The sequence below is a fragment of the Dermacentor andersoni genome, chromosome 4, assembly GCF_023375885.2.
Source record: "Dermacentor andersoni chromosome 4, qqDerAnde1_hic_scaffold, whole genome shotgun sequence".
NCBI lineage: Eukaryota > Metazoa > Arthropoda > Arachnida > Ixodida > Ixodidae > Dermacentor > Dermacentor andersoni.
The window spans coordinates 93,317,428-93,561,220 of record NC_092817.1 but is presented as its reverse complement, the minus strand read 5'-3'; the positions used below and the strand labels follow the sequence as shown (position 1 = coordinate 93,561,220).

General features: G+C 45.0%; 4 protein-coding genes and 1 long non-coding RNA gene across 15 annotated transcripts; 2 read left to right on the top strand and 3 right to left on the bottom strand.

The window, feature by feature from the left end:
• Positions 1–538: 538 nt before the first annotated feature.
• On the bottom strand, positions 539–29,453 carry LOC126536477 (MFS-type transporter SLC18B1-like). Of its 2 annotated transcripts, none has more exons than XM_050183453.3 (14): positions 29,129–29,453; positions 22,888–23,826; positions 21,457–21,548; positions 19,917–19,990; positions 18,604–18,751; positions 17,277–17,345; positions 16,655–16,745; positions 11,604–11,743; positions 10,800–10,901; positions 9,888–9,979; positions 9,120–9,215; positions 8,414–8,488; positions 7,563–7,656; positions 539–4,344 (listed from the first exon to the last, which is right to left on the bottom strand). In XM_050183453.3, exons 2-14 carry the CDS (start codon positions 23,753–23,755, stop codon positions 4,159–4,161), a joined length of 2,127 nt encoding a protein of 708 aa, XP_050039410.1. In that variant the 5' UTR covers positions 23,756–23,826; positions 29,129–29,453; the 3' UTR covers positions 539–4,158. The 2 variants fall into 2 exon arrangements, with proteins under 2 accessions (XP_050039410.1, XP_050039411.1); XM_050183454.3 differs by lacking the exon at positions 29,129–29,453 and adding an exon at positions 26,137–26,629.
• A 156-nt stretch (positions 29,454–29,609) lies between these two features.
• LOC126536474 (uncharacterized) lies at positions 29,610–86,447 on the top strand. 8 transcript variants are annotated; one of them, XR_008613717.2, is made up of 16 exons: positions 29,610–29,732; positions 29,922–30,001; positions 30,162–30,242; positions 30,354–30,433; positions 38,016–38,178; positions 45,976–46,474; positions 49,003–50,056; positions 51,663–52,139; positions 53,934–54,093; positions 56,204–56,304; positions 61,080–61,184; positions 65,147–65,325; positions 65,930–65,998; positions 68,424–68,483; positions 73,699–73,753; positions 76,824–76,913. XR_008613717.2 is itself a non-coding variant. In XM_055074043.2 (16 exons), exons 2-15 carry the CDS (start codon positions 29,926–29,928, stop codon positions 83,382–83,384), a joined length of 3,564 nt encoding a protein of 1,187 aa, XP_054930018.1. In that variant the 5' UTR covers positions 29,627–29,732; positions 29,922–29,925; the 3' UTR covers positions 83,385–83,400; positions 86,329–86,447. The 8 variants fall into 8 exon arrangements, 3 of the variants coding, with proteins under 3 accessions (XP_054930020.1, XP_054930018.1, XP_054930019.1); XR_008613716.2 differs by having other exon boundaries at positions 73,699–74,053; positions 76,824–76,911; XR_008613718.2 differs by having other exon boundaries at positions 68,410–68,483; positions 73,699–74,053; positions 76,824–76,911.
• On the bottom strand, positions 86,370–90,926 carry LOC126536488 (meiotic recombination protein REC114-like). 2 transcript variants are annotated; one of them, XM_050183477.3, is made up of 5 exons: positions 90,647–90,926; positions 90,502–90,588; positions 88,773–88,856; positions 88,581–88,706; positions 86,370–86,783 (listed from the first exon to the last, which is right to left on the bottom strand). In XM_050183477.3, exons 1-5 carry the CDS (start codon positions 90,770–90,772, stop codon positions 86,616–86,618), a joined length of 591 nt encoding a protein of 196 aa, XP_050039434.1. In that variant the 5' UTR covers positions 90,773–90,926; the 3' UTR covers positions 86,370–86,615. The 2 variants fall into 2 exon arrangements, with proteins under 2 accessions (XP_050039434.1, XP_054930021.1); XM_055074046.2 differs by lacking the exon at positions 90,647–90,926 and adding an exon at positions 89,055–89,278 and having other exon boundaries at positions 90,502–90,590.
• Positions 90,927–106,633: 15,707 nt separating this feature from the next.
• LOC140217353 (uncharacterized) lies at positions 106,634–211,449 on the top strand. The gene is made up of 3 exons (XR_011893875.1): positions 106,634–107,024; positions 126,607–126,716; positions 211,332–211,449. It is a non-coding gene; the product is annotated as an uncharacterized lncRNA (long non-coding RNA).
• On the bottom strand, positions 112,933–210,295 carry LOC126536490 (uncharacterized). Of its 2 annotated transcripts, XM_050183481.3 has the most exons (6): positions 210,205–210,295; positions 174,371–174,512; positions 126,760–126,846; positions 115,729–115,848; positions 113,629–113,982; positions 112,933–113,157 (listed from the first exon to the last, which is right to left on the bottom strand). In XM_050183481.3, the coding sequence occupies exons 2-5, from the start codon at positions 174,466–174,468 to the stop codon at positions 113,892–113,894; spliced, it is 396 nt and encodes a 131-aa protein (XP_050039438.1). In that variant the 5' UTR covers positions 174,469–174,512; positions 210,205–210,295; the 3' UTR covers positions 112,933–113,157; positions 113,629–113,891. The 2 variants fall into 2 exon arrangements, with proteins under 2 accessions (XP_050039438.1, XP_050039440.1); XM_050183483.3 differs by lacking the exons at positions 112,933–113,157; positions 113,629–113,982; positions 115,729–115,848; positions 210,205–210,295 and adding exons at positions 119,535–119,663; positions 122,374–122,498 and having other exon boundaries at positions 174,371–174,643.
• Positions 211,450–243,793: the final 32,344 nt, after the last annotated feature.

Sequence of the window (243,793 nt, the reverse complement as noted above, 5' to 3'; positions counted from 1 at the left end):
GGACACATGGCGTGAGACTTCTGTGACCATACTATTTGTGTAGCTTGAGCAGCGTTGCCTGCCAAGTATGAAGTGGAATATAGTGCGCCTAGACTTATGCTAACATTGAATAGCCAAGGGTAGTGGAAAGTGTAATCCACAGTTGAACCCTCTGGCTTCCCTCTGGCGCTGGCGTGCCTCAGGAATGTCAAATTTATTCAATAAGTCTAGCTGAAGAGGTACGGAGCAGGATTAAATTGCCTTGCAAAGCTCCAACTCTAATTAGTTTGAGTAAAACTGAGGCACTGAAGACCATAGGCTGCAGTTTAAAGCTAAGGTACTGCAAAGAGCTTTTATTAATGAATATTACTTCACTGTCAAAATTCCCACCACAGCCATGATGAAGTTAATCTAGCATTTCTTTTATTACTTCGAATGGAATGTTAATGTGTATAATCTGTGGTTGCTAGCTCAGAAGCAGGCATATGCTGCTATCTTGTGTTGAAGCTCCTGGAAATATTGTGAGAATCATGGCTATTGCGTACAAACACACTTCAACGGCATGCATAGGTAATGCATTTGTAATCGGCTCACGTTTATAATGCCTGTGGCACCCACGTGTACATTACGAGCAGCTCTTGGCAGGGTGCGTGAACAAAAGTAGGCGGACCGATGGCAAGACAAAAAAAAACTAAATTTATTCCCAACTGAGATGCACAAACTTAAATTGACTGGTGTACTGGAAATTGTAATGGTAAGTTGTGCAAGTAGTGCAAACAGTGCAAGTAGTACTCGATCTGAAGTCGCATGCATAGGCAGCAAAGAAAATGCTTTATCACAGAGTAGTCCCCAATTAGTGTAGCTTTGCTCATGGGTGTACATGAGAATCCCTGCACATGAGATTTTTTAGTAAGGTGTAATCGGAGGACTACTTGGTGATGGATGCACACGCGATATACATTGATGTCACTCTGAAAATTGGCAAGAGAGGCATTTGCATGAACGCATGCTCTGCACAATATAGCTTTAGAGATGCCAGCAAATGGTCGTGAAATGAAAGTTTGCATCTGCCCGTACACTGACTGCTCTGCAATAATACAAAGCTAGTGCATGCAGTTAATGAAATGACATCATAGATTTTGTTCAAGGTTGATTTAGGATTGTGTCAAATGTCGCAACGCTTCACTCAGAAGTTAGTAAAGATTTGATACATTGTGGTTAGACATCACAAGTGGTGTAATGCTAGTTGTGGTTCTGAGAAACCTGGAGTAGCTTTTGTAGGCACTTGGTTTTAAATTTTTCTTCCATCGTGAAGTTGCATTATAAGCGACCTCTTCTAGGCTTAAAAAAAAAAAAAAGCGAATGCATTAAGAATGTTACTGTATCGCTTGGTTGACTGAAAAATAAAATTGGTAACAGATGGGCTGAAACAAGAGCACGCCTACATGGCACTATATCTGTGTGCTCGTCATCTCATCCAGTAGCGCTCTCTTCCATGTAATCATGAGCTTACTAGACCATCAGTCAGTGCTTGCATGCTTGAGTTGCAGTGTTCTCAGTTATTCAGAGAAGAGCCTAAGCATGCAAAAGAAGTGGACAAGAGTGTTTTGCCTGGCTTTTATTGCTCATTTACGGCTTATCAGTTAAGGCTGTGGTTTCTTTCCAACTTCATGTCAAAGTTGCCGACGAAGCTCTTCGACTTACTTTCCGTGCTGAGGCATATTATTTCCTTGTGGCAGGTAGCAGAGCTTCATAAATAGATAAAGGAATTGGCTACGATTTTGGTGCATAAGTGCACAGTGACGTCCTTATTCTTGTATTCGTTTTATTTATTTAAATACTATCGGAGCATATTCAACTCTACAGAGATGCGTTGTGTGTTCGCTTACACAATGTTAAAAATGGCTGTTTTGAATTAAGTATGGTCATGATTGCTGATAATGAAAGCGCACAGGTAGTTCTAGTCTGAAGCTGCCTCATGTAGGAAGAAAGTTGAGCGTATGTGTTGGTGTGGCAAGCTTGGTTCTTGAGTATATGATATATTATGCAAAAAGAGATGTACACAGTAGTGAAGTTGCCCACAACTTTGACTGTGGGTTACGAAAGCAGATTTTATGAAGAAAAAAAAAGGCCCAGAGAGGTTGTTCTTATTCCGTGTGATACTTCAGAAAGGCCATACTCCTGTCACATGTGCGTTTTCAACAACCATTAATACCAGTGACTGTAGCAATTTGCAAGCTCCACTAGTCCACTACCCGTAAGCTTGGGAAGAGTTGCCAACAATTTCATAAGCTTTCATCAGAGACTGCAAGAAACAATACAAAGGGTAACTTGACTAGAACAACTGCATTCGGTGTTTCTGAACACTCTACAGCTTTTTCAAATACAGATAGTTCCCTTTATAACGATTTAAAATATGTAGTTCACCTTATCAGAGTAACTAAATAAGCACACAAAATATTTTCTAATTTGCTAAATACAAATGCAAACAATATGCCCTTGGTCTCATTGACCTACGCACTTCCTCCTTTTTTTAATGTCTGGTTACATTTAACCAATACACATGACACATCACAATCTAGTTCTCTATAAAACGTATGAGGACATTGCTACCTGAGCAAAGGCTCGGCATTTGTTCTATTTATGGACCTCCCTCACAATATATCAGCTGTGGAAAACTGAAGAATCTAGGTGCTTTCATTCATTTCATTCAAGGCTTCACACAGCATATTTGCATGCAGCCATCTAAATGTAACCTTAGCCAAGTTGACACTGTACACTGTTAAAAATCTGAAAATTCTATGTTAGTAGAAACCTTAACATTGCAATTAGGTATTTAAATCTTAAAGCTTTAACAGTGCAATCGTACAGAAAAAGAAGAGTTGATACTAAGCACCTCATTGTAGCCATTGCCTTACTTTTGGGCTCTTGTCCAGCAAATATTGATGCGAAAGTGTCTGTAAATACATATCTTGTGCAATATGCACACGATTACAGTAAAACATACATTCTCAACAACAAAAGCACAACAGGGTTCCACAACAGCTGCATAGGAAGTTTCTTGTTCATGTATATCTTTTTGTTCACATATCATGAAATAAGCTTCTAACTATCCACTTTATTACTTTAAATTCCTAAAATTTCTTGGCAAAACATGCAATACATGCTTATACTGAGACAACACTACAACAATATTCTCTAAAATCCCAAAATTGAAACTTTCGCCAAATGAAAAATGGCAGACAGCAGTGACACAATATTTTGATACACATTGCACGTTTGGTTTCACACTATCGCACTTAAAAAAAGATGCATTGCTTTAGAAAACGACGACGTGGCAGAACTGCAAGTAATGCCAAAGACACTGGAAATCTTGTCACTAGTATACTGATACATGTACAAGTACACTTATCCACTTAGGCTCACATTGTCTGCTTGTTTGTATCATTTGCAGGTTGCCTATGAACTTCCTTTTTTAAGTACAACCCAAACTGTTCATGCAGGTTTGCCTTCCGGCAATAGTGTCTTTTCCTTTCTTTCCTTCCTTATGTAAGCTGCCGAACATTGTATTGATAAAGGAGCCATGATCGATGGATTTACTGACTAAACAACCGTCTTATTTGTGCTTAAACTTTACACAGAGGTGGCATACAATTGTGCATTTTGTTTCATAACATATTTTGATGCTGTACTTGCCATTTTGGTCTAGGGTATATAGAAATTGCACATTTTATGTGATGCTGCCATAAAAGATGTAGATCTTTTTCTCGGAATTTAGACCGATGCCACCATTAAGCAACTGGGTAAAGCAACTTCTCATTGTTTTTCCTCTGTGGCAGGTGGGTTGCCTTTCTAGGATGGAAAACATCTCGATTGCTTCCGCAGAAAGAACTGCTTTTTCACTCCAGCGTCGCCACGAATGTTCTTGTCTCACTTATTCAGAAGTAAACAAGCAGGTACTGCATTCAAAAATGGTGTTAAACAAAATGCACAATGAAATGCAACTTCTATGCTAGGTTTCAGTGCAAACCAGGCAGCACTGTAACTGGAAAAACCATCTATACATAGCTCCCTTATCAACAGTACATTCTGTATATAGGAATTAATCTTCTGTGACAAGCAGTCACTCAGCTTCGTTGTTCTTTATGCTGTTGCAGCTGACTTGTGCCTTGGAATAGGCTAAAGAGAATTGTAATGCAAATCTTTCTTCTTTTTCCCAAGAAGAGCTGTTGTCTCTCCGAGTGGTTCAGAAACAACACTGCTACTGTCTTCAGAACTGCCGTGTGATGAAGCTTGGCCGTCATACCAAAATGACTCTGGTTCATTACGAGATGCGCAACACCAGTAAAGGGTTGCTATGAAGGCCTGTAACAGAAGAATTAAGTCTGTAAGAGGGTCTTCAATGCCGCCAGCACTACTCCACTGCAGTTTGACAAAGCCCTTTCATAACCGTACACATATCCCAGTCCTACTCCAACAATACTACTTATTCTACATGTGATGATCTCCATATGACTCTATCTGATACTCTAACTTCCAGTTATGTTTCTATACCCGTCAACTCGGTGACTATGGCGTTGTGCTTGTGTGGTCTTCATTCTCAGCGAGGGCAACCTCATTCTGATCAAGGCAGAATGCATATGAAGGATGTCGAACGGAACTGAACTGAACCGGTATTTTTTCTGCCATCTTGGAATCAAGCCTAAACTTCTTGCAGGAACCATTCCGAGCTGGTTCGACCACAGACCCAGCCCAAGGTCAGGAGACATCGCTCCTTACGTCAGTTTGGTGCAGTGCGTGGTGTGTTGCCTAGGGAAATGTCATGGAGCTCGCCACAATGATCTCACTGGCTTGCTGAACAGTATGCGTGGTCAGCGTGCATTGTCTAGACAGACTTTTGCTGATGCTGCATCATCGTGGAGAACACTGCTTGTGCGCAGGTCATCAGCTGTATTCATAACAGTACTGAACTAGCTGTGCAGTCCGATACATGTGTTGCAGTTTGTACTGCGCCTTCAGTGACTGTCGTTACTTCTACAGCACGATTGTGGCGTCGTGGAAATTTTGCACAGCAAAGTGCAGACGGTGACAACTTAATGAAGTAAGAGGGAGAGAGGACTTTGTTTGGCAGTGCTTGTCTAAATTCGGGAATTTATGTAATTGTAAGCTCTCCCTTAGCATTTAGATGGCATTACCTTTAGTTTCTGAAGAAAGTCGGGATGGAACATGTATCGTAATGAAATGCTATAAAAGTTGCATTTGTCCGAGATCATCTACTTATGTCCCTAAAAATGTGATAGCCAAGAACTGAGCACGAAAACAAGGCTGGACAAGAGCAACAACTAGACAGGTGTTCAGCCTAATGAGCACCTGTCCAGTTGTCTCTCTTGTCCTGTCTTTTTTTCAGGCTCAGCTTCTAGCTATCAACATATACCAACTAGGCCAGCAGTCAGCTTTACTAAAAAATGTCACACAATGTGCTGAGTTCTGCTCACTGTCCGCACTACATATCTGCTTTTTATACTACAGTGAAGCTGTTAGATCGACTGAAGAAAAGCTCGGAAATGTTATGTGCATGTTTTCACAGTGTCCTGAAAGAACTACATCATGCATCAAGTTGTATTTAGAGGAAATGAGGGAGGGGCAATTAGGGGCTAAATGAAAATTGATATCCTTCATTTTTTTATGCCTCTTTAGAAGTGTTATACAAAACCCTTACAAAAGCTGCTTTGGGAGAACCAAATGGCAGCAATTCCATATTCAGAGAAAATAGGGGGCAACGTTTCAGTGAAATAGGGTCATATGGCAGCAACATTTTAAAGTGTGTGCTTGAATTACATGGTCAGCTGAAATTGTTAATGCAACTGCTCAAGAAACAAAACAACAAAAAACTGCTTTGCTGGAAATTAAGCTGCAATTCTGCAAAGTCGCACAAGTTTGCTGCTTTATTACTTTTTCTAATTTGTCAGCATTGAGAACATTAAATGATTTGTCATACATTATACAATTTTTTTTTTCGTCAGTTAAAGTATTACACTTTAGTACAGTGTTTTCACTAGGTTACTTATTTGACTCCTATAAATATTCTAGCTATTAAATTTATTGATTCAGAAAGTATTTGTAAAGTTTGATCGGTTGTGATTGCTCACTTTTGCAAAATGACATTATATGTTCTTTTCTAATCAGGTGCCTTCTTTCATTTTTACAAAAATAAATGCGTAATGCATGGTCAGTTAAACATTAGATAAGGTATATTCATTTCTTACAGGAAAATGTGAACAAGTGTGAGCAGCTTTAGTGGAGTACTGGCACAAAATGTTTGTGTATTGCTTATTTTTTCCTATTATATAACTGCTGACCCTGAAACTACACCATGGTACCTCAAATACAGAAGAAATCACTAATTATATCCTATTTTAAAGTGACCTGCTCAAAACTCACAATAAACGGAGTGTAGCTTTTTGGTCTAGGGTTTGTTTACAAGGGTTCCTCCACATGTCACGAAAATCGCATTGGAAAAATGCATTTGATGGCCTCACAGGGCGCCCTGTGAAGCCCTACGAACCTACAAATCTGACATGCCTATGTACAACAAAGCATGGCACCTCATTTTTGTGATTAATTTTTTTTAAGTTGATGCCCATACAAAAGAAAATGGTTCACAGTAGTTTTAGCCCAAGCGAACTTGTCTCTCCAAATAACTGTGCATTTTTGCAGAAAATGAGGCATGTGAATGTATTTCTTTCTTCAAACTCATTTTTGTACCCGAATGAACCGGTTTACAAAGTTTGAAACTGGTCCGAACCATCATAATTTTTGTCCTGGAGCTGAACCTGAACCAAACCGAAAAGTGTGAGCCTGAAACTGAACTGAACCTGAACTGAACCCGAAAAAGTTTCGGTTTGACACCCTGTGCATATGTATCAAGCTTTAGGTGCATGTTAAAAACTCTTTAACAGAGCAATTTATTTTTCACTCACAACTGATGATACATCTGCACCACATTAACTTAACTGTCAGTCTAGCTTGCAGGCCGACCAGCATGCATGTACCACCTACGTTATGTCACAGACTTGCTTGACCTCTAGATGTCTCCTTCGACAATATTTTGTGTACAACATATATTGCATGTGCTTGAAGCTTCAAGAGCAATAGCAAAATTGCAATGTGGAATGACAGCAAGCTGGGTGTGGCATTCATGTTTAGGAGTAGCACAAAAGATGAGACGGGATGATGCACTTCGTCTTGTCCCTGAAATACTCTTGCTTTGTAGCACAAAGTGTCACACACACACAGACTAGAAGAAGACGGGACGAGCATTTGTCCTGTCTTCTTCTTGTCTGTGTGTGTGTCATTTCGCGCTACGAACCAAGAATATGTTACCATACCAACTCGCCCAACTTTCTATCCCTTCTTAATATTATGCTAGTTTTGAAACATGAGTGTCAATGTAATAGTGTTGGACAGGTTGCCACTTAAGTAATGACCTCATGATTGCAGCTTGTGAAAACCGGAAACATCCCAATAAAAACAGCAGATGTCATTTAGCAGATGCAATCTTGCAGAAGCACAAGTAAACTTACAGTCAGCAGAGATCCTGCTGCTACAAGTGTGCTGGCCCAAGGAAAGCCAATCAAGTCCAACAGGACACCTCCAATTGATGGCCCAATAACTTCGCTGCAATGACAAACACCAAGCAGATGTGATCAGAACCTCAAATGTACTTGTAAGTTGGAAAATTACGCCTTCTTCTTGCATGCCTAATTGAACACTGGTACATGTCTGCCTTCCTGTTCTTAGACTCAAAAATGAGCCAACTACACACAGATTTTTCTCTGGGAGTATTGCTTGCAATGTTAAACAAAGATGTCAAACTAAATTTGCTCTATATATGCTGTTTGGGCAATAAGTATGTCTCAAGCATGACCATTCTTTACTGCCTTTGTTTCCATTACATATGACATGAATACTAGTTATTGTGGTAGCTGTATGGACGATTGTAAGTGGCCTGGGCAAAAGGCTGCTGAAGCGACTGCAAATTCCAGCTAGTCTTGGTCGAGAGTTGCAAACAATCAAGCAACTAAGTATGCTTAATCAGAGGCTCATTGTAGATTGTTTTAAGACGCCATGTTAATATTTTCTTATCTTATTAAAGTGCAAGTGCACTTAGCAACTGAGTTTTGACAATCGGTGCCTTCTGCTGTTTTGCACTTGGCTGTCAGTGTGACATTTTTCTTTCCCTTCATGTAAATGTGTGTGACAAAATGAATGACACCTACAGCCTGCCTTGCGACATAGTTACTGTGATATCTGCTGTCATGTTGAAGGATCATTGGAAGTACACTGTATTGACGTTTTCTAGCATTTGCTCAAATAGCTGATATGAGATGAGCTGTGTTGTAAAATGCCAGGGCCCTAAGTGCACAGAACATACCCCAAGGAGTACATGGAATTCCACCAGCCAGATACGAGGGCATATGTTCCAATGTCCTCTTCCATGCCACCAGAACTGCAACAGAACATGATAGCCATGGGACTTCAATTGAATGCAGAATGTTTGACATTTAAATTCGGGATACAATGCACATGATGCACAGTGCACAGTGATGTTGACATCACTGGAAAAAGAAAAAAAAAGAACTAGCGGTGAGAAATGGCATGCGCTGTTGACATAAAAGAAAATGAGGACAAATAAAAGTATTAACTGAAAACAGCTTTTTCCACTTTTGTATTTTGCTAATCTGTGTAACACTGAGCATAGTGAGTTTTGAGGCTGTATCATGTTCAGAAGATGGCATCACAGCTATACCACACCCCAGTTTCAAGTAAATCATGCATGTAAGGAGTTCTTATTCATTTCAGCCTATTTGCATTTCATTTTAATCTGGAAGTGCCTTTTCAAAACTACAATAAGCAAATTTGCTGGAGAAATGGAGAAACATTCAGGCAAATAGGCTAACATACCAGCACTTCCAGCCAGTAATTCACAGATAGTCGAGCCATGAGTGTTAGCATGTGTGTTAGCATAACATTTTGTCCTTACAGAGCTAGTTTAGTGTCTTCACTGTGAGACAAAAAGATGGGGCTTTAGAAGGGGTATCACATTTTCACTGAGACACAAATGCTCGTGTTGAACTTACGTTGCAGCTCGAATCATGCTCTCCATTGTGGGTACATAGGCAAAGGCAAAGGAGGCACCAAGGATTGAAACTGTGGCCAAAGTGGCCCAGAGGTTGCTGAAACAAATATGCACACTATATTGCAGCATTGGAGTCACCTCCAAAATGTTTTGCAGGTTACGCTCACGACTAACAGCCTATGGACGCCGCGGAGTTCTTGACTGTAACATTTTCTGGCAGTATGTCTGATGAATTTATTTAGATGAGAACCAAAGTGACCAGGTTGTGCATGCTGTAATATGTCATTACAGCTAGAACCAAAATGTCTTCAAAAATTATATAGCTTATTCTACCTTGCCCTTTTTAACTTAAAACCTGCTTACCAATCCACTCCCTTTTGTTTTGCAATCAAGGTGATGTTTATGTTTCGTTTACGGCTTATTCGGCTTCTAAAAATTTGCAACAGAATGTCCAAGTGGCTTGTAGGTTGTATGTCTACACATTCAAGCATATGTTAATAAAAAGATGTAGATGTACAGGGCGGACACACATGTGAGTGCACATGGGTGTCCACTCTCTGCATCTGCCAACACATATCTTGCCAACACAAGACACCACTGCTTGTAGAATACATTTGAACTTGCAACTTTCCAAAAAATTCCCACTGAGCCAGCAGCTTATAAAAAAAAAAAAAGGCATGGCATGCTATGTATGCTACTGAAAGGCACAGAAGCCTCATAGCTTCTTTGAGGGGCAGCACTAGGTCAGCTCTCCATGCTGTGGCTTTACCTTGGGATGCCCAAGAATGGTGCAGGCCCCATGAAGATCTGTGCTGCGGCCATTATGATCAAGCCGACAATCATAATTGGGATTCGTTGTTCCTGAACACAGGAAGCAGAGAAAAAAAAAGTAAGTTCTGTATCTCGATTTATTTTGCTACACATTATGGTATACCAAAATGCAGCAATAGAATGATTGTTTTAGTCTTTTACTAACGTAATAAAATTTAGAATTCTGAAAAGGCTGCTTCTAAAATGTTTTCTCAATGGTTATAGATAACCTTTTTTTCGTTTTTGTTTTCCAAATGGTTCATTTAATGGAAACGGCATACCTTGATAAAGAAGTTGCAGCAGGTGTTAACTCTCCAATTATGATTTCTCTCCTTAGCAAATGAAGTATGCGTATTCTCTTGCAATTGGCACTCAAGCACTGCAGCACAGCAAAGTGCCTCATACTAGTCTAAACATAACATAAAAGCTTTTGCACATCAACCAAAAGTTGGCACTTATGGCCTTCCTTGCTTTTTGCTTCCGCCAGACTACCGCCAAACATGTGCTTTCTTTTTTTGGCTTGGAAAGCTTGGCCACTGATGTTCACTCAGACAGTACTGCGGCTGGTTATAAATGGTGTGGCTGTATAACAAAAACATTTCATGGTGTGTGGTGTGCCAGTTACTATATCTGATGAGTCAGCTTTCAGCTTTACTGTGGCATCATGAATGATCACAGAAATTGACCAGCTGCATTTGTGCCTTGCTGCATCCAAGTACAATAGAATACTTACTACAGAGACTGCCCTTCACTGGCTTAATTCGAAAGGAAATCAGTTAGTATAAAGCAAATTTCACTTTTTATCAGAACAGATTTAAACTATCAATGCAGGGTTACAACCAAATGGCAAAGTTGTAAAAGTGCAACTTACTGTCTTCATACAGATGTAACCGACAAGAGGAGAGCATATGGAGAAAACAGCTGACATCACTAGAAAAAAGCTACCAACAATGCTGGTGTCTACATCGAATTCCTGAAAAAAAAGAATGAAAAACTACATTAAAAGAAGTGATACGAGTTAATAGGCATCTTGCATTTCGTTGCGCCTTATTTGTAGAATATATTTCTTTTGTGTGTGCATCAGCTTTTTCGTAGGGCCATATAATGCATCTTGTACCCCAGACAAAAAGTTGCTGCTTTAAAAGTTTGTCTGTTCCTATCACCTACAGTTGGTTTATGTGCCTATATAGCTTATTTAGAAAAATATAGCGTGATGCTACTCAGAGCTCATATTTTGCAATAATTTCTGATTTCTCTCTCTTTCTTTTTAATTTTTTTTTGCTGTTGCTGTTCTTCAAATCTGATTTCAACAGAAGCATGACACGCTGAGTATTGGGTTTGTGCTGCATGACCCTGTGCACTTAACGGAACAAGTGGTATACTGGGAGAAAAAAAGAACAGCTGTATTGGTTACAGGAGCCACATGGGCTCTTCAAAGTGCAAGTTACAATGATAATGGCTGCCTTTTCCAGGCTAGATATAGGTTTCAAATAACTTGAGTGATCTGCAGATGCTTTGATAGTTAGGTGTTACGTAGCTTCATTTGATTACCAAGCAATGCAAATTAAAGAAACAGTCAAAACACACATTAATTTTGACTTTAGTACTGGTTCATTAGTCCTATAATGTCATGCATTAGTTGCTTTATGCAGTTAGTGTTCTGAAAGTGTCTCACCCGTCGCATATGGGGCTCCAATGTTGGCTCTACAAAACCCTGCGATTGAGACCCGATGACCAAAATTATTGAGACAATGATCACTTGTGGTATTCTGAGGAGAGTAAAGTACGACTCTTTCCTTGTTTCTAGAGCTTGCACTGCAAGCAGAAGAGAGATGGGAAGAAAATTCACTTTATGCATGGCAAGATCACTATGTAGCATAATTATGGACACATTGGACAAGTTTTTGTTTGTGTGTGGTACGTTTAGGTGATTAAAACATTACAAAGAGAGGGCTTGAGCCTTAGTACAAACAGAAACTTGAAACAATCCTCCGAATGGGGAGAATAAATTGGTTGCTTCAGTATCCTCAGTGAATTGGACAAGGCACCTTGTTTATATTTCATTAAAGTAAGGGGCAGGTTAAGTAAGGTTAAGAGCTCACATTCTCCAGCCAAATTTTCTGGCAATTCAAGATTTTCATCTGTGATCTGCTGTGTTGCATCTGTTAGCACTGCACTCAGCTTAGCTGGCTGCCACAGTGACTGGCTAGTGAAATACACCATTGTAGGAAATATAGTGTTTTTTACTGTTCTTTATTCCTTATTGAAGAGGCACCAGAGGTAAACATTGGATCTATATAGACTGTTCGATTACCCCTCTTAGAACCTTGCAACATTTATTTCATGGAAAAGGCTGAATTAGTTTTGGAGAAAATTGCAAAGTGGCCACACAAGTCTTACGCAAATCTAACTCCCTGCAATCAATGGGGTCCCTTATGTAGGAAACATATGGTGCATCGGTGATCTCACAGTTGTGCACTGCTGTGTAGCCACACATGGGGGCGGAGTTCATTTATGATGTGTGATTAATGATTAAAGTTTATTGGATTTTTGGTTCAGAATATGTGAGAAAATAATGCGGTGTGTTCTATCGCTAAACTAGTAAAGCACTTGGTACCCACAAGTGGAAGCATTTCTTATCTTACACTGTCTTCCGCCTTACCTTCACTTTTATGTGCCATTGCAGCTTCATGTAAACATGACTTACTGCTTGTGCTCTACTTGTGCTACAACTAACCAACATTCTTTCCCCATTAATGGCTACGATATGAGGATATATAACTGACTACCTGCATGCATGTGCCGGCAGAAATTGCCTTTGCTGTATCATTATGAACAAATGAAACCTGAACAGGAAAATTCATATCAAAACAGCAAAATGACACTGAGCCTGAGGTCAAGAATATATTAGTGCGCCTAGCTAAATCTTTGACATGTGACAAACAATTCTTTGTAGGGGAACATATAATTCACCCCAAAACATTTTTGGATTTGTGCTTGCAATATCCTGTGTATGTGTAATTTGTTCATGATAATGCAACAGATCACTTTTATACTTGTTGTCTACAGACTGGTAAACACACGCATCATATCAACACTTGTATAGTAATCTTGAAGTCTCACACTAGGCACGTAATTTCTGTGCCTCCTGCACCACAATAAGGGCTTCATTATTGGTTATTATACTCATCACAGCAGGGATTCATATGTCCTCATTTAATCACTGTAGCACTTTCTATATTCACAAAGCTGTTGACTCTAAATTGCTGTAAACAGCTGCTTGTGTGGACATGCCACACTGAAAGTGTGTGATGGAGTGTTGCAGGGCTCGCAATGAAAGCCCAAGCTTTACGCAGGACAACTTGCTCTTTTGACACCGCTGTCAGGGTGTCTACCAATCGGGAAAACCAGGAATTCTCAGGGATTTTGAATAGTCAGGAAATACTCAGGGAAAACTCAGGGAATTTGTGCTTCTATCAGAGAAAATGAGCAGCAATTTTGTTGAAATGGGAATGAGAGTCGCGGTCATGCTGGCTCGAGTAACAGAGAGGAATAGTAAGGAAACCTCTTTGACACGGTGCAATCCTCTGGATGAGTTGCCAGTGTGCCGTCAACGACCAACTTTCGGACGCCCGATAATTCGGGCGGCTTCGCGGCGCCACCAAGTCCCCATAGAGTCAATGTATAAGAACGTCTGAAATTTCGGACCCTAGAACCCTTCGCCGTCCGAGTTTTCTTACTTTTTGCACAGCATTAATCAAAGCCACCACAATCGCTGCCATTTTAATGCGTAAGCCTTTAGTGGCTCATGAGCGTTCTTGCACAGTCCGTGGTGGACGTAGGAAAGCGGTGATCTATCAAAGTTGACAGGTGGCCTCGCCTCGCCTCTTTGTAATGGTTTCGGATCCCACCGGCGGCGCAAGGGAGAAAATAAAAACACTAAAGTAAAGAAATTTATATATATAAATATATATGTATATATATATATATATATATATATATATATATATATATATATATATATATATATATAGCCGAGTCAGTCGGATGTCTCCGAAGAGCGCGCGCACTGCGCTTGCATCCCATGCTCGGGGCCGCGCGCGGCGTCCGTTCGCAGAACACTCATGGAACAGTTCAGGCAGTCATAGATAGGCTTTCGCCTATCGCAGTTTAGCTCAGCAAAGTGCCCATAGTTTTTGATTACCTTGCCGCCTCGAACCGGCCATCCAAACGGCGCTCTCGCACGCAGATCTGTTGGCAGCCGTATCCACCACCGCGGCAACGCGAGGCCTAGCTGCTTCGACGTTATTAGGCTTCTTGCCGTTCCCTTTGTGGTCCTCGCGAATTGTTTCGAAGCTCGGAAAGCACTGCACGTTCCACAATGACGGTTTCAGAAAGTCAGCTTCGCCTCTGTACATCAGTGTTACGTGGTGAAGAATACGCTAAAGTATTGCGGTGAAGCATAACAAGCGTGGTGAGGGGGGCAATTGGTATGGAACACAGTATGTATTCCTTAACTATACACGCGTGCACCCGCCATCTCCTGTCGCAGTACGAGCACCGATATGCCTCATTAGTGCACTGGCAGGCCTTCCGAGCTTTTTCGGATGTGCCTGCGGCGATTTGAGCCCTTAAAGGGCCCCTCACCAAGTCTGGCGATTTTCAGCTGACAAGCGCCATGCATACTATGCGCGCTAACTATCGTGTCTACTAAGTGTTACATCGCTACGCGCCGCAGAAGGAGCTGAAATTTCAAACCGAATGCCGTTTGCCCTTCTCACGAGTGCCATGCTCCCAGTCGGAGAGCAGATGTAATTGCACAAGTACGCCTACGTACATCGCACTGCTGTGACGTCACTTGTAGTGACATGCGACTTCGAGAATTATTCAAGGCAACATCCGTTATTTGTGTAATCTGTTGCTTCAATAGACGAAATAAAGTTTAGAGGAATAATAAAACACACAAACTGAATGTCTTCATGTTCTTGTTTTACTTCGCACCGCTGCAAGAGAAATGTGCTTCTGTTTCGTCTGCACGTTCCCATGTCGTGCAGTTGCGCACGCAGACAACGAAAGTATGTCATTTTCTACAATGTTAGAGCATGCGATCATGCTCTATAATCCGCTTGTGTCTTCCTCAGTATTTCCGTAGCACTGGCTTATACCGCTAGTCAGATGTTCTCGTGCGCAGCACGCAAAATCACGTGTTGCGCGAAACTAGACAAGTGCAACAGCTCACATGCGACGCCCTCAGCTGAAGTGCACTGCACAGCAAAAAAGTGAAGGGAAAAAAAATGAAGGTGGGCCCGTGACGTATGCGTCACGCGATCTTCAAGCTCCAGTATAGGAGAACACAGGGAAAGAATTTCGCTTGCAGAGGATAGCTGGGGCAAGTGGAAAGAGTGTCTCTCTTGGAAGTGGCCCTCACCTCGTGAAATCATGGGTTCGTGGCACTGAAATATTTCTATCTCGGCTATTAATGAACCAGTTTGAAAAATTCTTTCAGCAGAACGCTCCCTAAAGGGCACATAACTTGCAGCATATAACCGAAATTTGCTATGCGGCCTGGTGAGGGGCCCTTTAAGGACGGTAAAAGACACACATCCATTTTTTACGACTGCCTGATTTTTCGTATGTTTTCGCGGCCCCTAGGGAGTCCGAAAAATCGGCCATTGACTGTACAACTGACTAAGAGGAAGCTTCAAATGTCCCGTGGGATGAACACGCAGCAGAAGGAGGATGAGAACAGGAACGACCTACGCATTGAGGAATGAATGGGAAAGGAAGTGTGCCGCGGCTTCTTCGAAGGAGCTTGAGCTCAAAAAACGAAGTGTTGGCTGATGCTGAGATGCAGGTGTCCCTCATTCAAACCAAAATAAACTTTTTAAAGCGGTGAAATGCAACACTGAGGTGTTGTGCGTGGGCTGAGAGTATGTTGGGACAGTTGAGGTTTACTTACCAACTGTTGAGAGAGAATCTCACTTGTGACAAAGTTCAGGCCTCATACCCATGAGCTTGCTATGAGTTGAAAGAAATTGCTCATATTTGAAAATATTTGCTTCTGTATGCATCTCCTTTTTATTCGTATTTGTGAATGTACGACTCAATTTGCGATGGTTTTTACCATTTTATTAAAGATATTTTATTTGCTGTGCATTTTACTAACTCCACCCTTCTGTTTTCTTTTTGAATAAAATAAACATTAGACCTTACTATTCAAACTGTATTAAGTATTTTTTTTTTTTTTTACATGCTTACTAGAGAGTAGCAGCATCGGGCAGCATGGTGTCAACCCGTCTTGACATAAAACGAAGTTCTGTGTCACTCAGGGAATATTGCAATGGCACTCAGGGAAAACCTGGAAAACTCGGGGAATTTGGAAATGTCAACTTGGTAGACACCCTGCACTGTGTTTCATGCAAGCTGCAAAATGATAAAAGTTTCAAGGGGATGCCACTCCATGTTACACTGGCAAGCTGAGCTCATTGACGCAGTTGCAAATTGACAGACAAACCTTCGGGCTGGGAATTCAATTGAAACAGGATACCACTAACAAAAGCTGTACCGAATTCCTTTTAGATGGAAAATGGATGGCTTGAGCTACAGATACTGTCAACACATGCACACACATGCATCAACACACACACAAGCATACTCCAGCATACCCACTGTTTAGCGCTAAATCTGTACAACTTGCATACATGTGAAGTATTTGTGAACTTATACCTTGAATATCCTTCATGATAAACCAGCATATTGGGAATGTTAACAGCACACAGCTGCCCAGTATGTAAAATGGAAGTCCAAATCCACCAACCTAAGAAGGAAGACAAAAGAAAAATTGCAGCGCTGCACTAACACAGCAAGTTTTGCAGAGGCAGCACCCCTATGCTTCATTTCTATGCTTGAGGTATCCACACAATGAATCATTCATTCAATTTTCTCAAATCAACACAGATATGTGTCGTACAACTTCTGTCTACCATTAACTTAGACTGTTGATGCATGTAAACTAACCTGAATATAGACCGCTCCAGATTTTATTAAGCGCCCACTGTCAACTTGAAAATGTTGAGCCGTTAGGTAGCCATTTTATACTAATGCAAGTGCTGGCACTCCAATTTTGAGTTACATAATGCTTAACAAGCCTGTGTGACTATTTTGATGCTAGCCCATTGGAATTGCATAGACAGATGGGTGGCACAGTTAAAATGCTTTAACAGTCCAGTACGGCACCATTTTATCACATGTTGCTCAAACACTTTATAGATTTTGAAAGTCTGTCCTTCAAAGCATGCTAAAGGATTGCCCTGATGCAGAGAAAAATATGATGCTGCAGATTACTTACACTGTAGAGAGCACCACCTATTGCAGGGCCAATACTCATTCCAACACCAACTGCTGTTTCAATAATACCCTGAAATGGCATATGAGAAAGGTGTATGTAATTTTAAGGTCCATACGATTCCTTGAATATTAAGTGACCTGTGCACATGAATGAGCAATCTGTAATTTGAAACCAAAAAAAGTTATTGTAATTGCACAAATACAATGTGACTGAATGTAACATGATTCTAATGCCATGCACCCACAACAGCCATGGTCTCAGAAAAATGGAAATGATTCAAGGAAATAATAATTCAAGCTGCCTGTAAGCTTTTCTTTCATAGTCTATCTCCTGCTTAGCTTGCTCATGCCATGTGCAGATGGTGTGACCTAATAAAGCAATTGGGTCCCAAGCCACTTTTGCCCTGCTACCATAAGCTAAGCTTTATGCTAAGCTAAGCTAAACTCAAGATGTTTAGCAGTTAAATCTGATGCACAGCGGAAAAATGGTGTTACATTCATATGTTGAATTCCAATGGCAGATTGTGAGCGCTCGGCCGGATCACGAACGGAGTGCGTCACTCCAACTGAGGTCGTTCTCGCCAAATCTCCAAATGGAATGCATGCGCTCCCACGTGGGCACTTAGTACAGGGAAATTAAGTGAGACGGCGCTAGACTAGTGGTGGATATGGAGGCTTCATCACCACCACCATCTGAATCATCGCAGTATTCCGTGCGTCAGTTTTTCTTCTGTGTCGGAAGATCCCTGGAGTTGGAACTTATAGTGTCTGAGCTGGAGCTCTCGTTATCCAGGAGCAGAAATAAAAACACAGCGTGATGTAGCATCCATGTTTTCCATGTCATCCATAGCTGCCCACAACTGGAAACAGGCAACCGTGACAGTAAGCAGAGGCGGGTGAAGGAAACATGTCACGCGGACTTCTGGTCAAATCTGCTGATTTTGGCAGAGCAAATATTTTTGTTCCACAGTGTGATTCGGAATCGGTGGCTGGTCCCAATCTGCCATTGGAACACACAACTTACACTCTCATTCTGCCATTGGAATAGGATTGCTCCATACAGAGCAGTAAAACTTGATATGGGTCTACTATTGGAATTAAACAATAGTGTGGTTCTGCATACAATTTGAGACAGGCTTACTTTTAGGCTGGGCATTGCATTAAAGAAATTGTGTTACATGGCAGCTTGAGTTATGTGAGGTGCAAAAGGCACCATTAGAGGAGGAACAGGTGGGTACAGCATGAACTCCCATAAGCCAATGCCATACAAAGAAACGATAGATTATGACAGACATCGCATAAGAGTTGTTCACCTCATGCTTACTTACAAAGACAGTACTGATGTGGTCAGGGTACACATGAAGGACTATTGAGTATGATGCCGTGGAGAAACCCGCAGCTCCAAGTGCTTCTAGAATCCGGACAAGAAATGACAGCACGGTGAACATGAGGGTGTCTTCAACCAAGTCAAGGAGACTGTAAAAATAGTGTGCAAATTAAACACATCAGTCTTGTTAATTTATAACTGCAGGTGCATCAATATATCAAGCAAACTTATTCCAAAACACTGACAGAGAAGTGTGCAGCTTTCAGCAGCTACGTGTTATAGGCTATAGACGGCAAACAGCTGCCAGCATCGCAAAGGTTTTCATTGTGGCACTAATTAATCCTGCACTGTAGCCTTGTGCTCTCAAGAGTGCTCACATTAACGAACAGTGCCTTTGCCCTTGTGTACTGCTACTGAGAAAGGAGCAGGGCAGCAATGATGTTAAGGTTATTACGTCTGCTTATCACTATCATGGACTGTTATGCCTGTTGATTTCAGCAGTGCAAGCAAGGCATATTGATGTAAACTTCACTGCCAATGGCTGTGTTACTGCCCTATCACTATCTCAGTAGCAGTGCACTGGGTGCAAACTCTGTTTATGTGTGGCACATTTTTGAAAGCACCGTAACTGTAGGGCACAAGTAGGTAGCCACGTGTGGTTTTTTTCTCTCATATTTTACACCCAGCATTAGCAGCAGCAGCATAAGTGCTGGGTTCTCACATGGAAAATATTGCAGAACTAGTTGGAAGTTAATTATTGCCAAATCGGATGTTTCTTGAACACTTAACAAATTTCTCCAAGGAGGTTTTCTTTTAAATTTAAGGTTTGCAAGGTTATTTAATTCATCTTGAATAATTATGTAATTAAGCTGAATAATAAAAAAGATGTTGCTTCATAGAGTGTCCAACATGGTTTTAGTTGCATCCACCTATAGCACGAGAAAATTATTAAAAATCCTGGCTAACATCTTCTGGGACACCGTGTACATATATATATATATATATATATATATATATATATATATATATATATATATATATATATATATATATATATATATATGTGTGTGTGTGTGTGTGTGTGTGTATGTATGTGTGTGTGTGTGTATGTATGTATGTATGTATGTATGTATGTATGTATGTATGCACGTACATGTTAATATGTATTTGTGCCAGAAGAAGATCCAGTTGGAAGATAAAACTTATGGATGTTATACACATACATAAATACATATGTGTGTTTATAACATTCGTGAGTTTTATCTTCCAACTGGATCTTTTTCTAAATAATTCATGCTTAATGAAAATTCTTACCCAAACAAGATATTTGCTCCTCCAGCGCATAAGATGCCAGAGAAGAATATGAGCTTTGCTCCTAAGATGGGAACCTGCAAAAGTAAGTTTTAATGTATTCAGTGGTCCTCAAAACAACACTGCACACCATCAAACCCTTACACAACCTCAAATTATGTGATAAAGTATGAAATAACAGAAGGCACTTGTTTTGTTTATTCCCAGCAAAAGTAACGATTTCCTGCACTTAAAACCAGTAAGTGTACAAATATAGTTATGCAAATAGAAATTTTTTCTTTTCATTTTCAGAATTTAAAAGAGCCCTGAAACGCTTTTCGAACATAGTAAGAAAACATTGCCAATCTGTTGTACAGGCTGCTCTGAACATGTGAGCCAAATATTACTGCATTGCATGCAGCAGGGAATTTACAAGCTTGTGTCAAACAGAGTGAAAAGTCACTTGCCCTCGCTTCTGGAATGCAGTCACATCGAAAGCATTTGGCTGACTAACGCTATTGGCTGATTTCGTGATCACAAGAGCATTCTCAATAATACATAGTTGATAATATTGAGTTAAACAAATGAAAAATGTATGTGTCCATGATCTCAAAGAGACATACAAATCACTTCATATTTGCATTGCACGTAGCTACGTCTGCCCTCAGATATGGCAGCTGCGTGCTACATAGTGTAGTCTACTGCGACCGCCTGTCGCAACAAGCCCTTTTGCTGCCGCGACACTCAACTTTTGGCGAGGGCTTTGCCCTCTTGGCTTCTCTGCTATGTAACTTTTAGAGTGCTAGTGGAAACGAAAAGAGAGAAAAAGCCAGGTATTGGTGCAGTAAACTCCACTTATGGTTACAGGATTTGAAAAAATTTTGCAGCAAGAGATTCAGGAGATGATGCCCTTCAATAGTGAGACTATTCTAGAGAAGCTTAAAAAACGTTTTAGGGCCCCTTTACTTGAATATGAGTACTTGGAAAAGCTGGCTGCAAGCTTCAAATTGAATATCCATTTCCTTAATTTCTGAAGTCCAGAAAAAAATAAAGATGAAAAAAGAAATGGCAGACAAAACATATAGCTCATCACTGTTTTTGAGGTCACATGCAGCGATTAAAAATGATGAAACAAATGTACACTTTAATGATGTGCATGCAGCATTGAAGGAAAAGACTTAGGTATAACTTTTCAGTTCCCCACATTTTTAAGAAGATGTGTTATGCAACTACAATACCGTGTGCTGCAGAAAATGTTGCTTTGTCAGAGATTGCTGGCATAGCTCAGTAATTCTGCCTGCAGAGTGCTGTCACTTGTGTAGGTCAATGTCCATTCATGGTAGAATGATTATAGAAGTGAGTATTTAAATATGAAATTTGAAACACAATGAATCCATATTCATACTTGGAACCTCCAATATTTGCACAATGCTACAGAATATGAATCCATAAGCTTTATGGAGAAATCGTAGAGAGAGCTATGATGCTAAGTGTGAACTTTGGTATCGAAACCTGTCGGGTATTTTCTGGCTATACTAATGCAAAAAATTTGTTGAGAGCTTACCAGTTTTCCAAAGATGGGTGAAAACACCATCATTGTTAATGCATAAACACTGAAGACGAATCCAGACACAGCTTCTCGCATTCCCTTGAAAGCTGCCTGCAATCACATTGTGCACGTATGATGATGTTATAACCCACATAATGACTCACTGCAAATTCAGGAACAATAATATACAGTCAAATGCCTTTATAACAAAGTGCTTGGGGCCGTCAAAGTTTTTCGTTGTACAGGTCACTTGGCTGTAAATATTGTGCACCGTACAGCTCACAGTGGAGCAGACTAAGCACATTCAACAAAAAAGAAAAAAAAGTTATTTAACATGAATTTAAGAGAGGCCTAGTAAAATAAGTAGGTAATTATTTTTCTGCAAACTTTGTCTGATGGAATGTGTGGTTGCAATGGACCTTACCACACGGAGGTTCACAGCACGGTCCGCAGCAAAACCCGGGAAAGATGCAAGGTAAAGCTGAAAATCATTTACTGCCGCGATGTCTCCTCCCTTGTTGTCAAAATGTTTGGTTTGTTTACAGGCTCTTCATCACTGTAGCCTTCATTGACATTTGCATCCTTTCTGCCCTAGATGGCTTTCAAGACGTCATTGGTTGCAAGTTATTATTATATCGTCATCATCAACTGCGAAGCATTCATGAGCTGTTGCACCTGCTAGTGTGTTACAACAAGCAGCGGACAAGCTGAGTGACTCCTGCAGCAAGACTGAGACACTCAATGGCGTTGGCATTCTCGTCAAGTATGTCGCTAGCGCAGACGTTGGCGCTAGCACAGAGCACAGCTCCGTGGCTTTTTCAAAGGACAGTGGTGGAACTGCTACATGTCATTCGGTGTAAAGCAGCAAATCAGCTGTCTGGGACACCTAAATTGCTTCGTGGTACAGGCAAATTCATTGTAGCTGTCTTCACTGTAGAGGCGTTCACAGTACATATGAAAGATAGGAATTAGGCCTGGACGTAATCAATCCTTCGTTATACAGGTAATTTCATTGTAGACGTGCACAATTTAACACCTGTGCACATGAGACAAACTGCTCTTAGCCTAAAACAAAGGGAGTCTTGGGCTCAAAAATGGAGCAACTGTAGGTGTAAAGGCGGGTGGCCATTCATAATTACACACACATTAAGCCAATATGTTCTGTGGCTGCAGTTAGCGTATGGCTATCCTTAATCTTATCATTATTTGTTTTAGAGACAAAATATCTTTTTCAATATAAGTGTGTGTGTGTGTGTGTGTGTGTGTGTGCGTGCGCGTGCGTGCTTGCACATGCACGCGCATGTTCATGGCCTTCTGACCACAAATGTCTGGCCACTGCTCTTGGATGTGATTTACAATTCCTTTGGCACATGTGTTTAGGAATGCTGCTAGGTGAAAGCCAACTGCTTTTCTAGCTAGACACAGAAAGGAAGAAAAAAGTGACACTTGCCTCTTGTGGGTAGAATGGCGCAATCACAGAATAGCTGATGTAGCTTGTAAAGTTTACTAAACAGAGGCAGAACAAAGTGAGCTTTTGGCTTCTTGAGAGGCGAAACTTTGCCGTGCCGCGAGTGGACAGCAGAGACACAACTGACAGTGTCCGAGACCGCATCATGGTTCCACGATGATGATGAGGCCGTTTGGAAAGGTCATTATCTAATGAATTCTGCCTGACAGGCACAGCAACACATTCGAGTGACTTTGAAAAAACAGCGTCAAGATCCATGCCCTTCACTGCCTTTGAAGAACTGCAAATTTCGGTATCGGATGCACTGCGCTCCAACATTCCCAACTGATTTGGGCTAGTATACTGACTCTCTGTTCCAACAACCTCTTGGACGTCATCTGTGGAACGCTGGGCGTTTTCTGGCAAAGATTTGTTTGAACCATCTTCTGCCGGGCTGCTTAATTTAACAGCTGTAGAATCTTGTGGCTGTGAAACTGCTTGCGTGTCATGTAGGCCAGGTAGTTGCCCTGAACTCATTTCATTTGGGCTTGGTTTGCCTTCTTGTTTGTTTATTGACGCTTGCTCTGAGTTGTTATTCCCAGCTTGTACTTGTTCTTTGTCTTGAAGGGGAGCTGACGTCGCCTCGTCTTGGCTGCCGCCTGCTGGTCCCTGAGGTGTAGCCTTAGATGTAGTTAAAATGTCTGAGGCATTTGATGGTGGTGCAGCATTTACTTCTGATGTACCAGGAATGCCAGCTGAATCACTGGTTGTATGTGGTTGCATTGTGTCTTCGTTATGTTCAATGCCTGATGGCATAGATATGCCATCATCCTTGACATCATCCTTGACATTTTGTGGCTCCTGCATGTCCTCAGCAGTGTGTCCTGTCGCTCTTTCCTCATGAAAAGGAGAACCATTAGCAGCTCTTCAGAATGTCACTGAAAATAGATAGAAAATATAGGTAATGTCAACGCTATCACAGTCAAACTCCCAGGGACCATACATGTTGCTTTGAATTATCACACCGGTTGAACTTGAGGCCAGAAGAAAATTATGGCTTACTATACAAACATGTGAAGCAATAACTGGTCATATTGTGATGACCAAATCAATGGTGACATTTTGTGCTGGCATTTGATGTACACAGCATCCTAACTATAAAAGAACAGGCCTGTTAAGGTGCTGGTTACATCCCCAAGAAAGCCTAAAATAATCTATTTTTGGCTGCACTTGTGCATCCTGGAAACCAAGAAAGTTAAAAATCTATGCTTGACTTATCTGAATTATGCGTATTTAAAGTGCACTGGAAACTTGACAGCCCCAACCAACATCCTAACATTATTAATTCAAGTGTAAATCATTGCAAGCCTACTGTATTTTGTGATTGGTGCTGCAAGGTTAATTGGTGATTGGATGATGAATGCATTCACTTGTGGTTAGGCTGCATTTAAGAAAGTGTTGCTACTGCTGCCATAACACAGCAGTACAAGCATCAGCAGAAACAGCAACACTTATTAAATACATTAACAAAAATGGTAAACTGCAATTTGGTAATCACTTAAAGTCTCAGTGGCACACACACACATCCTCAAACAAATAAGCAAACAAGAAGAAATGAAAATGAAAAAAGGCACAAGTACAAAAGGACTGAGTGATTGGTTCAGTCACATTTCTGTCTTTCTTTAACCTTTGTTTTTTTTTTATGTGTATGTGTGCTATTGTAATCATGCATTACTTGCAAACTTTCAAAAAGTAATATAGAGAACTTTTTTAATTGTAGCTGTTCAAAGGCATGTCCAAACACTGTTGCCGCAAGGCTGCAAATTCAATATGCTAAGCTAGATGTAATAACACGCAGAAATAACATGAAATACTACATGTGAATGAGTGTGCACAAATAAAATTTTAAGGAAGTAACTAGCCAAGTTTATGTCAATGCATTAACAAACAAAAAACTCATGAAGACACAAGTAAAAGGAAGGACTGCTTATGTAAGCTTTAACTAACAATCATGTATTCCACGCGATCAAAGCAATACAGAGCTGATGCAAAATGAATTGCAATCATGTGTGTTGCAAATTGCAAAAGCTCAAATAATCATATGCCCTAATAGGAAGAAAGTGCAAGTCATCCGGTACACATGATAAACTGACGTTAATCTGCTTTTAAGAAAAATAGTAACAAAATAGTTATATTTTCAGCCAGAATAAGTTTTCAAATGAGGTTCACTCTAGTCACAGGCATCTGCAGTGGTGGAAATTAGCCACTTATCTAACCTAACTATGCTAATTAGTAGGTGAGCTTCTTTTTAACATGACAGGCCTTCACAGTCTTGGCAAACCTAGCAGCTTAAACTGAACTTTGGTAGTTTGCAAAAAATAAATAAATAAATGAATAAATAAATAAATAAATCAGAGAGAGAGAAGCCATGCCACATGCGACATCTGCCATTGAGATTAGCTTACTTATTTTTAAAAGCAACAGAAAGAAAAGAAAAAGAAAGGTGACCCTGTCCATGTCGCAAGGGCTAGTCACCCACCGGAAAGCAAAACAATATACTTCATGTTGGGAAAGACAGAAATACCTAATACTATAAAACACCTGGCTGGGACTTTCTCATCCCTCCTGCATAGGATGTCTTGTCTGTATGCAAGCCCTCCAATCTCATGGTGAAATCAATATATAAAGCTCTGTCATATGTCCAAGCAGCTGTGTCTGGATTGGTACAAGCTTAGCTTATGCATTTTCTGCTGCATACATTTTTTCATCTTTTTCCTCTGCATATTACTGCTGGCCGTGCATGCATTTCCTCTGTGCATTACTGCAGCCAAATAGTTTTAATTGAAGCTCCTAAGCACTACGCATTAGCTTTAATTATTGAAAACTTAAGCCATCTGAAATTGAATAAGACATAGCATTTATTTAACAATGCCATTCATGTTTTCCTGTCACTAGCGCCTATGGTAACCTTCGCATATACAAACCAAGAAAAAAAAAAGACATTGAAAGAATATTATTTTTTTATTACAGATAGGTGCTTTCCTCTACAAAACATAGCACTCTAGACAGGTTACGCTGTAAAAATACATAACGCGAGGTCAGGCCACACAAGGTTCTTTTTTTCTTTTAACCTTTCTTAAATAACTATATTTCACTAATGCGTTGAAGTGTTGTAAACACAACACTCTTTTGCTTTCACGTGAAGCACGTAAAAACTATAGTTTGAATGCACCGGCCAAGCTACTCACTTGGCTTCGATCCGTGCGGCATTCGAAGGCTGCTCCTGCAAGCATTATTCCGTGCAGTTCCCTTATCACAGCTGCACTTACCCACTTGTGTCTTATCACTGGCCTATCAGAAATATCAGCTGCCAATCATTGGGCAGCGGCAGCCGTGTGTGTATGTGTGTACATAGTGCGGTTAAGAGAAGTTCCAAAGTGTGAGCCTCGCCTCGAGCTGATGCAAAAACCAAAACTGCAGTGAGGGCATTTCGTAAGTGGCTGGAAAGCAAATAACCAGGCTTTTTTTTGCTTGTTTCGTTAATGAATCTGTCAAGTTCTATTCATATTAGCCATGTGGTAACTTTTGTTGCATCTTATATGTGTGCCAAATTAATAATATACCTGTCGCATGTTTCTTTGAGCTATTGCAATGCCAATTTATTTATTTAGTACTTATATGTTTGTGCTTGCCTGTACTTTGAAAACATTTAACTTTTGGCACAGATTGTGCAGTCAAAAAATAAAAAATAAATGTGAATGTCAATGCAACATATGTATGGATGAATGTGCATGGAGCAGCAACACAGCTTGGGAACAAGCATGACATGAAAGACACAATGACTTGGACATTAACTAGTGCATATGTGCATAGCTTATTCCATCCCAAAATATTTTTAAAACACCAATTCATAGCACCAAGGCCTTGTGCGTGAACGGCTGATTGATGATGACTGATAAACTGAATTAGTAATGTACAAAATTTTGTTAAGGAATTTTCTCTAAACAGCATGCAAAAAACTCTGGAAGAACGTGCCATTGCATTGTGTATGGTTGTAACAGTGCAGACCTAGAACACTATGCCATACAGGAAGCCTCGCTGGTGCTGCCACAAATGAGATGCATGCCTCTTGAGTTGCAGCCTTCTTGTGGTGTTCAAAAACTTGCTTGTAGTGACAGCACCTCCATGAAAACTGGTCTACAACTTATTCGAATTTCATTCCTGTAGCATTATAAAATACTAAGAATTTGGATCAATACAACCAAAATATATCTGCTTTTGCAAGGTGGCTTTTGATGAAATGTTATAAAGTTTTCCTAGCAGAATAACAGGTATAAAATCATAGCTAGTTTGGGTAGTGCAACAACATGAAGACAAAGTAGTAGTGAGCAGACAGGACATGTGCCATTCTTATATACTTTTTTTATCAGTTAAAAAATGAGGCAGAACACATCCCTGATGTTTGTCCATGTAAGCGAAGCTTTCTTAGTTTTGGAGAATGGTAGAAAGCAAAAAGAGACAGCCAAAAGGTGGAAGAAAAGATGATAATGGTAGTAACTAGATAAAACACCTAGCAAACAAGAGCAGGAACTGTGTAAAAAGGTGTTTGTATGTGCAGTTTTACAAAGCTTGGCTCCATCGTACATGACATTAATTGTAGGAAGTTGATTAAAAATTTTTAATAATTGTTTATGTCTTCAACATGATTTGGAAGACGTTACAGGATGAACTATTACTAATTTCCACGTCATTCAAGTTAATGAGTATTCATGTGCTTTGGCAAGGAAACTAAACTTGGAAGAAGTCAGTCATATGTTTGGAATTTTCTCACTGTGACTTAAGTTGTGTCAGTAGAAATGTATAGAAAATCATTGTTGTCCTGCAGAGGCTCTGGTCATCAAGGACACAGTGATCCAAACAGTTTTAGTTCTTTTTTTTTTTCTTTTACAGAAAGCGTAAAGAAATAAATCGGGGCAACCTGTATATTTGCAGACAAACCACAACAATCACAGATGGCCATACGTTCGTTGAGAAATATCGCAAAATAAAGACCGCATTACTTCCGGCTTTGCAAATAGTCTGGAGGCACATTCAGTTGAGCACGCGCACACCACCGAGGTTTGCAGTCAAGATTATATAGCAGCCAGAATAATTCTTTTTTTTTCTTTTTAGAAACAGCAAACTCATAAATTCAGGTATAGGCACGAGGGATCTTGCTCAAGAAGAGAAAAACCAAGCTGTAGCAAATATAAACAAAAGATAAAGGTAAGAATGGCACTTCTGCCAAGTTGCTCTCTGCTTTTTCAACCTCCTTACATGGAGCTCCTCCTACACAAGAACAGTAGCTTATAGGGCTGGTCTGGCACCCAGGCTAACCACACAGTACACTTATCTGTGGTTGGCATGGACACTTTATCTAGCTATCGCAAGATACACAGAGCAAACTTCCTATGAGTAATGAAAAGATTGTAGGCACCTCGTCTTGTCACTGATAGCCAATCAGTTTCCCACAATGCCAATAATATAATAGATATAGCATAAAAACAACCATTTTATGGTTATCATTAGCTGACATAGGCTTGATGACTGTCTGAAAAGCCTATTTGTGCTATAGTAATGACAAGCACATATCAGCGCACTGCTCATGGTGCAAACTGCGCCAACGAGTGATATTATGATAGTCGTCGATCATTGTAATCACCTTAAGTTCAATTGCTATGAAAATTTATATAATGCACGCTGAAGATGATTTTTAATTTTTCTTCTTGCCATGCTCAGAGTTTCATTGTAGCATAACAGACGTATTTCATTAAAATGAAGCGTGACAATATTAACTGATTTTCAGCCTGTCAAGAAAGGCAGTTACGATGCAAATTAGCTAAAGCGTCTCACGTAAAAGTGGTCATTACAGAATAAGGACTTCAGCTTATGAAGAATAAGCAGATCGATGAAGTGTTGATTTCGCATATGCGCCTTTGGTATTGCAAAATTAAAATGCGCGCCGTTAAGTTTGTAAATAGGGTCCGCGGCAGGATTGCACTATCGCTTAAAAAAAAAAAAAAAAAAAAAAAAAATGTGCCGCAGAGGCTCACTGAAGTTTTCCGGTTAATTAGATGCTTTGAAATCACAACAATGTAGATTTGCTTTAACATGCGCTATTGAAGAGGCAAGTGGGGCGGCAACGCCATGCAAACTCCTTTCAAACTTCGCGATAGCTCCCTTTCCTCGACGCGCACTCACCGGAGTTGCGTAGTTTTGGGTGGCACTCCACGACCGAAACCGGGTATACTATTTCAGGTGTACAATCACAGCACAGGTCGGCGCGCCAGCCAGCTACAGGAGGTGGGTGATTCATCCACCGTGAACGAGGATGTTTTTCATCCAGCTTCGCGGCGGCGCTTGGGTCACTTAGCATCGTACGCTTTCCCGTGTGCTGTAGGAGAGTTTCCCAACGTTCAAGCACTGAAACCGTGGCTGTCGCGTGCATGAGATAACCGGACGCTTTTCCCAGCGCATGCTTTCGCGGCTTGCGCTTTCGCTCTTTCAGCAGCTTTCAGAGCTTTCAGTGCGCGCGCGCAGCTTAAACCACAACCGAAACTACGCATTTCATTGGACCTTCAAAATTTTTTCGCGTAAGGCCGCAAGAGTGCGCTGGTAATTTTTTTACTTCAACTTCATGGTGTACTTTCGTTGCTCTATCAGAAATCGTCATTGCAATTATTTCTCCACATTCCCTTCTCGCTTTGAGACTGGATATTATTCCGCAAGTGGGAAACGTTTGCTAGTAATTAGACGGATTAGACTTTCTGCTCCAGTTCCTTGAGCGAACTTTTTGTTTCGCGAGGTGAGTGATAGTTGCTGCATGTCGCTTATATCCGAAGTAAAATTAGTAATCGTTCGTAGAAAGCTTGGTCGTTGTGATTGCTGGTCTTAACTGGTCGCTACGAGTCGGTTGATGAAAACGATGCACGGTTGAACACTTGTTTACTGCGTTATGCCTGCGTGCGATGGTAAGAATCGTATTTTTGTCCAGAAAGATGGTGAAGAGGAAGGACAGGATGGCGCGGCGGCAGATCTTGCAGTTAAAGGAGGAGAAAAGCCGTGCGTATTCGCGTAAGTGTAGACACTCTGACGCATGCAACCCTTAAGTACGATGCCTGCTTGGCGGTCGTGCTGTTTGCCTGCCCTGAATGTTTTCATAACATTTATGCAGTGTATAATGATTATCAGCTGGTTCGCTCTTTTTCTGACCGGTTTGTGTTGTGTTCTGCAGCGCCAGCTAAGAATCCAGCGATTGGTCCTGCTGAGCCATCGTTAAGTCAAGGAGATAATGACGAAGGCGACGCAGTTGATGGTAAACTTTTCCAACATTGCCTTTATGTAACATCTTGCTTTAGCCATCTTTTTTTTTTTTTTGTATGAGAACATTCGTGACTTCAGTGACTGCTTCAATAATTCATTGCAGAAGCAAGCAAAAGCGAGCCGGCCTCGAAAAACGGGGTTCCGAGAGATGCCATAGACGACCAGTTGGAAGACTTCATGAAGGTAATATTGGAACATAATTTCAAGTGTTTGTTAGGTCCAGTCTTAGAGCCGAGCTGCAAGTTATGTAACATTGCTGCAAGCACTCATTCGACGGAGAGCAGACATACGGGGAGAGGGGGTAACCAAAAGTGATTGTTTTTCTTTACTTTGCCTATTTCTAAACTTTAATCACAAACTTTTATCACCTTCAAAGTGCTCTCACTGATATGCAATGGACGTGTTCCACTATTTAAGCATTGTTCAAAACTGTTCTAATTGTCTCGCAATGTGATGGCCATCAGGGCTTCCATCATTTTTTTCTTTGCCTCCTCCACATCTTGAAAGCACATTTTTGAAGCTCGTTTCAGTTTTGCAAATTAAAAAAAAATTTCAGCCGCACCCATCCCAAGATGACGGTTGACATTAATGTGATCAGTATTGAAGAAATGTAGCGACACACCGTATTTCTACCCCCGAAACAAGTCATGTATGAGGCATGTAGTGCAGCTGGACTCCTCTGGTGCTACCCTCTTGACACTCTTGAGCAACTAACCTGCCGTGGCAGCATAATGGCTTTGGTGTTGCGCTGCTAAGCCGAAGGTCGTGGTATCAAATCCTGGCTGCGGAGGGTGCATTTAGATGGGGAAAAAATGCAAAGACATGTTTGTATCATGCATCGGGTGCACATTAAAGAGCCCCATAGGGTCAAAATTAATCCGGAGTCCCCCACTACGGTGTGCATCATAATATTGGGGTTTGGCATGTAAAACCTCAAAATTAAATTTTTTATTGAGGAACCTCTGTGATGCAAGTTCGATTCTGTTCAGCATCAGATAAATTTTCGAGAGTTTCTTTTTCTTTTTTTCATTGAGGAGAGGCACATGCCCAGTGCATTTGTTGTGCAGCTCGCTAAAGCATCTGGCTGCTGTGCTTGAGTAAACTGTGTGACGTGGATTGGAAACTGTTTGACACGGGTTGGAAACTGTATGACACAGGTTTGATCGTGCCCAGCACTAAAGAAATTTCTAATGATTTTTTTTTTTTTCATTAAAGAGCTGCAGATACCCAGTGACTCAAGTTGGCATGAAAGTGGTTAAATATGAATGAACATACATACTGCAAACTGGGTAAAGTTCTCAAAGAATGTTAATCCCATTACAATTTGCAAGATGGGGAGTAGGAAGGGTGAGGTACCTTTGTCATCCCATATTCAGGAAGTGCCTCATTATCCTCATTATCAATGCTGCACGGGGGGGGGGGGGGGGGGGCGGGGAGTGTTGTCTTGGTGTACAAGCCACTTGCCAGAGTTCCACATAACCAGGCATTTTCGTCGAACTTATCACATAACCGCTTGGACAGCTTAATGTAAAATTGCTGGTTCATTGTCTAAACTTGTGGTGCAAATTTAAGATGAATGAGCTCTTCGATATGAAAATTATTCTGGGGAAACAGAACTTAATGCATGCACTTTGCTCATTGATGTCTGCAGCTGCAAAACTGACATGGATGGCAGCTGAAGCAAAAAAAAAAAAAAAATCCATCCAGTGAGATGGCAAAATTTGTCTAAGAACTCTTTTCTAACTGATAGAGACGAGCATTCCTAGTAAATAAGTGTAACAAGACAAATTCTTGTTACTTCTGGGTTCCCACTTGTATGTAAAATGAAAAGCACTATTGAGCACTTCTTAACATATGTCTGTCATTCTCAGTTGTATATTTTATATGTTTCAGCAACTTGTTATTGTTGCTGTTATCATTATTATTATTGTAACACCTTGGTTGAGCTGAAAGGAAGTGGACAACGGATCTTTTTGGTGCGGAGTGCAGAACGAAACCAGTGCTGGACTGTTGTCCTAGACTCTCATCCATCATCTGTAAATACACACGCTTCATTCATAACAGTTTTGTGGGGGAAGTACTGGGTACTCATCCAAGCAACACGGTTCTGCAACCGCCTGATCTACGCCAAAGCCGCTGCCTTGCTGGCCTGCCCACATTGCCGCTGGTGGTTGAGATGTCTCGCGGTGAAGACAGAACCTCGAATGTCCGAGTTCCGCAGCTGTCGCCCCTGCCCTGGTTACAGCGGCCCCTTTGGTACCTGGCTCAGCCGCGGTTTGTCCCTGGCAGCGTCAGTACCCGACAGAACTTCGCACATTTAGAAGCAAATCTAGCGAGGACGTGGATGAGTGGCTCACACACTACAAGCGGTGAGCAACTGTTACCATTGGGATGCAGTAACTCAGTAGTCCAACGTCATATTTTTCTTAACGGACACGCCGCTTGTGTGGTTTGACAACCATAAGGACACCCTCAGGACGTGGGATCGGTTCATGTCCGAAATAACGGGAGTGTTTTGGGGACTCAGTCATGATGAGGAAGCTTGTTGAACAAATGCTGCTCCAAAGAGCCCAAGTCACAGGCGAGATGCGCACAACATATATTGAGGCTATATTGAAGCTCTGCAAGACCGTCAACCCTCGCACGTTAGAGGAAGATAAGGTCGGCCACCTCTTAAGAGGAATTGCCGAGGATGTATATCACTTCCTCATCGGCAAAGAGAACCTTGATACAGTAGCTGACGTCATGCTGCATTGTCGTACATTCAAGACCCTGAAGAGGTGGTGTATCATGCCTAAATTCGGTCGGTTGCTGATTGTGACTACTGTTGCAAGTGTTGACGACTACGTGTCCTTTGATCTTGCGTCTACAATGTGCGAGATTGTACGGGGAGAGCTCACCCGATATACACACTCGACGCCTTATGATGCTGCGCCAATCCTGGGCCCCTCTCATCATGTTTCTGTCACTGCAACTGCCGTCGAGGACTACAACTACACTTCTCGCTTGCCACTGAGGTCGCAGCACAATCACTATCCAGAGTCGAGGTACGAACTCGGCTTCAGCTATTTTTGTAAGCAGGCTGTTACACACCAGGAGCCGCCTGAAGATGCGTTTGTCCCACAGCATCGTGACAATGCTTTTCAGGAGCACAATGCATATCACCAACCTCCTGTGTGCCATTGTTGTGCTACCGGGCACATAGCTCCATTCTGTCGTCGGCGCAGGGAAACATTGTGATACCATCCACTATCAATGTTTTCTCGCGCCGGCAATGGTCACAGCGACAATCCCTGGTTCACCTATTCCAGGAGCACCTCTTGACAAGCGAATCGACACAATAGTTCTCCCACTTCTGACTGTAGCTTGACATCTCCGTCCACCCGACTGTGCTGTACGCCTACACCGCAACAGCGGCTCTCGCCACCGCCACCGCTGGGAAATTAGCCAGTGCGACTGATGGAAGTGAGGTCGCACAAAATGATTTACCTGAGATGCCTCCGCCAGTTACAACGCTTAAAAACAAAATACATGTGTTAATAGATGGAGTAGGTGCAACGGCTCTATATGACACTGTTGCAACCATTTCTGTTATCAGACGTTCCTTCAAAGATTGCATTAGCCGCAAAGCTAACTTTTCTTGGCACGAATATACAAGGTTTCATGTTGTCGGCGGGGAACTACTTCATCCTCTCTGAGTTTGCGTCATTAATGTTTTGTTGGCTGGAAAAGTGTTCCCAACTGACTTCCTGGTTCTGCAGCGGTGTACACACGAAGTTATTCTCGGTATTGACTTTTTCCAAGAGTGTGGTGCTTTCGTCTACTGTGGCACTGGTGAACTTTCAGTCAGCAATGTAGTTGTTCCTGCCCTCGTTAACATGCTGCTATTTGCGAAAGATACACTGGTTGTTTCCGATGAACTGACAGTGGTTCATGGCTCATGCATTCAGTTGCCGTGTTCGTTTCTGCCTCTGTCGTAGCTCCCTTTGGCTCCGTCGTTCAACCTCTGACTGGTCAGCATGCTAAGAAAGACATCTTAGTGCCTTGCTGTATTGTGTCGATTAACAACCAAGCCATATTTTTGTGGGCACTTAACTGTTCGCCAGTGCCTGTTATACTTCCTCGAGCAATGAAGCTCGCCGTCTTTGATGATGCCATAAGAAATTCTATCGCTGCTATTGACGACGAAGAAGGTAAAAAACACGACCGTTTGAGAATGCAGTTGCTCCTACGAGTCGCAGATTCTGAGCATGGTTAGTAAGGACCGACAGTCACTCGAGCGACAAAGATTGGTCGAGCTATTGGAAAGATGTGCTTCTGTGTTTCACTTCTGTGAAAAGGAGAAGCGACCATCTTTACCCTGTTCTCGAGCTTAGCACAGGATCGATACAAGCTCTGCCCATCCGGCCCGGCAAAAACCTTAGCGAGTGTCGTCATCGGAGCAGGAAGTTATTGCTGAACAAGTTCAGGATATGCCGCAGGAGGGCGTTATTGAAGATTCGCGCAGCCCTTGGGCAGAACCTGTCATTTTGGTTAAGAAGAAAGTTGGCTCTTGGAGGTTTTGCGTTGACTATAGACAATTAAACACCCTCACCAAAAAAGATGTACAGTGAAACCTCGTTAAACCATAGTTGGCTGGAGCTCAGAAAAAGTATGTACTAAATGGTAGTACTGCTTAAGCAAAATAGCATGAGATCGCCCACTTACCGGTCAGAAACGGAACTCGAAGAGAGTGCGATGAAAGGGGAAAAAACATGCAGTAATTATTTACTTCGCGCAACAAGCGTGTTATTTTCGTTGGATGCCACGGCGGCCTAGCAGTGACGACAGCGGCCTCAAACTTGCTGAAGCTGTGAGCCAGCTTTTCAGCCAGCGCTGTCCTGTGTCTAAGTCACGTCCTTGTTTTGTTTAATTGCGCTAAAAGCTTTGCCATTATGAGCCCCCATTTCTTGGCAAACACTCCCATGGCAGATTCCTAGTTCGCATTGCATATTCTCCGTGCACAGGCGCGGTAGCATTGCAGATGTCGTGGGGCACCTTTTCATTGCGTGGTGCTGGGGAGGTATTCTGTAAGAGTTCACCTAGTGGACTGTCCATTTCGGCTGTTCCTGATTGGCTTGGGCCGCTCGTCTCCTCCTCGCTCGTACAGCTGCATCCAATCAGCAGCGGCCAAAATGGACAGTCTACTAGGTGGACTTTGCAGAATACCACCCCTGTTCTCGTCACCACGATTGCATTCATGAGGCTGACGCAATGCACAGCTTCTGCCACTGTCAGTCCTGAATTGCCCATGCTGTTGCTTTCCGTGTCATCCTTATTCCTGTCGCTAGGTGACACTTCGGCCACAATAGAGGCAATGATGGCGAAAAGTCAAACCTCGTAGCCGACATTTCTTCTCGGTCGCAGCAGCGCTGCCGAGCAACTTCTTCGCTTTCCAAATGCCACGCACCGTAGTCAACAGTAGACCCATGTCGCAAGCCATCGCCAACTTTTCGTGTCACGTTCGATAGCACAATGATGTCTAATTTTTCTTCTATGCTGAGCACCCAGCGTCTTTTTTATCCGAGTTTTGGCATGGTGCGAGTCCTCACTTGCATGACGCCACAATGCCCTCTGGCACGGCTCTGAAATGATGTTGATGTTGATGTGGCTTCACGTAGGCCATTGTGCTGATCTCTAAGCCTTGTTGTTCTGCCGGGTCGCCCGATGGAGACGACGCACCGCCGTATTTGCGTGACTAAGAGTGGAAACACTATGTGTTAATCGATACGTACGCAATAAGCTGGTATGGTTTATGCAGATACAAAACACATTATGTTCAATGGCCGCTGTGTCGGGGATTTGACTTTACTACTTTTAAAACGAAACTACTGTTTAGGCGGGTACGGTTTTACGAGGTTTTACTGTATGTCCATTGCCTTGGATTGACAATATCATCGACTGCCTGCATTCGGCTTCCTACTTCACTAGATCTACTATGAGAGTATTGGCAGATCCCCATGTACCCTGCTGACAAAGAGAAGACTGCATTCGTGTTGCTGTTATGATCGACCTGTCGAGTGTGAGAAACGTTCAGGTGTGCGTTCCCATGACGAGATGATTTCCCTCGTTTCAAAAAAGACTTTTAGGATTAGCCTGGGCCATGACCTCTCATCTGAAGCATGGGAAAGATTCAAGCAGGCATTCCCATGTCGATATAATTGCCCTCTTCCCCGAAAAAGCGTCACCCCTTTATGCCCTGAGCAGACACAAAGGTGTGGACCAAGAGGAGAAGACACCAAGGAGAAGAGCTTGTCAACTTCACAACCTGACAAAGGCGTTGATACTTCCATAAGTTCCCCAAGTTTTCCAAGAAGACATTGACGACCACAAGACTGCGAGGGGTTAGTTAAGGCCGTCCCTGCCCCCATGTTAATCTGAACTGCTCGAGACTCGGATAGAGTCACAGCCATGTACCAAGGAAGTGAATACATTCTTTTCTACCTTTTTCATCATCACGATGCCCACCTTTGTCGTCGTTTCCTGATTCTTGCAGTAAAGAACCACATCACCTGGTCGAGATTGTATCAATGCCCATGGACTGTATCGATAAATTTAATGTTGTGCTGTTTGAGCTTTGCGATGCTCCTGCTGCTTTCGAAAAATTTATGGACTCGATTCTTTGCGGTCTGAAATGGGAGGTATGCTTGTGCTATCAAGATTGTTTCTTGGAGTATTCCACAACCTCTGTATTCGCATCTTATTGAATAAGTAAAGTAATAATAGTTAGTTCATTAAAATTAAATATTAGTTGCTTGTTCACAATGAATAAAAAAAAAACCATACTCGACTAGCATTAAAGCAAGCCTTTCAGCATAGAGTGGGTGCTGTTCACGGAAAGCCGTAGGTTATTTTTTGTTGGCCACATTTAGTTGGCACATCCGGTATGCAATTTAGTGTTGGTTTCTGAGAAACCTGTATGGGCTTCCTTTGTAGCTTCATGCTACAGTCGGGTGGATGACAATATTCCCTGTCATAAATTTTGCTCGCCTTGCGGGCTTCCGCAGAACTGATCTGCCGCAACCTAATAGTGTTCTGCAAAGTCAAATAAGGAACAAGTTTTCTTCATATGCCTGTGCTTCTCACATATTGATGTTTACTAAGCTGCTCCAAAAGGCGTATTTACTGCTCCAGAATATACAATTCATGCTCCAAACCTGCTCCAAAGTGCCAAATTTGCTGCTCCCAGAGCTGCTCCAAAACTTCCTTGGCTGCTTCCATCCTTGCTGAAGAGGCTGGAGTAGAAGAAACTCAGTAAACAGCCAGGTACCCCATATAGAGGTCGGATATAACTGTCAAGAATCACAATTTGGTAGTTCTGTATTATAATGGAAAATAACTTTTGGTTTTTAATCTGTTAGCATTCTTTGGGTACTTCATGCACTTTAGGGGCGCTATGTACTAGGGGGTACTCAAAAGTAACTGAACTTATTTTTTAAAAAGCTATGTATTTATTTATTCAATTTATTTATTCGAAGCCTCAATGAGACCCTGTAAATAACTTTTGTTGTTTGTTTGTTTATGTGTTGTGTATGTATGCATACGTGTGGTTTTTATTTCACGCTATTGCTTTCATCCCTCGCCATCTCACTTGGAGTAGCATGTTGCTATGCTAACTTTGCTAGATGTAATATATAACTTTTCTCTCTGGCTCTCTCTCTCTCCCCCTCAATTTATTATAAATGACAGTTCGGCTCAGTGTTGGGTTCTTTCTCATGTTTTGCAGGAAATTGATGCCATCTCATCAGCCGTTCCTGAGACAGATCCACAGGGCGAGGATGATAAGGATGAATTACCTGATAAAGAGGCCACGACAGCCACTTCAGGCTGTCTTCCAGCTTCTGGGACACCTTCCGAAGAAGTCAGCATCGAAGTGCCACAGTCAAAAGGTAAGAATGGTAAAAGAAGAAAAATTATCGGGGGGCGAGAGCAACACCCTTATTTCTTTTATAATGATTGACATACATATTTTTATAATAAAGGTAGCCTTGCTTCTCCTGGGTGTCAAAGCTTTGATCATTAATAAGAATGCTATTATAGTAAACCTCAATATAATCAAGTACTTTAACTTTTATAACTTATTGACTATAGCATACCATGTATTTACGAGGGACGTTCCGAAAGTAAGTTTCGTTATTTATTTTCACATGGAAACTTATTCTACATAGTCACTACCAACATTGAGACATTTGTCATAGCATGCAATCAGTTTGAAGAAACCACCCCGGTAAAATATGGGGCTTCCAATGCAGGGAACAGGTGCCTATTCATACTGGATAACAGCACGCACTTCCATTGGTCACCGCGTTGTTAGCACGCGTCTGTCTGCCATCATGACTTGTACTTGAATAAACTTAGGCACGCTGATCTGCTGCTACTCTCTCTTCTTTGGCGCTTTGTGCATGTGTCACTCCTCCGCTTACATTCCTTTCATCATTGAACCAGCAATAGGCGTGGATTCTTATGCCAATTGTTTGTTTCACATGGTGTAGCATCTTTAAAAAAGATGATGAAACTTACTTTCGAGATGTCCCTCATAGGACCTCAATATAACAGAGTGTTCATACACAATTTCAATTTAAAGAAATTTCACTGCCACTGTGAAGGAATAACGAGACAATAAATGACAACTTTCGCTGATGCAGATGCAAACGCTCCGCTTAACCCGTTCAGGGTAGAAATTTTTCACCGCATGCGGCCGCCCAGGGTCGATTTTTTTATTGCAGTTTTATATTCTTCAGAGGGACCTGTTCTGAAAAAAATTTACCGTAATTTTTCTAAGGGGACCATAAAGGGAGAAAAAGATATTTTGCGTTGGTATATATGTACTCTTTATTCATGAATAACAACCATAAGAGAAAGAAAATAAACTTATAAGAATTAAAAATTTAATGCCTTGTTATACTCATAGTTCAAGGCTTCGAAAATGCGTGCACAAGAATATTTCACAAGACTCAAATGTTTCTGTTCTTACACTTGTATTTACGTTCATAGCGTAATCGAACTGCATAAGTGAGCGCACTCAAGAAAACTGTGTGGTTGTGTGCCCATCAAAAAAGCAATACCTGTGACAAACTTCTGCTAATCTTCATCGTATCGCCAACCAGAGGCAGTAATTTCCGCGCGTCTCCAGAAAAAAGAAAAGGAAACGCATGCGCGGCGGCATCCTTCCTGTGTGCACCTCTCTGAGCACTAAACGAGCGAGAAACAGGCGGTCGTCCTTTAAGCGATTAGTAACAAGATAGCCATCAGTTTTGCAAGCGCAAGAAGCCGAAACCATCCATGGAACAAAACCCAAACTGCCACCTGCCCACGCGGGTGGTAGTATATAGACGTGCCGGAGCGAACTGGCACAAAACAAACCATGTAACGAAAACTGAGAGAGGGAGGCGCAAGGAAAAAATTCCCTGTATGCCTGCATAGTGGCAGTACATGCCAAGAAAAAGAAAGTTAGGAAATTAACGCGCTTTTTAAACGTACAGACGGCGCCGTAAATATACAGCATCGACCATTTTGGACTTGTTCGCGGCGCCATATATTTACGTCACTGATCCTGAAAGGGTTAAATTGTGCGCTACGTGACCGTGAATGACTGCTGAAGCAGAGGAGTGTCATATTCCATATAAAGTCTAAGTGCAATGAGATCCTATCAACGTCGCACGCTGTATGCTTTAGGTGCGAGTGAAAACAAGCAAGGTTGAGCCGAGAAGGATGGTGGCTTGAGAAGTGCCGTCTTCTTCCCACGTGAGCAAAAAAAATGGGGTGGAGGGCAGGTTGGCTCACGTGTCCTTTACTAGTGCAGCCATGACTGCGAATGGCCATCAGGGTGGCAGAGCGCATACACAGTCCGCAGGCTCTGTTTTATAGGTAATCTGCTGCGCATGCAAGGACTGGATGAGCTGAGATGGTGGGGCTTCTTGTTCGGTCTTCCTTCACGTTTAGTGCTGGAGGTTGCATAATTTTGAGCTTCGGAGACTCATTGAAGCGAGAGGCTGATGAAGCATTTGCTGTATGCTGCCGGCGCTCTTTAATGATAGCCTCGTTTCACGGCAAGTGTTGCTATCAGACGCGGGGGTGGAGTGGACGCAAAAGTGTGGCTGGCTTCGCTTGGTATCGTCATGGTCCTTCAGTACTTTTCATCTGGTCATGAAACGTCCATGTAACGCTATGGGAGAGCTTCCGAGTGCACCGCGGTGCTCGCGCAAGTAAAAAATGGACTAGAGCAGATGCCGTATGGACGCCACAGGCATTCTGTGCATGCACTCGATATTGCACAAGCGTTGACTGCCTGTATCAGCGCATGAATATTGTCAACACAGCATGCAAATCGCCACCCTGTTTCTGTGCAATGTTCAGAAACATAAACGCGAACAATTTGGAAACAACCACAGCACCTTGCTTCCTTTCCAGGTTCAATTGCATTCGCAACAGCGGCTTAATACATAATTAAAATTGTACACTTGGCCAGTGGCGTAGCTAGGTTGTCTGGCACCCGGGGCCCATAGGTCTTCTGTCGCCCCCCCCCCCCCCCCCCCCCCCCGGGTGTAGTCGAGGAAGGCGAGGATATCGACAATTTCCGGGTTTCAGCACCAGTACAGCCGCCTTGCATACCTCGCATGTCCCCCGGCTCACCTTCTCCTTCGCTTTCTTTCCCAGAGATCGCGAATGCAGCAGGTATTGGTGGCGAGGAGTTACGGAGTCGCCATCTATCGGAAGCGCTTCGCTGGCGTAGTTTGAGGGATCACGCGGCGCGCTCCTCATAGGTTTTGCTGTCAGTGCTCAGTGAAAACACCACGCGGGAGCTCTCCCGGACATTTCTGTGAGTACTTTCGAAACGAGAGAAAGTTTTTACTGTCTGAATAAAAATATTGGGCAAACTGAAAGCACAGAATCGTTTACAGACGCTATCTCTTTACCGAATACGTAAAGTGAACGCCACTATGCGCAATTGCAGCAATGGAGTCTCCCGAACCGGCTTCTTGCGTGAAAGGTAGGCAAACGCTGAGAGCAAACTATGTGAAATATGTTCTTATAGTGTTGATATAACTAAATCGAGCGTAATAGAATGAAGCCTCAATGCAGCGATCGCACAGCTTCGCAGCGACCGACAGCGCGTCTGCATGCTTGTCCGCGCTGTTTCGCTTTCGCCGCGTGCGCGTTTTCGCACCGTGCCATGAGCTTTAGGCCGCAGAATATGAGCATTTGACAGTATACAAGCAACCATTGTTGCGTGTGCGCTATCAGAGCTGTTCAAAAATAATTTTGTTGTAGAGACTTCGACGCCTATATCTACGGCGACTGTGATGTGCCATCGCGACGATTGAATGTTTCTTTTCTAAATTCTTGGACGTTTCAATATTATTTCTCGAGTTGCGTCGGACTATATGTTTATCGGTGTTCTCAGTGTGCGATTTCGCGCTGCTTCTTTTTTTGTAATCCAGTGCATTATTTCATAACACAAACATGACCATATGCCATGCTTTCTTTTTAATGTGCTCCTTACAGCTCTCTTTCCACTCCAGTGAACTTTCCAGTATCTATAGCATCGAAAAGTTCATAAACCAAACCGTCATGACATTAGTCGGGCAGCGGACTCGGGCGAGCGTCTCAGGGCGCGTTTTTCGAACATCGCAGACCCGGCGCCGTGGCATAAATATTCCTCGCGTCTGCGCTTGCTGCATACCCGAGTATTAGTCGATGACTGTTTGCCGGTTTTATGTTTCGCGAGCCAAGCTTCACGCGGCTTCTTTTCCTGCGGCTACGTATGAATAAAGATGACACTGGGTTCCGTTGCGTACGTCCGGCACTGCGGCACTGAGCAGTAGCCTACCATGTTGCGCGCCTTCAAAAGCAGCCACTACCTATTGTAATGCTTTCAATCGTTGTAAAGGAGACACTCAAAGCGGGCAAATCTCACCACTAAATGAAGACCGCAGCGTACGAGGGAACTTAAACTCTCGTTTCCAGCTCGCTTCGGCGCTCCCGAAGCAGCCGACGCGGCCGCTATGTCCACGTGATCCCTAATAGCACGTCACACCGACGGTGGCGCCAGCTTTACAGTGGTAGAGCTCGAGGCAAATACACGCTGTTTTTTTCTGCGCCAAATAACACAGGGTGCTGCACTGATAACTTGTGATAAGCGCACGTGCACATCTTCTGTCAGACTGTAAGGCTTGACAACCAATACAAATGCGGCATCGTGGCAAATACGGCTCACGTCACAAGAAAAAAAAAACATTTTTGTAAAGTTTTAATTACCAATTTTAACGGGAACATTGCACTTGCAAAATTGAAGGCCGACATTCATATCTTGCCCAACAACAACGTCACAAAAATCGTCGTAGGTACTATGGCCCGCAGTATTTTGGCTGTGGGCAGCCCTGAACGAAAACGAAAATTAAATTGTGTCTCAGTGACGCTGATCTCCCCACCATATTAGAAAAACGGAAAAAGCAAATTGCCTCCCTGCTGCGCGGGCGCCAATGCTATGACAATTACTAGTTCTCTTCATTCAGATCAATAAAGCCTTGTTTTATTTGCTGCTATACGGACAAACGTGATTATCCGATTGGGAACAGAATAGAGCAACGCTTCGCGTCGATTCTTGGCGTCACCACAAAAAAAAAGAAGACCGCGATGAAGCCCGTGCCAGCGAAACCTGTTGGTCTGCACTCGCAATGGAGATGGTTGAGGGATCAACGTACGTCACTGGTCCTCTATTTCATATTTCTTTCGCTACTGTCATACTTGGCGCCGCCCGCAGTGCCAAAGTACTGTAGGTTGTAGCACCCAAAACGGTTTTGTTTAAGAAGTTTTTTTTTTTGAGGTAATAATATGACTTTGAGTTCTCAATTCTCGAATTGAAGTGCTTCCTCTATAAGTACAAATTACGGAATTATTAAGGATATGGTTATTACTTACCTGCCATATTTTTCGCGCTACCGAGTTCCTAGTAATCACAAAAAGACATAACTTCATAGAATCTCGATCGGGAAATATCCTTACAAAATTCACCTTTCGTTTTATAAAATTCTGTGCAGCTGAAACAGACACTGTACCTGTGACATGAAGTGACACAACAACAACAGTTTTCTGAAACTTTCGAGGGTAAGAAGGAAAGTGTGAAACATAGCGGCAGGTTTCGCAGCGGCTTCTTGGAGCGAGCGGGATAGGGGAAGTAAAAGCGAGCCGGACATCGCGGCGGGCCCGCGACTACAGCCTGTCGAGTCATACGCCGCCAAACTCTTCGGCCGAACCGAGTCTGGAGACGATCCAGAGAATCCCATTCGCGACTTTTGACGGCCCCTCTTATGCAACGTCGCTCTCAATGAACGCATCGCCGTAAACGCGCGCGCCGGGCGCGCTGGTTGAACGCCCTCTTGCTGCTGTCTTTGTTCGTCTTCGCTGCGCGTTCTGAACGGAAGAGGTACCCAAGAGCCCCAACGCCTTACAACGCCTCACTGTATGTTTAGCGACTCCTGCTCCCAGCATGAACGCACAGCACGAGCGCACCCCACATGAAACGTTCCGCTAAAGCGAATAGTTTAGTGACCATTTTGCGAATTAAATTTTTTAGCCCGAACATTCGTGCAATTGTTTCGTGGGGTGTTGGATAGAGCTGCAGCCGACAATTCTGCGGCGCAAAGCATCGGGTACATGAGCTCGGGCTACTGGATACTGGAGCATTCTTTGCCATTTGCGCCCATGGAGTCAAGCCGGCGGAAAGAGGGTTGTCTTCAGGCGTATGACACCCCCCCCCCCCCCCCCACTGGCCCCTTGCACCCGGGGCCCACGGCCCCCCGGCCCCCCCTGTTGCTACGCCACTGCACTTGGCCTACTCTATCGTTAGAAACCGGCTACAGAACAAGTTCACGTCTCACTTTTATGTAATTGCACGTAAAAAAATTCACCGAAGATTACGATACTCCCTAATAGGAAATTTGAGTGCAGCTGTATATGTGTTTTATTTTGCAATATATTGGCTGGTGCTGACAATCTGAATTGTGCGGCACGTCGCAAACTGAGAGAAGTGTGGCGCAACTACCTCACTAATGGGGAGATAGCAAGAGGCAGCGCATGGGTAACGCATGGGCGTGATTCACAGCAGCCGCTGCAGACAGACGTCCTCTCATGCAGCGCTTTGTTTCCATACATGATAGCGGTGGTGTCATCTGTGAACGGACGATGCGTGCTACGCTGGCACCATCTCATAGCATCGTTGCCGCAAAGCCCGTCTTGCGTGAAACTATGCTTTTATTCTCGCGCTTTCTGCCTCATTGTTCCGCTGCACCATCCTCCTCCGCTTTCCTTCTCGCGCTCTCCACTATCGCCATCTATCGTTTGTACTTCACATTCGCTCTTTCATCCTTCGCTGTGCTCGTTCGCTCGGTTACGAGGACGCTGAGTGACTATGCCGATGCTCGCCGCAGGAACGGGTGCCCAAGAGCTGCACCCTGAAAACATGTGTTTCACACTAACAAAGCTGAATGAGGAACAGAGCGCTAAATAAGGAGCTAGCGAGCAACATTAGACAGATGTTCTGTGGCAACATGCGAGCAATCTGCTTGCGGCGCAGTTGGCGCAGTTAATTCGTGTTTCGGAGGATGGGGCGGCGTAAAGCTATGGGTGCAGCCCATTCGTGTTCGGAAAGGTGGAAGGGCGACGGGAGAGAGCTGCACAGAGATGGCTGGAAAATGAGCGCCCGGCGGCTGTTGGAGCAGCAGCCCATTGGGCAGCGGCTCAAATTTCTCGTTTTCTTTTTTTTTCTTTTCAAGGATTTCGCATTTCACTACCTTTCGCTCAGCCACGCAGCAGCCAGACTTCAGGTGCCAACTCTGCGCCGCAAGCAGATTGCTCGTATGTTGCCACACAACATCTATATAATGTTGCTCGTTAGCTCCTCATTCAGCGCAGTTCTGCAAACAGCTTAATCGCTTGCGTTCGTTTTTGTTGGTTGCGTCGAAGTCATTCCTGACCATGCGGTTTCTCAGCTTTGTTTGACTCGCTGTCGAAACGGAAGATGGCTGATCTGCCGCTGATCATTGGCAATGCAGGACGGTGCCGGTGAAAAGAAAGCGCTCGGCTATAGGTTTGGCGACTAAGTGCTCCTAACCGATGAGACGATCGTCGCGAATATGCTTACAACCGATAATGCTGCATTGGGGCATTGTAGTAAGCGGGTTATTTCATCATGGAAAACATGCAAAAGTTGACGGTGCAGCAGCTTCTCATTGTTATAACCAATATATTGTTAAAATAGCTATTGTTATAAGTGGGTTTGACTGTATCGAAAATTTCGTTATATTGAAGTTCATTATATTGAGGTTTAACTGTATAATGAACTCGCATCCAACATGAAAATACTTTTGTTATATCCAATATTTGTTTTAACTGTGTCTTCGTCAGGTGCTATTACTAGTGAGAAATACATTTTAGTTTTACTTCGGTAAATCTGATGATTTGTTAAATGTACCTGTGTATGTTATATTGAGATTCGATTGTGCTTGCTTTAATGGTCCAGAGTTGTGCGTAGTTATCAAATGCATAACCTTTCCTGCATGTCTGCTCTCACATCATCAATTACTTCTTTTGAACATACGTTTATTGTGGAATTTAGTTGCAGATTGGCTCAATGGCGACTGCAAGAAAATTCTAACAACTTGTTACTATCTTCTTTCCCATAATAGCAAACACTGTGGATGCACCTTCAACCACTGAAGGCGAGGTTCCCGCATGCCCCTGGGTAGAATGCATGGATGAAGCAACAGGGTACACCTACTTCTGGCATCAGTTGACCAATGAGGTGACGTGGGACTGCCCTCCGGAGTATGAAGCCTACTGGGCACAGTACGGGGAACCAGTTGATGCAGAGAGCACTGTACCTGGACATGGAGCCGCTGCTGCTGTTTCTTCTGCAACAACTTCAGGACTGAGTGATGGTGCACAGGTGCTTCCTGAAACCTCAAGCAGTGCACCAGCGTCTTCGATTGCTGTGACTTCACCTAACAGCAGTAATTCCTTGAATGTTCAAGCTGCTGATGCCTGCAGCACGGAAGGTGGAAGCACCAAACCTGCTGTATCATCTGCAACTAGTGGATCGGTTGCTAGCATGGCGGGAGCACCTGAATTGAGTAAAACAGTAACAATGTCTGGCAAGAAGAAGCGCAAGCAGGAAGCTGCCATTGGGTATGTGGCTGCACACTTTTGGTGCTGTGTTCAGTGAAATGACTGGTGTATACAGGTGTGTACAAGAAAACAGTTTCAAAACAAGGAATTGCTGTACTAATGTACTGAGTCATCATCCATCCTCAAGACATTGCCCACCCCCTTTTCTTGCAAAATTTTAATTTCACAATGTACACCAAAATATTTTCCACCTTGCAAAACTCTTACAGACGAAACAAGGCCTACATGTTTTGGGGCACCTTGTAGTACCAGTAAGCAGCTTTTAAAAGCGAAGCTTTTGTTTGCAAACCTTGCTGGGTTTTGTGACTGTGGGCGCTGCGGCCTGGCTCTTCCCTTGCCAAATAGGCCAACCTATCACAGCAGAGTGCACGTGTCATTGGGTTTCTTGCACCACCACTAGATGGCATTTGCAACTGCTGCGGCGCCAGCCAAGCTGGGAAAAAAAAGAACTAAAAAGCTCGCTTTTACGCGTTCACGGCTGCATGGTAAGGAGGAAGTAAACACTTCTTGCGGATAGAATGGATTCGAATTGCGCTAGGCACATATGCGCATGCTGCCTCTGAAACCACAATGCGTTCAAGACGTCCGTTGTACACTAGTAGTCAGCAACTCCACTTAACAAAAGGCTCGGTATAATTTCTGCACTTGTATGTGTGCGTGTACTCGCGTTTCAACTCTCTATACACTCACACAAAGCTTCGCTGTGTATAGATTCTAACTCATTTGATCTGCTGCACTTAAAAAAAATAATTGTATGTGCGTTCCAAAATATGGCTGCCTCAGAACATAAAGTCAGCTCATGATTAGCTGGTTGGTCTTTCATCAAGCATGTCATTTGTTGGTCATTCTTGCTGATTTTAATTTGGCTAGAAAGTTGAAGTATTGCCAATCCTCTTTTATTGATAAATTATGCAGTTAGGAGAGGAGGTGATGGCTTAAGATACTATGGTACATATTTTCCAAGGGAAGCAGTTTCAAGACATGCTACTCTTACTTGTTCATGCTAAAAAAGCCTGTAAGCTGAAGTTGCATTGTGGTCATGGCAGCCTGGAAAGACAGTGGTTTGCACTATATTTTTTATGCTGTTACCAATGGCAACTCATGGTGGGGATTTGATAAAGCAGTCAGCTTAGATAGAGCTAAGGTACAGCTATTGCCCTGCTGAACAGTCTGAATTTGATGCTATTTTATTTACATGCACTGCTCTGCCTTCAGCTTAGTTTTGTGGCATCTCTCAAGCTTGCTTCATATGCTGTGAAACATTGTCATGTGCATTACATCTTGAGAGCTCAGGATAGGCTGATACAAATGACCATCTTGATACTTTCTATTATCAAGGTGTGAATTTTTTTTTACTAAGTTTGACAACTTACATCTTCGCTTCAAAAAGGCCTAGAACAACGACTTATACCCTATGACACACTGTGAACATTCAGAATCGATTCCGTGTGCTGTACTTTGCCGTGCAAGTTGCTGTTAATTAGCTAATTAGGCCCTAAAGAAAGAACATCTTGTTTTGGACATCATAAAAAATAATTATAGGAAAAAATTGGCTGAGGTTTAATTCTAGTAAGCCTAGTTGTCATGAGCGAAAGGTCTGTTTGGCTTGGTTTTGCCCAAGACTATGCACATAGTGCTTCATTAAAGTTAGGCCACAGTCTTTCACACATGTTACACATGCTGCCGAATGGGTTGTCCATGAAGTCGCGGTGAAACCTGGCTGTCGCAGTCAAGCTTGCTGGCAGCCAAAGGGTGTGGTGCATCATATGTTCGTTGTGGATGCAGTAGCTTCGATCTTTCCATGCTTCCGCACTTGGTAAGCTCCTCTATAAGGTTCTACTCTGACCTCCCTTTGCTCCGGTGTTTCAGCAGGCAACTTTGCCTTTGCCTGAGGTTTTGCGGCCTTCTGACTAGCTATATCTACTGGATGATTGGATTCAGCCTGTTGCTTGCACTCGAGTGCACGTACAGATGGCCCAGCCGGTGTGCCGTCCATGGTGAGACTGGCTGACCAAGCGCCGGTGAAGCAGCTGTTAAACCCTCGCGTAGTCACTTTGTACCACAGCAGTGAGGCTCCGACACCTCTCCGCAGCGTATCACGTGGTGTGACGTCACACCTGCCACACTTGCGCTCTGCTGGCTCGAGGTCATTGTGGCATGATGAAACACCTTGAGGCGATTTTGATCATGTCTGCCTGAGATCTCGGCTGGTAGTAGCCGTTTCAACTTGAAAAACACTATTCGCTGTCATAACTCCTATGAAATATTGAATATGACATTAGGCTTTGGAGCACTGCTGAAGGGTTGAGAGCTTATCTTTATTAATGTTATTTTTAAAACATATGGGCACCTGTTATTTTATGCACCAGGCTGTGTTGTATATCAGAGCTGCCTGCTCAGTTTGTCCTTTCTTAATATACAACACAGCCACGCTTTCTGGTAAAGTGCCGAATTAAAGAGGTATCACAGCTTCTTGTGTTTTGTACTTCTTAGTTCACAAATTTCTTTTCTTCTTGTCTTTTGTGCAGGGTTATCATTCCAATAACTTCATATGGTGCATCCGACAGTAGCTCATCTGAGGGTAGCGACGAGACTTATTCAGTTCAGAGGGCACAACGGAAGAGGCATCCTTCCAAGCGGCTGAAGGTTGCTGCCAAGAAGTCGCGTAGGGAGTCGCCACCACTGGTTGCCTATGGACCACAGCTGCCAGACTCTGTGCTCACTCAAGGAGAAGAGCCTGTGTACGGTCCCCAGCTGCCAGATGCTCCCGACTCCATGGAAGTAACAGTTTATGGTCCACACTTGCCAGAGGAGGAGAAAGTTGTCTATGGGCCACACCTGCCAGAGGAGATAAGAGCCGTGTACGGTCCGCACTTGCCGGAGCCTGAAGAGAGGGTTGTGTACGGACCACACTTGCCGGAGCCCGGTGAACCTGAATTTCATCAGCCCCCCATTTTAATTGGTCCACAGCTGCCTGAGTTCCACGAGTTCGCGACCGAAAAGCCCAGTACCAGTGTGTTTATTGGCCCATTGCTTCCAGATGGATTCTATGAGAAACGATCGGAGTGTTGTGAGGAAGAGAAACCCACGGTTCAAAAACCATGTCCAAGGTTAGAAGATACTTCGGCTCACTGCATGGAATTGGGCGAACCCATAGCTGCATCTGAGGCAACCAGTGCTCAAGGAACCCAAGCTGGGGAAACTGTACAGGAAAGTATGCATTCTCCTGCGGCCGCCAGAGAGACTTCTGGTGCTCCTGATGAAACGACGGTTAGTGCAGTGCCGGCATTGTCTGGCCTGGTGGATTACCCTGGTTCTCCTGTCGCTGACAGTGAAACAGATGATGAGGGGAAAGATACGGAAGATAAAAAGGTGTTGACACCAGCCCCAAACACTGAAAAGGAGTCAACTATTGTGAACTATCCTGTCATGACTAGTGGAAAGCTCCAGTTTGAAGCAGTTGTGCAGGATGTGCCTAAAAAAGTGGTGTCTCAAGGTGTTAGTCAAGGCAGTTCCAATGCTCGTGTCAGCTCCTTGGCTGTAGCAGGACAGCTGAAGTCAAAACAAACAAAGGAGGCAAAGGTAATGTCTACTTCTCTCTTTCTCTCTCTCCTCCTGTTTACATAATTTTCCTTGGCTGCGTGCCTCATTTACTCCCAGAAAATGATTTGGTGCAGCTTCCTTGGTGCCTAACACTGGCTTGACTGTAGAATGTTATTCTTATCCTCTACTAATCACTTTATCATCACCTCCTGCCTGTTTAAGCATTAAGTCTACTTGTTGTAGGAAGAAAATGCAACAAAATAAAGCTAAACTGTGCTGTGTGAACAGTGGTAGCCATTCAGTCGGCTAGGGACTAACACAGTGAAAATCACCTTGAATTCGTCAGTTGCTAGTTTGATTTGGCTGCAGGGTCTTGTACTCCTGCATAACTTTGCAGCACTTTCACACAAGGCTGCCTTATTTTTTCTTGGAACTGCTTGTTAATGTGTAGTTTTCATACTGTGCAGGTAATATGGAGCACACAATTTTCACTTAGTAGTTAATTATACAGGGTGTCCCAGCTAACTTTAGCCAGTATTTAAAAATATGCGAATGCCATGTAATGGGACAGAACCAAGGTAATGTTGTCTGCTGTCGCTTGGATACTCAAATTATTATTTTTTTCATTCTGCCTAATTAGCTGATTAGTCTTAATTGATAAACTTCTCAAGTATTATAATTAGACAAAAAGTTTCAATGAGAAAATTGTAGAGCAACATGAAAAACTCCTGGTACAGCTTTCTGTTGCTCAATACATGCTACATAAGTGTCTTCCGAGCATGAAAGAAGCCCGCGAATGCACGCAGAATTGCCGCGTGAATGACCGCTCGAGGCACTTTGTGTGTATTCGCGGGCTTCTTTCATGCTCGGAAATACGCTTATGTAGCACGTATTGAGCAACACAAAGCTGTGTCGGGAGTTTTTCGTGTTGCTCTACAATTTTCTCATTGAGACTTTTTGTCTAATTATAATACTTGAGAAGTTGATTAATTAGGACTAGTTATGTAATTAGGTAGAATGAAAAAAAGAAAAGAAAATCTGAGTATCTCCAAGCAGTGGCAAACAACATTACCTTGGTTCTGTTCAGCTATGTGGCATTCGCATATTTTTTAACTCTGGCTAAAGTTAGCTGGGACACCATGTATAGTAAGGATTATATGACACTATTCATTACATATCAGCAGTAATGGTGGACATTAAATATACTGTAAGGAAGATGAATTGCACAATGCCATATAGTTTCTCTTCTTCTTCTTTCTTCTGTGAAGCTTGTCTATGTCATAGATGTTTAAGTAAGCATGGAAGCCCTCATGTAGAAGTTGCCGTAGTAACCTACTGAACTTATTGTCCATCCACGTATGCCTATCTGTCTGTATAATTCTTTCATAGTTTGGCAGCTCTCTTTCTCCAGTACTTGTTCGTGGGCAGAGCCACAGCAGGTGGCGATTGGGCACTGTTGTAGCTGGAGATTCTGACCTTTAGGCAGGAGGTGGGCTCTGCTGCCTCCACAAGTTGAGGTGCCACCTCGCCTACAGCATTACACACTGTGGATAATTTTGGTTGCTTGTGATGCTTCAATATGCTGCAAGACAGCTGCACATTTTGCCTTGTTTCATGATCTCGTGTGTGCACCATTTGTTTCCAGAAGGGATCGCAGCACCTGGTTTCTTATGGCGACTCGGAGAGCAGTGATGACGACAGCATGGATGTAAATGCTACTGCTACGGAGCCGCCACTTCCCTCCACAGCTCGACCAGCCCTCCCTTCAGCAGCGGATGAGGAAGACGAAGAGGAAAAGCATGTGGGCCTTGGTTGCTCCAATAGAGATGCCATGGATGCACATGTTACAGATGACAAGAACCCTCCACCAGCAAAGCCATTTGTTGGAGTCAACTTTGTCAGATCATCTGAGTTGCTTGTGTTGAGTGAATGTGCAGCTCAGGGTGACGGTGCAACTGAAGAGAAGACAAAAGAGGCTGAGAAAGAACAGTCTCCTTGCTCGGAGAGAAGTACTGGCAACGAAAGCTTGGCCTCCCCACAAGGACAGACGACACCGAATGATTCCGAAGTGGATGATTTCGATGATGTCGTGCGGGCACTTGACATTGCTTTGTTAGAGTCGGTGAGTGTGAATTTTTGTCTTGTCTCTCGCAGACTTGAACCTGAGCAGTCTTCATGTAAAGCCACTTTAATGTTGAAAGAGAGAACTGTATAGCTTTTGTGGTTCGTACATTGTTGTTAAGGTATAACTTATGAGCACTGTCAGCTCAGTCCTTATGATTTTGTATTTGCAGGAGCATTGAGTGTTTTGCCCTTTTGCTTGTATATAATATGGTGCAGCATTGTAAACTGTATACAGTCAAACCTCGTTATAATGAAGTTGCATCTAATACAAAAATACCTTAGTTATATCTGATATTCGTTATAAGCAAACATGCGGACATCGATGAAAAAGCAGGTGTATGCCAAATAATCGCAAGTGTGATCGTTAGCAGCACACATGCTTTGCATAGTTGCTAATACAGTCGAGCCCACTTATTGCAATATTCTAGTGCCAAGAAAATGTCATTGTTGTAACCGATAATTGTTACAACCAGTTTGCACGAAAAAACAAGGCAAGTACAGTTGAACCTACTCATAGCGTTACCTTAACCAGCTTTAACATTATATCGGATGCAACAGGGAGCACTCATGGTACCCTGAACTTTTGTATGTTCTATGGTAAAATAAATGGCTCACTCCAATGTTCCCACACCGGATTATTGGCTGTAACAGTTAGATATGGCTCCTGATTGTCTGTTCTGCAAATACTTTAAGGAAGGAAAACATCGCAATCTTCCGAGCTAGCTAGCGAGCTAGCCTTTTACGCGGACCCAGTGACCCAAGTTGTCTAATAGCTTGGGCCACTAGGTATGGCTCATACTTGTGAAGCAGAATGCATGTGCTCGGTTATACTTGCCAAAATATTGTCAAACTTACCATTACAGATTGTTTGAATCCCTCCTTCTCAACAACAGGAAAGGGCTCTATGTATAGTATGCCGCCGCCGTAGTTCCGCACGACGGATACCAACAGCATAGAGCAAATCAGTCCATGACAGAATTGTAATAGGTGCGTTACTTATAAATGTACCGTGCTTGTAATCAGCCAAGCCATTTTAAAAATACTGCTTTATTGTCGAACTCGAGGCTCCGACTTACTAATGTTTGAACTTGGGCTGATTGGTTATTTGGCATATTTTGACAAATAACAGCGTGTAGATGTTATGTAGATGTCTGTAGCGCAACTGGTCGGTAGGGCTCTAGTAATGGCATAGTGAATTGTATAGTCCGTAGCGATGGCAATCCACCTATTTCCGTCATTTGGTATTGAGAATGGTCTGAGAAGATCAATGCCAATGCGAGAAAGAGGGCCGGTTGGTATATCCAAAGGCTGCAGCACACCAGCAGGATGCACAGCGGGTCTTTTCCGGCGTTGACACGACTCACATGCGGCAACATAGTGCCGGATGGAGCGGCTGAGACGGGGCCAGAAAAACCTTCGCCGAATTAGGTCATAGGTCTGAGTTGTGCCAGGGTTTCCAGCCGTGGGAACGTCGTGCAGTTGCTGGAGTATACTTTGTCGAAAATGCGACTGAATGATGGTTAGGAGCTTGGGCTCGTAGGGGTGCATGTTGCGGCGCTACAGTATCAAGGTTCGACTTTAGCATATGCTAATATGCGTAATAGCTGCTCAACCGCCATCTCAATATATACTGCAGTCAATCAACTTTGGACAGTTTTTGCATTCTACGAGGTCAATGTGGTGGCTCGCAGCTGCGGCATCACTGGTTGCTTGTAGTCAAATTCACTAGTTGCTGTATTGTTTGTTCATCATTTCAAGTTACTTTCTCTGTTCTCTCTTGGCTGTTTTGTAGCAAAAGAAAAAAACCCAGGAGGACAGTACAAAGCATGAAGACTTGTCCAATGCTGTGAAAAAAGAATTGTCCAGTGACACAAGTGAAGAAGAAGGCGAAATAAGGTCTTCTGAATCATCCAGTGAAGAAGGAATGACACCTATGCATCATAGTAGTTCAGGTTAGTGTTTTGGATTTTTTAGGATGTCTGTTTTTTATTGTCTGTCCTCTCAAGGGGAGTAATTCAGCATTGATGAAGCGTCTGCCATTCGGGACGAAAGGGAAGTAGGAATATTAGGAAGTTCTTAAGTAACACCCCTCTTCTAAATTTTTAAGCTAATAACATGAAATAAAATGAAAAACTGTCAGTAAATCTGACAGTCGAATATAGTCCCACTTTGACAGGACCCTGCTTGCAGCAAGAACTTTGTTAAATCAAGGTGGATTTATGGCTAGGAAAATAATTTTATATGCTCCGATAACGTTGTTGTCGTGAACATTTCATGAATAGAGTATATTTCTGTAGCATTTCAGGCAACCATGCCACTTGAAAAGCATAGCTTATGTGGAAGCACCTATAAAGCTCAATTATGCGTGCACTCACTTGAGCTAGAGACGTGTAGCCAAAGTGGTTCCACTGCAGCATGAATACGTGAAGTCACTTTTTTAGATGTTGTAGCAGTATATATTTCAAGTAAGAGGCAAGTAATGGTAATACCGGAACTCAGTGTATTGTTTGATCACAGACATTCTACATGTGTTGGCATAAGAGGATACCATCTAACTCACTCTTATGAGCATAACTATGCAGTGACTCTGCGTTGTCACTTATTGCCTGAAAATGCATGTTGTCAGTAGAAGTTAAGTACTACGGTATCAAGCAAAGTAGCATGGGAAGAAAGAAAACGTTGCACATACAAATATTCCGACTTGTTATTATTCACACTGCAATTGAAAGCAGTATTCAATTGATGCATTGTACGTCTTAACCCTAAGCGCTTGCATAGCTTAGCTGCCATGCCCCGTAAATTGCCTTGCCCTGCAGGGTTCTCAGAGCCACATTTGCCTCGTAATGCTGATTAGCTGCTCCTTCTTGAGGGGTACTTGTTGTGCCTCAACAAGCTGAGACAGAAAGGGACGAAAGTGTGCAAACACAGCAACCTGCATAAAAACATTGCTGTGCCAATTGCCAGTATTTGTGACTCTGGTTCTTATTCTTGGCATATAGTTTGCGCATGTTCCAATCATTGTAACATGTGCTGTTGTGCTCATGGTTTCATGAAGAGAAGACGCCCAACTTGATACTGACAATGTCATGTGCTGACACAGTGCCATGGTGAGGCACGTAGTTCACGTGCTCCCCTTGGGTCTCTTTCTAGGAGGCTGGCTAAAGTGTCTAAAAGAAAAATTGCTTGTTACAAATAGTCATACCCATAGAATAACTTGGGCGTAAAACTTGCCATGGCGGCTCAATGGGTATGATGTTCTGCATCTCAGCACAAGGTCACAGCTTCCATTTGTAGCCATGGTGGCTACATATTGAGGGGGACGGAATGCGAAAATACTTGTGCATGGTGGTGTGGGGCATTTTAATTTAGCCTGGAGCATCACAATTAATCCGGGGTCCTCCATATAGTGTAAGGGCTAAAACCCATCAATCAAACACATAAGAAAAATTAGTGGGACGTGGGTGTTTCACATTGTGGCCCACCAACATGGCATTGCACATGGCTCTGACATGCACATTCAGCATGCAAGAAAATAAGCATGTTTCTATTTGCTATTGAAGTTCTGGCTATGTTGAATTGCTGCCTTGCTCTTCAGTATTTATATAGTGATACTGTAGACAGCAGCATAGTGACGTTTTTCGCTACTGGCAAAGCATAATGACTATCAGACAAGTGCCTGTAGCTGTAATGTTGGTTTAGCATTTTACATTTCTACTGCTTTCTGCTGTTAGGTTTCAAAGTGTGGGGGAAAAAGGGGGGGGGTATTTCTGGTTGGAATTGTTAGAAGGTATCACATGGTAAGGTATAATATAGTGCTGAGTGCAAATTCAGCACAGCCTCATGCTTCCCAATCACTCAGTGGGCAACATTTTGTTCAGAAGGAAGCTGGCTAAGCTGGGATATGCCAAAGATGTTCACACTGATATCAAATATGAACATCAAATATACAAGTTTTACCTGGTCTTGCTACTTGCAAGTTCCTCTTTGGTGCCATTGAGTAAACATACAGCATTTTGTGCCTTGCTGTAATGCTATGCTATTTGCATTGCTTGTACTTTTCAGACTCTGAAGATGAACCAGAAGTTGATGCCAGAGTAATGAAAGACAAACCATCTAGGAGAACAGGCACATCTCCCAAGCCTGAGAGTAAGGATGCACTTAAGGTAGGTAGTGCTGCTTTATTTATAAATTGTAATTGAACCTGCATTTAAAATCAATCTGTTGCATGATGTAGGGTAATATTTTTAGTTGTATGCATTGTGTTGTTTCTTTGAAACATGTGACAGTTGTAATACCTCATTTATACATCTAATTTTCTGTACTGAAGGAGTTTGTCCTTTTACTTATGTTCTCCTGCATCTGTGTTTGAAGAATTGATGAAACCAATAAAAGAGGCACTTATAAATGCACTCACAAGACTAGCAAAACAGAGTACTACTGTAGTTACCAATAAAGGCGCTGTACTTTCAGTTCCATTGCTTTACTCACTGCAACGTGTGCTAAAGTGTTTTGTTCGGTATGTAGAATGTTTGTTTTGGAATATAGCATGCCAAATTTTCCTGCAGTGTAGTATTCGGATACTGAAATCATTGAGGGATTGAAGCGTTTCTTGGTCTGATACGAGGGGGTTAAACAAACAGTGCTTTGATTGCATTGAAATCTGATAAAGCCCCTTCCTTATTTCTGTTTTGCAGTCCCCAATTCGCCCCTTGTATAATGTTCAGATTTCTATGAAAAGCAGGCCATATATGGTGTTAAAAAGAAATAAGTGATAATTAATGCTGTTGTATATAGTTGCAGAATATTCCAGACAATGTCTAAAATAATGTGATGCCCTTGGTTTCATAGCTGGTCTAGGGCTGTGTGATTACTAACTGTGACAGTCAGTGAGAAAAAAAATTATGGTCTCTGACCTTTCCATAACTACTGCTAAACTTCAATTATGCTTGCATGATTGACATCTGCCTAGCCTAAAGAAAGCATTTGGTTTGCATATTATGTAATGAAGCAAACGCGCCTCGTGTTTCCGATAGCAGCTCGGAGACGATGATGACGCCCTGTGCTGTGATTAGCAAGAGAGCTCAGGCTGTTCGCTGCTGCTAGGCTGCACCTCGCCTTTAATTAAACATCATTACATTTGGTGGAGATTGCTGGAATCCCTCAAGTCACCCTGGAGCTCCGCAATCGTACGTTGCCCACCGTCACCATGACTGATGCGACCTATGCACCAACTGTACCCACGGCTGCCCCTGTCACTTGCGCCAGCGTTCTCCGTCAGCGTGACCCGGCCATCTTTTGCGGGACCAGAGAACATGACATCGAAGACTGGCTGTCCTCCTATGAACGTATAAGTGCTCACAATAAGTGGGACGACCAATCTAAACTGAATAACGTCATATTTTACCTTGCTGACATCGCAAATTTATGGTTTAAGAATCACAAATCTGACATTTCGAGTTGGTCCGCATTCAAGACACATTTCGCCGAAATGTTTGGCCGCCCCGCTGTCCGCAAGCTACGCGCCGAACAACATCTATGCCAGTGAGCACAGCCACTGGGCGAGACTTTCCCCAGCTATATTGAGGATGTCTTGGATCTCTGCGGCCGTGTTAATCCAATGATGGCCGAGGATGAGTAGATTAACCGTATTCTGAAGGGTATTGAGGACGACGCATTTCAAATTCTGCTGGCCAAGAATCCAACCAGCGTCGCCATATTCTTCAACCTGTGTCAGAGTTTCGACGAATTGCACCGCCAACATAACATCGCCAGCCAAAACGTCCCACTGGCTGACTTGGTCTCGGCCATTGCAGATTCCACTGGCCATACTGATCCTTCTGCTCTCTTCCTTCAGCTGAAGGATTTCATTCGCGAGGAAGTGGCCTGCCAGCTGTCGCTGTTCCCTCATAGCCAGGAGCCTGCCCCAACACTCCCTCCGGCCGTACAACAAGCCATCCGTGCCCAAGTATCTGATGCACTTACCCCCGTTTGCCCGCCAGCTCCTGTGATGGCAGCGCTCTCCTATGTTGAATACCCGGCTGCTATTTGCACCTCTGAAGGCACCGCTCTCTTATGCCGACTACCCGTTGCGGGTCACACCTTCGCCGCTCAACTATGCTGCCACTGTCGCAGGGCCACCCCCAGTGTCATATTCCATCCCACCACCATCGCACCGGGTTCCCCCTGCTCCCGTTCCATGGCAGTCACCCCAGCTTCTTCGTCGAGCCGACACGTGGCACACGCCAGACAATAGGCCTATTTGCTTCGCCTGCGGCATTGCTGGTCACATTGCACGCTTTTGTCGTCGTAACATGCCCTCGCACTGTGACGCCTTCAACCAGTTTCCTTACGTGCCACAACATGCCGCCGAGATACGCCGCTGACTCGCCGCTGAGACTCTTCGATCGCGACTGCCGTTCCGACAGATGCCGTTCTCCATCTCCACATCAACTGTCACTGTCACCTATGCATTGTCGGCCACCTACTGCCAAGGGAAACTGACTAGTGCAGTTCCAGAGGCAAGAACTGCAAGCTCATCGAACTTTCTAAGGCCTCAATTTTCACCACAGAATGCCATTGATGTCCATATTGAGCGAGCATCCGCTCAAGCGCTTATCAATACCGGGGCCGCAGTTTCTGTCAACCATGAAAATATTTTTTGCAAGCTGAAAAAATTCACGACTTCTCCATCTGGCATGGCACTCTGCACTGCTAGTGCGCAACGCATTGATACTACAGCTGTATGCACTGCCCGTGTAGTCTACCAAGACGTTCTGTACATCATCAACTTTTTTGTGTTGCCCTCCTGTTCTCATGATTGCGTCCTTGGGTGGGACTTCCTGTCACGTCATAGTGCCATCATCGATTGTTCTCGCGCGCAAGTGGCCCGTTGCCGCTATGCGACTCGCCCTCGGTTGACGCCGACGTTATTGTTCACAAAGTCTTTGATGATGATACTGATCTAACGCCGGAGACGTTGGTGCTTGTGACCTTGTCGTGTACTGCCGTGCCAGACTCAACTGTGGCATTTACGCAATCTGACATGCTTGCTTACCACAAGGACTTATTTCTCCCGTTCGCTGTCCTCACTGTTAGGTCTCAATCCGTTTTGATACCCATCTGTAATCCGCACCGGTATCCAGTGACCATACTGCGCGGTGAGGCCTTAGGATTTGTGCAAGCTGTCACGTGTATTGAAGACCTTGACGTTCACGATGGCGCCACCCGTTTACATCTGGACGCCATAAATTCCGTCTCAACACCACCGCCTTAAGCAGGTTTTGACAACGCCATGGCCGCAGACCTCTCGCCGTCTCATCGCACTCAACTTCTTACTCTACTGAACGAGTTCATTTCTTCGTTCGAATGCAATGAACCATCCTTGTGTCGCACGACAAGTGTCTCTCATACTTTCGACACCGGTTCCCATGCCCCCTTGCGACAGCGTGCGTATCACGTTTCCGCAGAAGAGCGCAGAGTTATCACAGAACAAGTGGACGACATGCTGCAGCGTGGCGTCATTCAGCCTTCTCAAAGCCTTTGGGCGTCACCTGTCGTTCTAGTGTGAAAAAAAGATGGCACCATTCGGTTTTGTATCTATTATCGCCACCTGAACAGGATTACAAGAAAAGACGTCTACCCTTGAATCAAGGATGCTCTCGACTGTCTGCAAGGTGCCGAATACTTGTCGTCTTTAGATCTCCGCTCTGGCTATTGGCAGGTTCCCATGGCTGAGGCTGACCACCCAAAGACGACTTTCATTACTCCCGATGGCCTGTACGAGTTTAACGTTATGCCCTTCGGGCTCTGCAATGCTCCCACTACCTTCGAGCGCATGATTGATACCATCCTTCGCGGACACAAGTGGAAGACTTGTGTCCGCGCGACATTGCGATGTTCATTCTTTGCAACTTCGTCCTTTGCCACGGTGCTCCTCGAGAACTACTCAGCGATAGGAGTCGTGTCTTCTTGTCAGAAGTGATACACTCCCTCCTTCGCAAGTGTCAGATCATTCACTGGAAGTCGACCGCGTATCACCCCCAAACGAACGGTCTCACGGAGCACTTCAACCGAACACTGGCCGACATGTTGAGGATGTACGTCTCATCCGACCATACCGATTGGGACACTGTACTCCCGTTCATTACTTCTGCTTATAACACCTCGACACAAGCAACCACCGGGGTTTTCACCTTTTTCTCTCTTGTATGGGCGTGAGCCTTCGTGTCCTCTGGATGCTATCCTGCTCTACCGACCTTACGCTTCCGAGTGTACAACTATTTCCGAAGGCGCCCGATACGCTGAAGATTGCCGCCAGCTGGCTCATTCGTTTACCAGCGAGGATCAGGGGCATCAGAAGACAAGACGCAAAAGTCATCAGGCCACGCCCACCTTCCCTGCTGGTTCCCTTGTGTGGCTATGGATACCACCTCACATGCCTGGTCTTTCTTCTAAACTACTTGCGCGGTACCACAGTCCGTACCGGATCATCGACGCCTCCTCCCCTGTGAACTATATCGTTGAGACCATCGCCGGACCTTCGTTGTCGAGGTCGGGAGACAGTGCATGTTAGCTGGCTGAAGCCTTATTTCGACCTCCTCATCTTCTCTTCTCCCCGAGTCACCAGGATGGCTCCGTTTCACACCTGGGGCCAATGTAACGAAGCAGACTCGCCTTGTGTTTCCAATAGCAGCTCGGAGACGCCGACGCCGACCCGTGCTGTGATTAGCAAGAGAGCTCGGGCTGTTCGCTGCTGCTAGGCTGCTGTTTATCTGCTGCTCCCCACCTTTAATTAGACATCATTACAATTAGAAAAATAACTCATGTTGTGGTCCTTTATTATGCCTGACTATTGAAACTTGGGAATTAGCAGTTGGTGCTCATTTTTGGAATGATTTATTGAACATATTTCACCAACTTAGTGCTTTCTCCGCAACAGCTGGATATCGAAGAGGCTTACAAGCAGCTGACGGACCAATTGAATCCTCTGCGAGATGTCATAGCCTGCAGGAACAGCTACTTTGAACTTGTCGTGAAGACTATGGTAAGATATATATTTATATTTTGTGCCCATTCCTCCTTTTTATACAGTTATGATCTGCGGCTTGGAAGGCTCATTATATCTAGTGTATGCAGTAAAACCTGTATGTAACTAAGCCATGCCTGTAGCATAAAGCAGTGCTAAATGGAGAATTTTGTTATTGCTAGGTAACTGCAGAACTGATATGTCATTGTCAGCAATGCAAGTAGTATGTTGTGTTGGCTCAAATACTGGTTTGCAGCAGTATGTGCAAGTTCGATCCCCAAAATCGCCGCCATAGTGTTTCAGCAGTCCTATAAGCTGCAAGGATCCATGAAAAATTTCTAGCAACTAAAGAAAATGCAGCAGATCTACTTTGTTAGAATCTCAGGGTGTCTACCTACCGAGAAAACTGGGAACGCTCAGGAATTTTGAATAGTCTGGAAATACTCGGGGAAAACTCGGGGAATTTGTGCTTCTATTGGAAAACGAGCTGCAATTTTATTGAAAGGGAACGAAAGTCACGCTAATGCTGGCTCAATTAACAGAGAGGAATCGTAACAAATCGTCTTTGACGTCGTGTCGTCAGCTGGAGGAGTTGCCCGTGTACAGTGAACGACCAATTTTCTGGACGCCCGATTTTTAGGACATGCCCAATAATTCAGTCAGCTTTGCGGCCCTATAGAGTCAGCGTATAAAAACGCATGAAATTTTGGACGCAAGAACCCTTCGCCATCCGATTTTCTGGACTTTTTGCCGTGACCGCCGTTCTGAAACAGCATTTATGAAAGCCACCATCCTCGCCATTTTTCTTATCTCGCCACCTCGAACCGCCACTCTTGCACGCAAATCCACTGGCAGCCGTAACCACCACCGCGCAACACTAGGCCTAATTACTTCGATGTTTCCTACCATTAGCAATTCGCCGCTGTTAGCAATGGCGCCGACTTGGCCTTTGTAATCCTCACCAATGGCTTCGAAGCTCAGAAAGCACAATGTATTGTAGTATGCCGGTTCTTGAAAGTAAGCTTAGTCTCAATACAGTAGTGTTGAGCAGTGAACCATGCACGAAGTATTGCGGTGAAGCTTAACAAATGTACGGGGAAATTGTCACAGCACCCAGTGTGTATTCCTTAATTATACACACGTGCACCCGCCATTTCCTGTCGCAGTACGAGCACCGATATGCCTAAATGTGTACTGGCAGGCCTTCAGAGCTTTTTCGGACATGCCTGTGGCGATTTGAGCCCATAAGGGCAGTAAAAGATGTGCATTCATTTTTTCGGACATTTTCACGGCCTCTAGGAAGTAAAAAAAATCTGATGTTGACTGTACAAGTGACCTAGAGGATGCTTCAAATGGTCCGTGGGGCGAACGCACAGCAAAAGGAAGGCGAGAACAGAAAAGACCGACGCATTGAGGAATGGACGGGAAAGGAAGCGTGCTGAGGCATCTTTGAAAGAGCTTGAGCTAAAAAAACTACCATATTTACTTGATTCTAAAGCGCCCTCGATTGTAATGCGCACCCGTTTTCCGTGACAGAAAAAAAAGAAAAAGTGAAAAAAAAACACCTGCTCTCGATTTTATAGCGCACCCGTTTGCCGCGACTTAAAAAAATAAAAGTCCTTTACAGTACCGCGCACCTCATTCTTTCATACAGGAATACAGCTTTCTCTCATTTGAAAAAATGAAGATTTACTCCCAATACACTAAAGTTGTGATAAATAAAAAAAGTCGCAGTTTCGACCGTAAGGCGAAGCATCGATTACGATAGCAAATTAGTAGACAGCTATATGAAAAGTAAGGATAGCAGTTTTGTCGGCCATATAAACTTTTAAACATTCGCTTACTAACTAAATTAATAAGCATAGTTTCATGTGCGCACAAGCAAGCATGAACACGTCTCGCGCAATGACCATGGAAACACTTTATCAAAACGATGGAGTGGGGAAGTGCGGCGGCAGGAGCGAGCGAATTGACCTTTGTGCAGACTCTTGCTTTAACGTGGACTAAACGACGAGAACACAGTATGATGCACCTAGATGCGTAGACTCTTGTCTTCATCGCAAATCGCTTTCAGTTATAGGGACTGTGTGGCCACACCGTATGTAGAAGCCGCCGGAGTAGAAAGCTTCTCCTGTTTGCGCCAGTCTCGCATGCAAGTTTAGGGATCTCCGAACGCCCGTGATGGGGTCCATTTTCCATCCATCTCTGCACACGTGATCGCTTTCCTTTGGATTGCGGCATCGTGATGAACTCGGCATGTCTTTGCAGTCGGCACTTCCATGCTTAGAGCAAATGCGGAAAACAGGAAGATCGGCAAGACGGATGGTGCACTAACCTAAGTGCATGTACTGCAGCACATGGAGGAAGCTATGGCAGCTAAGCTCAAAGCGCATGCGAGGCAGCCATTTTGAAATGCTGATGGCGATATGGTAACGCATATTTAGGGTCGTACTCGATTCTAACGTGCAGGCTATTTTTGGACCCGTTTTATTAGAAAAAAAGTCCGCGTTAGGTTCAAGTAAATGCGGTAAGTGCTAGCTGACGTCAAAGTGCTGGTGTCCCTCATCCAAACGAAAATAAGCTCTTTAAAGCAGTGAAATACAACACTGAGGGGTTGTGCATGGGCTGAAGGTATGTCGGGACAGTTGGGTTGACTTTCCAGCTGCTGAGAGAGAATCTCACTTGTGACAAAGTTCAGGCCTCATGCCAATGAGCTTGCTATCAGTTGATAGAAATAGCTCGTATTCAAAAATATTTGCTTCGGTGTGCATCTCTTTTTTATTCGGATTCGTATTTGAAAATGTTCGACTCGGTTTGCGATGAGCTTTACCATTTTTTGCACAGATATTTTATTCGCTGTACATTTTACTAACCTCTCCCTTTTATATTCTTTTTGAATAAACGCTACTGCTTAGTATTCAAACCGGATTATGTCATTTTTATTTTTTAACGTGCTTACTCTGAGTGACAGCATCGGCCGACATGGTCTCAGCCCGTCTTGACATAAAACAAACTTCTGGGTCACTCAGGGAATTTCGCAAAGGCACTCAGGGAAAACCTGGAAAGCTCAGGGAATTTGGAAATGTCAACTAGCTAGACACCCTGAATCTATATACAGTGAAGCTTTGTGTGAGTGCATAAAAAGTCGAAACATAAGTTTGTGTTTATTGAATGTCCGCACCAAGTGACATGGAAGGCTTTTATTATTCAGGCATTGTAGACACGCTAATGCATTGCGGCTGCAGATACGCCAAGGCAAGCTTTCTGGTTCTTGCACAGCCAGCACTTCGGATGAGCAGAGGCGAGTGCCATCTGGTGTTAGTGCAAGGAACCCAGTGGCGTGCATACTCTGCTGTGATTGGTTGGCCTATTCGGCAAGAGAACAGCCAGGCCGCAGCGTCCATGATCACGAAACATGGCGAGGTCCACAACAAAAAGCTTCACTTAAAAAAAAAAACATTGTAAACATGTGTAAATGAATCTATAATTTTGCAGTCGAAGTGCTCCAGATGTCATTCTGTGTGTGATAGTGCAGAGGTGCTTTCTGAGAAGAAAGCAAAGCTGTGCCTAGTGCTTTAACCCATTACCAGATAACACCAAGCACATCAGTAGCAGTCAGTGCTAGGTTCTTTTTCTTTGTTTGCAACACCATATATATAGTGAGATCTGGTACACTCTAGCAGAGACTCTAAAGGCTCTGACAAGGAGTGCAGTGACTTTTGACTATATTGTTTTGTTTGCTTGTTTCTTTGATGTAACTGTGATTTTTGTCATGCTGTGTTGAACCCTTACTTTATTTGTGCTCTTTACTTCAAAAAGTGAACATTTGGTAGTTCACGCTTCATTCTCGTGTGTCCTTTAGTCACCTTGTTAGACAGTGTGAAATATTTTGTACCTAAACATGACCATACAGTGACTAGCTGTTTCATGCTTTCTATGAGTGTAAGTGTCCTTCTCTTCTGTTTGTTTGATCTGCACAGACTCGTATGGAGGACTGGCGTGCGGGTGCATTGGGCTCTGACTACTTCCTGCAAAAGTTACATGATGCTCGTGCTGCTGCCGCTGAGCTTCACCAACTGGTCCAGGCTGCCGAGAAAACACAGAGCGATGAACCTTGCCAAGAACCGTTACCGCCTGGCTGGCAGAGGCACTGGGACAGGTACGGTGTCTCTTGCCTCTCTTGACCTTGCTTACTGCTGTCAGCAGCAGGGGTTGCGGTGTCATTTACGCTGTTACAAATGAGAGCTGGTGTATAAAGGGGCGATAAAAGAATGGGACAAGGAATGGGTTGGTGAAGAGGGTAGTTATGTCTTACTTGTCACATAGAGGGAGAGAAATGTGCTGTCACGACTGTATTACACTTGTTTTTTTTTTTCTCCTTCCTTTCTTGTGGTGCTGTGGTTTGCACCCTGAGCAGGAGCCTTCATGAAGCCTGGTCTTCTTGGCTTGGGCGGGAAGGCTGGCTTGGGAGGTGGTGCCTCACTGCTGCCACTGCTGCTGCTGTATTTCGTTCCATTTCTTTTTTTCCTCACGAGCTCAAGAAGCCCTCCTCCTCTATTTTTTTTTCTGGGAGAAGGCTCCTTCCATGCTCCCACAAACTCCTCTCCCTGCAGTTCACTTACGAATGACCCACATCCCCTTCCCCTCTTTCTTACACCACCCCGGTCACACGCCACCCTTGCTCTTTTCCCTCACCGTCTCCTGCATCTTTTGATCTGACATTTCACTCGTCACCCGCTGTCATTGTGGTAAATTGCAACCAGTGAGCAACAAGTTGCTGGGCTTTCTGGAGTTCCTGCTGGACTTGTCATGGCCAAACTTGGACGACATAGGTAAGGACACACTTCACATTTTAACCTTCTTCTTTGAGAGTGCTGCTTCTTGAGCAAGATCGTAATTCATACTGCGCAGGGATTCACAAGAAAGCAGTGTAAATAAGGTACAGTCGGAAACAAAAATTTGTGAACTGAAGCCACAGAAGAAAGCATTCAATTTCACCATGGTCCATGCATGCAACTTCGAACTGAAAAGCGCCAATTATACTGAATTGTTGCACTAAAAAAACTTACTGCATTGCTCAATCCCTGGTAATGCATACTGAATTTGACGAAAGTTTGATGTTTTTGCATCATGCATGGTTTACAAGCTTTTGTTCCTGACTGTACATATGCTTTTATGTGTGTTTTCATGAGTTCTTTACTCACAATCTGCGTCTTCTGCAGCATCTCTGCACAGTTTAACTTTGCTGTGATGTCATTCACATGTTGCTGGCAGTACATTAGAACCTCGTTCATACGTTTTGGGAAGAAAGACAAGAAAAACGTACAGACCGGGAGAACGTACGATTTGAAGTAATTAAAAAGATTGACAGACTCTGGTGCTGTTGACATTTACGCAATGCGAAGCGTGCACGGATCGTTGCGGCATGAGATGCCAATGCGCGTCAAGCTGGTGGTGCTCCGGCAGCCCGAGATGCGTTTTGTTGTTTTCCTATTGCGTAGTGTTTTAAGAGGGCAACGAGAAACCGAAACGAAATTGAGCTGGTGGGCGATGCCGGATGCCGCCGAAGTGAGACATGATGCCTACATCGCGCCGCCTGCAGCAGGAAATGGCGGTGCGTTTGGATTATCGCCTACTAAAAGCGTACCGTACGCTACGCACCATGCGCTGTAAAACAGATATGTGAAGATGCTTATCGTAATAGGTTTGGCGGAGATTTGTTGGTACCCGAATGAGAAACTGTGCGCGCCGTCATTTTCATGTGAGACGGGCGGCTACATACTGTTCTCTATCACGTGTGCTTCATGCCTTTTCTTGTTCACATGTGGTATAGTGACTGGAAAACGTATACAATCGCAGCCTGCAGCAGGGAACAGCGGCGTGTTTCGGGTTATTACCTATTAAAGCCTGTACTACGCTTCAGATGGCACCATGCACTCTGAAACATAGGAGAAAATGCTTATTGCAATAGGATTGGCGGTGATAGCTGTGAATGCCATATGCGACGACCCCAGAGGAGGTTTGCTGGTACCGAAATGAGAAATTGAGTGCATGCCGGCGTTTTCATGTGAGAAGGGCTGGAGAGTATTGTGGGGAAGCTGCCACAGCGGGCAGCTATATACTGTTCTCGATTGCACGTGTCTCACGTATTTTCTTGTTTACATCGGATCTAGCAACCGGAAAATGTATCATATGATCACAGTTTGGTGACATACTGAATGTTGGTTCCGAAAAATTGTGTTCTCTGGGACCGTATGAACCGGTAAAAGATGAGCATAACTCTATTGGGTCATTTTTCTTGTTCTCGTTTGCGAACATTGGCGCCGGGAAAACATTCGTAATGGCAACATATCAACGAGGTTCTACTGTATTTATCTTGGTTTTGTGGAGCAGAAAATGCTGAGAAGTAGAAACTCCACTGTGGCACCAGCAATTTACAAAAAGCTCCTAAATGCAGTATTTCAAAATATTGGCCAAGGCAAAAGATTTTCATGCCACAGTGTCAGCTGCCATTGGCACCATGTGTTTGTTACACTCTCATTTCAAAAGTTTTTCCCACTAACTCTGCTTATCCTAAAACCTTAAATTACCAGGAAAGGCTGCTACAATTCGGTAAGCCTTAACTACAGACATAGCGCAGGTGTTTTCACATAGATGGGGGAAAAAAGAAAGAGGGTAATGTTGCAGTTGGCAATAGTTTTTTGTAAATGTTGATCTGTGTCTTCTTGTATGAGCAGTAGGCAATGCTGGAGCATAATGAAATATGAGCAGAACAGAGCTTATATATATGGTACACATGTTGGTAATGCAAAATAGGTGCTGTCTGCTGCCAAATACTATTTTTGGTGCCCATTCAGTTTTCTTAAACTAAGCCATGTGCAAACTTGAAACTCAAAGTACAAATTTGGCTATTCCTTACACTTTCTAGTACTAAAAAGCCTTTCATTCTTAATCTGTTACTTGTTAGATAGCTGCCAAGTTGTTGTGTTGCCTATACAGTGTGTTGATTTTATGCAATCAACGTGAATAGCTTCTGCACAAAATGACTTTTGACTATATGCACCTTTGGGCTTGTGTTTTGGAGACAATAACCTAATGCCTTAGTGAAGAGCTGTCACTTTCAACCAGTGCTGTGAGGAAATCAACAGAGAAAAATAGTGCTGATTCTAACCTACAGCACTTTGTCAGGTTACAGCACACTGTATTTGACTTTGGTGCATTGCAAGTGAGCTCAACTGTGCAGCGTATTCTGAACAGGCTGACGCACCTTGGCTGATCCCATGTTGCTGTTGTGTGCTCTATCCAGCCTGCAAGAGAGTAAGTGGCAGGCATGCTGTTAATCCTTTTTCGGTACAGGATGTCTATTTCCTTTTTTTTTTCTTCCTGCTTATGCTGCGAGATAATTTTTTTCACTTAGTTGTATTTTCTGTTATGTATTTCTGTAATACGCTTCAGCAGTGCATGGCATGTCATACTTTTTTTAATTTGGCACAATTATTTGTGTCATTTGTAAGTAGCATGCCACTAACCGAATATTTTCTCTCAGTGACTGTGCCTATATGTTCTACTTGGACGTATTATGGTGTGAGTAGCATTGTCAATCAACACTTTGAAGGGAGGATAATGAGGTGTTTGTGAGACGTACTTCTGCACTTAAGTACAAGGAAGCAGTCACTGCGAACCACTGCTCCATTCAAAGGGACTTGACGATTTTACTTGCTGTTTCTTTCGAGCACATTTTGAGCACATTTTGTCATTGCTAAAAGTAGTCAGATTCAGTTTAGCTCATTCACTGCCTCAAAAGATTTAGCCGGACATCACTGCCATACTTGCAAGCATGCTCTACTCAGCTGTTCAAACAAACCTGCCATTAGTAGCTTTCACAATGTCAGGATAAGTGCACATCCTGACATTGTAGAGATGAAGAATGACCACATACTGAAAGCGTGAAAAGGAGCTGTTGCAGTGCCCCTTTAGTGTCTGAGAGAAACATGCCTTTCTGTACCATTCGCTTTAAGGGGAAACACTCCCTTAAGCAATTTTTTCAATTATTTTTTGTACTAGAAGTTTCAAAATTCAGCCAATTACACAGTTTTCTATGCAGATTTCAAATATGTCATTACATTTTGTGTAGAGGTTACAGCTTTTGTGCACAATTGCAAAATATAGTCGTCTTTGTGGGCACTTATTTTGTACTAAATTTTCACAACCATCGTGCTGTAGCTTGTTTAGCTCTTTGTAGATCACAAGTGTCGATATCTAGCCAAACAGCATGTACAATTACTGGAACTGTGCAAAAAGATTAGAGCATTTCAGCTAAATCTTTTTATCGATTCCCTGAAATATAACATTTTACTTCCGCAACTACTTCTGGGACATATTGCAATTTCATGTAGGTATCAGCACTGAACATGTCTTCAAGAGTATGTATGCCTAATTTTGTTAGTATAAGGCAATTATAAATGTACAAGGTTATTTTCATGTGATAGTGGCAAAAATTAGTTGAAGTGTCCTCATTTTTTTTATAGTTGCAGTAATTGTAGATACTGTTTGAATAGTTATCAGTACTTAGTGGTGTACAAAGAGCTAAATAAGTTACAGCACAATGCTTTTTGCGAAAATTTATTACACTATAATGTGCCCACAAAATCACTCTATTTTGCTACTGTGTTGGACATAACTCAAAACTATAGCAGCTACACAGGAACTAATGACATATTTGAAATCTACTTGTAATGCTCTGTAAGTGGATAAGTTTTCAAATCTCTAGTACAAATATTTCAAAAATGTTTTTTGAAGAGTGTCTCCTCCCCTCAATGCTACAAACCATTTTTGCTTCCACGTAAGCTTCTAGCAATTTAACTGCCAGTGACAGTTTCACAGAAAGTAGTTGCATTTTATCTAGATAGGCTCTTCTTTTTGCCTGACACAGTGAGTCAATGGTTGAGGGCACTCTACATACTGCTGCAGGTTCATTACCTCTAAGCTGCGATTTTGTTGCATATAGGAACCGCCAGATGGTCAGAATTAATTAAAAGCTCTCCACTATGATGTTTAACACAATCAATCAATCATTCAATCAACGAACCAATCAATCAGTTAATTGTGGGGTCTCAAACATGCTCTTGGGACAAATTAACAACACAGTAGCGCAAACAATCAGAAGGGCATTTATTGTGCCTTTTGCATGCCAATGCCAATGCCAGCTAGCTGTATTACAACCAATGGAACATGCCGATGGCCCTGCAGAATCGAGGAAATCCAATTCACTGCAGCAAGATATAGGGCGAATATGTTCGTATTATGCTGGACATCTTAAGTCATTCACAGGTGAAGTCTCACAAACGGACGTGCATGTGAGCAATCGTGGTGCGAGCAACGTGTCACGCACCAGCTGGTAAAATTGTGCAACCACCTGCACATGTGCCACCAAGGAAGCTGGTTGTTGGGAGACGCAAGAGCCATGTGGGGAAACAGCATTCAGGGGACACGAGTGGGCCGAGCATCCCTATACATTTAATCAATCAATCAATTGATCACTCAATCAACTTGTGATGTGTGCATGCATTGCATGTTCTCCTTCGTTAGGTTCTGGTAGATGTTTACGAGAATTGTGGGTCCATACTTGAGCCTTAAGTTGGTTATGAAAACCTGCCGCTTCGTGTCTCATTACCATGGGAAATAAGGAAGACGTGCAAACATTCCCGACATATTTAAATTGTTTCTTCAATAAAAAAAAAATGGTGTTTCTAGAAATATTGCACTTGCCTTGTGCTTTATTTTCTTCACTCGCCTACTTTTATACTAGTGTGCCTTTTATGCTGCTGTTAACTTATCTTCCCAGTTTTCACCTAGCATGTGAATTAAAGAAAACAAGAACAATAACGAGCACTAACATTTCCCTGAATGTATTGCTAAAGTTCACTGCCCTGTGAGTGTTAGTGCATCAAATTTTGACATGACTAAGTATACTTGTTAGTGCTGTTATTCTAGGCATTGTTTATACAGCCATATAATTAATACTGTTTAGCAAGAGCATGTGTGACTTTAATAGGAGCAGTTTACAGTCATTTCTTGTACTGATGGTTCAATTATTTCTCATTAAGTACCAATAAGCATAACTTAATAAGAAAGAGCAGACATGTGTAAACATAATTAAACATTTTGCGTCAACAGGTTCAGCGAATTTTAGTGTTGTGGCTTGAGGTATATACAGTCACTGACTGATTATTTGAACACGGATAATTCGGAGGTGCCCGGTTATTTAGACAGCTTCGTTGGACCACCACTGACCCCACAGACAATTTACAGTCAACATCTGATTTTTCGGACTTCATGGGGACCGCGAATGCATCCGAAAAGTCAGGCAGTCCAGGAAAACAAATGCGTGCCTTTTACTGCCCTCAAGGGCTCAAATTGCAACAGCCACATCCAAAATAGCTGTAGGGGCCTGCCAGTGTACTTGTTAGGCATACCAATGCTCATACTGTGACAAGGTATGGTGAGCGTGCACATGTGTAATTAAGGAACATATAATATGTCCCGTGACAGCGGCCTCTTTCCACTCTTGGTATGCTTAAACACGCAACACCACCGTATTGCGGCGATGTTGACTTTTCAGAAACACCATTATGCAATGCTTTAGATACTTGCCGTGCTTTCCGCACTTCGAATCCATTGGCGAGAATCACGAATGCGGGGCTGTCGCCATTGCTGACAGTGGCGAATAATTCAGTTAAAGACATGGTGCCAAACATTAGGAAGCTCGGCAGTAAATGTCAAAGTAGCTAGGCCTAACACTTACCATGTTGTGCTGTTGAACACAAAGTCGCGGCATCAAATCCCGACTGCGGCAGCTGCATTTTGATGCGGGCAAAATGCAAGAACACTCATGTGCCGTGCATTGGGTGCATGTTAAAGAATCCCAGGTGTTCATAATTAATCCACAGTTCCTCACTACAGCATGCCTCATATCATATCATGGTTTTGGCGCTCAAAACCACAGAATTTCAGCTAATCCTAATGACAGCACAAAATGGTTACTATGTCTGCCAGCAAAACGGTGTGCAAGAATGCCAGTTCAAGCCTCTGAGGTAACCTAATCACAGCAGTGATGGCTTCAATTAATGCCATTTTGGACCTGCAGTCACTGCAAAAAAAAGAAAAATCGGACGGGGAAGGATTCCAGCGTCTCAAATTTGAGATGTCCTTATACATTGGCTCTAAGGGGTACCATGAAGGCATGCAAATTACCAGGTGTGTTTGAAAAATCGGGCATCTGAAAAATCGGTCGTCGACCGTATAAGCGCGAATTTGGGCCAGTTGGTACGTGTTGCATAAAAAGGCATGGAACAAGCCAAGCTAAACCACTAAGGTGGCAGTTGCAGTTTGTCAAGCTAGTTGTACACGTCCAGTGTTCTTTATTTATGTTTTCAATAGCGACACAGTCCTGGGTGACTTCATTCATTGCTATTATGCATTTTTGTCGCTCAGTATTATCAACCACCAACTCCACTCACAATGTCTGCACCGACAAGGGCGCCGATTAAGTGAGGGAAGTGCCAGACAATGAATGTTGTGAAGAAACCAGAGTTCATTCGACACTCGTAGTGTGGTCGACTTTTGCAATCAGGGGATGGACATTTCGTGCACGCATTGAATGTATTTTCGCCTATCTGTAGTGACAGGATCACAATGGTCAAAATACTAACTGACAAGGGGTGGTATTGTCAAGCGTATGTGAGAATTAATAATTTTGTATGTGACAAAAATTAATAATTTTGCGAATACAGATTTTAACAGAGCATAAAATGTGTACACGAAGAGAATACATAATATAACCACTTATAACACAACCTCCAATTTATCTTCCAATTGAGTGCAATATGTATGCGTACCACATATAGCTGAGCTAGAGAAAGCAGTGGTAATAATGCAGCTGCCGGAAATCTTTGTGGCAAAGCCAGGCTTCATCTTACTATTTCTGTGTAGTGCAGTGAAAGCTGCGAGTTGCTTTATTCAATCAGAAGGGATAATGAGAAGAATGGCTGATCCCATTGTTTGCTGTTAATCCTCCCATGCGTGATTCCAGCTGAATGAAAGGGTCATGGTTAGGTTAACGGCACACGCTAACCACATGAAATGCACTTTCAACAACTACTCTGTAATGCTTGTCAAAATGCATATTTTTAAGGTTACCCACTACAGAGGGCGCCTGTCTGCATGCGCTGCAGCCACCGTGAGAGTGTGGCTGTTGTGTAGCATGAGATCGGACGATTCAGCTGCAGATGATGCCAAGCTGAAAATGTGAATGCAAGTGTGTTCCATGCAGCTTCTACTTCATAACTATATAATGCCATACCATGTTATTCTCGTCTTAGACGGATTCAGACAATTTTTACATGGCCGTAGGTCATGACAGTAGTTTGTAATGTCTAATTGCTAGATAAACCATGAAGCTTGGGTATATTTTATCAAGAGCTTTCTGTCTGTATGTTCAAATTGTCACTCACAGTAACCAGTCATGTTTCAGCTCTCTACTGGACAGGAAGAACACCAAGCCTGTGAAGAGCACTCCATTTTTCAGAGTTGAGTGGCACCTGTTTGCCAATGGATTGCCTCGAATAAGACATCCCTAAGAGTTGTGGTCTGGTGCGGGTGCCTCTTGTGGGAGTAACGCCAATGCCTCGGATGGACATTGCTTTGTCTGAGAATTCCGTGGGACAGAGGGTGTCATCGGGCAGAGGACGCTACATCATTTCCTGCTGCCATGTTACTTATAAACGACTCACCGTACTGCTGCATCATAGGACTGGGTCTTGTGCAGCACAACGCACGCCTGCCATCTCTTTCTAGAAGCGCTTGGATGTCATCATTGTAGGCTTTAGGTATAAACACCATTACATCTTGGGTATAACGCTAAGCCATTGGGTCCCACGGTACCATTGCACTTGCATAGTCATTGCCTAGATGGCATATCAAGTGGGCTACTGTGTGTATGACTTGGCAGGTAAATAACAAGGAGTTATATTTTGGAGCCTTGTTTTTGTTGGCAAGTTTCGGGTATTTTGTTCATGGATTTGTTTTCAGGCTAAGAAAGTAAGACATATATATAGCACATGTCACTTTTGTCACCTTGTTTATTGCTTTGCTAAGTACTTGAGCCTATGGCAGGGGTTCTCGAACGGGGTTCTGTGGAAGCCAGAAGTTCCCGCGAACGGATTTTAGGATTCTGTGGGTGATCAGAACAAATCCAAACCCATCTCGTTTTCCTCCATTCACTTCCACAATTAATCTGCTTAGAGGAGAAATTTTGCATTGCATTTTGAATTTAACAAAGCCATTGCATGCCACATCTGTACATTCACGCGGCAGCATAGTGCAATACTCATCACTGTCATTTGCAAGCTCACGGGGCCCATGCTGAGCGCTTTTCAAACGTGCTCGCAAGGGTGGCTTATAACGCAACAGGAATCAGTGCAAACATTCTGCAAGCTCAGAGCCATTTCAGAATTTGGCGCCATCTGTCTGGTCAACTCTTCTTGGCAACAAACGGTGAACATTTAAACAGCATATTGTATAACAGAAACATGGGGCACATTTATGCGTGATTTTTGGTTGAAGAGCATCGGTGTCGGGCACATTTATGTGTGATTTTTGGTTGAAGAGCATCGGTGTCGGCACGGCGCAGTTTTGATACAGGCTGATTTGCTACCACACTGCATTGGTTTCCAGCCAAAAAAGCTCCACAAGCATTTGCATGCATATCTGCATATCGAAGACCATTCTGCAGCATGAGTAACTTGCGAAATATATTTTTTTTTTTTGCAAAAGAATAAAATCAAGTTTCATGCATCCAACACTCTAGTTTGTGTAAAGATGCTGTTTATGGTGCGCATGCTCTGCACTGTGGCTCGGCAATAAATAATTGCTTTATGTAATGTCTTTGTATTATTGTGAGTTCCTCATCAAGAGTCTCTCTCTAGAGAGCCTCCAAGATTAAAGATAACATGCTAAACTGTAAATGTCGAATGCCACACACAGACGCGAAGATGGTGCTACTTCGAATATGTTTCGCTCAAACACTAGTGGATTCAAGGGGGGGAAGCCCTATCTCATCTCCCTCCCCCTCTTTGGGAAAAGATGGAGAGAGGAGAGGTTCCACGGTGCTTTGGAAAAGCTGGTGGGGTTCCACAAAGCCAGAAAGTTTGAGAACCCCTGGCCTATGGAAAAAAAATGCTTTACAACGAGGACATGCATATACAGAGTACAGTTCGAAGGGCTGCATATCAAGCAGCCTTCTCAATCTTTTGAGAGTATCAGCTCTAGTATTCAAGATTGTTTAACAGTAGCACGCTTTAGCAGTTAATTTTTTTCCAAGAGTGGCTTCAGGTAGGAAATTCTGAAACAGCTCACAACTGTTGTGCTGTATATATGTGTGGATGGAATCTCAATGGTCTGCAAATTTTCGGTGCATAGAGAGGATGCTGGTGAATTCAGTATCACCAGGGGGGGGGGGGGGGGGATATTGCTCAGCCAAATAGTTACCACAGTGTGCTTATTTTTATGTGCAATTCTAAAACTGACTGCTCCTTGTGCTATACCTGAAGGTAGTCCTAACATAGACGTTAATAATATATGACATACATTATAACTCCTGAATATACTGGTAAATCTGATACATCTAATAAGTAAGGATTGCATTATTGTGTCTACATTTATTGTACATGCAGTACTTTACGATAACCTTTACGATTTTCGTATCGCTTACTAAGGGGCAGTACCTTGTGGACAAATGAGAACTGCAGCACTGATAGTCTCTAATGCACTTTAAGGTGAAGTGAGCATGGTTTATGAAAATTTACAGTGTAAAAGAAAATTTATAAGCATTCTGCATTTATGCAGTCATGTTTTAGCAGTTGTACTACTTGATAAATTTTTTACCAAGGTCACTCTTGTTAAATATACTGCTTAAATATGTCTTCCACAGGTAGTAACAAAAAAAGAACAGCCAGACTCTTTGACAGTCACATGTGTTGTATGCAACTACCTGTGCTTCTGCTTAGCCTCACTTTGTATAACATGTTCACTGCAAGTGTCGTGAGCTATACCTCAGTGACACCAGCCGCACTGGTTGTTTCATTGGGTAGGCAAGAAAGGGGGACTACTGTTTCCATTTTGTATTTGCTTTCTTTGCTGTCTCTCCTTTGTTGTATAATTTGCCAACTGTTACAACGCTACCCAAATTCGTCAGACTTTACTTTTCCAGCTCAACTATACTGCATGCACTTGTGCTCATGCCATAGCTTATCATATTTTCACATGAACATGTGCTTTTTGTGAGTTCTGGATGAAGGCCTTCAGGAACAAAGGCTGATGATTCGATGTCTCATGGACATTTGCTATCTGCAGGGCATAAGAATGGAGTCAGTTCTTATGCTCTGCATAACAAAGTCAGTTTTTTTTCTCTAATCCACCAAGTAATTAACGCAATCGCGTGAGGCATCAAAATCAACGAACATTCCTATGTACCTCCATTTTCAAAAGATCCACAGGGCAAATCAGGTGGAATAGAGCAGAGATAACACAGCTGCTTAGCAGAGCAGGTGGAGTTACCTTGTGGTTTTCTTCTTTTCTTTTCTTTCTCACTGTTTCTAGTGGGCACGCAAGATATTTTTATGTGCACGAGGAAACGGGCCATTCCCAGTGGGTGACTCCAACTGTAACAGATGCCAGCAGCGGCACGCTCGATTCCACCTCTCCTACGACTGACACAGGAGTGGATACTGACAAGTCCTCCGCTGCGTTACTGCTGCAGCCACCACCGCCTCCACCACCAGAGACAGGTAGGACAGTGGCTGAGATCAGCATTCGCTCCACATTGGGCTAAGTGTTCAACGGTGTCCCTCGTGGTTGGATGCTATGTAGATATAGTGTTGTTGTGGTAGGATCACCAATCAGTGTTTTTCCAGGGTCAAGGAAAAGAACTTATGTGCTGCAGTGTGAAGGGCACTAAGTGAGGAGTGAAGTTTATTTTGATTTCTATGAAAGTTATTGTGGACTCATTGTGAGCTGAGGTTAAGTTCTGAGGAGTGTATGCAAAGATTGTGCACATAAGAGGTAAGATAGTAGCCATTTGTAGTAGTTACAGTTACTTGTATGAGACACAGAATAACGAAAAAATTAGCCGTTATGCAAATCCATAATAGATATCAGCGCAGAAATTCACATGAGGACAAAAAATGACTAAAGCATAAACTGCTGTCGTTTCATGTCCTCGTGTGTGTTTTTGTGCTGATATGCTATATACTTGCCCAGATCTCCACTTTAGTAAGCCATTATGCAGCAGTACTCGCAGCACATCTACAGCGAAGATGAACCCAGTTAACTTGAATTCCTTGGTAAATTGACCAGTTTAGTTAATCTAGAAGGGTGATTAGATAATTCATCAGAAGTCCCCCGCTATGGCATGCCTCATAATCAAATCATTGTTTTGGCACGTAAACCCTCAGATTCTTTTTTTTTAAATTGTAATATATACAGGGAGCTGCAGCTAACTTTAGTGAAAATTTAAAAATGTGCCAGTGCACTCTAGGTGGACACAACCTAGTGTATGGAGCAAGTCAAGCTATTTTTTGTGTTGTGCTTAATTGCATAATTAGTCAAGATTAATGAACCAACTTTACAAATATTAACTTTAGAGCAAAGCTTCCAAAGAAAACGCTTTAGGGCATTTTGGGAAACATCTAATTCAGCAGCTTTGAGCTTCCTACCTGTTACATAATTTTTTCCTGTGTCAAAAAGAAAGCCTGCAAAATATCAAAAAAGCGCATGACATGCCCATTTGCGTGCCACAATTTCAATGGTCTCAAACGTGCCACGTATGATTGAACAGTGCATTTAGCGTGGAGTGCTGCCTGGTCTGCTTATCACTACCATGAACGGCTGTGAGGCTAGCACATCACTGGTGTAAATCACGCAGCCAACGTCCGTGCTACTGCCCTGTCACTGTTTAAGTGGCAACATACAGACTAAATGCATTGGGCATTCATGTGGGGCAAATTTGGGAGTACTGCAATCGCAGTGTGCACGCAGCGTGGGATTTTTTTTCTCATATTTTGCTGACTTTCTTTAGGATGCAGAAAAAATGATTTTGTGGCAATTAGAAAGAAGCTGCCTAATTAGATGTTTCCTGGAATGCTCTACAGCTATCTCATTGAAAGTTTTGTCCTAAAGTTAGTACTTTCTGAGTTGGTTAAAGGAGCCCTGAACCACTTTTATCGGAGTGGAGAAATGCATTTGAAATGAAAATAGGCTATTTCAGAAATACTTTGCCGCAAAAAGTACTTCAATGTGTTCAGCATAAGCGAAGTTATTGGCAATCAAACACGGCACCCACTGTGCTTCCGTTTCTTCTTCAGTGCCTTGCACTGCGAAGGCTATGGCACAGTGGGGCGTGCCCACAACGTTCCGCCTTCTAAATGTCACCGTGGCGCGCAGTTCAAATTTCATTTTGGATGTTAACGTAGATGCCACAACTTCCATCTTTGGTGCCTATGACGCGCTAAGCACAAGCCAAACACAGTTGTTCTCAGCGAGCCGCAGTGCACTTAGCCAGTATGCTCACGGCGGCACCCTGCAGCGGCCGCGGCATCTACGCCATGTAGCTGACTGCAGCTTGATGTCAGCTGTCAGCCTATAGCAGCTGCCTAAGGGAATGACGAAATAAAGTGTCCAGAAGAGAATGAGGACAGGGCCTCCTGTTGAAAAGAGAGCGTTTGAGAGAAAGGTGACTTCACGATCCGCTTTCAAGCTCCTTGAACCATGTACGACAGCAAAACTTGGCTGGTTTAAGCTTGCCTTTTTGCTTCATCCCGTGCCCTTATGCTGTTTTGACTGACAGATACCAGCCAGCTTGTCAGCATCCTTGGGATGACGGTGTATTCATCTTTGTTGCACTACTGGGGCGTGTATATTCTTTGTCTGTGCAATCCGTCAAAAACTGCTTCTTTGTTGTTAAAGGGACCCTGAAACGATTTTGACGATATTGTACAAACATACTGAGTCGTTAGAGTAGGTCCATCTGATCATTGATTGATGCGTCTAAGTGCTCCGCGTAAAGCGTGTAATTTATTACAAGGTTTTAAACATGTACATCGCTGCTGATCGCAGCACACTGCTCGGCGGAGTTTTCAGCTGCCCCTACCCATATGACGTAAATCACCCATATGACGTCATTAGGGTGAGCTATCCGATTGGCTGCCCAGGGCGTGTCATTGATAATTTTTCCACCTTTATGGTGAACAAATGATGTTCTTAATAGTTGGAACGTTAGTTCATTTGTTTCTATAAAAAGAAGGTAACAGAAAGAGAATGCACAAGAACAATTTCTCACTACACTTAAGCACTTCCGGCACATAGCAAGCATCGTCTGCTTGTGTTACGACCTACTCTATTTTGACGAGAGCTTCGCGGTCAGAGTCGGTCTCAGTCTTTTCGTGAGCACTATGATTCGACTTTGTTGTGTTGTGCATTGCAAACGTAGCGACTGGCAATATGTCAAGCTGCGACATCGTGTCCCTCTGCAAGGCAGCAGATGAACGATCTGGCTGTAGTGCATCAGACTGCCGCTATCTGTTCGATGCCAGGATTTACGCGTTTGTGGCTGTCACATTACACCAGAAGATTACCAATGCAATAGCGTTTCGTAAGTCCGGTATTAGGGCAAGCGCAAGGGGACAGGGCCTGGCCGCTTGACTGTGCCGTTTAACGAGATGAACATAAGCGCAAATGTGAATGGTCTGCACGGTGCAGCCACCTGGTGGCACAGAGCTCAACCATACACAGTAGCAGTAACGAAATCTGTTCTTCTTTGCTGCTGGTGTAAGTTTTTCGCACGAGTGTAATCATGAACACGTTGTTTTTGTAAACGTTTAAAATGTTTTACACTTGGTTAGAGCAATATTAGCGCTTTGTTTGGCTGCTTAAGCTGTGTGCCAACAAGTGGCTGGACCGTACATACCGATCAGGCCGCTCACGTACGTCTACGCTAAAGTTCCTTCATTAGCTTTTGTTTATGCCTCCAGCCATCTGCCGAAACGCCCAGCTTGCCTGTAGTTACCGGAATACCAGACACGTTTGGCGCTTCGACAGAATGCTCGCAATGCACACTGCTTTTATATCTCTTGCTTGGGGTCGACTGCCAAGCAGCTGGCGGAGATTTTGGAGAGGCTTCGCGCGTTCGCTCCTAAATAACCGGAAATCGACGACATGACGTGCCATCATGACGCAGAGCCAGTGAAGGTGGAGCTTAGCCCCGATCACTCGGGGAACGAGTTGAGGAGAAAATGCATGACTGTGTAGGAGGGTAACTTGTAATCGTCCGTAGCTCTCTCAATGTGAGACGTTTCACACAAATTGTGGTGCGAATGATTAACTTTAGCTGTACCCTACGCGTCTACAAAATTTGTCCGGAACGTTTCTGGGGCGCTTTACAGGATGGCAAGGAGGCACAGCATGCTTTTGTGGGAGGAGAGAGTTTCTTGCATTCATGTCTTGCCACTGGTTACATCATTGTGTGATTTTATAAAAAAACTTCCCCTTTGGAACCCATTTTAGGAAACCCTACTTTAAATGGCTATTAACTGTGTTTTGTCAAATCTATCCTCTTTTGATGTCAACAGATGAGGCACCTGTGGAGACTGCCACCAAGCAAGAAGACGAAACAGAAGTAGACGGTAAGGTGGACGAGAAACTGGACGGTACAAGCCTCGATGCTGCCGAAGCTGCCTTCTACTCAAGTTTTGTGATGTCTGCGGAGCCTGTGATTAACGCTGCTCAGACAGACTGTGGTGACGGAGGGCTTACAGCCGGGGTTGCAGCGCCTGTAGATGCAGTGCCTGTAAATGCACCACCTGTAAATGCAGCACCTGTGGATGAAGCCAGTGTTCCCACCGTCGCAGCTCCAAAGAAGAAGAAGGTGTGCCTTTTTAGTGATAACTGACTTGTGTCAACAATGTAGCTCTTACTTTTGCAGCTTCTCGTATTTGTTGCTTCTGACACTGCTGATAGCTGTTGTGGTTAGCAAAACCGGCTGTCAGTTTTGCATATTGTTATATTGCCAGTTGCCTTGTTTAAGATTATTATTTTCTACGTTCTTAATGCTTCTTGGCATACATTTGAATCTTTCTAGTAAAGGTTAATTTTTACGGTATACCTTCTCTGGTAAAAAGTTGTGAAAGATAGATGGTGCATGTTTGAAACTCGAGTTCCTTGTGAAGCTTCTAACATTAAGAAAACTGATATGTACTATGTACCTAGGTTTGAGGCAACCTCGAATAAACATTTATAAACATTTATAAACATTGCTGTAACGAATGAATAGGTTGGATTAATATGGGTTGCAGCATTACTCCTCAAACAGTATATTGGCATGTTTCTGTTCTTTGCACTGTCACATTTCTCTTATCCAGAGTCTTCTCCTTTTTTTTTCCCCCGAATGTGTTACATCTTTACTGCCAGCAGCATTGCAGGCTTGTAATACAAGAATTTTATCTCAAACGTATGCATTTTACTGCATTGCATTACAGTGGTACATAGAGAGTGATCATTTCTAGGCTTTACATAATTTTTGAAAGTCACCTGTGGCAGATAGCATAATTCGTCTTTAAGCTGGATTATTTGAAGAGGCAGGCATTACCTGCACAGTAAGGAAAACAATCAAGGAATTAAAGAAACACTAGTTAACTTCTGAATTTACAGCACATATTGTCGTTTATGGATTGTAGCCAGTGAGCTTAGCTTGTAAGGCATATCCACTTGGAACAAATTTTGAGGATGGCACGAGTTTCGAGATATGCACCATCAAACTCATAGTAGAAATGAACTGTTGTTCCACTTCGTTTTTTTTACAAAACACTCTTTTATGCATTGAAGCACAAAAGTACCATAACTGAAACTCCCATGTATTTCGTCACATACTTTGGAAATGAGTATCTCAAAACTGATGTCATCCTGAAAATTTATTTTAAGTGGATACGCCTTGCAAGCTCACCGGCTAGAATTCATAAATTGCAAGCTATGCCATAAAGTAATTAAAATGTTATTAGTGAATTTTTTTTAATTCAGTGAGTACCATATTTTTCTGCATATAGTCGGCACCCCCAATTACAACAACCCACAAAGAAAAAATCTGTGTATATAACCTGGAAAAGTAACTGCGTACAACGACACTAAAATCTTCGCATAAACAGTCTTCATTTATGGATGCATGACTCATTCACACCACATCATCTGCCAGCGGCTCTGTTCCAGTTCAGTCCAGTCCCCCTTTTCGGGATGCTGATAAAGCTGTATTCATAGTGATTGCGGACAAGTCCGTCACGTGACATGCGACTTGAATCGGATCACTTTGCAGCTAGCATTCACATGACAGAGGATGACAGGGCAAACGGAGCAACACTCGCATGGGCAATGGCGATGGAGCAAACACAACCAAGCTGAAAATTCCTGCAGTAGCGTGAATAGCTTCAGATGGACTCTGGGAACGGGTGACATACGAGTTTGCTACCATCGTGTGCTCTATTTGCTAACTACTAAATACAAAGTGGTGACCAATAAAGAGGAAGAGAACGGACGACCATGAAGGAGGGGAGAAGGGGGAGAGGTTGGGGTTTGCTAGGAGATAACGAAACCTAGAATGGACAAAGAACCTTGCCTTGAGGCTTTAATTCACGGCAGCATGGCACACACCGCCGTGAAGCCACACTGCTGTGAAGCCACACTTCAAGATGGAATTTGCATATACCACCACACCCCGACTGTGCTGTTACATTTTAAGATGTTTTGGTGCTAGTTAACACAATAATCCGATTTGTGTTTTGATTTCTCGTGAAAGTAATGTCTGCCTCCTTGAATAATCCAGCTCAAAAACTAAAATTATGCCATCTGCCACAGGTGATCTTTAAATACTCTGTAAAGCCTAAATATGATCACCCCGTATAAGTAGCTGCCGACTTTGAATGAAAAAGCAGAAGAGATAATAGTATTGTTTGACTGACATGTTTTATAAGGCAAACACGTTTGTTTTCACACGGGAATGTTCTTTTTGTACAGACAAAGGTGTCCTCTGGACTGACTCTCCGCAAGAAAAACATCCCAACGCTCCTTCAGAAGTGGGAGAAGATTAAGGAAGAACAGAAACGAGGCATGTCAAGCTGACAAGGGGAACATGAAAGTAAGACGTCAGTGGTGCTACGCGTTCACGTTACGGTGATTGTTGCTTGTTGATTTATCATACCTGCATGTGTTAACGCTTGCTCTCGTGTAAGGACTGTGCACCTTGAAGCTCATAACCTTAGCAAAAAAGAGAAATGTTTCACGTAAAGGCACTCGCAATGCTGCTTGCAGCACAGCAAGCTAAGTCCAGTGGCGTTGATGCTGAAAGCTGTGAAAGATCACGAAAAAAAGTATTTTGCACAGTGTCACTGCATACTCTATGTAGCATGGAGCCGCTAAAGGGCAATACACGATGTGCCAGTTGGCAGCTGCAAGCGTGACTTATGTATGCAACAGCTGCACTGAAGATCTTTACAAAGAAAAAAAAATTCAGGTATTATGTGAGTAAATATTGCCTTTAAGCTAATAAGTTCTGCAGGAATACACCAGGTTGAGGATGTTTCATGGACACTTACTGAAATGAATAAATGAATGAGAGTGAGTAGTTGTTATTCACCTGAATACAAAGGAAGCCCATTCGTATTATGGAGAAAAAAAGCTTTGCAGTTGAAGGAAAGAATTTATCCTGGTTCGGGACACGAACACCATGTCAGCATCATTTTTCCCGAGGCTGTCGCTCTGCCAACTGACCTAACCAGGAAGCTAGCAGATGGTAGGGCAAGAATGAAATAATTGACAACTGGAGGGTGGGTGACTGTTTTCCCTTTCATAAATGAGGTTTAACTCTGTGTAATACGAAAATTTACCTTCCGACTGATAGCATCTGCATACTGATAAAAAAAAAAAGCCTGACCAGGTTCCACATAGCAGACTACCTAATTGAAAAATTCAGGTTTGTCAGGTAACCAAACTTTGGGGCAATCAACTGGCTGGAGCAGTTGCCCTGCCAAGTGAGCTAACCAGAAGTTTCACTTTCACTTTATTACCTTAAAGGCCCCACTGTGGGGGTATTAAATAAGGGGTGGGCGTACAAAAAGAAAACACGTTGACCATTCAGGATGAGTAGTGAGCTCTTACAGCGTCAATGAAGGCGTATGGGTTGGTGATGGCCACGATGACGTGGGGAAGGCCATTCCAGTCTACAGTGGTGCGTGGAAAAACGGAGGACGAAAAGGTGACAGTATGGGTTTGGGGGCGAGCAATACTTAGGGAATGTCCTGTACAAAGTGATATGCGAGCTGGTGGTAAGATGTAAGGTATCTGATTGAGTGAAATATGATATATTTTGTGAATTAGGAATAGTCTAGCGATGCGACGGAGACAGTAAGGGGGGGGGGGGGGGCAGACCTGTTTCTGCCTTTAATGAAGATATGCTTATATTGTATGAATATGATGAGTGGATGAACCTAGTCGCACGATTCTGCATCATCTCTAGTGCACTTATAAGATAAATTTGATAAGGGTTCCAAATTGCTGACGCATATTCAAGTTTAGGGCGAATTAGAGACTTGTATGGCAGCCATCGCTGAGTTTAGCACAGAGGCAAAGTAACTGACAGCTCTAAGTGCATAAAGCAGGGACAGTAAGGCCATGTATAGCAGCATGCCTGCTGACTGTGAAACATGTATGTGTGTTTCTTTGATTGCATGATAAAGATGCTTATCAGATAAATGACTGCTTTCATGTAAGTGTTGCATCAAAAACTTAAAAGGAGACTCTGTTCATGATTGTCTAGTTGTTGTTGAGCTGTGTATTGGTCTTATAGCTGTGGTCGTGACACAAAGTTCGAGAGAGCAAGAACTATTGTTTACAGTCTGCGTATCAAGGTATTACATTTAGCGTGCCAGCCAGGGTTCTGCCTATGGTAATCAGCGGGGCAAATCCTGCTCGCTGCTTCAATTTGCTGCCCACCACGTTGAGGTGCAACTTGGTGTTTAGAATGGTCTGTTCGGTCGAAATTTCCAGGTTTCCTCTTTTTTGTTGTTGTTTTAAGTGGTCCTTAGGTGTTCTTTTCATCACATGAGGTAATATTTACAAGGAAATGTGAAATATAACCTGAGGAAAATCTCGATTTTCTAGTGTGCATTGTGCAAATCTGGTTTTGGCGGAGCTGCCACCACACTGCGAATCACGCAGCTTTCCATTGAGGTAACGCCGCCATCTTGATGCTGTGGTAAAGGGCTGGAGTCCCCCACTGCGGCATGCTTACTAATCAGATGGTTTTGGCATCTAAAACCTTAGAATTTAATTTAGCTCTCTCCCCCACCTTAAATGGAGGAGGAGGAGGAGAATACACTGGTGCATAGACAAAGTAAGGTAACAGAAGTCAAATTGTTGAAAAATTAGAGAAAAGCAATTGCAGCACTAGCAAAGCATTGGCTCGAGCGGCATTCCTTGTTCGACTGATGTTGGTTACTTCAAACCTCAGTATTCCTGTGAACTTCTGTCTTGTTTGGTGATGCACAGTGGCGCTCTTGCATCACATGCATGCTCTGCGGTGCACAAAATACTTGGGGATTCCTGTGAAATGCAACATTGCCTCTCGAAATGCACTATGCAACAAGAAAAGTGAGAGAAAGGAAACGGGGCAGGGGTTCCAACAGGAAAATATGAAGTGGGCCCTTGGCTCCACTAAGGGAAAAGTAAAGAGGAATGCCCCCTAGCAGGCATTGATTGAGGAAACTGGAGAGAGCCTCTGCTATGAGGAGGGTAGTTCACCTCCTCACACCATTTTACTACATTCCAGTTGCTTATGTCTTGGCTATTAATAAACCTCGCTGTGGAATGGTCCCTGAGCAACGATTCCCAGTGTAACCAACTTTTGAACAGGGCTAAATGATGAGCACCTTTAAGCACATTTCTAATTTTGAGTTTCATTTGACCTTATGTAGTGTTACAATGTGTGGGCATTAAATTATTATTATATGCTTAGCATGCAGTTTGCTGTCTGAACTTTCTGCTTGTTTCTTTTTTTCCCTTATCACAGTAATGTGAAAGTTGGCAGCCATCGCAGAAGAGATCGACACGTCGGTTGCATGGATTTTTATTCATGCTTGTACATATAACTCATTGTACAAAGAACATAATAAAGTATGAAACATTGCATTTACACAGTGTGGTAATATTTTACTCATTCTTAACGTCATAAAAAAAATGGGACCTCTAGAAGCTCAGTGCGAAACACTTAGAGTACCAGTACTGTACTTGCCCTGCACATACATACATACAAAAACCTGTCTGCAAGCTGCAGTTCATCATGTATAATGCGGTGGTCTATGGCTTACTTAACAGGCTTTGCAAGGTGTCATCTACTTGCTTAACAAAGTTTGGGAAAGAAGGATCTTGTAGGCAGGACTTGACGATTTCACGGAGTACTTCAGGTGATTCAAACTGTTGCTTGAAAAAATCAGTTGAGTTGATGCCCGTGTTCCTTGTAGCTGCCTATACAAGGACGCAAAAGCAGATAAGTCTTGCATGCATAAGCATCCCTGCCTCTCAGTAATAATGGAACATAAATAATATTGGTAATGGTGCCTTTTTGTCCCACAGAAGTGGGACAAGAATCATTGGGATTGAAAAGAGAAAATAATGAATAAAACTACAAGGTTCTCTCTTTCGTAACATACTTTGTCGAGTGCCTCAGCGAGGCCTTAAATTTCATAAACTGAGAAAAAAGAAAAGAATGTCCGCGGTAGTTATAAGCAGCTAATGCTGGCAGCGCAGAAGCACGCTATTAATCAGTCTGTCTGTTGAACTGCCTAACTCTTCAATAGCACATTGTTTCGACATGTGATTGTATGTGCAAACAATAGCCAATATGTCGGACAAAAATTCAGAGTTGATACACCTCCTTGAAATCACTGAATTTGGAGATTCAAGGGCCCTTAACACTTGAAAATAAATCTGCTCCTTGAATTCTTTGAGAACTGGTGCTGGTGGTGACCTTTAAACATTCAAACAAACTCTACATCAGGGTGTTGCCATGTACACTGTCCATCAGAAAACGATTGTAGCTATTTTCTTTTCAGTGTCGCTAAGTGATGCAATGTGGCATGTCCACAACCACTGACGACAAGCTTATTTTAATTGCCATTTACGTCGTGGAGCCAGCTGAACCAGATCAAGCAGCCAAGCCGTACCACTATTTTTGTTGTTTTGCTAGTTGGTTCGCACTGCAGCCATCGTGGCTCTGTTTATGCCCCTTAGGTTGTAGAAATGCTTGGCGGAAAGCAAGTTTCATTCATTCAGCTTTAACGTGATGAGTATCAGTGGCTGAAGACACTGCTAGCCGTCATGCTAGAAGGCAAGTGACATCACTGCAATGGGAAAGTCAACTTTTAAAAGCCATGTGAAGAGCTTGAAGCTTGTGTCCAATTGGGCAGCTGCTTAGCTGCAAGGAATTGCAGCTAAGCAATTTCACTTTTTCCTAGTGTATGTGTACAAATAAGGTTTTTTCCCTTCCTTGAATTTTTGCCTTTGGAATGCTTGAAATTCTTCAATTTTTAGTTGAATGTTCTGTACGAAACCTGAGAATGTATTATAATAATTGCAAATATTTTCGATGTATACTAGCATGTTTGTAGCGCATAAATTACAAATTTCCTGTTCTTGCATAGCAAGGTAATTTATGAAGACCTGCTGACATAGAGATCTACAAACTTTCCCATTCACTCTATGTAAGAATGGAGCACATCTGTTAGTCGTGGGGGATAAATTCTCAAGGTCTCCCTTGCACCAAAATTTTGCCTTTTATTTTTTATTTTGAAACACTGATCATGCAACAACACATTTTTACCATGAATCAGAGTTACAACCTAGGGATGTAGACCAGTGACTTAGCCAGAAATTTTCTTTGGCAAGGGGGGGTCATGCACTGGAACCGGGACAATGAGGAGGGGTTGGGTCCAGTGCATGTGCAATGAGGAGGAGCACATGCCCAGTGGGCAACCCTGGCTAGGCCACTGCTGTAGACACCAGTGCAACATCACTTAAAGAGTCCAGAAATCATGACAGGCATACAAAATCAGCTAAATACAGAGTTCATTGAAAAGCATGCACTGTTGCTCAAAAAGCAATGCGAAATGCACAGTGAGAAATTCTTGCTTATTTCAGTTATTTCATGCCACGTAGTCCACATAGTCGATGCAAGGTATGCTTGGCACAAACCTACAGGAAAGCAAAACTAAGCGACACTTGAAGTAGAGAAGAAAGGAAAGGAGAGAGCAATTCTCTGCTTACAATTTCAGATCGTTCATGAAATGGAAAGTATTGTGACAGCAAGTCTGTGCAAAGCTGGCACTGCTCCACTCCAGTCTTGTCGGCAAACCTGTCAAACTCCACTCTGAACCTCCGTTCGTTGTTGCCCTACAAAATTCAAATATATGAATCTTAACAGGTAGAGTTGAGCTCTGTGAAATTCAAGTCGCTTACATGAAAGCGAGACAGAAGCAGAATGCTGTCACCCTTCATTACTCCACGGACCCAGTCCTTTGAGTTCAGCAAAAATACACATTCCTGAAAAAGATTGAGAGAAAATAGCTCACTGGGAATAATTTCGGGGGCTGGGGAAAAAAAAGGAAAGTTTTAATTTATTTGATATGTTGCCTCATTGGTTGAACTGGGAAATAATGAGCAATACTTTTGGAGTGTTTTTACTAAACACGGGCAGTTCTTGATAACATTTTTACAAACACTGCTTAAATAGGTGCATACCATTTTTGCTTGTGTAGGGCCATTTCTTGCATTTATTGCTTGGGAAACAGGTGTGATCTCGCAGAGAAGGCTAATGAGAAGGCAGGATGGTTTACGTAAGTATGTGCCGTGTTGTTCCATGAATGTGGAAGGAACATGTTGGCAGATTTGTCATTCCAGAATGCCCGAGGTGCTGCATGTGCGACCATTCATTGGCTGAAGGCAGAATTTTGGGCCGACTTGGGCTATCCGGGTCAAAAAAATCTGAGACCAGTATTAAAACTGCATGCACAGAAAAAATTCAAGAACGCTAATGCCTACGGTAGCAGGCACAGCAAATCTGTATAAACTACCATTCAGGACCATCGGCTTAAAATTATATCGGCACCATTATCGTGGGATCCTGGATTTCATAAAATGTACAATAGAAAATTGGTCTGTATGAACATAGTTCTAGAGCAGTAGTCTGAAAAGGAAGACAAACAGGCCTATGACTGATGCCTGGTGCCCACGGGGTCGCTGAGCGACAGAAGCGCATACCAATGGTACATTTGACTGGTTCCTCTGCGCTCTAACATTTTGCAGCGATGCGGAACTCTCTTGAGATAGGAGCCACAGAAAGCTTCTGTCGGATTTCGGTCGGTCTCCCAGGTTGAAGGTGGGAGTGTCTCCGAGCCCTCTGAGCTGGAGAGCGGCGCTCTGAACGAAACATGCTAATGTGTTCCGAGCGCTTTATTTCGATTAGCCGAATGTAAACAGCACCGCGATAGCGCTCTAGAACGCTCTAAAGAGACCTGGGGTGCGATCGGAGATCGTTGTTCGAAACGTGCATTCAGTTTCGCCTCACGCGATTCGCCTAGGCCGCGCCGAGTCGTCAGCCACGCACCGAGACGACTCGGCGCGGCCTAAGCCAATCGCGTGAGGCAAAACTGAACACAAAGTGAACGCGCGTTTCGAATGATATCTAGTCGCGCCCCTGTACGAAAGAGGCTGTAAGACGTAATAATTACACTCATTTAAAATTCAAGCGTTGTGCGTAAGTGAAACCAGTGAGAAGCTCATGCACGGAAAAACTGTCGCACTGTTGACTCTGTCGCTCTTTGATGTAGATAAGTGCGGGCAAAGTGAACGGTAATCGCACCACGCACATGCTGAAAATTAATCAGTGCAGCGTTGGCACGAGGCAGGGCTGCATCTCCATCAATCACTTTCGGGGATACGTTATATCCCTGTAATGCCCACCTTGATGCCTTCGCGCACCGACCGATAAATGCGACATGAAAATATAATGTCGATTGGAGGGATGTATTTCATTTCTTAAATTTCGTCACGTTCACAATCCGCTGCGTGGCGGCTTTGCCTATCAACGTGCAGGTAAAATGACCTCCCCGAGAGTGATCGGTCAAGAATAGGACCGCAGGTTCAGTTTCTCACGCGAAAGTACCACCTTATGATGCAAGTAACTTACGTGGCTGATAGATCCTTGGTTGACAACCATCATGTCCGTGTCCGTAATGTATAGGAAGAGCGGATCGTTAGTAGTGCTGACAATCACCTGCGGGGAAAACGACTTGCAAATTCCTCGAGTTTGCTAAAAAGGACGCGTCCCATACCTTCCAAGTTCCCTTGTCACTCGGAGGGCCTTCTTTCTCGTTCGGTACGTAAGCAGCATATCTTCGAAGGGGGAATTTGCGAACGATTTGCAGTGAGCATTGAAACGACTGCGAATGTCCCGCCATGATTGCTTTCGGACGTTTGTGCGCTTATGGCAGAGGCTGTCTGAAATAGGTATGTACGCTGCGCCCTCTGTTGCAATGTGCGGCAGTCACAAACGCTAAAGCGGGGAACAGTTGCACACTTTGGGGTGTATACTTGCCACACAACAATAATCGTCATCTGTCTTGCCCGCATTTCCTTTCTTTAACGCTGCGAGCCTGGTACCATGCCATATACTTTCAAGTCACGAACGGCATGCGCGTTATCGATATGACAGAGCATTCTCGACAGGAAAGTAACGAGCGCGGAGTTTTCAAGAAAGGAAATGTGGGCAAGACAGATGACCGTTGTGTGGCAGATATACACCCCAAAGGGAGCAAACTTTTTTTTAGAGTGCATGCTCGGAACGGTTGCACTCTTTGGGGCGTGTATTTGTCCCACAACGATAATCGTCATCTGCCTTGCTTGCGTTTCCTTTCTTGAGAACTCGGCGCTCGCTTCTTTCCTGCCGAGAATGCTGTGTCACACTCGCAGCGTTAAAGAAAGGAAACGCGGGCTAGACAGATGACGATTATCGTTGTGGGACAAGATAAGCCCCAAAGGGTGTAATGTTTTTTAAGAGAATAGTAAGTAAATATTCGTATTATGATTTCCTTTTATCATGTTTATGATGAAGTTCCTCTGTGCGGTCACTCTGGGATTATTTTCTGCCTAATCGCTCGCGGGTTGACATTGACTCACAGTGGAGGAAAAGAACTAGGAAGCTTACCAGCAAGTATGCGGCCTGTATGGTGGGCAACACAGCAACAAAGAACGTCAAGCGGAAAGTGAGATTGGCTGAGATAATCTCATATGGGTGGCGTCAGTGTAAAAGAAACCTGCCATGAGTAACTAAAGAGGAAAAAAACGAAATCAGGAAAGAAACAACTTATGATAACTCAAAGGGACGCTCATTACTTTTAGGAATGAGATCAGGATGCCTCAGAACAGGCACCTATAAAGCGAGCTATAAGAAGGGAGAAGAAGCATGTGGCTTGCTGGGGTAAAGCTAGGGAAACGATGGAGCATGTTTTATTAGAATGGGAAGATATCTGCCCAGCGGTCGGTTTAGGAATCACTGGCATCCTTGAAGCCCTTGGGTTCAGTGAGAGCAGGGGGAAAGTAAACGCGTGTCCGCAATAGAGATTAGTAAGAGGTGATTGGAAGATTGGTGGAAGTAGGGGAACGACAAACATCGGAGGCGTACAAAAACAAAGTTCACAATAGGGGCTCAGAAACTTTGGTTATGGGAATTCATCGTGGTATTTTTTTCCTGTTCTTTTTTTCTTTTCTAACATAGGTAGCACATTAAGCAATACGATAACCAGAGCTTGGTGGCGCAACCAACCGCCCCGTTCAGAAGGGGGCGCTCGACCATTTTCATCCCTAGTAAAGATAAGACAGTTCGCAAACATACACCTTGGATAACACGCGATGTTATTCGTATTAAACGCAAGGTAAAAAGGTTGAAAACAAAAGCATGGGAATCCTGTTAAAATGAAAGAGGCGCAGAACTCTCTCGAACAAAAGGTGACTGCTGCAAAGAGCTACTATTATAACAACTCTCTGCCTAACTTAAATAGAAATGATCCTACAAAATTCTGGAACTACATGAAGGAAAAAAAGAAACCAGTTTCACAGATAATAATTGAGGGCACATCAATAACTAATGACGAAGACATAGCACAGCATTTTAATGAGTACTTTCAGAGTGTCTTTGCAGTGTCAGATGGTTGCATTATTATGCTTCCAGTGAAACAGGTATTTGATGTGGATTCTATTTCTTATGCTGGAATTGTCAACATGTTGGTAAACCTGAAAACCAAAGCTTCTTGTGGCCCTGACGAAATCCCAAACATCTTTCTAAAACGTTATCCTGAACTTATTGCCAGTTTTCTTGTACGATCTTTTTCTGCTTCTGTGCTGTCGGCACAATTGCCCGATGAATGGAGAGTGGCCGAGTTGTTCCAATATCTAAAAAAAAGGGGGGATCGATTAAGATTACAAAATTATCGTCCCATTTCTCTGACATCACAATGCTGCAAGCTCTCGGAGCACATCGTGGCGAACTATATAAAATAATTCTTCGCTGAAAACAATGTGCTCACGGAGTTTCAGCATGTCTTCAGAAAGGGTTATTCGACTGTAACGCAATTGGTATCAGTGATTCATTCGTTTGCTTTATCTCTAGACAATAATGGCCAAATGGATGTAATATTTTTAGATTTCAGAAAAGCCTTCGATAAGGTTCCGCATGACAAATTAATCTTCACACTTAGAATTATTGGCATACCTGACATTTTCATAAACTGGATTATTGCATACCTGAGCAAACGCTCTCAGTATGTTACAATTGGTGAACATAGCTAGGCCACTCTCCCAGTCACATCAGGGGTGCCCCAAGGTAGTGTCTTGGGGCCTTTACTCTTTCTAATGTATATAAATGACATCGTTAAAACTATAACTCCTGGTGCGCAAATTAGACTGTTTGCTGATGATTGTATTTTGTACAGTGATATAACTTGTCAGAATGATCAGACTGTCCTCAAAAAGAATTTAAATAACATATTGAAGTGGTGTAATGAATGGGGTATGTTTATTAACGCCGATAAATCCGTATTGCTTCGTATTACCCGCAAAAAAAAAAAAAAAAACACTTACTTTTTCTTATACGCTAGGTTTTACAGCTTTGCGTGAGACTAACAATTACAAATACTTAGGTGTTGCTTTGACTTCCACATTGTCGTGGAACATGCACATTAATGATATTTATTCTGCTTTCCGCAAACTCTGTTTCCTGAGACACATACTGAAAAATGCCTCTCCTAATGTGAAATTACGGTGTTTCTTTGCATTTATTAGACCAAAGTTAGAGTATGCATGTATATCATGGGATCCTTACACTAAGTCAAATATCGCGCGTCTTGAAAAAATACAAAGAAAGGCATTTAGGTTTATATTTCATAAATTCGCAAGACAAGACTTTCCCTCTAAAATTATGACAGAAAATTCCATACCCACTCTTGAATCACACCGAAAGCTGCTAAGGCTTGAATTCCTTTCCTTTCTTCTCAACAACAGGCTTGAAATTATACCGTCTACTTACATAATGCCTGCAATAACACGGCACACAAGACAGCATCATCCGGACTCACTAACACCCTATTATGCTCGAATTGACACGTTTAAATTTTCTTTTTTTCCCAGAACAATATCAGACTGGAACGACAGTTTACAGACACAGTGACTAAAAATTGTATAAATTTGTATTTGCTTGTTCCTAATTTGTTCTCTTTTGTTTGTGTGTATTCTATTGACCCTCTGCTTGGACCGAAAGGTCTGTAGTATGTACTAAATAAATAAATAACATCCATCTATCCGTTAGAGAACTAGACACTGTTACCATTTATTTCACGAATGTTTCGTATGTCGGCGCCACCAAGTCTTGTAGCCGTTTTGAACACGTGCACCATGTTGCAGCTCATATTGCGCGTGACTACATGTATACACACGTATACACACGTAATCGAGGCGCGTCTCATTGTTTTTGTTAGTTTTCTTGCTTGGTAATGGGCAAACCAAAGCTGTCGCACGAGGACGAGATAAACTCGTGCTGTTCAGAGCCCGGCGCGCTTACGTCATATTTGAATGTCGAGTTGAACATCCTTGTCGCACAAACGTGCACGTACTAGTTCCTTTGTTTTATCCTTCACTGAAAAAAAAACTAGAATATTATTAATAAAAGCCTGTGCTTACCCGCCGTGGTTGCTCAGTGGCTATGGTGTTGGGCTGCTGAGCACGAGGTCGCAGGATCGAGTTCCGGCCACGGCGGCCCAATTTCGATGGGGGCGAAATGCGAAAGGTAGTGACAACAGTGACGGGGCCCGGCACTTTAACATCTGTACTACAGTGACGGGGCCCGGTATTTTAACATCTACACTACATTGACGGGGCCCCGTACTTTAACATCTGCTCTACAGTGACGGGGTCTGGCATTTTAACATCTGCACTACAGTGACGGGGCCGGGCACTAACATCTGCACTACAGCGACGGGGCCTGGCTGCATTGAAGCTTCATTCTGTTATGCTCCATTTGGTCGCATACAAAAGCGGGCATTAAGAATCATGGCGCACTCGAGAACCGATACACCCAGCAGGCCACTGTTCAATAAACTAAACATATTGCCATTTGATCTTATGCGTGAGCATAAAACAGCTACCTATGTAAATAGTATTATGAAACGCAATCAACCTTTCCCTGTGCCACGATGGAAGAATGCCTATCTTCCACCGTGCCCTGTGGCCATATTTTTTTCATCATCACGTTCTACCAGAAGTACTGCGACTGGAAATTTCGACCTGCCTCCTGTACATCATGGATATGGCAAAAGACTACTCGAATTTGTTGGAGTTAAGACATGGAACGATTAGCATATCCTCCAAAACAAAAGAAACACAAAATTTCGGCAAAGCATTATTTATTAGCTATAAACCACTGATTTGGTGCCTGTGTTCTTGCTTGGCGTTCTGTTTTTTGCAGTTTGATAATTTTGTAACTGGTGATAATTTCTATGCATGCTGTAAAAAAATTCGTTTTCTTTCTGTTTTTAATGTGCTAATGTGTTGCATTCATCCTCTGTATTGATCCCCCTAGGCTTGAACCGAATATGCGAAATATAATAATTTCGCGTATGCGGACCCATACGCTAGCCTGCGGCTAGTGGGTCCAACAGTCTTTTGCGTATGCACTGTAACACCTCATCATCATCATCATCAGCCTAGTTACGCCCACTGCAGGGCAAAGGCCTCTCCCATACTTCTCCAACTACCCCGGTCATGTACTAATTGTGGCCATGTTGTCCCTGCAAACGTCTTAATGTCATCCGCCCACCTAACTTTCTGCCGCCCCCTGCTACGCTTCCCTTCCCTTGGAATCCAGTCCGTAACTCTTAGTGACCATCGGTTATCTTCCCTCCTCATTACATGTCCGGCCCATGCCCATTTCTTTTTCTTGATTTCAACTAAGATGTCGTTTACCCGCGTTTGTTGCCTCACCCAATCTGCTCTTTTCTTATCCCTTAACGTTACACCCATCATTCTTCTTTCCATAGCTCGTTGCGTCGTCCTCAATTTCAGCAGAACCCTTTTCGTAAGCCTCCAGGTTTCTGCCCCATATGTGAGTACTGGTAACACACAGCTGTTGTACACTTTCCTTTTGAGGGATAGTGGCAACCTGCTGTTCATGATTTGAGAATGCCTGCCAAACGCACCCCAACCCATTCTTATTCTTCTGGTTATTTCAGTCTCATGATCCGGATCCGTGGTCACTACCTGCCCTAAGTAGATGTATTCCCTTACCACTTCCAGTGCTTCGCTACCTATCGTAAACTGCTGTTCTCTTCCGAGACTGTTAAACAATACTTTAGTTTTCTGCAGATTAATTTTCAGACCCACCCTTCTGCTTTGCCTCTCCAGGTCAGTGAGCATGCATTGCAATTGGTCTCCTGAGTTACTAAGCAAGGCAATATCATCAGCGAATCGCAAGTTGCTAAGGTATTCTCCATCAACTTTTATCTCCAATTCTTCCCACTCCAGGTCTCTGAATACCTCCTGTAAACATGCTGTGAATAGCATTGGAGAGATTGTATCTCCCTGTCTGACGCCTTTTTTTTATTGGGATTTTGTTGCTTTCTTTATGGAGGACTACGGTGGCAGTGGAACCACTATAGATATCTTCCAGTATCTTTACGTATGGCTCATCTACACCCTGATTCCGTAGTGCCTTCGTGACTGCTGAGGTTTCGACTGAATCAAATGCTTTTTCGTAATCAATGAAGGCTATATATAAGGGTTGGTTATATTCTGCACATTTCTCTATCACCTGATTGATAGTGTGAATGTGGTCTATTGTTGAGTAGCCTTTACGGAATCCTGCCTGGTCCTTTGGTTGACAGAAGTCTAAGGTGTTCCTGATTCTATTTGCGATTACCTTAGTAAATACTTTGTAGGCAACGGACATTAAGCTGATCGGTCTATAATTTTTCAAGTCTTTGGCGTCCCCTTTCTTATGGATTAGGATTATGTTAGCGTTCTTCCAAGATTCCGGTACGCTCGAGGTTATGAGGCATTGCGTATACAGGGTGGCCAGTTTCTCTAGAACAATCTGACCACCATCCTACAACAAATCTGCTGTTACCTGATCCTCCCCAGCTGCCTTCCCCCTTTGCATTGCTCCTAAGGCTTTCTTTACTTCTTCTGGCGTTACCTGTGGGATTTCGAATTCCTCTAGGCTATTCTCTCTTCCACTATCGTCGTGGGTGCCACTGGTACTGTATAAATCTCTATAGAACTCCTCAGCCACTTGAACTATCTCATTCATATTAGTAACGATATTGCCGGCTTTGTCTCTTAACGCACACATATGATTCTTGCCTATTCCTAGTTTCTTCTTCACTGTTTTTAGGCTTCCTCCGTTCCTGAGAGCCTGTTCAATTCTATCCATATTATAGTTCCTGATGTCCGCTGTCTTACGCTTGTTGATTAACTTAGAAAGTTCTGCCAGTTCTATTCTAGCTGTAGGATTAGAGGCTTTCATACATCGGCGATTCTTGATCAGATCTTTCGTCTCCTGCGATAGCTTACTGGTTTCCTGTCTAACGGCGTTACCACCGACTTCTATTGCGCACTCCTTAATGATGCCCATGAGATTGTCGTTCATTGCTTCAACACTAAGGTCCTCTTCCTGAGTTAAAGCCGAATACCTGTTCTGTAGTTTGATCCGGAATTCCTCTAGTTTCCCTCTTACCGCTAACTCATTGATTGGCTTCTTGTGTACCAGTTTCTTTCGTTCCCTCCTCAAGTCTAGGCTAATTCGAGTTCTTACCATCCTGTGGTCACTGCAGCGTACCTTGCCGAGCACGTCTACATCTTGAATGATGCCAGGGTTCGCGCAGAGTATGAAGTCGATTTCATTTCTAGTCTCACCATTCGGGCTCCTCCACGTCCACTTTCGACTAACCCGCTTGCGGAAAAAGGTATTCATTATCCGCATATTATTCTGTTCTGTAAACTCTACTAATAATTCTCCTCTGCTATTCCTAGAGCCTATGCCATATTCCCCCACTGACTTGTCTCCAGCCTGCTTCTTGCCTACCCTGGCATTGAAGTCGCCCATCAGTATAGTGTATTTTGTTTTGACTTTACCCATCGCCGATTCTACGTCTTCATAAAAGCTTTCGACTTCCTGGTCATCATGACTAGATGTAGGAGCGTAGACCTGTACAACCTTCATTTTGTACCTCTTATTAAGTTTCACAACAAGACATGCCACCCTCTCGTTAATGCTATAGAATTCCTGTATGTTACCAGCTATTTCCTTATTAATCAGGAATCCGACTCCTAGTTCTCGTCTCTCCGCTAAGCCCCGGTAACACAGTACATGCCCGCTTTTTAGCACTGTATATGCTTCTTTTGTCCTCCTAACCTCACTGAGCCCTATTATATCCCATTTACTACCCTCTAATTCCTCCAATAACACTGCTAGACTCGCCTCACTAGATAGCGTTCTAACGTTAAACGTTGCCAGGTTCAGATTCCAATGGCGGCCTGTCCGGAGCCAGGTATTCTTAGCACCCTCTGCAGCGTCACAGATCTGACCGCCGCCGTGGTCAGTTGCTTCGCGGCTGCTGGGGACTGAGGGCCGGGGTTCGATTGTTGTATTCATATAGGAGGTTGTGGCCAAGTACTGCACCAGGGTGGCCAATCCTGCTCTGGTGAGAGAGTGCGTTACCGGTTCTGGTCACCGGGATCAGGCCGCACTCCAGGCCTGTTTGTGCAATTTTCTCAACACACGGTTTTTTTTTTTGTATTTTCCGGTGGAGAATTGCGCGGCACCGGGATTTGGATCACGGTCCTCTTGCACTGGAGACGGATACTCTACCGTCCCCGTAGGAGTTAAATTAAAAATTAATTTATGGGGTTTTACGTGACAAAACCACTTTCTGATTATGCACGCCGTAGTGGAGGACTCCGAAAATTTCGACCACCTGGGGTTCTTTAACGTGCACCTAATTCTAAGTACACGGGTGTTTTCGCATTTCGCCCCCATCGAAATGCGGCCGCCGTGGCCGGGATCCGATCCCGCGACCTCGTGCTCAGCCGTCTAACACCATAGCCACTGAGTAACCACGGCGGGTCCCGCAGGAGTTGTACGCCTCATTTAATATACAGTGGTGCCCTATTTGATCAGTCAAGGTGGACCAATCTGAGCTCGGTTATACCGCATGGATGGCACTCGGCTAGAGAACCTGGTATTTATGACCTGCACATGTGAGGCCATACATATTTGAAGATATATATCTTTTCTTTTTTTGTTCTTGTTTTTTATTTTAGGAGGGTTCCCGTACAGTGATAAAATAAAGGAAAAGACATTAAAAGAAAGAAAAAAAAAAAGAAAGAAAAAGGGGCGAAGAAAAAGGAACATAACAGGTGATTTGAACTCGTGACCCTTCGATGTTGCCCGGAAAGATAGCTCAGTCGGTTGGTTCGTCAGGCCCCAGGCTACTTTCAAGCGCCACAGCTCCTGCTCCGAGCCGCACACTTACGTGGAAAGAGACTCATGTTGTCCGCGATAGTCGGTTTTTGCTTATTCCGAGTAGTTGGAAGGCATACTTTCTAGGAAAAATGGCCGCTCGAGGAGAAGAGCGAACTCGAGCGGCTTTAGAGGCTAGGAAAACTGCCTTAAAATATTTAGACTTGAGGGAAAGCTTCGTAAACAAACTATAACACGGCAATCAGCACTCGAATACGACGAGAGAAATTACTGAGACGTGGAAAATTCCCTTGAAAAAAAATCTGGTTTGCGAGACAAATGCTTGTATGTATTGAACCACTTAAAAGATGAGGGGGGAAATATGCGCTCACCGAGAGGGCATCGCCAGCACGAGACCACCACAAGGCACCTTACAGAGATGTGGAGAGCTTCGCGGCCGGAACGAAGCCTCCCCTCTCCGCCGGCCAAGAGGGGAAAACGCGCTTTCCGATCGCTCAAGGTTGCGCGGACAAAGCATAACTCTAGCGTCTAGGAAAAGCTTAACCAGGTGCGATGGCGGCACGCATAGCGTGGGAAGCTAGCCGCCAGAATAACTATACCAAGGACTGCTGCTGACGAGGGCGAAATACCTTCGTGTAATTATAATAACCCTAATAGGACTACTTTCGAAAGAACAAAAAAAAAAAGGAAACGGCCCAGAGGGCTATACTACGAGAGCTATGACTGATAGTTTTCTATATATATATAGATGTATATATATACATACATACATATATATATATATATATATATATATATATATATATATATATATATATATATATATATATATATATATATATTTATATATATATATATATATATATATATATATATATATATATATATATATATATATATATATATATATATATATATATATATATATATATATATATATATATATACGAGAAACGGAATGCGATATAAGCGTGCGTAGCCATGATACGCACGCGACAAACTGCCTTAAAATATTTAGACTTGAGGGAAAGCTTCGGTAACAAACGATAGCACAGCAATCAGCACTCGAATATAATTATAACCCTAATACTAATTGTAAATATTCATCTCATCTATAGGATCTAATGCGCGCGCTGTTGCTTTGTTCTGTGTGTAGTAGTTAAGAGAGCCAGTTTAAGGGCGGAGAAGAAGGAAGAAAAGGAAAGTCTCTGAAGCAAAATTACAGCGCCGTGGTTTTAAAGCGCACCCGTGGTAGAGAAACGGAAGGCGATATAAGCGTGCGTGGCCATGATACGCACACGACAAACTGCCTTAAAATATTTAGACTTGAGGGAAAGCTTCGTTAGCAAACGATAGCACGGCAATCAGCACTCGAATATAATTATAACCCTAATAATAATTGTAAATATTCATCTCGTCTATGGGAACTAATGCGCGCGCTGTTGCTTTGTCTCTGCGTGTAGTAGTTGAGAGAGCCAGTTTAAGGGCTGAGAAGTGGGGAGGAAAGGAAAGTCTCTGAAGCAAACTTGCAGCGCCGTGGTTTTAAAGCGCACCCGTGGTAGAGAAACGGAATGCGATATAAGCGTGCGTAGCCATGATACGCACACGACAAACTGCCTTAAAATATTTAGACTTGAGGGAAAGCTTCGGTAACAAACGATAGCACAGCAATCAGCACTCGAATATAATTATAACCCTAATACTAATTGTAAATATTCATCTCATCTATAGGATCTAATGCGCGCGCTGTTGCTTTGTTCTGTGTGTAGTAGTTAAGAGAGCCAGTTTAAGGGCGGAGAAGAAGGAAGAAAAGGAAAGTCTCTGAAGCAAAATTACAGCGCCGTGGTTTTAAAGCGCACCCGTGGTAGAGAAACGGAAGGCGATATAAGCGTGCGTGGCCATGATACGCACACGACAAACTGCCTTAAAATATTTAGACTTGAGGGAAAGCTTCGTTAGCAAACGATAGCACGGCAATCAGCACTCGAATATAATTATAACCCTAATAATAATTGTAAATATTCATCTCGTCTATGGGAACTAATGCGCGCGCTGTTGCTTTGTCTCTGCGTGTAGTAGTTGAGAGAGCCAGTTTAAGGGCGGAGAAGTGGGGAGGAAAGGAAAGTCTCTGAAGCAAACTTGCAGCGCCGTGGTTTTAAAGCGCACCCGTGGTAGAGAAACGGAATACGATATAAGCGTGCGTAGCCATGATACGCACACGACAAACTGCCTTAAAATATTTAGACTTGAGGGAAAGCTTCGGTAACAAACGATAGCACAGCAATCAGCACTCGAATATAATTATAACCCTAATACTAATTGTAAATATTCATCTCATCTATAGGATCTAATGCGCGCGCTGTTGCTTTGTTCTGTGTGTAGTAGTTAAGAGAGCCAGTTTAAGGGCGGAGAAGAAGGAAGAAAAGGAAAGTCTCTGAAGCAAAATTACAGCGCCGTGGTTTTAAAGCGCACCCGTGGTAGAGAAACGGAAGGCGATATAAGCGTGCGTGGCCATGATACGCACACGACAAACTGCCTTAAAATATTTAGACTTGAGGGAAAGCTTCGTTAGCAAACGATAGCACGGCAATCAGCACTCGAATATAATTATAACCCTAATAATAATTGTAAATATTCATCTCATCTATGGGATCTAATGCGCGCGCTGTTGCTTTGTCTCTGCGTGTAGTAGTTGAGAGAGCCAGTTTAAGGGCGGAGAAGTGGGGAGGAAAGGAAAGTCTCTGAAGCAAACTTGCAGCGCCGTGGTTTTAAAGCGCAACCGTGGTAGAGAAACGGAAGGCGATATAAGCGTGCGTGGCCATGATACGCACACGACAAACTGCCTTAAAATATTTAGACTTGAGGGAAAGCTTCGTTAACAAACTATAACACGGCAATCAGCACTCGAATACGACGAGAGAAATTACTGAGACGTGGAAAATTCCCTTGAAAAAAAAATCTGGTTTGCGAGACAAATGCTTGTATGTATTGAACCTCTTAAAAGATGAGGGGGGAAATATGCGCTCACCAAGAGGGCATCGTCAGCACGAGACCACCACAAGGCACCTTACCTACGACAATAATAATAAAGAAAGAGAGAAAGAAAGTTCACTGGAATGGAAAGGGAACGGTGAAAAGCACATTAAAGAAAGGCATGGTACATGTTCATGTTCAATCGACAATGACTATTGTACTGGATTTCTAAGAAGAAGAAGGCTCACTTAGAAGACCGATAAACATACAGTGCGATATGGAACTTGAGAAATAATGATATTGAAGCTTCCAAGACTTTAGAATAAAAGAAAATACGGCACATCACAAGCCGACTGTCATATGCATCGAAGTCCCTAGTTATAACAAAATTATTTTTTAACAGCTCTGATAGCGTCCATGCAGCATTAGTTGCTTGCGTCTGTAAAATGTTCATATGCTGCGGCCTAAAGCGGGAGACACACGGTCCGATTCGGCGTCCGATCCGGCGTCCGACGCGCCGGAACGGCAGCCGGAATCGAGGTGTTTTGCCGTGCCGAAGCGCAGGATCGGACGTCCGGCGTGCGACAAGCCGGGCAGATTTTCATCGTCCGACGCGTCCGACAACCGCACCGTCGTTTGGCCGCAGCCAATGACAGCGCGGCTGGCATGTGACGTTCTCTGACGTTCCCTCCACAGAGGCGGCGCTGGCTGGCCGGTTTCTCGCAGTGTTTTTTTTTTTGTTTTGTTTTGTTTTCCTTGCCTGCTGCAGTTTGTTTCCGACACGAAATAGTTACCAGTTCAGTAAAATTATCTCGAACGTGTGCCTGTTATGCAAAGCAGCGCCTAGTACACTAGCACTAGGCTACTGGCGAGATCGGGAGCCGCGACGCGAGGGCATTTCGTGGGCAGACATTACACACCGGCCGTCTCAGCGAGGCTGCTCGCTTCGCTTGCACGTTTGCCCTTCGCAACAACTGCGTTGAGTAAACCAATTGTATTTAACTACTGGCTACCTAAGTGTACAGTGTTAATTGTTTTGGCAAACATAAGCGCTCTTCGACGAGCTCGGGTTGGATCGTAAGCGCCGTCGACCGCGGCGTCTGCTTAGCTAGGCCTAGCGGCCCTATCGCTGGCTGTTAGCGGAGTCGTCAGTGGATAACGCGCCGTCGTGAAGTGTTCTGCCACTCGCAGGGGCATAATTTTATTGACAGTGTTCGCGTAAAGCGAAGCAATGTTGTGCAGAGTTGTTTATATTGCGTTTCTCGACGTGGCTATGAAATCAAGCTGGGGGGGGGGGGGGGGGCTGGATCTGGGTGGAGCTTACGCGCCGCTCAATCTTTCGGATGCACGCACCATGTGCCCCGAATCGTCGTATGCCGCATGCCGGAGCATGCGGCGCCGCACGTCGGATCGGACGCCGAATCGTACCGTGTGTCTCCTGCTTAAAGCTCACGGCACGATGCGAAAACGCACTCGCAGCGAAAGCGAGACGTCGTGCACGGACATGCATGCAGACACGTAGTCGGTCGCCGGGAACCTGTGCGATAGCTGCATTGAAGCTTCATTCTGTTATGCTCCATTTTGTTACACAGACAGCCCACTATAAGAACATATTTCACATTGTTTTCTCTCAGCGATTGCCTGCTTTTCACGCAAGAAACCGGTTGGGGGAATCGATCGCGGCGACCGCGCGCAGTGTACCAGCTTACTGTACGTAGTAGATAAAGAGATAGCGTCTGTAAACCATTCTGTGTTTTCTGTTTGTCGAAGATTATTATTTTAAAGGTAAAATACTTGTGTCACTTCAAGAGTATTTGCAAAAATGTCCCGGAGGGCTCCCGCGCAGTATCTTTATTTAGCGTCGATAGCCAAACCTGTGCGGAGCGCGCCCCGTTATCTCTCAGACTACGCAATTGAGGCGCTTCCGACAGATGGCGACTCCGTAAGTCCTCGCACCCAATACCGACCCTGTCGCTACAGTGTCGTTGTTAAAGTGATGGGCCCCGTCACTGTAGTGCAGATGTTAAAGTACCGGGCCCCGTCACTGTAGTCACTACCAATGCGAAAACACCCGCGTACGTATATTTAGGTGCACGTTAAAGAACGCCAGGTGGTCGAAGTTTCCGGAGTCATCCACTACGGCGTGCCTCATAATCAGACAGTCGTTTTGGCGCGTAAAACCCCATAATTTAATTTTTTAAAAGCCTGTACTTGCCACCTAATGTATAGTTCACCATTTACGACTCACAGACACTGTAAGAGTCATGCGCGAGTCTCACGAGGCCAAAGTGAGTCGGAGTGCGGGCTTGAGTGAGTGGAAGCTTGGATGTGAATTGGAGTCGGAGTGAGTCTAAGTAAATCGGAGCTTGTGCGAATCTGACTCATTCCAATCATTTTCGAGTCCACGATACCAGAAGCATAGATTAGTCGAAACAATCCTGAGCAAATCTGACTCCGCGTACCACAAGCAGGATCCGAACCTGCCCTATGCGAAACTATAGCCTAAACGAGGCTACGTCAAGAAATGACTGGTGTCCAGCAAACAGACAACTCTGTGTGCACACGAGGTAACAATGGGTTCCCGCCACCATCGTGAAGCAATCGTGTAGCGCATGCGAGTCATATATGGTGTGATAAGTAGGGATTGAGCGCGGGAGGCGTGTCGAAACTGCGGCTCCTACAAAGACCCACTTACTGCTTTTCACGAGATCACCTCACACTATAGGGACGGCAGGAGGTTCTTTCCACCCCCCCATCAGAAGCTCAACCGAGCTCAGGCAGTCACATTAACAATGATTCAAACTAAATCTTATCCCGCACCTTTTGTGCTTAACAAAATTGACCAGGATTTTCCCACGGAATGTGAAAGTTGTGGACACACTCCGTGTCTATTTGATCATATGTTCTGGTTGTTTCCCAACCAAAGGGCTTCGGATCTCAACAGTGAGGAGGACTGGAGTCGGCGCATATCCAGCGAAGTCCTCCGAGATCAACTCCTGGCCGTCTGGAGAGCTCACGACATCGGGAAAGCCTTTGGCCTACCGGTGCCTACGTGGGCGGAGCCACCGACTTAGCCTAGGGGCTTGTGCCCTCGGGCCCTAGTTTCTCTGGACCAAAATAATGTTCTTGCCATGCCATGCCGTGGACCAAGTCGAGCCTCCGGACCTCATTCCAATAAATGTTTTCACACACACACACACGTGCCCTCGGCTGCGGGTTTCGTTGAGCTTGGTGTGGGTTTATGACATACATAGCGCGTTCGCCGCATAGCATATAGCCCTGCAAACGCGCAAGCTTCGTTTTCCACAACGAAATGGGGTGAATATATTCGCATGCCTGTGCCTGCACGACGAACAAAGCGAAATCGTCGACATAGTGATCGAGGCCTCGATAGGCGATAAAACATTACATCAACCTACACAAAAAAAGAGGTGAAGGGACCAAGAATTGTGGCATGTGGCTTGCTATGTTATCTTTCATTGTACACCCGCCGTGGTTGCCTAGTGGCTATGGTGTTGGGCTGCGAAGCACGAGGTCGCGGGATCGAAGCCCGGCCACGGCGGCCGTATTTTGATGGGGGCGAAAGCAGCAGTGTGTTTAGATTGAAACCCCATAATTTTTTTTCTTAATCTTTTTTTGTACATGTTTATAGCGATCGCGCGTGGTGATCTAGCGTGGCCATACAATCGCTTTAGATTGTCACAACCTCCGTTGTCTGGTATCTTATGATCGGATCAAGAAATGTGACTGTGTCGTCTCATCGGCTTTAGGTGGACGACACAGCTATACTTACGGTTGACGCCGTTGCTCATGGGTACGCAAAACGGATACATATACTAACTAGGTGCGCGCTGTACGAGCGCCTCCTATAGATGGCCCAAGGCCTGTGCACTTCGACCCATGACGTCATGCTACCTTGCCCAACTTCCATAGAATCTAATGCGCATGCTTCTCAGTAAGCAGCGGTGATTTTGACGCCACCGCTTCCGTCACGACGGCGCTTGGTGGTGGGAATTCCGATCCAAGTAGCATGACATCGTAAAGCAAAGTGCACATGTAGGCCTGCTGTCTGGCAGGCGTTGGCATGTACACGTACTATCGCGAACAAAAGTGCCCAGGACGCGCGAACGTTGACCGAATTGCATCGCTGCGCTATTTGCCGGGCTTAGCCGCGCTATCATCTGCGTTTGAGGCCGCCCGAAAGCGCATGCGCGGCCCATGCTTTCCGGTGGTCTCCAACTAGAGTATGCTAGACAATGGTAGTATACTCTCTATCTCGAACGTAGGGGACAGGGCTACTGTTCCCAGCAGATAGCGCAGCGATGCGATTCCTGGGCACTTTTCTCCGACTGATATTCATTTCAACATTCTGAGTGACTGGTGAAACGAAGATGCTGCACCGAACTGTTAAAATTAGTATGAAATATGTGGACGAACGGTCGACACGGCCAGCCAGTGGCCGAGTTCACAGGTCACGTCGGCGCAGTGACTGTCGCATTGAATGTCGCGATTTTATCATGTAAAAAGCGTACAGGCTACTCCCGCGCCTTCACTACATATGTAGTCAAGTGCGGTTTTCGCGGCACTCCTGACACTCAAGACCTCTGGATGGTGAATGCGAGACTTCTTCTCATTCCTCAGGAAGTTGGAACTCATGACATATAGCCACGGGAGCTCTCTTAAACAGCCCGCGGTCAGCCTGGCGGTGGCAGGTAACGTAGCCTGTATACTTTTTATGAAAAGTGTATATCTACCTTATAGGGCCGCAACTCACTACGTAGCCACACTGCTTGCACAGCGACACGCAGCACAAGATTGGCATTTCAAATTTAAGTGAACAGCACAAAACAAACAAGTGCGTGTCGAGGCAAGCTAGGTGGTGTTGGGCAAGCGGCCGCATTCATGACTAGAATTTGCAGCGCTCGTAGGTTGCAGCCATCTTTTGCGGGTGATGCGGGAACAGGCGGAACGAATGGTCTAAGCGCTTAGCCTTTTACTCTTTGCTTGTCATGGTTCTGTCGTCAGCTGCCCCGTCATCCAACCCGCAGTCCACGCGCCGAACCCGCGGACAGATTGCGGCTGGGTTTGATATTAAGTGCTGTAAACGTGGGTGCGCGAGTAATATATTCTAGCCTAAATAATTTAGCCGGATCGAGTGTATCCCTCACAACGGCGACCAAAAAACCAGCGTTGCACTATCGCTGCGTTGTCTGCTTTATGGAAGTCCCCTATACCCTACATTGTGCATGTAATTCGGTGCGCATATATCAAGAAGCATTATTGAAACAATTTAATTTTTACAGTACTTAACGGCCTTAACAGCCAGCCCTTTATCATGCACCGTGCTGCGTCTGTAGCGGGTCAACGGAAACCGCATATTTTCATGCGGTACAGGTGCATCTGGTAAGACAGCTTTAAGAGACAGAAAGAGGGCGGTTTGGATCAGAGAGCAAGCGGGTATCGACGATATTCTAATTGACATAAAGAAAAAAAATGGCGCTGGGCAGGTCATGTAATGCGCAGATTAGATAACCGTTTGACCATTAGGGTGACAGAATGGGTACCAAGAGAAGGGAAGCGCAGTAGAGGACGGTAGAAGACTAGGTGGTGCGACTAAATGAGGAAATTTGCGGGTGCCTCCAGGTTTCTGCCCCGTAGGTGAGTACTGGTAAAACAGCTATTATCCCTCAAGAGAAAAGTGTATAAGAGCTGTGTCTTACCAGTACTCACCTACGGGGCAGAAACCTGGAGGCTTACGAAAAGGGTTCTACTTAAATTGAGGACGACGCAACGAGCTATGGAAAGAAGAATGATGGGTGTAACGTTAAGGGGGAGGGGATAAGAAGAGAGCAGATTGGGTGAGGGAACAAACGCGAGTTCATGACATCTTAGTTGAAATCAAGAAAAAGAAATGGGCATGAGCAGGGCATGTAATGAGGAGGGAAGATAACCGGTGGACATTAAGGGTTACGGACTGGATTCCAAGAGAACGGAAGCGTAGCAGGGGGCGGCAGAAAGTTAGGTGGACGAATGAGATTAAGAAGTTTGCAGGGACGACATGGCCGCAATTAACACATGACCGTGGTAGTTGGAGAAGTATGGGAGAGGCCTTTTCCCTGCAGTGGGCGTAGCCAGGCTGATGATGATGATGATAGTTGGAATCGGCTGGTGCAGGACAGGGGTAATTGGAGATCGCAGGGAGAGGCCTTCGTCCTGCAGTGGACATAAAATAGGCTGATGATCATGATGCTGATGATGATGAGTATGCCCGAATCTGAGTGAGTCTGGGCCGCCCGATTCCGCGAATTTGTATCTCGGCAATTATATACGCGTGTCGCATGCAGTCTGCATGAGAACATGATTCTGTGTGTCTGAGTGAGCCGGAGTGAGTGCGAGTCCGTGAGCCGGTGAAATAGAGTGCAGCTCACCCCGATTTGATCTTAGTAAGTTTGTTTCTCAATGTGAACTCCAGTGAGCGATTTGTAAGCGTTCCTCCCTCCCCCCCTCAAAAAAAAAAATCTTCAAAGACTGGTGGACAGATAACCATCGTCACAATCAACATCATCATCGTCCTGATGATGTGACTGAGCTAACCTTTCTAACCTTAGCGTGAGCGTTACGAAGGCTCCATCGCCTTTATTCTGAACGGCGTGTACTGTGTCATGCTTAATTATAATAGGAATGCACAGTTTGAAACACTCGAAGCCAAAATTGGGGAAAGTTGGACTAAATGCAGCCGTTAGACCACCGGATAAACGGCTCGGCCACCAAGACTGAATGCGTGCAGTTGCGTGTCATGTGCAAACGTCTGATTTGAAAGGAACCAATGGGAGGAGTAACAGCGAACCTATTGGGTCATCTTCTGCCGCAGCAGGGCGCTATTGTGGAAAACTGCGTTGAAAAATTGTCATGAAATAACGAAAGGAGACATAATTAAGTCATAGTATTATGAGATAACTTTGCAGTGATCATTGCTTGTAAGCGGTCTCAAAAAAGCGGCTTATGAGCTATTCGTCGCATATTGCATTTTTGACAAATGTCTTCAAGGCAAACGGCATTCCTATAAGACAAAAATTGAATTTAGGAGAAGTATTTCACACATTTTAGGGACTAGTTATCTGAATTGCATTTTCTTTTTCGTGTCGATCACCGCTTTAAATTCCTGCAAAGCAGTCTTAATACATTTGCACAGCAACTCGCCCGACCAACGGTTTGCTTGTGCTCCAAAAAGTCTGATCATGTTGACTCGTGATGGTGGTGATGATATAATGTCGATGATGATTACTCGTGGTGAAGCTTGAAATGAATAGAACCACTGGTAGCTTTGCCATCCTTGTCAAACCTGCAGCGTTGAAGCTGTCTTATACAAGCAAGGATGTGTGCCACGCGGTGTAGTCGCTATTCCAGTATTTATGCCCAACCTTTTATTGTTTTAGTTTGTAGCGCAAATAGTAGGTAAATTACAATTTTTATGGTGTGGTAGCCGTCACGAGTAGGATGCACCAGTATATATATATATATATATATATATATATATATATATATATATATATATATATATATATATATATGTATCTATATACACAGGGTGTTTCAGCGAACACTTTCAAAATATTTTAAAGGTTGCCTGTGGCAGATAGCCAAGTTCTAGCTTATGAGCCGGTCTACTCGAGACGGCGGACACTACTTGCAAAAAGAAAAAAAAAGAGCAGCAAATATGACCAATTAACAAAATTTCACTAATTAACTTTTTGGCTAATTATCGTATGTCCCATATTGCAATTTACAAATTTTAGCAGTTGAACGAATTCTCAGGACGACACCAGTTTCAAGATATAAATTCCCGAACTTTGCGGAGAAATGCATTGGCGTTCCAGTTACTTGTGTGCTTCAGTGCACGAAACGACTTTTTGTTAACAAATTAACTGGAACGCCAATGCATTTCTCCGCGAAGTTCGGGAATATATATGTCGAAATTTGTGTCATCTTGAAAACTCGTTCCAAGTGGTTTCGCCTTGCGAACTCCCCGGCTATAATTTGTAAATTGCAATATGGGCCATACAGGCAACTTTGAAACATTTTTGAAAGTGTTATCTCCACTGCTCTTCAACATCGCCATGAGAGACCTATCAGTGCGACTCGACCGAATCGGGGCCGCCAATCTCAATCACGCTCTCTACGCGGACGACATCACCGTCTGGTGCGGCGGTGGGTCGGACGCAGCGGTGGAGCGGGCCCTGCAAGAGGCCTTGCACGTCACGGAAGAATTCCTCGAGGGCACGGGACTGGTCCTCTCGCCGACCAAGTCGGAACTCTTGCTGTATCGGCCCGACAGAAAAGGCCGTAAGTTCGACACGACGCTGGACCAAGTACCGATCGAACTCAGAACGAAGACGGGTCAGCGCATCCAGAGGGTGGATTCTCTCAGGGTGCTGGGACTGGTCCTCAATGCAAAGGGCAGCAACGCGCAAACGATCGCGCGCCTGAGCGCGAAGACGGAGAACATGCTCAGACTCGTTTCGCGAGTGACGAGCAGGAAGGGGGGCATCAGCGAAGCCAACCTCCTAAGGATCTACCACGCCTTCCTCATGAGCCATATCAACTACGTGGCTTCTGCGCTAAGCTGGTCGCGGTCGGAGGAGAACAAGATCGACGCACTCATGAGGAAGAGCATTAAACGAGAGTCCTCGGCATCCCCATGACGACCAGCACGGAGAAGTTGATGCAACTCGGGGTCCACAACACCCTGAGCGAAGTCGTCGAAGCGGAGAAAACGGCACAGATCGTTCGCCTCTCTACCACCAAGGCCGGCCGCCGAATACTCGAGATGGCGGGTCTGGCAGCCATGGCTGAGGAGTCGTTCGCCGTCCCCCTTTGCCAGAGTAAAAGGGAAACCTTTCGAGTCTCCCCCTTCCCGAGGAATGTTCATCCACAACACAACGAGGCCCGGCGCGCAGCCAGAGCCCGAGCACTCCTCAAGACTGCCCTGCAAACCCCAGAGCTCGCGTCCTTTGTCGACGCAGCGCGGTATCCCGGATCAAACTCGTACGTGGCCACGGTGGTTGACCCCCAGGGCAAGATCCTGAATGCGGCGTCTATACAACGCTCGACGGCGTCCGTCGCAGAGCAAGTCGCAGTGGCGCTGGCTCTGTGCGAACCCGGGCGCACGCATATCTTCACGGACTCCAGGTCGGCGGCGATGGCCTTTCTCGCCGGCTCTGTCTCGGCCGAGGCTGCGGCAGTGCTGAGGACCCGCAAGACAGGCACGGCCCGTCATGTCATCACTTGGTTCCCGGCTCACATCGGCCGGAACGTCTCCCCCGGCTCCATCAACCCGAATGAGCTGGCCCACGACCAGGCGCGAGGTCTCATCAACCGTGCCGGTCCGAGGGGCCCGGCTTCGCAGGGGATCGACCGAACCACGGACCCGCTGTTAACTTTCCACGAGATAACTGCTCACTACCTGCTGGGACGCAGGCAGTTTCCGGCTCCTCACCCGAAGCTAGGCAGACCCCAGGCCTCCGTGCTGAGAATGCTGCAGACGGGCTCCTTTCCGTCTCGCTCAAAGCTGAGCCACTACACTCCGGGTGTGGATCCCCGCTGCCCAGACTGCGGCGAGGAACGATCCACTTTGAACCACATGCTGTGGGAATGTTCTGTGTTGCGCTACTCGCCTTTCAACGGGCAAGAAGATTGGGATGAAGCCGTCAAGAGCGACAACCTTCAAGTCCAACTTCGGGCTGTCCAAAGGGCCTGCGCCAGGGCTGAAGATCACGGTCTTCCGCCCCCGGCGCGGGTGCGGCACGCGACTACGACAACGTAGTCCCTTAGGACCAATTAAAGTTTCTTGTCTGTCTGTCTGAAAGTGTTCGCTGAAACACCCTGTATGTATTGGTGCGTCCTACTCGTGATGGCTACCACACCATAAAATTGTAATTTACCTACTATTTGCGCTACAAACTAAAATGATAATAGTTTGGGCATAAATACTAGAATAGCAACTACACTGTAAAGTAATTTACACCCTAACAAGTGAAAAAGGGTGTAAACGTGGCTATAACTCACACCCTTATGGTGTCCGTCATATAGATAACACCCTTAGAGTGTGAGTTATAGACACATTTACACCCTTTCTTCATTTTTAGGGTGTCAATTATATTACAGTGTACACCGCGTGGCACACATTCTTGCTTGTATTAGACAGCTTCAACGCTGCAGGTGCATCGAACCCCCTCGGTTACCCTCTCTTTCGTTCATATATATATGAACGAAAGAGAGGGTAACCGAGGGGGCTCGAAGAGCGGAGTACTTTAATGCACCGCGTTTCGTTATCTCTAACGTGCGCTATAGAAAGAACTTCGCTTCAGCGTTTCGTGTTGGTGCAAAGGATAAAAAAAAAAGTACAGTTTAGTCGGTCTTGAAGTGTTTCACAGCGCAAAACAGCGCAGAAATAGAGGCGCCTGCCTCCTGTCGGCTCCCTCTGACGCTGTCCCTGCTCAAAAGCCAGCCCCCATGCAAGGCCTCCGAGGCCAAGGCGCGGTTTCCTTGCTCGGTTACCTCATTGCCCCTCGTCGGCAGGCCCACAGCAGATTCAGCCCGGAGCCAGGAAAAGACCATGGGGGAAAATAGACACTTTATTGTTTACGTGGTAAACTAGTAGTATACGTTGTGGCCACGCATAGACGAAGGACGTATCGAACGCTGTTGTGCAGAGCCACTTCGGAGGAGTTGAAGCGGGCCGGTGGTCTCTGGGCGCACGTAGCACGGGGGACCATGGGGCCTTGCGGGGACCGCGGTCGAGGAAGCCGTATAGTGACTGTGGCAGCGGTCGCGGAGCACATCGAACTGAAATGAGATGCATGCAGATATGCGTGTGACTCTGCAGTGGACCCAAACATCACGAGCTGCAGGAAGCACGGAGATCCGTTCGACACGTCCATTTTACAGTTTCACGTAGTCGAACCCATGTATTAACTAATTATATTGTTGCTTGTTCATTAAACAGCTGTGAGTTCGTCATAGAAAGCGAAAAGGAGAATGAGCGCTAACTGCTGAACATAGGCAGATCATTTATTACGTTAGCGAAACTAACTTTATTTTTATTGTTTGCTTGGTGTGCGATTTGTCCTTTCTGCCCTCGCCCAGCTCCCATCGCGCATTTACCGTTCCTCTTGCGGCGTTAACCCAACTTTTCACTTCCCAACCCTCGAGAGATTGGAGCGGAATTGGAGCGCCACGTTTTGTAGCGTCCTGCTCAAGTGTATATGGCAGCCCGTACTTGAGCACTTGATTAGTCATAGATGGTGTGATACTTACCATGCGGCTACGTGGAGCAGGTCTGTAAGGAAGAGTACTTTGTACAAAGAAAAAAAAACACCAGCTGCAGGCGACGACAAGGAGGGCTTCGGGGTGGCGCGTGACGTGGAGTGGTTGCTTGTTAGGATGAAAATACTCGAAAGGCGCTCCCTGGGAAGAGCAGGGCTGCTGGGGCCTTATTATATAACAATGGGGATGCGGCTTGGCGGGGGAAACAGGAAACGTATGGAGACGCGGGAAGGGCTAAGGCGGCTGGTCAACGTCTAGTTTGCTGCTTGTTGGACGCTCCTGACGACCGCGTCCTGCGTGGCGTGGCTCGAAGCCGCCGGCTTGGTCGCCTTCTCTTCAACGGATCTGTGTCGATCGGAAAAAAGGAGGGGAGAGAAAGATGAGTTTTTTTAATAAGCGCGTGGGCGCATATTCTAAATTTGGTATACTAATAGAAAAGTGACTGCTATTTGATTCATATTCGATTCGAAAACTTACTACTCGACATGGTCGAACATTCGTTTCTGTTCGAATACACAGGATAACAATATTTATTTTTGTAGTCTCGAAGGACGAATACCGATGCACGTGAACTCCTATAAGAACTAAAGAAAACCCGCTTTCGTTGCGCAGAGTCACCAGTTCCCGAGCGAACGCACGGGGCACATAACTTCTGCTGAACAATTTTCAGTCATTCAATGCGAGTACTTCACTTTTAGGCGGCATGCATACGAATTTGTTGTCTCAATCCAGGCAAGACAATTTGTTATTTGACCATTCTCGCCACGCTTGTATCTGTATAAGGTATGTTGCTCTAGTGCCACACTTCTCTCCTTAAACTCACTGCATGCATCCGGGGACGTACTGCGCGCTTGTTTCATTTGACGTCGTCATGGCGCACCAGACAACTGAAAGGCTCGCTTGTCATTTACAAGCTACTCAGTTGAGCGGACGTCGAGTGGCGAACGGCGTTATATGCGAGTATCAAATAATATAAGCGCGCATTCTTTGTTACCGGAGAAACTCCACGTAAGTTTTACATTTGACTGTAGAAAATATAAAATATTCAATTCGGTAATCGAATATATAGTCGATAATTGAATAATATAATTGATAATCGAATCGAATCAACAGAGTTGGTTGTAAACCTGTCCGACAGAGACGAGCACAAACAGCAGGAAGGGTGCCTGCATGAATTGGAATCGACGACACATCTCCCTGTCTCCACGATCCCCTCGCGGTACTCGCCTTTCTTCCCCGATAATCATTTTCCGCGACGAACAGCAGCTGGCTATGTAGAGCAAAGTGCCTCGCGTCTTCTTCTCCGCGTTCCATCGACTTCAAGGTAGCGCGATATTATAACAGGTTGCCGATCTGTATGTGCCTTCACGGTGTTGGTGAGGTCGCGTGTCAAACTTGATGCTCACGTCCTGTAATCCTGTATTCGATGTTTTTTGATGACCTCTCATTCCAACGGAAAGTAATTCATTATATCGTTATGTGGCTATCATTCGACTGTCACCAGAAATAAAGCTTCACAAATGTTGAAGACAATTTACCTTTCGTAACTTGCATGCTCCGAACATCTCAATTATCTAGTAAAGTAGTTTGGAAGGCTAGCGACATCAAGCAAGATCTAGCGGCATCTAGCGACACACTTTTTATTTAGTAAGAACACAAAACATTCTGTGGTGTATTGAATTGGCGGTTAACGTTAAACATTTAAGCTCACTGCAAACTAATGCTGAAATGCATACAAGGAGAGAGAGGATGTATAGAAAGGCAGAAAGGAAACGCATATAAAGAACGAAAATGAACCGAGGACATCCACATTATCCCCGTAGAAACTGGGGTTACGAATTGCAGTGTGCAAAATTGAAGGGTTTCCTCTAACGTTTCGCGATCATTGGCGGACCATATCAGAGCATTCAAATACTTTTTCAACTAATGCAGTGGCAAAGAAAAAAATCGTGTAGTACTTCTCGTAGTTCTTTTGTGCTCGAAGGATTGTAGGGCAAGACAGCCCTCTCGTATAATACATATTTGTGTGAAGTTTTATGGCCTAGGTAATAAACACAATGGATGAAATACACTAAAACTAAGAGGACCTACCGCCTCCTTCGGCCGGGCGAGTCCCTGGACTTCCAGAACTTGTTCTCTTCGACGGCGTCCATGATGTCCTTGTAGTCGCAGCCGCGGTTCAGGCCGGCGTCGATGTGGCAAGACCGCTTGCTGCGTGAGTCAAATAAGCTCTTGTAATCACATTTGATCCTGCAGGAACCGTAACGTGCACCACCGCTCTATTCCTGCGAGTGACTCCAGCCTCAGCCGATGAGTTCCAGTGAGGAAGCTGAATTTGTGCCTGAATTTGTCGCTCATTGACTTTTACATACTTAGCGGCCGCACTAACCTCGTCGTATGCCTGAAACGGCTCACAATTTCAGTGAACTTTGCGACATGAAGATTGCTTCTGGCGCTCTTACTGCGCTGTCAGACTATATGCGTACTCTGCGGATATCAACGAAATGGTTGTTCGAAGCAATCATGTTGTGCGTAAATTCTTTTTCTTTTTTGTTGTTGGCACGCGTTACGCTTTTATCTATGATTTTCTTTTAAAGGGAAGAGGCAAAGTGTAGCTACTACTACTGCTGCTGGTCAGCCTTTAACGCAATTATGCTCTAAGTTCACCGCTTTTTAGGAGGCGGAACATCGTACCCTAATACGCTGGAGGTGACCCGATTACCCCAGTAGAAACTGAGGTAACGAATTGCAGGGTGCAAAATTGAAGTTTTTTTTAACGTTTCGCGACCATTGGCTTTTAAGGATGTACTTTGAGAGGAATGCTGAGACTGCGAGAAATAACAAACGACTGCTGCTGGGTGGCGCACGTACATGTACATGTACATGTTTCAAGATGGGGAGTCACGTTGTTAAAAACGTGGCGTAATTTTGCGGACTGGCGTGCACTCTCGGTTGTTGCTCACTGGAACAAGGCATCATCGCGTACTCACCACAAAGCCTTTTTTTTTGTGCTCTGATACATACACCACACAGTGCAAGCCCAAACCACCACCAGTGCAGTTGACAAGACGTCGCAAGCAGTGCGCAAACATTGCGACATGTAACCGTTGCGGTGAGCGACGACACAATAAGCACGAAACCACCGACTGCACACACTGTTAGAACGTACCTTCTGTAAGTAGTAAGTTCGTCGAGGTCATCCATGTCACCTATTAAGCACGACGGACAGACAACAGACCCAGCATGGCGATGAGGCGAATGGACTGATGGCGGCTGACAGGGGCTTCCCATTTTCTGTGGAGCGGAGACGGTTTTCACCTAGCCGATAAACTACATATCCGTGAATTGTCTTTTTTTACGCCTTTTTATTGATAGTCAACCTAATCTTGCACGAATCATTCTTTAAACCCCTCTCATTTATCCGCACGTCACTCGTTATTTTTACTGACTGTATTCAATGCCTAAAGCTCCGTGTTTACTGCTTCTGCCAGGGTCTGGCCAGCCTATCTTACTCTGGTTTAAAACATACCTATCCTAGGTGCGCCAAGACAAAGTTCTGTAGTCGGTGTCTTCAAACCTCCGGATTCCTAGCATCGTAGAGTAAAGTACTATCTCTAAAATTTTAAAGCAATAATAAAGAAATATAATCTTCATGCACTTTTTTCAACTTTCCTGCAACCTTATGCTCAGTGAACATTTTATTTAACATTTGAGATGATACTTCGTGCTCTGCCTCTCCCACTGTATTTGCTTTTATTTGGCTAGTGCAGATTGGTACCATCTAGTAAGACCAATCGGTAGCTGGGATAGATTTTGCTTGAATGCGCCAACTTGTAGATCTATGCTTGAATGGTTGCTTTATGTTCGAATCCAGCTGCACTTTAGCCGTGCCATGAGACATTGTGTCCTAAACTCTCGACGAAATCGCGCTTTTGTTTTTCTCGGAAAGACGAAGATCTACGCTTATTGCGTGCCACAGCTATGTACTGTGATTATCCGCATCTTCAGCACGAGTCAAGCCTTAGATAGCGACAGCTGGCACAAGTGCATTTGTCGTCATTCATTGTACGTCACTCAACAGACATCGTGCATGGTCACCACAAGTGCGTTCAACTTATAGCTTTATTTTGCCGATAGCGCGTTCGCTGGGGGTACGATCTTCTTCGTACTTATTGAAAGTGCAACGAGACGGAAAACAATTGCGTGATCTCGCAGATCGTATATCATTGTGCTTGGTGCGATTGCAGAATGGCCGCTGCCGGAGCGACAATACCCGCTTTACGCCGCTGACTTTGCTTTGTACTGCATGATCGCGGGGCGCACACACTTGGCACACCATCGTTATTTCGAAATTGTTTTGACGGTTTGCATCGACGCGGTGCGATGCAACGCGATGTATTTCGTGGACTGCGTGGGCCCGCGACCGCAAGCGTGCGGCTCGTGGCTCACGAGTGGGGCGGCGTCATTGTACTCTCTGGCGCGGCTTTGCTCTTAACGGCCTCAAGCACCGACGACGCTGGGAGGGCACGTGCTGGCGGCGAAGTATCTCTGCGGAGAGTGGCTCCATAACGGCAGCATCGGTGACGAGGCACATTCGCCCACGCTCGCAGTAACGGCGCAATATACGCGCGTACGGGGCTTAATTCAATCCCGAGATAATCGGGCCGCGAACGACAGTGTTGCTCGTTGCAGCAGTGTGGGCGGTCCTAGTCGTCATTCAACATATGTGCGGCGGTGAAATGTGGATCGCGGGCGCAGTGTGATAAAACGATAATGTAAAGTACGGGTAAAAGTACGCTAATTTATTTACGGGGGTCCATCTTGTCTTGTTTCCAAACACTGGCACAAAGCCACTATGAGGGACTGGCTAAGAAGCAGGCGGTTTCCAGGATGCTTACGTTTGGAATTAAAACGGAACTAAGTTTGAATAGTAGAACGTGGGAGTAAAGAAGTGCGATTTAGAAATTAAAGCAAAAATATTGCTAATAATTTGTAGATGAAATAATTTTACATAAGGTAGTGAAATAACAGAAGTGTATGATAATTTTAGAAATTCAGCAAGGTACTCTTTTTGTCTTTCTATTAAAATTGTAAGCTGCGGGAAAACCATCCCTGTGGCATGATCCCATTGAAGTCGCCCCATGAAAAAGAATGGTTGGCGAAGTTAGCGATATCCCAAGTTGTCGAAATGAGTTTTATAAGAGTTTTCTTTGTCTAAAAAATTGGCGGAATGAGAGAAAGTAATGCTCAGTAAATTCAGGTGTATTGCAAAGAAAAGTATAAAGGGGACACAGCGATACAAGACCTGCGTAAGTAAAAATTTAGAGGCGGTGTACGACATCTCAATTTTGTAAAGGAAACTTCCAATTGCCTTGAAGGACAACAATTATTATTCCATGGGAAACAAAGATGGTGGAATGCAGAAGACGATGTTAGCATGGATAGTGCAGAATTTTGCAATATAGAGAAATTTCTGTACCTAGCCGCGGGTACATAAGCTGATGTCGGCAAAACAGATGTGGTAAGGCCATCGAGCTATGCTCGTGCGAGTGGATGAGCCATTTCGTTCAAGTGTTCAAGTTCAAGTGTTTGTGTTCTTTCGGTGCACGAGCGCGTGCGCTTCGCGATTTCTTTTTTTCGCTCCTAACTTAGAACTTTTCGACCTTTCAGTGTGTGTACCCCTCTACGAAAAGGCCCCCAAGCAGATTGTGAAACCGCCGTGCACATAGACAAAACAAATAAAGTGACCGAGAATACAGACATAGGAATGTTACCGTTATACTTCGAAGATGGCGGTAGTTTGCGTTGCCAGTGAAATGTCGCTAGTCACGAGGACACGAATTCCGGCACGTGGGATGTTTCTTATGACGAAAAAAAAAGTCTAGAGAGAAACAGAATTGGGATGCTGAGAAATAAGTTTATTGACAGGTGGTGTCATGAGTTTTAAGCGAGCGCCAAACCATCAAAATGCCAGTGTGGTTCTTTTCCTTCGAAGATAAAGCAGTCTTACGCCTCGTTGGTCGAGCCTGCAAAGCAAACGATCCGAAAAAAAAAGAGAAAGAGAAAACGGTCCATGAGAGTCTCAATCTGTCACACCTATAGACAGTAACCACAGCAGACGAGGACAGGAGGACGGGACGACCACTGGTGACGAGCTTTTAAGAAAGACTTAAAGTCGACATCGACATCTGCAGAATGAGTACAGAGCCTTGACCGCGAACATGTGTTTCATTCCTTGTATGTTTCCCGTCTTCTCGATGCGCGCGAGCGGTCAAAACATTCTTAAGCTGGTTCGTAACTACAAATACACAGACAAGGAGAGAAAACAAAAGAAAGAAAACCAAAAGAGCCAGCCACATCAGTTCAGTTAAAGGCGTAGTTTCTTCTGATGGCGGCTGCGCTTGTGAATATATAGATCCGGAATAAAAATAAAATCATTCTGTTCTCGCCAATCGCATACGACTGTCCATGTGTCTGCATCTTTCTGGTGTTGTTTGTGTACCAAAGACGAGGTTTTTAAAATCCCTATCGGTCTCTGCATAACCCTTGTGCGCCTGTTCAGTTCCCTGACGAGCATTGTTGATTGCCTGTTCTTCGGCTTCAGATAATTTGCTCTTAGCTTCCTCCTAATTGAGGTGTTCTTCCCTGTACATACCCTTCCAATGCTTGCTTATACGGAGTGCGCTTGATCAGCCTCCTCATTAGTCCCTCTCGTGTGACCGAGCAGATGGCCAGACGCAGGGGTCTCAGACACAGCGCCAGCTTCATTTGTCTGTGCCTTGTTAGGGAACAACACTTGTTGCCCTCGGTACTGTTTGGGTAGCCCAACAAGCAAACGACGACGAGGTCATTGTGCTGCAGCAGGTCAGAGCCACCCTGCACGCGAATAGGTGAACGCTATTCTTCTATCGGGCACCTCATCATCCGCTCCGTTTCCAAACATCAGAAATATAAGTAGTCGGACATTACGTAATGATCGCCGCTGACAAAATGAAGCTAATATGTGTGTTTGGGGAAGGATAAGAGCAAGAAGATGCGCGGGAGCGTCGCATTTGACAGGTCCGTTTACGTGAGAGAGCAGAAAAGAAAGAAAGAAGTAACGAGATAAAGAAAAGAAAACAGTAGCGTGTGACCGTCGCAGTGTTTGGTCTGACGGGTTGATTGATTTCCGCGTATTAGCGGAATCGGTAACAGATGGCGCGGCTAGCATGAAAATTGCCCCGAGGTTCTCGACCTATGGCTCGCTGATTGGATTTTCGCTCGTCTCGCGGGGACACCAGACGACAGCTGACGGACATTCAGGACGGGACACCGAGACGGCCACTCAATCGTTGAAAGACGCAGCACCAACGATGAACACTGAGAGAAAGGCGAACATATTCGAAACAGGCGCGCCGCTTTTCGGTTTACATCCACTAGATAGTTTTTTTTTCTTCTTCTTTCCTCTGGTTGGTTGTCCGAAGATTTTGTTTCTTCGGAGAGATCGCCAATATTCTGTCTGTTGAGTCGAGTGTTGGCTTTGAGTAACACTCATCACTGTCTGATAATTTAAAGTATTTTGCGATTAAAATTGGCGGCTTTTGACCCCTACGGTATTAGTTATTCTGCTAAAATTAATATGAGAGAGTGTTATATGGCGCAAAGGTAACCACGCGTAAGTTCTTTTTTTTTCTCTCTCGTTTATTTATCTCTCTCTGCACGAATGCGCACCACATTAGCTACATTAAAGAGAGGGTATTCATCATCCCGTTTGTCGTGGAATGCGACACAGGGGCTTAAATGTAAGCGCGTGCTGCTCAAAGCTGACGTACGTCTCACCGCCATTGGCAAATGCCTGTTGACGCGGTATAAATAATTGCTCCCTATCTGATAACTTTCGTCGCGAACTGTTATCTTTAGCTACTCAGCTAAGCCTCGAGCAAGGCTGTTCTTTCAGGTCCCGTTTAATTGGGATGGGAGTTAAACTCGAATAATGTCATGCCCTGGGAGACAAATCTATGATAACGCCTCACATGGAGGGCGCAGCAGACGGTCCTGTTTCGAAGGTTGCCGAAGGAGTCCTTTAGAGCACCTCACACAGCTGTAAACACCTCGCCCTGTAAGGGCTTGCCCCGACGCCCCAAGTTCCCTCACCCGAAAAGCCCGCCACTCTGGTGCTCTACAGAAACTGTTCCAGCATCCCGTATACTGAGTATGGCATCGCCACTGGAGATGCGTCTACACCGTCCCTATTCTATAGAGCCTCCTATAGCTTACTTCATCTCAAATTTCAGGAAAAAAACGGATATTTAGAGAGTTTGGCGACGACACTTAGCTGCATCATCTAAAATAAATAAACTAATGCCATAGCTTTTTCAGATGTCGGCCATCACCTTGTCCTTTCCTATTTTGTCCACTTCTCACTGATAGCTGATGCCTTTTCTGAGTAAACATACAAACATTTGCCGTAAGAGTTTGATATAATGGCGCTTCGTGTGTCTTCAATAGAGACAGGTGGCGCGCAGTTCGCCGCGTTGCCTTGCCGTTGACCAGAGCGTATAGTACATTGTTCGTTTTATGCGAAGCTGGAAACAATCAGCAACCATAGTGCCGGACGAAATTCACTGTCATAAGTATAAGCTTAAGCACTAATGAACAAGTGGTTTAGATAACTTCATTTGTACTCGTCTCCATTGGCGATGTTAAACTCGGCATTCGGGCATGCAGTGCTGCACGAACGCGTTCGGCGCAACGTACGTCGTCGCCTGCGGCCGGGCAGGATATCACCGTTGATGAAGTCGTGGTCCTGCCCGCTTCCAGCGACGTTGCCTACGACGCAGTCCTGTCCGGGCAGAAGGCCTGGTCCGCAATCGCTTCGTTTGCTGCGCAAGTGAACTGGGTTGACATCGTGCGCCCTCAAGTCGTGCTGCGCGCCTTCTCAGCACGCGAAGTGCTTTCAAAATTCTCCGCTGTGTCGGCTCGAAACGTTACAGATGCTAGCGTCTACAACTGACTGATTCTTTCTATATCTAGATCTTTCTATATGGAGAAAAAAAAAAGAGAAAGGATAGCGTTGGGTATAACATCACAATTTTTCAGTGCTCGCTGCCCTTCTCGCGAGGCTCACTTTCCAAACTACGTGCTCATCGCCACGCCCTTTGTCGCTTTCAAGCGTTCGGCGACTCGGCGCTTCCACCCGATGAACGCTGGAATCTCTTCCAGCTTCCACTAATGGGATGACCAATGTGCGATTATGTATTCTCTAATTGGCTATATAGGTGGCAGTTGACGCTAAAAGGTGTATTGCGAGTGGTCACCATAGCTCATTGTGATCCTTGTTGGCGTCCTGTGAAACTATTATTTTAGTATACAAGATCACTTTCTTTTGTAACATCTGGAGGACGTTATTGCATGATAGGCTGGCTGGGTCCGCTTGCAAAAACACATTGTTGATAGGTACGTATAACGTTGAGAAATGTTGAATAAAGAGGCGAATACAGATGGAGAGGCCGGTGCCAGCTTGTGCGTTGCTACCGGCCATCCGCTTCACTCATGTACGCTATACTTGACAGCATGCTTCTTGTATATATTGGTCACGCGTCGGTTTCGTAACGTCTTTTCTGTCTTTGCTGCAGACATTCTCACTGTTCAGCACATATGAACGAAAGACTACGACGGCGGTACTGAATGCATCTTATGTTAGATAGGCAGTTTAGATTATATACAATTTCAATTTACATTGAACGCTCTTGCTAGTTGTAAAGGAAGAGGTAAGAGTTGCTTTCCACAACAGTTAATTTAGCTCTCCCTTGACGAGAAAACCTACAGCTTCCGCACACCGGACACTTTCCCTATCCGCGTATATGCACCTGGAAAATAGATATGAAAATGAAGGAGATGACGTAGTATGTTCAACTCAAGAGTTCTCATAGATGGAAATTAAAGCAGCAGCCAAATACTTTTTCGGTTTTGCGTGAGCGTCTTGTTCGTGTTCGCGTTCCGCAGAATTGCTTAGTTAAGGCGTGATGAACTTGTCCGGCTTTCCCACTGCCCCAAGGTGACTGGGCCGTGTAATGTGCGCCTTTGCTTCAAAAAGTATATTTTCTGAAAGTGCCAGAAAAGAAAAGACAATCTGCAATAGCACATCACAGTAGATTTTTTCCTTGCAGTTCTCGTTTGTGTCGGTTTCCTCATTCGGTATAGAGCATGGTGCGAAATCTGAGTGAGAACAAACCCTACGATCTCTCTCACAAAGCTGTACGTAACACGAACACGTGTTAGCTTTAACCAAATGAACACCGGGCACTTCCACCAAAGGGATACGTGGAATAACTACAAGCGCTTCTACCGATTTCCAGAATGAGCTTAAGGCGCTGCTACGGTGAACGGTGTGGTAACAACGTTCCACAGTTTTTCCACTTACCAATCTGGCAAATCTACTTACAGGAGCTCGATATTTGTCTCCGCGGTTACCCTCTATTCGAGCTGCTGATCGTAGTGAGAAAAAAAAAAGGAAAACACAAGGAAACCTTAAAAATTTTCGCCTCGTCTCCGTTCGTCGCGCTTGACGCAAGCTCTTGACGCTCGATGTGCCGCCTCCGCCCGAAGAATCTTCGATGGACGCGGATGCCATATGGCTGTGTCACTGTGTGGTCTGGTGTCGGAGTCCATCAAAGATGAGCGTCACGTTTCTCTCAATGTGGCCTCTTTCGGCATGTATCATACTTTTTTCTTCCCCCTTTGTTTCTCGTAAAGGACAGGCACCCGACGAGGAGGTCGTGGGTAGTCTGATTTGCTACTCATTTAAAATTCAGACGAGCGCCGTGAAGTGGACGGCGAAACGAGCGCAGTAGCAACACGAGGTACTAGAATAGATTTCATTCTTGCTTAAATGTAGGGAACGAAAACAGCGGTGAGGGAGAGAGGCTAACATAGAAAAAGAAAGAGAGACGTTCACGTGGAAGGGGTAAGCTACATGCCGTAGTGATTCGTTAGTTTCTCAACAGCGGGATGAGAAGTGAAGGCGCGGGTGTACGTGGGCAGGAGTCGCGCGAAACTCGGACAAAGGGCGACTGTTGCTTGGAGAGGACGATGGCAAGGCATAGAAGGAAGCTCAGAAGGAAGAATAAAAGCGGTGATATCAAAGCGTGACGTCCGTAACAAGCGCGCGAAATATCATTCGCGTAAGACAGTCGATGCAGGCATCTTGCGAGGCCGGCGCTGTGATGCTGCTTCCACCGATAAGGAATTGCTGCGTCGCCACTGAAATGCGCAGAAACGCAGCTGTTAGGCTTCTTATAACGCCCGCAAAGGGCGTTAAAACTACGCGACCATGCCGGGTGTGGTGGTGGCCGTGGTGGGTTTGGCGTTGCGCCGCTAAGCCCGAAAGTGCGGGATTAAATCCCGGCCACTGCGGCCGCATTTCGATAGGGGCAAAATGTAAAAAAAAAAAAAAAAAAAAGCTTGTGTATCGCGCAGGTTGGCTGCAGGTTAAAGAACCCCAGGTGGTCGAATTTTACCCGGCGTCCCCAACTACGGCGTGCATAGCAATAAGATCGTGGTTTTGGCAAGTAAAAGCCTTGAATGTAAAGTGAATAGACACCTTTCTTGACCTTTTGAATGTTTTGTGCATGCGCAAGAAAGAAATAAGACGACGATTTTTAGAAAATGAAACAAGCATGAGTGAAATACGGGTTTTTTCAAGTACAGCTTTTATGACGCACGGGCAAAAATGGCACTTTTTTCTTTATTATGTTCACTTTTAAGGAGAAGCAAATTATTCTAGCACGCGAAAAAAAAAAAATCAATTTTATGCATGGTTACGAGCATCCGTGAGAATTTCGCTTTCTTGTGCCTCTATAAATGCTTCGAAATGTAGAGCAATCAGTGCTTTATAGCTCTTGCCACTTCGTCTTCGTTGTGCAGTGCGGGCCATATTAACACGTTGCTCCTGCCGCAGAGCAATAAAGTTTTATAATAAAATGACACAAAAGCGTGGGCCCTTACAAACATTTTGAGATAAGGAACTGAACGCTTATCGCAACGCTTATCGCAACGCTTATCGCAACGCTTATCGCAACGCTTATCGCTAATCAGTTCTGCAGAAACTAACAAGGTGGAGGAAATTTTATGACGAGGAAATATTGTCATCTGCATGAAAGTAGCAAGAAGCTATAAAAGGAAGCCGATGCACTCAACATCAGCTCTGTATTATTTTTCTTTTTTTTTATTCCGGGACTTGCAGAAGGAATGTGTACCAAAAAGTTAAGAAAATACATATAATGAATGCGCGCAGCCCTGCTTGGTGCCGTAGCTTCGCGCTACTCTCGGCTGAAGGACCATATTTCTCTCGCAACGTTTGTCGCGGGCTTATCTTTAATCCTGTCTCTATGGACATTCAGAAAGTGTTAAGAGTTAAAGGTTACCAAAGAAAAAAAGTAGTTTGAAGTATGTTTGTAAATTCGCCTTCTACAGTATCAAAAACGCCACTATTACCTTGAGAGAAGGCTTGACAAGTCAGGAAAAGGCGCCAACGCGAAAGACAAGTGGTGAAGTCGCCTTGAAGTTCTCTCACCAGCTGACCGCTACGTCGCAGATTTCGACGCCGTCTGCTCAGGCCTAGTTACATTTTTATCGGTAAAAATGGACTACATTGTATCCTAAAAGCGCCAAAGACTGAACTTAGCAAGTTTAATACCTTTTACTGGGGCGCGATGGTCCAAATACGAGGGAAGTACTTTGAAATCCATGATGTTACACTGACGTACTGGCGCAAAAATTTAGGGGGGAAATGTAAAAGAAAAAGAAGAAAAGGAAACTTGATACCTTGATATCTATTTTCTCTTTTAATAATCTACATATTGAGGGAAATTAAAAATATAAGGTTTGAAAACATACTTCATCAATCTAAATTGATATAATGTTTCTCTTTAGCATCCATTTTGTACATATGTCTCGTGTTAATATATGGTTTTTCTTTTTCATCTGCAGCAGTACCTGAAATAATACAAAAGCTGGGGATCATATAAGGCTTACATGGAGCCTGCCCAGCCCCAAGTGGACTCTACACAGGCCCCACCTGAGCCCTACTGGAATAATTGGTGCGTTTGTTCGCCTGTTTCTTTTTTCACCAATGGTACTCACTGAAGGGTAGTGAGCTGGCGATGGAGGTCGTCGACGATATCCCGAATGATCTCCAGGCCTCTGCGACGGTTCACAATCTGCCGGATGCTGCGCAGTCAAAAGAAAGGGTGCGAATGTGAGAACAGAAACACTGGGCTGATCACTGAACCATATCGTGAACCGCACTCTAGTTTGCTCAGACAACGAAAACGCGATGAAACAAGCGGTGTCAACTGAACGGAACGCTTTACTTGCCTCATTAGTTACCTATTTGCAATACTGACAGGGCGGGAAAAAATAAATAAAATGCTTCTCACGGCATGAAAGAACGGTCACTCCTTGCTTTCAAAATGAATGTGCACTCAACTTACTTCTTTTTTTTTCTTTTGCAGCTGTTAGTGATGTGATCTGATACACGTGTCGGTGCTTCGAATTAAATTTATTTGGTATCATATTCAATGACAACAACTCCTCTGCACAGATTTGGGGGTCGACAACGACCAGCCCAATCCTATTGAGTCAACCTAAACATACGAATTGGGAATATGGTTCGGCGAAGCTTGGAAAAATAGAAATCACTGAACTTTTACAAGATGCAGGACTCTTTTTTTAACCTGCTACAGTTATATTGAGTTAAGAGAATAGAATAATTTTTCAGCTAATTTATTCGTCTAAGAGCAGGCCTGTTGCGTTTTCGCAATCTACCAACGAGCTACTGCTTCGTTTCGTCCTAGCAGGGCTCCGAGACCAGTGCTAACCTTACTTTCCAGCGGTTCTTTTTCCCCTATAAATACTGTGCCTGTAAAGCGTGCTTTGTTACATTAATTGTCTTTGTGCGGAAAGGCCGAACTAAAAGTGCGTCCAGAACTTGGGAGAGACGTATCATAGCGAGCAAATGTGTCTGCACAGAGACGCGCTATTCAAAAACTCTACAAAGCTAGCAGCGTAAAATAAACACCGAGTAGGTGGCAAAAAAAATTGCGGAGAACGAGAGGGCGACTTGGAAATTAGCATACTACCAGGTTCGAGCACAAGGGAGCGATGGTGCGTGTACGAGCGATCACAAAACTCGTACAAGCGTGTATCACATGCTCTGGCGCACGGGAAGCAAATAGCAGGAGGTAACATAGACGCAATTTATTCTCAGCGTCTGGTACACGCCCACCGAGAGCAAGCGCACAGACGTAATGAGAAGGGTGCGCGGGTGTATCCCTCCGACGTACTGTAGACGCGGACGTTGCTCCTGGCGGCGCGAATGCCTTTTTTCTCCAACAGGCCGTGAAGCACCCTCTAGGCTCCATATATATATATATAATATAAATTTTTGATGTCTGAAAATTTCTTTCGCCTCTGGTCAATGAAACGCGTTGGATGGCATACGGCTGGGACCTTAGCAACAAACGACGCGCCTGTGGTGAACGGAAAAGCTGACCCGATTCGAATAAATTCGAACCAATGCAAGATAACCTAACCTGACCGACACAACCATATCCCGTACCTTACCCTGCCCAGTTAAACCAAACCCTGCCCAGTTTAACCAAGCCCTCCCCAATTTAACCAAGCCCTCCCCAGTTGAACGAAACCCAGCCCAGCTCAGTCTAACCGAAGCCAACGCGACGAAACTTGCCTGAATTTCAAGCGATCCCAATCTCACTCGGCCCAATTAGGTTCAGCCATATACAATTTATTTCCCTACACTCGAATGCTATTAAATACAATTCGACCTAACTTTTTCGAATTCGTTCCGTATGTTAGTGATAGGTCCGCTTGCAGTGCTTTTGCAGCCTTCCTTTTTTGCCGACTGCTTGTGAACGTGACCCGCTCTCCAGTTGAAGGAAAATAATACGAATTTCAGAATCAACGACGCAAAACGGCGAAACCCGACGACGAAGAATTGCGAAAAATTGAAGGAGAGGAAAAAAGGCGGGCTAAGCGCGTTTTGAAACCCTTTGACATTGGGACAGGCTGCACATACGAAGCCGCAGGCCCGGCGTGTTTGCCACAAACTCGTGCAGCGACCGGTCAGATGCAACTCACCCTCGCGGTGGTTCAGCCCGATAATGAAGTCAAGCGCTGATTGCAAGCACACACACAAAAAAAGCGAGCTTTCAGCTAGTGCTCAGATTGACGCTCGTTATCATTCAATGAACGAGGATCGCGTCGCGTAGTTTGCGGCCCGCGCCACGCAGTTCAGCGGCAACTGCAGCCGCCGCAGTGCAAATTAGTCGCCGGTAATTACGTTACCCCGAGGCACCGCAGCGTGCAGCACAACAGCAAACTGTTGTGATTAGGCGAACTATATAGTAAAGCCCGTTCCCGTGAGCTATTTCATTAGCAGCGACCGGGAGCGTCGTTTCTCTTGGTGACTTCGGAATGGGGTCAGCGAAGGCAATAATTCACTGTAATGCTTCGGTCGACAAATTTTCCTTTCGCCGCATGGCCTTCTCTACCTTTTCCGTGGTAGGAAAGAGAAATTTAAATATAACAGCCAAATGTGCCCTTAGACCAACGCCTACGCTGGCGCGACGGAAAAATGTTCGACGTTTTATGAGACAGCTATTTTTTTTAGCGTCGTAAGACGCTCCACTAAAGCGGACTTAATGGTAGAATCAATGTTTTGCAAAAGGTAGAAGCGTACTCTATTACTTTGATTCCAAACAAACCCAAGCACCCGGCTGTTTTCTTTAACAGGGCTTTTAGAAAAAAGAAACATATTACAAACGCTATATTTATATTAAATTCTGAAAACAAAACACTTCGCACCTTGCATAGGACTACCAGCCACCTATATAGTTCGTGCTTTAATATCCTTCTTGTGACTTTCTTTCTAATTCTCACGAAAACTTTATATTTTATTCATGGTTGTTTGTGTTTTTAAATTTTTGGAAAAAGTGGTCGGAATTAATAATACGGGTACTAAATGTGCGCAACAATAACCCAGTGACAGCGGATGCTTTTTAGTTAAATTTAATGTGTGCTTGTAATACGAGTAAAAAAATGAAACCATGCAGCAATCCTCAAGTCCTCACTCGTACAACAATAGGTAGTACATGTAATGGCCATACTGAAACAATTCCTTTTGCACACTCATAATTACATTTTCCTTTGTATTGCCCCAACAAGGACGATGCGTATCAATCAATTTCATGTCTTTTACACTCGAGTGGTACAAAATAAATAAAACACACACATACACGCGTGTAAATATAGGAATGAATACGCAGAACAATATAAGTAGTTGGATGAATGAATATACACGTACACCTTGACCGAAATGTTGAATTTGTGCGTGACGACAAACGCCGCGTCATCATTTGCGCGTTGAAGGTGACCCTGCGATCTTTGATCACCGACCTCCAACTTGAACGCCCAAAAAAGCATTACTGGCATAATCATGGAGAAATACTCACTGAAGACACGTTTTATTGTTTGATAGTAAGTAGTTTCGCGACGTGTCCCTCATTATTCTTTCATGTCACCATTGACAAACACGGCTACGAAGGAACGCTGGAAAGCAAGACTTCGTCCTTATCTTGAATAAAAGCGTATAGTATTGACAGAAGGAGGTACTTTGATTGTAGACTATAGAAAAGCGAGGAAAAGGCTAACAGAGAGACCCGCGCGTCAGTGGAGCTTATGAATGTTGTTTTTACATGTACGCTGCGCCGTAACCTTTTGCTAACTGAAGGTCAGACCGTAGCAGTACCTTGAAATACTTTTCGATGGCAAACCTCAACCTGAAATTGGACATTCCGAAACAACAACGCAGACAACAGGACTCTGGGGAGACGATTGCGCGGAATATCAGTCGTTGGTTTATTCGAGTAACGAAAATATAGCTGATATTCAGCGCCAGTGGTTGTCGCCTTCTACATAGTCCTGTTGTCTGCGCTGTTGTTTCGGAATGTCCATGTCGAACCAACTAGCCCGAATCAGCAACCTTGTACTGAAATCGCTCTTCCCGGAGTGTGCTTTCTGATGCGAAAGCATCAAATGGCCCATTGAGCGAAAAGGCCGGCGTCTGTAGTGGCGAAACGGCACCTAAATTCCCATTGGCTGCGTCGCTACGTCACGTGCGCGCCTCGACGGAATAGAGCGGGCGAAAGAGAACGCCCGTACGCCACGCTGGTGCACCAGGTGTTGCGTGAGGGCATACGGCATCGCCGCGGCGTCACGCCGCCCTCGCTCTCGGAGACCTGTGTTGTCCGCGCGTTCCTGGCCCCTCACAAGCTCTCTCCTGCATTCTAACTTTACCTAGATAATCGCTATAAACAAATAAATGCATAAAAACAGAATTAGAAAGAAAAATGTTGGCGGTAGTGAGTTCCGAACCTATGACCCCGCTATCTGAGGCCGAGCGTCTTGCCCACTGGGCTAAACTAGCACCTTCTAGGTAGCAAGTCCGTTCACTGTACTTTATGACAATATGCTACTTGGGTCGAAATTTTCATTGCCAAGACCGGCTTGACGAAAGCGGTGACTTCAAAATCACCACGGCTTACTCGGGAGCGTCACCATCAGATTCCATGGCAGTCAGGCAAGGTAGTTTGTCATCACGGATACAACGTTTACACTGCCGCCCAAAACTAACGTACAACCATTCAATAAGGTTCGAAATCAATGAAACTGAAACTACAAATTTTAGCCTCTCATTAAATTCAGAAGGAGCCAACATGAAAGTATCCACGCCCGTAGGGTTACATGCAGTATTAAACAAACTTGATACAAGAGAAGCTCACACTCAAGTTCTTTCGTTGCGCGTTTTTTGTGAAACTTCAATTGGTTTAGTGACCCCACCCTAGCTCTGGAAGGGGGATGGCATTTCTGAATCACTCATTTGGACTTTGTTGGTAACCATCAGGATGCCGATCTTGTCTCCATCGTTGTACATCCTCCTTCTATGTCATCATCACCCTTTATCCAGCCTTTACGTCTTCCCCCGCCCCCTCCCTGTGCAGAGTAGCAGGTTAGAGCACGCTAGCTCAGGCCGACCCCTCTGCCTTCCTTCAAATAAACTCTTTCTCTAAACAAACATTACAAGCGGTTTAGAGGACTGATGTGGCAGACTTAACACAATAGAAGCATATTATTTCGACAATATGACCTTTAAGGAAGACAAAAACAGAGAGACTCGAGCAAGCGCAGACGATCGAATTGGCCTGTAAATATATTTGTGCAATAAATGTCACGTCTCGGACTCTGAGTATGAAACTTAGGGTTTCTCATGCGACATCTTTTCAATCTTCTCGTTGTGAAGGATGCAAGCCCTTCGCAAGCTCGGAGTCAGAAGTCTTATGTCATACTGCAGTTGCTGGAATCTTATGCGCAATCGCAGAGCTTCGAGATCAGTATACTTCATATTCCACTAAAAGTAATAATAATAATAATAATAATAATAATAATAATAATAATAATAATAATAATAATAATAATAATAATAATAATAATAATAATAATAATAATATTAATAATTATGTAAGCATATAGACGAAACACAGAGGGAGAAAGAGAAGTGGGCTAGCAATTGTCTCCTAGCTAGAAGGGACCACGCCCACAACCTTGAAGAGGAGAACAAAAAGAGAGAGAAAGAGAAGAAGAGGAAGGCACACCACGACACATCACACAGTTGCACGCAGAGTACGAACATTGCCGACGCGAGTGTAGTCCTGTGGCTGACAAGGATTCCAGCAGAACTTTGTGAGCCTCACATCGAGTGGAAGCACGACCTGTCCGAGACAAGAATTCATTAGGCGCAGTTCGAACAGGAATAGGTTGCTGTAACTTGCTCAGCGGCACACAGCGACAGCTGGGGAAAGTTGGGCATTCTAACAGCAAGTGCTCAATCGTTTCGCTGTAGCATCCACAAGCCAGAGCACGCAGCGCTCGACGCACGTCATTGTCGGTGAAGCCGATGTGCTACATTAACACACCCGATGCCTAACTTGAGCAACGGGAACTTAGTGTGGCGGGTTAAAGCTTGACCAGATATTGGTGCATGGTAAGACTTCTTTGCGACGCGTTGACCCGGGTGCGAGCATTGTAGGTGGTGGTGTACAAGTAGTCGAGCGTCGTCAAATTTGCGCCACATATCATGAATGGAGTCACGGTATGTCGGTCGGCTTCTAGAGCTCTGGGGACGAGTCTCTAGGGACGAGGAGGGGGAGGAGAAGGAAATGAAGAGAGAAGGCAGGGATGTTAACCAGAAATGCGTCTGGTTGGCTACCCTGCTCTTTGAGACGGGAAAGAGGCAACAGAAAGATAAGATAGAGAGAGGGAGGGGAGGGGGAGGAAAGCCGCAGTGTGCTCGCGCACGCACGCGGAGGGCCTGAGCGAGTCAAAGACGTTCACATAGGCCAGTCGCGCACCTCAAGAAAGACAAAAGTGCCTTCATAGCCTTGTGGGCCGACGAGCGATGGGGATGGTCTTCAAGTAGCACCTGCGCAGGCAACGGCCGGTTGTCCAGTCGTCGCAATGCGATAGACAATGTTTGTCTTTCCGACTGAAATCTATGACAATGGCACAATAAATGTTCGATGTTCTATTCCACGCCGCAGACGTCGCATGCAGGAATGTAGGTCATTCCAATCAACGTAGTGTACGCCTTCGTGAAAGCCATTCCCAACCACAGCCGGTATGGAAGCGATACCTCACATCGGTGAAACCCGGGTGGAGGTCGGAGTTGGAGGGAAGGGTTCAGTTCGTACGACCTGGTGTGCCTTATATTTGGGCTGCTCGGCTCTGTTAAAGAGAGCTTGCGAGCCAGGTGACGAAACTGCCTTGCAGTGTCTGTCCTGGAAAGAAGAATGGGAACGTTGTGTTGTTCTTGATGTGACTCTTTAGCAGCTTTGTCTGCTTGATCATTTCCACTGATCCCGAAATTTCCAGGTAGCCACTGGAAAATAATTTCGTGGCCTTTCCGTTTGACGTCATGATGAAGTCTGACGATTTCGTATGTTAGCTGCTCATGATCTCCACCTCTGAGAATTGACTCCATGCTGTGTAAAGCCGGTCTCGAGTCGGAAAACATGGCCCATGTACCAGGACCCTCTGTGTCAATAAATTGAAGCGCACTGCGCAGAGCCGTGAGTTCTGCAGCCGCGGACGGAGAGTGTTTGATAAAAGTATTTAGCTTTGAAGTTTGCATTTTCTCTTTGTCCTCGTCAAACTTCTCATTCTCCTGCTACCCCTCTCCTTTTCTCCCTCCCCCACTACACCCGCACGCACATTATTTTTTGCCCTCAGAGAATCCGTAAAGCGCACGCAAGTTCGCAAAAGAAAGTGACTTCTTGGTGCTGGTATTTCCTTTTACGAATTCGTATTTGCATTCACACAGCCAAGATCAACGCACTCAAAGCGCCCTACTCTGAGCGCTTAGCTTTTATGGTTGGGCTACGCGTAAAACGCGCTGCGAGGTGTTACTGTATGCCAGACTGCGTTCAAGAGTAAAATCAATAATATGTCGGTAACCCTTGCACATTATTGAGGTGAATTTCAGCGGTGCTTAGCGGGCATCTCACGTCGTCTGAAAGCGCTTGGTGACCTCGCTTGGTCTGGCTTCTGGGAACCTTTCGTTCTGCTTAGAGTTTTCACAGAGCTTATTCTCCCTGCGAAGAAATCGGCGTCGCCCTTGAACTGCGTTAAACATTGCATCGAGGTAATTTTATTTAGGCGGCGTGAATTAGAGACGCAGGTGGCGAAGGAACTTCGGCGAATCTGCTTAGTGAACTCCATTTAAGGCCAGATAATTCAGCATCGAAGCTCTTTTTTATCCGCCCGATGTACTATGCACATACACGGACCACGTTGCTGTGCGTTAAATTGTGTAAGGCTCCCGAACGATCTTGTCCGGCTCATGCGTTTGCAGCTTCATACTTGTGCTGTCGGTTTCGCAATAGAGAAAACGTTCGTTGGATTTGCATTTGCTCATTACTACAAAGCATTAACAGGCTGCGCAAGCTTAGCAGGTTTTTCTGCGGCCGACAGTCTAAAAGGTGGTGCAACTCGAGCGTATACTACTGCATGATTGCTTTATACGAGAGACCGCGCAACACACCCCGGCTCGCCTCCTTTTTTTTTGGTCTCCGTTTAAATAGGTGGTATCTTTTCGCGTACTCTATTGCGCCGGGAAGTGGATTCTTGAGCCACTGAAGATCAAGATCGCTACTGGCAAGGTTTACTGAGCAAGAAATGCAGTACGCATTCATTTATCAGCGAAAATGCAAGCAAAAAAGGCGGTGGTTGATTGCGTACGGCAGGGTTGAGTATCTTTGGTGTTCTATGTGTTGCAGCGGGCTCAATTCCAAGAGTTTTCAAAGGCTAGAGGAAGAGCAAGGAATCGGCTTAGTCTATGAGGGTGAGACACATATGCCTTTAATGAAAGAAAGGAGAATAAATAGGTTGAAGGAGCACAATCTCTGGCCTACTTTGCTACTATGCGCACATGAGAGAAGAAGAGGGGGAGGGAGGGCGACGGGTGTGAGAGAACAATCGGAAAGTATGCCAGCGTAGGTTATGACAATAAGGGGAAAGAGTGAAAGCACGTTATTATACGCAGTCACCGAAAAGAAGAAAGAAAAAAGAAAAAAAATCGAAGCCGTCACGTGGGATCGGGCTCGTTATTGGGCAGCGTACTGGCACTCCTGTAGAATGTTCGGCGCTGCCAAGAGCCGGGAATTGAGAGGAACACTGCTTTCGACTTTCAAGTGCATTTGACTGCAATATATGCCGCAGGATTCCTGAAAGATGGTTTAGCGTCAGACGTTAAACGCGGCGTGGATTCGAAAATTTTGACGTAGACTATCACTACGTTTCTCACGATTTCTACGTGCTTACGTTTTTCTGCGTATACACTTAGACTTTATCTATGCACTTTCACTGCCTCACAAACAGGGTCGCGACTGGAGAAATGGTGCTGCCTTCAGTCGAACTTGGAGTCGAAGTGACGGTCGCACAACAATGTCACTTGCGCTACTGAACACTGGGCTGTGCTTCGCGCCCTTTCACTGTTGCTCTAAGCTGCTAGAGTCTAAGGCTATAACAGTGGGAGATTGCCCAATGTGAAAATATCTTGTCATGTCTCTCTGATGCTGTGCTCTGTACTCAAATCACTCGTAACGAACGCGGGAAAATGTCTTTGGCGACGCCCTCGTGGGGGTGGTGGCGCTGTTCTCGCGAACCAATGCTTGTGCGTTTAACTCCCCGGCGAAAGATATCGCACCGCCGCTCTTAGCTGAACGAGCAAGCGTGCTCACGGAATGTATAACGTAAGCAGAAGAAAAATTCTAGTGGGCGGCACGGCTTTTAAACATGAATGGATCAAAAGAACAATACGATCAAGGGAAGTTCGTTCTTAGTGCATCTACAAGCATTACCGGTCGATAGAACGGGCCGAACTTGTCTGTTTGCAAATGTGAAATGCCGGAAGAACTTCGGTTTTCACACAATAAGCCATTAACGCGAGCACAAATTGAGAATAAATAAATAGGGAAGGGCACAACGCCATCAACGCTTCGCGTTTAAGGCTGGAGCCGAAGCAAACTATGACGATTCGAGCCGATGCAATCGTTCCTTGCTGATTCGGGACACATTCACGTGCCCTGCGTAATTGCGCAGGTCGCAGTGGCATCGTCGGCATCGACTCGGCGAAGGGCGCATCGCGAGTGAACGACGACTGCGAGACAAGGGACGGGCGCGCACCTTCGCTCGCATTGGTGCTGGCAGTGACGTTCGTTCCGTTGAGTGGCCTTGTCAACCGCTAATGGTTCCGCCCGTTGCGTATGCACTTCTGAGTGACGGGCACTATCTTTTTTTTTTTGTCCCCCTCTGCAGTAAAGTTCCTGCAGCGTGTTTCTATTCGGCGCCTCAGCTCCTTCACTCGTCCGCCAGTAGATTGCGTGGGGTAGCGGCACTCGGCCCCTCGAAATGGATTGACAGCCACAGTGGGTACAAGACGCGCAAAAAAAGCAAATAAATAAATAAATAAATAAATAAATAAATAAATACACGCGCTGCACATGTACTCATACATTGCACGTTTATTGGGGACGCGGTAGCTGAGAAGCCGGGGGGGGGGGGGGGGGGGGAGGAGACAGCAAGCGTTTGAAATTGAAAACTGAAATTCGAGAAATGTAGGTAGCGACGAGACGCCTCGAAAAAAAACAAAACAAAGGAAGGTGAATAAACACCCAAACAAAAACGAACAAGTGAGTAAAATTAACGCGCGAATTAATATATTCTAACAGCCGTCAGGAATGTCGCCTTGTCGTAATCTGGGTGGGTAAGGGTAAGGGTCATGCGGCACCGCGTCCAAAGGGCCCAGTCACACACAATGTATAATAGAAATGCGCTTTTGTATAAAATCACACCGTTGACGACGGCTCTAAGTGCTCAGTGGTTTGATCCCCGGTGTCTATGCAATTATTTGATTGGTAATATAGCTCCTGCTAACTGATATGTCAACACATAAACACGATATCCAAAAAGGCTTTTCGTTTAGGAGTTCGCACTATCGTCAAAGCTTAGAAACTCGAACACGCTTCTTTTAGCGATTCGGCTCAACTTCGCCTTGTGCAACAGATAGCACGTAGGGCAGCTTGATACCTAGCCTGGCTATACGGCGGCGATTACCAAAGGCGATAACACCATCCGCGGAGCTGCTATCGAGCCACCTTAAGATGGATGGATGGATGGATGTTATGAGCGTCCCCTTTAGAACAGGGTGGTAGGTTGCCCCACCAATCTCCTGTTATTACATGCCTAATGTCCTACCTTTGCTAAAAAGAAAACGAAAGAAAAACAAACCATGATGAATTACCAAAACCAAACATTCTGAACCCTTATTGGGAACTTTCTTGCACGCCTCCGTTGTTTGTAGTTTCCCTACTTTTCTTTCACCAGTCTTCCAATCGCCGCTTACTAATCTATACTGCGGACACGTTTACTTCCCCCTGCTCTCGCTGAACCCAAGGGCTTCAAGGAGGCCAGTGATTCCTAAATCGACCGCTGGGCAGATAGCTTCACATTCTAATAAAACATGCTCCATCTCTCCCCCAGCTTTACAGCGAAAAGCACATGCTCCTTCTTCCTTGTTATATCTCGCTTTATAGGTGCGTGTTCTGAGGCATCCTGATCTCGCTTCGAAAAGTAATGAGCTTCCCTTTGAGTTATCACAAATTGCTTGTTTCCTGATCAGGCAGCTCGGACGTCAAACCAAGAAGACCGCTGCGTCCCCATTCCTCTCTCAAGGACCGACGCCGCAAGACAACTTCGCAATCTAGTTCGCAAGATCTCCTTAGCAGAGTGGAATACCGCACATACAAGGCGCACAATACTGCACAGACTACACCCGTCACTGGAACTCGGACCTGCGGCCAGTTTGCACCGACGCGAAGCGTCTGATCTGTGTTGGTTGTGGCTTGGAGTTGCCTTCACGAATGCCTACTCAGCACTAATTGGAATGGCTGATAGTCCTGCATGTTATGTTTGCGGATGCGAGGAGAACATTGACCACTTATTGTGCCATTGTCCTCAATTTCGAGCACAAAGACAATCTTTGTCCAACACATTGAGAAAATTAGATGATCGTCCTCTGAGTGAACAGACAGTACTAGAGCACCGTCCCCATCGATCATCGTTTCAGAAGGCAGTGAAGGCACTTTTGTGCTTTCTCAGAACGTGTGGCTTGCGCGAGCGGCTTTAACCCGAGTACTGTCCGTACACGTCTCTACACATTCTTTCTCCCTTCTCTCTCTTCCCCTTCTTCCTTTCCCCAGCGTAGGGTAGCCTACCAGACCCTTGACTGGCTAACATCCCTGCCTTCCTATATTCCTCTCTCTCTCTTCTTGAACTGGTATCCGGAATAAATCTAGAATAATAATTAAAAAAAAAAAGGGATTCAGAGCAGGGTTAACTCATAGTGGCGTGTCTTCCCCTGTAGTTCGTTCCGAAAGCTCAGGTATTCTAAAGTGATGCATTAACAGCCAATGTACCGTCGTTAGGGATAAGGGTTGAAGTGCTTTTTCTTTAACGAGGTTTTGAAAAAGGCAACAGCAAGATATATGCCCGCGCGGTGCTCATTTTGTGCCATCAAGTACCAGCTCGTCCAAGCGTCTACCTTTATTAAGAAAACATCGTCCCCGTCAAGGTTACGATTATTAGCGCGCAGTTTTTCTTCGAACAAAAGGTGCTGGCGTGATGCCGAAATCTTGCGCGCCGCTATGCTAGTGAAGTTAGCCTTGTCCACGCAGCGCTAAAAAAGAAAAAAAAATGAGAAAGAAGAGAGAAAAAAAAGTTGTGCATTACTATGCTAAGAAAACATTGGTGTTGAGAGTTTCTGTTGCTGATTCACCTTTAATTTCCTTTTCTCACGTTTTCGTGCTAGGGCAAGGAGAAAATTATTTTCTCCCGGTAACATTATTTTTCAATATGACGACTGGATGGCAAAACAGTGCTTAAAAGTTAGAGTGTTCTTTCATACTTTGAACTTCGTTAACGTGCTCTGACCAGAAAGATCCGGGGAAAGTATTAAATAAAAAAAAAACGTTGACGTTGTAAATTTAATATATGCGCTATTTTGAGCTTCGAAGCATAGATGATTAGCTTGAAATTTCTAAGATTATGACGTCAGCTCTACTAAGGACTATACTTCGTCAATATTAACGAATTGCCAATGCGGTAAGGGCCCTCTTTTGTTATTGGGATACTTTTTCAGTGTATTCTACAGCGCATAGAGAAGGGCCCAGTCGTTATCACGGATCTGGGAAACACGTGACACTACCTACAGCGATAGTAACTGTACAACCACCTTCAGAAATTCGTTATAACGCTTTTATTCCGTACACGTGTGACGCTAGCGAAAATGCCGTCCGCGGGACCAAATACTCCTCCTTTTCTTGGCCGCAACTTCGAAAGAAGACAGGAAATTGAAGCAGAAAGTTCTCGTACAAAGAGAGGCGGCGACTTTGTCTCTGGCTTACCTCGCTGCGGATGGTTTACTCGGTGAGATCAAAATACTCGCAACTTTTTTTGTACTCGGCAAGCCCGAGCCTCCACGACGCATGGTATCGTTCGCGGCCGATTTCGCTCGCACGCCGAACGCTGCTCATCATGAGTTCGCGTGGCCGGCGCGGTCTAGCTGCTAATCCACCCAGGCATCACTTTGATTTGAGCGAGTTTCGACACCGTTCGCGCGGATTCGATGTTTCTTTTATAAAATTTAAAACTGCGTATTAAGTTTCCAGAGGACATCCCGTGTTGGTGTGGCAACGCGAGCAGCGATGCTATCCATCGATTGTCGTATACGGGCTCCGAGGTTTGGGACCCGCGGGACCTTCACGTTGTTTTGTCTATCTTTTCCAGTCGTACTGTGTGAGGCGTCGTGGTAAACTTGTCATGGCAGGGATAAAAAAGGCCTCATGCTTAGGGAGCCATGAAATGTCTTTTCGGCAGTCATTCGCGTGTGTAATCTGCAGTCGGTCTTTGATAGCGGGTGCATAACGGCGTGAGGTGGTGTCAACGGCCACATTTTATCGGGTCGTTGACGCCACCGTGGTAGTTCGTGGAGATGTGCCAGAACCGTTGCGACGCTGTTGTTCTGTCTTTTTGGGCAGCAAATTGCCGCAGAAAAAAAAAAAAAGGAATATCGCCCTGCATAGCGGGAACCCACGTTTGTTGTTCGAATAGTTGAAATGAAGAGAAACGCAAACAGTTGGAACTCGCATTTTCACCTTTTGTTTATTTTTATTTTTTGCACGTACCGCTTTGCGCCGATGCAGTTTTTCAAACATGCAACGTTCGTGCGTCCCTCTATTGCACCAAGTAGGTGGAGGTGGTAGTTGCTCCTCATAAGTGAGTGACTAAGGCAGGAACTAAACTATACCCGATCACCCTCACCCGTAACATCTCATAATAATCAAAGTGCCATTGATGGATTTGAGGACGACTAGGAAGTTGAATAAGTTTATCGACCTACGTAAGCGGGCATAGATGGGAAGAAATCGCTTCATTTCTTCAAAGAAAAAGAAAACAAGAAACAGAATTAAAACAACATTGGCTGGATTAGTCCCCCCCTCCTCCTCATTTCTCTCTTACCAGAGGCGTTTCTTCCAAGAAAGAAAAAAGAAGAAAAGAAAAGCGAATCATTTAACTTGATACTGGCCGAACGTCGTACCTAAAGGCGCTGGTAGCCTCAAAAGCAGATCGGACAGTCCGATATTTACAAGCGGTTAAAATCTTGTCAGACACCTACGAAAAAAGTGCATTCCTGTCCCAATGAAAATGCGCTAGTTAACATTCGCGAGCCACAAGTCACGCAATAAATACTTAATCAGGCATATACGCTTCACGAAAAGAAGGCCATCTCTTGCTCGTCTTATCTTTTGGAGCATCCTACATGCGGTAGAGCTAACAAGGCACTGACAACGAAAAAAGGATGTGACTGCTCGTGATGTGCTCCATCAGTTCAGGGCAAAATGTTTCGAAACGCACTTCTCTCGTTAGTAGTTATGCAGACGCTCCGTGTAACTTAACGTATACGGCGGGACTCTAGTGTAGGGCTGCAGATAGATGAACGGAATGTCGTGTTTTATGTCTCTAATTTTTTAGTTTTTGGCAGCTTATGTCTAGTAGTTTTCTAGAATTTCACTCGTCAACCTGAACTTCGAAGAAAGCCGATAACCTCAATTATGTTTCGCGTATAACGAGGTGTAGGATCGGCTGGTCTCAGAGCTTTGACTGCGCTGCCCGATAATAATAATAAATAAATGGTGGGGTTTTACGTGTGAAAAACCCCAATCCGTTTATGAGGAACGCCTTAGTAGGGGGACTCCGGATTAATTTTGACTATCTGTGTATATATAAGCGGGCCCGAAACACGGGCCCGGGACACAGACACGGGTGTTTTTGCATAAGCACGAGGTCACGCGATTTGATCCCACAACCTCGGGCTCAGCAGCGCAACACCATAGCCGCTAAAGCACCACGGCGGGTCGTCCGAGAATCGGGGAGGATTGCCTCCTATAGCCCGGTACTCTGCGAGTGTGTGCTTCAGTGTTAGACTTGTTTGCTGGAGCTCGTTCTGTCATTGCTGACTGTCATGCTTCGCCCTTAAGAGGATGACTTTGCCTAAACTCTACTTACGCTTTCGCCTTTTCATGGACGCATGAAGAGCGACAAACAATGACTGAATAATAATAAAAAAAAAGCGACAAGCAACATGAAAGAGTTCCTTAGATTAGATATACTACACTACTTAAATCCCGAAACTTCCCAGTAGGTTATGAGGGACGCCCGTATTGGTGCGCTACCAATCAATTTTGACTACCCTGGATCATCGTGCAGTCAAAGAACAGTACGCGAGCGTTTTTTAACGTACCACCTTGCCACCAAAACACTATACTGCAAAGTTGATAAACACTTACCACACATAGGAAAGTGGCAAATAAGGCTTTGACCAACTTCTTTACGGCGTCTTGTTGTTGAGCGTATCGTTTTCTCGAAGCACGCGAGGTTTGCGAGAAGAAGGCCCCCTTTACGCCTCCGCTGTAGTGTCACCATTCTTGATGTTGCCTACGTGGTTTTCCCGTGTTGCCTTGCTTCGTCCGTTGTTTTATTTGGTGCCTTCGTTGTAATCATGTATAACCACCTCGCCCACCAGTACGTGCTCAGTAGCGGCCTTCACATTTCCCGAGAAACATATGTAACGGCGTGTTTTTGACGCAAGAACGCTATTTTCATACGATGGTTCGTACATCGTAAAGACCGGTAAGTCCCTCCCTAAAGCCCACTCCATCTTTTCTCTCTTTCCACTTCTCTATCGCACGCTATCTCGCAAGATTCGACGCATACAAAAAGGGCAGGAATCTGGGGCAATACAAATTCTTTATATAAATACCCTTCCATTGTGTCACCGTCGCTTTTACTGCTTCTTTCGTGCACACAGAGTACTTATATTTTAATTTTTCTTCTTATTAATTGCGTTCTGCAAGAAAGGGTCGGCAAGACCGGGTGAGAAGCTCAGTGCGTGGCACCGACTCATGCTCGCGTCAGTGGGAACCGGTGGAAATTAGGAGCGCAAACTTCAGGAGCACGAGAGACCGTCCATTTCTTTCTGTCTGCTTCCTTCTTTCTTTTTTTTCGTTGTTCTCTTGGTCTCGCACGTGTTTACCGAGACACTCGCCAAGCTGGAGGAGCTTGGCGACTCCAGTTCCTCCCCCCTCTCTCTGTCTTTATCTCTTTCTCTCTCTCTTTCTTTCTGCACCGTTGATGCGGTACTGCGATGCGCTCTGACATAGTCGTTACAGAGGGGAGGCTGATTCTAACCCTTCTAGCGAATCGAAAGAGGAGACCTCGTCAAAGAATGCGCCGACATGGTTCCGATTTCGCGCATGTGAGCCTCTGTCGCTGCCAGTCGCTCGTTGTTCTCGTGGTTGGCCGTCGTCGTCGTCTTTGTTCCGCGGAGTTTTCTCACGAATCACGGTTCAATATTTATGGACTACGCTGTCGTACTCCTCTCTTCGCGCCCGTCATCTTTTTTATTTTTCCAGTCACCGAACGGGCCCGCGTATCAGACGGGGGGCGAGCGACGGCTCTTCTCACGTTTCGCCTTCGTCACACTTCAATAATTAGTTCGTCTAAATGCAATGAAGCGCCGAGTGACGTATCGCGTTACCGACTTCGCAAGGGCCGCGCGGGGGGATGAGTTTCGGCCCGTGCTGCTCGTTGAGAGTGTCGTCGCTACACGATAACTTTCATCTAGGTTGATACGTGTTTTCTCGCGCGGATCGGGTGTATTATATCCAAATGTCAGCGCCGACGATGTGGGCAGATACGATGAGAACTTCAGTTGGCGCGGGGTCCTTTGGATACGCCACGGTCCTGACGTTCCGAGTTGGCTGGCAACCCTGGGCCAGCCACCTCTTTTAACTAGTTTTCCCTCTCTCCTCCTAGATGTAATCACGATGGTGACCTGTATAGTGTTTAGGCGGAGTTTCCTTGAACTAGAACTATTCAATACTAAGCACAATTCGCTCGCTACGGGCGAAGCGTGTAGTTTGGCTAATCCACGTTAACATAGCTGGCTCTGTGTTGGTTCGCTTTCTCGCTTATGTGAAGTATTTGCTGTCTCTTTGGTTTCAGCTTAGAAGGGGGGGGGGGGGGGGCAGCGAATTGCAAACAGCGGCACCTCTTACGAAGTGAACGCACTTGTAGTGCATGCTTCATATTTAGACTCACGTTAACATTTCAATGAGGTGACATTTGACGGAGTGACAAGTGTTCACGTACTGTTATTACCTATTGCATGTTTTTTTGCATCCATGAAATGATAAAAGACAGCGGTCAGCGGTACACCACTGCGGTTTGCATGAGCTAAGCCCTTCATGAAAGAAACCTCCTACATATGACCGGTCGCTGGTATAAGAAGTGACCATCACTTTATCATAAAACAGCATATGCGGATTCAAGGTTGTCCTGCTAAAAGAATTTACGCTCATTGGATCATACTTTCCTTTTTCGAAATGACACAGCATCGTAGCCAGCAAAGAATAGCAGTAGAAGAAAGCAAGGAATTCGCTTTATAACGATGAACTGTCTTTTGAACATGGAAACTCAGAAACAATAGCTACCGTTTCTAAACAAATAATGCAATTATTTAGAGCGACGTGGTTAATTCCCTTAATGTTCTGAACATTCTTCAATTATTCTCTGAATTTCTATGTGTAATTTTTCCTTTTCACATCAAAATAAGGCTTGTATTCAACCTTTCCTGGCTATCGCGAATAACTGAATGTTTCTAGTAATTTATGTCGTTGACATTTATGAAAAAACAAAATGTGAGGCACGTCTGCCTGAGGGGATACACATGGACGATGTAGTGAAAGGTGATATGGCTTCACGATAGCAAAATTTATGATAACGAATAGGCTTCGAGCTCAAGCAGCAACAGTGAATAAAGAAAGGGAGCCCAGATGATAACGTATCACTCTTATTATGGAGCTCTCGTGACACGAATGAGCTGAATGTGCTCATCATAACCAAAATGTGTCGGCTGTCGTGGTCGTCAGTCATCTTGCGTTCGAAGCGAAAACCTGCATTGAAGCGTAACGCTGCGGTGAATTCTGTGCTTACTGAAAGTCTCATATTTCAAAATTAGCGGCGATACTTTAATGTCAGTCACTGTGTGAGGATAGAACTTCAGCATAGACGCGTAGATCTTGTGATCGAGTGTCTTTAAACAGAGAGAGAGAGAGAAAGAAAGAAAGAGAGAGAGAAAGAGAATGAGAAATTCTAGCCAGAGTACGTTAGAGCTGACGAGCAGAAGGTGTTTAAGTGTCGTCATCTCACTCTTCTTGTCAGACGTTTAATTGTCCTAGTGCAACTATTTCCTAATCTTCGAAATACACACATCTACTATGAAAATCGTTGTAGAGGAGGGTTAATCTTGACCACTCGAGCTTTAGAGACATGCATATTGTAGGTCCAACCCGTATTGGTCGGCCAGGACTTCACTGGGAAACTTAGGCTGTGACCTGGCTTAGAAGTAAGGCTCTCTCGGCACTGAACCACCGCAAATAGAAGCTCGGCTTGTTGGAGCTAACTACAGTTTTCGCAGTGTTCCCTGAAATGAATTAAACTTTAATTGTGTTATTAACTTACAGTTTTCTGCATCATACTGCATCTACGTTCAGTATCAGTGAAGGTCGAAAATAGATTCTATGTGACAACATTTTATGAAGTTGGTGTGTGTGAACAGATTACTTCACACTGTTGCTGACTTTATAAAAAAAACGCTTCGTGCTTGAGAAATGTAAAGTAAATTATTTCCCCACGATAAGCGTTGCTGACGGCTTCCCCGTGCGTGCCTACTTATAGCTTTGCTGTAAGCAAACTGTGCATTACTTACTCTTTCCTAAGCGAATGTGCGCATGTATGTGCATTTAAAATTCTCGTTCCGTGAAATACCAAGAAGCGTTCCGCCCGCACGCGGTTCAGTGTGGGTAATGTACCTAAGCCGGAGTGGTACACTGAAGTAAAAAGGCAAGAGTACTGTAAATAGAAAGTTGCAAACATGCCAAAGGGGAATGTTCCCTTTCTTGCTGCAAGAAAACGGTTGCGTGTGATGTAGATAGCCCGGGCCACTTCGAACTACGTCTACGACTACTTGTAGCTTTTCGAGTGTTTTATGTGCATCTTAACGAATCGGACAAACCCGAACGTCAAATTCAAGTAGACAGCTCTTATATTGCGACAGTCTCAATAGTAACTAATTACGAAGACGAGCTGAATATGGCGCTCTTGTTGCGTTATTCACACGCCATTATCGGTATAGCGTTTCCTGAGCGTATAACAAAACACCGTGTCTTACCTATTGTAGTTCACTTAACTGCAGATGTTTAAGAGGAAGCTTCAGCTCCGGCCCAACTCCGACGCGGCCTATTCAAATACACGTAAAACGCAAAAACGCTTTTTTTAAATAACCCCTGGACCCATTTTAATGAAATTTGTTGTACTTGAGAGAGAAAGGTAAATTCTAGTGTCTGTTGGAAGCGCCATTTCTATTCAGGGCCTGAATTTTGTTGAAAGAGTTTTCAAAAACGTGAAAGTTCGAAGGAAACATAGAAACACGAAGTTTACAAATTAATAGCTCTCTGTCAAGACGAGATATCGCGATTCTGTGAACGGTATCCATTAGATCATTCATAGCGAACAAATTGGATATGTCAATTTATATCTTACGTGAATTCGTTACGTTGTGTACAATGGTTGTGCAAACACTCTATTTACACATTACTAAATTTTTTAGATTCATGTGTAACATGCCATTTTCGTCCGCTTTAGATGTAGCATGATATGTCATTCACAGAATTGTGATATAGTTTTTCATTACTAAGTTACGGAGTTGTAAAGTGGATAGTTTCGTGTTCTGAAAATTAGCGACTTTCGCCAAGTTTTACTAAAATGTTGACGACCTAAATAAAAAATTCGAGACTAACCGTCATTACATTTCAGGTTTTTCCTTTAATTGCAACAATTCTCATAAAGTTCGCTGCAGTGGGTGCCGAGAAAAATGAATTTTCCTTTACATGTATTTAGGATAGGAGCACCCGAGCTAAAGCTTCCTCTTTATATTTAGAATCCTTGGAATTATTGCTGAGGGCTTTGATCTCATGGTATCATCTTTCAATCACTGAAAAATTTGAAGTTTGTGGAGTAGCCAGTGGCAAAATTGGCGGCAGCATTTGCAACCACGTCCAAATGAATGAATGAACGAATGAATAATCGAATGAACGAATGAATAATCGAATGAATGAATGAATGAATGAATGAATGAATGAATGAATGAATGAATGAATGAATGAATGAATGCTTTGATTAGGTGGGTGCGTAGGCTGATGATACATGGACTAAGGATTTTAATTTTCGTCCTTTTTTTCTCATCCATTACGTTATAGTTCGATTAGTTCCCTCTTCTTTCTTTGTCTATGCCTTCTCAGTATGCCGGGTTTGTTAGGTTCCTGCATTTTTGCAGAAAGCAGGCCTTACTGCTTCGCATCGCAAACGTAATGCCAGCATTTCTTTCTCCGCTCACGTTGAATATTCAGAGGGGCGCACAGACGTAGACGAGCGCATGTGCCAACTTGGGTCCTTTTTCTTTTCGGCTTCGTACGTAAGCCGCGCTGAAATTTCAACACGAACACATACCAATTAGCTCATTTTACTCTCTTCCGAGGTCCATAGTGCAGTCCTGGTTTTTTTCCCCTTGACTAAAACTGCCAGTGTCATCGGTTTCTACGGTGTTCAGTGGGGAGCGGGTTTAAATGTCTCACGTTGGGTGCCAAAGTTTGCTGACCATCTTTAAATATGATGAAGTACAGACAAAAAAAAAAAGAATGCTTGGTTGCGGCCTGTATATCACAGGTTTTTCGCGAAAATTCCTTTTACAGCTCTTCACTGCCTGCAACATAGTGCTGTGTCAAATGTGGTTCTGCCAGGTCCGTAGCCTCGAGGAAGGACGTGGACTACTCCACAGTGTTTGAAAATTGAACTTCGCATATCTTCGAGGCATTCTAGTCTCTGTGGTCTGAGCAGAGCACCACGGCAGCGTCGAAGCATCTTGAAAAAATTTCAGCTACAACTTGCAAGTGCGAAATGAAAATCACTGCAGTTAAAAAGAAGTTTTGTTCGCATTCTTGTTAGTGCGTCTTGCCTCGTTCTGCTTTTTTCCCCCTCTGAGTCTCTATACTTGTCGCCGCGTTTAACGTGGTTCGTTTTCCGGAAGAAAAGGAACTACGTGCAGGGGTACGGAGGTGGTGGTCCGCGCAATTCGTTGAAGAAGAACATCAGCGGCACCTGCAACGATCTGGTCGAAAACGCGCTGACTCCGGCATTCGCGTGATTGTCAAGAAAACGGTCTCGCCTGAGCCAGCCATCATCGCAAATGTGATCAACGGTAGGCGAACAAGGGACGTCTAAGCTTTGAGCCAGCGTTTCGACAACCAGACTCGTCATCGTCAGGGCAAAGACAAGTGCCCTTGTCGAAACGTTGGCGCTAAGGCTGTTCAGCTATAACTTACTTGTCTGTGCACTGTTGACCCCTTCAGGTCTCCGTCGTCCTGTGACCCCACTGTCTTGTTTGAATTGCCATCATAGTAAAGAAGCATAGCAAAAATAACCTCTGAACCGCGCCGAAGCGCCGAATATAATCGCATCGCTGGCTTTCGGCACATTCAATTCCTCTGCGAAGCCCGTAGAAAATTCGGCCAGCAGTTTTGTTGAAGGGTGCGTGGAAGCATTCTTACATTCGAAACATGCGGCTTTGTAGAAAGCTTTTCCTGCGCGAATATAAAAACACGCCGTATTGCTAAATAAATGACCAGTTTTTTTTTGCACCCTAGAGCTCAGTTCTTACCTAATACATCCCAACATTTTAACTTATCGCAGATGTTTAACTGGTCAGCGCACTTATATTAAACGATAGCACAATTCATCGGTCGCTCAGACGCGTCATGATTACGCAAAACTAAAGCGGCCAGCTCTCAAGCACTACAACAGACAGAAAAATACGCAAATATGAAAGCTTGTTTTTGTTATTTTGACAACAACAGCAAGCCTTTTCTGCACACAAGAATAGAAGCGCTCGCGTTCACTCGCTAGCAGAAGCCTTTCACTCGACAGGCACCAACGTGTTCGCGGCATATTTACAGCACACACCGCTTGCAGCCCGGGTTATTTGTGCCCTACGGGCAGGAGGATTACGCACTTCGCGGGATTGCGCGAGTCGAGTCGGTGAACCCAGCAAATAACTCTGGCCCGGAGCGAAGGATTTGCAGCGCGCAAAACTTCCCTACGCGTGGGCTCGGTGCGCGGACTGGGAAGGAGTTTCTTAGCGCTAACGAGTCCGCAGAATTTCGTGGGGCGAGGCCAGAATGCGCTGACTTTCTCAAACGATCTGCTGCTAATCTCTGATGCTTGCAGCGTGTGAAATGATGCTTGGCGAGTGTTCCTCAGCGACTGCGAGTTGCTTGTTATGACGCGTCTGTCGCGGATTTCGTGAGGACGGTTCTGCTCTCGGCAAGCTGTAGCCGTATTCTTGGGCAATGGTAGTTAATTAGCGAAATGGTCCACCTTTTAACCTTCGCAGCGTTTCGTGCATAAAAGCCGCGCTTATTTGGATCCGTATTCTCTTGCTTTCCTCTTCTCATCGTTCTCCTCAACTTTTTCTGCACTCAGATGGTTCCACGCGAACACATGTACGTTTTGCCAACTTGAGAAGCGCAGCGGAAATAATAAATATTTCCCAAATGCTTTCAGCGCAAGTCGGATCTATTTAACCTGTAGCGATGCGCTTGTGTGACCCAATATATCTGCTACAGGGTGATGAAGCTTCGTGTTTTTACGTTTACGTATGGCAGTAGTTCTTCTTAAGCCAGAAGTCTGTAAATCGCGAACGGGTATCTTAGTATTTCCTTCTGCTTAGTAGGCGCATTTTATGAATGGCCGAAAGATTGAGATGAAGTAGCCCTGAAAGCAGCAGAAAAGGTTAGCTTGCCTAAGCATTCAAACTTAATTTAGCAGCAGACTTGGTGAAACTGCTACATTTGTTGGTGGCTCGACACCTATCCAGCGTCCTTTAACAAGGAACTGCCCAAGGATGAAGCGCGGAGACAGTTAAACAGCAGAGCCGTCTGTTGCAGCCGTAGATGCCTGTCACTCGCGCGTCCAAGTTGGGGACCATTCGAATGCCGATGGGGCATTCAAGCACATCGCCGTTAACCACATTGTACAGTTTCTTTGAGCACTGTCGAAACGTGGGGGTCAATACATTAAAAAAAATCACCGCCTAAGCACTCCGCACACATGGTTAACCAGCGGGTGAAACGTGCAGCCCAGGTGTTCATTACTGGGTTAATCTCGACGGTTCGTTAAACGATGGCTTGGTAGGCTGCCGGATCGTCGGTTCGTAGTGGCTGCTTGCGCTCGGCTGCACGAGCCTGTTCTTGTACTCGGGCTGCAGCATCGGCACGGCGTAGACAAGTTTGTTCCCGGTTCTGCTCGCGGTGTTGCTGATCGAAAGCTGCCTGCTCCTCAGGAGTACGCATGACGCGTGGCCTACCGATTTCGGAGCCGGAGAGAAACTGCTGCGCGCGCGCTCGGCTGCGACAGGGAGCAGCGACGTCACTACTGGCGCCGCCAATCGCCTGCCTCTCCTTCTCTTCTTTTTTTGTTTCGCGCATGCGCATGGGCTTGCGCCGGAGGAGTTTTCGGCATACAGGCGACAGACGGATGGACAGATGAATCGGCTAGACATATACAGCTTCGCTGTGAGATATCTAAGGAATAACGCATAACCTTCCTTTAACTCTACCCGAGCAACAGGCGTTACATCGCATTACAGCTACTTATCAAAGGCTCCACCACGATGTCGCAGCCATTTAAAAGGCAAGGGCTAATTAACGACACCAGGGGGGAAGAGATACACTCTAAGCTGCGTGTTTTCGTTGAAACGCGTGGTTTAGGCGCTTCGCTCGATTCCGCTATTACGTGTGTCATCGACTCTTCGAACAGCAGCAGTAGCAGCAGCAATGGCGGCGGTGACCAAGTTTCAGTGGGCTGCATCTGACCTTTGCGAATATTAACGTGAAATCGATGCTGAGCACAGGGAGAGAGAGCGAAAGAGAGAGAGAGAGAACACGCGAAGCGCCTGCGTTCCTTGTGCGCCTCCCCTAAAGAAGGCGAGCGTGACTCACTTTGTGTTTGTGCTCGCCAGACCATGGGCCTTACATGCACTTTGGGGACTCCAGACATACTCTATTGCTTTTCTTTGTTCTCGATGCGCTGCGCGGGGTTCTGGCTTGTATTCTTTTTTTCTTTAGCTTAGCTTCAGACACAATTCTTGTTTACTATATTTTTTTTTCGGTACAAGGCTTGACCTCCTCCCATATACGGTTGATTGGCACGCCGCCGTGAAGAAGCTGCCGCTTTATGGAGGACGTGAACCCTAGAGACCGCGGAGGGTGATGCTTCAGCGGGCAATGGCGCCATTGCCGGACGGGCGCCTTTGTATTGAATTATGCGGATCCAGGGGCGAAGAAAGGGCGTGAGGAAGTGTACAGTGATCTTGTTTGTCGAGTTCCGTGCGAAATAAAGCCACTCGCCCTCATTGAGAGCTATTCGCGGTGTCGACGAGGACTTGTCTCGATCTCGAGCACCAGAAAACGAACTTGTGAACCACTGCGAACAACACGCTTAAGGCGTCGTACTATAACTACGTTGTCAGACTGGTCGAGCAGCACACTCTTTAAGCGACAACCGCGTGAAACGCGTTGGTGACGTGACGTCGTCTCATCTATATATTTTACTGAGCGCAACACTGACGCGAAATGAACAGCCTGATAATGAGCTGAAAGCGTAATGCCCACGAAAGCCTTCTTGAGTAGTGGTGATCACTTCAGTGTGACACGAACTTGACTGAATTGTTTCATACAAGCTTGATCGCACGGCAGTGTGGTAAAGAGCGTAACGTCTTATCTCTCTCTGCTGTTTTTACACTGTTCGCACGACTCTCTGATGGAAAGAAAACTCGGCATCGCATTCATAAGAAGTAGACCTTTCTGTGTGCCTTGGTCGGCGCGTGACCGGTTACCAGTTTCATAGAGCTTCGAAACTTTCGTTGCCTCAAACGCATGCAGTTCATATGTTACCGTGCCGCGCCTTCAAAACTGCGCTGCAGGACTTGAGAAGAAGAAAATAAACTTGAAAGCCAAAACTTTTTTCGCAGGTTATATTTTACGACAGCGTATCCTCGGTCTTGGCGGGAATTGGGGAAAAACATGTTGAAGACGGCCTTCGCAGTAAATGACCTTCCCTAGTTTTATGGTTTTGCAGCGCCTGACCGCTCATTAAAGTTGGAACCTTTTAGGACACCCACTTGTCATGAATAGTGCAAGTCCAAGCTTCGGAACTGCAGCGTCCTAGATTTCTTGGTTGCGCTCTGGCTTAAAATTTAGGATGCACACGCCCTTTTGGCTCGCATCTACCTTTGTACGCGATATCACAACTTGTCCGGCTGGCTTTGCCCATTCCCTAACATATCATCTACCTGCGTTGCACCAACTCCCATCCCTTATTGACGAATAGCGTTGAATCTGGAAGTCTATTAGCGCGTTTCTCCTAAGAAAATTTTGAACGCCTTGCTTAGTGCTTCAAGTACTTCGAGAGTCATAACAACTGCGGCGCTCTTGCGTCATACAGTTCGTCGTCTAGCTAATCTTCGAACTCGTCAGTGTACCCGCATGGTGTGCAGGAGGCTATAAAAAATGTACTGTACAGACAGGAACGTAGCCAGGACTTATTTTTTCAGAGCGGGCCCAAGCCTCTGTGTGTGTGTATATATATATATATATATATATATATATATATATATATATATATATATATATATATATATATATATATATATATATATATATATATATATATATATATATATATATAAAATCCTTCTCTTGTATTTCTGATGTGCTTTTATATATTATGACATACATGACGTCTATATGATTGTACATAGGTGAGTAAATTTGCGAAGGAGCGTCAAACATGGATTAAATAATGTGCAGCTTTGGTCCATCTTTCTGTTAACAGCTTCGTTTTTGACGCACCAGACAAACGCAAAATGTTACACAGGTTCACGAAAGATGCAAAAGGACGCAAAGACATCCATAGGTGAGGGTTCAAGCTCAACCACACATATAATATTTTGTTCAACAATGCGACAACATATTTATAGATTTAGGAGAAAATTATTCAATGAAAGGACGGTATGATGATTATACTACGCCAAGCCATCTCCTGCCGACCTGCTTTTAAGCGTATGACCGTAATAACAGCAGTGCCTTTAACACAGTTCCCTTTTCTTTTAAAGTGTGTGTTTTTGTCCCGGGTACAAATATTTGCTATACACACCTCGATTTTCATAGGCCAGGGCTTCTAGATAAATACGGAGACAACTTTGTCGACGGTGGCTTGCAGCCGGTGAATGGACGTGAGCTCCTGCCGACCGTTCCGCTATTCTGTCGTCATGATCTCATCAGTGCATGGCCTTTTCAGAATTCTTCCTCTCCCCCTTCTCTAGAATACCTGCCTGATTACAGATAAGTAGGTTACGTTGAGATTTTGAAATAGCGCAATGACAGCGGCGGAATGCTTATAAATGGATAACGCCGTGACGGCGCACTCATCTGGGTTCCTGAGCTCGTATCCACAAAAAAGCTCTTACGCTACAGAATTATTCACAAGAGTAAATTCCAGTCAATATTGTTGCTGAACATATTACCGATCTTGGCCAACGAATGACAATGCGCTTACTAACGAAAAGCTTTGAGAATACGGGCCCTGGTCTCTACTTTGAGTTAAGACATTTAGAAGCATCTAGACTCAATGAAAAACTGTAGTGGCTGTTGCCTTTCTCGGGATTGTGCAGACAGATTTTCCTTGTGCCTTCTCTATTTTTCTACTCATCTTTTCTACCTTTCACCCAGTGCAAAGTGGCTAGCCTCTCTGCCTTCATTCTCTTATTTCCCCCCTTCTCTCTCTGTCTTTGACAGAATACGGAGTTTCTTGCTAATACGAGTCAGAAAAACCCGGTAGAAAATTTTGAAAGACGACTTCGACCATCTAGATGAGGTTAGCTCGTTGTCACTGTGCAGTCGCCCCTTCAAAGCATTAGCAATCAGACAGAAAGCTCGGGGACCCGCCTCTCAGCGGTGCCTTTGCGCCAGGGAAACTGAAAGAGAAAAGCGGTTCGGCAAGAGGGTGGGGACATTAAACGGGGGAGTAGACTCGGAGGGGATCTCGGGGAAACACACGGCGGCGTTTCTCCAAGATTAAACGCCTGCCTAATGGCCCAAGGTGCGGGTCGCGCTCTCAAGTCGGGAGCCGAAGAACGAAACGCTTCGGTTCTGTTTCTCGCGAGCGTCTGGCGCGCGAATCCCATTGCGACGGCAAAGCAATGCGCGCGTCTGTTCGCTCACAGCAGGCCGTGGCTCGAGAGGGAGAGAGAGAGGCACTTTGCGGCTCCTTAATTTGCTCGCTGACCGGCTATTCTGCACGCAAGTCGGGCTGCGACCCGAGTGCGTGGCCAAAATGGGATTAACCGGAAACGCAGTAAGGATACTTAGCATCGCGAAGGGGGCGCTTTAAAAAGAGGGTTCCCCCCCGGTGGAAACACGGCGCCACCGTAAAGTTAAACCGCCCGGCCCGCGCTCTCACGGCGATAAAATAAAACAGTTGTCCGCGGCACCACCAGCCGGCCATGCGTGCCCAGCGGTAACAGCGTGACACCTTTTGCTTCTCGGGCTCTTAGCCTTTGCATGGAGGTCCCTAAGCAGATTAGCGGATTGGACGTGTGGCCCCCGCGAATAGAGGCTTCGCTTACTGGCCGCTTCAGACGCCCGCCCGTGATGCTCTGTGGGTTTTATTTAGAGAAGTAGGTGGGAGCGCCGGGTTCTCTCTCGTTCGCATGCTCTTTCGCACTTTTTTTTTATACCGCAAGTGAGCGTGCTTCGGGCCGTGACATGTATTCTATTACGTTGTAGCGATTATGACTCGTGATCTCGGTCTTACGCTGAAACATCATATATAGAAGAGGAGTTCCGGCAGGGGGAGCCACTGCTGTTCCGCCGCCGAGGTGCGTGATTTGGAATTGCGCGAGCAATTATTTTAGCTACACTGTTTCATGCCTAATATGAACTGGAATAGCGACAGCGTCTCTTGATGATTTTGTTCTAGAATTGTGGGAAGATTATGCACGACTTTAGCCCTTATTCTGGAGTGCCATATGGTGTGCTAATGCAGTGGTTATTAGTGCCATGCCACGGTTTTAAAGCCCTCCGCGATAATTTCGTCATGTGAGCCCGGCTTGACAGATGCGCTGCTCATGATATTTTCTATGCTGTTCGCACCCCCTGTCCGCCCGTATCTCACCCCGAGCCCCATTGCGTCATACGAGCCCTGCCATCACCTAGGTCCGTATCATTGAACAATCACGTTCGGGTACACGTCCACTTTTGCACGGCGTACTCAAAGCCCACCTTACAGATTGCGCCGAAACTAATCAATTGCGAATGAGGCCCCCGGTCCTACGTCCTATGGGGAAGAAATTCCCTCTCTCAGACTTCGCCGAAAGATCGGCCATTCCTATGAAAGCAACTGGCAGAATGAGTCGCTACTTCTTTACGCCTTGGTCTTTAGAGGTACACCCAATGTATCACCTACCTTCTGGCTACTAGAACGTAGGTAATCCTGGCCAAGATGAGCACTTCAGCAAGCAGCGGGGAAGAAAACCAAGAAGCCTTGGTCTGTCTACACTGTGTCAAGCCAGTAGGTTAAGTTAAAGTTAAGCAACAAACAGGTTTACATCAAATTATCACTTCGAAACATCAGTCGTGTCTGTTTTTAGAGGGAAAATTTTGATTTTTAGTGGGGAAAAGGTCAAGTTTACCTTTCGAGAGTATTGCGCCACAACCACATCGTTGGTGATGTTTATGTAAAATCACTAATTTTAAGGCATTCTTGTGCATTCCGGCCAGTTATTGTGTACGCATGGAATAAATTAGAACTTCATGTAAAAACTACCTGGAGCTTCAAACTATGTTGTAAGCTGTGCTGTCTAAATTATCAAAATATCACCGGATTATCTACATGTTCTCGGATGCTAATAGTAATTGTATTGGTTATGAGTCATTCATTATACATTTTAAGTTTATTTATTTTTTGTTTAAATTTCGTACAGTTCATTTTGTTTTGTTACCTACCGGTATACCCATACTAATTTGGACCCACAACTAGCCTGTTCGCTATTGGTCTAGCTATTATGCATGCATTTTTTGATAATGAACTAAGAAAGCTAACTGATTGATTGATTGATTGATTGATTGATTGAATGAATGAATGAATGAATGATTGTAAAGTTTTCATAACTTGCCAAGTTAACCCTTTGCTTACTTTATAATGCCACGTAGTCCTCGTTTATTATTAAAGAATGACCTAGCCCCGAGCAGAACCTATCAAAACCTATGACGTCACAGGGAACTAGTACGCAAATTATAACATGGTGTCGCCACCTGCTCTCTTATCATTGGACTTTACTGGCTCATCACGCATTTGAGAACGGTGAGATTGAACTGTTTCTTTTTTAAATCTCGATAGCTGGCTTTGGCCTTAAATTGGTATTTCAGAAACGCGGTGCACTGTTCATCTGATCTTTCTTTTTAGTACGCATATAAGAAAATGAGCTTCGGAAAGTTAGCGTGGTGGGTATTATATCAGCACAAAAAGCGGAAACCCCGGGGAAACCCAGCGCGTCAGATTCAGGCACCTGCGGTTAGTCGCGGATTCCGATCGGCACGTTAAAACTGCAGGACTAGTGCGAGAGCGACGTGCTTCTTGCGCAGGAAAAGTGTGAGGGTTGGGTTCGAAAACAAGCCGTTGCTTTCGGGCCGCTTCACTGGTTTCGTTCAACGGGTGCTGCTAAGCTGAATACGCGGTGCTGCGAACACGCCCAATTTTCGCGTGGGTACGCACTGTGGCGTTAAGTTAAAGCAGGTGCATTCCTGCCTTTATCAACGATGAGCGCTTACTCTGCGCATGCGTCTTAATAATGTGCGTCGGCTAATAGATTCCCGTAGTGCTAATACCTCAAGTACGCACTTCTAATGACAGCGGAGTCTTTTACGCGTAAGGCGTACGTAAACATACTCTGAGTTCTAACACGACGCTGAACTAGTTGGTTCAACGCGCTCAACGAAGGCAAGCAGAAGGAAGGAACACAGACCTCAAAGCGCTTTGTGAGGTGTTATCATTCCTTCTGCGTGTCTTCGTCTCCCGCGCTGTTTTGCCGCTGATAATGGTTGGAAAATGTTATGCACGAAAGGTAAAAGATAAAAAAAAGGGAGACAAAAAAAAAGTGTCATACACCAAAGACTAACGCGGAACTATACAAAGGAAACACATACGGGTTTCTCAGAAAGAAAGCTTCGAAATCGAAGAAGAGTTCGTCCCGGTCCAGGCATCGCAACCAGGACCAACGTCTTTTCAGGAGCTGAGCTAGCTTTGACGGCTAGCAGATCGCACGGCGAGGGCGACATAATAGACAACCCGAAGCAAAGGGGCAGTGAGCACGGCAAATGAGCCCTGCGGAAGTCCGCTAGGTTGAGGAAGTTCCATGAAAGAAAAAAAAAAGAATTATCATCCCCCGAGAGTACGCACGAAGCTATAGTACGATGGAAACCCATACAGATTTCTCAGAACGCTTTCCTTTGTAGCTTTTTGCTATGCCGGGCGGATGACAATTTTGCTCTTCCGTCAAACTGCCTCGACGTAGCGGACTTTCGCAGGGCTCATTAACCAAAATTTTATACAGGAGCATAAATATACGCACCTGTTGGAACCTACATGCATTGAACGCCTAATGACAGCGCAGTCGGTCAGTCCAGAAGCCAGAGATGTGAAGTGACAACGGAAGGAGAGTTTTGGAGGTGGAGAGGAAGGGAGGGGGGGGGGGGGGGGCGTACAGCCCCATTAGCAACGATTCGCCGTGAAAGGATTGTAAAAGAAACAAATTCCGCACTGTGCGGTTAGGGACGTGAAGCACGACGTACCGCTCTTAAAACCGCTGGACATGGGAACTGTGCGAACTGCAGTGTGTACCGTGGACTCTTAAATTTATAAACGTGGAACCACCGTCAATGTTGCGACTTGAGGCAAGAAATATATTTAAAAAAACGCAATTCGAGTACAGGGGGCAGCTGCGGACGCGCACGCCATTCCTCGCAACCAATACCTCGGCCATTCTCGAACGAAGAGCCTGCGAGTGAATACTTTATGTAACACAGGAGGACAAACCGCACATTTGTGCCTCGGCCGTGCCCACGCGCAGCTTGCGGGGCTTGTCGCCGAAAAATCTTTGTTGTTCTCACACGGGCGCCGTTTCGCAACAACGTCGCAGCCAGCCTAGCTACTCTGTACATCGAATGAAAAGAAAGAAAGCGATTTTGTTAAGTTTATAATGGGGGGCGTTTGAAATCTATACTCCTTTTATAAAATTGACACTGTCGTAGTCAGCGAACCGACAAAGGGCGGGAACAGCACAAAAGCTTCGAGCTTCTCAACCGTCATCATCTTCTTGGATGAGCGGCGCACTCTGCTTCTCCACGTATCGATAATATTCTTCACTACAAGTGTAGGAAGGAAGGAAGAAAGAGAAAAGTAGAAGGCAGGGAGGTTAACCAGAATAACGTCCGGTTGGCTACCCTACACCGGGGGAATGGGAAAGGGGAGAACAAAGATCACAGGGAGAGAGAGGAGGGAAGGAAAGAAGGAAATTGCGGCGAGTTCGCTGACACGTGTGGTCTTACAGAAATCGCGTTAATAGTCACAGATGGTCGCACAAACCCGTCGTCCTTAAGAAACACAAAAGCGCCTTCACCGCTTTATGGGCCGACGGGCGATGGGGGCGGTGTTCTAGCAGCACCTGCACAGAAAGCGGCCGATTGTCCAGTTTTTGGAAAGCTTTGGCAAGTTCTTGTCTCTCTGAGGCATATCTTGGACAGTGGCACAGCAGTACAAGTGTAATTTTGTAGGACAATATAACGAACACGGCTGGTTACAGCTGGCAGCAGAACTTGGAGCGTCGCACGCAAAGTGCCCCGTCAGAGTTTCATACCACGTACGTTACTGGACTCTAGGCCCTCTGCGGAGACAATTGAGGATGTTAAACTGCAACAGTACAGGCGCGTTCATCGCTGCTGCGATAGCATCAAAGGATCGCCATGAAACGCCGCGAAAAGTGGCGAAGGATAAGTGCCGTTCGTTAATACACGCTCGTTTAACAAGAACGCGAAGAACTCCATTTAACGCGGCTTTAAGATTCGACGAAAGTGGAAACTGTTGTGAACCTAAAGACACAATCTCAACATCTTTGTTTCGTCGATAGTTCCGCGTCGAGAGTCGGCAAAGCGGATTCATTACGGAAATTAGCCGCGACGCCACCGGAGACGAGGACGACAGGAGCGCGGTGCCAAAAAGAGAGAAAATATTGCGTCGCGACGTGCTGCCCCCCCCCCCCCCCCCCCCAGAAAAAAAAAGAGCATTAAAAATCTATCGCTGGCTGCCGTTTACCGTTGTGCAAGACCACTGTCATCTCTGCGAATTTCGACGGGATTAACGATAATCGCATGCAAATGAGTTCCAGTTAGCGACACGCTCTTGGCCGCTCGTATTTGCCGCTCAGCGTGCCGATGACGGAGGCGACGATGCGGGCCTCGCCGGAACGCTTCACCCCTTCCTCCTTCTAAACGCACGCGAACCGCATGCGCGAACGCCGTGTTTTGTTCGCGCCTCTTTAAGCTGGGCCTGATTATAACACCGGGGGAGAGGGGGCGATTTGCGAGAAAAAAAATAAAGAAAGGCGACGGGAACGCTTCGTACTTTGGCGCCGTCGTTCATCACTGGAAATTATTATTGCTGTCAGATAACTTTGAGTGCGACCAGTAAACTATTTTTTAGGCTTTCTGTACTTTCTTTCTTCATTTCCAGGCTGTATGGGTGAGGGATGATAATCGTTGAAGAGGGGCATCCCGAAAACGATGGAGCGCAGAGCTCATATGAGCGAACAAAAGAGAAGAGCAAACAAAGAAAGAGCAATAGTTTAGCGCAGTTACGAAACGCGGTGTTCGCTTTGGTTATACAATTCTCTAAAAGGCTCGCAAGTGGGTAGGAAGAGAAAAGAAAGGAGTGTCTTTGAAGGGTATCTTTATTCGCCGTAAAGCGTAGGCTATCATAAGCAATATCCTGGAAACTTCGAAAGAGTACGGGAGATTTTTCTTTTTGCATAAGTCACATTAAGCGCAATGCTTGCTGTGGCAGATATGGACGAACGTGTATTGTAGGCCAAGCTATTTAAGGAACTCTCGTTCTGAAAAAGTGGCAGCGACGACATGGGCCGAGCATGCTCACTGAACTTAAAGAAAATGATAGATACGCGTGACAATGTGCTGTCAAGCGAGAGGTCGCAATATGTTGCCGCCTTATATGCCTATGAGTCACGAACGTCATTCTGTGCCCGCAGCGAGGCTTACAACAATTCTTCGGCATTCCACTGAAATCATAACTAAGAGCGCTTTCTTACAGGAATATGCCTGAACCTTTATTGGTCTTTCAAGGGCACATTTATAGAGATCCAAATTTTATGCGAGCGAAGCAATCTTGTTGCTTTGTTTTTATTTCAAAATTACTTTTGCTGCCATTTGTAACGCTATGGGCACCGGAATAAACTTTTCAGGAGGTTAACTTTCGCCGAAAAATTCATTTATTCTCATCCAATGTCGCGCTCAAAGCTATGAGCGATACTGCACCAGAGCTACTACTACCACAATTTCCCCAAGTGTCGTGCTAGTGTGCTGTTTTGGTAGTTTGTATAGCGATACGGCCGCTGTTTTTTTCTGTATTGCCGCGGCATTCCCGCACTGCTAATAACTTTCACTCTTTCGCTCCTGACGCGTCGAGTCAGCGACGTGTCTCCTGAGTTACTTCACCAGCCAATGGCCTGTGAATAGTTACCAAGCTTACTCGAGGAAGCTGAGGAAAGAAAACACCATTATGACGCGTCAGTTACCGCGTACCATTATACCGCCTCCGCCAGAAACCACAAGATCACCCCGAATCAGATTAGCCCAGTCCGTTCGGTGCGAAGAAGCGAGTGCTCTTTCCGTGACGAGCGCAACAAATGCGCACGCCTGCGGACTTAAGCCACGCGTTCTCAGTGATTCGCCCACTGTACCGCTTCGCTTTCGCGAATGGCGCGGTGATAACGATGTAGCAGTTACCCGCGCAAGGGCGAGTGCTGACTTCTGCGTCATAAGTGGGAGGTCGGCACGGGAGACTTAACGGAGCAACTGGGGTTATAAGAAGCCATGATGATCGTATCGGAACACTGAAGCGAAAGTGCGCCGCCGAAGCTGGACTTCATTGGTAACTTCGCTACGCGCAACGTCGCGGAGGTCAGTACACCCTAGAGTGGCCTGCCAAAAATGATCTTCCAAAATAGGGGCGCTCTTGCAAGGGCGCCCCCATATAGGAAACGTCTACACATCGGTCACGTTTCTCGTTGATCGTGCCGTATGACATTAGCGTTGGACCGAAAGCTTCCGCCCACAATTTTTGCTCTGAGATGAATGTCCGCAACAGGCCCACAGCCGAACGTTTCGTTTAAACTAAAATTGAACCTCTCTTCGGTCCAGCAATGTGAACGTACTCATATTTTGAAGAAAAAGATGCGAATATCTGTCAGGAGACTCCTTATTGTCGGTTTTTAAAGTGTCACACACATTAGATAAATTAGTAATGTTATGTGCATCTGTATGCCTGGTTCTCTCTGACGATGTTTTCCACGAAAGAGCATCGTCAGAACGGAACAAGAACGGTGCCCGCCTTCTAACCTTGAGGCGAATCCTGGTGGAATCTTGACCTTGTGTAGCTGAAATTCAGCGCCACCGAAATGTTGTTTTCGATGAAAATTCAGACGATCAGTGTACCTGTTATAAATGGATAAATAATTTTTGTGTTAGGCTGTTATGCTTCTAAGCAGAAGAACTTAAAGCCTAAGGCTTATCTTACACTGTGCCGGAGAAGCACCGCAATCTGTTACATAAAGCAATGATGCACCAACGATGCCTCATGGATTTAATATTCAATGCTGCTTTAACAACTCTTTTACCTTTATTTCTTTAACCGAAGGTAAGTACAGGTAGTTGTTACGTCCATTGATGTTATGAGACACTGGGTGTGCTCTTTAAACGTTGTATTTGCTCTGGTTGTAGCAATAAGTGCTGGTGCGCTACGTTACTTATACCTGCATTTCTCAATGTCTTCGTGCTGGATAACCTGGTTCGATACCGTACGCCGATACATATCTTGAGAATTTGGCGGGAATGCGCATCAGATGTATATGATCGGCTGGTTAGGAGTACGGTAAAGGTCGCCAGTATCCGGATCTTGAATGCGATTGACATCCGGTCAAGGACGATTGTATTGACTCCTAAGTTCACTCACTGTACTAAAGATACATTACTCAGCTTGGCGGTTAGCCAAAGTTGAACGGTGTACTACACTTATGCAGTTTTACAGCGAAGCTGTTAAGGGCTACTTTCCCCGCTGTCGTGTCCGCGTGTAGAAAAAAATCCCGAATATAGTGCAATGCCGAGCCGACCCACGGCGGCGGTGCAGTTCGCCATTAAGGGTCTCATATACGGGTCTCATTAAGGGTCTCAGCTTCGCTGGTCATCCTTCTTTACAGAGTGGAAGGGTACTGAGATTTTTTTTTTTGACAGCACGTCAGTGGTGTACTATAACAAAGTGCAAGGCAACGGAAGTAACGTTGCTCTAGGCGCCGTGCTGCTTCCGTCCGCTGGCGATGTAGATAATCAGAGTCGCTGAGCGTTGCTTGTTTCTGCTAATGCACACACCTGCACGCAATCACGATTGTGTCTCTTTAGCATGCAAGATAGCGGCCCACGGCTGCTATCTTGTACACGTTCAATACGCCAGCGTTCTGTTTCACCTCACGCGATTGTCGAGGCCGCGCCGATATTGAGGCCTAGGTCAATCGCGTGAGGCGAAACCGAAAGTCGGCTTTTCGAACGCGTACAAGATTTCGCCCCACTGGTTGTCTGTCCACGAAAGCTTCAAATTAAGTTTACACACGGTTATTGCTTTACCGACGGCTAACAACTACATTTTATCTCACAGAACAAACATTCAAATAAAGAATGTCTCTAGTTACACGGCCTATATTTCTGAAGATGCTAAATTTAAAGGTGTCGTAGGAGGCTGTCATCCTGAAGGCGGATCATTTAATGCGAAGTTGCACTGTTATACCTGTTTGTACCATTAAGCGTCTGCAAACAACGCCAGACCATTTTGCACAATATCTTCACTGCTTACTAACGGGCTGCAGAAACGCAATTGCGAGATCTTCAGTGAAAAAAATCTTCCGTATTATAGCTCAATGCTCAGAATTCTGGCGGCCGGCAACTAAAAAAAAAAAACAAGAAAAGAAAATTATGGAGTAGCTTTTAACGGCAGATTGCGCTTTCGAGCCTAAATTTCTCTCGGCAACGAGCAGACCTGAGAAGCCGGCATGTAAAATCAAAATCGAACGTTGAATTGCGTCAAGTTCGAATCCTAAGACACTTTATTCTGAGGTTAGGCCTGCAACGTGAGTAACCTAAAAGGTCGCAGGCAACAGTGATGACGGCGATGACAGGGGCAACCTAGCCTAGCTTGTCGACAGTGCGGCCGAATTCCGTGCTAAGAATAAAAGAAAAATGAAGGGATTGTGACAAATATGTTCGAGTGAAAAAAGAAATGGCAACTTTATATACTGAACAGACTCCAGCGCAAGGATAAGAAGATAAGAAAACAGCCTTTGAGCATCCGTCATGACAAAGTGATTCAATACGGCACAGTCACGCCAACGGGTATAACTGCCTTTACATGGCAAGGGTTCACATGTAATCAACGAGATGCGAGCAATCTGATCACTTTTGCAGCCCAGAGTTCCCACCATGGAGCATCGCTTGCAAGCCTACGCTTAGCTTACTTCCCCTTGCCCACTTCCACAAATAGGCTTATAACCGCCATGTAAATGTGTAAATGTGTTATTCTCTCTTTCTCTCTCGCACATATCGTTCAGCGTCATGCTTTCTCTCTCTCTCTCTCTGTCTCTGCGAACGAACATGAAGGTTCTTGCTGAATTCGGTTTTCTGGGGAGTTGTAGGAAGCGCACACATTTTAGATAAGTCGAAAGCCTACATCACGTTCCACGTTTTCTTTCTACGCTGCTTAAGATGGAGGCGCCCTCGTTCCTAGCACCCTTATCGTCTCCACGCCATGCACTCGGCATCGGCATTGCGATCAAGCACGCATAAAATGACGGCCGTTATGTTCATTCATTATATTCCCAAGTGAGTGTCATGCAAACTACGGTACATGAAATGCTGATGCCGTCTCCACTCTGCTTAAATGCTTGTGCAGACAGCCGTACAGTCAAATGGGCGTAGTCCTCGGACTTAATATCGTTAGCATCTTTTAATCAGGTCGATCAGTATGTAAATGAAAGTGGCCTTCTCATCCTTGTGTCCGACACAAAGCAGGGTGATATATTCAGTGCGTTTGATGCTCGAGTGACATGAAGCGCTCTGCAAGTGTGGCTGAAATTTTGAATTGAAAGCAAATATTTCTTTTTTACTCGCCAGTTTATATGGTGCCAGCTATTTGTACTAGCGTGTTAGAATAAATATTGGCGTAGTTTTGATAAAATTGTAATGATCGAAAACATACTATTTATTGCATATAAAACTACGATAATCCCTTGGTTCGGGTGACAATAGTCGTGTGCTAACTATACTTATGGTCACAATCACGTTTATTCCTTCGGAACTTAAAGTAAACATAAAATTAAATGCGCATAGCTAGCCAGCGCTGTTCGTTTTTCACTCATAAAGTTATTCTTGTCACGTTTTCAATAGCCCAGCTTTCAAGGAAAGGACAGACAGCATCATGCCGAAACGCCGCACATCAGTCAATCTGTCTAACCAATATCTATTGTTTGTCACTAGTTTATATTTGTAAAGGTACAACAAAAGCGAATCAGAGGTGTTGATGGAATCGTCCAGCCTTTGCCAAATATTTTGAGCTCTTTTTGTCTCTGAGCAGACATGTCGTAGGGCCGCATACTGGGTCGCCTGCGGAACTTCAGTCCCTACAGAGATCCAGAGATTGAGAGGAGGAGCGCTTCCCCTCACTCTCTTGGGTTTCAGAGTACCCAGCGTTCAAAGGAAGCATTTTTAACAGGGCACAGTCACAGCTCGCGCCACTCGTGGAATGACTACAAAACTTTTGACAATGACAATACGTGGCTGTCACCTTACCGCTTCTGCTTATGTTGAGACAGGAAGCAGTAGCTTGCGAACACAGAGAAACAGCCGAGGCGCAGGGTTAGTGTTGAAAAAAACTGCTTGCGCTAGAATCGTTTGTAAGAGTGAACTCGAGACAATCCTGACGCTGGACACATTATTAGCAAAGCTGTCTGGCCAGTGGCAAAGAACACTTACGAACATAAAGCATTTAGAATTTCTGACATGCCCGGAGTGAACTGAGAGTGATGTGATTCTAGCATGATCTGATGTTTAGCGAGTATACGTTATCAGAGCAAACTTGTTATGATAATCGGAATGTTTCGTCACGAAATATGGCATCTGAATTGACGCTACAATGAGTATTTTGTAACTAGATACTGTCTGCGAGGCTTTACTCGAGAATGATGGGGCTCTATATGACGTGAACTCTGGCGCTGTATAGGGATCACGTGCAATCGCGGGTTTTGCGCTCATGGGACTGCATTTTTTAACGATTCTTTGCCTTCGACGTCATCTATATCTTATCACTCGTTCCACCGGGCGGCTGTTTATGACAATAAGCGAAGCGCGGATTTGCACAAACCAATGTCGAAGGCCAAGGAGCCACCAAAAAAAAAATGAAGGTTAGAAAGTGGGACTTCTGGTTTGTATGACGCTAGGTTTTTACTACATTTACCTTTGTTGTAAACGTGTAAAAAAAGAACTTATCCCGCAGTACCCAACTCTGACCACTCTTCGCTGACCTGAAATATCCCCACATAAGCGCGAAACTTCATTTTAAATCCGCAGACGCCGGCACTTGACGTCTACTGCGCTTCTAGAGGAATATTCGCAACTCGAGAGGTGACAAACGCAAACGCAAGTCTTCACCGAAGACGAAGTTCAATCAGGAACGGTCGTTTGCGACAAACACGAAACGCCGTCAGCATTGCTCTCGCTCTCTTTCCACGTGCCTAATGTCCCTTCACCAGCTTTACGCAGCAGTGCAGCAGTACATACGGAGAGGGCACCTCGTGTTCCCACCGACCAGCGCCTATGAACTCGAGTACGCAGAGTCCAATTTCACAATTCCGCCTGCTTCGGAATGGGCCGACGTTTAGCTGTTTCTAGCTACCTGACACATATTGATAATTTTTTTTATGTTTACTTCGAGCCGAAGGAAACCCGCAAACGCAATCTCGCTGCGAACAGGCAGAGCTCGTCCAATTTTGAATGGCTCAGTTGAGTTCGCATGGCTTCACTGCTACGGATGCAAAGTAGCATGGCGCCATCACGCCGTCTTATTCTATTAATTTATCTGAAACTAGATATCCTTACGTGGATTTAGACGAATGACGAGATCAGACTTCGCGGGATTTACAGATTGTTGAATATGACCAGGCGCAACGGCGCAACCGCGTCTTGCTCCTGTTTCTTCGGGTTCATTGGCCGCTTCTTGGGGCGCCAGGTCACTATCCACCTTTGCAGGCTGTAAAACGGATCTCTTGCAGCTATGAGTGTCGCTGTTGTGAGATGTAATCGTTAGCATGTCTGTTAGTTTATCCTAACAGTAGGGACAAAAAGGAGCGGTAAATGTGTTCTAAAACTCCAAACGGATCATTTAGGAGGGGAAATGAGTGTTTTGAACGTAATGATGTCATGTTTATTTCGTTCTTTGCTTTGCTGTTTTAAAATTTCTTGCTGTTCAGTATACGTGACTCTCCCCTCAGCCTCCGAATAAGCGTCAATTGGAACAGCGCTTTGTTTGTTTGCGAAACTGCAGTCTGTCACTATTGTCGCTTTCTAAGCGCGCTCTTTCAAGTTTCCGTGAAGCCCAATTTTCGACCCCAGTGAATCGTATGATCTGTGCTCACTGGCTTCAGCTTTCCCCGCGAAGTGCTTGTGGTGATATCTACGACATTATTAGTGCAGTTAGCATTCTTAGGATACTTCGCGCACTTGGCGGTGTATGTCTTCCTTCCCGCTTGCCTGTCTGTGTCACTAACCGTTTTCCTCACCGACATGGATTGTTGGGTAGCCCATGTTCTAAATTGGTAGAGTATTGGGCTGCTGTGCTGAGAGAACTGCTACGAAACCAACCATCGAACCACCTTGAGTGACCATGTATGAGCCACTGGGTATGTACGGCTCTTCAATGAACCTCTTTCAAGCCAACTTGGGTCACTGGGTATGTTCCTCTCTTAATTAATAATAATAAAAAAACTTTAACATTTGTTCGGTGCAGGGTGAATCGAAGCTGCGTCATATAGTATTATTCACACAGGCTCTACGGGTAGAATTCGTGGCCGGGTCGCTAGGCGGCGCAGCGTGTCCAGAGAAAAGCGCGAGCGGAGCCCGGCTGCAGACGTGGCACGTTTCAGTGCTGGCGGCAATGCGGGTTGTTGCTACATTGCTTCAATGCCAATCGCATTAACATCGACTTTCATTGCGAGATGCGGTCTGGCGGAATTCTTTAAATAGGTAAAATTTAGGAGAATTCAGTGATTAAATACGATCCCTACTGTGACAGCAGCAGGCTCTCCCAGCGTGCAGCAACATCTTTTCAAGAACTTCTTTACGGTGCACACAGCGTCGTATATACGTGCGCCACAGTGTCGCCTGCGATGGCCTCCGAAATGCGTGCCCAGAAGCCGCCACTCCTGAAGCCTGCAGGGTGCACAGTGCAGGTTGCTGAGCTGAGAGAAAACGGAGTGGTACATAGCGCGTCCGGCTGTCTGGCGCACATCGCCACAGGGGCTCGAGTTCTATCACCGAGGGTGGGCTAAATATTGTCATATTTTGTCAAGTGGCGAGAGAGAAGCTTATTATGAAAGTGTGACTTGACGAATACGGGTTGGCGGGGATGACGCGACGAAAAGAGGAGATGAACGAGGGCAATAAACCCAGTTTCGAGCTTCAGACTGCTTTCCCATTAAGGTCTTAAGTATGCTGCCCTGTCCGCAAAGAAACCAGAAACGACTGAAAGGAGCTTTAAGGGAATGCTCTGAATTTTCCCGAAAAAATTATAACACTAGCACGAACACCTAAGCAAGCAGATGATGTGGTTGACACACAAGCGAATGAGCTTCAAGTGTGTTAGTTGGCTTGGTTCTATGTTTCCGGTAGCTACAATGAATGAGGGGGAATGGATGTGGTTACCTATAGGGTGTAAATACATAGGACTGAAGAACTCTGCTGAGAATAAACTGGTGTCAAACTCTAAACAAAGAGTGTGTTGTTTGGAACAGACAGCAGAAAAAAATAAAACTATGCGATGGGGATCAAGAGTATTTTTCGGGTCAGTCTGGCATACTTTGGAAATCTTGTAGCATGCCTGCCGGCCTCATATTGTTAGTCATTGTTCTCATTACTAGTGGTTTTCTCAAGGGTGATGTTGCAGGTTGTGCGCGTTGTATGAGAAGGTATCAGGATAGGAAAGACATAACATATCAAAAGCTAACCTAATCAGGGGCAAGTGATATGGCTGGAGCTATTACGGCTGAAGCGAGCTGAAGAACGTGTAAGGTTCGTCTAGTTGGCGACGCACTGCTAATATTCGGGCGCACCACCTAAAAGGCCAGGAAATAGGGCAATATATGCATACACTAACTTCCTATTGAATTCGCATGTTCCTTGCAGAGTTGAACAACGCTAATGAAACCATAAATAACAAGTGCAACTCATTTAAGGACATATAAAATGAAGATGGATAGGGACAAACAGTTCATGCTAGACGCTGCAGAATATTTTGTTACCCGCTGTCGTTGCAAATGGTAGTCGAAATAAGAATTTCTTTGCTTCATAGCAACTAGCAACGTGTGAGTGAATCCGACGCGAGTGAAAAGAGTCATAACGAATAGAATCAGCGCTTGTCGGACCACTGAGTCACGTGTCGGACCGGACTCAGTCAGCCCGGGTTAGCAACGTTTTACGGCCTCACTTTTCGAGAACTAAGATCACGTCGAGGCAAATCAATGGAGCACACATTGTTACTAGACCCGACTCGACCCGCGTAAATGACGTGTACGTACATCTCCCAACGCGTCGGGTTGCATTAACCTACTTCGTACAATCGCGTTGATTTAGTCCGACCTGACGCTCGCTTAGCCCGACCGGTTAGCTCTTACATGAGCTAAACAGGCAAGTTTTACCATCTTTGGGCAGTTACTACAGGTTATAGGCGGTGTACAAACTCTGGTAAAAGGTTTGTTCATGAGTTTGATTCCTGTTACAGCGTAAGCTGTTATGGGCTCATTCCAATAGCCGTTTTGGTTGGCGATGGTGGCCGCCGCCGCCACCGGTGTCCGTAGCAGCTATCGCCAGGAATGGGGGGAAAATACCAAGTTGCCACTGCGATTCAACCCGGCACCTATGCGTTGGAGTCAGCTACTCTACCACTGAGCCACGCTGGCGCTTTTTTTTCTTTCTTTCATAGTATTTATTACAGCATCGTTCAGCCCGACATTCACCAGTTGCGCATAGTCAGAGAATGGATCGCACAATGAAAGTCACACACAGAAATGTCAGCGTTCATAATGTGGGAGGAAACGTTGGTTCCACTTTATAAGGGTGGCAGAGATGGGCGCCTCACCAAAATGGGGTACCAGTACGGTTGTACATCGAGTCCATCATAAAGATGTTTTAGGAGTAGTGTCATTTGGATGAAATGTAGCCTTGTATAGGTACAACCGTTTCGGCGTATCGCTCCATCATTAGAGTTTTCCACAAACTACGCCTTCCCATGAGAAACAAACATATCGAAAGGTGCAGCCGGCGCATGCTAGAATTTTGTATTGCAGTCGCAAATTATTACACCAGGTTGAATGCCATGCAGCAGATGCACAAGTAGCGGTACAATGCAGTTAAGAAGGCTTGAAAAGGCTAGAAAATATATTATGTACCTGATTAAGTCAAGCTGGCTAGGTGACAATGTCAACGCCACGTTTCAAAGGGGATGCCAGTAAATCATCATTATCATTATCAACGCGTGGGGCCACAACTCGTCGCGCCGCGTAGAGTCTATACGCGTGCCCTTTGCATTGTATTTGCATATTATTACACCAAGAGTCACCTCATGTAGCAGTTGCATAGGTAGCGATACAAGGTAGATAGGGAAGTCTTGACAAAGAAAAAAGATTATGGAGATGTATAAATATTAATGTTATAAAAATATGTTCACTGATTAATTGAGCAGGCTAGGTGACTGTTTTACACCGTCCCGTTTCAAAGGGAATGCCATTAAATAATCATCATCATTAGCAACGCATCGTGCGCCTAGACACGGGATCTGACATGCGCGCCGCGCAAAGCCGATACACACAAACTTTGCATTGCAGTTCTGTTAGATTCCACTAAGTGTCCCGACACGTAGCAGTTGCATGCTGCCCGTAGCTGGACCTGGTTAACTGACGCAGGCTAGGTGGCTATTTGTCACCACCCAGTTTAGAAGGTGATGCCAATAAACCATCATTATGGTCATCATAATCAACAGAAGCGCATGGTGCCACGGCGCAAGGGATGTGAAATGCGCGCCACGAAGTCTGAATACCTGTGTTTAATCTTCGGCACGCGTTATGGCGCCTCTTCGCAAGGTACGCACCGCTGCTGAAGAAGTGAGTCGTAGAGCTACGCACGCGGCTGCAACGAGGCAACATCGGGATCAGCAGACCGCTCTGCAGAAAGCAGGACAAGCCGCAGCGCAAGCCGCAGCTTGCCGTAGTCGCGGGGCAGGCAGTTCTGATCCTTCTCGTGAAAACGACGCGAGAAGACTTCGCTGCGAAGACCATGTAGTGCGTGGTGCCGAAAATGGAGCTCCGATGGAGCCGCTCCTCCAGCTTACGCTGTGACTGTGCTGCGTGTACCGTTCAAGCCTGTGACTTCTTTTTATCGCGACATTAGTTACGGCGCGAGATTTGTCCATGATTTTCTGATCCCTATTTATCTCGACATGAGTTAATTTACTGCGTCTTATTGATATCCACGATCTTAACGTTCGTTAAAAAAAATGCTTGCCGCTACAGGTTGCTGGAAGTCAGTGGAAGTCTATTGCCGCGGCAAAAGAACGAATTAATTTTGTAAATCTTCAATTACTCTCGCGTCTGAAGCCTTCATGCGTATGAATTCGGCAATTGTAGCGTGAAACAAATACCGAAGTCACGCAAGAAATATTCAGACGAGTAACAGTCGCAACACACGTATGACTATGCTCATATTACGGTAGAATGCTGTTAATTTGACCTCGCTTAATTCGACCTTTTGCTTAATTCGAACGCCCTAGAAGGTCCCGGCGAAGTCTCATACAAGGCTATGGAACGAAAACTTGTTTGTTCGAACGCGGAAGCATGCCGCAACGGTTAGTTCGATCCCCACCGGACCGCAGTCATGATCGTAGCGGTCACTAAAATGCTTACCATCACAATAAATTTAGCAGATGGAGCCACTGATTCACAGGACGACGACAGACGGCAGCAACCTGTCCTGTAGTGATAATGACGATTTGCGCTGTGCACCGGGTGGATTTTGAGGATTTTGTCAGGGTTGACCACAGTGTTGAGGTCTGCGGGCTACTGACCGACGATGACATGCATATTCATTGTAATACAGTAAAGAAGTAGCCTGTCGATGGCGACATACTTCTTGAATCAATAAAAGAGATTGTGATTTGTTCATTTTATCGACGTTTGTTAATTCGACCTTTCGGATAACTCGATCAAATCTAGCGGTCCCGCTAGGGTCGAATGAACGGGAGTCGGCTGTGGTAGTGGTTGCCGGCATATGTATATGAACCAAGGATCGCGTTCCCCAAAACGTTCTTACGACTGCTCGAAAGAGCGGATAACAGCCAATCGTCAGATATTAGCGAAGGCGGCCGATCAATTTCAAGCCAAACATTCAATCAAAAAGCTTCGTGAAGTCGTGCCAAATTTATTTCCTTGTTATTTAAAGCACACAGAACGCACAAAGAAAGTATGTAACAGTCAAGATTTCTTGCCTCTAAACGAGACTTGGACGGTGTGAAAAGGGCTGAGTTGGATTCCGTCGCCTACGTTTGCCACCCGCATTCTAGTGTCGATAATATATCTCTCTCTATCTTTTTGAATTCCTTTAATTGTAGCCAACTATTGAAATTCTTTTCATTTAACTTCAATTTCAGTGTCAGTGCTCTCAGACGACGAGTAAGCATTCGACAAAGCGAGGCGAATGTTGTTGCGTATGCTTGATACTCTTTTTTACGTGAGGCTGGAAGTAACAGACGTCCTTTCCGGCGGCCGAAGGCGCACGCAGCAGCCAAGGGCATGGCACTGGAGAGGTTTCTCTTCAAGGGACCATGATTGGCAGTGCTGCGCACTTGCTGGGGTGCCTTAGCGACGACTATTTTGTTACCAACTGGTTTAGACGTACTCTATCCGCTGCGACGTTCCCGATCTGGGCACTTGAGACACTGCAATCCACATAAGGCAGGGTAGAAAACTTTTCTGCCTTTGGTGGACCAGTTCATGCCAGCTTTCCATGCTAGCATCAACTGGAGTTACTCAGGTGGTTGCTGTTAGTGAACCTAGATGTATTAAGTCACTATGTAACGATGCTTTCTTCTTGTTGTTGTACTGGTTAAGCGACAGTGACGTTACGGAACTGCACACAAGATCAGAGGTTTAGTGCCTGACCGCAGTTGGTGGGCAGTCTTACAGACAACTAGAACCCCGCAAGAACGTAAGATTGAGGCCCGGTCAAGGAAACACTACTTGTGAAATTTAATTTTTCAGCGTATCGCTACGGCATGTCTTACGAGATAATTTAAGAATTCTGGGGTTTTACGTGCTCATTGAGGCACGCAGTATCGGGGGGACTCCGGAATAATTTTGACCTTCTGCAGTTCTTAAACGCTCAGCCAAATCTAAGTACGTGAGCGTTTTTGCATTTCCCCTTCATAGAAATGCGGCCGTCATGGCCGAGATCGAGCCCGTCACCTCGAGCTCAGCAGCACAACGCCATAGCCACAAAGCTACGGTGGCGGGTGCCTCATGAGATGGTTTCGTGAGCATGTTTTATACTATCGAGCAAATGACGTTTTACAAACGGTTCTATGACAGTGCGATTGGCCGATGTTTTGCATAAATAACGCCAAGATTCGGCGAAAATGCAGTATTGCCGTTAATATGCGTGAGTATAACAGCAAAAATGTAGAAAATGTCCTTGCTCGTTCATCCAACACTTGTCTTATTAAGATGCGTCCCTATACCCAGTTGATCGCAGAATGACATTGAAACCATAAGCTATAAACTTAATTTGATTACATACTCTACGGCATGTTTTGACGAAGCACTTTTCATATAAGTGCTGTTAAATATAAGAGGACAAAACAGAAGTAAAAGGAAAAAGGCAGAGCAGTACAAACAGCTTTTGTTGAAAGTTTCGAAGTCACACCCCGAAAGAAAGGTCCTGTCACACGACATTTCCGAGGTTTCAGTGTGATGATCGCTTCACAAAGACCCCAATACGCAGCTTAACGAAGTGTCCGCTCACAGACACGGTGTCTTTGGAAGCTGCAAAGTGTGTGAATTGTATGTCTTCGATTTCTGGCAAAAATTACAGAAAGTGAACAACATGCGGTCTGGTAAGCGTACAAATCTGGCTGTGAATTCGTTGTTTTCCAGGTTATCCTGTCCTGGAAATAGTTTGTTCTATTTCAGGGCGAGCACTTTAAGGACGCGAACAAACAGCAATTTAAGAAAGACACCGAGCAACTTTTTTTCTGGAATTCTTAAGTAAAACAATTGTGATTCTTCAGAATCAGCCACACGAAAACTCTAGCTCTAAAGTAAGGCTGCAGAATGGTTTGCTGACTTACCGCGTGTTTGTTTTTTCCTTTTGACCTATAATGATATACCTGGAGAACGCAGGATAATTTTTTATCAGCAAAATTTCGTCTCCGCACCGCTTTCCGTAAGGTCGTTGGCAGTAGCCCCACAGGCGGTCTTTACAATGACTGTCTGGTGGAGATGCCATATCTAACTTTCTAACCATTGCTGTTGATCAACCTACGAATATCGGGTGGTAGAAACACGCCGGCCTACCTAGAGGCATCGCGAACATACATACTCCCGTCCTCTTTTCCCGAAAAGTTTCACCCTATCGAAGCGTCCGCCCATGCTAACCGCGGTGTCAGCAGGGCATCCAGTACTCACTCCTCGACGGTGTAGTCAGCGTTGGTGGAGGCCAGAGCGCAGCACAGCAGGACCAGGGCCAAGGCGGCCAGGAGCTTGCACTGGGTGGTGGTGACCATCTTTGCGTCGCTACAGCCGGTGGTCGAAGAAGAGAAGACTATGCCTGCGTACGGAGGAGAAGGCCGGCCAGAGGTGATTGGCGCGGTCTCGACTTTCGCAGGAAAGGTAACGGCTCCCTCCAAGTTGTGTGTGTACAACCGTACAACCGCGTGCCGAAACCTGGCGATCGGCGCCCGGCTTTATAACGAACGCGCGCGCACCCTTTCTCGCTCGCCTCCTCGCACTAGGGCCCGCGTCGCGCCTCCCCCTCGCCCTCTCCGCCACGCTTCACGCTTGACCAATCTGACGGAGCGGAGGCCGAGTGACGTAGCGTCATCCTTTCTTGCCCTTCGCGCGGGCGCGCCTTCTACTGCGCCGCCTTCGTGTTCTCGGGGCTTTCCTCGCAGCTGCGAACAAGAGGAGGACCAGGAGCGTAAGGGCAAAGAGGAGCACAACGAGGAGGAGAGGTCGCTCGCGGCGCGACGGGTCTCTACTCGCCTGCTTCCAACCGCTTTTTTTCACCCGCCTGTTGCCTTCCCTCCCTAAACGTCTCCCTTCCTTCCTCGTACCGTCTAACGGTACTTCATCGCTAGCTTTCTGCTCGTTTACGTGAGCGTGCTTCACGCTTTTTCTTCTTTTTTTCGTGGGCCGATAGCTCCCCCTTTTTTTTCTTTATTTCTCGTTCTGCCGTGCCGAATGTGATTTCGGGGACAGCGTTGATTTGTAGGCACAAAACGTGCGCTGAGAGTTGTAAACGCTTTGACCGTAGACGGGACTACGACGGCGGTTGCGAAAGGGGGTGAACGGGACGTCGCGTCGCGTCGGAGGTACACGTTGGAGGGCCGGCGTAACGAACGCGAGAGCCGGAACCCAAGACTAAGAGTTGTCAGGGCCTATATCTTAAAGGGTATATTTCGGTGCTGCGTAGTATAGTAATAAAGAAAGAACAAGGTAAGGGTTTGACCTCTATGATGACTGGCTGCCAGTGTTTTATTTAGCGTTTGCTGTGTTCTGCTGGGCGTGCAATGCTGCGCGAGAAGCTCAGGAGTGGCCAGGTCAACATTTACGGCTTTGAGACTACTTTCTTTCTAGTTAAGTTTAAAAGCGGTTTCATTTTAGAGGTATGAGGAAGTGGAAGTCGGCTAGGAAGCCCGTACATCGTGATATTTGCTTTAGTATGAGTCGTGTTGTAGATATAGTTGAAAATAAGTAGAGTGTATAGATACCATTGGGAGAAATAAAGAACTGTTCGTTTTTAGCACCTGTAATTTGTGCACGAAAACAGTACTTACCTGTAAGATGGAAAGTACATGAATTAGAGATTTTAGAGTTAATAATGTGGTTTATTATACACCAGCGCCAAATGTATTCGAGAATGTGTGAAAGTGGTGCGGCCTAAATCTACTTTCGTGCGTGCAGTGTGACGCGCTTAAACAGCACTACTTTTTCTACAAGTTTGTTTCGCATGCTTATGAAACACTCTGCTTTTTTTTTTACATCGAGAGGTTTTCCTTGCATCACCGTATTCTCCAGTAAGTTGGCCTACTTACCAACAGCCACGACCAACATATCAGCAATTCAGATGTTGTGCATATTTTCTCTCAAATTTAACATATTTCTCAATCCCTGGCTTTTTTTCTTCACGTTTGTGCACGAAACCAGCGTCATCGTTGTTTTAACCAAGTACATCATAGAATACTGATTAACGGCGAAGCAAACAATCTGCGATGGCTGTTTCACGCATTGCACGATTCATTATATCCGGTGCCGTGCTCATTATAGGCGCACGCTTTTCACAGTGTGATTGAGAAGTTAACGCGCGCTATTACCTACGGGTGGTTCCAATGTAGTAACGTCCCTAATCTTCGACAGGTGACCTCGTTGCATGGCGTCAACGCGCCGTCAAGCCTTTTCTGTGCTGAGAAGGGTCACGGGCCTTTTACCGCCCTCGTCGTAGCTCTGAGGCAGGCGACGTTACGGCGAGTTGTTGCTTAACGACGCTTGGCGCACGTGTTTACATCCTGGCGTTTGATGGCACGCCTGATGGTTTTGGGAGTTCAGTCGCAGCGGCCGTGTAGTAACGATAAAGGCGAGGGCGCACCACCAAGATGGGAATATATTACAAGCGGCATTTTGTCTTTCCTAGGTTCCGTTCTTATCTCCCGTGGCGCCGCGTGGCCGATCTCGTTGACAGCGGCACTCGTGCCAATGACCCAGGGAGGAAAGAATATATTTGGGTTTTTGTTTATCGGCCAGTGATGCACTTTCTCCTCTTTCTCTTCTGAGGCCCCATTTTTATGAAGATTCTTACCATTTTCTTCTATTACTTTTCCTGCGCAACTAATTGTCGTACCTGAAAGCGAGCCTAGAATTGCTGGAATTGGCCATTCAGCGGGACGAATGAGAGGAATTTATTAGAGCGAGTAAAAAGAATTATTATAAAATACGAACTCTACTATGCTCTTTAAAGCGACCCCAAAGGCAAATATTAAGTCGACGTGGACTCTTTAAATACCATTCCAGAAACCTCGCAACGCTTGTTTCGCGCCAAGAAAAGACTTAGTTTACGAGAAAATTGCATCTAAAGGGTCCCAATGCCTTTTTCGAAATTCAGATCTCCCGCCACCCAACCGGGGAGTGATGACGTTGAATACGCCAACACCACCATTTGCTGCCGTCCGTGAGTAAAACCCCACCCGACAGACGGCGCTACCGAGCCAAGACAAAGTGGTGGACTCACCGCTGCAGCTGCTTTTTGGTCAAGTGGCGTAGACTGTTCGGGCATCCCGCGACATCACATGGAAGTTGAATTATCTGCTACTTGCAGTTTGTGCGAGTTTCGCGAGCCAGTAGAACCACCGCAGCACTAGCCGATAATGAAACTACTGAAATACGAAAGTGTGAGCGGCGCCTAGTCGAGCGAAAACGAAACCTTTCGACCACCCGCGTCGTTGTCTTTCAATGAGTTCTTTTTAGTAAAAATGAAGTATACCTCGAAAAGTAACATTTTATTTCGTCCTATAATAGAATACAAGGATGTTTTTGCAATGAATGGTTGAGTACTAGAGACAGAATTCACCTGAGTAGCATTTCGTCATCGGGCAAGTGCTTGAATGTCCCGGGGGAGTCTCTAACCATGTGCTGCAGATGCCTCAATTTCTCGATTATTAAGGCTCTGTTCACGATAATATTGACGCCTTAGAGATTCTCGAGCACTAATATATCAGTTTAACTTGCCTTAATATTTGCTTTTAGTGTTCCTTTAGAACACGCTCTTGTACATGATGAACGAGAAGAAAGGAAACTAAGGGCTTGATTTTTATTAGTGCTATTATAAGAAGCCAACAAACAAAGACACCAAGGAGAGCATAGGGGAAATTACATGTACTTATTATTTGAATTAAAGAAATGATAAAAATTATGCAGATGAAAAAACAACTGGCTGCAGGTGGGGCACGAACCTACATCTTCGCATTATGCGTGCGATGCTCTTACCAATTGAAGTACTGCGGCGCTGTTCTCCCACCTACTTTCTTGGGTATTTATGTTTTTGCAACTAGAACCAACCCTGGGAGTGTTAGCCAGCGCCACCACTCACAAACCTTGGCGGCGGATGGGGAACATCCTTTCTGCCACAGGCGTCACCAGCTCGTGATCTTTTTGGGTAACGGCAACTGGTCAATAGACTCACACATGCTACCTGAAGGCATCAACGCTGCCTGAATTGAGGGAGCAGACCGTTTTCCATTATGTATTTTAGTAGATGGCTGAAACATTTCTCTTTGTCGTTTAGTTCTTTGTGAAACTATGATGGTCGACAACTTCTATGTTGCTTATGACGGCGCTTGAAGATCAGCGATCGATGCCATATCACTTCTTTGTACGATGTGCTCGTTCGCGTGCAGCAAATCGATTCGACATACTGGCCGGTATGACGTGAGGATTCCTTTATATTGATTCTATGCCTTCCTTATTGTGAACCGCTCATCCCTAGCCGACCCTGGTGATAATGAAAGCGCAGCAATAGTTAGATTAGGATAGTTACCTTATCATTTCCCATTTTATCCTATTGCTGCTCGAGTGCGAACTTGGGCTGTAGTCTTCCTGTATTATTTTTTTTCTTGTGACATGACGCAACCTTCTAATTTTAATAAATCTTGTTATTACGCGAGATTTCAGAGTGCATACGTTCTGTTTTTATCAGTTTTCTTTAGCACGAACTTTTCAAGCGATTATGCAGTGTTACACTCACACGATCGTGCCAAATCACGTGTTTCTGTCTTTTTACTGCTAAAGCACTTAAGTGGTCGTAACTGGGTCGGCCTCAAGCCACAAACATGGCACACGCCCGCAATAGAGGATGCGCCGAAAATGACGTTATTGGTGTATGTCAACCCCGAAAGCATACATACAATGTCAGCGCCAACCGCCGCGTCGTTTACGGGGTAGCTCAGAGTATCCACAGGCGCCAAATTCCCTGTACAGCGGTACTGAAAATGTACGGAGGAAATGAAAGCGCTCAAATCTCGTAGGTGGCACTGCGTCATTTTGCTCTGCACGTAAGTTGTAGTGGAAGTTTTGGCCTCATTCTACTAGGAGGTCTCCGGCGGGACTTTCAAAACGCGTCATCCAGCCTTAAAAGCAAGAAGCATTAAACAATGCCTCCTCGTCTGCAGCCTAAATATTTATTTACGCAAAAAGCAAACTAAAAAAAGATGGTTGTCAGGAGGCTTAATTTGAAGGCAATCTCAAGTGCAGCGCTGCAGTCGCGTCGGGCAAGTAGGTGCTTGGACGCTGAGTGATGTAAACAAAGAAATGTGACTGTTTTACGCAAAACAAACAAAAACAAACATAGTAAACCAATATTATCGAATAAAGTATATTTAAAGAGTAAAATGTCGCAACACCGCGAACGAAGAAAAAAAAAAGAAGGAATTAGCATGAGCCTTTGTTCAAACAACTGGGAATAAAGAAAGTTATATAAGGATATGCATTTTAATTAACTAAATATAGCCGACTTAGACGGGGTAAGTCTGAGAGTGCTAAATCCTGTCTATGTACATAGTTCGAGTTTCACATGTATTTCTATTATACAGAAGGGAGGTTGCATGCATCAAAAAGAAGAAAAAGTGAGAGCTTACCTATTCAATGCTATTCTTTCTCTACTATCATACAGTGATAATTAAATTTCAAATGTGTTAGATATATATTTTAAGTATGTATTTTTTCATTCCTTGCTCTAAATGTTCACCACCGCTCCCTTATAACCTAACAAACCAATCTATACCCGCTGGGTTCTAGTCCAGTTTCCAGTAATTGGCGAACGCAATTATTTCAGTAAGAAGCAGGCAACCGAAATAAATAAATAAATAAATAAATAAATAAATAAATAAATAAATAAATAAATAGGTAAGTACGTGAGTGAGTGAGTGAGTGAGTGAGTGAGTGAGTGAGTGAGTGAGTGAGTGAGATGGCGGTCTTCATTGTGTGAGAATGCTGGTGTCAGAGTGAATTAGTCGAGGGCACAAGGAATCGCTAAAATCTGCTGCTTTTTCGTTCTTCTCGCTTTCTTTCGCAGTGGGGGTTTAATATTCAATATGCACGGCTAGCCAGGCTTGTCGGTAGTCCACGCTTGAGGACCTTCGTCCACCAACAGACAGCTAACACAGCAATCGCTCGTATACCGCACGTGTAGTTGACACTCGCCGCCTGTCTTGCCTGACGAGCGAGGCGTCGGACAAGGACTTGTTTTGTAAGCAATCTCGGGAACGCTTCTCCGCAGGCAAGGGACACCGATTCGCAGCTTTCCGGCCTCCCAGAACATTGGCGTCGCCCACTGCAGCGCGTGACCACCGTCGGGAGCCAATTATAAAAGGCGGCAGCTCCCACCTTCAGTTTCGGCACTCTGCACCTCTACGGCTCGTTTCAAAATCGTCAACGCATGCTCCCGCACGAAGCCACACCACGTTGGCGTTGTTCATAACGTGACCACACGTTGCGCAACTTGCCACGTGGTGCAGATTCCACGATACATCTTTTTTTTTTCTCCTTCCGTACGGTTTGTGCAAAGCGCGTAAGCGCTACCCATTATTGCGATTGAACTGCTAAAAAAAAAAAAAAAAGGTTTAATACGCATTTCTCGGTAAGGTGGTGTGCGTCAAACGTTAAAAAGATGGCGAGGTGCACGGGTTGGTGGGTCAAGAAGTTCTCTATAAAAGCGCGTGGGAGCCTGAAATTATTCTTCGCTCCTGCGAAGATTAAGTACTCAAGCCTATTGGTCGATTAAGATAAGGCTTTGTATTAGGGCACTTCGGCCGTGATTTTGTAGCAGTGATTTCCGCTCAGTTATGTGCCACACTCGTCCACCGTTGATCCGCCGTGGTTTCGCAGTGAATTTGGCGTTGCGCTGCTAAGCACGAGATCGGGGGATCAAATCCTGGCCGCAGTGGCCTCATGGGAGCGAAATGCGAAACATCCGCGTGGGCCATGCGTTGGGTGCACGATGCAAAACTCCAGGTGGCCAAACTGATCTGGAGAACCCCATTAGCGAGTGCCTCACAACCAGATCACTGTTGTGGCACGTAAAGCTCCAGAATTTTTTCGTATCCACCATTCACGGATGGGGTGATCCCATCGAAAACGCGGACGTAGAGACGCTCTGACCACTGACGAAGCCCCAACAGCGTGAAAAATATAATCGAATAAGGCATCGCTAGAAAATATCGGCCTTCTTTTAAATATTGACACGTGTACTTATCCTCTTCTCGAGGACTGCGTTTCACTCGCTACCAACTTAACGTTATCGCTCAGAGCATGACGCGCCTGCATGACTTGGAACTTGATCGAAAGGCTATCGTTGATTCTGTCTGTTGTGCCTGTTGTCACCGAACCTCATGTAATCCGATGGTATGTGCGACACGAGTTGTGTAGTATTTTGTGGTAAAACACTCGTGCACCAGCGATTATATTACGCTGGAACCTTCGACGAGTCATGCGTAAAAGCCGACGCGCTTGACCCGCTGATTCGATTTCGACGATCGCCGACTGTGTTGGCCGCTGTCGTTGTGCTTCGAGTGTGATTTCCTTTTGTGGGCACAGGTTCGCCCAGTAAAGTTAATTTCGTGATTCATAGTTTTGCTATACCGTGTTCTTAACCGTCAGCTGAACGTGACAATATCAGGGGCCGAAAATGGGAAGCAGATGCAAAGCACTGGTCATATTATTTATGCTTTTTTTATTACTAACGAAATAGGTGCGATATTTTAAAAAAAACGTGCTGGCTAACGCACAGATTCCTATGAAAAGTTTATGTAGGTGGTATTAGGATTAAAAAAGGTATTCAACACTCAGGTTACGCTTGCTTTTTGTGATTGCGGCACTGAAATTTCTGAAAGGTCTTAACGTTAACTTGAAACTGCTTTATAGTAACGCACCCAATTATCTTAGTAACTTGAGTAACCGTATTGAAATGGCATGAAGGTTATTTCTCGTTTTAGCACTTGCTACGCGGATACTACAACGTTTTGCGGTCTCGTATTAGGACACGAAACGCCGGAAAAAAGAACGATGTTCAATAAGAAAACATTGAATGAGTAGAGAAACATAATATTCCGGCGCCACTTATGATGTCACCGCCGTAAATGTATCCGCATGATTGAGCAGCAACGTGACTGAAACTATTTGCGGTCGGTGCTCACTCACAATTCCCCATACCGACTTTAGAAAGTACGGGAATTTTTCTTTTCGCCGAGGAAATAATTACACCCGTAAACACGAAACTGCGCATTCTACGAAAAGTTAGTAGGGTGTCTCCTCGCTTGTGAGAGCTAATTGTGTCTGAAAGATGATGGCCAAAATTTTGCGCGTTTCCTTAAAGTCCTACTGAAGTGTTCGCCGCGTGCTTGTGGCTTAAGTTTGCAACACGTGGAAACACATGTCAGCAAGCCACTACATGTAAGTGTTTCTTCGATGCACTGCGTGTTCAATTATTGTGGTCAAGTTCGCATTTTATAATTTTATCACACACTGTTGGCAATAGTTGGGTCTTGCGAGAATGCGTCTCTATTTCCGCGCCTGCATCAGAGCAGCGTTGAACTACGAACTTGTTGCTCACATCTGGTTTGTGCGGCAGGTCACACAGAGACATAAAAGCTCTGCACTGCAGCGAGACTCCTCTTTCGGGCTTTCCTATGAACACTCTGCGGCATCTAGTGGCGCTGCAGTTAAGTCCGCGCGGGGCGTGGTTTATATTTTTCACCCTAAACATTTCACAATGGCTTAGGGTAAAAGAAAGTCACAGCATACTAAGAACTTGACAAAGGTTTAAATATATACATATCATGCGTAATGCAGAGTTTGCGCATTACCGATGATATGCTTGCGTGGTCTACTAATCAGAAGCGCTATACCCTCACCCACAGCATATGTCATGCGTTTTATAAGCGTTGCCTATGGTTTTCAATGTGCGAGACCACAGTGCGCCTTGCAGTAGGTTTGACAATCACAATGAAATATTTCTAGAACTGCCCAAGGCCCTAGATTTTAGAAAATGTGATGGGCTGGCTTCGTTTCCTTTCTCATGTTGCCGTCTTGACGAAGCGAGTGCACTCGTTATTTTTCTTCTACGGTAACCAAGTCTTTTCTTGGTTACCGCAGAAGAAAAATAACGAACAATAAAATTGCATCAAATTGAACAATGCTCCAATAATTAGGATATACCAAAAAAGTCACGTCATCATGGTCCTCGTGAAGCTTGTGCGTCTACGGAAAAGCAGACCTCTAAGAAGCCGTGTAGCCTCACTCCTGTAAATTGATGCCACAAGCTTGCGCCGTTCTTCGTGTTTATTTTAAGAAATGCTGAGAAACGGTACCTGCTGATTCAGTCCGGTGGCTATAAACTCCAAACTTCGCGACCGACTTCTGCGGGTACTGTCAACGTTACACTATCTGAAACATCGCCAGAGCTGTGGTTATCGCAGGGAACAAAAAAGAGGTCATTGCGTAATTAAGATTCCAAACGGCACAGTGGTTTGAATGATCATTTTCAGACATAAACCGCCATCATACATTTTTGCTTTACTGATCAAAGCTGCCTGGTTGGGGTTTGCTAGCTTTGTGGCACAACGGTTATGTCTTACAGGGAAAGCACGCTTTACAGGCAAAAAGATTTGGTTTTGCACTGATTATTTTCAACGAGACTCGAAACGTGTTCGCAAGAATTCAGTGACTGTTTATAAATCTAGTAAACGGTGAACAGTAGAAAAGTGTAAGCACGTAAGCGTCATGATGTCTTTTTTAAAAATCTAATCTATTATTAAATTAGGCGAAAGCAAGGAAAAAGGCTTGGTCTCCTTTCGTGCACTTTATGTCTCGAACCCTGCACTTATTCGCGATTTTAGCGAATTCCTAGAAAAGTAAATCAATAAAAAACACGAAGGACACGAACAAACGACCTTGGCCACGGAAAATAAGTTAATCAATCGGAACGTTATGCTTCCATCTTTTACTAGGTTCTCCCCACGAATAAAACAAAACATGTGCAGCGGACAGCCGTCGTGCAATTCATGATGGCACACGTGGTTGATATGGCCCCATGAACTGATGTACGTGCATGCGGAATGATGATTGGTAGCTTTCGGTACACTTATGACATGCGCATGTATACCGAACATCAATAACCGCTTTAAGTTGCTGAAAATTAGAGATGTTTGTTTCCTTCAACACTTTGCGAACTGATGTTGACACTCTATAGTAGCGAGCGTGAATTTTGCCATAGCTGACGAGGCCTAAGTGGTGAGAATGCTATGCGCGTGACAGCATACGTAACAAAGCTTAAACAAAGCGTAACGAGCTTAAAGTCATAATCACTTCTTCAGTTTACAGAACAGGCGTTGTTCAACTTGTTTTGGTTTTATTTTGTTGTGACGCCAAGAGGCGTATACGGTAGAGCTTTCTTAGGTTGTCATGTCGAGAAGTTGGTGCGCGAATCTTGACTCTTTCATTATATTTGTTTATTTATTCATTTGGGTGCAATTTGAAATGTTAAAATCCGCACATCGACGTCTTCTGATATTTATGCTTGTCCCGCGATATTCCCCTCGTTTTCGTACGTTAGTAACAAGAGCGCTTTTGTAATTTCGCTTACATGGGATGATCGGGCTAACATAATCTTACGAAAGTGTTTGCGAGTTGACATGTAGAGCTTTGTAGCTAGGCGTGGCGAATATTAATGTTTTTTTACATTTGTTCACTTTTGGTCGCGATAATATTCTTTCTAAGCATCAATTTCGGAGAATTACCACAAAGGCAATAAAGCTACTATGAAGGCATGAATTAAGTAGAGATGGAAGTTTCAATAAGTGCGCAGGATTGGCTTTGCAGCAAGAAAAACTAGCAAGCGGGAAGCCATACTTTCGTATATGGCGTATCAATATTAGTAACAATAGAGATTATTCCAATACAAAATACCAGACACGTATATTGATCCAAACTTCTCAAATGTATTGGGAATATGTATTCGAAGATATGGACATTACGACCGCTAACAGACTTTTTGTAACTTATAGTAGCTTGTTTAATTTTCTTCTGACTAGGTAAAATTGGTTCATTAAAGGTATTAGGTCAAAGATGTAAGGGCTGCATATGCAAGAGTCAAAAGAAAACGGCCGTATTACAAGAGGGCTGGTGGGCTCTTTAGTTTTTTTCTTCGTACTTTGAGCGAGCAATCAAATTATGGATTGTGGAATTAGCGCGATAGGGTGCGCGGTGGCAGAATATTAATGGCTGAAATTTAAAAAGAAATGCCCAATTTCAGCAATAGGATTCGCTCGTAACGCGCCCATAAAGAAATAATATTCGCATCCGTAGAACAACCCGAGAAAATGTTTTCCCTGGGCTCTCACCATCTCCAGCGATGAAGGTATACGTAGTAGTCTATCGGCACTATGTCGGTCGGGTAGCCCTTCTCGTCATTTAAAGTTCCGTTTACTAGACGTCCGGGGCAAAGTCTGAAACACGGGTGAAAAAAAAAGGGGGGGTGGAAGCGCGATGTAGGGCGCAGCGTCGTCACGGAGGAGCTTGCAAGCTGGCAGCGCGTCCTCCACCGTCTTCGAGAAGCCGCGAGTCTGCCTGCCCCCCGCTGTTTTCCGAGATTGCAGCCACGTAACGCAATCAGTAAAAGGGCGCGCCCTACACTAGTCTCGAAGAAGAGGGCGTCATCTTCAAAGCCAGCTTCTCGTCTGTCTGGTGCGGTCGTGGAAAACAAGAGTTGTCGCGTTACACGGCAACGAAACCCCCCCCCCCCTCCCCCTAAAAATATGTACTGCAATAATCGGTTTTCAGGACCACACGCGGGTGAGCTTCAAGTAAAGTTGGTACTGCTTTTCGTTTTATTATTCTCTGAACACACACATGCATATATATATATATATATATATATATATATATATATATATATATATATATATATATATATATATATATATATATATATATATATATATATATATATATATATATATATATATATATATATATATATATATATATAATATGCAATTGGCAGATATGGTCTCCAACCAAGCGAGGTATGCCGTCTTACGTCTTACTGTAGGCGCGTGCTGAATTAGGCAGGCAGCATAGAACTCGCCATTTTTGTGAGACGTATCCGGTTTACGTTTTCTTTTGTTTGTGCTGATAAACTAATAAAAAAATGAATTATGCAGCAGCGAAGTCGTGTCGATAGTAGGAGGACAAGACCCCAGACACATCAAGGAGGATGCGCGCATTCAAAACTGAAAATAAATGGCTGACTGAGTCCTTATTGTGAAGCGATCGCCTACACCTTAACCAGTTCTGAACTTCGGGGCGTCGACGATAACTATGAGCGTTTCATGCAACATTACGACTGAGACTATGCGGTTTCTAACGTCTTTGACCTTCCGAACGTCTTTTGTATTGCGTGCCGTTTCGATCCCTTGTGCCTAGGCCTGCACAAAATTAAAAAAGAAACCAAGCCAGACGAGCTTGTTTGTTTTATTATCTGGCAATTGCGGTATAGGTGAAAGCCTCGTACCGGCGCGCACTTTTGAAGAAGCCCATTTTGCGAATATGTTGTAGATTGCCCTTGTACGGCACAGAGCCGATCACATTAAATCTGTCCTTTGTTGCCGAAGTTTGAGCAAGAGTTTTCACCCTATTGACATTTCAGGGGCATTCTCTCTCTCTCTAGATGCGTTTATTTTCAAGTAAACTACTTTCAGCGCAGAAAATAACTTGATTAAAAAAGTGAAGTTCCTTAAAGCCCCAGTGTGACCACCAGACCAAAGAAAGACAGACAGTCAAACTAAACACCTGCTGCCCCTGGCAGGGGGGACGTTGCGATCAGTAGAAAGACGAAGCCTTGACTTCGGGGAAAGTATTTTGGCGATTGTTAGAAGAAATTTGAGAACTTGTTTCTTCCCTTCTATTGCACGAGAGTTTTACTCCGTTTATAGGTTAAAAAAAAAAAAACTATCGCCTTCATATTTTTGATCGATACTGAAGGAAGGTGACCTAGTTGTAACATACACCAGTTATTGATTATTCTTTTCTTAATCTCTTGACAGCAATGATAAAATGCTAGAATGCTGCATACTAATATAGGAACTGTTCTTATTCAAAGAGGCAGGGGACATTTTTCGAAGCTTTAGTTAGGCCACAACGCTTTTACTGGAATGACGTGAGATATCATTATGCCACATAATATTAAAGACATAGCGATCTGTTTTAAAAATAATTAGTGCTTCATAAAAATATTTAGCGATGTACATAAAGGCAGAGTTCATCGGTATGAAATAATTTTGTTAAATTTTCAATGCTGATGCTGCTTTTACATCGATGTTCGCACTTCTTATACTCCCTAACGACCCATTGTTAGACAATATGTGGCCTTTGTTATTAACGAAGTCTCGGTTTTTCTCGCACCACAACAGTGTAAAATGTTCACGTCTCATGTGGGCACTGCAAATCAACTAGTAAGCCTCTGTCACCACAGCATTTTGAGAATCGTATGGCCTACAGGCAGCGTTGAAGCCGTAATAGGGTTAACTGGAAGACGATGTGGAGTGGTCGGAAGCACTTGCTTTCTGCTACCCACCAAACCACTTCGCACATAAATTAGACCGATGTGTAATGATTTGTATCCTGTGTGCTACGAGGTGCTACAAGTTATGTGAGCATTTGTGTTTTTTTGGCATGTCTCGTCGCTTGTCCTAGTGATTTTTAGACATGGCTGCACCAGGTTAGTCTAAATGGGGTGCAAGCCACCAATCACGAACCATGTTCGTTATACGAAACTACAATTATCAGACTCGCCAATGCTTGTAACGTGTAACGATGTTCAGGAAATTCATCGTGTTTTTTGTGCTCTTCTCGGAGATCGTTTTATTAACGCGACAGCGTTAAGGAGCTCGTGTCGCAGAAACACCGGTGTCGTCGGCGTCAGCGGCGTTGGCCGTAAGCGATAAATCCCAGAAGGCACTTCATAAATAAAAAACACCTTGCAAGATGGGCTGGTGGGAATCGAACCAGGGTCTCCGGTGTGTGAGACGGAGACGCTAACACTCAGCCACGAGTTCGTTCCTTCAAAGGGCTACAAAATCGCCTCTATTGACAGCGGTGTTGCCTTAGAAACGCGCCGTAGAAAGTTATACTGCGGTGTATATCGGTAATTATGACCATGTAACTTACAGAAGTCACAGTTTCACGAGTAGCGAAGTACGTTTCCGCTACATTTCTTCTGCGCTCTGCGCACACGCAGAGCCATCTTGCGGCAAACACAGAAGACCCCCTCCTCGCAATGTACGGCGCTGCCCCGACACGCGGCGCGCCACTCGTCCCATGATCGCGTCCGCCTTCGCGCCGCGGCCCGGTTATCTGTGCAGATCGCGACGTTTGGGTGGCGTAGTTCGTTTGAGTAGGCGGTGCGAACGGGGTGCGATAACGCTATCGCGTTCCACTTTTGACGGCGAAGCTTAAGCGTCCTCCATTTTTTTTTCTTAACAACACGTCAAGAATCTGTCGTGATCTATGCCTCGCGAAGCGGAATGTTCTTTTGGCTCAGGCAAAGTGCTGCTTGCTACTGTCGCGCCACGAAAGCCGTCTTTGTCATTGTCGGCGTCGCAAGATAAACGGCGCAGAAACGCGTTGGTGAAATTGGGAGTACAGCCTCTATTGGGGGCCATTTGGTTTGACACAGTCACTGGAACCATAGTACTAAAGCGACGCGGACGAGAAAGAACGACAAGGACGGCGCGCTAACCTTCATCTGATTTTTTTTTTATTTTTTGGGAAGTGGCATATTTATACGCGAGGTAACAACAACTGTTAGTTTTTGTGCTGCGTCCCTGTTGTGCATGCCGTTCCACGCTTCCCTCTACATCTGAGCAACATGCCAACCTTGCAGCCAGACAGACGTCTCCAGTTTCCGTTAAATAAGCTCTCTCTTTCACCTGACGTCTTTCACCCCAAAAAGCAGATAAAGTCGTATAGTATCCCCCTTAATGTGAGACGAACTTTGTGCGCAGCGTGAATGTCAGATGACAGACCCTTCACTCACGAACAGCGTCACGTGGGACTCACTCGAACGCCTTCGCGCCCGTCGACGCTGTCTCGTTTTTAGGACCATCGCCACCGCTTGCTGGGAGCTCGCGGGATGGAAAACTCTGTTACCGGGATAACTCGGTTCGCGTCCCTCTTCTTCCCTCCTCGCACTCCTCGCTGTTATCTCTAGCTCTCCTCTTCCCCCTCCGCTCCACCATCTTCCCTCACTTGCTGCCTGAGACGCAAAACAACGATTGACGCACAGAAAAACGTATCGTCTGTTTGTTGTGAGCATCGAGCGTGGCAGTCGTCGACCATCTTGACCGGGGCCGCTTGCGCCCTCCTTCCTACGGTGTAGGCGGCTGGCCGTCGGTCTCGCTTCGGTTCGTCATCGGGATTTGCGTCTGGTCGTCGCGCCAGTTAAATGGAATTGTGAGCGCGTCACGCGCCGCGCATGTTAATTACATTGGCTCGTCCTTGTCGGGTGCGCGGCATCGAGGCGCCGAAGAGTCGGACCGATGCACTGCGTCCGCCCGCGGCTTGTCGCGGTCTGTCCCCCCCCCCCCCCCCCTTTTTTTTTTTCTTTGCTCATCTTTCTCTCTCTTTGCTCGCGAGGACGAGCGTCGCTGTAGCCGCTGTCGGCCACGATTCTGAGACAGCGGTGCGGAGCGTTGTCTGGCCTTCCCTCCGCACTCGTCTTGAGACAGGAATGGCGAGATTTTTCTTAACCACTTAAAAACGCCCGCCAGTTCTCGTCCTAGGCCATTCCCCCCCCCCCCCCCCCTTCGTTCTCTCTTTAAATCGTGAAGGAGAGTGCCCTGAACTTGAACTAATCACCGGCTGGCCCGACTCCGTTCAAGGTCGTATGAGGGTCACGAAGCATTTTGCGTTTCCGAGAGGGGCCGGAGGGAGTTTGTGAAGTGGTCTAACATACTGGTTATGAAGGGTGAAAGAATGACAAGCGGAGAAGAAAAAAATAGTATTTCTTTTCTGCCGAGTTCGGAGCTAGGTCGAAGGAAACTTCAATTTAAGGTCTGTGCTGCAATATGTGTGCTGCGGTGAAATAGTAGGAGCACGCGCTTTTCTTCCTTCGTTAAACAATTTTTGATAATAAAAACTAATTAAATTTGATGCAAGGGGAAGCCCGACGTAGCTCAGCGAGAGCAGCGTTGGTGCAAAGACAATCGTAAAAAAGAAAAAAAAATGATGAAAAAAAAGCAAAATTTGTAGCCAAATGATGTGAACAGAATAGATCTGCTGCGCTGTTTATCAAATTTAATTCGCTGACCAAGTGACACGAACTTAAATACAAGTGCGTCTTTTCTGTTCGTACCACTATGCACGTCCTCTGTACTCGCCGCCGCATTGGTGTCACACGTAACACTACTTACCTGGCCATTTCTTTGGAGAGCAATAGGGTCGGTATGCTGTGAGCACTTTTCACAAGTAAGGAATTAAAGCATAAAATGTCCATATACTATCCGCTGTGGATGGCTTGACAGGGCAACCTGCTTCGAAACAGGGTGCGTACTCGGGCGAGCCGTTAATTCATGATGAAGTTGCAAAAGCACCCTCTTTGTCGTACTTGTTTTTTGCTTGTGTCCTGCTGTATAGAGAGATTTTCCAAGTTTAAGTATTCCGGAAGTTTCACGTCTGCAAACACGGTATCGTCCTCTTGTTTTTATAAGTTTATCACCCTATATGCTTTTTTGTACACTGAAATATCTTCTCCGGCCAGGCGTGACCTTTATGTCATTGAAGGTGCTTGTATGTGACGTATAGTATTGTCTTGTTTCATTTATTTATTAGTCAGCTACGTATCCTCTAAAATAACCGTCAAAATACGTTATTTGAGTATACTGAAGGTTACGCAGATTGTTCAGCACACCATCATCAGTTGTATTTTTCCCAAGCACGATTACAGTAGCCGTTCCTATAAAAAAGTGCGAGCTTAAACAAAAGATGGGACTTTGGAATGTTTTGCGCCCTTTTCGTGGTCAAAGCATCACAAATTCAGAGATAAACAATGCAGTGATGCAGATTTCTTTGTTGGGCGTCGTGAGCGTAAAATAATTAAGATATTGAGCTATTTTCAGTGGCTAAAGAATCTAATTATTATGGATAAGCACGTTTATTGTGGTAACTAATTCAGCAGCTAACGACCAAGAATGTTTCCTGGGGCATTAGGTCTGTGTCGTCATTTATTAAATATACTTTTAAGTTCTACCTATCAACCCCGCTTGCAGCGGTGCTTTGCTGTCTTAACGTCACAAGAGATGGTGCTTTAATTATGAATGGGAGACCTTGATTTGCACCTCGAGCCTAACGTACTTCTCTTCAAAAGAAACGGATCGCCTACTTAGGTAATTCACGAAAGAGGCCAAAGCCTAACCCTAAGGCATGATTAAGCCCTAAAAAAAGTATTTTTATCTACTTGTATAGAAATTAGTAGCGCGTTAGAGAACATACTATAGCTACGTGACGACACTGACAGAATCAAGACTCCGAAAGGATATTGCTCTTTTACAAACAGTTTTCGTTACTCGAAATTTGTGAGACGTGTACATGATGCGTTCACTTCAGGCCATAGACATGCATTAACTTGCTACTATATATAAGCTGCCTTTTGGCTCGTGGATATTGTTAAGCGGACAAAGGCCCGAGTGGTGAATGAGAATGCTGCAGAGATGTTAAAAACTGATGAATATATTCAGTAGTTTATTAGTTTACAAACATTTCTACGTAGTCGTGTTATTCGCTTACGCGGATGCTAACTAGGAGGAGGATTTGCTTGCTGCAAGCCGACCTAAGCTTGCGAAAGTACTTGTCAAGAGCGGTAGGGTCTGAAGCCCGTCCATAATATGTGACAACATAACTACATATGATAAGGCGAAGAAGACCCGCCGCGGTAGCTTAGTGGCTATGACTTTGCGCTGCTAAGTTCGAGGTCACGGGTTGGATCCGGGCTACGGCGGGCGCGCTTCACTGGAGGCGAAATGCGAAAACCCTCGTGTTACTTCGATTTAAGGTGGACGTTCAAGAACCGCTGGTGGTCGAAAATTGGTTTCGACTGCCCCGCTACAGCGTGCCTTATAATCAGATCGTAACCCGGCGCAGTTGCTTAGTGGCTTCTGGCGTTACGCTGCTAAGCACGACGTCGCGGGGTCAAATCCCGTCCGCGGCTGCCGCATTTAAACGGGGATGAAAGGCAAAAACGCCCGTGTGACGTGCATTGGGTGTACGTTAAGGAACCCCAGATGGTCAAAATTAATCCGGAGTCCTCCACTACGGCGTGCCTCATAATCGGATCGTGGCTATGCCACGTAAAAGCCCCGAATTCATTTGTAATCAGATCGTGGTTCTGGCACGTAAATCCCCTAAACATTAACGCAAAGGAATACCAGCGGTGAGGATGGACGTGAACATGGGCGTCAAGGCTACACGCCACCCATATCACCTCGGCCCCCATGGTTCACCATTGGTTCTCTAGCTCTGCAGGAGGGAGGACATTTAGGAGTCGGAGCACTTTGATCCTAAATTTCCACTGTCCTCGCGGGAACAAAGTGTCACTCGCGCTTGTGTGTGGGAACGTCTTGCATTTCAGTCCACATATAAACACTTTACATTCTGCATCCAATTCAAGGCACTCTAACAAATAATAGTTGACGTCATCAAGAACACGACAGCACAAAATACGATGTCGCGCTAAGTCCTGTGTTGAACCGCCACGCTGGAGTTTACGCTGGTCTCATGCGGATGCGACAAAGGAGGGCGGCTTTTGCTATGTAAACGCACTCTCACAACGTACTCCTAAACACCGTCAGCTGTCGATGTCTGGCTCTGAAGCTGTTTGTAGTACGGGCTGGTGTGATGCACCGTATTCAAATTCTCGCCATATGCGTTTTATATATGTGGCTATGTTCCTCCACATAGACGTGTGTCTTACTGTTAAGGAAGCTTGCTCTACATGAGTTACTGAATGTTTATTTAGAAGATTCCTATTTGCAATACACTTATTTGCATATGGCGCGTTCGCTAGATGACGCTAATTGGTACGACTAGCTTGCACAAGCTTAGCGGAAGCGAGCAAAAGAGACTTGGCCCGTTGTGGTGAAAAAAAAAAAGGTGTCATTCCTTTGAAGGCTGGCTGAGCAACATATTTATGCAATAATGATTAAAAAATTACAAGGCTTACAGAGACTCAGACTCAGACTTACAGAGAGAATGTTAGGTGACAACGAGTTGAGTAAGCAGACTGCTCAGATGCTTACATGAGAAAAAGATTTTGCTTTCCCTCTTAGAAAACTGGCAGATCATGACCTTGAGTCTGAGTGTATGGATGAGTCAGTGAGACAGAGACGCAAGGAAAGATAGGGAGGTTAACCAGGACAGAGCTCGGTTGGCTATCGTGAACTGGGAGAAGGAGAAAGAAGAGAAAAAATTAAAAGAAGAGAAAGTATGGCCTTTAAAACCTGAGCACACAAATATACATAACGCCTTAGACTTCTCTGCGCGAAACACCATTAATATTTCATGTAGTGTCGTAAATTATTTACTTTTATTATTTCACGTACGCAAACACGAAAAAACAAACAAACCACACCAATAGGTGTAGTGAGCAGTAATAGAGCACGACCTGAAAACGGGGGCACCTAATACGAATCAGAATGAAGTGCTCGTGCTTTCAAACTGAAGTTCTCCGTGTTCCACCTTTACCTATAGCTTAAGAGAAGCATCGGCATTGCTTTGAAGTTGTTTCATATGCTGCAGCATTACGCAAATACCGTCGTGTATCATTTAAGAATTGGCCGTTTCGCAACTTCCTCGCTGTGTGAAAGCCATCAAAGGCATGGTCAGCCGTTGCACTGAACACGTAACATGCGGGCCTTTCAAACTTTACATGAATAAAGATAAGTTTATGTTGTAACGGGACCAGCATAACCACACGTTCACTGGATGTCCTCGCATTGATGTGAATTTGCCCTACGTTTACGTCAGTGCATTGTTATTTCTTTCTTTAGGCCTGCCGTTTGAGGGAACGAGGGTAGAGTGTTGGTGAGAAAGCTTGCGTAAGCTTCACGTGTACGTCCCTTTCTTTGCATGCCTCGTCCTCAGCAGCGCTTTAGGCGCCAATGACTCGGTTTTGTATTCGTAGATCCTGGATGTACAATCGCGGTCAAAAATACGCGGTCCCCGGCTCCGGGAGCAGTAGCGGCTGCGGGGCCACACTGCGGCGCTGCTATCTCCATCGGGCGCCTGCTTTGAGAGCGCACCGAGAGGACACCAATCTTCGCCCTCACTCTCTTGCGGTCAAGTCACGCGCTTGATAAATTTCAGGTGCGGCGGTCGGCTGTTTCGCCCCTGATGGTCAGTGCACAGGAGGGCACTTTCATTTTGTTTTGGTTTGCCGTGCTGCCGTAGTTCTTGGCACGGCGGCGGCGTACGGCTTCTGGACATAACTGGCAGGTTCGGATGGTTTCTGCAATGTGAGCCTACTAACGCTTTCGCCTTAAACTTAAAAATTAAATTATGGGGTTTTACGTGCCAAAACCACTTTCTGATTATGAGGCACGCCGTAGTGGAGGACTCCGGAAATTTCGACCACCAGGGCTTCTTTAACGTGCACCTAAACCTAAGCACACGGGTGTTTTCGCATTTCGCCCCCATCGAAATGCGGCCGCCGTGGCCGGGATTTGATCCCGCGACCTCGTGCTCAGCAGCCCAACACCATGTTTGGCCTTAAACTAGAATGGAACATTAGTCAGGCCGGGCGTTGACATCAAGATAGTGTTGGCTCTTTGCTTGCTACTCCTATGCACCAATATTGGCCTTGACATGCTGTGTTTCGTTGAGAGCCTGCATGCACGTGTACCGTCTGTTCAAACGCCAAGCACAGAAGTGTGGCACACGAGGATGCGAGCCGTACGTAAACATGAAACGTGAAACCAAATCGGACACTGCCAGGCATACGTTCCGTGCACTTAGCCGAACGGCCGAACGCGAGCTGGTGTGGGGAGGAAGGCAAGTGCGCACTGACGAACCCTCTTTCCAACTGACCGTCAGCTGTGAAACCGCCGAACGCTGTACTTGAAATTTATCAAGTGCGTGACTTGGCCACACGAGAGTGAGGGTGAAGATTGGCGACCTCTCGGTGCACCCTCAAAGCAGGCGCCCGATGGAGATAGCAGCGCCGTGGTGTGGTCCCCGCAGCCGCTCCTAGTCCCGGAGCCGTGAGCCGCGTGCTTTTGACCGCGATTGTACAGGGTGTTTCACGAAACTTGAACCAATGATATAAAACTGAGTTTATCCGCAGCTGGGTGAAATTAACTACATATGGTTTGCAGACATGTGGCGCTCCCCCAAGTATTTCTTGTATTCTACTTACTTACTTAATTAACTGAGAACAATTATTAAAAAAAAATGTAATACTCACTTTAGGGCCAAGCGCTTTTCCTTACGCTGTAGACAGGGTTCAAAAACGACCGATCCCACTTTTTGGTCGTAGCGCAGTTGCTGCGTGGTGCTTCCTTCTTTTTCGGCGTTTAAAGAAAGCCCGCGAAATATGAAATAAAACCACGTGATTGCGCTCGTGCGCTTTCCCATTGTAGCGCTCTCAACCGTGCTTCGAGCCTATCGCTTATCAGTGACGACGGCGCTTCCTTACCGTGTACCACCGTCGAAGACGCAGACCTACTGAGAAGCCGATGCCTAGAGTCACGGCCGCTCACTTCACCACGGTCCGCGCGCACGGTTCTTTCACACCAATTGCGATTGAGAGCGTTGCAATACGATAGCGCATGAGCGTAGTCACATGGCTTTGTTTCCTATTTCGCGGGCTTTCTTTAAACGCCATCAAAAGTCACCACGCAGCATGTATATCGCCCCCCAAAATTGGATCGGTCGTTTCTGAATCTCCTGTACAACGTAATGAGACGCACTTGGCGCTGAAGTGAATATTACATATTTTGCATCATCATCATCGCCATCATCATCATCATCATCATCATCATCATCATCATCATCATCATCATCGTTATGCCGACTGCAGGGCAAAGGCCTCTCCCATACTTCTCCAACTACCCTGGTCATGTACTAATTGTGGCCATGTCGTCCCTGCAAACTTCTTAATCTCATCCGCCCACCTAACTTTCTGCCGCCCCCTGCTACGCTTCCCTTCCCTTGGAATCCAGTCCGTAACCCTTAATGACCATCGGTTATCTTCCCTCCTCATTACATGTCCGGCCCATGCCCATTTCTTTTTCTTGATTTCAACTAAGATGTCATTAACTCGCGTTTGTTCCCTCACCCAATCTGCTCCTTTCTTATCCCTTAACGTTACCCCCATCATTCTTCTTTCCATAGCTTGTTGCGTCGTCCTCAATTTAAGTAGAACCCTTTTCGTGAGCCTCCAGGATTCTGCCCCGTAGGTGAGTACTGGTAAGACACAGCTATTATACATTTTTCTTTTGAGGGATAATGGCAACCTGCTCTTCATGATCTCAGACTGCCTGCCAAACGAGCCCCAGCCCATTCTTATTCTTCTGATTATTTCCGTCTCATGATCCGGATCCGCGGTCACTACCTGTCCTAAGTAGATGTATTACCTTACCACTTCTAGTGCCTCGCTACCTATTGTAAATTGCTGTTCTCTTCCGAGACTGTTAAACATTACTTTAGTTTTCTGCAGATTAATTTTTAGACCCACCCTTCTGCTTTGCCTCTCCAAGTCAATGAGCATGCATTGCAGTTGGTCCCCTGAGTTACTAAGCAAGGCAATATCATCAGCGAATCGCAAGTTACTAAGGTATTCTCCATTAACTCTTATCCCTAATTAACCCCAATCCAGGTCTGTGAATAGCTCCTGTAAACACGCTGTGAATAGCATTGGAGAGATCGTATCTCCCTGCCTGACGCCTTTCTTTATTGGGATTTTGTTGCTTTCTTTATGGAGGACTACGGTGGCTGTGGAGCCACTATAGATATCTTTCAGTATTTTTACATACGACTCGTCTACACCGTGATTCTGTAATGCCTCCACGACTGCTGAGGTTTCGACTGAATCAAGCGCTTTATCGTAATCAATGAAAGCTCTATATAAGGGTTGGTTATATTCCGCACATTTCTCTATCACCTGATTGATAGTGTGAATATGGTCTATTGTTGAGTAGCCTTTACGGAATCCTGCCTGGTCCTTTGCTTGACAGAAATCTAAGGTGTTCCTGATTCTATTTGCGATTACCTTAGTAAATAGTTTGTAGGCAACTGACAGTAAGCTGATCGGTCTATAATTTTTCAAGTCTTTGGCGTCCGCTTTCTTATGGATTAGGATTATGTTAGCGTTCTTCCAATATTCCGGTACGCTCGAGGTCATGAGGCAATGCGTATACAGGGTGGCCAGTTTCTCTAGAACAATCTGCCCACCATCCTTCAACAAATCTGCTGTTACCTGATCCTCCCCAGCTGCCTTCCCCCTTTGCATAGCTCCCAAGGCTTTCTTCACTTCTTCCGGCGTTACTTGTGGGATTTCGAATTCCTCTAGACTATTCTCTCTTCCATTATCGTTGTGGGTGCCACTGACACTGTATAAATCTCTACAGAACTCCTCAGCCACTTGAGCTATCTCATCCATATTAGTAATGATATTGCCGGCTTTGTCTCTTAACGCATACATCTGATTCTTGCCAATTCCTAGTTTCTTCTTCACTGCTTTTAGGCTTTCTCCATTCCTGAGAACATGTTCAATTCTATCCATATTATACTTCCTTATGTCAGCTGTCTTACGCTTTAGAAACTTTAGTTTACTTATATTTAGGTTTGCTATAAGGAGACGCAAATGGTCAAAAATTAATCCGGCGTCCTACACTTCGGCGTGCCTCATAAATAGATCGTGATTTCGACACGTAAAATCTCAAAAATGTCTTTTTTTTTCATGCGAAGGAGAAGACTAACCATACACAACGTACGCAATCAATTCTGCTGAAAGTCTCTCGGAATATCCCCTTAACTTTCACAAGCCGACGCAGAACCAATTTGCCGGACTATCATTTACGCATCATCAGAGAGTTCCAAAAGCAGCGTCACATGTCTTTCAGCTGCTTATTGATATGAGTTTCTGTTTTCTAAATGGAGTGTTCCTTTCTAAAACACATACTTTACATGCATTTCTTTTTTAAAGCTAAGCTTTATTTGCATACCCTATATTTTGCACATTCTGGCCAATTCCTAGTTTCTTCACTGTTTTTAGGCTTCCTCCGTTCCTGAGAGCATGTTCAATTCTATCCATATTATACTTCCTTATGTCAACTGTCTTACGCTTGTTGATTAACTTCGAAAGTTCTGCCAGTTCTATTCTAGCTTTAGGGTTAGATGCTTTGATACATTGGCGTTTCTTGATCAGATCTTTCGTCTCCTGCGATAGCTTACTGGTATCCTGTCTAACGGAGTTACCACCGACTTCTATTGCGCACTCCTTAATCATGCCCACAAGACTGTCGTTCATTGTTTGAACACTAAGGTCCTCTTCCTGAGTTAAAGCCGAATACCTGTCCTGTATCTTGATCTGGAATTGCTCTATTTTCCCTCTTACCGCTAACTCATTGATCGGCTTCTTATGTACCAGTTTCTTCCGTTCCCTCCTCAGGTTTAGGCTAATTCGAGTTCTTACCATCCTATGGTCACTGCAGTGCACCTTGCACGCACGATCTCCTTAGCAGAGTGAAATACCACACATACAAGGCGCACAAGACTGCACAGACTGAACCCGTCACTTCAAATCAGACCTCCAGCCGGTCTGCACCGACGTGAAGCATGTGTTCTGTGTCGGTTATGCCTTGGAGTTGCCTTCACGAATACCTACTCAGCACTAATTGGAATGACTGATAGTCCTGCATGTGATGTTTGCGGATGCAAAGAGAACATTGATCACTTATTGTGCCATTGTCCTCAATTTCAAGCACAAAGACAATCTTTGTCAAACACATTGAGAAAATTAGATGATCGTCCTCTGAGTGAACAGACAATTCTAGAGCACCGTCCCGACCGATCATCAGCTCAGAAGGCAGTGAAGGCACTTTTGTGTTTTCTCAGAACTTCTGATTTGCGCGAGTGGCTTTAACTCAAGTGCTATCCGTGCACGTATCTACACCTTCTCTCTCCCTGCTCTCTCTTCCCCTTTTCCCATTCCCCAGCGTAGGGTAGCCAACCAGACTATTGACTGGTTAACATCCCTGCCTTCCTGTATTCCTCTCTCTCTCTCTTGCCGAGAACGTCCACATCTTGTATGATGCCAGGGTTAGCGCAGAGTATAAGGTCTATTTCATTTCTAGTCTCGTCATTCGGGCTCCTCGACGTCCGCTTTCGGCTATCCCGCTTGTGGAAGAAGGTATTCATTATCTGCATATTATTCTGTTCCGCAATGTCTACTAATAGCTCTGCCCTGCTATTCCTTGTGCCTAGGCCATATTCCCTCACTGACTTGTCTCCAGCCTGCTTCTTGCCTACCTTGGCACTGAAGTCGCCCATCAGTATAGTGTATTTTGTTTTTACTTTACCCATCGCCGATTCCACGTCTTCATAGAAGCTTTCGACTTCCTGGTCATCATGACTGGATGTAGGGGCGTAGACCTTGCATCTCTTATTAAGTTTCACAACAAGACCTGCCACCATCTCGTTAATGCTATAGAATTCCTGTGTGTTACCAGCTATATTGTTATTAATCAGGAATCCGACTCCTAGTTCTTGTCTCTCCGCTAAGCCCCGGTAGCACAGGACGTTCCCGCTTTGTAGCACTGTGTATGCTTTTTTTGGCCTCCTAACTTCACTGAGCCCTATTATATCCAATTTACTGCCCTCTAATTCCTCCAATAGCACTGCTAGACTCGCCTCACTAGATAACGTTCTAGCGTTAACCGTTGCCAGGTTCAGATTCCAATGGCGGCCTGTCCGGTTCCAGGGATTCTTAGCGCCCTCTGCTGCGTCACAGGTCTGACCGCCGCCGTGGTCAGTTGCTTCGCAGCTGCTGGAGACTGAGGGCCGGGGTTTGATTGTTTTATTCATATAGGAGGTTGTCGCCAAGAACTGCACCAGGGTGGCCAATTCTGCTCTTGGGAGGGAGTGCGTTACCGGTTCTGGTCACCGGGATCAGGCCGCACTCCAGGCTTTATTTATGCAATTTCATCAACACGCGGATCTTTTTTTAATCCTGTGGAAAATTGCGCGGCACCGTGATTCAAACCACGGTCCTCTTGCACGCGAGGCGGATGCTCTACTTTTGCGCCACCGCTGCACCGCGTATTTTGCATATTTTGCATATTTTGCATATTTGATATTATTTAATACACTAAGGAACGCAGCACGACGGCAAGCCAGATGCCCTTGGTTTCATTCAGCAGCAGTTAACCACTTTCCTTAAATCCTTGGTTCAAGTTACGTGAAACACCCTGTATAAGCGTTAATTCTATTCACACGGGAAGGATGCACGTGCACGATAATCAGTGTGCAGGTAGATTACTCGTGCTTGCTTGTCTGCCATTAGATTGCAAATCTAAGAGGAAGTTGGCCGGAGTACTGGCTAATAATTTTTTTTTTATCGGAGCTGTTTTATCGGAGCGAACATGCGTCAGTGCAAGTTTCGTATTGAACAAATATTTTCCGGCGCTATTGTTTTGCACTGCAGATAAAAATACGGGAACATCCTATTTCAAGCCGTTTTTCATGAACGCGTCTTTGAGTGTGTCCAATGGTGTCGACTATTGGTGTTGAAGAACCGAAGCGACGATAGGAAATCGATTCTGAGGTGCAAAAGAACATGAGCTTTCTATCATGACTACGATGACGGCACATTTGCATTGACAATTGTGGCCCCTTCGTGTGCGAGCCAAGCCTTTCTAAAATTCGCATACTCTGTAAAACGAACTTTTTAATTCAATCTTGATTTCATTTTTCTTTACATAAACTGAAAAAGCAGCACCTAAAAGTTATACTGCATTCGGTAACCTGACGAGATGACGGTCCCTACGTGACGGCAACGAGTCGTTTGCAGAAAAACTAGGTATGTAAAGAGACGTCTTGCGTACAGTCAACAAACCAAGGTTTAAAATAGAATGGCGGTGAAGTTAGAATTATACCCACAGTTTCTTCTCAGGCGAACAACGCACTTTAGCAAGCAACAGTCATACATTGTAGATATACATATGTGACCGGAAACCAGCGCCAAAACGTCAAACGGCGCCAAATAAGGTTTGATTGAGCAATTAATCATAAATATGTTTTGACACGTGAGCTAATGAAGGTATACCCGTACTGCAGCAAAAAGAAACGAGACGTTTGTGTCAAGAATTTGTGTCCGCGAGTATGTGCAGTGATGAACATCAGTTCTTTGATATTTTTAGTCAGAATACGCGTGCATTTTTTTTTTCACGATATGATATACGTCGTTATCCGGTGTGATTTCGCGGTGCAGTATGTTTGCTGAAACTAGTACCTTCCTTGAAATGCCAACTGTCCACTCGAATAACTTTACTTTCAAATAGGTGTGCTTTCTAGATGTGCTTTGTTTGTTGATGTAATAATGTAATTCTACAGCTTTCTGCACTAAGGGAAATCAGTTCAAGGGTTGCGTCTCTGAACACATTTTTTTCCAGATTAGTTGCGTAATATTATAGTCTTTTTTGAGTATGCTGAAGCGCATCGTAGCTTATTAGTTGAGTATGACTAAGACTGAAATGTTTGTCAGGTTTCAACATTCACGAGATGCTCTCCTCGGTGGTATAAACGCCGTATCGCTCTTTCTGTTCTTTTCCTCCAATCTTCTGGGTTTTGAACCTCCATTTCCCGAACTCTCTGTTTTGCCTCGTCATCTAAGTAAGGAAATCTTCGATGAGACGCCGGCATCCTTCCTTCGAATCACTTGCTCTTTCTTTTTTTTTTTAAAGAGCGCAGCTCAGACGCGCACGTTCCTGCGGCGAGCGTCGGCGTAACCGAACGAATGAGCGCAGCGAAAGATGTAAGCGAACAAGGAGCGCAGGAGGGGATGAAAGACGCGAGGAAGAAAGCGGAGGAGGAGGGTTCGGCGAACAGGTGAGGAGAAAAGCGTAGTGTGGCGTCGAGACGGCGCCAGACCATTGCGCGTCTTCGGGGAGGTCTTTCGGCGGCGGATGCACCGCGCACGCGCGTCACCCACGCGCTGCCTCTCGCGATCTCCAGATTAGCGAGGCAGTTGCGCCACACTTCGCTCCGCTTGCAGCGTGCCAGATTACCCGCGCCAGCCAATACATCGCGAAACGAAAAAATATATAGAGCTGCGCTCAAATTTTGCATCAGGGAGTGCCGTAATCGTCGGTTAAATTTCTTTTTTTTCATGATAACGAGAGTGCGCATCACTGACGGGAGAGAAGCCAAAGGCAAGGACGGTTGACAGATGACGGGAAGGACACTGGACCTCTCGGTTGGATGTATAGATAAATAAATAGACAACTAAATAGATATGTTAGTTTTGTGATTATGTGTCAAGTTATTGTACATATGTTATGCCTTTGCTTTTCTGCTTGAAACAAGTAAGTAAATGTACTAAATATAAGAACACTATTTCTTCCTGGTGGTTCCTGTTTACAGTTTGTTAATTCTTCGCACTAGAGCTTTACTTTATTTGAGTGCCACAGGAGGCACTGCCGAACTTTCTATAGACAACTGAGCTGTGCGACCGCCTTTGTTTGCTGTGTGCGGTTGTGTGTGCGTACGCATGACTTGTTGCAATTTCACTCTTTCTTTATTTTCTGTCTGCTATTGGTAGAGGCAGGGAGGGTTGCCAAGTTTAACCTGGTTGGCTACCCTACACAAGGGCAAGCATTTTGTTCTTTCTCTCTTGATAGCCGTGGTTTTAGACCAAACCCTATAGTGACCATGAGGGCGGTCATGTAAGGTCAATATACTATAGAATTGCCGGTTGCGCTTTTCAGGAATCACTGTATAACAATCATAATAAAGAAACAGCTTCCTATACTTATGTAAGTTATAGTCTCGAAGGTTACTTGCCATTTTAAATTTGTGTTGCTTGCGGCCGAGGGGTCGTCAGGTGAAATGTGCCGCTTACAAGAATGCCCCCCACACGAAGCGGCTGGCATAAAAAAAAGAACACCTCATTGGCGCGTAGCGAAGGAAACTGAAGTAATGAGCTCAACGCCGATAGTGAGTGTTAGCTGACGCAACTGAAAACGATCGCTCGCTTCCGTGTTTGCCGTATACCCAAGGAAACATGGCTTACAGCTGCTGCGCCCTCACCCGACACAGATTGAGCCCATAGTTACATTATTTAAATCTGATAAAGTATGTACAAACCTTTTGCTAAATAATTGGCACATGTTTTCCTTGAGAGAGAGAGAGAGAGAGAGAGGAAGGGGAAGGCAGGGAGGTTAACCAGAGGGGGAGATCCGGTTTGCTACCCTACGCTGGGGAAAGAGGGGTGGGGGAGGTAAAGTGATAACAAAGTAGAGATAAAGAAAGAAAGGAGCACAGACGTACAATCACAGTTGGTCACTGTCGCCGCGCTCTGTCACCCCACAGCACAGTAGCACTTGCAGCACTATGAACATCTGTTCATCTGTAGCCCTTAAAAACTGCAACAGTGCCCTCGTCGCCCTCTGCTGCGATGGCTTGTGATGGCGGCATTTTAATATAAGTTCCTCTGTTAGAGGTCTTCGGTCAAAGCGGCCTATCGCGTTTGCAAGCTATCGTCTCTGTAAATTATAGCGAGGACAGTCATAGAGAAGGTGCTGAAGAGTCTACTCGTTACCACAGTTATCACACGAGGCGTCGTCGGCCCATCCGATTCGGAAAGCAAGAGACTTGGTGAACGCCACCCCTAGCCATATTCGAAAAAGCAAGGTAGCTTTGCGACGGCAGAGTCCAGCTGGAATGCAAAGGCGTAGAGAAGAGTCTAGGTTGTGCAGCCGGTTGTTTTGAAAAGTTTTCTTTGAAAATCTCCCCTGTGGCTATGACCCAGAAAGCCCACAGTTACACATTACACAAGTTACACGTGAGGGAGGTTTACAATAGGGGCCCCGTGCCTATAGGGTGCTTCTACTAGGGACCAATTTTCTTTCCCTGAGTAGCCCGACGCGGGATACCGTTTTTATTAGGTTCCTGGCTCACGTTAGCGCTGCGCACTTGAAGTGCCCCTTCGGGCGCAGAAGGAAACTCTAGGAATGCTGCTTGAGAAACAAAATTGTGAGTTATTTCAATGCGTACACTTGTTAAAGGTTTAAGACTATCTCAGAAAAGTGATAATTGAAAAGGAAGCAAAGCTTAGTTACACAATTTGTCTTTGAGGCGTTTGTAAGGTGCGCATTGCAGATTAACACCCACCATCTGAAATCGTCCCTGTCCAGGCTCATGTGCTCTCGTATTATTAAGAGATCTGAAAAAGAACGGCGATTTATCGTTCAATATTTGTCATGCATGTGTAGATGAGAGAAAGTGATGGCATACATCAACACCTGTTTCCTACGAACACGTTAAAGGTTGCTTAGAAATCAGGTCAGCTTTGGTGTCATGCGAGAGCCGTCGCTTCGATAGGTGCGCCATGTTAGCTGACGCGAAGCTTAGGGGCACTCACGCTATGTTTGGAATTTTGAGATGATTGCGAACCCAGTCGCGTTCTGCGCATGGGTAGTGGCGAGACGCTATTTGCTAGAGGCTCCCTAGGCTGGGAGAATTATAGGTTTATGTACCCTATGTTAAATCTGCTTCAGTGCCCGACTATAGACATCCTGCACTTAAGTTCTCTCTCTCTATCTCCCTCTCTCTCTCTTTTCACTCCCCATTTCCCTCCCCACGTGTAGGGTAGCAAACTGGACTCAGTCTGGTTAACCTCTCTGCCTTTCCTTCTTCCCTTCTCTCTCTCTCTCTGCTTTTGATAGCATCTCGAGTGCACCGATGGCGAGTACTTTGATTTCCCTCAAGCACGACAGTAAAAGGTCCAGCACACAAAAGGGCGTGATGCAACGCTGGCATCGCTGTATCCACCTCAGTATGCACGTGTGTTCAACCAGTTTTAGTAGTTCATCTTCGGGCATGCCGCTATCCGCTCATTCGTGACTTCGTCGCTCGAGTGTCGTTTCGGAATTCAGGAAAAAAGAAAGCCTATGTTCATTCAGGCTGAGGTCAATGCGGTTGCATCGTGTTTCAACGTCAACGTGACTGCTGCACATCGGGACTACTAACCATGAACATGATCTTCTTAGAAGATCGGCATACGACAGTTACCGTTGTTATTAAAACACCCGTTCCAAATGCGCATCTTCAAATGTAACATCTAACACATGTGGGAACTGCTGCCGTGTGGAGCGCTGGAGGTGAATTGCAGCAGCGACGTTGTGGCCAGGGAAGAAGCTAAACTGAAGTGAAGGACTAGCCGGGGCCAGCAAGCCGGAGTTTGGACCCGGGTCTACCCACAAGCTGTAGTATGCTGCAAACTATATGGTACGAGAGTGGAATCTACCACGCTAGCTTTGGCTCTAGAGACTTCGTTAAAGAGTGTGCTTGAGACTAAACTAGCGACGACGCTACAGGATGTGAAAGGACACGTGCTAAATGGAGCTGGCGTCTGGCCAGCTCCATTTTTTTCCTCAGTGCTTACGTTAATTTTGAACAGTGCATTGAAGGCGTCTGAAGCGGATGCGTAGATTTGTTAACGTCTTTGTCGTCTCACGTAAGAGCTATATATTTATAAACGCCAGTGGTTCTAAAAGATGGGCCCCGAGAAGCTGATGTTTACATCCCGTGCAGTGTCCCACGATCTTGTCGTCGCCAATCTAAATCGAGCACGTTCATGCTTCCCTCTGTCTCCTTCCGAGATTTTCCGGGTACGTTTCCCTCAACAGACGGAGCCTGCCTCTTGACAGACAGAAGACGCACGTGCAGACGACGACGTCAGGCGTCTGCACTCTAGTGGTAGCAAAGTATAAGCCCCATCAACACAACATTGTTTGTCTTTCGCTTTGCTTTTTCAAAGTCTTGTCCTACAGAAAGCGATCTTCGCGTCGTCTCGCCGTCATCGCGAACATTTCACTCCCAGGAGAGCGACGCCCGGAAAAGCTGGAGGGGAGAGAGGAAGCGAGAAAGGGAGACCAATTTCGCGGCGACCTAGACCACTGCAGTGTCAGGAAATTCCGTTTCTTCCGCACGAATTCTCGCCGTACGTGCCTCGGCCACTGATACCGTGACGACGACGCTTGTTGACACGACCGGGGTGTCTGATAGCGCCGCGGAAAGTAAACATTAACCGGGAACCTACGTCCTGGGCCCCTTAAAGGCTTGGTCACTGGCTACGACTTCTTTCACTCAACATTGCCGCTTGTCGCGAACGACTGTATAAGTGGACAAAAGTGGCTTAAGTAACGTGCAAGAGCAACCTGCATGTCCTCAGTCTTCGCCGCAATGGCACTAGAGTCACTTTAGGTGAAGCAGAAGGATGGTTTAGAATTTCGAGCGCCCCATGTATGCGTGTCTGTGAGTGCAGATTTGGTATAGAGGCGGTTTTCTCTCTCAATTTCTGCAGCAGTCGATCGAATCACGCGCCACTCTCCACAGTGGGAATCCGTGACATTAGGAGTTAGACTTCAAGCTCCGTGCCCTACAGAAAGCCTAAAGGTATCTGTGGCGCTTCCCACCTCGCTGCTTTATAGAGTCCTCTGAAAAGATTGTTTCCCGTCCCCCAGAGTAGGGTAGCCAACCAGACACATTTCTGGTTAATATCCCTGCCTTCTCTCATTCTTTCCTCCTCCTTCTCCTGGAAAGACTGTCGCTGACTGTAAACGGTAATACAGAAAGCGAGGTGGCTAAAAGACGACGTCGCTTTCGAATCGAATGATTCGCAAAAACAGTGGCCTCGCTGCTCCTTCAATCTCTACGTACACAGCTCTCGGGACGAACGCTCCAAGCAGAACGTATCGGTACGGTTCTCCGAGCATGCAAGTGCAGTTTCTTTTACTTCGTTTTCAGCCAGCTGCAAGACATAGAAAACTCCGAAGCAATACGACGACGCAATGCATGGACGCACGCGGAAAGTAATGTGAGTTCTGCATGCGCGCTTGCAGCTGTTCTGAACTTTCACTTTTTCGTTGCTCGTGCGCATTCGTCGTCGACAGGAAATGAGCCAGCATTATGCAGATGAGACGCGCGCTATGATAATGGCGCACGTCTCACCAGCAAAACCCGAGAGCGAAAGAGGCGTCGTTGCGTCGTTGAGCTCTGTTCTTCGTTGAGCTCCGGGATGCCCGGCCGGCTTTCGCGCGCGCAGGAAAGCCAAGCGCCGGAGTACAGGGAAAGTTCTTGTCCTTTGTAAACGCTTCCTGAATAGCGATTATTGTGACCGATGCTATGAATGCGCGATGGAGCATTCCCGGTGGTCAAATGCGTGCAAGCTGCCCTTAAGACTACAGTCTTTTCTGTGTTTAGCATTTATTTGGAAGCCCCGAAGTACTGCGGTTCCTTTCGGTGCCGTCCGTGACGTGTTTGTAAGCTCTGAATTGTGCCCATCATAAGGGTGCTCGTGTGAAGAAACTTTTGTTTTATTTTCTTGATTCGCTAAGGAACATGAGCAACGGGCCAGCGGAGAGTCGGGTTATAAAGTGGTACTAGACGCTTCTCGCGAATGCAAACTCATATGCTACGCAGAGTTTCAAACGAAACTCTGTGTGCCATTTGTGGAATTCAAGCTTCGTGAAATACAATAAAAAAAATAAAATAAAAAGAAAACGGAAAAGCGAGTCAGTAAGACGTATGTTTCTCTCTCTTTTTTTTTTTTAATAAGGACACAACAGAACATTCTGTTGAAAGAAAAGATAGAGAGCGAACGTTCTTGTTTTACTGGTAAAAGGAAACAAAAACGATAATACAAACCCTAGGATGTAGTTGTTCGCAAAATACACAGAACAAAGCGCAGGCGTATTTGGAAACGCCTTCAAGCGACTGTGCGCTTCTCGCGTAGACCTTCGGAAAAACCATTACTCCGTGCCCGCGAGTATAGGAGTTTCGGTTTACGTCTGTCGCACGAAACCGGCCATTCGTGGAGGTTCAGATTGATTAATGGGCAGCGGATACAATTCTTTAGCCTTAGAGCCACAACGTACACCTAGACTAATATCGCTGTGTGGACAAGAATATCATGAGTTGCAATTTGGCTTTTGACAGACACACCTTTGACAACAAATTTGCCTCCTTTTTTGTATGGTATTGTATTACACCTTTTTAAAATAATAATTGGAGTCTACAACGCCCGATTGGTTAACAAGGACCAAATTCGATGTAGACGATCTGTATGCTGTGGTGCAGCTGTTGACTTTAAACGCTCAGCACTTCCTGATTATTGCATCTTTTCAATAGTTTTTGACGTGTTATGCCTGTACCTTACTTTCAAGTGTCATAATGGTGTCAGGACAGTGTGATTTTAAAGGTTACACTCATTATAGTGCACACAGCGTTTCATGAGCTCGCAGTAAACTCAGTATTCAGTAAGTCAGGTAAGCAGTCAGCAAAAATAAAAGCATGTAACTATGTATACAAAACTGGCTTCACTTCTAGCGTTTTTCATAGGCGTGAAAGTTTCTCTCAGACATGATTCAGCATGCTAGAATTTTTTACTCGCGCCGTGTCATCCAGTCAGCTGTTCACAGATAAAGGAATAGTGATTTGGGATGTACAATAAAGATCCTTATGAGTTTCTAGTCGTTTTATTGCGATAGCAATTATATGGACACTTCAGGCGTATTTCTGCCTTCGGCATCGCCGTGAGGTTCCGTATAAAATCCACGGGTGATAAAATCGTCACCGCGCGCCGTTTGCTGTATGTGCGAGAGGAAGCGTGTGAAGGTGAGCCAGCGATCACGGCTCAATCTCGCGCACGCAACGGCGGAAAGCGGAGGGGAAGCGCGCCGCCTTCCGTCGCGCTCAGGGCTTCGGGGGTAGGGGAGGGAGGGAGGGGGGGTGCGTTCTGCTCCGGGCGGCCCAGGCGGCCGCGCGCGTAAGGCTGGGTCACTGTACCCGTCGCAGGTGGCTTCCAAAATACAGAGTCCGAGCTGCGCTGTTTTCAAGGCGTAGTTCGCGTTGATGCGAGACGCAACACGACGGTCAATTCACTCGCTGCAGCTGCCGCGCTTTCTCACTCCAGCGTTTCGACAGCGAGTTTCCGCTGTGATCGAATGTGGTGTATTCATGTTGGCCTGTGGACGCGTGACACCATGCTTGTTAATTTAGTTGTACTCGTGGACAACTTTCTGCGGCTATGAAGGGAAAGCTACAAAGGCAAAGCGCGCACAAGTGAGAGCACAGTGAGTTTAGGTTGGGGAAGACAAAACATGAACACGTTATTAGCAACAGTTAAACAAGACAGAAGACACCACTGAGTGTAAAGGTTTGCTTATTTTGGGGCTTTTCCCTTCAGCGTCTAGCGAAAAGCAAAACCGTCGCACGTGGAAACTGCGTCGATTCAGCGTCCGCTCCGAGCAACCAAAAGCATTGTCAAATGATGCCGGACTACTTGGTGCGGTAACACTTGTGCAGCAGCCAAGCGCCCGCAGCTTTCCCTTCATAGCCACAGAAAGTTGTTGGCGAGTATAATATTCCTATGTTTCAAGTTTATACGTCCTTTAACACTACCATGCTTACTTCATATAGGTGTCCACTGATTTGCAATCGCAATCGATGCTTCGCCTGTCGGGCGAAGCTGCGACTTTTTTGAAACTGTGATGACAACAAGATATTTACTCTGCTTTAGTTGAAACTGTTGTGTCATAATTCAATCGAGTAATACATTTTTATCGCCTCACTTGCTCGTCAACAGTGAAGAGATTTTTTAACAGTTTGAGCAGATTGAGCCGGCTTAAGAATAGAGCAGATTGGGCAGGAACTCGAAACACAAGGAGCACAACGAAATGTAATCACTACCGCTTGTGTAAACGTTTACTGTACATTAGAACGCGGCTGTGCTAATAGCAACCCGCCAAATTGCCAAGGCAGCATTTTTTCCCAGACACTATACCTTGCTAATATTTTCCCACATCATCAAAAACGAGGAATGTACTGCTACCACTTCCGAATGTGCGGTTCAACACTCCACAATATGACTAAATCGGAGGAGCCATAGAAATATAAGAACTTAGAGGCAAGAAGAACTGAATTACCTCTAGCGTGAGCCGGAGAGAGAAGCGACGCAGGTAGAAGGACGCCTGGGCCGGGAGTTTTCGTCCTGCAATTTCGTGGCGAGGACTGTCGTACATTGCCCTTTTATACCACCCCAGGGCCGCCGGTCATTATTATATCCACTTCACGAAAGGATCTCGAATAACCAATCAAAAGCAAGACGGTATGACGTCGCTGTTACCGTGAGCCGCGTCATCCACCCGAACTCGTTGCCCGCTATCGGTAGCGGTCGTCCATTGGATGCGTGTTACGTAGCCGGCAGCGTCATGTGACGCTACGGAAGAGTGGTTCGAATAAACGGCACGGCCCCTGCTTACAGTAGCAGCTCGTCGGCAGCGGCGCGCCATGCCACTCCAAGCAGCTGCCGTGTGGGCGTCCTGACCGCCGGTGAAGTGCTCTCGGCTAAATTAAAGGACAGGTGTGAAGTGGTACCACTCGGAAAGTGCGTGCGGTCCGTCGGTAGCTAGCTGATGGGAGAGGAAAGCCCGCAGTTGACCCCGTTCCCTCCTGTCAGCTGCAGGTTGTCCGCTGACGCTTCTCGAAGTTGTTACAAAACTGTCCGTTCAACCCGTCAGCGAGCTGAAACGCGTCGCATTGTGACCTGTCGGCTAGCTTCGTTGCGCGAGCCCATCTTGCGCCTTCTACGCTTTCTAGGGTGACCTAAGAAGCCTCGGAATTTATGTGAATTGCGTAGAATGTAGCCCAACCCCTACCTTCTTTGTTGCAGCGATGCTCTTCTCGAATTGCCGTCAGCCGCTGACACAGAGGCCGAGAATTCTCATAACTGCCCACCGTTTGTCGAACGCACCTGCGCACATTGTTCAAGGTGCTTATAAACTGTATCTCGACAAAAATTATAATCAACAACAACAAAAACATATTACTAGAACTTCCTTCTGTCGAGGCTGTAAACGAGCCCTATACGACGCTGCAAACACAGTAGGAAGTATTATAGCAAAAATATAAAAGGAGCTGAAAGATGAGTGTTGCGTGGCGGTTTCTACCTCATCTTCTCCATAAGTCACTGACCGCTGAAACTGATTAAATAGCCATCATGTTATATATTTGTCCTAAAAAGAAGTTTTATTTTGCGCTGTCTCTTTTTCAGATGAAACGAACCCCAATGCTGGCGGTGCCTTGGTATATCGTTCACTTCAGCGGTGAGCGGAATGATGGTGCACAAGGCGCGTATTTCGTTTGTACGATAACGCATCCATTTCTTTTAATGCTTGTTTTGTCAAATGCTATTTACGTCTTTCTCTCATAGTACTAAGAGCACAAGACATTTGTGAGGCCCGGATTCCTCGAGAACGCTGAATTTTTGCTCAGTTTTGTCCGCAATTTCTAACTGAATTAACTGCCGTGTAGTTCGTTCACACTGTTGTTCGGCCTTACTCGACGTATCGTGGCCAAACACCCAAACTAACCTGGGCTTCGACCACGACCTCATCCAGCTCAGCATCATTGGCAGAAGCTACACGGCCCTTGTCGTGTCAGCCCACACCACCAACTGGCATCACTTCCGGAAAACCCGAACGTCCCGCTGGAGGCATTCGTGTGCTTCATACGACAATTGGACTAAACAAGTTATTCGACACCTAAAGACCCGCACCCAGATCATCGTCACAACGTATAACACCCCTCACGTGGACCTGAAGCTCCTGAAACTATGGGAGGCCCGCCACAGCATCACTAGAAGAAGGAAGAGGCAAAGGCATAACCGAAAACTTCGCTAAACAAGCTGGACATATGAAACGAGATCAACTACATTGTCGATGGAAGAGCGGTCATGTCGGAAACCATCCATGGAATTCGGGTAAATCCTGTAGTGTTCAAGGTACCATTCCAGGCGGCCATGTAGTTGATCTCGTTTCATATGTCCAGCACGAAAGGTCCTTTAAGCCTTTATCTGCAGCTTTATTCTTAGATGTGAAAGGTGCATACGATAACGTATTACATGAGGCCATTCTCGGCGCTCTTGCGACGGTTGGCCTAGGTGGTCGAGTCTTTTTGTGGATTTCAAGTTACCTATCTGCAAGACCATTCTATGTGTTAACTGACGATGGCGCAACTACGCGACGGTGTACCAGCAGGGGCGTTCCTCAAGGCGGTGGTCTCAGCGCAACGCTATTCAACCTCGCTCTTGTTGGACTTGCTGAATACTTTCCAACTACCATCAAAATTTCAATATACGCTGACGACATCTGTGTCTGGACTTCGGCCGTCACACGTCCTCAGATACGTGCACGGCTTCAAAGAGCGGCTACTTTGATAGCGAGCTACTTGTGTAAACAAGGTCTCAGCATATCACCAGAAAAATGCGCACTGGTGTCATTTACTCGCAAACAGGTGACGCCTTATGTCATCTGAATCAATGAGCGGAACATTTCCTATGTCAGAACCCACAGATTTCTTGGCGTAATTATCGACCGAGAACTCTGTTAGAGCCGGCAAGGGGCTTGCATAAAACGGCGCCTTACAGCAACTTTCCAGTTGTTTAAATACTTGACAGGAAAGACGTGGGGGATGTCAGTAGACGCAATGCTGAAACTCTACAGAGCTCTCTTTCTCGGTTTTTTAAGATATAATCTACCTGTACTGAACAACATCTGCAAGACAAATATTCGTGTTCTGCAGGCAGCACAAGCTCAAGCACTCAGAGTTTGCCTTGGTTTGCCCAGATGCACGTCAACAGAGGCAACTATTGCGATTGCTCGGGACCATCCAATGCGAACTCACGTTACGGTGGAAGCCCTGAGAACGCACATCAGACATCTTGCACGTGCCCCCTATCACCACCTTGCCACACTACCTTCAGACAGGCACCAACTATCATTCTCTAAAACTATCGTCAAGTACAACGACAAACTTCCCTCGGGCTTCACCACTGCATCTAAACCATCGATACCCCCTTGGCTTCTTATCAGCCCCACAGTCCATCTCAGTGTACCAGGAATCTGGAAGAAGTCTGAGCTGTCGTCGCCTGTGCTGAAACAACTGTCTCTGCTTCTTCTGCACGAGAGGTATGCGGAGAGCGTACATATTTATACTGATGGTTCCACAAACATCCAGTGTTCGTCCGGTGCTGTGGTTGTCCCAGCAAGAGCTATTACCATCAGCTTTAGGATTGACCCCCCTACGACATCGACATCTGCGGAACTAGCTGCTCTTCGCGCTGCACTTTGTTTCGTCAATCGGGAGCCACCCGACAATGGTCAATCTTCAGCAACTCAAAGGTAGCCGTACAATCTGTGCTATCAGCTCAGCGTCGCGGGCCATACGAAGAGCTCGTATTAGATATTAGATGCCTACTCTATACATCACAGGAGAAAGGACACCACGTGACGTTTCAGTGGCTGCCAAGTCACTGCGGCGTCACTGGAAACGAAGACGCCGATAATGCCGCTCGGGCAGCTCTTGAAGACGCACAAGAAGAGGCCATACCGCTTTCACGATCCGACGCAGCTAGCAGACTTCGAGTGCTTGCACAGGAGATCACGCTCTCTTTATGGTGCACACCAAACAGCCAGACCAACCGGAGCAACCGTCAATACCACCTGCCCTGTTTGATGCATCTCTATATGCCAACGGTGATGCATCTCTCTATGACAGAAGACATCCGCCGAAGAGAGGCGACTCTGCTTTATCACTTATGGCTAGGGGTGGCTTTCACGCAATCTTACACATTTCGCATTGGAATGGCCGACAATGCTCTCTGCAATGCCCGTCTTTGCGAGGAGACGCTGGAGCGCATTCTGTGCGACTGTCCTGAATATAATGTTCAGCGACAGTCCCTGGCATCCGTTCTAGCACACCTTGACACTAGATCATTGTCCCCCGAAACGATTTTCACATGCCGCTGACAGAAGACATCGCTGCTGAAGGCGACAAAGGGACTACTTCGGTTTTTGAAAGAGACGGGATTGGACAAGCGGCTGTGACAATGATGTCACGTACCACGGAAAGATTGATGGACTATAACTGACAATGTCTGTGCTATGCAATGTGCTCTCTCTCTCTCTCTCTCCCTTCCCCGTCTTTCATCCCCCCATCCCGCTCCCATGTGTAGGGTAGCAAACCAGTTAAGCTAAACTGGTTAACCTCCCTGCCTTTCCTTCTCCACTTTTTCCTTCCTTCCTTCCATCGCTAAACAAACAGGCAGACGGCTATGCCACGTCCTGATGCAAGAAGAATTGGCTTAAATTATGCGACGGGTTGCAGGGAACACTGTCCACTTGGAAGACCTGGCTTCTCCTACGGCACTTAATTGATCCGTTGAGCAGTAAAGGTAAGTCCAACTGTAACATGGTTCGCACCCTCAAAGCCTATCAAGGAACCCCAGACCAGTTCGTTCAAGAACTTAAGAACAAGTACCTCTATGCCGAACGGAACTTCCAGCCACCGCCGTACATAGGACAAACCAACACCGTGCTCGACAAGCCGATACAATTATACGAACTCCATGCAGCCATTGGTGAAAGCAGGCGATGCAATGCCCCCATGTCCGACCAGGTTGCTTACAAACTCTTCGCAAACCTCGAAGATTATGCCCTAGAGACGCTTCTAGACCACTTCAATGAGTTTTGGAAATCAAGCAAACTTCATCAACAATAGAAAACTGCCGAAGTACGTTTCATCCCCAAACCGGGCAAGTCCCCGCAACGTGGTGCCTATGTCCCTCACATCGAGCATAGGCAAGGTCATGGAAAGGATACTACTCAAATGCCGTCAACAACACCTGGACGAAACCCAGCAAATGCCGGACACCATGTTTGACTTTAGACGACATCTCGGGACCCAGGACGTGCTAATTCAATTAAAGGAGGAGATACTCGTCCCTGCCACATGCCGCTCACCGCGGGCCATTCTTGCGCTAGACCTGAAGGGGGCATTTGATAACGTGGCTCATGAGGCGATCCTTCGGAATCTGAACAACACAGGATGTGGGGAGAGAACATACAATTGCGTTTTTGATTTTCTATCTCGCTGCACAGTCATACTCAAGATCGGGATATAGCCTCTGACTCCATCAGACTCGGAACCAGAGGTACTCCAAGAGGCTCGGCTCTCTCCCCTCTTCTGGTTACCGTCGCACTTCTGGGTCTCCCGGAGCGGCTGCGGAGCAGTACCAACCTACACCATGCACTAAATGCAGATGATGTGACACTATGTACGTGTACGGACTCGCTCGGGGGCCTGCAAGACACCCTGCAACTGGTAGCGGACACAGTAAACAAATATGCAAAAAGGAACGGACTTGTCTGCGCGCCTCAGAAATCAGAGCTTCTGGTCCGGAGGCGTTGCTCCAAGAAGGATGAAGATAGTATACACTTCATCCTAGAGGGACAGGTTATAAAGCCCTGCAAGACCTCACCAGGACGGTGCTGCAGGTCTTACACATGATTCGTAGAATAACAAACAGACACCGAGGCATGAAAGAGAACGACACCATACTCCTCATTCGAGCCTTCATCGTCTCTAGGGTGATGTATGCAGGGCTGCACGTGGTACTGACGAAAACCGACAAAGACAAACATGCTTATTCGAGAAGCCACAAAGTAAGCCTTTGATCTCCCTATGAGCATGTCCACAGACAGCCTTCCCCGTATAGGTGTCCATAACACGGTTGAAGAAATTATAGAAGGCCACTTCTCAAGTCAGAAAATGCCCCTGGCTATGACCGAAACAGGACAAAGTTTTTAAACAAATGAACTTGAGCTCCTCTACAGACGCTAAACAGCCCAGACAACTTTCAGGAAATTGGCGACGTCACATTATGATTCATCCCTTACCGAAAAATATGCACCGTGCTCACCACCAAGGGCGGCGAGAAGCAAGAGTCAAGGCCCTGGTCAAGACTTACGGGTCTCTCCAGGAGATGGTCTACGCAGATGCAGCCAAGGAGAGCCAAAGCCGTCGTGGTGACGACAAAAATAGATCTCCTCGTCAGCTCCACTATACCAGAGGCAGCAACACACGAAGCAGACGAACTAGCCGTGGCGTTAGCCCTCACACAGACTACGGCAACAGTCATTATAGCTGATTCCCAAGGAACGTGCAGGAGCTTCACGTCGGGCTGTGTGGCACAAATGACTCAAAACATACCAACAGCCAAGCCGCAAAAAGAAATCTTAAAATAGTGTGGACACCCGCTCTCGCCTCTCTGGAGGGCAACGAATTCGCCCACTCCAAGGCACGAGAACTTATCGACCAGGCCCCTGAGGACACAGAAGAGCTCACTAGACTGACAACATATCAAGAAATCACCCAACACGACAGACTCAATCGCAGGACGCTCCCAGCACCGCATCCACAGCTCACGAAGACGCAAGAGACAACACTCGGAATGTTGCAAACCAACACGTTCCCGCACCCAAGGAGGCTTCATCTCATATCCCTTCTCAATATGACGAACAATGTAAATACTGCGAACGGCTAGGAGTCATCCGGCACATTGTCATAGATTGCAAAGAAAAACCAATCTTGCCTCCTCTACTTCCCCCCTCAAAACCAGTGGGAGATGCTACTGTGAAGCTCCCGCCTCTTGGACCTGATCACATTGATTGAGAGGGCGGTTGCAGCCAAGACGGCGCTTGGAGTACCGTGAAGAGGGACTCACTCCTGCAAATCAAGCCGTCTTTAGGCTCATCACAGGATGTTTTCTCTTTCTCTCTCTCCACACTATTCTGCAGGCTGCATTTGCTATTTCCAGGCTATGTGCCGAAACTCCTGAAAAAAGTATCCTGCATGTCCTGCACTCCGCAAACTTTTTACGTCGCCGGTGCATGCGTGATCGACGCTGCAGCCAAAATGTGCAGTGTTGGTCTCCTGTAGAATCAGCAACTATAGAAAGCAACAGTAAAGATTCAAAAAGACGACTTCGAGCACCATGTTATACAAAAATAAGCATAATATTTAGCACTGGTAGGCAAGCTTCGGACAGAAAAGTAGAAAGTCCGAATAGGAACTAGAATTTATTCCAAAAGCACAAGGCGTCTACACAGAAAATCTCGGCTATCTCATACAACCCATCTACACTGCCATGAGATGCAGCTCCTGCTGCAGGCCCTGTTACCCGCATACTCTTGGAACAAAACAAGGAATTTCTTTTCATACATTTATAGATGCACGCACCGTCCGTTCATACATGTGGGTCGTTGCTTAAAATTCGGGTTAGCCGGCAAATTCATTCTCATTGTAGTTTATTGCGCGCATTTCATTCACACAAATGTTCTCGGCGACAACAAAAATCGATCACTGGGCGTGTCTCACTGCCTTATAGATGTGGAAGTTTGGGCCGGAATATTCGCGTTCTCACAACATTTGGGAAAACGAAACGTGACCAGGAAGAACAACAACAACAACAAAGTTATTTCGAGTTGCGAAATAAACCGGCCTGAAGTAGACCATATAGGTCTTGCCTAAAGGCTCTCTTCTCTATCAATGCGCGCATACTACACGAGGATCTGCCGAAGGGAAGCCGCGACGTCACCTCAGCAGCCGCTGTCAAGCGACGCCCTCGAGGGTCATATAACGGCGCGCATGAATGGGTCCGCGAGGATCTGTGAGTGGAGAGTAAACAGGCGTCGACGAGGTGGCTTGCCCTCATCTGGAGCACCTTCGCGTCTCGCACGCCCACTATCAACCCCACCGTGCGCGATAAAATAAACAGGAAGAAAAAAGAGATATATAATTGAAGGATCCGGAACAGGATCCGGTAGTTCAAGGAATACAATCACGTAGGAAAAAACTATGAATAAATAAATAAATAAATAAATAAATAAATAAATAAATAAATAAATAAATAAATAAATAAATAAATAAATAAATAAGTAAATAAATAAATAAATAAATAAATTATATATAAACACGCTGATTTCGTGTTTTGATAGGCACGCTTCCCACAGGCGCGAGACAAGGCCCACCTGCTTGGCCGCACAATGACAACGAAGCTAAGTGGGCGCACCGTAATGTAACGTTCAATCAGTTCGGCAGCGGAGCATGCGCTGCGTTCCGATCACCGCTGCCGGCAGGAGCGATGTGCGCGCGGGCACTAGTAGCCGCCTGTGCGTATTTCAATGTACGCTTCCGAGCGGAGCACACGGTAAACGCCTAGCTAGACCTGTCAATTATCAAAAGGCTAGAGATTCAAACATTGCTCGATTCTTCACAATCTTATCATACGCTTCCGTTGACTTGGCCTTCATGGTCGTGATCACGACTTGCCACACGTGTCGGCCACCTGGCCTGACCCGCGCGATGGCCAAGTCCGAGGTCAAGGTACTTGGTGCTCGCTTCAAACGAAATGCTCTTAATCAATCACCGCTTGGCGAAAGAGAGACCCCTCCCGAGAGATGCGATCGCGCCTCCTCGGGACAGCCGCGCATGGACGATTAAATCGCGTGTACTGACCCCGCGTCAGCTGTGACTGCTGCTATGGGCAGCAGCCGTCCCGGCGAGTGACCGAGGGCAGAAGCTACGATAAATCAACAAAACTCCTCATATCAGAACTCCTCCTTCGCGCCGGTTATGACTGCTACCTGTCTAAGAACCTTGCCTAATAAGATTTAGGATGGGAATTTAAATATCTGTCTTTTAGGGCGCAGCTCTGCCCGTTCGTGCGGCGAGCGTCGGCGTAACCGAGCAAACGAGCACAACAGCGAAGGATGAAAGAGCGAACGCGGAGCGAGAGATGAAAGTCGCGAGCAGCGAACAGCAGAGACCAATGAGAGTGCCCCTTTAGTGACGTGCGTGCGGGAAACTGGTGTCATGCGGACGCGCCCGGCCGCTTGATGCGTACTCGTATCTGTCCTTAGCCGGACCGCTCATTTCGTGCTATCGTCTGTTGGCGTCAGCTCTCGCTCGCAGATGTTTGGTTTGCTTGGTTTGGTCTCGTTCGCGCTTGTTTCAAGTGTCATGGTTTGAGTTTGTTTTTTACAATGATGAGTCTAAACCGAGACGTTTCTGGAAACACTGCGCCATATCCGATTCTGTACGGCAAGATGAACCCTGAATACAAGGACGCGGAGGCGACACCCAGCACCTCATTCTCATTGACTTTGCAAAGCGGCGACGCCGCAACAGAAGAGTTCCCACCAACATGATTATGATCATTGGCAATGACGTCTTCATCTCCATAAGCCATGACTCACGTTAAGAACGAAGGACGAAGAACGTAAACACAGCGCCGACCTGTCAGCAGACGAAAGAAAGATCACGCGACATTTCGCATCTACAGGTAGGAGGCGAGAGTATTGTGCTGTCACGTGACTGTTGCAGCGACTTGCCGCCAGTTCGTGTGACCGCTCTGCCGCAACTGCGTTTTAACGCTGGCGACGCGCCGCGCACGTTTTACCGCTAGTGTGTATGGGGCTTTCGGCGCGGACGATCGCTCCGAGCTAGCACCAGAGTAGCGCGCGGCGTCTGTTCAGACGCCGTCGATAAGGAATGCGGCGTGCGCGTCAAAACAAAGCGCTGCATGAGCGGAAGTCTGTCTGCGGCTGCTGCTCTGGATTGCACACATGCGTCACCCGCGTGCTGCCTTCGCGATCTCCCGATTAGCGAGGCGGTCGCGCCACCACGAGACAGATTGTTCCCGCCAGCCAATATATCGCTTAATGAAAACACGTACAAGAGGTGCGCTCAAATTTTGCTTTAGGGAAAAAAAAATTAAATTATGGGGTTTTACGTGCCAAAACCACTTTCTGATTATAAGGCACGCCGTAGTGGGGGATTCCGGAAATTTTGACCACCTGGGGTTCTTTAACGTGCACCTAAATCTAAGTACACGGGTGTTCTCGCATTTCGCCCCCATCGAAATGCGGCCGCCGTGGCCGGGATTCGATCCCGCGACCTCGTGCACAGCAGCCTAACACCATAGCCACTGAGCAACCACGGCGGGTTGCTTTAGGGAGTATCGTAATCGTCGGTGAAATTTTGGCGAAAACATTTGGGAGTCGACGCCACCCCATAAACAGTATACGAGCACTCGTGCAGCTCTAAAGCGTTGCGGTGTCGGATACCAAAAAACAGTTGTAATACGCATTCTCATCTTCATGTGGGCGAATCGGTTCTGTCAGTTGCTTGGTGCGGCATTACATCTGAATCTGCAATAACTGCCTCCAACACGATGGCAAGTGATCTTGCACGTATATTTGATGAACTATCTGTACGCGCAGTGTCTGCAGCCGTTAAATAGTCAAGTTTACTGCAACAGTCATGTTGGAGTTACATGGTAATAGTATTACAGCAAGAGGTCATAGAGTTTTGAAAAAAAAAACTGGCAGGGGGACCTCTTATGATAACATAAATATTGTTATTGTACAAAGACAGCAAATAAGTACGGTCACGTGAACAATAATAATAACAATTAGGCAAGTTGATTATCTATAACAGGAAATTGGATACATAAGTGAATGGTAATGCTAATTATTGAAAAAAACATGAAAAATAATCGAAAGCGTGTGAAGAAGCAGAATAACAACCAATATTAACAAGAATAATCAATCCGACATGAGAGACCAAACTCGATTCGTTATCAGTAATATTAATTACTTATACAAAAACAAAAGGTATGCAGCAAAATGGCCTAGATATTGAGAGTTCATTAAGAAATTAAGATAAGTTATTAATTCCTGAATGAATTATTTGTTGGTGCGTGCAGAGAATGTATTAATGTTGTGTGATGATTTTGTTTCGAAAGGTAATGAATTCCATATTGCTATGCCAGAGAAGAGGCCTGTGAATTTGCCGTAATTCGTCCTTACGGCAGGAAGGACGAATTACGAAAAGAAGATTATTGCACAGGCAAAACCGGGTACTGTTGTTGTTAGTAATGTGTTCTGGATCAATACATTCAATGAAGATGTCGTGTGTGAAGAGCCATATGCAATTATGGATAGTTTCTGACGCAGTAATTGTGGTAACGGGAGAATGTTAACTCTAGGAAACAGTGACCTGCAGGACAAATCAAATGGTGCCTCATAATCAAAAAAGTGGTTTTGGCACGTTAAACCCCACAATTAAATTAAATGGGCTGAAAGTCATTAGTCTCATAGCTTGGTTCTCAAGTCAATGCTGACGTTCAATATGCGTAGAATACGTACTGGCCCATGACGATACACAATACGCAAGATGGCTATGAATATAAACAAAATACAAAGATCCTACAATTTAGCTGGAAAATAAGTTCTTGTCTTGACGATAATGTGGATGCCTAATACCATCTTTCTCGCAAGTTACCGGGTGTGTCCACGAAATTTTAGTTCAGCATCTAAGATGGCACCGAGGAACCGCGCTTCGTTCGAAACCTGCATGACACAAACGCGAATGCGAGCAGAAGGTGGGACGTCGATTGAATTTCGTTGGGAATGGAACACCATAAATGTTGTTTTAGTGGTATTAATGTGCAGACGATTATTTCGGCACCATAAAGTGATATTGTTTAAGTTGGTGTTAAGGTTACATGGGAGTGGGGCAATTGATTTACCGGATGTAAAGATGGTCGTGCCATTAGCGTAAAGTATGCGCTTGGTCTTAGCAAGAATAGTAGGTAGGTCACTAATAAACATCAAAAATAAAAGTGGACACACAATCGGCAGACGCCCTGCCATCTGCTAGCCGCCTGGTTAGCTCAGATGGTAGAGCTGCTGCCCCGGAAAAGCGGTGGTCCCGGGTTCGAGTCCCGGAGGTGGACGAATTTTTCTTCAACTGCGAGGCTTTTCTTTCGAGGAACACGTATGGGTTTCCTTTGTAGCAATTTGCTACGTTTGGGTGGATGTCTCGTATTCCGTTATTAATAGTTATTGACCAGTGCACAATATGGCGTTATGTAGTGTGGTGTAGTGGGGTGTGCCGTTGCGAATATGCACTACACTCATTTTAAAATCTTGGCTAGTATCATCTCTAACCAGCCTGATTTGCCGGTTGGCATTTCATACTGACATTTACTCTCGATTACGGGAGAGCCGCTAATTTCGTTTCTTGTGCTGGGGATTGGCGCGTAATTTATTAAAACAACTTAATTGGAAGGAGGACGAAACGAAGCAACTCGTCTTGCCCTTATTTGCAGCTTTAAACCAGCACTTCCAAGTGTCTGTTAAATTTTCAGCGTTATAGCTTGGCAATTAATCCTTGGAAAAGAACAGAAAGAAAACTCATGGGCTTGATGTTCCGTAGCAACTACATGATAATTAGGCGCGCCGTAAGGAGGGACACCGAATTGCGGTACACAACCTGGGATTCTTTAACATGGACTTAAAGCTAAGGATGAGAACGTTGTCTCCTCGCATCATCTTCATCGAAACGCAGCTGCGAGGGCTGGGACAGAACTCGCGTGACTTTGAACTCAGCAGCGCAACGACCATAGCCACTAATCTCTGGGTTCGGCAATCGGTGACCACTGGCAGTTCGACTGCAGCGAATATTAGATGAGCATCGATGTAATATGATTTGTGGTGTCATCAATATAACCCACTGCTATATAAATGTCCGAGTGTTAGCAGAAATTATTACACGCCGACACTATTCACAACGAACTCATTATTTTATTCGGAAAATTGACCTTTGTGTAAAGATCTATGCGAAGACCATCAAGCAATAACCTCGCCATTGGAATCTGAATGTATATGTGGTATGTCAAATTCTCACGCGTTCTTTTTCTTCTTTTGTGTACAGCTGTGATATCACCGCAGAGTACATTTTATGCAGCCCTCGGCATAGAATAAGGTTTAAATGGTGATTTTCTTTCTTAGTGAACAGTAAACAATCCAATTATTAGTGTACTCTGAAGCGCACGCCATACGTTTTTTGGTACGATGCAAGTTCGCGCGCTTCCTTGTTGTTGTCTTGTAAGCCAGAAATACCACTGCGGAATGCATTCTATCAGCTCTCGGCGTCCAATAAGTTTTGAGGTTTGGATTTTCAGTTCACAGAAGGGTATCATAATCACGCAACCTAATTAGTACAGCTTAAGTCGCGATCAACAAATGGCAAAACTAAACAAGGAAGTTACACACAGGCGCGATGAGGTGTAAAAGCGCGTTAGCATCTCATAACGCACGACATTACCTGGGGCAGCAAAGGCACGCGGAAGTTGTCGCTCATGTGCTGAGAGCGCTGGCGCTGCTCAGGCACGTAGCCATAGTGACGATCTGCATATGCGGGTCGACTCGTTAATCGAGCGTTTGCCGCTAACGAGCTCGCTCAAGCATCGCTCGGAAGCGACGACCCTGGAAAGTGGCTTCCTCCGCAAGCACAGCTTCCTTAGCCTGGAATTCGCTTCCTTCTTGGAAAACAAGCTTCGCCTCTGCTGGAGTGCGCACATACTGAGAGCGACGTGGATAAAAGAAAGCGAGCAGCGAGGAGAGGCCAGACTGGCTGAGTTTGCCACGTGTGCACAGAGTGGCCGTGTGCAGGGACAGGCGCACTTTCGATGCACGCAATGATGTCGCTAACGCAAGGTGGTTGGTTGTTGTGTCATAACGTCGTCAGGTGACACGTATGGACGCCCGACAAGGGATAGCTTATAGCTGTTCATGACACTCATACGATCTCTATCTTGAAGTTACCCATCGGAAACTGTTGATGCAAAAAAATGGTAAGGATGTCGCAAGAGAAACTCGTGGCTTATGATATTTTTAGCGACGGCCATATGACCGCTTATGGTTGACGTACACGTTAAAGCAAACTTCATTTCTGTAGATCGATTTTTTTTTCGTTCCCATCTCACCCACGCGGGGTGCCGGGATGAAGATTTAATTTTCAACTCAAATCATCGCTAAAATTTTGTCGAATAATGGCGCACGCACCATGATGGAGCTATTGATGGTCAGACATCTTTTCTTTTTTATTGAGATTAATAACAGGGGAGGTTGGCGCCTTTCTAGCAGCACCGGCTACTTCTCATATAGCAAAGAAAACAAATATGCGCAAAAAGGGAGAATAATAGCATAAAATATGGCATTCAGTAGAACACCAGACGAATAAAGACTATACAGTCCAACAGTACTTGAATCGCACAGTTTTGTGCATGAGTTCAGTACACATACGCATATATAAAGTCAAATATTTTGAATAGCCAAAACAAAAACATGTAATTACACTGCTGGCACACAACACAAGTAATTACACCTTCCGTAAAAATTAAGATCATCATATCAATCAATTTTGAGAGCAGAATAACATTTATATCACTCCTTAGTTTATTAGGATCAACTGAAATTTAATATTTCCCTAAAATGTTGGTGTCCTCGAAAAGCTTTTTCAGAGCAAGAAGTGCTCTTTTCTGAAGGCTCGCAGTTGGCCATGGACCAAGTGTCTTCTTTTGAGTGAATGGTCTTCTGCCTAAAAGCAATAAATTCGCTTACAGTACCCTTCATTGTGGATCGTATTTAGTGCACTCGAGGGTGAGATGGCATCTCGCTGCTTTTGTTTAGTACAAAAAATGAAGAGGGAAGTGAACATGCATTATGCATTATATAAGTTTTATGTTTTCGAAAGATAGCCAAGAGCATGCGCCGTACGAGAAAAAAAAAACAATGCACAAGGAAAAGGACTCAGACTCACGCTTTGCTTCCGTAACGCGCTCTTTGTACACTAAGTAGAAAACAAAACACAACAGAATAGTCTATGACATATTTACAGACATTGCCCCCATTAGCCCCGACATTAAACACAAACTTCCATTCTGCATTATATTTAAGTACATCCTAAGTATTGAAAAAAAAATGCGTGCTCAAGTGCTTTAATAAATTAGATGGTTAACATTGGCGTAACTTACTCCGAGCTCGTGCAGTTAGCTCGGGAACAACACTAGGCACCACCTCCCGTTCAAGCAGAGCATGTTTATTCAGTTTTAATTAGGCGGCACACACTTATCCCACTGGTTAGCGCCGTTAACAGTGCAAAATGTAGGTAAATTTCGCAATGCGAACGTTGTGTGTGTCGTTGTTGTTGCAGAAGTGCGCTGTTTCTGTCCTATTAGATGATGCGCAATTTACACGAGTACTGTATTCTGGTGATGCTCGAAACAGCTACAAAACTGTGGAACGCTTCTCCTGACGTTCCAAGCAGGCCACGACAGTCGACAGCGGCTCTGGGGAGCACTGGCAGTTGTTAACGACGTTTCTGTTCCTTCTCTGTTTTGTGCCTGATGGGTAGATCCAAACATTACCGAATATATATATATATATATATATATATAATTGATTCAGAACAACCGTACATATATCAGTAGTAGAGAATCGTGATGGTGGACATGTGTGAATGCCATTGTGTGGCCCCCTAAATCCTATATTGGCCCCGTACATAGGCACCAAATCCTTTGATACCAGGAATACGTCTCTTTTGTGGGGCAGTGAGCGCTGTGCTTTTCTTTGTGTAATGCGTGTTGCTGTATCGCAGCTGCTAGCCACGATAGTTAGTTACAAAAGCACAAATCCGCTTTTTGAACTCGCAGAAGATGACTGAATGTTTTGGACTCAACGTAAACAGGCTAATTTTTCTCTAACGGCATTCACCGGAACACAGTACAAATGAACTTACCAGCCCAAAAGTAAATGTAAATGGTAAGAGCACATAAGGGAGTAAACACCACTTTTAATAACTACTGATTTTATAGCTAATCTAAGAATGTTTGAAGTGTCGTCTATTGCACTTTTTTTTGAGCCATTATACTTTAACCAGCTGGTTGTATAATTATCCACTATAATAAAGACGCCTCGCATCTCATGCTACATTGCAATGATTAATGTTATTCTGGTTTTCGCCAAACAAAAGCACTCTAGTGCGCTTTATTTTTGATATACAAAAGCGTATGTGTTAAATGACCCTGTTGTTATGGGGTAGATTACAAAGCTGGGTAATATGGAAAGCATTTGTTATCCGTGTGGGAGCCAAAGAGAGTTCACCTAGAAAGAATACTTGTTCGCTCTTATTTACTGCAAGGGCCATTCACGTTATCCGTCCAGTTGACTTTGCTTTAAAACTTCTTTGGAAGAGGAGTAACCTGGTGTCGATGGTGTCATGTGTGGCTTGAAAAACGTAAGCTTCAGTCAACCAATCTTAGAAATTTGCCTTTGTGAATTTTTGGGGTGTCAGGCAAGGGCCACTGCGAAACAGTCCATTTTAATATGAGAAAGTTCCGACATTTCAGCGCTAAATCAACTCTACGCTGTCGGAGTCACGTTTAATATATGAGAACATCACAATTTTAGGTCCTAGTGTCATTGAATTGCACTATGTAGTGCTGCGAAGCACGTTGTCATATTTCTTTTGGAGAGTACTTGACAGTCTTGGCAGGGGAGGTGTACACTTCCTTCAAGTGCCATCTTCCTCTGAGAAAACATAAATATAGCTTGTGTTTGTTTTTCTAAAGGAGAGTGAAAATTTTCAGTAATTTCTACCTTCAAGTTGCTGTCAAGTGCTTGCATGGCAACGAAAATACACGACCCATGAAAACATACGAGCCACTGTAGTCATTGGGGTATGTCTCTGCCAGTAAAAGCACTGTCGAGCCGGTGTGCATTTTGCACTTAGTCGCTGCGGCTTCTTATTACTCGCGCAGCTTAAATGTCATTTTAAGTGACCAGGTCAGACTTGTAGCTTGCTTCCACCCTGAACAACAGACACAGCAAGTGATCGGCAAAGTTTGTGCATTTAATATTTTCCTTCATTCGGAGCTGTTTGCTCTGTCAGCCTTAAATATATTGCATTACGCTCGTCCGCCGTTGTTGCTGAGTGGTTATGGTGTCGGGATGCTGAGCACGAGGACGTGGGATAGAATCCCGGCCAAGGCGGCCGCATTTCGATGGGGGCGAAATGCGAAAACACCCGTGTACTTAGATTTAGGTGCACGTTAAATAACCCCAGGTGGTCGAAATTTTTAGAGTCCTCCACTACGGCGTGCCTCATAATCAGAAAGTGGTTCTGGCTCGTAAAACCCCATAATTTAATTATTTTACTTCTTGTATGTATGTCTATCTGTATGCATGAACAAATGAACGACCGAAAGATTGAATGAACGAATTAATGAACGAATTTCGCCGGCAAACCACATCCTTTGCGGAATTTATCTCGGCGGATATATCAGCGACCCCATAATTGTGTCATTTTTTCTATTGAGCACGAGGTCACAGGATTGCTCCCCAGCAGCGACTACTACATTCCTATGAGGGTTAAATGAAAAAAATGCCCGAGTCGAAATGCCGGTGATTTCAAATTGATAGGCAAGTCCACCTGTAAAGCGTGCTTTGCCTGTTCCACATCACTGTACGTTGGCAAAACAAACTTTTTGGCAGGTTGCAGCCACTTTTATTTCCTGCAGAGGAATCTTCTTCAGAAAAAGATCAACGTATGGCAGACTGCAAGTACAAGAGAGCATCTAGGCTCGGCAGTGATCGATACTACTTAATAAAGCTACAATGCATGTAGGGCCTGCGTTTATGTGCCGATTACCTTTAATCCACGTATGAATTTTTCAGGACACACTACAATGATAATGCTTAAACCTCTAAAATTTTATTTACATGTATTTGTTATTTGCACGTAACTCTTGCGATTTCTCCAGCAAACGTCCTAGGGTAGGCAAAGAAAGCTTCACTTAATTAGGGAACTCTGCGACTTAATATTAGAAGAGAGCTTTTTTTTCTTTCTCACAAATATAACGAGCGGCCCCGACACGAAAGACGTAACCTTTTGTGTCGGAGCCACATGGCGAAGGTCAGCAGTTCATCTATTGAGTGCAGGCCAAAGGTATAAGCGGAAAATCAAAGGCCAATAGTGACTTCTTAAAATGAACAAGGGCTTGGATTTAACATATACGTCCCTGGTGGCCGGAAGTTTCACATTTTGCGTTGCACAATGAAAGTTGTGCAGGCAACTTGGAATTGAGGAATATTTCGCGAGGACATAGAGACGTGTGACAAGAATCTGAAATTTTGCTGGTTCTCAGAATCTCGCTGGTCTATTTTGATAGTTTTTTTTTTTGGACGGCGCTGCACAGATGATCCACCGATGTTCTCACTCACTGCCTCGCCTTTCATGGCGGAGCCTCAGAATCTTGCTGAGAAAACTAGTGTTTTTCTTGATGGCCGAAGTTTCTTGTTTTACTACGACATGAAACTATGACAAAACAAGGCAAAGCTCAGAAGGGACGATAAGGATGCCCTTGAGAAAGACCACAGGCAGTCCCCCAAACGCATAGCCCGACATTCTACTACATCTTCTGTTTGACGTCATAAGCACAGGAATGAAAAGCTTTCGATTGTGAATATTAACGCTAGAAGCATTATAAAAAAATTTCCTGACTTCCTGTCTCTTGTGTGTTCACACTCCCCACATATTTTGGGCATTACGGAAACGTGGCTTCACAATGGCGTCAATGATTCTGAATTAACTCCCCCAAGCTATGTGGCGATACGAGCGGATCGACAGGATAGCAAGGGCGGAGGGGTCGCTCTTATCGTTCGATCTGACATTAAGTTCTCCGTTATGAATGCGCCAGCAGAAATTGAATCTGTCTGGTGTAAAATTTTTCTTAATGAACAGTCCATTGCAATCGGCATTCTTTATCGACCGCCAGGTGCATCTGTCGATGTATTGCGCATCCTTAATGATTATTTGAACATACAAACATTCAAACTGTCTAATCTGATTTTGATGGGCGGTTTCAACGCTCCAGGTATCCATTGGCCTTCATTTACGTTTTCTGGTCGGGATACATCCATATGTCAAGAATTGCTGAACATTTCCTTTTTCTTCGATCTAAAGCAAATTGTTAACGAAGCAACAAGAGGTGACTCGCTGCTTGACTTGGTCTTTCTCGGTTCAAATATTTATCTGTGTGGTTTTGAATGCGATATTGTTGATGGAATTTCGGACCACAAGGCTGTGGCAGTTACTATTAACTGTGCTGTTTTCGCGCCGCTGTCGATTTTCACCATGTTTCCTGATTTCGCTCGCGCTGACGATATTGCTATCACCGATTTTCTTGCTTCTTCTTTCGGTGCATTTCACACGATTAGTCACATGGGTGACATCAACGAACTAGTCAACAACTTTGAAATTATTGTCAGTGACTGCATGCAACGTTTTGTTCCGCTAAAGAACAAAGAAAAAGAACCTCAATATACCCTGGATGACACGTGATATACTTCACGTATCACGCCGTGTTGGACGCCTCAGGCGAGTGAAGCGTTTATTAGACCCTGATAGTGCTATCAAGTTTCGTAGGTCAAAGGAAGAACTGCGAGTAATTACAAAATCGGCAAAAGAACGTTTTTTCAATGTACAGTTAAGAAATCTTCTAAAAACTAATCTTCGCAAATTTTGGCGCTCTGTTTTGCCAACAGAGTCTACATCGGCATCTATAATGGTCAATGATGAAACAACTAATGACCCGTTAATAATAGCTGATGCTTTTAATGCCTACTGTAAATCTGTGTTTTCATCAGATACCCACGAAGTTCCATCCATTGACCCTCCTAAAGTGGCAACTCCGATTACTGATATTATGATTAATGAGCATGGTGTACTGAACCTAATGCTACAGTTAGACACTAAAAAATCGACCGGTCCTGATGGTATACCCAATTCTTTTCTCGTTCGTTAATCATTGTGGTCTGCTCGCTACCTAACCATCATAATTCAAAAATCCCTCAATACCGGCATTCTTCCATCCTCATGGAAGCTGGCCAAAGTACATCCATTATTCAAATCTGGTAATAAACAGCTCTTATCTAATTATAGACATATCTCATTAACATCATATTCATGTAAGATGCTGGAGCACATAATTCACAAACATATAATGGAACTTCTGGAATCTAATAACATGCTTTCTAACTTCCAGCACGGTTTTAGGAAAGGTTTCAGCAACTTAAGACAACTAGTTGAATTCTCACACGACATTCTCTGCGCCCTTGGTATCGGCACCCAGGTCGAAACTATATTTATAGATTTTTCCAAGGCTTTCGATACTGTACTGCATTTTAATCTCTTTATAAAGCTTAACGTGATCTTGAAAAATTCTCGCTTGGTTAGCTGGATTGCCAGTTTCCTTTCTCATCGGTCACAATTCGTATGTTATAATTCAACTAATTCTTCTTCTGTTGACGTGTCATCTGGTGTACCCCAAGGGTCGGTTCTTGGTCCTTTACTATTTATACTATACATTAATGACTTACCTCTAAACCTCACTTCACAAATACGCCTTTATGCGGACGACTGTGTTTTGTATCGCGTGATTAACACGCCAGAAGATTATCTTGAAGTAAATTCCTCGTTTGTCAGCTTCTGTACCTGGTGCAACACTTAGTAAATGAAAATAAATTTTACTAAAACTGTGATAACGTCATTTTCTAATAGTGCCTTTCCTTCATTGATCAGTTACACTTTCAACGACTTATCCTTGCACAGGGTCTCGGAATACAAGTATCTTGACATCATATTTACCACTAACATGTCCTGGTCAAAACACATTAATTCCATTTGCACTAAAGCAATCCGGAAGCTCGGGTATTTCAGGCGCAATTTCAACAATTCTCCAAAGGAAACTAAGTTACTAATGTATAAAACTTTAACTCGCCCAATCCTAGATTATGCTTTTCCTGTCTGGAACCCTCATAAGCAGTGCGACATTAACTTTATTGAGAGCATACAACGAAAATCTATTAGGTTCATATATCGTCGCTATGATCACTATTGTTCACCCTTTCGTGCCTTATCTTCTTTGAACCTAACCTCTTTATCCATACGCCGTCGCATTGAGTCATTGAAGTTTCTGCATGGCATCGTCAGTTTTTCTTATCGTGTCTCACATCCCATATATATTCCTTCAGACATTCCTCGGTCAAGTAGTAGTCACAATAGCCTTAATATTAAGCCTTACTTAGCTCGATCTAATAATCTTAAATACAGCCTTTTCCGACGTACTATTCAATTCTGGAACTTACTTCCTGAAGCAATTACGTCACTGCCATAAAACGATTTCCTGTTAAAAGTTAACTACACCTGATTTTATGTATTTTCTTGTTGTTACAGTGTATTGACTAATTCTCGTTTTTGTACTGATTCCCAGTGTTGCTGTTATGTTGAGTTTCATTTGTGTCATCTGCCTTATTTCTTGTGAATTTTTAATATGTTATTGTTTTCTTGTTTTTTGTATGACTTCTTTTTGTCTAACCCACTCCTGCGATATCCCCATAAAGGGGCTGCAGTATGTATAAATAAAAAAAAACATGACAGCGACTTCTGAAAAATATCAAGATAATGAAAATAAGCCTTGTAAGGACTCAGTATTCTGTAGGTGGTTGAGTGTTGGTGATGACAGGAAGGAAGGAAAGAAAGAGAAAAGCAGAAGGCAGGGAGGTTAACTAGAATAACGTCCGGTTGGCTACACTACACCGGGGGAATGGGAAAGGGGAAAACAAAGATGACGGGAAGAAAGAGGAGGGAAGGAAAAAAGGACATTAGCGGTGAGTTCGCTAATGCGTCTGGTCTAATAGTTATTGCACTAATAGTCACAGACGTTCACACAATCTCGTCGTCCTCAAGATGCCTTCACCTCTTTGTGGGCCTACGAGCGATGGGGGCGTTGTTCCAGCAGCACCTGCACGGAAAGCGGCCGATTTTCCAGTTTTTGGAGAGCGTTAGCAAGTTCTTTTCTTTCTGAGGCATATCGTGGACAGTAGCACAGCAGGTGGTCGACATTTTCTTCGGTGCCGCAGATCTCGCATGCTGCACTGTCGGTCACCCCAATTAATGTAGAGTATGCTTTAGTCGGGCAATCCAGAAGCTTGGATTGCGTTCTTTGAATACACCTGTCGACAAAACGGCTGGGACACAAATGAAAGAGTGAAGCATATGCTGCATTTTCTAAATGGCATCACAAGAAAATGGTATGAGCTTCGTATCAAGGGACATCAATGTTATGCATGGAGCACGTGGAAGGAGAGCTTCATCTCGTCATTCCGTGGCAGCCCGCTTGAGCGATGGGAACAAGCTATATTTTATCGCTGCAGATCTGGAGCAGTGCTCGAGTATTGCTTTGAAAAGCGTCGACTACTCCAACTTGCAGAGCGGGAACTTCCACTAAAATCTGTTATATCGCTCATAATATATGGCCTACCTCGGGAATTGCAAGGACAAACTCATGCTGCAGCACCAAAAACTATGGAGGCTTCGCTGGAGTCACTTCAAGAGTTCGCCTGCCATTGGATGGAGAGGACGACAAAGCCGCGCTGGGATGTCCAAGGGCAAGACGCATCAAGAAACCGAGTTTCATGAACGGTTACCAAGAGGAAAGTCACCATAGGTCGTTGCATGTCGCAGAAAGATGGTCATTGCCTGAGGAACGCTGTTTGCCCAGATTAAAAAAACAACAACTAATCAATGAGGGTTCTCAGTCTGACCTTGTGAAACAAAACGATACTGTTCCTTTGATTTCTGCGAGTTTGTTACATATAGAAATTGAGGTTAATGGACAACGTACAACAGCACTTATAGACAGCGGACCTTCTGTACCCATTCTTAAGGAAAGCAACGTGAACCCACAAGGTGTATTCCGAGCTCCGGAGATCAGTTGTTGTGCGTGGGTATGATGGAAGCAAGAAAGAGTATTGTGAGTGGGCACGCCTGAAAGTAAAGTACCAATCTAAACAGGCAGAAGTGGTTGCATTAGTTTTAGGCACTGTAGAGTACGAGTTTCTCTTATCTCGTCCTGACATGAAGTTGTTGAGACAATACTTCATCATCATCGCCATGTTCAGCCTGGTTACGCCTACTGCAGGGCAAAGGCATCTCCCATACTTCTCCAACTACCCCTGTCATGTACTAATTGTGGCCATGTTGTCCCTGCAAACTTCCTAATCTCATCCGCCCACCTAACTTTCTGCCGCCCCCTGCTACTCCTCCCTTCCCTTGGAATCCCGTCCGTAACCCTTAATGACCATCGGTTATCTTCCCTCCTCATTACATGTCCTGCCCATGCCCATTTCTTTTTCTTGAGACAATATTTATTGGGACGATACGGTGTCTGTTGATCAAGAGGCTGACCAAACAGAGTAGGGGAAAAAAGAAGACCACCTACGGATGTAGAAGAAAGGGCAATTCCTCAACTCTACTCCAAACTGGTATGGTTGGGATAAAGCAGTTGGGAGAAAAAAGCCGCACAACTTGACAAGAGAAAAGAAGGCATGGCTGAAAGAAGAGCTACAAAGTAGTAATGTAATTCGCCCGTCGGTGTCTCCCTTTGCTTCACGTATCATCGTTGCTCCAAAGCAAGACGGCAGCTGGCGGCCATGTACGGATTACAGAGCCGCAAATAACCAAACCCTGTTGATTCCTTTCCTAATGCCAAGGATTCACACCATCAGCGGTGAAACCGGAGGCTGCACCTACTTTTCTCGCATAGACTTGTGCAAGGACTTCTGGCTGGTACCACTGCAAGAAGACACCAATCAATACACCGCATTTACGACTTCATTTGGCATATACGAATATAATCGCCTTCCTTTTGGACGGAAAAACTCACATAGTTGGTTTCAAAGGATGATGAACACAGTTTCGAATCCCTGCATTGGACGCTTCTGCAATGTCTACGTGGACGACATTATCATAAAAGTGAAAAGTTGCATGAAGAACATCTGGGTCATATTCTGGCAGTGATGCTAAGCTAAAAGTTTTTTTCAAGAAGAGTGAGTTCTTGCAAGGAGCGCTAGAAAAAGTAATAATAAAGTCAACCAATCAAACGTCTGTTACAGTCCCCAGGAACAGCTTCAAAACATTTGTACTGATGAATCATGACGTTCAGAAAAGGCAAATTAATGACATTGTAAATATGAATATGATAGAAGTATAAAACTGCCGTATCAACGCTACTGATAGCGTGCTTAATCTGTACTTAGGACAGTTTCCAGTCGTAGGCTTTGTTCCATTGTATCCTTTGGGTTACTCGTAGATATCATTACATGTGCGCTCTCTTTTTTGAGTTCCTTGTGTGTATAAATGTTATTGGATAATCGACTGACAGCTTCCTGCGTACGCTGAATTTGGTGGGAATTGGGCTGAATTTGCCATATTTGTTGCTTCGTAGCCTCCGGACGTGCGATTAGCATGTGGTTTTCTGCAGAAGGATATACCGCACCTTAGTATCTTATTTGAACAATTCAAAACATTTTGAATTGACTCCTTTAAAAAGACTTCTTTAAAAAGACTCCTTTAAAGACTCCTTTAAAAAGTGGATGTCTTAATTTGGGTCTTTGGCGTCCTTAGAGGAAGCGTTAGATTGGGTCCAACTGCGACTTCCCTATTGAAATAAGTACATAATGAGAAGCCAACAAACAAAGACACCAAGGAAAACATAGGGGAAATTACTTGTGCTTACTAAATGAATTAAATGCCAAATTAATGGCAATGAAAGTGGATGAAAAAACAGCTTGCCGCACGTGGGATACAAACCCACGTCTTCGCATTACGCGCGCGATGCTCTAGTCAATTGAGCTACCATGGCGCTTTCTCCCTATTCACTTTCTTTGGTATTTATGTGTACCCGTCGTGGTTGCTCAGTGGCTATCGTGTTAGGCTGCTGAGCACGAGGTCGCGGGATCGAATTCCGGCCACGGCGGCCGCATTTCGATGGGGGCGAAATGCGAAAACACCCGTGTACTTAGATTTAGGTGCACGTTAAAGAACCCCAGGTGGTCGAAATTTCCGGAGTCCCCCACTACGGCGTGCCTCATAATCAGGAAGTGATTTTGGCACGTAAAATCCAAAAATTTAATTTTTTTTATTTATGTGTTACTTCTATAGAACTAACCCTGGGAGTGTTAGCCAGCGCCACCATCACAAACCTTGGTGGCGGATGTGGAACATCCTTTCTGGCGCAGGCGTCACGAGTACGTGACGCAGAATACGCAGTGTAATAATAAGTGTAATACGCACAGATACTTTAATCAGACAACCACTGTACCAATGCGAATGAAATTGGTTGCATTTTAAAGAGAAAGCTATACTTCGGTGGCTCTAGGAAGCGGGATTTCGATTTAAGACGACTTGTTTACAAACGTTGCCTAACGTTGGTAAGCTTAAAAAAATAAATAAAAGCCCGAAGTTTGCAGATCCCTTGCTCTGCACCCAGGAGAGATATTGCACTGTAAACCGCATCTGTGAGAGCATCTCAAGCGGACAAATTTGGTACATCAGTTTACATCTTCCATAAAGTTGTTGAAACGTTGAATAAGCGAGAGCCGTTGGCATGGTTGTTGCGAGATTTGAAGGTAGAAGAGCGCTCAGTTGCTGATGTAAATAACACCGACGGAAAGAACACAGATACAGATAGAAAAGACGCTTACTTGCACTTGATATCGGGGAAGCTTAAAGGAACCTGCAAACATCTACTGCGCATGCGCGTGGACCAGTTGGCTTCAGGCCAAAACGTGCAAAACAAATGGTAAAGAAATGTGCTATGCCGACATGTAGACATAAATCATATCTTATCCAGATTCCCGCAGACGTCTTATTTAAAACATAATTATTTAAACCTACAGTTACCACATGGCATTGGACTAAACTATTAAACACAAAAACTGCGAGAAACGTAGGCGGGAGGGGGTAAAGCAGAAGGTTGTACACTTCAAGACCTTCTACACCTCAAATAGGTTCATTCCTCTCCCTGCGAGATGTACTGAAGGTACACTAATACACAAATCTGTTGAGCCGCTTATCCGTCCATCCTCGAGAATCTGCCTCTCCAGCCTGTCCCTGTCTCTACTTCTGATCACCTTGGCATCACCGAATATGACAGAGGAACCCTACTGACTGCGGTCCACCGGAAGGTGCGCTCCATTACTCTGAGCCTTCAGGAACGTAGAATTTCTGTCAGTGTGTTTTTGAGATAGCGCCAGGTCTGCCCTATATACACTTTCCCGCAGCCAATGGGGACCCTGTGCACGATCTCGGAGGTTCAAGGGAAAAACGGGTTTGCATGCCTCTTTGTGCAGGCTGGCGTTTTGAATTGCTCACCACACCAAGCTTGAAGCACACACCTCTACACCGACTGGACCAATTCCTTCGACTTCGACCCCCATCTGGACTCTCTCGACTCGAGACAGCAGTACTTTGCGGACTGTGGCTTGGTGTCCGTTACACAACATCTTTCGCCTTCCAAGTCGGTATGGACGAGAGCGCGGCTTGCAGTCACTGCGGCGGCGAGGAGACTATGGAACACGTACTTTGCCACTGTCTTCAATACAGCGCGCACCGGCTGTCACTAACGACCGCATTGACACGCCTTGACGACAGGCCACTTTCAGAGCAGTCAGCCTTGGAATGCCGGCATGAACTTTCGTCACACGGAAAGTCGGTCAAGGCTTTCTTGACCTTTTTACGTGGCAGTGGCCTATTAGAAAGACTATAATGATCCCATTTCGTCCCTTTTCATTTCTTTTTCATGCTTTTATTTTTGTCACGCTCTTCTTTCCTTCTTAACTTCCTCTTTCCCTTCCCCTAGTGCAGGGTAGCAAACCGGAGGTTTTAACTCTGGTTAACCTCCCTGCTTTTCTCTCATTTGTCTCTCTCTCTCTCTCAGCGACAAGTGCACGTAGCCGGTAAAGCTTGTAGGGTCCGTGGTGACGAGATCCCCGTCGTATTTATTCGCGACCCTCTTATAAGGTTATGAGAGACAGCGTGTGGGTGTGGCATGATAATGTATCTATTGGCTATTTGTGGAGGGAACCGACTATTCGTGCCCTCATGTTTGTCCAGGAGGCATGCGCTAAGAGCGATCGTCAGTCTGTAAGGGTATACTGAGGTAATCAAAAAGTGTTATCTGATGGTCGAAGATAGTGCCCACCCTGTGTATGTGCGCATGATTTTGGGGTCGCAGCTTTGAGACAGGGAGAACCAATAGCTCGTTCAATCAGTTTGAACTTACGGACTTTGCTTACGCACTTTCAGGTCTGACATGTCATATGCCAAACTGACAATCAGTTGCAGTTGCAGATCGATTGCAAATGAGTCATTTTCCTGTCTGTATCTGTATTCTTTCTCTCTGTGTTCTTTTCATCGGCGATTCAGCACTCTTCTACATTCAATTGTTACAGTGTTCACAAGTGTTTCGGAAGTCTTATTCGCAAATTAATGGCATATTTCAGAGCGTTGTATAATACATTACTTTTGTCCCGTTTAGATGTCTTAATTGGTGTCGTTTACAGGATTGTGATATCATTATTTATCATAAAGTTACAGAGTTGGAAACTTGGTACCTCAGTTCTATTTTCGATTTTACAATTTTCAACCATTTTTGGAATAACAATGATATCCCGAACGAGAACTGTGCGTCCCACAGTCATTATATTTAAAGATTTTCTTTTAAAAGCAGCAGATTTCATCGAAATCGGTGTAGAGGTTGCCGTAAAAAAATATTTCCGTTCCCCATACAGTGACAGAAGCGTCCTAGCTAAACCTTCCTTTTAAGAGCCGCGAACATTCTTGTGATCTGCTTAAATGGCCAAAAAGTTTCAAGGTAAGCGAGAACGAACGTTATAATTTTCAGATCCCAAGGAAACCTAGTTAAACTAATGTACTATCCAACAGACTTATACAGAAAACGACATGATGGAAGAAGTTCCTTAGGGTGGGCGTCAAATATTCCATAAAAGGAATATTTACGTTCATTTTACTACAGCAGATTTACTGCAACAACCACTGCGCGCGTGGCCTTTAAAAGCGAAAATCCACCTCGAGTGACCCCTTTGGAGTGCGACGCTAACACCAGATGCAGCATTTTTATCGCCTTGGGGCCGCCGACGGACCTTCGACGCGACTTGTCCCTTCTACTTCCGGCCAGCTGTTCAAGTGAACCTACGATGCGTCTCGTCGTGCAGCCCCGAATTTCACTCACCCAGGCGCCACTTTCTATCCAGTGTGGGGATGCAGCCAAGGCGCTCAATTGAATGCCATCGCTGCGGCCTATGGTGCCCACCAGAGGTGGTTACCGGGCTTTATTAACTAGAGCACATCGCCTATGCGCCGTTAAGGTCACATTTTCCCCACGGCGCTGCAATTCAAACTGAAAATCAGGCGTGCCGTCACTGTGGCACCCATGTAGGGCGTTGCGATTCCATAGGGCAGACGCACTTTAAGCGACTGTGTTTTATTCTTTCGTGTATTGAGAGACTAAGGAACGTGACCGTGTACGTCGCTGGCGCAGAAAGCCGCGGGAGTGCCTGCAGTTCCTGCAGTCCTCGAGTCTGTGCGACAGTTTATAGACACGGTTCGCACCTTGACGTGCGCACGCAACTAGGGCTCTCTCTCTCTCTCTCTTTCCGGTCCTTTATTTCCTAACTGTAGCACACGGTTGCAAGGCGGTGGTGGCGGTGGTGCAGCAGGCGGGGTTAGCCTGGCATACATAGCCGGCAATTGTTCCGCCTGAGCCTCCTATGAGTGTCACAATGTGTGTGACCTGGTGTCGAAGAGCCCCGTGTCTCGCATGAAGACAAGCAGCAGTAGTTGCATTCTCTTCCTGTTTGCCGCGTGCCTTCTGGGGAAGGCGACGTCTTCAAAAGTGGTCTGCGAAAGACCATTCTTTTGCAGGCTGCTGACATTCGCTTTTCTTTCCGTTTCGAACTGTGCGTTTATAGCCAAATAAAACGTTCGATGTCGTCGCCAATATCACCGCAGAAGTCACAGAGCGGGTTCGCGCATCGTCCAGTCTTCAATAACCAAGCTTGGGGTGTACGCGCAGTCGGTAGAACAGTGTTGCTTCTTCGCGAGTAACACAGGGTGGCAAATCGAATGTACGTCTTCTTAACCTCCATCCCTCCCTTCCCTTCTTTTCTCCTTTCGTTTCTTTCTCTCTGCATATATATCATATGCAGAGATCATATATCAGACGTCATAGTGTAACGTATAAAAGTCAATTTTGTTGATCCTGACGTTCTGTAACGCGCGTCCATTTCTAGCTCCACGAGCGTTTTTCAATTTCGGCTCCCCTTGAACGCAGCCGACGCGACCGCGAATCGTTCCTGTGAACGTGTACTTACCAACAGAATGCCTTAGTTGCTGAGCATTTGCACTTTTCATTAACCCACAAGTACCCCTTGAAGAAAGTGATAACCCGTCCATTTATAATTTATTTATTTATTTATTTATTAATCTATCATACTTGAAGGACGGAGGTGGTAAAGATTATGAAATTAGAAATATTTTCAAGTAGAAACGTGACACTAACATCTTCAATAACAATTAAAAAAAGAAGGCTTCGTGAATGCAATTTTTGAAGCTCTTGATGCCCCTTATGACGGCGATATTCTTGTCTTTTTCACAGAATACTGTTAGCCTGCTACATCTGAAGACTTCAGCGGCCAGATTCACAAAACATTTTGTGTGTAACTGTTTCTACTCCTTTCGTCAGCCGTCTTTGTTATTATATGTCAAGCATCACGACAGGCCGAATTGCCTCTTACGGGCGATTCTAGCGTAAGAACCTGTGTGTGTGTGTGTGTGTGTGTGTGTGTGTGTGTGTGTGTGTGTGTGTGTGCGTGTGTGTGTGTGTGTGTGTGTGTGTGTGTGTGTGTGTGTGTGTGTGTGTGTGTGTGTGTGTGTGTGTGTGTGTGTGTGTGTGTGCGTGTGCGTGTGTGTGCGTGCACCCATAATTTCAGAGTCCTAGTGGGTACTGAGAAGGGATTCGCTCAACAGTTGTCACGTTACGTGAAAGCTGCCATTTAACGCCGTTAATGCGAGATAGAACAGAAATAACATTTAGTATCTTCAACACCTGAGAAGAAAAACCATCACGTGTTCTTGCTTAGGTAGTAGGCAATGCCAAATAATGCGAGCGATGAGACAAGACAGCACAAGTGAAAGCCTCACCGTCCAACACAAGTCGCTTGCAGCTCCCTACTAAATGCTTCCGGCGTTCAGCACGAAAGTAATTGCTCTTTTGCAAAGATTAGACTTCGTGTTAGCATATGAGGAAATATCTAAGCAATCATTATAACGTTATGAAAGGCGCAACAATATTCCTCAGCGATGGCAAAAGGTAAGATAGGTTGTCTGGTCTTCTCGAAACAACGACGCCAGTCCACAGGAACGTACACAGGCACTCACGCGGACATAAACGCTCGCTAGAATAGTCTGAAAGATCTCATTGCAAATGGTTCATATGACCAATGTCGCCAGAAACAATACGCAGTCTGCCGTCGATGATCTAGCATGAAAGAAAGCACGTTGTGAAACCTCTCGGTTGGCGCGAGATGAGTAACCTGCTCATTCTGCTATCTTAGCACCTAACCTGACACCGACAGCTTTCTCAAAGACTTTCATTCTCTTGGCGTGCACTCGGTGCTAATTGTTTTTTTTTAGGGTTTCCGGGTGAACACAACGGGTGAAACTAATGACCCCACTCAGCGCCCTAATGGCCTAGCTGTTGCGTTGCCCTTCTGCGCGTGCTTTGCAATGTGATTTTCACGAATGTCAGGAGTCATCGCCAATGCGGGATATCCTGTTTCAGGCGTTAAAGTCTTTGCAGTCTTTTCTCAGTGGCGTTTCCCGCTCCAGCTTGCGTAACCGCTGGCAGTTGCGTACCTCGTTTCATCTTACGGCACTTGGACGACCTGATAGCAAGGCATTTCTTTCCCGCCTTTTTCTGTCACAAACATATATAGCCAACGAATTGCCTCGCATTTTGTTCTTAATTGGCTTATGTTCAGATGCTAGCCCTATATAGGGAGCCACAGGACTCCCTGTATAGGGCTGAGACACTTGAACACCTTATATAGGAGTGTCCCGCATTGTTCACGCAAAATGCGCTGCTAATTAATTAATATGGACTGATTGGACTCAAGTGTACGACCCTTGACGATTGCCTGTTTCCGAGAGGGAGTGCTGCTCAACGTGACCAGGCCCATAGAGCTTTGCTAACTTTCATGCAAAAAACTGATTTGGCCTCCCGTTTATAGACATTTTTTTCCCGTGTTGCTACCCTCTTTTGTCTGTTTCTGTCATTTGTTTATTTCCCATTTTCTTTCCCGTTTCCATGTTTCCTATCTCCTTCTCCTCTTCTGATTCCCTCCTCCTAAAAGAGTAGGCAGGCTTAGTGCCCCTCTCGGTGGCAGTTGTCAGCTTGCTCTCTCCCTGTTTCCTCTGCGGGCTTGTATGTTTTCATGTATAATAATAATAATAATAATAATAATAATAATAATAATAATAATAATAATAATAATAATACAGGGTGTCCCACTAACTATAGCCAGAGTTTAACAATATGCAGATGCCACGTACCACGAAAGAACAAAGGTAATGCTTGCAGTCGCTTGGAGATACTGAAACAATTGTTTTCATTTCGTCTAATTAGATAAATAGTCTTGAATAATTAATCAGCTTCGCCAATATTATAATTAGACGAAAAGTGTCAATGAGAAAATTGTAGAGTGACATGAAAATTTCCGATGCAGCTTTCTGTTGCTCAATACGTGCTGGATAAAAGTATTTTTCCGAGTGTCGAAGACGCTCGGAAAAACACTTTTGCAAATGCAGTGCAAAGGGTGCACGTGTCATTCGCATGTTTTTAAACTCTGGCTAAAGTTAGGCGGGACACCCTGTATAGGTTAAAGTCCTTCAATAATTCTAAAGTGCAGAAAGGCTTTGATCCAGCCGACGACGCCAGCGATAGGCTGATCGGCGACATGTGACCTTGCTCCGCCCCTTTGCCGCCATGAAAGTTCCTGCGTGCCGGGCGAAGTGCGCACGTTTCGCCTGTTGTGCTATGCACATTGCTGCGATAATTTCGTTCCTACAGGTCGGAAATGCCTTGTTGCTGTGCGGTTGGGTGCCGAAACCGGACGAACGATGGCAAGAAGTTATCTTGCATCCCGCGCGACAACCGGAACCTAACCAGAAGAAAAGTATGCTTGCACAGAATTGGACGGAAGGACTTTGAACTGCCGTTAACTGCACGACTATGCGACGCAAGTAACATAGAATGATACAAAGGTGCGATAGAAAGTAAACACGTGCGTGCGTCGAGCTGTGATATTATTTCACTCGCGCGCATGAATGCTGATGGCCGAAGTTTGTGGAGATTATTTATTTTAGTTCGTTTTGAGCCCGCTGAATAGCTCAGTATGACCTAGGATGCGAAGGACCGAAATGCCTTGTTGCTGTGCGGGTGGGTGCCGAGATCAGACGGAGGATGGCAAGAAGTTATTTTGCAGCCCGCGCGGCAAACAAAACCTAACCAGAAGATAAATGTGGTCGCATAGAATTGGACGGAAAGACAAAGCAGTGGGTAACTGCACGACTACGCGAGGAAAGTAACGTAGAGCGATACGAAGGAGGAGGAAAGAGAAAAGTAGAAGGCAGGGAGGTTAACCAGAATAACGTCCGGTTGGCTACCCTACACCGGGGGAATGGGAAAGGGGAAAACAAAGATCACAGGGAGAGAGAGGAGGGAAGGAAAGAAGGAAATTGCGGCGAGTTCGCTGACGCGTGTGGTCTTACAGAAATCGCGTTAATAGTCACAGATGGTCGCACAAACCCGTCGTCCTTAAGAAACACAAAAGCGCCTTCACCGCTTTATGGGCCGACGGGCGATGGGGGCGGTGTTCTAGCAGCACCTGCACAGAAAGCGGCCGATTGTCCAGTTTTTGGAAAGCTTTGGCAAGTTCTTGTCTCTCTGAGGCATATCTTGGACAGTGGCACAGCACGTGGTCGATGTTTTCTTCGGTGCCACAGACCTCGCAAGCTGCACTGTCAGCCATTCCAATTAATGTAGAGTATGCCTTTGTGAAGGCCACTCCTAACCAAAGGCGACAGAGAAGCGTGGCTTCAGGTGCGAGAGAAAGTATACACATGCGTGTGCAGAGCTGCGATAGTATTTCTTTCACGCGCATGAGTGTTGACGGCCGAAGTTTGTGGAGATTATTGATTTTAGTGCATTATGAGCCCGTTGACTTGGCAAGTGCAGTGTGACCTAGCATGCAAGTAAAAAGTGGGGCAGAAGCGCATTAACTCGCCGACAAATATCCGCATTGCGTTACGTGCGATAAAAAAAATCACAAATTTCAGCAGCGAATTCTACTTTCACACTTTCTTCTGTTTGTGCGCGCGTCGTTAACTGCTCTTTACAATATGCCCAAAAAGTCATTTCCAACTCTGCATATCCTAATCGTATATTGTGCATTGCATATGTGAATAAATATATTTTTAAGTGCCTGCATTACTCTGCGTTTAAAAACAAATGCTACATAGCCACTGCTACTGGCCATCAAATAATAAAGTACAATACAATATATCAGAGTACATTACATACAGCTGCGAGCTCGTTCCTTCCAAGTTTCCCTTACACCCGAAGAAGTTTCAGTTATCGGCGATGCCATTTTACTAATGAAAAACACACAACTGCAAATAACATAATAAAAACGCCAGAAGCGATACACGGATCGCCAGCAAAACACAGTGCAGTAATAGCTAGGCCAATCCGCGTGCGTTTCGTATAAGGGCCCTCTAATTCTTACGGGGCTTTAGCGGTGCACGGAGGTGAAAAGGCATAAACACAACAATGCGCGTCATGAT

Bases quoted from the DNA above. Each gene is read 5' to 3' on its own strand.
- LOC126536490 (XM_050183481.3), bottom strand. From the start codon at position 174,468: ATGGTCACCACCACCCAGTGCAAGCTCCTGGCCGCCTTGGCCCTGGTC. The intron at 126,847-174,370 runs GTGAGTACTGGA...TTGACTGCGCAG, and splicing joins GCTGACTACACCGTCGAGGA to CATCCGGCAGATTGTGAACC. The intron at 113,983-115,728 runs GTAGGTCCTCTT...CGATCGACACAG, and splicing joins TCGCCCGGCCGAAGGAGGCG to ATCCGTTGAAGAGAAGGCGA.
- LOC126536477 (XM_050183453.3), bottom strand. From the start codon at position 23,755: ATGCAGGAGCCACAAAATGTCAAGGATGATGTCAAGGATGATGGCATA. The intron at 17,346-18,603 runs GTAAGTAAGCAT...ATGCCATTTCAG, and splicing joins ACCACATCAGTACTGTCTTT to GGTATTATTGAAACAGCAGT. The intron at 9,980-10,799 runs GTAAGTTGCACT...TCCTGTGTTCAG, and splicing joins GTTACATCTGTATGAAGACA to GAACAACGAATCCCAATTAT.
- LOC126536488 (XM_050183477.3), bottom strand. From the start codon at position 90,772: ATGGCGGGACATTCGCAGTCGTTTCAATGCTCACTGCAAATCGTTCGC. The intron at 90,589-90,646 runs GTATGGGACGCG...TTTTCCCCGCAG, and splicing joins GTGACAAGGGAACTTGGAAG to GTGATTGTCAGCACTACTAA. The intron at 86,784-88,580 runs GTAAGCAGAGAA...GTCCTTGTATAG, and splicing joins TTCATGAACGATCTGAAATT to GCAGCTACAAGGAACACGGG.
- LOC126536474 (XM_055074043.2), top strand. From the start codon at position 29,926: ATGGTGAAGAGGAAGGACAGGATGGCGCGGCGGCAGATCTTGCAGTTA. The intron at 38,179-45,975 runs GTAAGAATGGTA...TTCCCATAATAG, and splicing joins CGAAGTGCCACAGTCAAAAG to CAAACACTGTGGATGCACCT. The intron at 77,012-80,848 runs GTAGGACAGTGG...TGATGTCAACAG, and splicing joins GCCTCCACCACCAGAGACAG to ATGAGGCACCTGTGGAGACT.